This window comes from Dendrobates tinctorius, unplaced genomic scaffold (genome assembly GCF_039654945.1).
Source record: "Dendrobates tinctorius isolate UK_male_01 unplaced genomic scaffold, ASM3965494v1 ptg000049l, whole genome shotgun sequence".
Classification (NCBI taxonomy): Eukaryota; Metazoa; Chordata; class Amphibia; order Anura; family Dendrobatidae; genus Dendrobates; species Dendrobates tinctorius.
The window spans coordinates 23,210,413-23,494,105 of NW_027361717.1; the positions used below are offsets into that span (position 1 = coordinate 23,210,413).

The window sequence follows — 283,693 nt, forward strand, 5'->3', positions numbered from 1 at the left end:
TTTCCGCTTTGTGACTCTGGTTTACTTTAGTTTGTCGTTGGGTCTTCCTCTGTGCTTAGGGTTTGTTCACACAGGGCGGATTTTTAGTCCAGGTTTGTGAATTTTACCTTTTGTGAAATCTGCAGTAAATAAGCATCAAATTCTGTAACGTGCACATTTTGATTCTGGATTTGATGTGGAGTTTCCCATTGTGGACTCAGCTGGAAATTCACCGCCAATGTTCACAGCTACAATAGCTGCACGTAATCTTGGAGATTTTTTTTGATAGATTTCATTTTGGAGATACTGCTCCTAAGTGCAAATCTGCACTATGAAATGACTTGCTTCCAATGGAAACTTTACATCTTGCGTGGATGAGATGAACAGGCAACTGTATCATTTTTTAGAGAAAATGTAGAAAATGGTGCAAAAAGGACCTTGTAGCAGGATAGTAATGAAAAAAGTATAAATAAATATTAGGCAAATTTTAAATACAATTGGACCAAAAGTTAAAAGGCACCAGTCCCAGCAAATGGCATAATGGTAAACACAATATGAGATTGCTTTAGATGCATAAGCAGAGGAAGATCAGTACCAGTGTTGCTGAACAGTGGTATTGTAGAGGATCAGTCGACATCCCATGCTTAATCAAGCTTAGTTTACAAGTACAAAACCTATGCTAATAGAGTAAAAACAGAGGTAAGGTGAAGCAAAATTCATTAATCTAATAAACATAATTCCCAGAGCTGTGCCAGGTCCCCTATGCGGGCTTCAGTTCTTGCCTTGTTCGGGGAGAGTGGCTAGAAGTGACGGGATCAGCTCTTAATGCATACAGGTGTCCAATCAGAAAAAGTCTCTGAAAAACAGGCATAATTACGTCTGCATAGATTTGCGCATGCGCACACTGACCATGCCCCTGATCACAAAGTTGTTATTGTGTTTTGGACATTCAAGAGGAAGGTGTGTTAGAGAGTCTCCTGTCAGGCTGAAATCAGACAAGCTGATCAGTTCTTCCTGGGAAGCAATTGCTGTAATCATAGAAGCAGCCAGGAGCATCTTTATTACCTCAAGATAGAAGTGAGAGAGAGCTATGGTACTGGACTCATCCCCCTTCCCCCACCTCACTACATGAGCAAGTTACAGTTATGCTTAGGGTAAAAGGAGCATGTTGGCAGAATTGTTCTGAGTAACCTACAGATGCTATCAGGTTGGCACCGTTAAACTGTTTAAAATGATACCTTGGTTGATGAAATCCGTCTTATGGTTGTTTGATCTTTATTTTCAGTTTTGAGTTAATGATATGCTCGTGCTCCGGGGCTGCCTTCATGTGGTGCTCTGATTAGGTATTCACCAGTATGGTTTCTGACAGGTCACTGATATTATGATCAAATGTGTTATGTGTATTTAGTTATTATTTTTTATGGTGATCCAATAGCTGCTACCATGCAGGCGCCAGCAGTGCCATCTTGCTAGAGAAAAAAAAAAAGCCTCCTCCAAGATGGCGCTGGATCACCGATATATGCTACTGTGCAGGCGCAACATCTTAGTGGGGACATTTTTTTTTCTCTAGCATGCACAGTAGCAGCTATTGGTGATCCATCATATGTTACCGCGCAGGGGCTGGAGGCACCATCTTGGAGGATGCATTTTTTTTCTCTAGCAAGATGGCACCGCCAGCACCTGGACAGTAGCAGCTATCAGTGATCCAACATATGTTATTGCGCAGGTGCTGGAGGCGCCATCTTTGGGGAGCCATTTTTTTTCTTTAGCAAGATGGCATCACCTGCGCCTGAGCAGCAGTAGCTATCGGCGATCCAATAGATGTTACTGCGCAGGTACCGACGGCATTGTCTTGGAGGAGGCTTTTTTTTTCTCTGGCAAGATGGCACCTCCAGCGCCTGCACAGGAGGAGCTATCGGATTGCTGATAGCTGCTACTGCGCAGGCACGGATGGTGCCATTTTCAAACTGATTTTTTCAGGAATTTATGGATACCGTCAAAAAGAATAATTAAAAGCGCAATATGGATGCCTGTAGGTGGGGATTTTTTCAAAATATATATAATATTCATTATGTAAACTAGGGGGCAGGTCATTGAGGGAACAGTGACCTATGAGAAGCCATACTGATGAATACCTAATCAGAGCACCACATGAAGACCCCCCCCCCACAGGCTACCTCGGAGTATGAGCATATCATTAACTCAAAACTGGAAATAAAGATTAAACAACCGCAAGACGGATTTCACCAAACAAGGTATCATTATAATCAGTATAACTGCACCGACCTGACACTGTCTGTAGGTTACTGTGCACAATCCTGCTGGCAGGCCCCCTTTATGACACTGTTTGTGTCTTATCTGTAAAGAGGCTTTCATACACAGTGGAGAAAATAAGTATTTGATCCCTTGCTGATTTTGTAAGTTTGCCCACTGACAAAGACATGAACAGTCTATAATTTTTAAGGTAGGTTAATTTTAACATTGATAGAATATCAAAAATAAAATCCAGAAAATCACATTGTATTATATAAATTTTATTTGCATTTTGCAATGAGAAATAAGTATTTGATCCCTCTGGCAAACAAGATTTAATACTTGGTGGCAAAACCCTTGTTGGCAAGCACAGCAGTCAGACGGTTTTTGTAGTTAATAATGAGGTTTGTGCACATGTCAGGAGGAATTTCTGCCCACTCCTCTTTGCAGATCATCTCTAAATCATTAAGATTTTAAGGCTGTCGCTTGGCAACTCGGCGCTTCAACTCCCTCCATAAGTTTTCTATGGGATTAAGGTCTGGAGACTGGCTAGTCCACTCCATAACCTTAATGTGCTTCTGTTTGAGCCACTCCTTTGTTGCCTTGTCTGTATGTTTTGGGTCATTTTCTTGCTGGAAGACCCAGCCACAACCCATTTTTAATGTCCTGGCGGAGGGAAGGGGGTTGTCACTCAAGATTTTATGGTACATGGCTCCATCCATTCTCCCATTGATGTGGTGAAGTAGTCCTGTGCCCTTAGCAGAACACCCCAAAAACATAATGTTTCCACCTCCATGCTTGACAGTGGGGACGGTATTCTTTGGGTCGTAGGCAGCATTTCTCTTCCTCCAAACACAGCGAGTTGAGTTAATGCGAAAGACCTCAAGTTTTGTTTCATCTTACCACAGCACCTTCTCCCAATCACTCACAGAATCATCCAGGTGTTCATTGACAAACTTCAGATGGGCCTGCACATGTGCCTTCTTGAGCAGGGGGACCTTGCAGGCACTGCAGGATTTTAAACCTTTAGGGCGTAATGTGTTAGCAATAGTTTTCTTTGTGACTGTGGTCACAGCTGCCTTGAGATCATTAACAAGTTCCCCCCATGTAGTTATAGGCTTATCTCTAACCTTCCTCATGATCAAGGATACCCCACAAGGTGAGATTTTGCAAGGTGCCCCAGATCGGTGTCGAATGACAGTCATTTTATATTTCTTCCGTTTTCTTACTATTGCACCAACAGTTGTTTCCTTCTCACCCAGCGTCTAACTTATGGTTTTGTAGCCCATTCCAGCTTTGTGCAGGTCTATGATCTTGTCCCTGACATCCTTAAAAGAAGCTCGTTGGTCTTGCCCATGTAAAGGTTAGAGTCTGACTGATTAATTGAGTCTGTGGACAGGAGTCTTTTATAAAGGTGACTATGACTTTAATGCAGGTAACAAGTTGATTAGGAGTGTCTAACTAGTCTGTAGGAGCCAGAACTCTTAATGGTTAGTAGGGATCAAATACTTATTTCTCACTGCAAAATGCAAATAAATTTATATAATTTATGCAATGTGATTTTTCTGGATTTTATTTTTGATATTCTATTTTAATGTTAAAATTAACCTACCCTTAAAATTATAGACTTTTCATGTCTTTGTCAGTGGGCAAACTTACAAAAACAGCAAAGGATCAAATAATTATTTCCCCCACTGCATGTTGATGAAGCATTGCCTGAAGAGAAGTGATTCTGTGTGATAAAAAGAAGCTTCAATAAAACCCCTTTGATCAACTCCAGCTCAGAACTGTGCCTGTAAACCATTACCTTCGTCTTCTGAGTAAGATTTCCCCATGACTCCAACAAGAACTCATGTTTCCTTTGTATCGCCTTCATATATTGAGTGGTGTGCATGCAACATACAGCATGGCCATAGCTAAACTATATGTATAGTGTATATTCTGATTGCCTGTTAAAATGATAAAAGTAATTGGCAACTCCTGTTTTATTCAGAAATTATCTAAAATTAGCTGCAAAATTGAAAATAAATTAATTCTACCCTTAATGCATAGCTTGTCATTTCTTAAACCTTCTGACATGTCATAACTACCCCTTTGTTTCTGCTTTCACCGCTAGGTGCCATTACTCTTTTGTTGAGCATCACGCATGACCAATTACTTACATTAAGATTTTTTTTCATCCCTTACCTCCTAGTTCTTACCCAACTACCTGACTATTTTCTTGCCAGCTTGCAACACTGAACCGTAGCTGACTCAGTGGCCTCGGCTTAGGGTCCCTGTGTAAGACCAAATTCCTGTACAGGGATCAGGCCTTCCCTGGTATCTGGAAAACAGAATGTCATGATCCAGGTTGGATTATGACAGATTTTGCACAAGTAACCTTTTTTTTTACCTTTAAGCTGTTTGCTTAAAGTTAGTTTTGCCCCCGGTGGCCATTAGGGTCATTACACTGTGGTTGTTTTAGTTCTAGTTTTGCCCCCGGTGGCCGTTAGGGTCATTGGACTCTGGTTACTTTGGCTCAGTTGCCCCCGGTGGCCGCTAGTGTTATTGCACGTGATAATGAAGCAGGTGTGATACCCTGTCTCCTATCTATAAAGGAGTAGCAGGTAGTCTCACTCACTGTTGGTGATTGCTCATTTCCAACCAAGTCTGGTGAAGGAAGGAACTACAGGGAGGAGTTCCTGGCAGCTCAGGGGAGCTCTGGTATAATTGCTTCAGGCGGAAGCTAAATTCAGGTGTCGAGCTTCAGGGGTGAAGCTTAACTTTGGTGTCGTACTCTGTTGCTGGGAGCAATAGTAACAGAGCTAAGCTAAGTGGTGTTTTTCCCTGTTTGTTACTTTCCTTGTGTGTATTAGTGCAATGGTGGGATTAGTTTCTGCACCGTCCAATTCACTAGAAAGGGAAAGGTGCAGGGCGAGCTAGGGATTTGTGGTATCCAGTTCATCGCCAGGTGCTGAACCTGCCTAGGGATTGTCAGGAGTGTAGGGACACTGACTCAGGGGAGTGCAGGAGGTCTCCACGTCCCCGTTCCCTATTGCAGGGCCCTCCATTGTAACGGTTTCCCCAGTGTTTCCCTTAACTCTGTTTAAATGCGCCCTGCTGGAGGCGGTGTATCCAGGTGCATGGGTGTTGTAGAAATTCACCTTGCTGGAGGCGGTGTATCCAGTCACACGTGACATCACAATATCACCAACCATAACATTTTTCTCTGGTGAGCCATGGGCCAAGTTCAGACCGGTGAGCAGTTGCGGCTGGCCCTCACTGAGATGAGTGAGGAGCTGAATGATGTGTTTAAGCAGCACCTGCAGCGGAATTATGGGTCTGAGGCCTACCCTCTGGCTCCACTAGAGGGTCCATTTGCGGCTTTGGTGAAGATGCGCCTTGGAGTCCATGCTGGGGAGCAGGACTTGCTTATACATGCGGACGTACCCAGGCAGGTGGGAGGAGTTGGTGTCCCCATGGTGCTGCCTGGTGTTCCCCAAGGTGAAGGGGTACGTCCCTGTAATGAGCAGACTAATGATTTAGTCCTTGGCGCTCACGTTGAAACTTCTGTACTATCAGAGAAGCCGTGTCCCCCTGGTCGTGTGGAAGAAGACGACCTGGGAGTGTATATTTCCTCCTTGCCCTCAGAAGGTAATATGTCAGCAGAGATGATGGTTGGAGAGGTACCTGAGGGCATACCGGTGCTTGTTAACAGTGGAGCAGAAGTCAGTCTGCTGGATGCTCAGTTTGTCCAGACTCATGGTCGGAGGTGTGAGACCCCGGACTAACCCATAAGCGTCCAAGCCATTGACTCTGTCCCATTGAGCCAGGGGGGGTTAAACCAAGTCGTAGAAGACATTGTGCTGCATAGTGGACATCATGATGAGTCCCAGTCATGCTACGTCTTGGAGGGAAATCCAGCACCTATCGTTGTGGGCCCCTCTTGGTCTAAACAACACAACCCAGTCTTAGATTGGCGGACTAGGGAAGTAGTCAGCTGGGAGCAGTCGGGTGAGGGCTGCTGCCTAGGGGCTACTGTCTCTGCCGTCTCTCTACAAACGTCCCCTTCCTCTCCAGTGGTAGCAGCTGAGGTGCTGCAGGAGAGTAGGGGCAAGGCTCAACCCTCACCATTAGCCAACCCTGAGAGGCGCAGACCTCTTAGTGGTAGGGATTGGAGGGTGGTGTATCCCTTGGTGAATTGCGGGGGTGTGAGTGTGGTGATACAGGGGGACGCCTCTGTTGTCAGTTACAGAAAGAATTCACTGTATTGTGACAAATGAATGTGTGGCAATAAATGTTCAGGTCCAGACCTGTGTGTGAACGAGCATGTATGGGTGGCCACCAAAAAACATCCGGTGGAAGTGTGTTGCGGAGACTTACCAGTTGAAATTAACCCCAAACTTGCTCAGACACCACTCGTTCCCCAGATCGGCGCTTTGGAGATGGGTGGTGCCTCCGGAACATACGTTGCCAATACCAGCGGTGCTCGTTTGTCATAAACCTGAAGATCAGGTAGTTGTTGGGGTGAACTCTGGATTTGGCTGTCCCCACTGTAGGTGTTTTTTTTTTTTTTGGTGAAAAGCGGTCTTGAGGGTCTAGAGGCCCCTCATTGAGGGAGGGTACTGTCATGATCCAGGTTGGATTATGACAGATTTTTTTCTCCTTTAAGCTGTTTGCTTAAAGTTAGTTTTGCCCCCGGTGGCCATTAGGGTCATTACATTGTGGTTATTTTAGTTCTAGTTTTGCCCCCGGTGGCCGTTAGGGTCATTGCACTCTGGTTACTTTGGTTCAGTTGCCCCCGGTGGCCGCTAGTGTTATTGCACGTGATAATGAAGCAGGTGTGATACCCTGTCTCCTATCTATAAAGGAGTAGCAGGTGGTCTCACTCACTGTTGGTGATATTGCTCATTTCCAACCAAGTCTGGTGAAGGAAGGAACTAGAGAAGAGTTCCTGGCAGCTCAGGGGAGCTCTGGTGTAATTGCTTCAGGCAGAAGCTGAATTCAGGTGTCGAGCTTTAGGGGTGAAGCTGAACTTTGGTGTTGGTGTACTCTGTTGCTGGGAGCAATAGTAACAGAGCTAAGCTAAGTGGTGTTTTTCCCTGCTTGTTACTTTCCTTGTGTTTGTATTAGTGCAGTGGTGGGATTAGTTTCTGCACCGTCCAATTCACTAGAAAGGGATAGGTGCAGGGCGAGCTAGGGATTTGAGGTATCCAGCTCATGACCAGGTGCGGAACCTGCCTAGGGATCATCAGGAGTGTAGGGACACTGACTCCTCGTAGGAGGACCTCGTAGGAGGTCTCCACGTCCCTGTTCCCTATTGCAGGGCCCTCCATCGTAACGGTTTCCCCGGTGTTTCCCTTAACTCTGTTTAAATTCGCCCTGCTGGAGGCGGTGTATCCAGGTTCACAGGTGTTATAGAAATTCGCCCTGCTGGAGGCGGTGTATCCAGTCACACGTGACATTACACAGAATAGCTTGTGCCAAGCCTGTTTGTGATCGCCATTTTAGAGCTGTAAGGTGACCACAAACAGCGCCCTCTTGGGGAACATCCTTCATGCCTGTCTATCACATGCTCAAATTGGAAAATGAATACATGTCTCTAACAGCTACAGCTATAGATATAACTAAAAGGTATTGAGCTGTCATGCAGACAGTCTAATGTGATAAGGAAACCAATCAATACAGATATTAACATTTTGACGTCTTTGAGACTGAACTAATGATTATTTATATTTTGCTTATGTAATTCTTAACAATTATTCATGTCTAGCATTCTTTGATTTGGACATGTGCAAGGGTCCCATGGCTGTGAGACAGAATTTTTATTTTAAGGGAGTTTGCTAGCCCACAGGTCCACAATGGCATGCATGTCATAGAACAGGGAATAAGATGATACCTTGATTTCTGCAATCTTATGTGTTGTTCCAGGGAAATCCACATTTTTCTTAATATTTAAATAAGCTGTTAAGATCTATGGGTCGGACACAGATCTGCATGAGAATCTGCCTCCACTGCATTACCAGTGTGCAACATGTATACCAGGAGAACAGACTGTCAGTCATTACATGTCTCACATTGGTAACACGCCCTTTCATTTTCAATAAGCTCTGGACGCAGATTCTCAGGGAGATCTATGTCCCGGCCCATAGCTCATTACAGCTCATTTAAATAATAAGAAATATAGTATATATTTGCAGATATCAAGGTATAATTTTATTCAACCTTCTGTGACCTACATGCCCATATAGATGGTTTAGGAATCTGCTGACAGATTCCCTTTAATTACTGCTTCCTTTTGTAGCAGGTTGGATCTATCTCTCTCTCTCAATTCACAGGAATATCCGTGCTCGCATTATTTTAACTCTGATTTTTACCTATCTCTTTTAATTGTATCTCTTGTTCTAAATACATTTCTTTTTAATTCAAATCTGTGAAGACCAGATCTTTGAAATAACAGCATACTTCCATATCAACTTCAATACCACCACTGCCACCTTAACCTAATAAAAATAAATATGTCCTATCTAATACATAATGCTGAATAATAGGACAATACACTTTCGTCATATGTTTTCAATTATGTAAATGCTAGAAAATCAGAGGATGAGCCAGAGGACCCACACATAGGTGTGGTTTGTCTGCCAAAATGCTGCCCCCTTAAGTTCTAGAAGGGTGCTGGAAGCAGCAAAGTTCAGCCTTCCCTAACAGATGGCGAAACCCCAAATGGCATATCCACATCAGTGGCTCTTGGTTTGAACAGGAAAGTATGCTATAAATTGGTGGTGGAAGGAATGGCATATAACAACACAATTTATGCAATTCCCAACATTTTTACTAGTTTTTCCTTTGACCAAAAAACATTAGAGGGATTTAGTAATTGCAGAAGTATAGAGGAGCTCTGTGTGAGCAAATGTTATAATTCTATATTCATTTTTTGTCAGTTTGTATCGTGTTGTAATTTTTACCACGCTTTCACTTTAACGGTAACTCCCATAGCAAACTTTCAGGCTTCATAAGGACTAAAAAATAACATAGACACATGATCTAGTGACTACTAATACTATAGCAGGGTTTGTAACAAACTGTCATCCCCTATTGATAAGATAGAGAAAACCTTACTGATCACTTAGAGTTCAACTGCTAGGACCTCCATCAATACTGAGAACAGAGATAGATGTTAGTTGTGCTATGTCCGGAACTCCCATTATGAATGAATGGAGCAAAGGTGCACATGCTTGATCTTCGCTGTATCCAGACAGGGCCTTATAGACTCATATTGTTAATTGGTTTGGTCTCAGTGGTGTGAGACCGTAAGTGATCGGGAGGCCATTTGGTATGGGACTACCTTGGCTTTTGATTGGCTGCTACTAAAATCAGTGGATTTGTCACGAATACTCCACTCAGTGAGTGATTGCTATGCTGTTCTATGAAAACTCTCTTGCCGAGTTGTCTGTGTCTTGATTGACAGCTTGGTTGTCTAATACTGTTATAGGCTTGCTGGGCTGCCGGTGCCTTGATTGACAGATCTGCTATCCAATCTGTGACTGGGATGTGCGGAACTTTCTGCAGGTGTTCAATGTTCTGGTGATTGCCCTGCTACTTAACTGAGCTGTCCGCCCCTGATCCCTGCCAGACGTAGTTTGTGCTTCTTGGTGTTAGGGCTCATACCAACATGTGAGGAAAAAAAACGGACAAGAGACATGCGAGTGTCATGCGAGTATAATGTGATTTTTACACCTAGCATCCGATTTACATCCGAGTGCATTGCGATTGCTATCCGATTGCAATGCGATTTTAACATGAGCTTTTACATACAGCAGTTCTCTGTCATTTACACATCATTTTCAAAGGAAATACTCTTCAAAACACACACACACATATAATATATATATATATATATATCTATAATATAACACTGTAAGCGTCACTCTGTCCGAAGCCTTTATAGACTGCAAAAGCGTGACGTACCTGCGCAGTCTGGCTCCAGACAGTGAGGCAGCCAGCGGTGAGGAATGTGTATGGCGCTGGAGATGGCGGTACTGTACACACTGCATACCTCCATCTCCGACGCGATACTTACATACTTACCGGACCAGGAGGAGCGTTGCCGCAGCGCTTCTCTTCGGGGCAGGAGACCGGGGCTGGAGCGGGGCCGAAATCGCGCTGTGCATGCGCGATCCGGTGCCATTTACTGAAGACACACTTGTTGTGTGTCTTCAGCAATATGGCGCCGGACAGCGCTATGGGCATGCGTGATTCCGGCCGCACTCCTGCCCCGGCCTCCAGCAGAACAGCGCTGGAGCACAGGAAAGAAGGGTGAGTATAATTTTTTTGTGTACTTTTAATAGGAGTGAGGGGTACCATGCATATCAGGATAGGGGAGGTGAGAGGACCATGCATACCAGGATAGGGGGGTGAGGGGGCCATGCATACTAGGATTGGGGGATGAGGGAGCCATGCATGCCAGGATTGGGGGATGAGGGGTACCATGCATACCAGGATTGGGGGATGAGGGGTACCATGCATACCAGGATAGGGGGGTGAGAGAGCCATACATACCAGGATTGGGGGGTGAGGGGGCCATGCATACCAGGATTGGGGGGTGAGAGGACCATGCATACCAGGATTGGGGGGTGAGGGGGCCATGCATACCAGGATTGGGGGGGTGAGGGGGCCATGCATACCAGGATTGGGGGGTGAGAAGACCATGCATACCAGGATTGGGGGGTGAGGGGGCCATGCATGCTAGGATAGGGGGGGTGAGAGGACCATGCATACCAGGAATGGGGGGGTGAGAGGACCATGCATACCAGGACTGGGGGATGAGGGGGCCATACATGCCGAGATGAGGGGAACCATGCATACCAGGTTTGGGGGGTGAGTGTCCATGCATACCAGGATTGGGGGTGAGGGGTCCATGCATACCAGGATTGGGGGGTGAGAGGACCATGCATACCAGGATTGGGGGGTGAGGGGGCCATGCATACCAGGATAGGGGGGGTGAGAGGACCATGCATACCAGGATTGGGGGGTCAGAGTACCATGCATACCAGGATAGGGGGGTGAGGGGGCCATGCATACCAGGATTGGGGGATGAGGGGGCCATACATGCCGAGATGAGGGGAACCATGCATACCAGGATTGGGGGGTGAGGGGTCCATGCATACCAGGATTGGGGGGTGAGGGGTCCATGCATACCAGGAATGGGTTGTGAGAGGACCATGCATACCAGGATTGGGGGATGAGGGGGCCATACATGCCGGGATGAGGGGTACCATGCATACCAGGATAGGGGGTTGAGGGAGCCAAGCATACCAGGATTGGGAGGTGAGGGGGGCATGCATACCAGGATTGGGGGTGAGAGGACCATGCATACCAGGATTGGGGGGAGAGGACCATGCATACCAGGATTGGGGGGTGAGGGGGCCATGCATACCAGGATTGGGGGCGTGAGGGGGCCATGCATACCAGGATTGGGGGGTGAGGGGGCCATACATACCAGGATTGGGGGGTGAGGGGGCCATGCATACCAGGATAGGGGGGGTCAGAGGACCATGCATACCAGGATTGGGGGGTCAGAGGACCATGCATACCAGGATAGGGGGGTGAGGGGCCATGCATACCAGGATTGGGGGATGAGGGGGCCATACATGCCGAGATGAGGGGAACCATGCATTCCAGGATTGGGGGTCAGAGTACCATGCATACCAGGATTGGGAGGTGAGGGGGGCATGCATACCAGGATTGGGGGGTGAGAGGACCATGCATACCAGGATTGGGGGGAGAGGACCATGCATACCAGGATTGGGGGGTGAGGGGGCCATGCATACCAGGATTGGGGGCGTGAGGGGGCCATGCATACCAGGATTGGGGGTGTGAGGGGGCCATGCATACCAGGATTGGGGGGTGAGGGGGCCATACATACCAGGATTGGGGGGTGAGAGGACCATGCATACCAGGATAGGGGGGGCGAGAGGACCATGCATACCAGGATTGGGGGGTCAGAGGACCATGCATACCAGGATAGGGGGGTGAGGGGCCATGCATACCAGGATTGGGGGATGAGGGGGCCATACATGCCGAGATGAGGGGAACCATGCATACCAGGATTGGGGGGTCAGAAGACCATGCATACCAGGATTGGGGGGTGAGGGGGCCATGCATGCTAGGATTGGGCGATGAGGGGTACCATGCATACCAGGATAGGGGGGTGAGAGGACCATGCATACCAGGATAGGGGGGTGAGGAGACCATGCATACCAGGATTGGGGGTGAGGGGTAACATGCATACTAGGATAGGGGGGGTGAGGGGACCATGCATACTAGGATGGGGGGTGAGGAGACCATGCATACCAGGATTGGGGGGTGAGGGGTAACATGCATACCAGGATAGGGGGGGAGGGGACCATGCATACCAGGATTGGGGGATGAGGGGTACCATGCATACCAGGATTGGGGGATGAGGGTACCATGTATACCAGGATAGGGGGATGAGGGATACCATGCACACCAGGATAGGGGGGTGAGGGGACCATGCATACCAGGATTGGGGGGGTCAGAGGACCATGCATACCAGGATAGGGGGGTGAGGGGGCCATGCATACCAGGATTGGGGATGAGGGGGCCATACATGCCGAGATGAGGGGAACCATGCATACCAGGATTGGGGGGTGAGGGGTCCATGCATACCAGGATTGGGGGGTGAGGGGTCCATGCATACCAGGATTGGGGGGTCAGAGGACCATGCATACCAGGATTGGGGGGTGAGGGGGCCATGCATGCTAGGATTGGGCAATGAGGGGTACCATGCATACCAGGATAGGGGGGGTGAGAGGACCATGCATACCAGGATAGGGGGGTGAGGAGACCATGCATACCAGGATTAGGGGGTGAGGGGTAACATGCATACTAGGATGGGGGGGTGAGGGGACCATGCATACTAGGATAGGGGGGTGAGGAGACCATGCATACCAGGATTGGGGGATGAGGGGGCCATACATGCCGAGATGAGGGGAACCATGCATACCAGGATTGGGGGGTGAGGGGTCCATGCATACCAGGATTGGGGGGTCAGAGGACCTTGCATACCAGGATTGGGGGGTGAGGGGGCCATGCATGCTAGGATTGGGCGATGAGGGGTACCATGCATACCAGGATAGGGGGGGTGAGAGGACCATGCATACCAGGATAGGGGGGTGAGGAGACCATGCATACCAGGATTGGGGGGTGAGGGGTAACATGCATACTAGGATGGGTGGGTGAGGGGACCATGCATACTAGGATAGGGGGGGTGAGGAGACCATGCATAACAGGATTGGGGGGGTGAGGGGTAACATGCATACCAGGATAGGGGGGAGGGGACCATGCATACCAGGATTGGGGGGTGAGGGGTAACATGCATACCAGGATAGGGGGGTGAGGGGGACCATGCATACCAGGATAGGGGGGTGAGGAGACCATGCATACCACGATTGGGGGATGAGGGTACCATGTATACCAGGATAGGGGGATGAGGGATACCATGCACACCAGGATAGGGGGGTGAGGGGACCATGCATACCAGGATAGGGGGATGAGAGGTACCATGCATACCAGGATTGGGGGATGAGGGGTACCATGCCTACCAGGATTGGGGGATGAGGGGTACCATGCATACCAGAATAGGGGGTGAGGGACCATACATACCAGGATAGGGATGAGGGAGTACCATGCATACCAGGATTGGGGGATGAGGGGTACCATGCATACCAGGATAGGGGGGTGAGAGGACCATGCATACAAGGATAGGGGGGTGAGGAGACCATGCATACCAGGATTGGGGGGTGAGGGGTAACATGCATACCAGGATAGGGGGGTGAGGGGGACCATGCATACCAGGATAGGGGGGTGAGGGGACCATGCATACCACGATTGGGGGGTGAGGGGTAACATGCATACCATGATAGGGGGAGGTGACCATGCATACCAGGATTGGGGGATGTGGGGTACCATGCATACCAGGATTGGGGGATGAAGGGTACCATGCATACCAGGATAGGGGGTGAGGGGACCATACATACCAGGATTGGGGGGTGAGGGGACCATGCATACCAGGATTGGGGGATGAGGGGTACCATGCATACCAGGATAGGGGGATGAGGGGTACCATGCCTACTAGGATTGGGGGATGAGGGGTACCATGCATACCAGAATAGGGGGTGAGGGGACCATACATACCAGGATAGGGATGAGGGAGTACCATGCATACCAGGATTGGGGGATGAGGGGTACCATGCATACCAGGATAGGGGGGTGAGAGGACCATGCATACAAGGATAGGGGGGTGAGGAGACCATGCATACCAGGATTGGGGGGGTGAGGGGTAACATGCATACCAGGATAGGGGGGTGAGGGGACCATGCATACCAGGATAGGGGGGTGAGGAGACCATGCATACCAGGATTGGGGGGTGAGGGGTAACATGCATACCAGGATAGGGGGGGAGGTGACCATGCATACCAGGATTGGGGGATGTGGGGTACCATGCATACCAGGATTGGGGGATGAGGGGTACCATGCATACCAGGATTAGGGGGTGAGGGGACCATACATACCAGGATTGGGGGGTGAGGGGACCATGCATACCAGTATTGGGGGATGAAGGGTACCATGCATACCAGGATAGGGGGTGAGGACACCATGCATACCAGGATAGGCGGGTGAGAGGACCATGCATACCAGCATTGGGGGATGAGGGGTACCATGCATACCAGGATTGGGGGATGAGGGGTACCATGCATTCCAGGATAGGGATGAGGGAGTACCATGCATAACAGGGTTGGGGGGTGAGGGGACCATGCATACCAGGATTGGGGGATGAGGGGTACCATGCATACCAGAATAGGGGGTGAGGGGAGCATGTATACCAGGATTGGGGGGTGAGGGGACCATGCATACCAAGATGAAGAATGGGGTGCCATGAATACCAGGATTGGGGGGTGAGGGTACCATGCATACCAGGATAGGAATGAGGGGTGCCATGCGTACCAGGATAGGAGGGTGGTAGCACATAGCAGGATATGAGACCATATACCAATAAAAATGCTTGCCATCCCGGCATAGAACGGGTTCATAGCTAGTGTGTATATATACATATATGTATATATATATATATATATATATATATATATGTACTGTACAGGCACACACAGCTATGGCAAAAATTAAGAGACCACTGCACAGTTTTATAAAAATCAGCTTCTCTACATGTCTGACAGCCATTCCATTCCAGTGTCAGTTGAATTCCACCCAGAGTACACCTCATTCTACTTAATGTGTGTCTGATTAGGTGTTAACCTGAACCAAATCATGTTTAACGAAGGAAAGTATAAAAAACCCTGCTGTGGTGTTCAGAATCCTCTTGCAATAGGACAAGTTGGAAGGCTAAACAAGCGTTAGTAATATCCCAAAAGTAATAGGAATGAAAAAATAACTTTTAACCATACCAAAGGAGTTGAAAAGAAAAGTCTTGAGTGAGGAAAAGAAGGGCTCAATTCTGGCTTTACTAGCAGAGGGATAAGGTGAGTGTCATTTTGCCTCCATCCTTAAAATTTCTCAGATGTCATTCCATTACAACAAGGTCATAGAATCATAGAATCGTAGAGTTGGAAGGGACCTCCTGGGCCATCTGGTCCAACCCCATGCTCAAAGCAGGATTCGCTAAATCATCCCAGTCAAGCAGCAGACATTGGGGACAACAAAGCTACCGTAATCTTATTAGAATTTCAATCAGCAACTGCAGGATGACATCAAGTGACCTACAAAAGGAATGGCAAATGGCAGCTGGGGTGAAGTGCATGGCAAGAACAGTTCATAACAGGCTCCTAGAGGCAGGGCTCAAGTCATGTAAAGCAAAGGAGAGCCAGGCTGAAGTTTGCCAAAGACCATAAAGATTGGACCATAGATGACTGGAGTAAGGTAATCTTCTCTGATGAGTCTAATTTTCAGCTTTGCCCAATACCTGGTCGTCTAATGGTTAGACGGAGACTTGGAGAGGTGTACAAGTCACAGTGTCTTGCACCCACTGTGAAATTTGGTGGAGGATCGGTGATGATCTTGGGATGCTTCAGCAAGGCTGGAATTAGGCAGATTAATCTTTGCGAAGGACGTATGAATCAAGCCGCATACAAGGTTATCCTGGAAAAACAGTTGATTCCTTCTGTTCAGGCAATGCTTACCAACTCTGAGGACTGGTTATTCCAGCAGGACAATGCGCCAGCCCAATCTCCAGACCTGAACCCTATTGAAAAACTCTGGAATGTAATCAAGAGGAAGATGAATAGACACAAGCCATCAAATAAAGAAGAACTGCTTACTATAATGATCAACGTGTGACTGGACACAGCGCCTCGAGCAGGGCGAATTTATGACACACGTGACCCTGGATACAGCGCCTCCAGCGGGGCGAATTTGAATAATACCGGAACGTGCAGCCGGATACACCGCCTCCAGCTGGCGAATTTAAAAAGTACACGTAAAACTGGATACCCCGCCTCCAGCTGGCGAATTTAAATAATAAGGGAAAACACAGGAACAATTACAGTGGTGGGCCCTGTAATAGGGAAATAGGGAAGTGTAGACCTCCTAAGCTCCCCTGAGGAAGCATTCCTGCACTCCTTACGTTCCCTAAACAGGCTCCGCACCTGTCGCCGCACGCGAACCTTATGCCCTGACTCGCCCTGAACCTAGTCCCTCACTAGGGCATTGGCCGGTGCGGAAACTAATCCCACCACTGCACTAGATCACACATAAGGAAAGTCACAAACAGGGGAAATAGAAAACTTAGCTCTCTCTGTGCAAATGCTCCAGCACAGAGTCCAGCAACCGACTGCAGCCTTCCTCCTGAATAGCTGCCACCAAGTTCAGTAAGCGCTGCAAAGAACTCCCTTTGGTGACTCCTTCCACATCAGAACTCAGATTGAGCTGAGCAATCTCTCCAGCTCCTTCCACCACCAAGGTTGGTTGCAAATGAACAACTATCACCAACAATGATTGAATACCCTGAGACTCATTTATAGAGCCCCACACCTGATTTATAATTACAATTAAACCTACCACTAAGGTGCGATACCACTCCCCACCACCGGGCAACTATGAATGAAAAACACCACGTGTGATAATTCCAATGGCCACCGGGGGCAATCACGTCACACATTGCACTTGACAAAGTAAAAAAAATTCACTTTGTCATAGAATCATAGAATCGTAGAGTTGGAAGGGACCTCCTGGGCCATCTGGTCCAACCCCCTGCTCAAAGCAGGATTCGCTAAATCATCCCAGTTAGATGTCTGTCCAGCCTCTGTTTGAAGACTTCCATTGAAGGAGAACTCACCACTTCTCGTGGCAGCCTGTTCCACTCATTGATCACTCTAACTGTCAAAAAGTTTTTTCTAATATCTAATCTGTGTCTCCTCCCATTCAGCTTCATCCCATTGCTTCTAGTCTTTCCTTGTGCAAATGAGAATAAAGTTGATCCTTCTACAATGTGACAGCCCTTTAGATATTTGTAGACAGCTATTAAGTCTCCTCTCAGTCTTCTCTTTTGCAAACTAAACATTCCCAAATCCTGCAACCTTTCCTCATAAGACAGGGTTTGCAGACCGGTCACCATTCTGGTCGCTCTTTTCTGAACTTGCTCCAGTTTGTTGATGTCTTTTTTAAAATGTGGTGCCCAAAATTGGACACAATATTCCAGATGAGGTCTGACCAAAGAGGAGTAGAGGGAAATAATTACTTCACGTGATCTAGACTGTATGCTTCTGTTAATACATCCTAGAATTGCATTTGCCTTTTTTGCTGCTGCATCACACTGTTGACTCATATTCAGTCTGTGATCTATTAGTATACCCAAGTCTTTTTCACATGTGCTGTCACTTAGCCCTATTCCTCCCATTCTATATATGCTTTTTTCATTTTTATTGCCCAGATGTAGTACTTTGCATTTCTCCCTGTTAAAAACCATTCTATTAGTTGCTGCCCACTTCTCCAGTTTATTTAAATCTTTTTGAATCCTCTCTCTCTCTTCTCTAGTATTAGCTATCCCTCCTAGCTTTGTGTCATCAGCAAATTTAATCAGTTTACCCTCAATTCCTTCATCTAAATCGTTGATAAAGATGTTGAACAATACAGGGCCCAGGACAGAGCCCTGTGGTACTCCACTTGAGACATTCTTCCAACTGGATGTGCAGCCATTTACGACCACTCTTTGGGTCCGATCACTAAGCCAGTTATGAATCCACCTAACAGTTGCCTTGTCCATTCCATACTTAGTCATTTTTTCAATAAGGATTGTATGAGAGACTTTGTCAAATGCTTTGCTGAAGTCAAGATATACTATATCTACAGCATTTCCTTGATCCACCCAATCAGTAATACCATCATAGAAGGAAATTAAATTAGTCTGACATGACTTATTAGTTACAAACCCATGCTGACTCTGTTTAATCACTTCATTCTTATCCAGGTATTGACATACATGTTGTTTAATAAATTGTTCAAAGATCTTTCCTGGTATAGAAGTCAGACTCACCGGCCTATAGTTGCCTGGGTCCACCTTCTTCCCCTTTTTGAAGATAGGAACAACATTTGCTCTTCTCCAGTCTTCTGGCACTTCTCCTGTTCTCCAAGAATTTTCAAAGATTATGGAGAGGGGTTCAAAAATTTCTTCTGCTATCTCCTTCAGTACTCTGGGGTGTAATTCATCTGGACCTGGAGACTTGAATACATTTAGGTTAGCTAAGTGTTTCCTCACTATCTTTCTGTTTATAGATATCCTGGATTCTTCTATTCCCTTAATAGGACAGTGAATAACAGTTGATGTTACATTTCCTTTCTGAGAGAAAACAGATGCAAAATAGGAATTTAAAAGTTCAGCCTTCTCAACATCCTGTCTTACCATTTCATCATTTTCATCCTGTAAAAATCCTATAGCATCTTTGACTTTTCTTTTACTTTTGACATATCCCCAAAATCCTTTATTATTGCTTTTGACATCTCTTGCAAGCCTCAATTCATTTTCAGCTTTAATAATCTGATTTGTGCCTTGCAGGTTCTGCAGACAGCATTATATTCTTCTTTAGATATGCCTCCTTCTTTCCATTTTATAAACATTTTTTGCTTCCTTTTTAGCATGTGCTTAAGTTCTGTGTTCATCCATCCTGGTTTCCTTAAATGCTTCCTATTCTTCCCTCTTTTCGGAATTGTTAACAACTGTGCTTTGAGAATTTCATTTTTCAAGATTTCCCATCCTTCCTGGACATTTTTGTCTTTAAGGATATCCAGCCATTGGATCCCTCCAATTCTCTTTCTGAATCCCTTAAAATCTGCCTTTCTGAAATCTAACCTTGACGTCTGAGTCTTCACAGGTCTTCCGCCTCTAGTTATCCAAAATTCTAAAATAGCATGGTCGCTACCTCCTAGGGTCCCAGCCACTTTTACCTCCTCAACCATTTCCTCCCTGTTTATAAGGATTAGATCCAAGGTAGCAGTTCCCCTTGTTTTCTCCTTTACCTTTTGGAAGATAAAGTTGTCAGCAAGAGAGGATAAGAATTTCCTTGACCTGTTAGTTTTGCCTGAGAGAGATTCCCAACAAATGTCTGGATAGTTGAAATCTCCCATGACAACTATGTCATATTTTTTGGAGAACTTGGCCATTTGATGCATAAAGAGTTCATCCATATCTTCAGCTTGCACAGGCGGCCTGTAGTAAATGCCTACAATGGTGTCCTTTCTATTGTTCTGTCCTTTTATTCTTACCCAAACAGTTTCCACAGAACTCCCAGTCTCTGAAGCTTCAATCTCTGTGCAGATATACGCATTTCTAACATACAATGCGACACCCCCTCCTCGTTTATCAAGTCTGTTTCTTGCAAATAAGTTGTATCCTTCTAGTCTTGTATTCCAATCATGTGTATTGTCCCACCAAGTTTCAGTGATTCCAATGACATCATATTTCTTTTCCTGTGTTAGTAGTTCCAATTCTCCTTGTTTGTTGCCCATGCTTTGTGCATTAGTATAGAAACATTTTAGTTTGTGATTGGTTTCTCTTTCTCCAATATTTTTTTTAATTAGATTCTTTCGTCTTTGTTCTTCCTTTCCACTTCTAATAGCAGAGTTCTCAGTAGCATTTGTCAGGTGTATGGCTTTTTCTGGTCTTTTGCTTCCCTTCCCATGTTGTTCTAGTTTAAAGCTCTCCTTACAAGTGTAGCAAGGCGACTTCCAAATACCTGCTTTCCAGTCTTCGTAAGGTGCACCCCATCTCTAGCAAGTAGTCCATCGTATAAGTAGTTCACTCCGTGATCCAGAAATCCAAATCGTTGCTGACGGCACCATCGACGTAGCCAGTTGTTCACCTGCAGAATCTTATTCCACCTCCTTGTTCCATGGCCATCCACTGGGAGGATGGAAGAGAAGACCACCTGCGCTCCCAGTTCTTTCACTTTCTTGCCTAAGTCTTCAAAGTCTCTGCAGATGGTTTCCAGGTCGTTTCTTGCGGTGTCATTTGTCCCCACATGTAGTAGCAGGAATGGGTAGTCATCTGTAGGTCTGAAGAGTCCTGATATCCTGTCAGACACATCTTTAATTTTTGCACCTGGAAGACAGCACATTTCTCTTGAAGTTATATCCGGTCTGCAGATAGCGGCCTCTGTTCCTCTCAACAGGGAATCCCCCATGACCACCACTCTCCGTTTCTTCTTCACAACATTTTTCTTTCTCCATCCAGGAGGACTCTGAAGGCGTACAAGGTTGCTGTTTGTTGGCAAAGTCTTATCCTGATGTATTTCTTCATCGTTTTCCTGCGTGAGAGCCTGGTACTGGTTTCTGAGCAGTATGGGTGCTGACTGCCTCCTGATCCTCCTGCTTCTCTGGGTCACATGTCTCCAATCCTCTGTTTCTTCAGGTGCACTTCGAATTTCTTCTCTTTCTGTAACATGAAGAGATAATTCTGCTCTGTCCAAGAACTCTTCACCTTCCTTAATGATCTTCAACGTAGCTAACCTCTCTTCGAGATTTTGCAACTTTTCCTCCAACAGGGTCACAAGCTTGCATTTGTGGCATGTGAAGTTTGGCTTTTCCACTGGTAAATCTGTGAACATGTAGCAAGAAATGCAGCTCACCAAATGGCTCCTGGCCTCTTCCATCTTGAGATTTCTTAAAAAGATGAAAGATGAGCCAAAATTCGCGCGCCGACAGGCACGCGGTTTCTCCGATTTCCTCTTTTCAGCTGCAACGGCCAAAACCCAGTGATCGTTGAGCTCGCGGAGACTCTTCACTTATCCCAGAAGGCACTGGGAATATGCAAATGATCTCCTCAAGACTCTTCCCCTGGTTTGTCCAATTTAAAACTGTCAGACCATGACACTTACATTTTTGTACCAGGAGTGGCATAAGGTCACCCAAAAGCTGTGTGAAAGACTGGTGGTAAGCATGCCAAGACGCATGAAAGCTGTGATTAAAAATCATGGCTATTTCACAAAATATTGATTTCTGAACTCTTCCTGAGTTAAAACACTAGTATTGTTGTTTCTAAATGATTAGGAACTTGTTTTCTTTGCATTATTTGAGGTCTGCAAGCATTGCATTTTTTGTTATTTTGACCATTTCTCATTTTCTGAAAACAAATACAAAATTTAGTGCTTGGAAATTCAGAGACATGTCAGTAGTTTATAGAATAAAAGAGCAATTTCCATTTTACTCAAATATATATATATACTGTATATACACAATTGTATATATTCTTTATTTAGAAATTTTCAATAATGTAACAGGAAAGGAAAAAAAAAAATATTCTCCAGAAATAGTAAAAGAAAAAAATCGTAATAAACCACAATGATAACACTACAAGGGTGCGATTTTGCGAACCAAAAGATTGTAAGAAGAGTTTAAAAAACAAGGGGCATTGGTGGGGAGGGACATGGGAAGGAAAGGGGAGCAGGCCTGGATTGATAATCTGCCCAGGCGGGCAGATGCCCACTGGGTTGGTGGCTCTGAGCCTCAAAATGGGCCAATGGCCCTTTAAATCTTCTGCACAGACCCTGGTGCGTGCATACTCTCTCAGTGCACGTACTGACCAGGGCCACGGTGGCCCGCGTCAGCTCGTGAGTGCAGCCATCGTTCGTCACGCGGCTGTGGCCCTCGTCAGTGGGAGAAGCAGGAGAGCGCGCACCAGGCCCTGTGCAGGAGTTTAAAAAGCCTGCCGGCTGCTGCGGCATGCACAGGATGCCTAATGCTGGAGGCAGAGTGGCGCTGCTGGGGAGCGACTGTGAGGTAAGCATACAAAGCTTTTTTATTTTTTCTTAAAATGAATTAAATGGGTGAGGGGAGGAGGAGGAATTGCATATGATGACGGGGATAGGACTAAGGGGGACTGCATATGATGATGTGGAGAGGGGGGTTAAAGGGGGACTGCGCATAATGATGTGGAGAGGGGGTTAAAGGGGGACTGCACATGATGAAATGGGGGAGGGGACGGGAGACTTCAAATGATGAATTGAGAGTGAGGGAAGAGGGACAGCACTTGAAATGAAGGTGGGGATGTGGAGAGCAAATGATGATCTGGGGAGAGAGCAAATAATAATGAATTTTGAGGGTGGTGGACAGGCCCGGATTGGTAATATGCCCAACCGGGCATTTTCCCGCTGGGCCGCTGTCATGCGGGCGGCAGCGCCAGCTCATCTGGCCGCTTGCCAGCTGATGCGGCCACTTGTCTGGCTGTTGTTCCTGCCGCCGGCCCTCTGCGTGCACGGCGGTTATAGTTTGCAACCCTCCCGGGATTTTTCTATCCCGCACTGCAGGGAGATAAGCCGCCACGCACCCCATCCTCGCCCTAGCATGAGACCTCCTCCCCGCAGCCACTCACAGCATCGCTTGGTTGCTCTCTTCTCTGTACACAGGACCTGTGATAAGGTCACAGGAGGGGATGAGTCAGGGGGTCACATGATCAGGAGATTTTGTCCAGACCCCTGATCATGTGACCCCTGACTCCGCCCCTCCTGTGACCTCATCACAGGTTTTGTGCTCACAGCCCTGCCTCTTGGTGTCTGCAGGACTCTGCTGTGCTGGTTGTCATGGTGCTGGATGAGGGAAGTATGTGTGGGGTCAGGAGGGGTTAAGGCTATGTGCACACGTTGCGGATTGGGCTGCGGATTTTTCAGCGCGGGTTTGGCAAAATCCGCAGGTCAAAAGACCTGCGGTTTATCTGTGGATTAGCCTGCGGTTTAGCCCTGCGGTTTCACACCTCTACAATGTTAAAGGTGTGAAACCGTTGCGGATTCCGCACAAACAATTGACATGCTGCGGATTGTAATCCGTGGAAAAAACCGCAGCGTGGGCACAGCGGACTTTAAAATCCATAGGCTGACATGTTACTGTACCATGTCAGCAGAACTGCTGCGGATCTGCAGGGCCAAATCCGCTGCGGATCCGCAGCGGAATCCACACTGTGTGCACATAGCCTTACAGGGTAGATGTAGCAGAGCTGTGTGTGTATGAGGTGTACGGAGTGGAGCCGTGTGTGTACGAGGTGTACGGAGCAGAGCCGTGTGTGTACGGAGCGGAGCCGTGTGTGTAAGAGGTGTACCGAGAGGAGCCGTGTGTATGAGGTGTACGGAACGGAGCTGCGTGTACGAAGCGTACGGAGCGGAGCCGCGCGTGTATGGGGTATACGCAGCGGAGCTGTGTGTGTTCGGAGTGGAGCCATATGTGTACAGGATGTACAGAGCGGAGCCAAGTGTGTGCGAAGCATACAAAGCGGGCTTTTCCAACGCACACAGGAGTACACGGCGGAGCCCCGAGGAGCATTTTAAAACTCACACATGATGTTCCACCTGAAGTGATGTGCTGGAAGCTGACCGGAAATGAGATAATTTCATGAGGAGATTGTGACGGAACTAGGAATGCTTCAGATCCATCACCATGTCCTCCTCCAACAGCGCAGACAGCAGGATTGCGTTGGAATCGGGGATGCCGGCCTTGTGAGCGGATCATGATATGTCCTGCATCGGGACGCTCAGGTGGGCATTACAATGGGAGCCGGGCTGCTATAGCATCTTTATAGAATCTTTCTTTATTTCTTTCTCTCTTTTTCTTTCTCTGTTCTTTCTTTCTCATTCTCTGTTCTGCCTTTCCCTCATTTTCATTCTCTCTCTAATCTTTCTTTTTTCTCTCTCTCTCTCTGTTCTTTCTTTCCCCTCTTTTTCTTCTCTTTCTCTGTTCTTTCTTTCTTTTCTTTACTTCTTTCTTTCTCTCTCTGTTCTTTCTCTGTCTCACTCTGTTCTTTCTTTCCCCTCTTTCTTTCTCTCTCTGTTCTTCTTTCTCTCTGTTCTTTCTTTCTCTCTCGCTCTCCTTTCTCTCTCTGTTTTCTTTTTTCTCTCTGTTTTCTCTCTTCCTTAGTGCCAGTCAGTGTGCCCATAATGCCAGCCACTGTGCCCTCAGTACCAGTCAGTGTGATCAGCAGTGCTAAATGGGTGCGGTTGGGCATTGACATGGGTGTGACTAGTTGCAAAATGGATTTGGCCAGGGCGTGGCCTAAAATTTGTCCCTCTTTCCCTTCTTCAAAACTTGGGAGGTATGATAGGGGCGGCTATGACCAGGGGGTCTGGTTGCCCAATGGATAGCAGTTCTGCCAGGAATTCTGTCACCGTGCGTACAAAAGGGGACAGAGCTTTGGGAGGAGTACTGCAACTAAAAGCAATAAATAGGACTGAGCTGAAATACTAGGCACAGCTGTGACTACTTGTTATATAGTCGTGTTAATCTCTCACTTCTTGTAACCTACAAGTGTAGAAATATATTATATAGTCACCATGTGACTAGTGGGCCTGTGTAACTTCAAATGTCAGGGCTGAATTTTAGTCCCAGTCCGGCCCTGGTGGTGGAGTAAATGATGTATTGAATGTGGGGGTAGAGCTGTTGATAATGAATAGAGAGTGGGAGAGAGAAGACATGACAATGAATTGGGATGGAAGGGGCATCTATTTATATAATTGCCTTGTAATGTTTTCATTTCATGTTCTGTGCAGATGTCACCGTATCCCAGAATTCCAAGCGGAGGAAGTTCACCGACCGCCATATTTGGACACCCAAGTGATGGGTGTCTCAATATGGAAACAGCTGCTGGTACCAACCTATTGCACGGTACCACCAGCGGAACACCATCGCACCACACACACACACACACACACACACTCTATACGCCATATGCACCACACTCACACACTCAAACTCACGCAGCCTATTGCACGGTAACACCAGCGGAACACCGTTGCACTGCGCCTGCGCGAATTCCACGCAGGCCCAGTGAATCATTCGTCTGATCCCTGTGACATGTCTACAGGCAGACAAAGCCGGTAACATTAAAGGAGTTTTCCCACGAACGAAAGTTCATTTTAAAAATTGTCTGTGTCAGACCGTGTACGGAGCATACCACATCTCTTGGGCAGGGTAGGAAGCAAAAGACAATACTGACATTACAGCAAGGGATCACAGAGGATTCATTTTGTGAGGTAAAATATTTCAGTGACTGTTTCTTAACAATATTTTACCTCACAAAATGTATCATCTGCAATCTCCTGCTGTAATGTCAGTATTGTCTTTTGCTTCTCCCCTTCCAAGGAGCTGTGGTATGTTCTGTACACGGTCAGACACAGACAATTTTCCTTTGTGGGAAAACTTTAAATAGAAATTCCTCCTGACATGCTGTGCACTGACTGTTTAGTGATGGGGTACATAGGTCAAACAACAGATGACATGAGAGAAGACAGCAGATGGGGGAGAGTGAAAGCGCACAGGGGGAGACAGCTCAAATGGGACAGCACATGAGTGGAGAACACAGCACAGGAAGGAGAGAGACTGCAGACAAGGGGTATGGCACATGGGGTCGACAGGTCAAAGAAGAGAGCACAGACGGGAGAAGTCAGCACATGGGGAAAAAGAGAGTGGATAGGTGGGTGAGCACATGGGGGGAGAGATTCTCAAAGCTGCAAAGCCTGCACCCATCGTGACATTACCGCCCTCCCGATGCGATAGCATCGGGCCTCCATCTAGTGTAAATATAAGTCGGGGGAGCGGGAGTTACGTAGTGGGGGGCGTTGAGTATGCAGTGACTGGTAAAGAATTGGGGGAAAGAGTACAGGTGCTATTTAATTTATATATTTATTAGGTGGGGAGAGTGGCTATGTATAGCTAGAAGGGGCTCAGTGGAATATTATAATTTATATTTGGAATGGTGGGTTGCATAATAACTAGAGTTGAGCAATACCGTCCGATACTTCAAAGTATCGGATCGGAATGGATCGGCCGATCTTAAAAAGTATCAGTATCGCCGATTCCGATACCGGAAGTCCCATTCAAGTCTATGGGACTTCCGGTATCGGAATAAGAAAAACCCTGTTTTTGCCTTGTACAGCCTCTCTGGGGTCTGTACGGGCCTTTCGGGGGGCTGTGCCGGCCTGCCAGGGGGTCTGTGCAGGCTCCGGTGGCCTGTGCCGGCCTGCCGGGGGGCTGTGCCGGCCTGCCGGTGGTCTGTGCAGGCTCCGGTGGGCTGTGCCGGCCTGCCGGGGGGCTGTGCAGGCTCCGGGGGGCTGTGCCGGCCTGCCGGTGGTCTGTGCAGGCTTCGGGGGTCTGTGCAGGCATCGTCCGATGGGACTACAAGTCCCATCGGGCGATGCCTGCTACCATGACAGTGATTGACACATTAGCCAATGATGGGACAGTAGTAGTCCCATCATCCGGCTAATGTGTTGAATGTAAAAAAAAAAAAAAATTACATGCTACATACATACAACATGCATACTACATGTAACATACATACTACATATATACTACATGCAACATGCATACTACATACATGCTACATTCATACTACATACTACATACATGCTACATTCATACTACATACTACATACATGCTACATTCATACTACATATATACTACATGCAACATGCATACTACATATATACTACATGCATGCAACATGCATACTACATATATACTACATGCTACATACATACTACATATATACTACATGCATGCTACATACATACTACATATATACTACATGCATGCTACATACATACTGCATGCTACATACATACTACATGCAACATACATACCACATATATACTACATACATACTACATGCATGCTACATGCTACATACATACCACATACATACTACATACATACTACATGCATGCTACATGCATGCTACATGCTACATACATAACACATATATACTACATGCATGCTACATACATACTACATGCTACATACATACCACATACATACTACATACATACTACATGCATGCTACATACATACTACATGCTACATACATACCACATATATACTACATGCATGCTACATACATACTACATGCTACATACATACTACATATATACTACATGCATGCTACATACATACTACATGCTACATACATACTACATATATACTACATGCATGCTACATACATACTGCATGCTACATACATACTACATGCTACATACATACCACATATATACTACATACATACTACATGCATGCTACATGCTACATACATACCACATACATACTACATACATACTACATACATACTACATGCATGCTACATGCATGCTACATACATAACACATATATACTACATGCATGCTACATACATACTACATGCTACATACATACCACATACATACTACATACATACTACATACATACTACATATATACTACATGCATGCTACATACATACTGCATGCTACATACATACTACATGCTACATACATACTACATACATACTACATGCTACATACATACTACATGCTACATACATACTACATGCTACATACATACTACATACATACTACATACTACATGCTACATACATACATACTACATGCTACATACATACTACATATATACTACATGCATGCTACATACATACTGCATGCTACATGCATGCTACATACATACTACATACATACTACATGCTACATACATACCACATATATACTACATACATACTACATACATGCTACATACAATACATTCATACAATACATACATAGACATACAGTACATATAACATAGAGTAACATACTTACCAATACTTGTCACATTGTTCCCCGAAGCCATTGTCTTTTACGGAATAAATATTAACATAACAAACCACAAAAATACTCACCCACGATCCAAAGCAGTCCACGAGTGTGTCCCACGACGATCTTGGGTAGAGAACTGCAGCATCAGCTGATGCTGCCGTTCTCTACGGGCTGCAGGAATCCAACGACGGAAGGTAGGTATCCTTCCGCACTGTATTCCTCCGCCACTTAAAAAAAAAAAAGTCCCTAGTCTCACTTTATGCCATTGCTGTGTGGGAATTTCCCACGCAGCAATGGCATAAAGTGAGACTAGGGACTTTTTTTTTTAAGTGACGGAGGAATACAGTGCGGAAGGATACCTACCTTCCGTCATTGGATTCCTGCAGCCCGTAGAGAACGGCAGCATCAGCTGATGCTGCAGTTCTCTACCCAAGATCGTCGTGGGACACACTCGTGGACTGCTTCGGATCGTGGGTGAGTATTTTTGTGGTTTGTTATGTTAATATTTATTCCGTAAAAGACAATGGCTTCGGGGAACAATGTGACAAGTATTGGTAAGTATGTTACTCTATGTTATATGTACTGTATGTCTATGTATGTATTGTGTGAATGTATTGTATGTAGCATGTATGTAGTATGTATGTAGTATATATGTGGTATGTATGTAGCATGTAGTATGTATGTAGTATGTATGTAGCATGCATGTAGCATGCAGTATGTATGTAGCATGCATGTAGTATATATGTAGTATGTATGTAGCATGTAGTATGTAGTATGTATGTAGTATGTATGTAGCATGTAGTATGTATGTAGTATGTATGTAGTATGTATGTAGCATGCAGTATGTATGTAGCATGCATGTAGTATATATGTAGTATGTATGTAGCATGTAGTATGTATGTAGCATGCATGTAGTATGTATGTAGTATGTATGTAGTATGTATGTGGTATGTATGTAGCATGTAGTATGTATGTAGCATGTAGTATGTATGTAGCATGCATGTAGTATATGTGTTATGTATGTAGCATGTAGCATGCATGTAGCATGCATGTAGTATGTATGTAGTATGTATGTGGTATGTATGTAGCATGCATGTAGTATGTATGTAGTATATATGTGGTATGTATGTAGCATGTAGTATGTATGTAGCATGCAGTATGTATGTAGCATGCATGTAGTATATATGTAGTATGTATGTAGCATGTAGTATGTATGTAGCATGCATGTAGTATATATGTAGTATGTATGTAGCATGTAGTATGTATGTAGCATGCATGTAGTATGTATGTAGTATGTATGTAGTATTTTTTTTTTTTTTTTTTTTTTTAACATTTAACACATTAGCCGGATGATGGGACTACTACTGTCCCATCATTGGCTAATGTGTCAATCACTGTCATGGTAGCAGGCATCGCCAGATGGGACTTTTAGTCCCATCGGACGATGCTTGCACAGACCCCCGGACATCAGCACAGCCCCCCGGCAGGCCGGTACAGACCCCCACAGGGTGCACAGACCACCGGCAGGCCGGCACAGCCCCCCAGCAGGCCGGTACAGACCCCGGGCAGTCCACACAGCCCCCCGGCAGGCCGGCAGAGACCCCCGGAAGGCCCGAAATGACGGCGCATCATGATGCGCACACACCGCGCATCATGATGACGTCATTTCGGCTGTCAATCTTTGAACTTCCGATTCCGATGCCGACTTCCGATATTGAAAAAATATCGGAAGTCGGTATCGGAATTCCGATACAGCAAGTATCGGCCGATACCCGATACTTGCGGTATCGGAATGCTCAACACTAATAATAACCAATTATGTATTAATGGTGGGTGCATATGTGTATTCAGATTTGTAGTGTAGAGGAAAGGGAAAAAGAGGGGAATGTGCTCTGGAAGCGGTGCTCTAGGTAACTGTTATTTTATGCAGATATGAGTCCTGGCTGGAAGAAGTGATGGCGGTCTGCACTGCACGAAAAAGAAGAGCTAAGATGAAGGACTTCAGCTGGAGACGTCACTGGTGAGACAGGCTGCCAACCATGGATAGGGACTGCAGAAAAAACACGTTAGCTTGTGAAATTTGTGCTCGAGCCATAATGCCCCAAACCTGTCTCGTCTGTTATCTCCCGCCTTTACCTACTTGTGTCCTTGGGCCCACCTCTCTATAGACGTCATTACTGAACACCCACCCTCAGAAGAGAAATCTGTTATCTGTGTGGTGGTTGACAGGTTCAGCAAACAGTGTAATTTTGTCAATCTGTCTGTCTTGTCTAACTCACAAACTGTAAGTTATTCATTAAACACACTGTGCATTTACATGATATTTTGGAAAATATAGTTTACAACCAGGGGACTAAGTTAATTTCCAAATTTTGCATGGCATTCTATAAACATTAGTATTGAGTTGTTTTTCTTCTGCCTACCACCCATAAACCTATGGTCAGACAGAACAAAAGTAAGCAAGATAGTAAGACCTCAGCTGCTAATATGAGATGCTCTAGGGTCACAAGCTTTGAACTTGAGTACAAGATATGGTTGTGCATGAAAAACATTGACCTTAAGGTTCCTTCTGCCAAAATGGATCCCAGATTTATTGGTCCTTATCAACTAATTGAGGTCATTAACTCTGCTGATATCCACTTGAAATTTCTTTATACACAATGTGTTTCACAAGTCCCTCCTCAAGTCATATCGCTCACCAGTTCTCCCTGTCTTAGATCCTCATGAGGTGGAGCATGAGGTTCAAAGAAACCTGGATTCTTTTGTAGTGAGAAAGCCTTTGCATTGGAGGGGTTATGGCCCAGAGGAGATATCCTGAGTTCCGTCGAGTAATATCAACGCTAAAAACCTGATCAGGAAGGTTCAACTTTGTTCCAGAGTAAAAATAGCCCAAAGAATCCAGAGGCTCCTCATAAAAGGGGGGTGGAGTAGGGTTGCCTCTGTCACATCTCCTCTGGGGCCTGCTGTTACAATATCTATTCTGTCACCAGTCTTCGCTGTATTCATTCTGCAGTTGGTTTTGGCGATGGAGGAGATGTTAGGACCAGAAGTTCTGTCAAAATACTCAGACTAGATTGGTGGGGACCAGTTTAGCAGTATGAGTGTGAGTGCTGTCCATCTGGAGTGATCAGCTCCCTGCATTGCTCAATTGGACACCACCACTCCCTCTATAGCTCCTGGCATACTGCTGCCAGCTGTTTTGTCTATCAGTTTGTTGTTCTGAATTTGGTCTATTTACTGACCTCTGATTATGTACCTTGTCTGCCCTCCTGGTTCTGATCTAGCAATCTGACCACTCTTGCCAGCCTGCACCACTGGCCAGCAACCTATTCCATGGAGCCGACCCAAAAGCCCCTGTGTAAGTCTAGATTTCTGTACAGTGGCCTAATCCCTTAACAACCTGCGATTTTCCATTTATGCACTTTAGTTTTTGCTCCCTTTCTTGCCAAAGCCATAACTTTTTTATTTTTCCATCAATGTAGCTGTGTGAGTGATTGTTTTTGCAGGAAGAATTGGACTTTTGAATGACAACATTGATTTTACCATGTAGTGTACGGGAAAACAGGAAAGAAATTCCATGGGCAGTGAAACTGCAAAAAAAAGTGCAATTCTACCATTGTTTTTTATTTGTTTTTTTACCATGTTCACTGGATGCACCTGGTAATATAAATCCCCAGGTCAGTACGAGGAAGCAGATACCAAACATGTATTCATTTTTATTTAAATGGTAAAAAAAAATTCTGAAATTTGTAAGAAAAAAAATGTTGCTTTGTGTTTCCATTTTACGAGACGTAGTGTCTCCATTTTTAGACCCTTAACCCCTTTACTCCCAAGGGTGGTTTGCACGTTAAGGCCGGGCCAATTTTTACAATTCTGACCACGGTCCCTTTATGAGGTATTAACTCTGAAACGCTTCCATGGATCCTGGTGATTATGACATTATTTTCTCATGATATATTGTACTTCATGTTAGTGGTAAAATTTATTTGATATGACTTGCGTTTATTTGTGAAAAAACAGAAATTTAGCAAATTTTGAAAATTTTGCAATTTTTCAACTTTGAATTTTCATGCCCTTAAATAACAGAGATATGGCACACAAAATACTTAATAAATAACATTTCCCACATGTCTACTTTACATCAGCACAATTTTGGAACCAAAATTTTTTTTTGTTAGGAAGTTATAAGGGTTAAAAGTTAACCAGCAATTTCACCATTTTTTGGGGGGGGGACCACATGACATTTGAAGTCACTTTGAGGGGTCTATATGATGGAAAATACCCAAAAATGATACCATTCTAAAAACTGCACACCTCAAGGTGCTCAAAACCACATTCAAGAAGTTTATTAACCCTTCAGGTGCTTCACAGGAATTTTTTGAATGTTTTAAAAAAATGAACATTTAACTTTTTTCACCAAAAATTATTTCATGTCCATTTTTTTATTTTCCCAAGGGTAACAGGAGAAACTGGACAGCAAAAGTTATTGTGCAATTTGTCCTGAGTACGCTGATACTCCATAAGTGGGGGGGAACCATTGTTTTGGCTCATGGCAGAGCGCGGAAGGGAAGGAGCGCTGTTTGAATTTTTCAACACAATATTGGCTGGAATTGAGATCGAACGCCATGTCACGTTTGGAGAGCCCCTGATGTGCCTGAACAGTGGAAACCCCACACAAGTGACCCCATTTTGGAAACTAGACCCCCAAGGAACTTATGTGTGGTGAGAATTTTGAACCCCCAAGTGCTTCACAGAAGTTTATAGTAGACACCTCCGACCACCCAGACCTTCTGACTCTGACCCGGTATCACTCACCTGGGGATACATACCCGGAATCCCTTACCCGGGCATTTACAGGTATTTATCTTGTTACACACGTCCACGCATCACTAGCCTAAGCACAGGATTTTGCCTGATAGCATAAGGACAATAATATCTATGCAAATTATGCTATCATTTCCTTTTTTATAGTGGGATTAATTATCTTTCTTCTGAAGACTCACCATACCAGTAAAGTATAACTTCCTTTTATCTGTTGTGTTTTTTTGATCCAGTAACCTTATTGGTGTTACTAATAGTCCCTGTTACTGTGACTAATAATCTCTTTCTCTTTACATATATCTAGTGCATCACACATAGAGAGAATCTCTTTTCTCATATGTAGAACTATTTAATGATCTTATGCATATCCTAATAATAAGGTCACATATGGTCTTCTCATATCCTTTTCACTTATCATTATTTATCATTTATTTTACCTTCTGTGGTCAGGAATTTCGATCATGTTTGGGATTTATATTTATTTCGCTATTTGTTTTGTTGTATTTCTTACAGAATCAGGCATTTTTTTTAAAAAGGCTGCATATGTCTGTACTTCAATTTTCGAGTCTATTAACTTGTATATGAATGAATTTCATATGTTTACATCCCAATTTTTGAATTTATCGCTATAGAGTAACAATAAATTTTGCAAGCTATTATTTTTGTGTGCCGGAGTTTATCTAATCAATGTCAATATACCTTTCTCCTGAGCACCTAATTTTGCAGTGAGCACCCCATACCCGTATTACTATGTCGCGTTTGGAAATCCCCTGATGTGCCTAAACAGTGGAAATCCCCTCTCACAAGTGACCCCATTTTGGAAACTAGACCCCCCAAGGAACTTATCTAGATGTGTGGTGAGAACTTTGAACCCCCAAGTGCTTCACAGAAGTTTATAACATAGAGCCATGAAAATAAAAAATCTTATTTTTTTGCACAAAAATGAGATTTTTGCCAATTTTTTATTTTCCAAAGGGTAACAGAAGAAATTGGACCCCAAAAGTTATTGTGCAATTTGTCTTGAGTACGCTGATACCCCATATGTGGGGGTAAGCCACTGTTTTAGCGGAGCTCGGAAGAGAAGGAGCACCGTTTGACTTTTTCAAAGCAGAATTGGCTGGAATTGAGATCAGATGCCATGTCGTGTTTGGAGAGCCCCTGGTGTGCCTGAACAGTGGAAACTCCCCAATTCTAACTCCAACCCTAACCCCAACACACCCCTAACTCTAATCTCAACCCCAACCCTAGCGCTAGCAATAATCCCAACCCTAACCCGAACCCTAATGGGAAAATGGAAATAAATACATTCTTTTTAATTTTATTTTTCCCTAACTAAGGGGGTGATAAAGGGTGGGTTTGATTTACTATTTATAGCGGGTTTTTATGTTTGGCAGCTGTCTCACGCTAAAAGACGCTTTTTATTGCAAAAAATAGTTTTTGCATCACCACATTTTGAAAGCTATAATTTTTCCATATTTTGGCCCACAGAGTCATGTGAGGTTTTATTTTTTGCGGGATGAGATGACATTTTTATTGGTACAATTTTAGGGCACATGACATTTTTATTACTTTTTGGGAGGCAGAATGAACAAAAACCAGCATTTCATGAATTTCTTTTTTTTGGGGGGGCGTTTATACCATTCCGCGTGTGGTAAAACTGATAAATTGGTTTTATTCTTCGGGTCAGTACGATTACAGCAATAACAACAATAAAAACAATTTTATATAAAAAAATAATTATTTTTGCATCGCTTTATTCTGCGTGCTATAACTTTTTTTATTTTTCGCTGATGATGCTGTATGGCGGCTCGATTTTTGCAGGACAAGATGATGTTTTCAGCGGTACCATGTTTATTTATATCCGTCTTTTTGATCGCGTTATTGCACTTTTTGTTCAGCAGTTTGATGATAAAGCATTGCTTTTTTAAGAGGCTTACTAAAGGGGTTAACTAGTGGGACAGTTTTATAGGGCGGGTTGTTATGGATGTGGTGATACTAAATATGTGTACTTTTATTATTTTTTTATTTACATAAAGAAATTTATTGGGGAATTTTTTTTCTTTATTTAGGAATTTTTTGAAAATTATTTTTACAGGTTAATTTATTTTTTTTACATTGTTCCAGTGTGGGACATTACTATGCAAAGTCAGATTGCTGGTCACAGCGATCTGACAGGCAGTGTAGGAGGCTTCTCAGCACCTGCTCTCAGCAGGCACTGAGAAGCCACCTCCCTGCAGCACCTGGAAGGACCCCGTTGCCATCTTGGATCCGAGGGACTGCAGGGAGGAGGCCCTCGGAACAACACGATCACAGGGAAGCACGCAGGGAGCCCCCTAACTGCGCGATGCTTCCCTATGCCACCGGAACTATCTACTATGCTATCGGAACTACTATCATGGTTGATCGCAGTGTGCTGGGGGTTAATCGGGAGCGGTCCGTGACCGCTCCTGGCACATAGTGCCGGGTGTCAGCTGTGATAATCAGCTGACACCTGGCCGCGATCAGCCGTGCTCCCCCCCCATGAGCGCAGCTGATCGAAGATGATGTACTATTCCATCCATGGGCATTAAGTCCCAGGGCCCATGTACGGAATAGTACATCCAATGTCAAGAAGGGGTTAAAGTTAACTGGAGGATCTAATTAAAATATTAAGAAAGTGTAGTTGATGTACTCCTACACTCATAAAGGCTCTACATAAAGTGCAAAACCAGGAAAAATTATCAGAAGGGTCATCCAGTTATCCATTGACCCTTAAAGGCAACAACTGGAGGGCCTCATTCAAATAGTAACATGATTAAAAACACTTTATGCGCTGCTGTCATCTGTCAGCAGATGAGATGAGGCTGGGATGGGTAGTATTTCCCTGTCTCATGTCTTCCTTTATCTCCACCTGGTCCACATGCAAAGAATCATGTTTAATTGTGAGAAGCGACTATTTAAGTAGGCAAAGAAGTGGGATTGTTGTACTGATTATGGTGTCATTGCCACTCACCATCTTTGTGGATTCCTCAAAGTCTTGGAAAACCACACATTTCAGACATCAATGCCCACTCTTCAGTTGTTATGTTTGGAGGCTCACCCAAATACTGATGGGCTGGAGCTGGTATTCGACAACTGGCCTCTGCTGCTCAAAAAGCCTTGTCAGTATGTGCAGTGTGGAGTTCTAGCATGTGGTGACGTCACACACCAGTAAACCACTTTAATTTGACACAAAGCATGTTAAACTGTATGGATGGCAATACAGTCAATGCTTTCACACAAAAAAGTGGTCAACTGCAGCAGCAATATATTTAGCAAAGGACTGCAAAGCCATAAGCCCTGCCTAGAGGCTGTATTCAGCCACTCTCTTTGCTCCAGCAGTTGTCCCTAGGCTAAATGCAGAATGTATCACATTAAAACAGAACAACAACTTAGAAGGACTGTTTGTAGGATGGTTCAGCATCAGCACCAGATGACTCTAATTAATGAAACTGTGCATATAAAAGTCTGGACAACTGCTCTGTCCCTCCAATCACAACTGTCCCTGAGCTGTGCAATGTCGTCCTTTGATAACCTCTGATGAGGTAATGTGGCCAGTCAATTACAGTAATGCTACTACCAAGATGCCTACTCCATTACAGTGACTGGCAAGCAATCTCTGCATGTTCTTTGGCTGTGTAACAGGCACCAAAAATGCGAGGCGGGGTTTTGAGCATTACATCTGAGCACCAGACAATGCTCGTCGATCACCAAGCACATTTAAGCACCCAGATACTCGAATGATATCCAAGTATCGCTGATCGCGTTCGCTCATCACTAGTGGCTAACACTAAATTTGTCTGTGGTAGCCAGTTTTAGAACACTGAGAGAACACTATTACTTATTACACTCACAAAGTCTACATATCGAGTGCCAAACAGTGAACACATATTTGTGACAAAACAATATGAAAGTCTTACTGTAATGTGGACAAAAAATATCAGATAACATGTGATTCCCTCTGCTATGGAGGATGTCTAGTGAGTGGCATGTATAGTAAAGACAGTCCTAGAGTTTTGCTGCAAAAGTTAAATATTGTTACATGCAGGCATTAAAAAAATGGATTTTTATATGCCAATTTTGAATTGAATAGCGTTTGAAGATGATGTGTCATATTATGCGCTTGTTCTTCATATATTTGCCGCATTTTTGAATGTGAGCTAGAAACTGAAATCTGAGACCTCCTTCCTTTCCAATCACTTTTGAAACGTGGCAGGGAAAGAAGATAAACTTTCCCAATGTTGTGCAAAAATTTTTTGACTTTTCTAATGCCATAAAAATGGTGCAAAGGTCTTCATAAATTCTCCCTTGTTTTTCCTAGTTTTAAAATATTGAAATATTGTTTTGTATCAAATCCCTGTAATTAATTTGCTAATTCACTCTGTGAAGAAATAAAAATTCAAGCTATTTACTGGAAAAACTGAAATTAACCCCGACAAACCAGTATGTAAAATTGTTGTTGGGTTTGGAGGGTGAACAAGGTCTAGATACTAAGACGTTTGCTGTTTTAACATCTTTATCATTAAAGGGGTGGTCCTAACATCTATTTAAATCATGAATGTGTGTCTATCTAATTTGTTTTCTAATATATTTTAATAATAAAGTCCCTGTCGTTCCTTCTCAATGTTATGTTTTATTTTTGCCTGCTTCCTATTTGATGCTTTGTTTGAAAATCCATAGTGCATGCTGAAATACTCAAGAAAGTCATCATCAGGGGTCATTTCCACAGCCTCTGCCCCCACCCTTCCTGAAATAAAGCATCAGTGACGTCTGGTTCAGCTGTCCCTACTGTACTGAGCATGCGTCAGTTGTCAATTCTGACAGATTCTTAGAAGGATTTTGTTATTGTGCAATATTCTATTTTATGAACAGTGACAGTGCACTCCCTCGCCAGCTCTGATGAGAAGTGACAAGCCTGCAAGAGAGCGCACGGTTAGTGTGCTTTGTAAGGAGTAGATGATGAGCAGAGAACAGTCCAGCCCTCAAAAGTGCAATCACTGATGACACTTTATTTCAGGGTCTGGGAGGAGACGGCCGCAGTGACTGTAGCTTCTGCCCTCGGATGACGTATGTCTCGTTTGAGTATCCCAGCATACACTGGGGATTTTCAAAAGAAGCATTATCAAAGAAGAAGTAGGTGAAAAAAATAAAAACAAAGCAATTAGAGTAGTGAGGGAACGGTAGAGATTTTTAAATTAAAGTATATTAGAAAATATGATTAGATTATGCCATTAAATAGACAGACATTTAAAATTAAAACAAATATTAGTTTCGGATTTATGGAGATTGTTCTTTATTCTGCTTGGTACTTACATTACAGGGCTTCAAATAGCCAAAACATGCCCAGTATAAGAATGTATCTGATTTATTTCCACTGCACCTTACTTTGTAATTCTGTGGTCTCAGCAATCAACTCTTTGTGGTTGCCTGTTTTTTAATCTCTTTTAATGTAATATGTTCGGAATAAAGCAAACTATAAATCTTATATGATAATTATTGTATTATGATGGCAAAAACTGAAAATAGTAATATGGAGAACTAAAAAGAGCAAACATTACAAGAATGACGGCAGCTCAATGACCCAGTTTCCATTACTAAGTCTTCTCATCAGTGATGGAACGAGCAAGCAGAGGACAAAGCTGTAGGTACAAAAGAAAATAAAAATTACTATTTTATAAAAAGCAGTTACATGTACAGTAGTAGAAATATAAAAGATGATCTCCGGCTATGTATCTGCCCAGGATTGCTGATTTATGGGTTCGGACAGATCCTAACAGATCTTACTAATTGCCCTTCCAATATTCCATACATCTGCAGAATCTATTGGATATGCTATAGGTATGTGATTAGAGGGATATATATGGAGTAGGATATATGGAACCAGCAAGGGAGGTCCTCAGCAGTTACCATTTTTTACTCACTATGATAGAAAGTGGCGACTTCTTTATCGGGAACTGTAATTTCATCATGTCTCATACATGATTGTTCAGACCTTTTAATATTTACATATATGTGGAAGTAAAGTACCTGATTCAGAATATGTACCTGATTTTGGTAAGCAGTCGTTGTCTCTCATTAAATGTTTGTGAAAGGGTTTGCCGAAATAATCATCCATAATATCTCTATCCAGCATCCGGTCAAACTCAAACAAGCATTGTGTGCGATCACTGAAGAGGAGGTTCTGGCCGTAACTGGAAGAAAACATCTGAAATATGTCCTTCTGGGATCCGGTCCGTCCATAGAGAGACTAAAGGAAAGCACAAATATTGGGATTAGAAATCCAGCACATACAGGGGTTGGACAAAATAATGGAAACACCTAACGTTTTGGCATCATAATCTTGGAACATGTTATAAACATGCAAACTGTGACATATGGTAATATTCTGTAGTTGATTATTTGTGTTATGTGATATGTGTATGTAAATTAACTGTTTGTTTTGCAGAATTGTAAGAAGAACATTGATGAGAACCTGATACCAATGGCAGACCTCTCAGATTTTCAAAGAGGCCAAATTGTTGGTGCTCGTATGCAGGCGCTAGTGTAACAGAAAGTGCCCGAATGCTTGGCGTGTCAAGAGGTACTGTCTCCAAAGTAATCACTGCGTTTGAAAGAGAAGGAAAAACGTCTGCAGCAAAGCACAGGTCCGGCCGAAAGTCGCAGTTGACTGAGAGAGACCGTCGGACTCTAAAGCGAATTGTGAGAGAAGATCGCAAAACTACGGCTCCGAAAAAATAATTGCTGAGCTCAATGAACACCTACAGAACCCAGTTTCCATGAAAACTGTTCGTCAGGAGCTGCACAAATCTGGATTCCACGGAAGAGCTGCAATTCGAAAACCGCTGCTCTCAATGACAAATGTTTCCAAGCATTTAGAGTGGTGTAGAAACCTCCAGAGTTGGTCCCTCGAGCAGTGGAAACATGTGATATTCTCAGACGAATCATCGTTTACCCTATTTCCGACCTCCGGCCGAGTGTACGTTTGGAGACAGCCGAAAGAAGCATTCCATCCAGACTGCCTTCTCCCAACCGTAAAACATGGCGGAGGTTCTGTGATGATCAGGGGTGCTATTTCGTGGAGATCCGCTGGGCCAATGATATCCCTTCATGGAAGAATTAACAGCCGCGATTATTTAGGCATTTTGGGCGACCAAGTGCATCCTATGGTTCAAGCACTGTTCCCGGAGGGGAACACCATCTTTCAGGATGATAATGCACCAATTCATACAGCTAGAATCGTTAAAGCATGTCACGAGGAACATTGTAATAAAGTTGAGCATCTCATCTGGCCCCCACAATCCCCAGACCTTAACATTATTGAGCATTTATGGCCGATTTTAGAGATTCAAGTTAGACGTCGATTTCCGCGCCATCATCGCTCAAAGAACTAGAGGGTATTTTAACTGAAGAATGGGCTACAATTCCTTTGGAAACAATTCACACCTTGTTTGAATCCATACCTCGGAGAATTGAGGCTGTAATCTCCGCAAAAGGTGGACCTACACCATATTAAACTAACTTTTGTTGATGTTTCCATTATTTTGTCCAACCCCTGTATACAGTGGGGCAAAAAGTATTTAGTCAGTCAGCAATAGTGCAAGTTCCACCACTTAAAAAGATGAGAGGCGTCTGTAATTTACATCATAGGTAGACCTCAACTATGGGAGACAAACTGAGAAAAAAAAATCCAGAAAATCACATTGTCTGTTTTTTTTTCATTTTATTTGCATATTATGGTGGAAAATAAGTATTTGGTCAGAAACAAGCAATCAAGATTTCTGGCTCTCACAGACCTGTAACTTCTTCTTTAAGAGTCTCCTCTTTCCTCCACTCATTACCTGTAGTAATGGCACCTGTTTAAACTTGTTATCAGTATAAAAAGACACCTGTGCACACCCTCAAACAGTCTGACTCCAAACTCCACTATGGTGAAGACCAAAGAGCTGTCAAAGGACACCAGAAACAAAATTGTAGCCCTGCACCAGGCTGGGAAGACTGAATCTGCAATAGCCAACCAGCTTGGAGTGAAGAAATCAACTGTGGGAGCAATAATTAGAAAATGGAAGACATACAAGACCACTGATAATCTCCCTCGATCTGGTGCTCCACGAAAAATCCCACCCCGTGGTGTCAGAATGATCACAAGAACGGTGAGCAAAAATCCCAGAACCACGCGGGGGGGACCTAGTGAATGAACTGCAGAGAGCTGGGACCAATGTAACAAGGCCTACCATAAGTAACACACTACGCCACCATGGACTCAGATCCTGCAGTGCCAGACGTGTCCCACTGCTTAAGCCTGTACATGTCCGGGCCCGTCTGAAGTTTGCTAGAGAGCATTTGGATGATCCAGAGGAGTTTTAGGAGAATGTCCTATGGTCTGATGAAACCAAACTGGAACTGTTTGGTAGAAACACAACTTGTCGTGTTTGGAGGAAAAAGAATACTGAGTTGCATCCATCAAACACCATACCTACTGTAAAGCATGGTGGTGGAAACATCATGCTTTGGGGCTGTTTCTCTGCAAAGGGGCCAGGACGACTGATCCGGGTACATGAAAGAATGAATGGGGCCATGTATCGTGAGATTTTGAGTGCAAACCTCCTTCCATCAGCAAGGGCATTGAAGATGAAACGTGGCTGGGTCTTTCAACATGACAATGATCCAAAGCACACCGCCAGGGCAACGAAGGAGTGGCTTCGTAAGAAGCATTTCAAGGTCCTGGAGTGGCCTAGCCAGTCTCCAGATCTCAACCCTATAGAAAACCTTTGGAGGGAGTTGAAAGTCCGTGTTGCCAAGCGAAAAGCCAAAAACATCACTGCTCTAGAGGAGATCTGCATGGAGGAATGGGCCAACATACCAACAACAGTGTGTGGCAACCTTGTGAAGACTTACAGAAAACGTTTGACCTCTGTCATTGCCAACAAAGGATATATCACAAAGTATTGAGATGAAATTTTGTTTCTGACCAAATACTTATTTTCCACCATAATATGCAAATAAAATGAAAAAAAAACAGACAATGTGATTTTCTAGATTTTTTTTTCTCAGTTTGTCTCCCATAGTTGAGGTCTACCTATGATGTAAATTACAGACGCCTCTCATCTTTTTAAGTGGTGGAACTTGCACTATTGCTGACTGACTAAATACTTTTTTGCCCCACTGTATCTGTAGAAGGCCTCGCTCACACGAGCGTATAACACGGCCGAGTGCTATGCCATGTTTTATCGCATAGCACTTGGACCAGTGTTATTCTGTGGGGCAGCACGCTGCGGGTGCATACGATATTTGGATCGCCCTCTCCCATTCAAGTCTATGGGTGCGTGTAAAACATGTTATCTGAGTGCAGTCTAATTGCCACGGACCCAGGCAGTGGAGAAAATGGAGAAATTAATTTCTCCATCTTCATCACACCTTTGCTGCGATTCTCTAATGCGAGAGAATTGAATCACACCAAAGTGACACTTGGATCCAACTCTGACAGAGTTTGATCCGAGTGTCATTAACATAATCTGCCCAATTCTCTTGCACGAGAGAACATATGCTTGTTTGACACTGGCTTAAATCTGTATATTGCATCCCAACTAGTCATAGACAGGACATGTAGACATGGGCAACATGGTGGCTCAGTGGTTAGCACTGTTGCTTTGCAGCGCTGGGGTCCTGGGTTCAAATCCCGCCAAGTACAATATCTGCAAAGAGTTTGTATGTTCTCCCTGTGTTTGCGTCGGTTTACTCCGGGTTCTCCAGTTTCCTCCCACACTCCAAAGACATATACTATACATATACATCTAAATAAAATGGGAATGGTTGGTGACCCAGATCAGCATGCTGAACTTGCAGAATGGGCAAACAAAAATTGGAACAGGACCCTCAATTTACACAGAACATTATGTTCAGTGATGAAGCAAACTTTTTTGGGTGGGCCATTTATAGGGATACACCTAAATAAAATGGGAATGATGACAATTTTTCCTGCGTAGGGTGTCTTGCATTGAAATCTGCTGCAATGACCAGACATCAACACAATTTCTATCTGCTCCTTACGTGTTCACCTCTGCGACATGTCAATGACTGTAAACAAAGAGAAACTTGTAAATAACTCATGAAAGAATAAATTTACATTAAAACCAAGCACACCATTGTTTTTCTTGTGAAATTCTCAATAAGTTTGATGTGTCACATGACCCTCTCTTCCTATTGAAAAAAATAAAGTTGGATCCAAAATGGGCGACTTCAAAATGGCCGCCATGGTCATCACCCATCTTGAAAAGATTCCCCCTTCCATATACTAATGTGCCACAAACAGGAAGTTGATATCACCAACCATTTCCATGTTATGTATGTGTTTCCATATAAATGGCCCATCCTGTAGATTGTGAGCCCCATTGGGGACCGTGTTGATAATGTATGTAAAGCGCTCAGGAATATGATAACATTATATAAGCAAAGCATAATAAATATATAATGATAGGCCATGACATTAAAAACCACCTGCCTAACATTGTGTAGGTGTTACACCCGGTCCCCGTCCTGGCGCTGCGCCCAGGTCTGCCGCTGTTACACCTGGCTCCCGTCCTGGCGCTGCGTCCAGGCCTGCCGCTGCTCTCCGTTCTGGGCACTCATCTTGAGCCTCTCATGCTGCTGCTCAGCATTCTGTTCTCCCTCCTGCCTCCTCCTCCTGGCGTCCTGTGAGGAGATCTGTAACTAAGGCTATTAAGGCACGCCCGCCCGCTCTCTTGCCTTCTTAAAGGGGCGGCGTGCATTATTCATAAAATGCAGTCAACCAATGGCAGCGCACTGGCTGCTATTTCTGGCCTCTCCTCCATAGGAAGAGCGCTGGAGCAACGAGTATCTATCATTGCTACATCCGATTCTCATGCTAACCTGTCTGCACTGCATATGCAGTCTCTGTGCATTGTCTAATGCTCTCTGTTTCCACAGCATATCAGTATCCTGTGTTACCTGGTTATATCAGCAACGATCTGGACCTAAGCCATCCTGTTCCGCCTACAGCCATCTGAGTCCAAGGACTGTGTGAAGGTCACTAGAACCGACTCCTTACCAACTAACCGGATCCAGCGCATTACGGACTCTGCTGTAACTTTTTTTATATCCCTTTTGGTCCCGCTGGGACAGCTGCCACGTGTTCGGGGTCTAACTGGAGGGAGCACCTGTGTCCTCCGGGTATTCCATTCTGGCCCTGCCTGAGGGGCTTTACTACGGGTGCCCGGGGCTCACTAGTCACGCCCCCTTCGGAGCCCCCCGGACCGTGGTCCCGAGGTTCCACTTAAAAAATAAAAATGAATGTGAACTTCACCATCTCTGCCTCCGCTTCCATTCGTTACAGATTGCTCCGGCCATGGAATCCACTGGACCCCAGAGGCCTCCGACTTTGGAGTTGTGCCAAGAGGTTACCCGTTTAAGAGATCAACAGGATAAGATCACGACGTATCTACGTAACCTGTCCACCCGCATGGATTCTCTGCAGAACCCGGCTGCTCCTGATTCACCTAGCAACACCCAGGTACCTGCTGTCATGACAAGCAAGGGCCCCCGCCTTGGCGGCTCCTACCCGCTTCCATGGTGATCCCACTCAGTGTCGGGGTTTTCTCAATCAGTGTACCCTACACTTCGAAATATTGGGGCATATGTTTGCTTCTCACCGTGCCAAAGTGGGCTTCATGATGTCACATCTAGCAGGAGAGGCTCTCGCCTGGCTGAATCTGTTATGGGAGAGAGGAGACCCGCTGGTTAATGATCTTCAATCTTTCCTAGAAACTATTAAGCAGGACCTTTGTTGAACCTGGCCGGGTCACGTCGACCACTTCTGCCCTGCTTCCCTTACGCCAAGGAACCCTCACGGTGGCTCAGTATGCTGTTCAGTTCCGCACCCTCTCGTCTGAGTTATCTTGGAACAATGAGGCCTTGCTGGCTACCTTCTGGGAGGGCCTATCTGGAAAAATTAAGGATGAGCTGGCGGGACGGGACAGGCCTACCATCTTGGATGACCTGATTTCCTTGGCGACCCGGATTGACCTGCGCTTTCAGGAGCGTTCCATGGAGATTAAGCGTGACAGGAGGCCCTACCACCTGGACTCTAATTCTTCCAAGACGTCTACCTCATCCTCTTCTCCCGAAGCTATGGAGGTAGACCGAGTAAGTCTGGCCAGCCGCCGCCAGGAGGCGCATCGCAAAACGGAAGTTGTCTGTACTGTGGTAGTTCCAAACACCTGATCCGCTCCTGTTCAAAGAAGTCGTAAAACTCCTGTGCCTAGGCTGGGTAGGAGAGGCCACCCTAGGTAGAGAATGTTCCTCTCCTTTGTTGCAGATCTCAGTCTCCATGACCTGTGGAGCAATAAAATTTTCTGGACTCTGTCTGTTGGACTCCGGAGCTGCCGGAAGCTTTATCCAGCAGACGCTTGTGGAACGCTACCACTTACCAGTTCAGGCTCTTCCCGACCCGTTGCGGGTAACCGCTGTCGATGACCAGCCTCTGACCGAACCCATCCAGTTCCAGACTGAGTCAGTGGAACTTCGGGTAGGTCCTATGAATTCTGAAAGAATCAGTTTTTATGTGTACCCTGGTTTGTCTCACCCCTTGCTTCTAGGTTTGCCTTGGTCTCAGAAACATGAACCAGTCCTTAATTGGAGAACAGGCGAAATTCTACATTGGGGAGATTCCTGCTCGGACTGTTGTTTAACCCGGATTGAATCAGCTTCACCCCCGGTCCAACCTGCTACCCTGCCTGGATTACCATCCGCTTACTGGTCCTTCTCGGATATCTTCGGGAAAAAGGAGGCTGAAAAACTTCCTCCCCACAGGTCGTATGACTGTCCAATAGACCTTCTTCCTGGAACATCTCCTCCCCGTGGGAGAGTTTACCCTCTTTCCCAGGCAGAGACTCAGGCTATGTCGGACTACATCCAGGATAACTTGGCCAGAGGATTTATCCGAAAATCATCGTCACCGACAGGAGCAGGCTTCTTCTTCGTGAAGAAAAAGGACAGATCCCTGCGGCCCTATATCGACTACCGAGGACTGAACCAGATCACGGTAAAAAACAGGTACCCTTTGCCTCTAATTTCAGAACTCTTTGACCGTCTCCGAGGGGCCAGGATCTTCACCAAGCTGGATCTCAGAGGGGCTTATAATTTGATCTGAATCAGAGATGGAGACGAATGGAAAACAGCCTTCAACACTTGTGATGGCCACTACGAGTACCTGGTAATGCCGTTTGGTCTAAGCAATGCTCCCCCTGTTTTCCAAGAGTTCATCAATTACATTTTCAGGGATCTGCTTTACACCTGTGTTGTTGTCTACCTAGATGACATTCTGATTTTTTCTACTGACTTGGTCTCGCATCGCAGACAAGTGCGCCTGGTCTTACAGAGGCTCAGGGAGAACAGACTGTACGCCAAGTTTGAAAAGTGCCTCTTTGAACAATCCTCTTTGCCTTTCCTCGGTTACAGTATTTCCTCCACAGGATTAAAAAGGGATCCAGAGAAGTTATCGGCTGTACTCAAGTGGCCTCGTCCGTCTGGGTTGAAGGCTAAACAGCGATTCCTGGGCTTCGCCAACTACTACAGGCAATTCATTCCTAACTTCTCCACCCGAGTGGCGCCCATCTCAGCTCTAACCCGGAAAGGTACAAATCCGAAGGATTGGCCTCCTTAGGCTGAGGAGGCCTTTGTTTCTCTCAAAAAGGCCTTTGCTGTCGCACCTGTTCTTCATTGTCCTAACTCCAATGAACAATTTTTTCTTGAGGTCGATGCCTCTTGAGTAGGTGCGGGAGCTGTACTAATGTGAAGCAAAAAAAGAAGAAATATGCAGCACTCACCGATGTAGCTGAAAAACTGTGAGTCTTTATTTCACATAATTTCCATCAAATGTGTGGACATGCAGGACGTAGAGGAATGCTAGGGGAGGGAGGTGCCGGACAACGGCCGTTTCGCGATTACTCGCTTCTACGGGTCCAGGTGAGGGGATTAGCTAAAGGTCATTCCCTTTATAGGATCACAGACCTTACTAATTAACATACATAACAGGCTGTGAAACAAACATTTACAAAAAAATATATAGTTATACAATATACAGAGTGCAAGATACTAGTAAAGAATAAATCTTTCCATATCGATTTACAAGATAATCTATATTTTTACAATATCATAGGAAGATTATAATTTAAATAACTTTACATACAATTTTTTATATAACATTTTTATAAAAATACTGATAGATCGATCTGGTCATTTAGTCCCAAAGGACCTTGTGCGTTCGCTTTCAGGATCCATTTTGCTTCTTGTTGCAATAAAGCTTTGTCATGGCTACCTCCTTGAGGTGGAAAATTGACCTTTTCAATCCCTGCAAAACTCAAAATTTCTGGGTTAGCTTTATGCACATCTTGAATATGCTTAATTAATCGCAGTGAGCCCTTTCCTGATGTAATAGATCTATAGTGTTCACCAAAACGTATCGTAAGTGGTCTTATAGTTTTTCCAATATAAAAATAACCACATGGACAAAAAATAATATAAACCACGAATTTAGTTTGACAAGAAATGTAGTTTTGTACCTTATGTTCAATAGAGCCAAAATGTATAGAATTCCCTGTCAGATGAAGATGACAGTATTTGCAGTGACCACATTTATAATTTCCTTTTATTGATAAATCTCGTAGCCAATTTTTTTGAAGGGGACGAAGTCTATGATGTACTAATAAATCACCTATATTATGTGCCCTTTTGTATGCAAATTGAGGAACTAATTTACCATCTGTGTGTAAGGTTTTTTCTGCATCAATGAGATGCCAGTGTTTTCTCACTGCTGCTTGTATTGCTCTATCCATTGCACTATGTTTGAAACAAAAATTAAATTTTTTTGTAGGTTTGACTACACTATTTAATTTTTTAGTCCTTTCCTTTAATAAATCCATCTGAGAAAATTTTTTTACCCTTTCATATGCTTCATTTAATAAAGTCATAGTGTATCCCCTTTGCAAAAAACGTTGTTTCAGCTCAGAAATTTGTTCGGGAGCTGTACTAACCCAGAAATCGTCCTCTGGGCGAATGTATTCCTGTGGTTTTTTTCCAAGGTTTTTTCTTCCGCAGAGAGGAATTATTCTGTTGGAGATCGGGAATTGTTGGCTATCAAATTGGCTCTGCAGGAGTGGAGGCATCTTCTAGAAGGAGCTCTTCATCAGGTAGTCGTATACACCGATCACAAAAACCTTGCTTACCTCCAAACTGCACAGAGGCTGAATCCTCGTCAAGCCCGCTGGGCTTTGTTTTTTGCTCGTTTTAACTTTGTTCTTCATTTTCGCCCAGCTGACAAAAATGTCAAAGCAGACGCACTTTCCAGAGCCTTTCTACCTCCTAATCAAGAAGAACCGCAGCACATCATTGAACCCTCAAGGTTAGTCGCCGTCGCTTCTACTGATCTTGCCCGGCTGCCTCCCGGGAAGACTTTCGTGTCAGCTTCTGAGCGTACTAGTGTCCTTCAGTGGGGTCACTCGTCCAAGTTGGCTGGTCACGCCGGCCAGAGAAAGACTCTGAAACTCATCTCTTGGTACTACTGGTGGCCTGCCATGGCTAAGGACATTCTGGAGTACGTCACAGCCTGTCCTTCCTGTGCTCGTAACAAGACGGCCAAGCATCTACCCGCAGGTAGGCTTCAGCCTCTTCTAATTCCGTCTGCCCCCTGGCAGCATATCGCGATGGACTTCATCACAGATCTTCCGATCTCATCTGGCTGTTCTGTGGTGTGGGTAGTGGTGGATCGCTTCTCTAAAATGGCTCACTTCGTTCCGCTACCCGGTCTTCCAACTGCTCCTGAGTTGGCGGACCTGTTCATCCGGCACATCTTCCGTCTCCATGGTTTCCCTCTCCACATCGTGTCTGACAGAGGAGTCCAGTTCACGTCAAGATTCTGGAGAGCAGTTTGTAAACTGGTAAGAATTGAACTGGATTTTTCCTCAGCGTACCATCCCCAGTCCAATGGACAAGTGGAGAGGACAAATAAAATCCTGGCTGGATTTCTGCGTCACTCTCAACGCTCATCATGACGACTGGGTAGACTTACTGTCCTGGGCCGAATTTTCTTACAACAATCAAGTAAATGAATCTTCTGGAAAGTCTCCCTTTCAGATTGTCTTCGGATTGCAACCCGGAATACCTCTTCCCATCTCCAGATCATCTGGCGTTCCAGCTGCCGATACTTTCTCCGAAGATTTTTCTAAGGTCTGGAGGGATACCAAAACTGCTCTGGAGAAAGCCTCCCAGCGTATGAAAAGGCATGTGGACAAGAGACGTTTGGATGCGCCTATCTGTAGTCCCGGAAACAAGGTATGGCTCTCTTCTAAGTACATCCGGTTAAAGATGCCATCCTACAAATTGGGTCCCTGGTTCATCGGACCATTTGAGATCTTGAGACAGATCAATCTAGTCTCGTACAAGCTGAAGTTGCCCACTTCCCTACGTGTGCCTAACTCCTTTCATTTTTCTCTCCTCAAACCAGTAGTTTTGAGTCCCTTCTTGGAGGATGATGTTTTTGAGGTAAAACATATCCTGGCCGTAAAAAAAGTAAGGGGTAAGACCTGCTACCTGGTGGACTGGAAGGGTTTTGGTCCCGAGGAGAGATCTTGGGAGCCTAGGGAGAACATCCAGGCTCCTCTTCTCCTTAAACGGTTCTACGCAGGCTTGAAGAAGAGGGGGTGTAAAGAGGGGGATACTATTACACCCAGTCCCCGTCCTGGCGCTGCGCCCAAGTCTGCCGCTGTTACACCTGGCCCCCGTCCTGGCGCTGCGTCCAGGCCGGCCGCTGCTCTCCGTTCTGGGCACTCACCTCGAGCCTCTCATGCTGCTCAGCATTCTGTCCTCCCTCCTGCCTCCTCCTGGCGTCCTGTGAGGAGATCTGTAACTAAGGCTATTAGGGCACGCCCGCCCGCTCTCTTGCCTTCTTAAAGGGGCGGCGTGCATTATTCAAAAAATGCAATCAACCAACGGCAGCGCACTGGCTGCTATTTCTGGCCTCTCCATAGGGAGAGCGCCGGAGCAACGAGTATCTATCTTTGCTACATCCGGTTCTCATGCTAACCTGTCTGCACTGCATCTGCAGTCTCTGTGCATTGTCTAATGCTCTCTGTTTCCACAGCATATCAGTATCCTGTGTTACCTGGTTATATCAGCAACCATCTGGGCCTAAGCCATCCCATTCCGCCTACAGCCATCCGAGTCCAAGGACTGTGTGAAGGTCACTAGAACCGACTCCTTACCAACTAACTGGATCCAGGACCCAGCGCATTACGGACTCTGCTGTAACTTTTGTTATCCCTTTTGGTCCCGCTGGGACAGCTGCCACGTGTTCGGGGTCTAACTGGAGGTAGCACCTGTGTCCTCTGGGTATGCCATTCTAGTCCTGCCTGAGGGGCTTTACTACGGGTGCCCGGGGCTCACTAGTCACGCCCCCGTCGGAGCCCCCCGGACCGTGGTCCCGAAGTTCCACTTAAAAAATAAAAACGAATGTGAACTTCACCATCTCTGCCTCCGCTTCCATTCGTTACAGTAGGTCCCCATTGTTCCACATAAACAGTGGGCTCCATGAGACCAACGAAGGTATCCTGTGGTTTATGGCTCCAAGAACCCTCTTGCTGGTTTAACCTTCCTTGTACCACTACTTTCAATTATTCCAAGGTTTGTCCAAAAGTATAAATCTCCAACAAGCGTAAGAAGTGAGAGTGCAGCAGCCATTAGTGGTCGCTGATTGGCTGCAGGGCTTACGTGGCATAATAATGTCATTCTTGCTCCGGTGCCGACATCACTACCTAGACAGTTTGGGCCCCATCGATTGCTTATTCTATTTTCTGCCTGTGTTTTGTGCTTCATATTGTCTCACTGCCAATATATGTTTGGGGGCTATCTATGCCTTTGGGTTCTACTCCGGGGCAGTTTAGCTTTACCCTTTCTTCCCTTAGGCTTAGTTAATTCTTTGGCTGTGCCGAGGCGTCTAGGGCAACGTAGGTACATCCCACGGCTAATTCTAGTTGTGTTGTCAGTTTAGGGGTCTGCAATCCGCTTAGTTACCAACCTTTCTGGTTATCTGGTTGCCTAGCGTATTCCTCGGCTATCCTCCTCAGTTACCAAATCATAACAGGCCCCAATACATCAAGATTCGCAAAGTTCACATTGGTCTTGTTGAGGTGGCATGATGGAGTCAGATGATCCTGATTCATTAAGAGGAGCATGCTTGTTAATGAATCAAGAGAGTCTGACAAGTGCCATGTGCTTCTTCGTGCCTCACCACAAAACTTACTCTAGTTAGGGACTGGAGTAAGATTTCTGGTGTAACTAACACAACAGCTCGTCATTTTGGAGGAGTCAGCTGAAACTGGTGAAAAACTCCTGTAGTCGCTAAATTTTTGCCCAACTCAACACAAATTTTGTGAACTTTTAAAGTGATTTTGACATAATGGCTTTGCTGAATCGGGGCCAAAGTGTGTTATTATGTTTGTGAGCGTAAACATTGCCATGTAGTAACACAAATTACAAATTTTCACCACGGTGAAATCCATTTCTGCATTTATTTATTGGCTCGGCAGCCATGTAAGTCACTTACTTCCTGATTTTGCATAATTCTTACAACATCTTTGACACTCTCCGGTCTGGTGACGGTAACTTGATTTGCGATGCCTGAAAGTTTACATGTTTTGTAGTTGCTGACAGGAGCACGAGATCCATCAGGACATAACAACTCAAAATCTGCGGATTTTAAATCCTTCGCCCAAAGTGCCGGATTTTTACCTGAAGGACAAATAACATCATTTGTACACACTATACAGTAATAATCAGAGTCACCCGCATTAGTCAGACTCAGAATGGGGGATATATTTGTTGAAGATAACACAAACCCATTGAGCGCTCCATGGAGACACAGATATGGGGACATATGACAATAAAGAGATCAGGGAAATTTGGATATGTCTCCATTGTATCTGAAGTGATCCTTTACCTATGAAATAATGAATTCATAAATTAACCTGGTAATGACCGTTGTTTTCTGTTTCTCACTGTATACAGAATTTCTGCTGGCTGTCAGTGAATTGAATATTCATTTAGCTTCATTTATCAGCTTAGGATAGAGGTTTCATTCTAAATGTAAAGAATAATGTTTCATTCATTCACAGCTATCAGAAATCTTAAAATATGAGAAATAGAAATACCAAATACCAAATGCACAAGGGCGGGCTGGGCGGGATGGCAGGGAGGCAAATGCCTCCCGGGCCGCTTCCCCAGCAGCTGTGCAGGGCCGGCCGCCTGATGGTCCTGCACAGGGAACTGCGTGCGGCCGTGTCTGCTGTGCTGTGATGTGGCCGGCAGCAGACACGGCCGCGCACCTGTCTGTCTCAGCCGCGGTCTGCGGCTTTAAGTCGGCAGCGGCCTGCAGCAGCCTCCTCAGCGGCGCCACACTGTCTGCTCCGTGCTCTCTGATTGGTGAGGCATCACACAGCAGCATATAGTGACTGCTGCTCCACCAATCAGTGAGCAGGAAACACACTGCTGCGTCATTGCTGCTCCAGTCCACCAATCAGCGGTGACCTATATACTGTATATATGGGGGGGAAATTGTGGCCATCGTACTGTGTATATGGGGAGAAACTGCGGCCATCCTACTGTATATATGGGGGGGAAACTGCGGCCTTCATACTGTGTATATGGGGGGGAAATTGTGGCCATCATACTGTGTATATGGGGGGAAACTGTGGCCATCATACTGTGTATATGGGGGGAAACTGTGGCCATCATACTGTGTATATGGGGGGGAAACTGTGGCCATCATACTGTGTATATGGGGGGGAAATTGTGGCCATCATACTGTGTATATGGGGAGAAACTGCGGCCATCATACTGTGTATATGGGGGGGAAACTGCGGCCATCATACTGTGTATATGGGGGGGAAACTGTGGCCATCATACTGTATATATGGGGAGAAACTGTGGCCATCATACTTTATATATGGGGAGAAACTGCGGCCATCATACTGTGTATATGGGGGGGAAATTGCGGCCATCATACTGTGTATATGGGGGGGAAACTGTGGCCATCATACTGTGTATATGGGGAGAAACTGCGGCCATCATACTGTGTATATGGGGGGGAAACTGTGGCCAACATACTATGTATATGGGGAGAAACTGTGGCCATCATACTGTGTATATGGGGATAAACTGCGGCCATCCTACTGTATATATGGGGGGGAAACTGCGGCCATCATACTGTGTATATGGGGGGGAAACTGCGGCCATCATACTGTGTATATGGGGGGGAAACTGTGGCCATCATACTGTGTATATGGGGAGAAACTGTGGCCATCATACTGTGTATATGGGGAGAAACTGTGGCCATCATACTGTATATATGGGGGCTGGGGACATCCTACCATGTATATGGGGTGGAACTGGGACCACCATACTTTATATGGGGGTTGGGGCCATCATACTATATATATGAGTGAACTGGGGCCAGCATACTATATATATATATATGAGGAAGCTGGGGTCATCATACTATATATATATATATATATATATATATATATATATATATAGGTGAACTGGGGCCACTTTATTATATACATGTGAGAACTGGAGCCATATATATATATATATATATAATATATATGAACTGGGGGTCATCATATATATGGGGTGAGCTGGGGATATCTTACAATATATATGGGGAGAACTGGTGCCTCCATACTATATACTGTATATGGGGCTGTGGGACCATCATACTTTATATATTAGGGAGCTGGGTTCATCATACTATATACAGTATATGGGGGAACTGGAACCATCCTTCTATATACACGGGGGCAACTGGGGCCACCAAACTATTTATTTGGTGCAGTGGGGACCTTTATACTATATATACAGGGCAGTGGGGCCATCATACTATACAGTTGAAACCAGAAGTTTCCATACACTATCTAAAGACACATATGACCTAAAACGGGCAAGCTTTATTCTGATTTCATGTCAGATAGAGAAAAACATGCAGATTTGTATTTTTATACAGTATATAGTGGATGTAAACTTCTGGTTTCAACTGTAAATACATAGGGGGCAGTGGGGATTTCATACTATATACAGGGAGCAGTGGGGACCTTCATACTATATATAGGGGGCAGGGGGACCTTCATGCTGTATATAAGGTCATTAGGGACCATCATACTATATTTAGGGGCAATGGGAACATCTTATTTTATATAGGGGCTATGTAGCCATTTTACTATATATAGGGAGATCTGGGGTCCTCAATGTATAACAAAGGGCTTTGGGGATCATCGTATTTTGTTTTGTGGTATGTAGGGCCATCATTCTGTATATTCAGAGCTTTGTGGGCACTCAGAGGACATTATTTGTTATAAATGGGGATATTATTAGTTTTAATAGGGGCACTCAGGTTCCATTACTTTTTTCTTAGGGCTCGGTTCTCCTCCCATATCTCTGTAGTAAGCTCCGTTCTGCTCCTATACTTCTGTAGTAAGCTTGGTTCTGCTCCTATATCTCTGTAGTAAGCTAGGTTCTGCTCGTATATCTCTGTAGTAAGCTCAGTTCTCCTCCCATATCTCTGTAGTAAGCTCCGTTCTGCTCCTATATCTCTGTAGTAAGCTCGGTTCTCCTCCCATATCTCTCTAGTAAGCTCGGTTCTGCTCCTATATCTCTGTAGTAAGCTTGGTTCTGCTCCCAGATCTCTGTAGTAAGCTCCTTTCTGCTCCCATATCTCTGTAGTAAGTTCCGCTCTGCTCCTATACTTCTGTAGTAAACTTGGTTCTGCTCCCATATCTCTGTAGTATGCTCGGTTCTGCTCCCATATCTCTGGAGTAAGCTCAGTTCTGCTCCTATATCTCTGTAGTAAGCTCGGTTCTGCTCCCATATCTCTGTAGTATGCTCGGTTCTGCTCCTATATCTCTGTAGTAAGCTCAGTTCTCCTCCCATATCTCTCTAGTAAGCTCGGTTCTGCTCCTATATCTCTGTAGTAAGCTTGGTTCTGCTCCCAGATCTCTGTAGTAAGCTCCTTTCTGCTCCCATATCTCTGTAGTAAGTTCCGCTCTGCTCCTTTACTTCTGTAGTAAGCTTGGTTCTGCTCCCATATTTTTGTAGTAAGCTCAGTACTGCTCCCATAGCTCTATAGTAAGCTCCGTTTTGCTCCTATATCTCTGTAGTAAGCTTGGTTCTGCTCCCATATCTCTGTAGTAAGCTTGGTTCTGCTCCCATGTCTCTGTAGTAAGCTCGGTTCTGTCCCCATATCTCTGTAGTAAGCTCGGCTCTGCTCCCATATCTCTGTAGTAAGCTCCGCTCTTTTCTCATTTCTCTGTAGTAAGCTTGGTTCTGCTCCCATATCTCTGTAGTAAGCTTCAGTTAGTTTCCTTATCTACGTAGCAATCTTGGCTCCGGTCTTGTGTCTATGTAGTCAGCTTGCTTCTGTTACAGTATCTATGTAGGCAGCAAACTTGGTTCTGCTTCCATGTATATGCAACTAGCTCCGTTCTGTTCCCATATCTATGTACCACTCTGTTTTTTAAAGCCTGTTATCTCTGCTTTAATGCAGCGGCCAGAGATAAGCAGGGCAAAAGCACCACAACTGGAGGGCCACTGCCTTGTGTTTGCCCCCGAGGCTGAAAAGTGCCAGCCAGCCCCTGAAAATGCACATGAATGGAAAGCCCCCACATCAGCTAGAGCAGGGGCTTCATGGGCTCTTGGCACTTAGGGTTAAATGAATGATATATAGGGATATTGTTAGGAATTTGCTGACTCTAACCATTTTGTTTTACTGTAGGTTGCCTTAAGAATCTCATGAGGTATCCTCATGATTGATCTGGTTAACGGTTAATAGTCTCTGTTGTAATGTAACAGAAGTGGGTGATCGCCCTGATTGGATAGCCTGGCTGTCTTACAGCTGTCATTCAGATTGGTTGGAAAACTCGACTTTCCCCTCTCCAGTCCATACTTAATGCAGCAGCCAGGGTCATCCATCTGACTAATCGGTACTAGGACACGTCTGCTCTTCGCCAATCGTTACACTGGCTTCCCATTCTTTATAGGATCCAATTCAAAGTGCCGTATTTTTCGGACTATAAGACGCACCAGACCATAAGACGCACCCCAATTTTCAGAAGGAAAATAGGGAAAAAAATAATAATGTGTCAAAAGGGGGTCCGTCTTACAGTCTGAATTCAGCTTACCTGGGAAGGGATCCGGCACAGGTGGAGGAGTAGTCACAGGGGTCATTCAGTGGTCCAGGCTCGTGCGGTGGCGGCTGTGCTGGGGCAGGTTGGTTGTGCTGGGGCAGCTGCGCTGGGGCTGGGGCAGGTGGGCGGTGCTGGGGCTGGGGCAGCTGTGCTGGGGAAGCTGTGCTGGGGCAGCTTTGCTGGGGCAGCTGTGCTGGGGCTGGGGCAGCTTTGCTGGGGCAGCTGTGCTGGGGCTGGGGCAGCTTTGCTGGGGCAGCTGTGCTGGGGCTGGGGCAGCTGTGCTGGGGCAGGTGGGCTGTGCTGAGATGGGGAAGGTGGGCTCTGTGGCAGAGGCGTATCTAGGCTTTCTGGCACCCGGGGCAACAATTTGGTTCGGCATCATACTGTGCCTGCACCAATCCCCCATACTGTTTCCTCATACATACTCTTCATTTTTTGTCCTCAAATCTCCCCACACACATTAAATCCCCCCATCCCGACTCCAAATCCCCCCATCCCCAATCCCCCATACACATTAAACTCCCCCATCCCGACTCCAAATGCCCCCATCCCCAATCTCCCACACACATTAAGTACCCCCCATCTCCACTCCAAATCCCACCACACACATTAAATCTCCCATCCACACTGCAAATCCCTCACACACATTAAATAATCCCCATCCCCACTCCAAATCCCCCACACATTAAATAACCCCCCATCCCCACTCCAAATCCCCACACATTAAATAACACCCCATCCCCACTCAATAACTCCCCATCCCTACTCCCAAATCCCCCAACACATTATGTATCCCCACTCTAAATCCCCCCACACATTAACCCCCATCCCCACTCATTAACCCCCCACACATAATTAACCCCATCCCCACTCATTAACCCCACCTACACATTAACCCCCCACACATAATTAACCCCCATCCCCACTCATTAACCCCCCACACATAATTAACCCCATCCCCACTCATTAGCCCCCCACACATAATTAACCCCATCCCCACTCATTAGCTCCCACACATAATTAACCCCATCCCCACTCATTAACCCCCCACTTAATAACCCCATCCCCATCATTAACCCCCCACTTAATAACCCCCTTCCCCATATTAACCCCCATAATGTCCTCAGGTTTCCTCCTCCTCCCCCCATATGTTCCTCATCTTTCTCCACCACACTACATGAATATGTCTGCACCCTGGCCTTGCTCCGAGTCCTCACACACTGTCCTCAGTAAATTTATTCCCCCTGCTCCCTCCCTATCCATTCCATGGGACTCTGCAGCCATCCCCCAATCTTCCCTTGCACAGTCGGTGGTGTCTTCGGCTCCATTACCCGTCTGGAGCACTTACCACCAACCGCAACGCTGCCTCCCTGCCTTTAGTCTTCGACTCTGAAGAGTCGGCCACCGGCGTGTGACGTCAGCAGCGTGATCATGTGACCTGATCACGCTGCTGTGCTTCATAGATGCGGAAGTGCCGGCGGCGGCGAGGCGCCGCTGGCGCTTACAGAACAAGTGAGTCAGTGGCAGTCACATGTATGTACTGGCGTCTGAAGACGCTAGTACACTGACGCGCAGCACTTTCTCTGCGCCAGCTGTCAGTTTGACAGCCAGCTCAGTCAGTGAACGGGAGAATCATCTGAGTGTGGGGGCGGCAGAATGCTGCTGATGGGGAGTCTCGACTCTTCCTCCATAGACCGCCGCATCAGGCGGCCCGATGGCGCCCCCTGTCGGCTGCGCCCGGGGCAAATGCCCCGGCTGCCCCCCTGGATACGCCCCTGCTCTGCGGGGTGAGGGTGGAGGCGGGCTGTGCTCCGGTGCAGGGGCGGCGGCTCCGCCGGCATTTCCTCACGGCCCGGAGGACCCCGCACATGCCTTGCTGGCCGCCGCCATGTTGCGGTGGCCTCCAGGAACATGGACGCCGGGAAGATGGCCGCCGGTCCGGGGACGGCGCATGCGCAGGTTCAGATCTCGTCCCAAAATCTCGGGGGACGAGATCTCGTTGCCGAGATTTGAACCTCGTCCCCCGAGATCTTGGGACGAGATCTGAACCTGCGCATGCGCCGTCCCCGGACCGGCGGCCATCTTCCCGGCGTCCATGTTCCCGGAGGCCACTGCAACATGGCGGCGGCCAGCAAGGGATGTGCGGGGGCCTCCGGGCTGCGAGGAAATGCCGGCGGAGCCGCCGCCCCTGCACCGGAGCACAGCCCGCCGCCACCACCGCACCACAGAGCCCCGGAGGTTAGTATATTGCGACCATAAGACGCACCCCCCACTTTCCCCAAAATATTTTTGGGGAAAAAGTGCATCTTATGGTCGGAAAAATACGGTACTTGTTCTCACCCACAAAGCTCTCCATAGTGGGGAACCCCCTACATATCCTGCTTCATTTCTGTCTATCGGCCTAACCGACCACTGCGCTCTTTAAACGACTTTCGACTAACCTCTGCACTAATCCGCAACTCCCACTCCCGACTCCAAGATTTCTCCCGTGCTGCTCCTATCCTCTGGAATGCTCTACTCCAAGAAATTAGGACTATCCACAATTTGCACAGTTTTAGGCGCTCCCTCAAAGCACATTTGTTCAGAGTGGCCTATCACGGTCACTAATTAAAGTCTTTCTATGTGTAACTGTGCATGTGTAGCCCATTCACTATCTCCATCTATCCCTCTCTCCCTCAAGATGGCTGGACCATTATTGTAAATACACCATTGTAAATACACACCTGTACTTTGTATCTCCCCCACCTCATTGTAGATTGTAAGCTCTCACGAGCAGGGTCGTCTTATTTTGCTTTAATTATTGTATTGTTAACGTTGTTACTTATGACTTGTGTCTTGAAACTGTTAAACTGTAAAGCGCTGTGGAATATGTTGGCGCTATATAAATAAAGATTATTATTATTAATAAAAGTGGGGGAAGATGCTCTATTTATACCCCCTCCTTCAGGAATTCTCAGTTGTCTTTGAAGAGAAGAAGCAATTGCCACCCGCCCACTCGAACCCTTTTTATTTCTTTTTTTACACGAAGGAGCGTCGACGAGAGGCTTTTCTTGAGGGGAAAGTTACGGTAGTTGTTTTAAAGTTGATCCTTGAGGTTACTGGTTTTTTTAAAATGGACTTTGAAAATCTTTGATGTTATTTATTTAAATAATTTATTCTATAAATTGGATTAATTATATAGGTAACCCCAGGTACAAACTGGGACAGAAATTCAGCTCTGGCATTTCGATCATATTCGACTCGCTCATATTTTTATATACAGTTGTGGCCAAAAGTATTGACACCCCTGCAATTCTGACCGATAATACTCAGTTTCTTCATGAAAATTATTGCAAACACAAATTCTTTGGTATTATTATCATCATTTAATTTGTCTTAAATGAAAAAACACAAAAGAGAATGAAGCAAAAAGCAAAACATTGATCATTTCACACAAAACTCCAAAAATGGGCCAGACAAAAGTATTGGCACCCTCAGCCTAATACTTGGTTGCACAACCTTTAGCCAAAATAACTGCGACCAACTGCTTCCATCAATGAGTTTCTTACAATGTTCTGCTGGAATTTTAGACCATTCTTCGTTGGCAAACTGCTCCAGGTCCCTGATATTTGAAGGGTGCCTTCTCCAAACTGCCATTTTTAGATCTCTCCACAGGTGTTCTATGGGATTCAGGTCTGGACTCATTGCTGGCCACCTTAGAAGTCTCCAGTGCTTTCTCTCAAACCATTTTCTAGTGCTTTTTGAAGTGTGTTTTGGGTCATTGTCCTGCTGGAAGACCCATGACCTCTGAGGGAGACCCAGCTTTCTCACACTGGGCCCTACATTATGCTGCAAAATTTGTTGGTAGTCTTCAGACTTCATAATGCCGTGCACACGGTCAAGCAGTCCAGTGCCAGAGGCAGCAAAGCAACCTTAAAACATCAGGAAACCTCCGCCATGTTTGACTGTAGGGATAGTGTTCTTTTCTTTGAATGCCTCTTTTTTTTCTCCTGTAAACTCTATGTTGATGCCTTTGCCCAAAAAGCTCTACTTTTGTCTCATCTGACCAGAGAATATTCTTCCAAAACGTTTTAGGCTTTTTCAGGTAAGTTTTGGCAAACTCCAGCCTGGCTTTTTTATGTCTCGGGGTAAGAAGTGGGGTCTTCCTGGGACTCCTACCATAAAGTCCCTTTTCATTCAGATGCCAACGGATAGTACGGGTTGACACTGTTGTACCCTCGGACTGCAAGGCAGCTTGAACTTGTTTGGATGTTAGTCGAGGTTCTTTATCCAACATCCGCACAATCTTGCGTTAAAATCTCTTGTCAATTTTTCTTTTCCGTCCACATCTAGGGAGGTTAGCCACAGTGCCATGGGCTTTAAACCTCTTTATGACACTGCGCATGGTAGACACAGGAACATTCAGGTCTTTGGAGATGGACTTGTAGCCTTGAGATTGCTCATGCTTCCTCACAATTTGGTTGCTCAAGTCCTCAGACAGTTCTTTGGTCTTCTTTCTTTTCTCCATGCTCAATGTGGTACACACAAGGACACAGGTTGAGTCAACTTTAATCCATGTCAACTGGCTGCAAGTGTTATTTAGTTACAGGTGCTGTTAATTACACAAATTAGAGAAGCATCACATGATTTTTCGAACAGTGCCAATACTTTTGTCCACCCTCTTTTTTATGTTTGTTGTGGAATTATATACAATTTGGCTTTAGGAGAATTCTTTTTGTGTTTTTTCATTTAAGACAAATTAAATGAAGATAATAATACCAAAGAATTTGTGTTTGCAATCATTTTCAGGAAGAAACTGAGTATTATCTGACAGAATTGCAGGGGTGTCAATACTTTTGGCCACAACTGTAGCGCTAACATGTTCCGCAGCGCTTTACAATTTGCATACATTATCATGGCTGTCCCCGATGGGGCTCACAATCTAGATTCCCTATCAGGATGTCTTTGGAATGTGGGAGGAAACCGGAGTACCCAGAGGAAACCCACGTAAACACGGGGAGAACATACAAACTCTTTGCAGATGTTGTCCTTGGTGGGATTTGAACCCAGGACTCCAGCACTGCAAGGCTGCAGTGCTAACCACTGAGCCACTGTGCTGCCCTTGGCATTTGAAATCACACAGGCCCATGCTGTCCCCATCCCCAAGCACCAGATGGGATATATTAGTAATATTGGTCTTGTAGTAAATCTTCCTTTCCTCCATCCAGGGAAATATTTCTAATGATACCCGTGGCCTGCTGCTGCAAGTGACGGAGCCAGTGACTTTGTGCTCCGTCACAAGTATGGGTGTCTTTAGACATGGATTCTGTTAACAATGCAGCAGACAAAGCAGCCCACAACCAGACAGGCCCTTCTGGCATTTACCAGAATTGCCAGATGGCTAGTCAGGCCCTGAGTAACCCGATTAAAAGCCTCTCGGCCATTTCATGCCAGCCTTGATATCACGTATTTTTATCTCCGGTTTACTACGTAAGGGGCCCACGATTTCATGCTGCAAACCCTTTAATAATACAATCATTAAAATTAAATATCACTGGTAAAGATATTATATAGAGTCCCAAAATTATGGGAAATTTTGAGGTGTGAGGTGAGAAAGGGGTCTTCCAGCAATCTTATCTGGTATACAAGGGCAGCTCTACTGACCTCATTGCTTAACATGACCGTGAGGAGCGCTGTCAGACACTTGTTCTCTTACCGTCAGTGTTTTCAAATATAGCTGTGTGCGGCACAAACGCCACATCTCCCTTCTCCACCAGACACCTAAAATGAAAGAGAAAAGTTTAACTGACTGGAAGCAAAATAGATGTAAGTTACATGGTGGGCCGTGATCTATTAATAAATCCCTGCTTCTCTTGTGTGGTTTGTACACGGTAACTATACTGTCCTCATACACGTTAGCACGGTGTGTAATGAGACATGTAGCTAAACCCCCCATCTTCTTTAAGAAAAGAGGCTGTAAAGTAAGTTGTAACCTTCTTTTTCTTAAAGAAGATGGGGGGTTTAGCTACATGTCTCATTACACACCGTGCTAACGTGTATGAGGACAGTATATTGAAACAACTGCAGAGACGAAGCTCAGAAGATCTGACGATACGGAGCCCGCCATTATCCAACCATATGGTCATTGTATACGGATATTGCAGCAACCTCCTAATGGTCACACCGAATAATCGGACCATACAGAGCCCGCCATTATCCACGCAGAGCCCGACACAGGGATATCGCACCGGTCTCCTAACCGTTGAATCATGTCTCAAGGACGAGCATCCTCTGTCAAGACGAGATCACAAGTTGGTTCCTCCAAGACATCATCCATCAGCAATGCCGCCGCTATTGCCCGTTCAAAAGCTGAAGCGGCAAAAGCATGAAGTACCTTTGCTGAGCAAGAGATACAATTGAAACTACAACAAGCATCCCTGGATGCAGAAAACGCACTCCAACAAGCATCTTTGGATGCAGAAAAAGCGTCACTGGAGGCGGAGAAAGCACGCTAACAAGCATGCCTAGAGGAAGAGAAGGCGTGCCTTGAAGCTACATTACAGAAGCTTGCTATTGAAAAATAAACTGACTTTGTATCCGTGTTATAGGATCGTAATTATATCTGAGGACAGTGAATTAATTCTGGTGGATTTATACAGATTGTAAAATGTGTAAGGCATTGCACCTTGTTCCCGATTATTATCAAGTATTCACCCTTTAAGAGGCTTCATACTCAATATAGCAGGTTTAATCACCTGGGAGTATATAGTTTTAACATTGTTTCCTCACGTTTTTTATGTGGTTTAGGGTCACTTTTGCACTCGGGTTTCTTTGTGTATGTGTCAGTTATTTTTTTAAATATAATTTAGTAAAGGTTAAGTTTTATCCAGACTGTTCCTAGAGATGATGGCGCAAGGCATAATGCAAGACATGACTAAGAGCTGGATTGCACCTCTACCCTTTAAACCTCACAGACAACACTTGCCTAAAGCCCCCTTTACATTTAGAGATACACCAGCGATCCCGACAACGATACGACCCGGTCAGGATCGCTGGTGCATCGCTAAATGGTCACTAGTGAGCTGCCAAACAGGCAGATCTCACAGCGACGTGGCTTTCAGACGCGGCGATGAAGACGTCCTCCCGCCCGCGTCCACGCATCGCTCGTCGGCGCCAGCAGGAAGCGGCTATGTGTAAAGCCCCCTTAACAGAGAACAAGTTTACAAACGATTTGCCTCCTTCAAGCACAGCTTCCGTAGTAAACCAGAGATGAGAGATCATTTCTTTACCTTCATGAAGACGATATGTAAGAACGGTCATGCAAAGTTAGCACTTACACTTCAAGACTCTGAAGAGTGCTGGCACCATTGTAAACATGTCCACACAGCTCTCGATCTAGAGCAGTCAAATAATGTAATTATCCAATCTGTACAGCGGGAAAACTACACCAAAGAAATCGACTGTGTAACCAGCCAATTCCAAAAGATAGTGTTCTGAGGAAACTCAACCCAGTCATCGATGGAGATGTTTTTTAAAAATAGGAGGATGCCTTAAATAGGCAAAAATAGATTCCGCAGAGCAACATCCTGTGATAGTTCCTAGACAACACCACATAGCTACACTGCTTGTTCAACATTACCACGAGCGGAAAAAACACCAAGGTCGTATATTCTCAAAGTTAGCAATGAGAGCATCTGGACTGTGGATAGTTGGAGCTAAGAGTACAGTACAGACCAAAAGTTTGGACGCACCTACTCATTCAAAGTGTTTTCTTTATTTTTATGACTATGAAAATTGTAGATTCACTCTGAAGGCATCAAAACTATGACTTAACACATGTGGAATTACATACAGTAATTAACAAAAAAGTGTGAAACAATTGAAAATACTGTATGTCTTATATTCTAGGTTTTTCAAAGTAGCCACCTTTTGCTTTGATTACTGCTTTGTATACTCTTGATGAACTTCAAGGGGTAGACACCGGAAATGGTTTTCACTTCACAGGTGTGCCCTGTCAGGTTTAATAAGTGGGATTTCTTGCCTTATAAATGGGGTTGGGACCATCAGTTGTGTTGTGCAGAAGTCTGGTAGATACACAGCGGATAGTCATACTGAATAGACTGTTAGAATTTGTATTACGTCAAGAAAAAAAGCAGCTGAGTAAAGAAAAACGAGTGCCCATCATTACTTTAAGAAATGAAGGTCAGTCAGTCCGAAAAATTTTGAAAACTTTGAAAGTGCCCCAAGTGCAGTGGCAAAAACCATCAAGCGCTACAAAGAAACTGGCTCACATGAGGACCGCCCCAGGAAAGGAAGACCAAGAGTCACCTCAGCTGCAGAGGATAAGTTCATCCGAGTCACGAGCCTCAGAAATCGCAGGTTAACAGCAGCTCAGATTAGAGACCAGGTCAATGCCACACAGAGTTCTAGCAGCAGACACATCTCTACAACAACTGTTAAGAGGAGACTTTGTGCAGCAGGCCTTCATGGTAAAATAGCTGCTAGGAAACCACTGCTAAGGACAGGCAACAAGCAGAAGAGACTTGTTTGGGCTAAGGAACACAAGGAATGGACATTAGATCAGTGGAAATCTGTGCTTTGGTCTGATGAGTCCAAATTTGAGATCTTTGGTTCCAACCACTTTGTCTTTGTGCGACGCAGAAAAGGTGAACGGATGGACCCTACATGCCTGGTTCCCACCGTGATGCATGGAGGAGGAGGTGTGATGGTGCTTTGCTGGTGACACTGTTGGGGATTTATTCAAAATTGAAGGCATACTGAACCAGCATGGCTACCACAGCATCTTGCAGCGGCATGCTATTCCATCCGGTTTGTGTTTAGTTGGACCATCATTTAATTTTCAACAAGACAATGTCCCCAAACACACCTCCAGGCTGTGTAAGGGCTATTTGACCAAGAAGGAGAGTGATGGGTGCTACGCCAGATGACCTGGCCTCCACAGTCACCAGACCTGAACCCAATCGAGATGGTTTGGGGTGAGCTGGACTGCAGAGTGATGGCAAAAGGGCCAACAAGTGCTAAGCATCTCTGGGAACTCCTTCAAGACTGTTGAAGACCATTTCTGGTGACTACCTCTTGAAGCTCATCAAGAGAATGCCAATAGTGTACAAAGCAGTAATTAAAGTAAAAGGTGGCTACTTTGAAGAACCTAGAATATAAGACATATTTTCAGTTATGTCACACTTTTTTGTTAATTATATAATTCCACATGTGTTAATTCATAGTTTTGATGTCTTCAGAGTGAATCTACAATTTTCATAGTCATGAAAATAAAGAAAACTCTTTGAATGAGAAGGTGTGTCCAAACTTTTGGTCTGTACTGCATGTCGCAGATTCCGAAGATGGCTGATCCTTCCATATGACCGATTTAGCACAGATCCACCTTTCACCAATGTCGGTCTAGATGTGTTTGGTCCTTGGTCTGTGGTTGTCCGACAAACCAGAGGAGGCCACGCGAATGAGAAACAATAGGCGATTATGTTCACTTTTCTATCCATTAGAGCCGTCCATATAGAGGTAGTCGAATCTATGGACACTTCATGATTCATAAATGCTCTCCGGTGTTTCATTGCCATCAGAGGCCCTGTCAAACGTATTCATTCTGACTGAGACACAAACTTTGTCAGAGCAGCAAGAGAACTGCAACTCTCTTCCAACTTGGATATGAATGACATAGAAAAATACCTAAGTGTACAAGGGTGTACTTGGACTTTCAACCCACCACATTCTTCACACATGGAAAGTGTATGGGAGAGAATGATAGGTGTCACAAGGAGAATCCTCAATTCAATCTTTTTACAAGAGGGATCTGCAAGACTGATGCACGAAAGTTTGACAACTTTTATGGCTGAGGTATCAGCCATCATAAATGCCAGACCATTGACTCTGATTTCCAGTGATCCTGATGACCCAACTGTTTTCACCCCAGTGCTGCTGCTTACACAGAAGACCAAGCCTTAATTGTTCTCCACATGGAGAATTTAATGTTAAAGACTGTTATAGGAGTCGATGAAGACAAGTACAGAGTCTCTCCAATGCATTTTTGGACAAGTGGAAAAAACAGTACTTGCCTACTCTGCAAGAGGAGAAAGTGTCAAACCAGCAAGCCTAACCTCCAGCCTGGTGATGTAGTAGACCAGTAGGGGAACTTGTTCTGCTATTCTCATCCAATAAACACAATAGTGAAGTCGGTTGACGTCAAGCGGGGAGTGTTCTGTCCTTGGAGTATAATTGCTGTCTAAAGTTTAGTCTTTTTTGTGTCTCAGTTATTACAGACATGTATTTGCTGTGTATATTAATCCTTCCTATATTTTTATATTGTAAGGTAACAGCACCATCTGGTGGCGGTTTAATGTATACATTCTAGTTGCATTGTAGTCTTATTATGACACTGTGAAATGTTAGGGACGGCGGAACGCACTAAATAAATAATAGAAAGTGCGTTCGCCACCCGGGGTCCACCGTGCAGGAAATGTTATACTGCTGCTATGTAATGGCAGAGGCACTATATGGCGGTATTACACACGCGGGTTAAACGTCACCCAGAGTGCGCTAGGCAGTCTCTGTTTCGTCACAGAGATGCCGAGGCAATAAATACAAAGACTGAACCTATTGACGTCACAGGATTCAGTGGAGTGCACACACGGTATATGGTCACAGGACTTGGGGCCAAGACACACGGTCCGCGTCCCTCTAGACCTACCGTGCATGCGGCATCGCAACCGCGAATGCCAAGGGACACTGCTGTCAGCAGCGCGGTGACAGGCCCTGCCACTATACGACAGTGCCCGGTAGCAGGCGCACTGTCCGAAGCTAGCACTGTGGAGGATGCATTTAGTGGCCTGTAGCTTGCCACAGACTGGCGCAGACTCACTCTAGTTCCCTATCCTCACACGTAATATCAGAGGGAGGGGAATCTTAATGAGTCATTTGCAGTCCATATATCCGTCATCATTCACATAAAATAGCTACTAGAGACTATACTAGCGCATGGCCGAGCGGCCATGCGACCCTTTTATAGCCAGAACCTTTCGGAAGCTTCCATATCCCTGAGATGGACCAATCAGATCTGGTGAAGGACCTGTGCATGTGACTCCCGATCTCCAAAGGGAGATCGTCTCGTGAGCATGCTCAGTGGAGCGGCGGAAGGACTTAGCCTCTGAAGCGGTTTGCTGCTGAACAGCCTGCATTGCTACTGCTGGCCCAAAGGTGGCAGCAACAGCCAGACCCACAGAGCAGGTCTGGGCAGAGCGTCGGGAACGACGGGGCTGCTGAGCAAGCTCCTCTGCGGTCGAAGGGGAATGGGAGACTGCAGAATGTGAGGCTCTGGACTCCTGCTGTGCCGCTGCAGGAACCCGACGCCTAACAGTGAAAGGAACAGCATCCATTGTTCCTGTATGCTTCTGAGGAGAAACCATGCCACTCGGTTTTCTGTCATACTCCTTGAAAACAGGGCTGTGGAGTCGGTAAGCCACAGTTGCGACTCCGACTCCTGGATTTTATCAGGCTCCGACTCCGACTCCGGCTCCGACTCCTTCATAAATGGCCAATTCATAACAACAAATTTACTATTGTAAAATATTAAACATCGTGCTTATTCAGTTTCTCACCATCATATAAGTAATCAGACCACTTAGAGCAAAAACTACATTTATTAGAATACAATTAGAATATAGCAAATAACTTTTATAAACTTTTATAAACTGTAAGTAAATATGCAATAAACACTTCTATGCAGTTAATAAGAAGAAATCTATAAATTTGTCCTCAGAAAAAGTATTGCCTCTGTCAGATCCTCCTTCATGGATGCCCTCAAATCTGATCTAATTATTTTGAGAGCAGAGAACAACCTCTCTACACTAACTTGTGTTGGTGGCAAAGCAGTAACCACTCGGGCAACATCTCTGACAATGTCAGGATACAGAGGAATCGCTTGTTGCACTGTTATTTTTGATGAACGGTCAAATTTCTCAATTTCTTTTAGTGCACATGAAAAATTCTGCTGAAATGTACTGGCTGTGTTCCTTGATGGGGATGACTCTTCTTCTATGCGGGAACGCTTTGCACGGTCCTTGTGATCCAAATATTTTTCGAAATTAAATTCTTCATCAGTTGATGATGAGGGTGAAGATGTGGCAGGACGACCAAATTCTTCTTGTTCCTCCTGACTGTTCTGCAACCCTTTCATCCTTACTGCTATTTCAAACAGAGCTTCTTTTCCTTTACTTAGCTGTTGATCATCTAGAAGAATCCGATGCATTGGGTCTACATAAACAGCTGCCAAAAGAATGTTATTTTGTAATAGTAACTCCTCTCTCCGCTTCATTGATGTAGCAATGCCACTTGCAATTAACCCTCCTCTTTGGGACAGGCGAAACATCAGGTTCTTCCACTCCTTTAAGAAAATACCTGGAGTTAAGTCCTCTGCTTGTAATTTTTTAGTCACTGTAAATGGGTGCTCTAGCAATTTTTCCAGCTCAGTCACCTGATTCCACTGACTTTCATTTAGCGTCAGTTGAGGGTTAGCCATGTCTACAAGAAAGGTTTTCAGTTCAACCAAGTGCTGAATCATTAAGTAAGTACTGCCCCATCGTGTGGCTTGATCAATAATTGCCCATTTTCCAGCACGTCTCTTCAAAATTGAGTCAACTTTAGGGGTTCTGGCAACAGTAGCCAATTTTCTCACCTTGCCAATCAGTGCAGCAGCATGTCCTTCTTGCAGACTGTCTCTTATAGCCAGCTGTAGCGTATGCACAACACAGCGCATGTGATGAATGAAAGAACATATTGACACAGTTTCAACAAGATCATCTAAACTATCATGTTGCTGTTCATCTGAAGCAACTTCAGTTTGCTCCTCAGTTACAATACTGTGTTCCTCTATTTCAAACATTTCTGTGTCTGTGGACCCAGAATGTTCTTCTAGCTGCTGGTCACCATCATTACTCTCATTCATTAGCTTAATAGTACTTATCATATTTGAAGCATTGTCAGTTACGACAGAAAGAACTTGCTCTTTTTTAAGTTCATAGTCTTGCAGAACCTTTTCCACCAAGACCTGGAGAAACTCAATGGTGTGATGAGCTTTGGTGTCTTTTACTGCCAATGTCTTGGTAACTATTTCATTTTTGTCACAAACAAATCGGACATTGATGGCAAAATAGTTCACTCTGTGACGTGTGCAGGCATCCATTTTAAGAAACAGAAAGCGTCCCTTGAGAGTTTTTTTAAGTTCTTCCTTTTGTTTAAAAGCTTCTTCGATTACTAATTTTCTAATACTCTCTCTCTCCAGAGAAACACCAAGCTTGCAGGCCATTTCCCCATTCAGACACATAAAAGCTGGTCGTGAAAATAATTAAATAGGCACACTATCCTTTACAACAAGCTCTATGATCTGTTTTTTAAATGTATCTACTGTCATTGTCACAGTAACTTTGTCACTGACAAAATATCTTGCAACTGATGGCTGCAAAGTTCTCTGCTCCTTTGTTTGGCTGGAAGAGCTGGGCACTGGTTCATTGGTTTGGATGCAGTCTTTCTCATCCACTGCTTTCAGTACTTCTGGATGAAAGCGCTGTAAATGTCTCTTTAGATTAGAAGCTCTGGTAGGAGCATTTTTATCTTTGTCTGAATATGCACTCATCTTGGCTTCACAGCATTTGTTTTCGTCTGGATCATTTGTCATACACTGACAGACATAATGTTTTCTATCTTGAGTGATGGTGAAATGTTCAAATACAGCTGATTTAATGTGATGCTTCTTTGACATTCTCAGGTTTTTAATTCTGCATTCACAATCCAAATGACAATTGTTTTTCCTAAAAACAATTGTACAAAATTATTGCCAGGTCGTACAACTGATATAGTGGTCAGTAATACTGTTATTATTCCTCATGTACTCACAGTTAACTGATGCAAAGTTTGTTGAAAGGATAATACTTCTTACAGTCTTCCTCTTCTGAGTAGCAGCCAGCTGTGAGATGCTTGGAAGACGCACACCTAGTATGATCTAGTCTAGAGGAGGAGCTTTACTACTAAGAATTTGCAACACATTTTCACTTTCAGTTTCATACATTGTAAGTAGGGGGGTTGGGGCAGCATGAGGTTAACCAAGTATAAGATTAAATAAGGGCAGTGGAGAACAGTGACACACAAGAAGTAAGAAATGTCTCTATCTCCAGCAGAACTGCTTATCACTGTTGTTCATAGTTTGATAGAACATATATATTTGAGTAACATTTATAAAATTCATATGAAAGTTCAATTATGAAATATTAATACATTTTTTTTAAAGCTGGAGTCAGAGTCGGTACATTTCTACCGACTCCGACTCCAACCAAAACTAACTCCGACTACGACTCCGACTCCACGACTCCGACTCCACAGCCCTGCTTGAAAACATCCTGCTCTAAGCATAGTTGGTAAGCCAGTATCTGTGTGTTATAGTCCTGTGTTTATAAGTACGTTTCCTGTATTAGATAAGTAATCATCAGCTTGTATATTATCTCATATTACTGTGTATTGCAGACTATCTGTATTTTATGCACTGTACAGTTATATATTCTGAAATGCTCCTGTTATTGCATTTTATAGATTCACCCATCTCACTTCTGATTTATGCACAAAACCGACAGATAGAAACAGCCGGTTGTACTATTCCAGCTGTCACACTAGAGCAACTAAACAGTCCTTACAATTCAATATTCATTTAATTCCATTAAAAGGGAAAGGTGTTGTCTAGACAGGTCAAAAAGAATCCAACATTCTAACGCGCTTCTGGCTGTTGCACTTAGTCTTAGAATATTCTACGACTAATGGCTACGGCCAGAAATGCATTAGAATGTTGGATTCTTTTTAACCTGTCTAGACAACACCTTTCCCTTTTAATGGAATAAAACAAAAATCGAATTTTATTCATATTCAGCCTATGGATCATTTTCCCCTTTTTTTGTAATCTTGCCTGAAGGAGCCTCTGTGCTCTGAAAGCTTGCAAACATATTATTTTCTGGTTAGCCAATAAAGGTATCACTCCATGAATACTTTTGTCATCATTGGGCAGAAAAGTATTCGCATCACAATATAATTTGATATTGTACATCAAATCCACATCCTATAACACCGGTCTTTTATATTCTACCAAAAATCCACAAATTTCATTCATCATGCTGTGAGTTATCATCTCTATATCAATGATATTTTTTAATTTGGATCGGGACGCCCTATTCATTACTATCATTTCATTCAAATCTGAATTCTATTCTCCCTGAGCTCCAGTTCACAATACACCACAGTACTGACCAGATTTACTTTTTGGACACTATGGTACACAAGGATATTTGTGGTTGCCTTACTACGGACCTGTTTACCAAACTGATTGCAATAGCCTCCTACACTACTCAAGTAGCCACTCTAAAGCAACCAAGAATAGTCTTCCTCGCTCCTAGTTCCAAAGGGTGTCCAGGATAGTCACGGATCCTGATTTACTCCATACCCAACTTGATGACATGGCACAAATTCAGGGACAAACATTACCCTTAGAGACTACTGGAATAAAAAAATTCACACCTTGACCCCACAATCTCCTCCTCCGTGTCTACTGACTAAGGAAGGGGTGCCGTTTGTTCACACCCACCACCCCCTCATGCCTAAGGATTCATTCCATTATCAGAAAACACTGGCCACTAGAGTTGAGCGAAACGGGTCTGTCAATTTCAAAAGTCGCCGACTTTTGGCAAAGTCGGGTTTCATGAAACGAAACCCGACCCTAGGATGAGGTCGGCCACGAGGTCGGCGACTTACGCGCCAAAGTCGCGTTTCAAAAGTTTGTTTTGTACTCTTTTTCAGCCAATCAGGATCCACAGACACTGTGGGCAACGTGATGACATAGGCACGGGTCACCACCATCTTTCAGAAGGGCATGCAAGTGATTGGCTTGCTTTGGTGGGCGTCACAGGGGGTATAAAAGGGCGTGCACGCCGACCGCCATCTTACTTCTGCCGATCTTAGCATAGGGAGAGGTTGCTGCTGATTCTGTAGGGAGAGCGTTAGGCAGGGAAGAAGAAAAAAAAACTGCTTCTGCTGCTAGCGATTGTGCCTGTACAACACACCAGTCACTGTGTGTGCAGTGCAAGGGGAGGCTATATTGTGGTGTATCAGTGGTGTTGGTTGTTGGGCTGCCTTCTAAGGCTTCCTGACAGCTGCATTGCTGTTTACCCACTGCTCTGCAAACTGCTTTTTTAAAAGCAATCCCAATTTTTTTTTTGTCCTGCTGAGGTACTGAGCTGCAAACTGCTTTTTTAAAAGCAATCCCAATTTTTTTTTTTTGTCCTGCTGAGGTACTGAGCGTGCATTTTTTCACACCATACACCGGTGTACGCTCCTCACACAGTACCATGTAACGGCTGTTATCACAGCCACAGTGAAGCTATCTGTGTCACTCTGTGAGGATAAGTCAAGGACATGTTCCGTTCTTACAGACCTGCACTCTAGGGAGATTCCTACTCTGCCCAATTCTACATACACCTTGTAGTTTGTGATACACTAGCCAATTTCTGCCTGTGACATAGCGCTGTGATATTCAGTGGGCCTCACACAATCCAAAAGTGTCCAGTGTCCACAAGTGTCTGCAGACATTCAAAATCTCCCTTATCCTCTAGTCACTTTGGTCACAGCTGTGCCATCGAGCCTGTGACATAGCGCTCAGATATTCAGTGGGCCTCACACAATCCAAAAGTGTCCAGTGTCCACAAGTGTGTGCAGAAATTCAAAATCTCACTTATCCTCTAGTCACTTTGGTCACAGCTGTGCCATCGAGCCTGTGACATAGCGCTCAGATATTCAGTGGGTCTCACACAATCCAAAAGTGTCCAGTGTCCACAAGTGTCTGCAGAAATTCAAAATCTCACTTATCCTCTAGTCACTTTGGTCACAGCTGTGCCATCGAGCCTGTGACATAGCGCTCAGATATTCAGTGGGCCTCACAATCCAAAAGTGTCCAGTGTCTGCAGAAATTCAAAATCTCACTTATCCTCTAGTCACTTTGGTCACAGCTGTGCCATCGAGCCTGTGACATAGCGCTCAGATATTCAGTGGGCCTCACACAATCCAAAAGTGTCCAGTGTCCACAAGTGTCTGCAGAAATTCAAAATCTCACTTATCCTCTAGTCACTTTGGTCACAGCTGTGCCATCGAGCCTGTGACATAGCGCTCAGATATTCAGTGGGCCTCACACAATCCAAAAGTGTCCAGTGTCTGCAGAAATTCAAAATCTCACTTATCCTCTAGTCACTTTGGTCACAGCTGTGCCATCGAGCCTGTGACATAGCGCTCAGATATTCAGTGGGCCTCACACAATCCAAAAGTGTCCAGTGTCCACAAGTGTCTGCAGAAATTCAAAATCTCCCTTATCCTCTAGTCACTTTGGTCACAGCTGTGCCATCGAGCCTGTGACATAGCGCTCAGATATTCAGTGGGCCTCACACAATCCAAAAGTGTCCAGTGTCCACAAGTGTCTGCAGAAATTCAAAATCTCACTTATCCTCTAGTCACTTTGGTCACAGCTGTGCCATCGAGCCTGTGACATAGCGCTCAGATATTCAGTGGGCCTCACACAATCCAAAAGTGTCCAGTGTCTGCAGAAATTCAAAATCTCACTTATCCTCTAGTCACTTTGGTCACAGCTGTGCCATCGAGCCTGTGACATAGCGCTCAGATATTCAGTGGGCCTCACACAATCCAAAAGTGTCCAGTGTCCACAAGTGTCTGCAGAAATTCAAAATCTCACTTATCCTCTAGTCACTTTGGTCACAGCTGTGCCATCGAGCCTGTGACATAGCGCTCAGATCTTCAGTGGGCCTCACACAATCCAAAAGTGTCCAGTGTCTGCAGAAATTCAAAATCTCACTTATCCTCTAGTCACTTTGGTCACAGCTGTGCCATCGAGCCTGTGACATAGCGCTCAGATACTCAGTGGGCCTCACACAATCCAAAAATGTCCAGTGTCCAGTAGTGTGAGCAGAAATTCAAAATCTCCCCTGTCCTATAGACACCTTGTACCTTGTTTTACATTACTATATAGTTTGTTGGATTTTGTCTACATTTCTACCAAAAATGAGGAAGACTGGTGGAAGAGGCCATGGAATTGGGCGGGGGTTGGCAGCTGGTAATGATGGTGTTGGTGGTGGATCTGATGGTAGTGGCAAGAGCAAAATAGGACCGAATGCAGGAGGTGTTGAGCCTGCGTCATCGTCTGGCTCCATAAGGCTTCGAAGGCTTAGTTATCTAGGAGTTGGCAAACCGCTTTTAAAGCCAGAGCATCAGGAAAAAGTTTTGTCTTACATTGCTGACTCAGCCTCCAGCTCTATCGCCTCCTCTTCTTCAGTTGTAAAAAGTAAAAGCACTGAGTCGTCATTGGAGGCTCATGTTCATGAACCACACCTTTCCTTGTGTCCTTCACCCCAACCAAGATTAAAGGATGACGCAGGCCATACTACTGATTACTCCATGGAGCTGTTTTCACATACCATGCCTGGATTATCAAGTCAAATTATGAATTACCCAGGCCAAGATGAATCTGACATGGAGTGCAGTGATGCACAGCCGCTGATGGATGATTCTGCTGGTACATTCACTCAGAGCACTACATTGTCCTCGCAGTGTACAGAGCCAGATTCTGACCCTGATGAGACTCAGGTGCCCCTTCCCGCACACTATACCACCATACACGGTGACACAGAGGAAGGTGCACATGACATTGAAGAGGAGGTGATGGATGACCCAGTTGTTGACCCAGATTGGCATCCATTGGGGGAAGAGGGTGCTGCTTCCAATAGCTCAGATGAGGAGCATCCACAGCAGACAGCGACATCGCAACAGCTGTTATCTGGCAGGCCCGGAGCACTACAAAGACAGGTTCCAAAATTCAAAAGAGTTGCTGGACAGCTTGTCCAGAGGGTCAAAAGGTCACAGCGTGCTAGGCTGCAAAATGTCTGCCAAAGTAGGAAGAGTGCAGTGTGGCACTTTTTTGAACAAAATCCTCATGATCAGGCCAAGGTTATCTGTAAGAAGTGCGCAAAGACCTTAAGCCTAGGGAAAAATCTGAAAAATTTGAATACCAGTTGCATGCTTAGACATTTAACCACCATGCACTTGCAAGCGTGGACACAACACCAAACCTCAAGTGCCACATGTGCAACTGATCACAACGAAGGTAGTCAGCAACGCTACATTGTTTCCCCCACTGTAAGCCCACCGGTTAGCACAGCAGCAAATGTTGAGGTGTCGTTGCAAGGCCACAGCAGTCAGGGAATCCCACTGTTATATCAACGAAAGACTGATTCTAGGCCATCAGAAAGAACACCAACTCCATCACCATCATCAACCCTCTCTCAGTCCGCCCTGTCCACCGCTACTTCCACCATATGCAGCTCTCAAGTCCAGCTCACCCTCCCAGACACTATGAGTAGGTCAAGAAAGTACTCAGTCTCTCATCCGCGTACACTGGGTTTGAACGCCCACATTGCCAAACTAATCTCGTTTGAGATGATGCCCTTTCGGTTGGTGGAAAGCGCAGCTTTCCGGGAACTCATGGCCTATGCAGTACCACGCTATGACCTACCCAGTCGCCACTTCTTCTCTCGCAAAGCCATCCCAGCCCTCCACCATCATGTGAAAGACCGCATTGTCCATGCACTCAAGCAGTCAGTGAGCGGAAAGGTGCACCTCACAACTGATGCATGGTCCAGTCGGCATGGCCAGGGACGTTACGTGTCCATCACTGCGCACTGGGTTAATGTGGTGGATGCAGGGTCCACAGGGGACAGCGGTGGTGGGACAGTGCTGCCTAGCCCACGGTATAGGAAACAGTTGGCTGTAGGCGTTCGACCCTCCTCCTCCTCCTCCTCCTCCAGAAGCGAAAGCTCGTCCACAGAGCGCAGTCGTACGAGCACTCCATCTGCAGCTGCCACTGTTGCACACGAGGTGTCCCCCTATCGAGCAGCTAGTGGAAAGCGTCAGCAGGCTGTGTTGCAGATGATGTGTTTGGGCGACAGACACACCGCCGAGGTGCTGGCCGAGTACTTGAAGCGACAAACTGAGTCATGGCTGGGTAGTGTACATCTTGAGGCAGGCAAGGTAGTTAGTGATAACGGCCGTAATTTTGTGGCAGCCATAGCCCTTTCAAAACTCAGCCACATACCTTGCTTGGCTCACACCTTGAACCTGGTGGTGCAGTGCTTCCTCAAAAATTATCCGGAGTTAACAGCCTTGCTCCAGAAGGAGCGAAGACTGTGCGCGCACATCCGCCGGTCGCCTGTACACTCCGTTCGTATGCAGAAGCTGCAGCGATTGCTCCACCTTCCCAACCACCCTGCACATGGTGGAGCGGCTGTGCGAGCAGAGGCAGGCCATAATGCATTTGTGGGAGGATACACGGCCAGGCGCTTTGAGAGCAGACATGGAGTTGACAGGTGTGCAGTGGTCGAAGCTGAAAGACCTCTGTAAAGTCCTTCAGTGTTTTGAGGAATGCACACGGCTGGTAAGCGCAGACGACACCATCCTAAGCATGAGCATCCCACTTATGCGTCTGCTCATGCAAACTTTGACGCACCTTAAGGAGCAGGCTTCTGCAGCCAATGTTGATGAGGAGGAAGAGGAGGAGGGAATCCTTGATGACATTCAGCCATTGTCTGCTCAGGGACCTCTCCTGGACGAGGTGGAGGAAGAAGAGGAGGAGGAGGAGGAGGATGATGGGGATGATTATTTAGGGGAGGAGGATGCATCTCGTGGGGCAAGTGAAAATGTTGGCGTGGCAAGGTCTGGTACAGGGTTTGTGCGTGACTGGAGGGATGTGGATTTGCCAGAAAGTGCTCCTCCAACCAGCACTCGCAGTGCATCATTGACACCGGGAACATTGGCCCATATGTCAGATTATGCCTTGCAGATCCTAAAAAGGGACCCCCGCATTGCCAAAATGATGAACGATGATGACTACTGGTTGGCCAGAATCCTGGATCCACGCTATAAAGGCAAATTACAAAACATCATGCCACAGGAGAACCTTGACCTAATATTGGCTAATAAACAAGCAACTCTGGTAAATCGGTTGCTTGAGGCATTCCCAGCACACAGCAGCGGTGATGGTTCTCACACGAGCCGTACGGGTCGGGGCAGCTTGGCAGAGGTGTCCGTGGTGCACACAGCAGAAGTGGCGTTGGAGACAGGGGTTTCATGACAATGTTGTGGACTGATTTTTCAAGTACCGCTCACACAACTGGTAATACTGCATCGATGGAAAGTGACAGGAGACAGCAGTTGTCAACTATGGTTACAAACTACTTTTCCTCCCATATCGATGTTCTCCCACACAGGTCATTCCCCTTTGACTATTGGGCCGCTAAACTGGACACCTGGCCTGAATTGGCACAATATGCCTTACAGGAGCTCGCTTGCCCAGCTGCAAGTGTGCTATCGGAAAGAGTCTTCAGTGCAGCTGGATCAATCCTGACAGAAAAAAGGACCCGTCTGTCAACCCAAATTGTGGATGATCTAACCTTCATTAAAATGAACCATGCATGGGTTTCCAAGGATTTTGTCCCACCTTCCCCTGATGACACATAGGGTGACAGAAAAATGGCTTGCTTTGGTCCACCTCTTCCTGGGACTTGACCTATTTCGCCTTTTGCATCAGCTGAATGTCCAACATCAACATATGCCACTTTCAAAAACTCCCTAACTGTGCTGCCTCCCCCCCATGGCCGGGGTCACCACCTAGCGCACGACACCGTGCGAGTGCCGTTGCCCTGGACAGGTGGGTAGGCCGACTCTTGGGCGCGGGCACTGGCACAGGGTCCCTCATAGTGCAATCAAGTGTCTCTGACGGTGGTGGTGCACACCCGCCGTCAGACACACCGCCGTACTATGAGGGGCCCAGTGCCAGTACCGACGCCCACGAGTGGGCCCCCCTTGCTTGGGCAGGGCCCCAGCATTTGCAATTTTTACCTCTCCCTGCTCCTCCGCTGTGTAGTCTGGGTCGTCAAATCCATACTGTGCCTGACACCATTTGAGCCTGCCTCCTGATGTATAGACATATATTTTGAATGTGTACGCTATCCATACATGTTATCTGGGGATACGGTACCCTTTCTAACCTTTGTGCAATCACGTGCAATCCATACTGGGCCTAACACCGTCTGAGCCTGCCTCCTGATGTATAGACATATATTTTGAATGTGTATGCTATCCATACATGTTATCTGGGGATACGGTACCCTTTCTAACCTTTGTGCAATCACGTGCAATCCATACTGGGCCTAACACTGTCTGAGCCTGCCTCCTGATGTATAGACATATATTTTGAATGTGTACGCTATCCATACATGTTATCTGGGGATACGGTACCCTTTCTAACCTTTGTGCAATCACGTGCAATCCATACTGGGCCTAACACCGTCTGAGCCTGCCTCCTGATGTATAGACATATATTTTGAATGTGTACGCTATCCATACATGTTATCTGGGGATACGGTACCCTTTCTAACCTTTGTGCAATCACGTGCAATCCATACTGGGCCTAACACCATCTGAGCCTGCCTCCTGATGTATAGACATATATTTTGAATGTGTACGCTATCCATACATGTTATCTGGGGATACGGTACCCTTTCTAACCTTTGTGCAATCACGTGCAATCCATACTGGGCCTAACACCGTCTGAGCCTGCCTCCTGATGTATAGACATATATTTTGAATGTGTACGCTATCCATACATGTTATCTGGGGATACGGTACCATTTCTAACCTTTGTGCAATCACGTGCAATCCATACTGGGCCTAACACCGTCTGAGCCTGCCTCCTGATGTATAGACATATATTTTGAATGTGTACGCTATCCATACATGTTATCTGGGGATACGGTACCCTTTCTCACCTTTGTGCAATCACGTGTAATCCATACTGGGCGTGAGAACGGCTGGCGAGCTGTTAAGCAAGCTACAGCACCTGTGGTTTGCACACGTAAGTTTTTCATTTTTTCAGGAATGACGGTTAGGCCTAATTCCGGAACTGCGGTTGACCTGCACTTACTGGGAAATCATTGTTCGCGGGTAATAATTGTAATCAGTGATCCCCATCACTAACGTTGTTCAGCGGGTTATCTGCACCTGTAAGCGACAAACGCTGGCCTTTTCAGTGTAGCGCACATGCAGCCACGGACATGTAAGGGCATGACACACCAGTTATTGGCCAATCTCATGTGCCAGAGTCTCACGTGTCCCTCTAGTAAACCGGACTCGGACCGCGGGGCATGACGGAGTCTCGTTTGTTAACGGAATTAAGCTTGCAATGTGTGCATCTGTTCTGTAGCTGGCATGGTTGAGGTTTCCCAGGTGGAGTCGAATTTATCCGTAGGCTCCACTCCTGGTGGTGCCCTTCTGGACATTCCTTTAAGGTTCAGCTTTGCAACCATACTGCCCACGTAAAACAAACACTTTGCCTTCATGAACGCTGTTTGGAGGGTCATGACTCGTGGGAATAACGCCGCCCAATCAGTTAACCTGCTAGAGAGATCGTTCGTTGCTCCCAAGCATGACATCACACTCCCTAGGAAGAAGGTAATGCCACTGTGGCGACCGTACTCCTGGGGGCGACACAAGTGCACTGATGCCCAGCCACTGCTCGATGAATCTGCTGGTACATTGACTCAGACCACTACATTCCCCTCGCACGCTACACGGCCTGAATCTGACCCTGATGAAACTCAGGTTACCCTTCCCATATACAGTTCTTACACGGTGACAAAGAGGAAGCTGCAGATGAAAGTGCAGGTTCGGCCCACCCGCCATCAGACACACCACCGTACTATCAGGGGCCCTGTGCCAGTGCCGTCGCCAACGAGTGGGCCCCCCCTGCTTGCTCAGGATCACAGCAGTTGCAAAGTTGAAATACTGTGCAGTGAGATGGAAGATGGGGACGACGAGGAGTCCAGACAAGTACAGGGATTCCCTAGCGAGGAGACTTATTTGATTGTTTTCAATGTTGGGACAGCAATTTTTGGGGAGCACTATACTCTGGAGAATGATAGATGGGGCCCACCATACACTGGAACATTCCAAAGGTGGACATCAGACACTGGAGCAGCATTTACAGGGCCCATTATACACTAGAGCATTAGAAATGGGGCCCATTATGTTTGGAGCATTATTTGGGCCCATAAGACAGTGGAGCTTCATCCATGGGGACCAACATATACTGTAGCATTATGTGGAGCTCATCATATACTGTTTCAAACATTATATGGTACCAATGATTCTGTATGGAGAAATAGATGGGCCTCGTCATGAGATGTAAAAAGTGAAGTATTTTTCATTGTACTATACCGCTATTTCTCTGCCGTGTCGGAGCATGATGAGTTGTGGTATGTGTTAAAGGGGCGCTCTTTCGCCCAGGGCACATGAAAACCTGGAGCCAGCCCTCCCCCCCACAACTGTAGCCAAATAACCCCCATTTTTCAGTGCGTAACTTGTATTATGAAGTTAATTAAGGTTGACAAGCTTAAGTAAGAAGAATTGATGCTTTTGGCATTCAAATGGGCACTGTTGGTGTGTTTCCTGTCCTCCTCTCACTGCCGACTTTTATTCACCATTGACTTACATTGGGTTTCGTGTTTCGGGACGACCCCGACTTTTCCCTATAATCGGACGATCTTGCTCGACCCGACTTTTGGAAAAGTCGGGTTTCACGAAACGAAACGCGTCCCTAAAAATCCAAAAGTCGCTCAACTCTACTGGCCACTTCTTTCCCAGGCATACCCTAATATCGAATGTTTCAACATGCACACATTGATGTGTAACAGAAGGTCTCCCAACATTAGGGACAAACTTGTTTGGGCTGATATAGGGAGTGCACGTCCCACCACCACCCAACGGCTACTGACTACAAGCCGACAAGACACTTTTGCGTGCCTTAATTGTGCTGCTTTTTCCAATGTAATAAAATCTGACAGTATCACCCATCCTAGATCTGGAAAATCATATCCCATCCAAATCATATCCCATCCTGTGACTCAAATTTTGTGGTCTACATTATAAAATGTCCGTGTGGTGTTCTGTATGTCGGGGAAACTACCTAACACGTTAAAGACCAGATTGCTAGCCAGAAATCAAGCATACGCTGTGGAAAAACATGGCTGCCCTTAATGGATCTGGGTTGCCCTCCCAGGGCCGTGGGGTACTCGGTACCGGGTCGGGGTCGGCGGAATGTGTCACAGCAGCGGTGACCCGGTCCGTGGCCCTGGGCGCCCAATTAACAGAGGAGGTTTGAATGGTGGAATGTAATTAATGGAATAGTTCGTGACGCCACCTGTGGTGTTCGGCAAGTGAGATGTTGAGCTGACGCTGCGTGCAGATGCATGGGGCTGGTGGTGTGTTGCAGCCAAGATGGTGAAGCTCCCCACAGGTGGAGCTGTAGCCCCAGGGCAGTGTTGATGTAGGGGTAGAGGAGAGGCACAAGCGGTGTAGAAGCTGGTACCCAGATGTAGCGGTGCTGGGTGTGTTGGCGCAAGAATCAATGGAGGACACCAGGGCTTGCAGTTCCAAAGCTTTACTCACAGTCTGTAGTACACACAGGTGCCTGCCTCCGTGCTGTGTCCTCCGGGTCAGGGACTCAATCAACCTCCAGGTCAGATGGAATGCTCCCTTCCAACGCTCCGCCAACATGTGCCTTCCTGAATGTCTCCTCTTATAGCGACTTTAAGTGTGAAGTACTCCCAGTACTGAGTTACACTGGAGTGCCTCCTGACAGATGTTCACAAGAACTCTACTTGTACGGCAGACAGCTGTAGCCTGCTTCGGGGACTTACTCCTGAGTCCCGGCTCACTATCAAGGTTGCTGTTGTGCCCCCAAGTCTTAGATGGGAGTAGTGCATTTACAGCCCACTACTCCACCGGAGTCTGCTCCACCGATGTCTCCTGTAGAACCATTAGTATCCATACAACCTCGGGGACCGGGCCCCGACCTTGCGCTTAGAACTTCTAGGCAGGGTTCTTCCTCTAACCCACGTCCTCTGTTCCCGTTTACTCCTACGTTCCGTACTAGTCTTTCCTTCTTATGGAAGATCAGGTTTCAGTTCAATGTCTTTCTCCTTCTTTCCATTCCCGTGCCAGCAGACCCAGGTCACTGTGATCTGCTGCAGCACCTCCTTCCTCCATGCCTCTCTCAGGGATCTTCTTTCCTCACTCCTCTCTGAGTGACTCACCGACTGACCTCAAATCCTAACCCTTCCCGCTCTTTTATGTATTCTAACTCCACCCGCCTCCCAGCACGTTTCGTGTTCCAAGCAGGGAGCCACCAAAGGTGCTCTGCTACACTCCAAGCAGGGAGCCGCAATGTGGCTTTGCTGAGAACTACCGTGTTGTGTAGGATGCAGGTGTTGGAGCGTGGTCAGGAGCCTCCAACTTACCTGGATGGTGGGGCACCACACCTCAGGAGGAGGTGCAGTACCTCTGTGGCGACTGAGCCTCAGGGGCGCCACAGATCATTTTTCCAAACAAAGACACATGGTGGCACAATTAAAATTTCAAGTCATCGAACAAGTTCCACAACCCAGGAGGGAGGAAATCACATTAAACTACTTAAATCCAGAGAAACTTTCTGGATACACACACTTGAGACCCTGGCACCCAAAGGCCTTAAAAGAGAAATTGAATGGCTTTTATGAATGATATTTAACCATGCCTTTTGCTTGTCTTGCAGACATGTTGACCTTTTACTTCACTAGGTGAGTTTTCACTTCTTCCTGGCCCTCGAGGTATCCACCATTAGTGACATACCTTTAATTTTACAGTTATCTCTTCCATAGGACATGCCTCATAAAGTACGCTTTGCCCCCTCTCCTGGTTACCAATATGCATGCGCAGCTACAATTCTCCTGCCAGCACCGCTTGAATTTCCGGTCTGGCGATCATCACCACGCTATTTACATCCCCTTCCCTGCCTATGTGAGAATGCCAGCACAGAAGCCAGGCACGGGAGCGCCGCTATATGTACCCTCACAGCCAGGTAAATGCTCTTTGTTACTTTTATATGTCCCCCCCCTCCCCTCCTCGCTACAATAAAGTAATACACTGATAAGTTACATTGGTATATTACAGCTCTGATGGCTAACAGTTCTAGGTACCTTTCCATAGTCAACAGGTACACCATAGTTATTATCGGGACTACCAATAACATAACCACTATTCCTTACACTTTGGACCTTCCAGGGATTCCAAAATTATATGTCTCACATGCTTCATACAAATTGGACCAAGGTAATCTATGATAAAACATATGTCTATATTCTCTCTCCTCCGTCCTTTCTGTAATATAGGGATTGGCTATTGAGTCTCCCAACAAACTGACTAGTAATGATTTATGTCTTTTAAATCAATTTTTTTATTTTTATTTTTTATTGTTTATTTTGGACCTTGATGTGTTGCAAAGATCTGAGCCCTTTATAACCCATGCAACTTGTTGGCTGTTTTTGTTATTCTTTCATAATTATTCTCCATTGACCTGATGTACACTGGAATAATTAATTATATGTATTATATTTACCTGATATGCTGTTTTCTTGTCTTCCAGTGACTCTACGATTAAGACCCGCGAGGGTCAAAACGTCGGTGTTTCAGTTGCTTTGTACCATTTTCACATTTATTTTTTAGCTTTATTTTGCTCCATTTAATTTATTTTTGGTATATTTAGTTATATTTTCTGCAATAAACAATCACTATTTTTGCAAGACATGTCGTGGTTCCAGTGGAAAATGCTGCCCCTCTCTTTTTCTCTATGACCTGTTCAACCTTCTCTCCTGTATGTTGCGTTACTGCAGAATTATAGCTCACCTCCATGCCTCTATCTATCAGGTCAGGATGCTACCTGCGTGTTCTGGAGCTTGGTGTCCTGCCATACCTTTGTGCTGTGAACTACCTCTCAGCTTCAATTCTGCTACATCGTTGTTCCAGCACTGCTACATTGTAACACATCTCTGCTACAACTCAGTAATGACACTTTTACATTGTTGTATCCTCTCCGCTACATCATATTTCCAACCCTGCTATATCGTAATGACAACTGTGCTGTATTATTCTAACAACTGGTTAGAAACTTCTAATCCAGCTCTGCTAGAAGAGTTATTGTTTCAACTCTGCTACATCAGCTTGACATCTGGTCTACAGCCCACTACTTCATCTTGCTGCTCTGCGGCCTCCTGCCTGTGATGTTCTAGAACTGCTCTCCTGGACCTGGGGCTTCGAGGATCCACTTCACCAGTGAGACATAACAGCTGATGTTTCCTTTCTGGGATCATTTTTGCATTATTTTCTTCAGACTTCTCATTCTTTCTTATATTCCTTACACAACTTGTGCCCAAACACGTCTTTGTCTACATATTTTCTTTACATTGCACCAATCCCATGTTACACCATTTCCACACCAAACTAGGTATATTGCTTTTGTTGGAACAAGAGAATCAAGATGTTGACCAGCAGAACAGTTGTGATTCTGTGAATGATCCAGTGTGTACATCGGCCTCCACTATCACAATACGTCATGTTGAACGCATACACATCACAGTTATTTGCAGAGAAACAAACAACTGACTGGAAGGAAAGATTAAAATGGAAAGCAGCGCAAAACTATAAAATCGTTCTCATGACTAAGGCCCAATAACAACCACACTGTACAAACCACACCAGGGGAACGGATCTTAGTTAAAAATCACCCTAAAAAACATTACACAGACATTGAACTCAGTAGATTTTTTTCCATATACTTATGTACAGTTAGGTCCAGAAATATTTGGACAGCAACACAAGTTTTGTCATTTTAGATGTTTACCAAAACATATTCAAGATGCAGTTATATGATCAATATATGGGCTTAAGGGCATGTCACACTAAGAGATATCGCTAGCAATATCGCTATAACTAGTGACGTTATAGCGATATTGCTAGCGATATCGCTGTGTGTGATACTTACCTACGACCGGCTCCCCCGCTGGTTATCGCTGATCGCGCGAGAACGTTCAGGACTGTTTCTCGTCGTCAGCTTCCTGTGGCGCTTTCTGCTGTGAAGACGAGCGACTCATGGAGCCGGGCGGGAGGACGCAGGATCGCCTGGTGTGACAGGTAAGTAGCGATCCCCGTCCCCAGCGATGTCGCTAGTGAGATCTGCCTATGTGGCAGCTCACTAGCGACTACTTAGCGATGTACCAGCGATCCTGACCGCGTCATATCGCTGGTCGGGATCGCTGGTACATCGCTAAGTGTGACAGTACCTTTAAACTGCAGACTCTCAGCTTTAATTTGAGGGTATTCGCATCCTAACTGGAGTAAGGGTTTAGGAATTAAAGCTCTTTAATATGTAGCTGTCTCTTTTTAACGGGATTAAAAATTATTGGTCAATATATCTCAAAAGCTCCTTAAGGGGTTGCATGGGCTATTCCCTCATTAACCTATCATCAATTAAGCAGATAAGAGGTCTGGAGCTGATTCCAGGAGTGGCATTTACATATGAAAGCTGTTGCTGTGAACCCACAACATGCAGTCAAAGGAGCTCTCAATGGAAGGAAAACAAACCATCATTAGGTTGAAAAAAAATGAGGAAATACATCAAAGAGATAGCAGAAATGTTAGGAGTGGCCAAATCAACAGTTTGGTACATTCCGCAAAAAAAGAGTGCATTAGTTAGCTTGAGAAATCAAAAAGTAACACTTGGCTTGAGAAAGACACCGATCTGACACAGAAACGTGTTGGTATTAATAAAAACCGTTTTGGAATCCCAAGGGTCTTCATTCCCGCATCGCAACCCGTCTAAACATGCCAGCTTCCATTTTTGCTTTGACTGGAATATTGACATTATATGCTTTTGACATACAGTGGCAATTAAGAGGTTAAACTGAGGCAATTAAAGTTAGCTTTCATTGCATCAGTTACTGTCAGGTATGTAATACAGCCAGCACCCACGCTGTACAGAGTAAGAAACCCTCCTAAGACCATTATATTGATAGCTTATGATGACCCCATCCTTCACTAAAGGATTAAATCCAGTTCCTTCAGTACACTCATCACATCCATTTTGTCTGCTATTATTTTAGTTTATATTGTGGTTGAAATCATTTGTGGGATATGCAAACCAATCTCTTAACAGAATGTGGAATTTTCTGCATCCTATGAATTTTCTATCTCCATATAATACAGACCCAAGAACCGGCCTTCACTACATGTAAAATGACAAGAGCAGGATGGATAGGATGATCCTACTAGACTATTTTACCTGACGGCCCCTTCATTGCCGTAATACGCCTCTTTGTCGCTTAGAGAACATTTCGTATTTGCCTCGGTGTTTTGTGGATCACCAATACACAGTTTGCAGAGATTGGAACCAACGGGGGATCCTGGAGCGCAGCTCTGACTGAAGTAGGAACCTATTGAGGACATAAATATATCAACATGTTCATTTATTTTCTCAGCAGTATTATCAGATCCAACCAGCCATAAATTACAAACAGTCCATAAAAACACGGAACTTTTGGCTACAAATCAGAGTAAAATCTTGATGAGTCCATGATATCTATCACCATTGGAAAAACTTGTACTTCCAATAATATTTGTGTGGGAATATAATCAGCGTTATCGGGGCTAAGAGCAAGTTTTCCCACTTAGAATTCACAATACTAATCGTTGTGCATTACAGAATTTGAAATAGATTTTGTAATAAATTTTGTAGCTGATTTCACTCTGCATTACACCCAGTCCTAAGCATTAATTATCGAAAATTATTATGAATATCTTGGTGTCTAAATTATCCATAAATAAACAGGAGTTACCTGTTTTGCGATATCTCATAATGTCATATATACCAGACATTTCAGAAGTCTTGATCATTTGATATTTCTGCTTTTAGTTCTTCCATCTTGTTGGTCAGGCTTCTGGCGTTTGCGAGCATGCAGTTTAGAGGATTTTGTTTTGTTCCAATCTCCTCCCTGTGGATTGTTTTAGAAATTTTCTTACCTCTCTTCTGAGTATGTTGTCTTGGGTCTTCTTTGCCGCATCTCATTTCCTTCATCAGTATATTTTCTGGCTTAATGTTTGAGTCTAAAGTTTTTCTTCCTGTCCCCTCTTCTTCTAGTTTAATGCCCTCCTGATTAGGGTAAAGAGTCTTCTGGCAAATGTGTGTTTCCTAGGTTTGTTGAGGTGCACTCCGTCTCTGGCGAGGAGTCCGTTGTACAGGTAATTCACACCGTGGTCCGAATCTTTGTTGACTGCACCATCGTCTTAACCAGTTGTTCGCAACAATGATCCTGTTCCATCTCCTGGTGCCATGCTCATCTACCAGAAGGATAGAAGAAAAAACTACCTGTGCATCCAGTTCCTTTACTTTCTTCCCCAACGCATCAAAGTCCTTGCAGATTGTCGGTAGGTCCTTCATTGCCCTGTCATTGGTGCCAACATGTGTCAGAAGAAATGGGTGGACATCCTTGGAAATGATGAGCTTTGGTATCATATCAGTCATATCCTTGATTTACACACCTGGGAGGCAGCATACTTCTCTTGCGGTTATGTCCAGTCTGCAGATGGCTGCTTCTGTGCCTCTCAGTAGTGAGTCTCCCACCACTACCACTCATCTTTGCTTCTTGTCTGTACTTTTTGTTGTAACTTCTGGGTGTTGGTGTGTGCCCTATTCTTCTTTGCCAGCTGGTAGTGCCTCATTCTTAGGTGTGCCATCTTCGTCCTCCACAAGGCCTTGGTATCAGTTTCTCAGTTGTATGGTTGGAGATGTCTCCGTGGTCTTCTTGCTTCTTTTGGTCACATGCTTCCACTCGTTTGCTTTTGGAGGTTATCTCACACTTTCTTCACCTTCTGTGACCAGTAGAGATGCTTCTATTCTGTCTAAGAAGTCTTAATTTATTTTCCTTGATTAGTTTGAAAGTTGAAATTCTTTCTTCCAGACCCCGCACGTCTTCTTCTAAAAGGGCCAGTAGTCTACACTTCTGGCAGGTGAAGTTGGATTCTTCTTCTGGTCGATCTGTGAACATGTAGCACATGTTGCAGCCCACCATGTACGTTGTCACATCTGCCATGTTGCTCCTAGATCCTGCTGACTTGCTGTGTGTCTTCTTTCTTGTGTAATCTACTGTGTGTAACCTTCTAGTGTAATCTGCCAAGCTTTCTTGCAATAATGTCCTAGAGGCAAAAAATATGGCGCGTGGTTTGGCGATGCTTTCAAAGCAGCTGGTCCCGGCTGTACCCAATGATCTTCTTGCTGAGGGAGACTCTTTGCTTTTCCCAGAAGGCACCTGGAATATTCAAATTGTTCTCTTCAAGCTTCAATCCCTGGTTTGGTGATACTTTCCAAGCAGTTGGTCTCAGAAGTAACCACACTTCAAGGGTGTGGTTGGGGATGTTAAATGTTCAACTACTATGTTTTTTTGTCTGCTGTGTGTATGGAGACAGAAAAGTCTCCAGGTAGTAGCTTCAGTGGGAGCTGAAGTGTACTGGATCTTGAGCTAGTGAAGCCTGTAGATATTTGGACTGTGCTATAGTTTTTGCCAGAAAGGCCATGTTTATTTTTTTAAATCTTTACATGGTTTATGTCGTGCTTAATAAACCAGCAGGCTTTTGACGCAAGATGTGTTCCTTTGCCTACCTTTGAAAGCAGCTGAATGAGTCAACCTACTACAAGCTGATAGAGATATACAGTATATACAGCTGATACAGATGTACAATGTATACAGCTGATACAAATATACAGTATACACAGCTGATACAGATGTACAGTAAATACAGCTGATATAGGTATACACTACCGTTCAAAAGTTTAGGGTCTCTTAGAAATTTCCTTTTTGAAAGAATAGTACATTTTTTTCCAATGAAGCTAATATTAAATGATTAAGAAATACTCTCTATACATTGTTAATGTGGTAAATGACTATTCTAGCTGCAAACGTCTGGTTTGTAATGCAATATCTTCATAGGTGTATAGAGGCCCATTTCCAAGAACCATCACTGCAGTGTTCTTATGGTACTTTGTGTTTGCTAACTATGTAAGAAGGCTATTGGATTCTTAGAATACCCTTGAAAACCCTTGTGCAAGTATGTTAGCACAGCTGAAAACAGTTTGGCTGATTAGAGAAGCTTTAAACATGACATTCCTTTGAGCTAGTTGAGAATCTGGAGCATTACATTTGTTGGATCCATTAAACTCTCAAAATGGCCAAAAAAAAGGACTTTCATGTGAAACTTGACAGTCTATTCTTGATCTTACAAATGAAGGTTATTCCATGCGAGAAACTGCCAAGAAACTGAAAATTTCCTACAACGGTGTGTACTACTCCCTTCAGAGGAGAGCACAAACAGGCTCTAACCAGAGTAGAAAGAGAAGTGGGAGGCCCCGCTACACAACTGAGCAACAAGACAAGTACATTAGAGTCTATAGTTTGAGAAATAGACGCCTCACAGGTCCTCAACTGGCAGCTTCTTTAAATAGTACACGCAAAACGCCAGTGTCGAAGTCTACAGTGAAGAGGCGACTCCGGGATGCTGGCCTTCAGGGCAAAGTGGCAAAGAAAAAGCCATATCTGAGACTGGCTAATAAAAGGAAAAGATTAACATGGGCAAAAGAACACAGACATTGGACAGAAGAAGATTGGTAAAAAGTGTTATGGATAGACGAATCCAAGTTTGAGGTGTTGGGATCACACAGAAGAACATTTGCGAGACGCAGAACAACAGAAAAGATGCTGAAATAGTGCCTGACGCCATCTGTCAAGCATGGTGGAGGTAATGTGATGGTCTGGGGTTGCTTTGGTGCTGGTAAAGTGGGAGATTTGTACAAGGTAAAAGGGATTTTGAATAAGGAAGGTTATCACTCCATTTTGCACCACCATGCCATACCCTGTGGACAGCGCTTGATTGGAGCCAATTTCATCCTACAACAGGACAATGACCCAAAGCACACCTCCAAATTATGCAAGAACTATTTAGGGAAGAAGCAGGCAGCTGGTATTCTATCGGTAATGGAGTGGCCAGCGCAGTCACCAGATCTCAACCCCATTGTATATACAGCTGATACAGATCTACGTTATATACAGCTGTTACAGGTATACAGTATATACAGCTGATACAGATATACAGCTGATACAGATGTACAGTATATACAGATGATACAGATGTACAGTATATACAGCGGATACAGATGTACAGTATATACAGCGGATACAGATATACAGTATATACAGCTGATACAGATGTACGGTATATACAGCTGATACAGATATACAGTATATACAGCTGATACAGATGTACGTTATATACAGATGATACAGATATACGGTATATACAGCTGATACAGATATACAGTATATACAGCTGATACAGATATATATACAGTATATATAGCTGATACAGATGTATGGTATATACAGCCGATACAGATGTACAGTATATACAGCTGATACAGATATACAGTATATACAGCTGATACACATGTACACTATACGCAGCTGATACAGATGTATGGCATATACAGGTATACAGTATATACAGCTGATACTTACCAAGGTCACAATTTTTGGTCTTCTTAGAAATCAGATAGACAGGGATATTCCATCCCATCATGTCCCCAACACCGGTGTGACAGGACTTTTTGCCTTGAAGATTGTTCCATGTGATATCTTTATCCTTCTTCTTCACTATGGCTACAATTCTGTATGAGCCAAACTCTGCATAAAAAATAAAGATTCATAGTAAATACAGGTCACCTCTAAAATACCTCAGTAATGAGCTCGATATTTCATTTTGAGGGAAAACAGTGGCAAATCAGAGACATGATTCATATGTTTTACATGTAACATTTGGAGTGGATTTTCCTCTGTGTAATATGAAGGGTAAAATCTGTAATTAATTCAGCACAAAAAATTCACAGATTTAGTAATAGAGATCCCCATACACATATCTGCCTTACAGAGACCTGTAGGTAATGTTCAAGACACGCTGATAAATCTGGCAGTGATATTCTGGTGTAAAGTGTAAGGTTTTATGTCAGTGATATCAGCAGATCTATAACTACAGTATTCACTAGAGCCTGTGCTGTACCTATATTATGTACTAGCGGAATAGCCTGGTGTTGCCCGGGCATAGTAACTAACTGTGGTTGGTTATAACAAATTATAATGATTATCCTCCATCCCATAGTCCCATGCTCATATACCATCACACATCCTCCATCCCATAGTCCCATGCTCATATACCATCACACATCATCCCATAGTCCCATGCCCATACACCCATCATACATATCCTCCATCCCATAGTTCAGTGCCCATATACCCATCACACATCCTCCATCCCATAGTCCCGAGCTGGGTGGCGCTGAGCAGGGAATTGCTGGAGTTCTGTTATGTAACCTCGCAACGCGGCTCTGTGTGAGGCCTCTGATGATGCAATTTTCTACGCCGGTAACAGTCGAGCCTGGCAGTAATAGAGGAGGGAGTGATTCATTTCTGTCGTGTGCTCTCTGCTTCTTTCTGGGTGGCAGACAATGGCTGGGAGCTTATGTTCCCGGGGATGCTAGATTTCTCCCACCCGGTCCGTTTCTGCTGAGGTGTTGTGGAGTGGGAAAACTGTTGCTCAGAGCAACCAATCACAGCTCAGCTTTCAACTTTTAAACAGCTCTGGTGAAACGTAAGATGCTTAGTGATTGGTTGCTATGGGCAACACATGCAGTGTAACCTGTTGTGGTCAAGAAGATGTGCCTATGAAATATATATATTAGATATTTTATATATATATACAGTTGTGGCCAAAAGTATTGACACCCCTGCAATTTTGTCAGATAATACTCAGTTTCTTCCTGAAAATGATTGCAAACACAAATTCTTTGGTATTATTATCTTCATTTAATTTGTCTTAAATGAAAAAAAACAAAAAGAATTGTCCTAAAGCCAAATTGGATATAATTCCACACCAAACATAAAAAAGAGGGTGGACAAAAGTATTGGCACTGTTTGAAAAATCATGTGATGCTTCTGTAATTTGTGTAATTAACAGCGTGCTGATAAGGAAAAATTGAGGACTCTTTCGAACAGGCAATTGCGTCAGGTTAAAAGAGCAGCTGCAAAAATGCCTTGTCATAGCAGCAGACAAGTTTCTGAAGCTGCTGGTGCCTCCAACGTCCCCCGAACAACAAGATGCAGGGTCCTTCAGAGGTTTGCAGCTGTGCGTAAGCCATCCTGTCGACCACCTCTATCCACTGCACACAAGCAGAAACGGCTCCAGTGGGCCAAACGATACATGAAGACTGACTTCCAAACTGTTTTGTTCTCCGATGAGTGCAGTGCAACGCTCGATGGTCCAGATGGATGGAGTGGAGGATGGCTGGTTGATGGACACCCCATGAAAACACGGCTAAGGCGCCAACAAGGAGGAGGTGGAGTAATGTTTTGGGCTGGAATCGTGGGGTGAGAGATTGTCGGCCCCTTTAGGATCCCTGAAGGGGTAAAGATGAACTCCATAATCTATGTGGAGTTTCTAAAACAGCACTTCCTGCCATGGTTCAAGAGGAAGAACCGTGCTTTCCGCAGCAAGATCATTTTCATGCATGATAATGCACTGTCTCATGCTGCAAATAACATATCTGCATCTCTGGCTGCTATGGGCATAAAAGAGGACAAACTTATGGTGTGGCCACCATCTTCCCCTGACCTCAACCCCATTGAGAACCTCTGGAGCATCATCAAAAGGAGTGTCTATGATGGCGGGAGGCAGTTCACATCTAAGCAACAGCTCTGGGAGGGTTTTCTGTCCACATGCAAAACAATTGAAGCACAAACCATCCAAAAACTGACAAATTCAATGGACGAGAGAGTTCAGAAGCTTCTTTCCAACAAGGGGTCCTATGTGCAAATGTAACATCACCTAGAATAAAGTTTGGACTTGAAAACTGTTTGATTTCCTTTTTGTAATAAGCTGATAATGCTTATAATTTCACAATTGACCATTTTTTTGTTAAAAATAAAAAGGTTGAAAACTCTGCTGTGCATAATAATTTGGCACATGCATTTTGAGTGTTTATTATTTTTTAAAATATACTGTTTTCATAGGCAGTTTGTTCAAAAACATTGCAATTATACTAGAATATTAGATGACTGGAAAATAACAATGACTGCAATTCATATAGGTAATTTAGAGAAAATATGTGGAAATATTTTTTGCATAATAATTTGGAACACAGTGTATATATATATATATATATCTACTATATAATTGTCTAATTCTGTCTGTCTGTCTGTCTGTAATGGAAATCCCACCTCGCTGATTGGTCGCGGCAGTTAGGCTTAGTCGTGGCAACACGGCCGCATTGCTTATTGTACAGGCACATTACAGCCGTTAAAGGCATCACTGCTGTGTTGCTCATTACACAGGCACAGTCCTGTACATATTCTGGAGTACAATACATTAGGTAATTAGGTAACAGTAGAACAGTGACTGCAGCTCTGGGTGTAACTTACGTACAATACATTAGGTGACAGCAGAAAAGTGAATGCAGCTCTGGGTGTAACTGGAGTACAATACATTAGGTAAGATCTGAACAGTGACTGCAGCTCTGGCTGTAACATAAGTATAATACATTAGGTAAGAGCAGAACGGTGACTGCAGCTCTGGGTGTAACTGGACTACAATACATTAGATAAAAGCAGAACAGTGACTGCAGATCTGGGTGTAAATGGAGTACACTACATTAGATAACAGCAGAACAGTGACTGCAGCTCTGGATGTAACAGGAGTACATTAGGGAACAGCAGAACAGTGACTGCAGCTCTGGGAGTAACTGGAGTACAATACATTAGATAACAGCAGAACAGTGACTGCAGATCTGGGTGTAACTGGAGTATACACTACATTAGGTAACAGCAGAACAGTGACTGCAGCTCTGGGTGTAACAGGAGTACATTAGGTAACAGCAGAGCAGTGACTGCAGCTCTGGCTGTAACTGGAGTACAATACATTAGGTAACAGCAGAACAGTGACAGCAGCTCCGGGTGTAACAGGAGTATAATACACTAGATGGTGGCCCGATTCTATCGCATCGGGTATTCTAGAGTCTCTGTTAAAATAAAAAATAGTTATATACTCACCTTCCGACGACCCCCGGACTCTGTCCCTCCTCTCACCACGCTCCCGGCATCTTCCGGTCCCAGTAATGCTTAGCGAGAAGGGCCGGAGATGATGTCAATCTCGCGAGAGCGCGACGTCATCAACGGTGTGTCGCGCTAAGCATTACTGGGAACGGAAGATGCGGGCAGCGTGGTGAGAGGAGAGAAAGAGTCCGGGGCCGTCGGGAGGTGAGTATATCACTATTTTTTATTTACTCTAGAATACCCGATGCAATAGAATCGGGCCACCATCTAGTATATATATATGTATATTAGATATTTATTATACAGGGCTTTGCGTGTAGAATGGGTGGGGCTATGTGGAGTGGGCATATGGTCTGATATACACACACTCAGCTTTATATATATAGATACAGCATGTTACCTGTATATTCTGCCCCAGGTATCTGGCACACAATCAAGTCATCTACCGAAAAAAGAAGAAACAGAAACCATTTTTACAGATAACTTTTTAAAAACAAAAACAGTATGTACGGTATGTTTTAAAATGAATGTCTCAGGAGATTCATGCTGCCCAAACTGCAGACAACATGAAGCTGAGTCCAACGACATTATTGCAGACATGTTTTTTTTTACTCCAAAATGCTGCAGTAAAACATACTTTGAAAACTTGTGGAGACTATGCATATAGGCTGACTAGTCCAACATACAGGTTCCCTGTGGCGTCTTCCTGCCCCGGTCTCCTAAACTGAAAGGTTCATTCTCTACATACAAATAGATATGAATATGCCATTTTTCACTTTTTGACTTTCGCTATTTTATCGCTATTTTCTAAGAGCCCTAACATTTTTAATTTTTCCCTTGACATAGCCATATCGGGCTTGTTTTTTTTAGCGGGTTGAGTTGTAATTTTGAATTAGTTTTAACATAAAATGCACTGAAAAATTAGAAAAAAGTTCCAAGTATGATGAGATGGGGAAGAAAACACAAATCATGCTTTTTTGTTGTTTTTTATGGTGTACATTGTGTAAAAATGACCAAGAAATGTGATTCTCCAAGTCAGTACAATTACAGCGATATCATGGTAATAATTTTATTATTTTTTTACATTTTAGTGGTAAAAAATATTCTGTGTGCTAGGAAGATATCAAAATAAGAGAATGGCATCTCATGTAATTATGGTTAAGATACTGTACCTTGGTAGACAAGGTGCTATTCACCTTTTCACATATGGGGAGGAAGTGGTTCCATTTTTGCCGATTGTTGTCCAACACAAGATCGCCAGTCAAGTACTAATATGGCCGGTATCACTAGTCAAGGACTAATATGGCCGGTATTGCTAGTCAAGTACTAACATGGCCGGTATCGCTAGTCAAGGACTAATATGGCCAGTGATGCATCCAAAAAGCATAAACAAGTTTATGCTTTTGGAGAAAATATAGAGCTTGGGAATTGCTGGACAGCCCAATAGATTGTCAACGTTTTGTAAGACTCACTGTGGAGATGTCTTTCGTAACAAAAAAGTTCTTTATTTACATTTCCAAAGATGCATTTCAGTAGTTCCTTGTAGAGTTTTCACTGCTGCGACCTCGGATCACAGTAGTTAGGGTCCCGTTACACTAAACGACGCACCATCGATCCCGACAACGATATGACCTGGTCAGGATCGCTGGTGCTTCGCTACATGGTAGCTGGTGAGCTGTCAAACAGGCAGATCTCACCAGCGATCAGGATCAGCGAGGAAGCTGGTATCGAGGGTAAATAGCAGGTAACTAAGCGCACGCGTCTCTTAGTTACCCGCTGTTTACCCTGCATACCAGCGTGCTCGCGCTGGGAGCTGGTATCCAGGGTAAACAGCGGGTAACTAAGCGCACGGCACTTAATTACCTGCTGTTTACCTTGGATACCAGCTCCCAGCGCGAGCATGCTGGTATCCAGGGTACACAGCGGGTAACTAAGTGCCGCACGCGCTTAGTTACCCACTGTCTACCCTGGATACCAGCTCCCAGCATCTGCTTACAGCGCTGGGAGCTGGCCAGCGGGAGACCAACGATCAAAAAATGGCCCAGGACATTCCTGCACGATCAGCGATACCCGGCGGGGGGGTGGTCGCTGATGCGTGCTAAGGGGTACTTCACACAGCGAGATCGCTGGCCAGATCACTGTTGTGTCACAAAATCGGTGACGCATCAGTGATCTCGCTAGCGATCTCGCTTAGTGTGAAGTACCCCTTAGACTCAAGTACCGGGCCAGCAGCATCTAATGTGCTAAACCACTTCGCAGAGCTGGTTACGATCTCAGCAGTTACACTCAATTGCTGGCTGTACAAAACAGTTGGCATTCGTGTTATATGGAGCGGATTTCGCTCCTGAGCCCATTCTATACATGAGATGCCCACAGCATTGAGTAGGCCACCTGAAAGAATTGGGCCCTGGCACGTGCCTACGTTCACCAGATGCTGGTGCCGGCCCTATGTCCCTCATTACCCATTGTGAAGCATGAGATATGCAAATGTTCCCATGTTGGGCAAAACTAAGATGCTCATGATGAAAATGTTTTGGGTCTAATTGAAGTTACCCTTATTGCGGTACTCTTCAACCGATGGGAGCAGTCCACATTTCAGTGCCGTGTATGCGTGTTCTGGATCAAGATTTACTGCATCCGCTTCATCTTTCTGCAAATTATAGAAAAAAGTCATGTTACTGATGTCCTCAGTCCTCACCCCATCTACTCGCCATCTCTGAGAGACCACATATGGTGTTTCTTTCTGCTGGTAAATATCACCTACCAGAATCATTTCGATACACTCCAGTGCAGATGATGGCTCTGTGCATTTAATGGCGCCACCACTTACTGAGGACCAGTCATCACATTTTTTCTTCTCATTTTTGCTCTGTGGACACCAGCGGATTTGCTGTTTAACTCGAGGAGGACGAGCTCCTAATGGAAAAAAAATAAATTGCTGCTATAATTAAATTGAAACTGTTGAATTAGAGATTATTAAGGTCATGCAAAACCAGAATTACATCTCAAATGTTTCCTACCGTTAAGTGTTTTCATGCCGTTAAACAAGTCTGGTCCCAACAGGAGGAAAGTGTCCATTGCTGATGGAAGAGCTATCAGAGCACTGGTGGTGTCTTCAAACAGCAAATCCTTCCCATGAGTGGAGCTGAATAGTTTGCACTCTTTTTTCTGTGATTTTGAGAAAAATATAATCTATAAGATACTACAAAGCTTCATTAGAAAGGTGACTGACACAATCCCCCCTTGTGTTGTTCATGGACGAAGGTCTTTGCACTTCATTGTATTTACTGCAAGTGGCCTAGGTTTAGGGAATGTTTAAATGTGTTGTATTGAACAAGATGTAAAGATGTGGAAGAAGTGTCGGCACCGCTTCTGAAAATCTGCTGAAAAACATGTCCATGAATGTGATTCATTAATCTGTTTTATATGTGGTTGTATAAACAGTGTAATTAGCTTGGGTAGGATAAACAGTGCCAGCCCAAGTAGGCACATAGCAAGCTATTTCCTGTTTGTTAAGGAGTTGATGAATAGCTATTGAAGAAATAAGAAGCTTTATTGTTTAAGAGGGAAAAGGCCATAAGTTGGGAAGAGTGTCCAGCAGCAGACATTCTTGTTAAAGGGATAGAAAGTTCCCGACTAAAGTATTCTACAAATGATTTCCTATACGGCCGGAGTGCAGAGATTGGAGGAGTACCCAGAAGATTTCTTTCACTATCAGGGAGTACCAGCCATAGAAATAGACAGAGCTGAGGGAGGCGTAATTCCTCAAGGCGGCTAAGAAGAGTGGGCTAAAGAAAGGCAACGTGTAAACCAGTTCTGGAGATTTGGAGAAGTCCTATTCCAACCCAGAAGGAACACAAGGTGCCCATTACAGTTGAGGATAAAGAAAGTAAAAACAGAGCTAGAAAGCTTGTGGTGTAGTCTGTTACTATGGAACTGTACCTATACTATCAAAATGGCATATTTAATTCTCTCAAAGATGAAGCCTCTGTTTGATACAGAAGCATTGTACAGTATATACAGTATTGTGCCTGCTATCAATTGTTGAAATCTTGTTTGAAGAATTCCAGTAATGAAGTTTTAATTTTTTTAAAAACAGATTCTAGTCTCCCTGATACGTCACGTACAGGGCCAGACTGGGACCAAAAAACAGCCCTGCCGCACCAACAGCCCACAAACTATAACACTCCCCACCCCAGTGAATTTTACTTTGCTTTGTCATGCCCCTCACTCCCCTAGTAGAAGTTATTTGAAGACCCACATATAAATGGCACCACAGTGCGTATGATCGACCACAGCTGCATTTACATGGTGCTCTACAGATCCAATTTTCAGGATCATGGGAGTCCCAGCAGTCAGATCTCCAGCAATTGGAATGTTATCTCCTATCCATAGGAGAGGGGATTAATTGGGATAATCCATTTAACCCCTTCACTACCAAGGGTGGTTTGCACGTTAACTACCGGGCCAATTTTTACAATTCTGACCACTGTCCTTTTATGAGGTCATAACTCTGGAACGCTTCCATGGATCCCGGTGATTCTGACATTGTTTTCTCGTGACATATTGTACTTCATGTTAGTGGTAAAATTTCATTCATATAACTAGCGTTTATTTGTGAGAAAAACGGAAATTTGGCAAAAATTTTGAAAATTCCGCAATTTTCCAACTTTGAATTTTTATGCCCTTAAATCACAGAGATATGGCACACAAAAAAGTTAATGAGTAACATTTGCCACATGTTTACTTTACATCAGCACAATTTTGGAACCAAAATTTTTATTTGTTAGTAAGATATAAGGGTTAAAAGTTGACCAGCGAGCTCTCATTTTTGCAACACCATTTTATTTTTACGGACCACATCATATTTGAAGCCACTTTGAGGGGTCTATATGATAGAAAATACCCAAAAGTGACACCATTCTAAAAACTGCACCCCTTAAGGTGCTTAAAATCACATTCAAGGAGTTTATTAACCCTTCAGGTGCGTCACAGGAATTTTTTGAATATTTAAAAAAAATTAACATTTAACTTTTTTTCACAAAAAAAATTACTTCAGGTTCAATTTTTTTTATTTTACCAAGAGTAACAGGAGAAATTGGACAGCAAAAATTATTGTGCAATTTGTCCTGAGCACGCTGATACCTGATATGTTGGGGGAACCACTGTTTCGGCGCATGGCAGAGCTCAGAATGGAAGGAGCGCCGTTTTACTTTTTCAATGCAAAATTGGCTGGAATTCTGATCGGACGCCATGTCGCGTTTGGAGAGCCCCTGATGTACCTAAACAGTGGAAACCCCCCACAAGTGACCCCATTTTTGAAACTAGACCCCCTAAGGAACTTATCTAGATATGTGGTGAGAACTTTGAACCCACAAGGGCTTCACAGAAGTTTATAATGTACAGCGGTACAATTAAAAAAATCATATTATTTCCACAGAATGATCTTTTCACCCCCAATTTTTATTTTCCCAAGGGTTACAGGACCCTAAAAATTATTGTGCAATTTGTCCTGAGTACGCTGATACCCCATATGTGGGTGCAAATGACTATTTGGGCACATGGCAGAGCTCGGAAGGCAAGCAGCGCCATTTGACTTTTTTGGCTGGAATTGAGATCGGACACCATGTCACGTTTGGAAAGCCCCTGATGTACCAAAACAGTGGAAACCCCCCACAAATGACCCCATTTTGGAAACTAGACCCCCCAAGGAACTTATCTAGATGTGTGGTGAGAACTTTGAATCCCCAAGTGCTTCACAGAAGTTTATAACGCCCAGGCGTGAAAATAACAAACATTTTTTTCCACAAAAATGATATTTTTGCCCCAAAATTTTTATTTTCCTAAGGGCAACAGGAGAAATAGGACCCCAAAAGTTGTTTTGCAAATTGTCCTGAGTAGGCTGATACCCCATATGAGGGGGTAAAACACTGTTTGGGTGCATGGCAGAGCTTGGAAGGGAAGGAGCACCATTTGACTTTTTCAACGCAGAATTGGCTGGAATTGAGATCAGATGCCATGTTGCGTTTGGAGAGCCCCTGATGTGCGCAAATAGTGGAAACCCCCAATTCTAACCCTAACCCTAGCCCTAACCCTAACCCTAACCCTAGCCCTAACCCTAACCCTAGCCCTAACGGGAAAATGGAAATAAATACATTTTTTTAATTTTCCCTAACTATGGGGGTGATAACTGGGGGTTTGATTTACTATTTATGGCGGTTTTTATGTTTGGCAGCTGTCGCACGCTAAAAGACGCTTTTTATTGTAAAAATAGTTTTTGCATCACCACATATTGAGAGCTATAATTTTTCCATATTTTGACCCACCGAGTCATGTGAGGTCTTATTTTTTGCGGGACGAGTTGACGCTTTTATTGGTATCATGTTCGGGCATGTGACATTTTTTGATCGCTTTTTATTTCGTTTTTTGGGACGCAGAATTTACAAAAACCAGCGTTTCATGAATTTCTTTTGGGTGGTGCGTTTACGCCGTTCCGGGTGCGGTAAAATTTATAAGGCGGTTTTATTCTTCGGGTCAGTATGGTTACAGCGATACCTCATTTAAGCCGTTTTTTTGTGTTTTGGCGCTTTTATGCAATGAAAACAATTTTATATAAAAAATAATTATTTTTGCATCACTTTATTCTGCGAGCTATAACTTTTTTATTTTTTCGCTGATGATGCTGGATGGTGGCTCGTTTTTTGCGGGACAAGATGACGTTTTCAGCGGTACCATGGATATTTATATGCGTCTTTTTGATCGCGCGTTATTGCACTTTTTGTTCGGCGGTATGATAATAAATCATTATTTTTTGCTTCGTTTTTTATTTTTATTTTTTAAGGGGTTCACTTAAGGGGTTAACTATTGGGACAGTTTTATAGGGCGGGTCGTTACGGACGCGGCGATACCAAATATGTGTACTTTTATTGGTTTTTTTTTCTTATTTCCAAAAAATGAATTTATTGGGGAATATTTTTTTTTTTTTTGAATTTATTTGGCGATTTTTTTAAAATTATTTTTACCCTTTTTTTAAATTTTTTTTTACTTTATTACAATGTCCCAGGGGGGACATCACTGTCCTGTGACAGATCGCTGATCTGTCACATCACAGATCACTGTGACAGATCAGCGATCTGTCACAGGCACTGCACAGGCTTCCTCATGCCTGCGCTTTGCAGGCACTGAGGAAGCCAGCTTCCTGCAGGCCTCTGGAGGTCCCCGTCGCCATATTGGATCCGGGAACCTGCAGGAAAGGAGTCCCCCGCAGCAGCGCTGCACATTGCGCTGCCGTGGGGGGCTCAGCGAAGCAAGGAGGGAGCCCCCTCCCTGCCGATGCTTCCCTTTAACCCCCGGTACACCGCGATCGTGTTTGATCGCGGTGTGCAAGGAGTTAACGTGTGGGGGCGGTCCGTGACTGCCCCTGACACATTGTGCCGGGTGTCAGCTATGATAATTAGCTGACACTCGGCCGCGATCAGCGGCGCTCACCACGTTGGCGCCGCTGATTGCGATGACGTAATATTCCGTCCATGGTAATTAGGTCCATGGTCACAGGGACGGAATATTACGTCAATTGTAGGTAAGGGGGTTAAACAGGTTTTCCAATATTTTAATTTTATTTGGCCATAATAATATTGAAAATACTAAACCAATATTGACCCTCCCAAAGTCCATTGTCGCCTCTTCGATAACAGGACAGGAGGAGTGGTACTGTGCAGTGTATATATACAGGAGAGGAGGAGTGGCACTGTGCAGTGTATATATACAGGAGAGGAGTATATATACAGCACTGAAGTGTAAGTGACTCACCGGCACCTGCGCAGGAGAACATTGAAGCCAATGCCCATAGAATGGTGGAAAAGGTAAGTATAATCGCGCTATTGCAGTGTGCAGGTGTGGGATCCCGGGCCATCAGTACACGTCACAGGGCACTGTGACACTGATGTGATGGGGGAGTAGGGTGGTATGCAAATGAGCACTGGAGGCAGAGTTTTCTTCCAGGTACTGCACGCCCCAAAGCCTGGAAGAACACATTACCATAAAAAAATAAGACGATTTCTCCACAACAAGATCGCAGATATGGGCATACAGGTAGGACTATTCTAACCATTCTATTACCTGTATGCCCTTATTAATAGCTTAACCCCTTTACCCCCAAGGGTGGATTGCACGTTCATGACCGGGCCAATTTGTACAATTCTGACCACTGTCCCTTTATGAGGTAATAACTCTGGAACGCTTCCATGGATCCAGGTGATTCTGACATTGTTTTCTCGTGACACATTGTACTTCATGTTAGTGGTAAAATTTCATTGATATAACTTGCGTTTATTTGTGAAAAAAACGGAAATTTGGCGAAAATATTGCAATATTCCAACTTTAAATTTTTATGCCCTTAAATCACAGAGATACAGCACACAAAAAACTTAATAAATAACATTTTCCACATATTTACTTTATATCAGCACAATTTTGGAACCCAAATTTTTTTTTGTTAGGAAGTTATAAGGGTTAAAAGTTGACCAGCGATTTCTCATTTTTGCAACACCATTTTATGTGTATGGACCACATTACATTTGAAGTCACTTTGACTGGTCTATAAAGAAAATACCCAAAAGTGACACCATTCTAAAAACTGCACCCCTCAAGGTGCTAAAAAACCACATTCAAGAAGTTTATTAACCCTTCAGATGCTTCACAGGAATTTTTTGAATGTTTAAAAAAATGAACATTTAACATTTTTTCACAAAAAAATTATTTCAGGTCCAATTTTTTTTATTTTACCAACGGTAACAGGAGAAATTGGACTGCAAAAGTTATTGTGCAATTTGTCCTGAGTAAGCTGATACCTGATATTTGGAAGGGAACCACTGTTTCGGCGCATGGCAGAGCTCAGAAGGGAAGGAGCACCGTTTGACTTTTTCAACGCAAAATTGGCTGGAATTGAGATTGGACGCCATGCCACGTTTGTAGAGCCCCTGATGTGCCTAAACAGTGGAAATCCCCCACAAGTGACCCCATTTTGGAAACTAGACCCCCAAGGAACTTATCTAGATATGTGGTGAGAACTTTGAACCTCCAAGGGCTTCACAGAAGTTTATAACGTACAGCCGTACAATTAAAAAGTCATATTTTTTCCACAAAAATGATCTTTTCACCCTCAATTTTTATTAATCCAAGGGTAACATGACCCCAAAAGTTATTGTAAAATTTGTCCCGAGTACGCTGATACCCCATATGTTGGGGTAAACCACTATTAGGGCGCACGGCAGAGCTCAGAAGGGAAGCAGCACTATTTGACTTTTATGGCTGGAATTGAGATCGGACGCCATGTCGCGTTTGGAAAGCCCCTGATGTGCCAAAACAGTGGAAACACCCCACAAATGACACCATTTTGGAAACTAGACCCCCCCAAGGAACTTATCTAGATGTGTAGTGAGAACTTTGAACCTCCCAGGGCTTCACAGAAGTTTATAACGTACAGCCGTAAAATTAAAAAATCATATTTTTTCAACAAAAATGATCTTTTCACCCCCTATTTTTATTTTCCCAAGGGTAACAGGACCCCAAAAGTTATTGTGCAATTTGATCTGAGTACGCTGATACCCCATATGTGGGGGTAAACCACAATTTGGGTGCATGGCAGAGCTTGGAAGGGAAGCAGCGCCATTTGACTTTTATGGCTGGAAATGAGATCGGACCCCATGTTGCGTTTGGAAAGCCCCTGATGTTTCAAAACAGTGGAAATCCCCCACAAGTGACACCATTTTGGAAACTAGACCCCCCAAGGAAATTAGATGTGTGGTTTCACAGATGTTTATAACGGGCGTGAAAATAAAGAAATCATATTTATTCCACAAACATGATCTTTTAGTCCCCAATTTTTTTATTTTGCCAAGGGTAACAGGAGAAGCTGGACCCAAAAGTTGTTGTTCAATTTGTCCTGAGTACACTGATACCCCATATGTGGGAGAAAACTACTGTATGGGCACACGTCGGGGCTTGGAATGGAAGTTGTGACGTTTTGGAATGCAGATTTTGATGGAATGGTCTGTGGGTGTCATGTTGCGTTTGGAGAGCCTATGATGTGCCTAAACTGTTGAAACCCCCTACAAATGACCCCATTTTGGAAACTAGACCCCCCAAGAAACTTATCTAGATGTGTGGTGAGCACTTTGAACTCCCAGGTGCTTCACAGAAGTTTATAACACCCGGGCGTGAAAATAAAAAAACATTTTTTTCCACAAAAATGATATTTTTACCCCCAATTTTTTAGTTCCTTAAGGTAACAGGAGAAATTGGACCCCAAAAGTTGTTTTGCAATTTGTCCTGAGTATGCTGATACCCTATATATGGGGGTAAAACACTGTTTGTGCGCATGATAGAGCTTGAAAGGGAAGGAGCACTGTTTGACTTTTTCAATGCAGAATTGGCTGGAATTGAGATCAGACGTCATGTTGTGTTTGGAGAGCACCTGATGTGCCTAAACAGTGGAAACCCCCCAATTCTAACTCCGACCCTAACCCCAACACACCCCTAACCCTAATCTCAGCCCTAACGCTAGCCCTAACCCTAGCCCTAAAGGGAAAATAGAAATACATAAATTTTTTTTAATTTTATTATTTTTCTCTAACTAAGGGGGTGATAACGGGGGGTTTGATTTACTATTTATGGTGGGTTTTTATATTTGGCAGCTGTCACGCTAAAAGACGCTTTTTATTATAAAAATAGTTTTTGCATCACCACATTTTGAGAGCTATAATTTTTCCATATTTTGACCCACTGAGTCAGGTGAGGTCTTATTTTTTGCGGGACGAGTTGACATTTTTATTGGTACCATTTTCGGGCACATGACTTTTTTTATCGCTTTTTATTCCGATTTTTGGGACGCAGAATGAACAAAGACCAGCATTTCATGAATTTCTTTTGGGGGGTGCGTTTACACCATTCTGAGTGTGGTAAAATTGATAAAGCGGTTTTATTCTTCGGGTCAGTACGGTTACAGCGATACCTCATTTATGTCGTTTTTTTACGTTTTGGCGCTTTTATGCAATGAAAACTATTTTATATCAAAAATAATTATTTTTGCACCGCTTTATTCTGCGAGCTATAACTTTGTTATTTTTTCACTCATGATGCTGTGTGGTGGCTTGTTTTTTGCGGGACAAGATGTCGTTTTCAGCGGTACCATGGTTATTTATATCTGTCTTTTTGATCGCGCGTTATTACACTTTTTGTTTGGCGTTATGATAATAAAGCATTGTTTTTTGCTTTCTTTTTTATTTTTATTTGTTAAGGGGTTAACTAATGGGACAGTTTTATAGGGCGGGTCGTTACGGATGCGGTGATACTAAATATGTGTACTTTTATTGCTTTTTTTTATTTCCAAAAAATGAATTTATTAGGGAATTTTTTTTTTTTTAGAATTTAGCTATTTTTTATAAATTATTTTTACTTTTTTTCATTTTTTTTTTTTACTTTATTACATTGTCCCAAGGGGGGACATCACTGTCATGTGTCAGATCGCTGATCTGACACGTCACACAGCACTGTGTCAGATCACCGATGTGACAGGCGCTGCACAAGGCTTCCTCATGCCTGCACTCTGCAGGCACTGAGGAAGCCGCCTCCCTGCAGGCCCCCGAAGGTCCCCGCCGCCATATTGGATCTGGGGACCTGCAGGGAAGGAGTCCCTCAGAGCAGCGCAGCACATCGCACTGCGTTGGAGGTCTCAGGGAAGCATGGAGGGAGCCCCCTCCCTTCCGATGCTTCTTTAAACCCCCGGTACACTGCGATCATGTTTGATCACAGTGTGCCAGGGGTTCACGTGCCGGGGGCGGTCCTTGACCGCCCCTGACACATAGTGCCGGGTGTCAGCTGTGATAATCGGGAGCACCGCTGATCGCGATGACGTACTATCCCATCCCCGGTCATAGGGGCTCGGGTCCCGTGGATGGGATAGTACGTCAGATATCAGAAAGGGGTTAAAACCGTCCCAGGGGGTCACAGATTTGAGAAGTATACACAGCATACATAGCTCCACAATACATACTGTGTTAAGGAAAATATAGAGTGGAGCTCTGAATATAATGTAGAGATATAAACATCTGTACATTATATACTAGATATATATACAAAAGTCTACATTATACACTATATTAAGACAGCATATACTATACACTATATTATGTTGCATACATCACATAGGAGTCACAAATATATACATGTGGTCAAAATTGTTAGTACCCCTCGTTTAATGACAGAAAAACCCACAATGGTCACAGAAATAACTTAAAACTGATAAAAGTAATAATAATAATAAATCAAAAATCTATGAAAATGAACAAATGAAAGTCAGACATTGCTTTTCAACCATGCTTCCACAGAATTTTTAAAAATGTAAACTCGTGAAATAGGCCTGGACAGAAATGATGGTACCTTAACTTAATATTTTGTTGCACAACCTTTTGAGGCAATCATTGGAATCAACGATTCCTGTAACTGTCAATGAGACTTCTGCACCTCTCGACAGGTATTTTGGCCCACTCCTCAAGAGCTCCAGTTGTCTCGTGTTTGAAGGTTGCCTTTTCCAGATGGCATGTTTCAGCTCTTTCCAAAGATGCTCAATAGGATTTAGGTCAGGGCTCATAGAAGGCCACTTCAGAATAGTCCAATGTTTTCCTCTTAGCCATTCTTGGGTGTTTTAGATGTGTTTTGGGTCATTATCCTGTTGATAGTCTTGAGATTTCATTGTACCCTGCACAGATTCTAGACACCCTGTGCCAGATGCAGCAAAACAGCCCCAGAACATAACAAATCCTCCTCCATGTTTCACAGTAGGGACAGTGTTCTTTTCTTGCTATGCTTAATTTTTCCATCTTTGAACATAGAACTGATGTGCCTTGCCAAAAAGTTCCTTTTTTGTCTCATCTGTCCATAGAACATTCTCCCAGAAGCTTTGTGGCTTGTCAACATGTAGTTTGGCAAAATCCAGTCTCACTTTTTTATGATTTTTTTTCAATAATGGTGTCCTCAAACTTTTACTTATCAGACCTTTTTTTGATGCTTTTGTACAATTTTTGCATTTTATGTCTATTGCTCAATAAAAGACGGTTTAAAAAAAATAAAAATAATGGTGTCTTCCTTGGTCAACTCTCATGAAGTCCACTTTGGCTCATACAACAATGGATGGTGTGATCTGACACTGATGTTCCTTGAGCTTGAAGTTCACCTTTAATCTGTTTAGAAGTTTTTCTGGACTCTTTTGTTACCATTCGTATTATCCGTCTCTGATTTGTCACCAATTTTCCTCCTGCGGCCACATCCAGGGAGGTTGGCTGCAGTCCCATGGAGCTTAAATTTATGAATAACGTGCATCTGTAGTCACAGGGAAATCAAGCTGCTTGGAGATGGTCTTATAACTTTTACTGTTTAACATGTTTATCTATAATTTTCTATCTAATCTTCTGAGACAACTCTTTCCTTCGCTTCCTCTGATCCATGTTGATTGTGAAGCACACTATGTCACCAACAGCACAGTGAGTATCTGTAGCCCTGTATACAGGCCCAATCACTGATTCCAAGATTGTAGACACCTGTGATGCTAATTAGAGGACACACTTTGATTTAACATGTCCCTTTTGTCACATTATTTTCAGGGGTAACATCATTTCTGTCCATGCCTATTTCATGAGTTCTATTTTTTATTAAATTCTTTGGAAGCATGGTTGAAAAGCAATGTCTGACTTTCATTTGTTCATTTTCATAGATTTTTGATTTATTATTACTTTTGTCAGATTCAAGTTATTTATGTTATCATTATGGAGTTTTTTTGTCATTAAATGAGGGGTACCAACAATTTTGACCACGTGTATATTATATAGGAGACACCTCGACTGCTGAATATATATCACAGATTGCTGTATATATTATATCAGTAATACTGTGACTGCTGTATCTACATTATATAGGCGATACTGCAACTATACAGTTGCATCATATTCATAATGTATATAGAGCAGTCGCAGTATCACCTGTATAAAGGGAACCTGTCACCAGGTTAGGCTGATACGAGTTAAGGCCACTGCCTTTCAGGGCTGACATACAACATTCTATAATGCTGTAGATAAGCTCCCAACCCAACCTGTAAGAGAATAAAAATAACTTTTATTATACTCACCTGGGGGGCGGCCTGGTCCGTGGGGTGTCGCTCTTCTTGGTCCAGCTCCTCCCATCTTCTTGCGATGCTGTCCTTTTTGCTTCATGTGCATGGTGCGCCCCTGCATCCTCCACACACTCTGCTTGGCACCGCGCTCCTGCGCAGGTGTAGTTATCTGCCCTGTTGAGGGCAGAGCAAAGTACTAAATAGAAAAAAGAAAAAGATTTTGGGCTTCAGCCCTAGCCAGCTCACCAACCGCCACTGGTGTTCGGAACTCCGTCCAGACTTGACGTGCAGGCAACAAGGAAATAGGGAGTGAATGTTCCAGCTCCTTAAAACTTCTTTTATTGAAAAATTGAATAAAACATGACAGTATGGCAGAAAGATACTCCAACTCCTGTACACATATACAAAAAGCAGTAGCGGTTCAGCAACGCATTTTGATCATTGGTTTATGTTTGTCAAGCTAACCCTTGATTCACAGCAAAAAGATTAAGTTGGCTATGCTGACCAATGAAATTGATTGACATAAGTCATGTAATTTGAAACAAAGGTCCTTAAATTCCGCATTTAGCCAACATGGGGATATCCAGAGACATCTTTTAACAAGAGTGGCATTCTGGGTCTACAACTTGGGGATGAGATATCCTAATGGCATGAATAAGAAAAATGAATTGATGTTTCATTAATGATTATTGTGCTAATTTGTGTATTATTTTGTTCTGTGTATTGTTATAATATTTTTTATTTTTTTCTTAGCATCTTGATATATTCATCTACCATCTCTATGCTGACGACACCCAATTTTACACTTCTTCTCCTGACATCACGCCAGCCTTTCTAGAAAACACCGGCGATTGTCTAATCGCTGTGTCTAACATCATGTCCTCACTATATCTGAAACTGAACCTGTCAAAGACTGAACTACTTGTGTTTGCTCCCGCTACTAATGTACCTATACCCGACATTGCCATTTCCGCGTGTGGTTCCACTGCTACTCCCCAGCAACATGCCCGCTGTCTTGGGGTCATACTTGACTCCGAGCTTTCCTTTGTCCCCCACATACGATCACTGGCTTGCTCTTGTTATCTGCACCTCAAAAACGTTTCTAGAATTCGACCTTTTCTTACTTTTGACTCTGCAAAAACTCTTACCGTTTCTCTTATTCATTCTCGTCTCGACTATTGTAACTCTCTTCTAATCGGTCTCCCTCTTACCAAACTCTCCCCCCTTCAATCTGTCTTGAATGCTGCTGCCAGGATCATATTCCTCGCCAATCGTTACACCGATGCCTCTACCCTGTGCCAGTCATTACACTGGCTACCCATCCACTCCAGAATCCAGTACAAACTTATTACCCTCACCCACAAAGCACTCCACGGTTCAGCATAACCCTACATCTCCCTTGTTTCAGTATGCCATCCTACCCACGCCCTCCGTTCTGCTGATGACCTGAGGTTAGCATCCTCAATAATCAGAACCTCCCACTCCCGTCTCCAAGACTATACATGTGCTGCGCCAATTCTTTGGAATGCACTTCCCAGGTCAATATGATTAGACCCCAATCCCCACAATTTTAAGCGTGCCCTGAAAACTCATTTATTCAGACTGGCCTACCGCCTCAACACATTAACCTAATCTATCCCTCTGTGGCACAGCCAAAAGTTTTTACCTTAACCAGGTTCCCCGCATCATGTTTCCACATGCTTTATGCATCCATTAGCCCTCTGTATCTGTACTGTTACACACTTAACATTAAGGCTGGTCCATACAATCAGGGCAACTGTTACCACCCACCTTTCGTGTCTCCCTTTTTTCCTCATAGATTGTAATCTTGCGAGCAAGGCCCTCATTCCTCTTGGTATCTGTTATGATCTATGTGATTATTGTTATGCTGTAATGTCTATTGTCTGTACAAGTCCCCTCTAAAATGTAAAGTGCTGCGGAATATGTCGGCACTATAGAAAGAAAATGTATTATTATTATTATCATCTGTTGGCTAAATGCTGAATTTAAGGACCTTTATATTTCAAATCACATGACTTATGCCAATCAATTTCATTGGTCAGCATAGCCTACTTAATCTTTTTGCTGTGAATCAAGGGTTAGCTGTGACAAAGATCAACCTATGATCGAAACGCATTGCTGAACTGGTACTGCTTTTTGTATATGTGTACAGGAGTTGGAGTATCTTTCTGCCATACTGTCATGTTTTATTCAATTTTTCAATAAAGAAAGAAGTTTTAAGGAGCTGGAACATTCACTCCCTATTTCAGAGCAAAGTACTGCAGTGTGCAAGAGTTGGAAAAGGTTAGAGAGACCCAGCGCACTGCAAGACTTTGCTCTGACCTCAACACTGCAGATAAGTACGCCTGTGCAGGAGTGCGATGCCGAGCAGACTGTGTGGATGATGCAGAGGCGCGTAGTCCACACGAACCAAGTAAGAGGACGGCATCGCAATAAGATGGGAGGCGCCGGACCATGAAGGTTGGGTTGGGGGCTTATAGAATGCTGCAGATAAGCCCTGAAAGGCGGTGGCTGTAACTCGTATCGGCCAAACCTGGTATATAGACAGTTGTGTATACATTATATAGGTGATACTGTGACTGGTGTGTATAGTCGCAGTATCACCTATGTAACATATATACAGCAGTATCACATATATTGTATTTATAGCAGTTGCAGTATCCCGTATATAATGTATATAGACAGTTGTATATACATTATATAGGTGATACTGCGACTCTGCAGTATATACATATTATAGGTGATACGAGTCACAGTATGTATAGTCACAGTATCACCTATGTAAATGTAACACCTGCACAGGGAACTGTCAGAGCAGCAACTGGTATACTGGAGCTTACAGACACTAAGAAGAGTTTTGCAGCTGCTGTTAAACAGGGACCTGTAACAACCCTGCTGGCATCACTTCATGGCCTCCCATCCCCCGCACATCAACTTACTTTCTGCTTCAAGCCATGCTGTGAAATCTGTCTGTTGCCAGCCCTGAGCTCCATGTGCTATGCCTCTTGTTTTCCTGCTTGCTCTCCATGTTTCCTGACTGTGTGTGTATAGGGGGGCGGCGCCTGAACTCTCTGGTTCTTATGCAGTCTGGGTGCACCTGGGTAATCTGTCCCTGACCAGTCACCTGGAGCCCTTGACTATTTAGTTTCGCCACTCCCACTGAAACATTGCCTGTGCAATGTCTAAACTCAGTTAGCTCCTTGCTGCTGAGCCAGCCAGGCCCTGTTCTGTATCTTGCCTTCTCTGAAGGGTCTTACTGCGTACTCTTGTGTCTTGGTACCTTGCCTAGCATTTCTCTGTCCGCCTGCCAGGAGGCAGAATATCCTGGCCCTTGAGTCTTGGTCCTTGTGTCTTTGTCTGTGTCTCTGTCTGAACTCAGTCTTACCTTTGTCTATCAGTCTCCCTTTCTCCTTGTCCGTGGCTCCCTTCCTTGCTGTGTTTTTCCTTGTGTCCTCCCTGTCTGTGCATCTGCACTCTCGCAGCTTTATCTGTGCATCTGCACTCTAGCCGCTCTGTCTGCATGGCTCCTGCTGCAGAACCTCTTGCTGCAGCTTCTCTCCACAGACCTTGTGGTTCAGCTTTGCTCCATTCCTGCTGCTGCTGCAGAACCCCTTGCTGCAGCTTCTCTCCACAGACCTTGTGGTTCTGCTTTGCTCCAGTCCTGCTGCTGCAGAACCCCTTGCTGCAGCTTCTCTCCACAGACCTTGTGGTTCTGCTTTGCTCCATTCCTGCTGCCGCTGTGGAACCTCTTGATGCAGCTTCTCTCCACAGACCTTGTGGTTCAGCTTTGCTCTACTCCTGCTGCCGCTGCAGAACCTCTTTCTGCAGCTTCTCTCTCCACTCCTGCCTTCACCTGCACCTCCGGTGTGAACAGGTCCAAACCTGTTCCTTCATATTACACTCCTGCCTGCCTGCATCCATACCTGCACCTGCTGTGTGAACAGGTCCCTACCTGTTCTGTGTCAAGCCGTGCCCGCCTGTCCTGTGTCTCAAGCCGTGCCCGCCTGTCCTGTGTCTCAAGCCGTGCCCGCCTGTCCTGTGTCTCAAGCCGTGCCCGCCTGTCCTGTGTCTCAAGCCGTGCCCGCCTGTCCTGTGTCTCAAGCCGTGCCCGCCTGTCGTGTCTCCAAGCCACGCCTGCTTGCCCTGTATCTCAGTCTGCCTGTCAGTCACATCTGTCCAAGTGACTTGTCTCCTAGTGGGATCAGCAGCCACAGCCAGACACCACCCTGGAGTGGCACCCGACAGCTATCTGCCGCACAAGCCTGACCTCACCATCAGAGGCTCCAGTGAAAACCAGGGTAGCTGTCGCAGTCACGCCCCTTCCAGGGTAGTCTGGTCTGTGGCACAGTGGGGCAACAACCCCCGGCTCGTGCCATTCAGCCAAGGCGCGAGCGTGACAGGACCTACAGACATTAACCGTTTTTCCCCTGAGCGGCAGTGGACTACAATTCCCAGGGACCCTTGTTTGAGTCAGATGACACGGCTTGGAAGGATAGAAGGAGAGAGAGTGGATGGGAGGAGGAGGGACTTGGGGGAGGGAGCTGGGCAGGAAGTGAAAGTAAATGTTCAGAGGAGAAGGAGCGTGGCAGCTTGCTGTGAGAGACGGAGCGGTGTGGATCTGCATTCCTCTATGCTGCAGAGTGTGGCAGCCCCCGCTGAGATACCCGTGCTGCTGGAGAGAGCGCGGTTCTGTCACCCTTTGAGGCAATTAACATCAAAGACCCGGAGAGTTCTGCCGGCACTCCCACCGCCTAAAGGCCTAAATCCTGCCGCCCTCAGCTGGTGTCCAGAGAACCCTCCGACCGTTTGAGACACACAGTGAGTGCCCTTCTGAGACTTGTGGTTCTACCAGCGCTATTTACAGTGAGTACACTACAACCAAGACTATTGACAGTAACCAACGGTTCTAATTTGCGCGCCAACATCCGTGGCAACTGGGCCCCAACATTTGGACTGAGTTAATACAAAAGAGGGGGATCTTGCTACGTTATATTTGCAGGGTCGGAGTAGAAGTAGACTGTGATGTGCATATGACTTTTATAGAGCACCGTTACTTGTATTGGATGTTATTCCTTTAAACCTACCTCAATTCTGCTGCATAGCAATAAACCTGTTAAGCGGTTTAACTCATGTTCCCTGAGTGTGTGTACTGAGCTGTGGCAGGGGTTTCCCGAATCAGCCCCTGGCAGAAGATAACTGTCCTTCTGCAGTCCCAGAGAGAGAGCTCCAATCAAGATTCGAGTGGAGGCACAGCGCCCTAAAGGGGAGACCCCCCATAACACCCAGTGTACCGTGGTATCCCTAAAGGGGTGTTACAGTGGAGGCATTGCTGAGATTCATTTTGCCACTTGGCTTCCACATTTTCTCTCGTGTGACATCTCTACCCTCATCATGGGCGATTTCAACATCCCCATTGCTCTTCCCCTCTCCCCATCTGCTACTCACCTTTTATCTGTAACCTTCTCGTTTGGCCTTTTGCAGCTTACTAATTCCCCAATGCATGAAGACGGGAACTCCCTCGACTTGGTCTTCTCTCAGCTTTGTGGAGTGGATGATTTTGCAAACTCCCCTCTCCCGCTCTCTGACCACAACCTTCTTTCATTCTCTATCAAGAACTGCCAGGCTGCTCAGGTCACCCCCACTGTCCATATTTATAGAAACATACAGGCCATTAACACCGAGAAACTTATGAAGAACTTGCAATCTTCATTGGCCCCTATCTCCTCCCTTTCATATCCTGATTCTGCATTGAAGCATTACAATGTAACACTTCAAAGTGCCCTGGATGAATTTGCTCCTCCTATTCATAGAACACCACAACACAGACGGCGACAACCCTGGCATACCCTGCAAACACGTTTCCTGCAGCGGTGCTCCAGGTGCGCCAAACGTCTGTGGAGAAAATCCAACCTACCCGAAGATTTCATCCATTATAAGTTTATGCTTCGAACATACAACGATGCCCTTCACCTCTCAAAACAAACCTATTTCAACACCCTCATCACTTCACTGTCCAATAACCCTAAACGTCTCTTTGACACTTTTCATTCTCTACTCAACCCAAGAGTACAGGCCCCAACCATGGGCTTCGAGCTGACGATCTGGCCAATTACTTCAAAGAAAAAATTGACCAGATCCGACAGGAAATTATCTCCCAATCCCCTCATACCATGCACTGTCCTTCCTCCCCCACTGCATCTAGCTCACTCTCTGATTTTGTACCAGTCACAGAAGAAGTAAGCAGGCTCCTTGCATCTTCTCGCCCAACCACTTGCACCAGTGACCCATTTCCGGCACATCTACTCCAGCCCCTTTCCCCTGCTGTCACCCCTCACCTAACTAAAATATTTAACCTCTCTCTCTCTTCTGGTATCTTTCCCTCCTCATTTAAGCATGCCGTCATGCATCCACTACTTATTAAAAAACCATCCCCCGACCAAAACTGTGCCGCTAACTATAGACCTGTTTCTAATCTTCCCTTCATCTCTAAACTCCTGGAACGCCTGGTCCACTCCCGTCTTATCCGCTATCTCTCAGAAAACGCTCTTCTCGACCCTCTCCAATCCGGTTTCCGCTCTTTACATTCTACTGAAACTGCCCTCACTAAAGTCTCTAATGATCTACTAACAGCTAAATCAAATGTTCATTACTCCATGCTAATTCTCTTGGATCTCTCTGCAGCATTCGACACTGTGGATCATCAGCTCCTCCTCACTATGCTCCGTTCCATTGGCCTCAAGGACACCGTTCTCTCCTGGTTCTCCTCCTATCTCTCTGACCGCTCCTTTACTGTATCTTTTGCTGACTCCTCCTCCTCTCATCTTCCCCTTACTGTTGGGGTTCCTCAAGGATCAGTCCTAGGCCCCCTCCTCTTCTCTTTGTATACTGCCCCTATTGGTCAAACAATCAGTAGATTTGGTTTCCAGTACCATCTCTATGCTGACGACACCCAATTATAATAATAATAATCTTTATTTATATAGCGCCAACATATTCTGCAGCGCTTTACAGTTTAACAGTTTCAAAACACAAGTCATAAGTAACAACGAATCAGCCCCTGGCAGAAGATAACTGTCCTTCTGCAGTCCCAGAGAGAGCGCTCCAATCAAGATTCGAGTGGAGGCACAGCGCCCTAGAGGTGAGACCCCCCATAACACCCAGTGTACCGTGGTAGCCCTAAAGGGGTGTTACAGTGGAGGCACTGCAGAGATTCATTTTGCCACTTGGCTTCCACATTTTCTCTCGTGTGACATCTCTACCCTCATCATGGGCGATTTCAACATCCCCATTGCTCTTCCCCTCTCCCCATCTGCTACTCACCTTTTATCTCTAACCTTCTCATTTGGCCTTTTGCAGCTTACTAATTCTCCAATGCATATACGCTTCTTCTCCTGACATTACGCCAGCCTTTCTAGAAAACACTGGCAATTGTCTAAACGCTGTGTCTAACATCATGTCCTCACTATATCTGAAACTGAACCTGTCAAAGACTGAACTCCTTGTGTTTCCTCCCGCTACTAATGTACCTATACCCGACATTGCCATTTCCGTGTGTGGTTCTACTATTACTCCCCAGCAACATGCCCGCTGTCTTGGGGTCATACTTGACTCTGAGCTTTCCTTTGTCCCCCACATCCGATCACTGGCTCGCTCTTGTTATCTGCACCTCAAAAACATTTCTAGAATTCGACCTTTTCTTACTTTTGATTCTGCAAAAACTCTGACTGTTTCTTTTATTCATTCTCGTCTCGACTATTGTAACTCCCTTCTAATCGGTCTCCCTCTTACCAAACTCTCCCCCCTCCAATCTGTCTTGAATGCAGCTGCCAGGATCATATTCCTCGCCAATCGTTACACCGATGCCTCTACCTTGTGCCAGTCATTACACTGGCTACCCATCCACTCCAGAATCCAGTACAAACTTATTACCCTCACCCACAAAGCTCTTCATTGCTCACCACCACCCTACATCTCCTCCCTTGCTTCAGTATACCATCCTACTCGTGCCCTCCGTTCTGCTGATGACCTGAGGTTAGCATCCTCAATAATCAGAACCTCCCACTCCCGTCTTCAAGACTATACACGTGCTGCGCCAATTCTTTGGAATGCACTTCCCAGGTCAATATGATTAGTCCCCAATCCCCACAATTTTAAGCGTGCCCTGAAAATGCATTTATTCAGAATGGCCTACCGCCTCAACACATTAACCTAATCTATCCCTATGTGGAACAGCTAAAAGTTTTTTACCTTAACCAGGTTCCCCGCATCATGTTTCCACATGCTTTATGCATCTGTACTGTTACACACTTAACATTATGGCTGGTCCACACAATCAGGGCAACTGTTACCACCCACCTTTCGTGTCTCCCCTTTTTTCCTCATAGATTGTAAGCTTGCGAGCAGGGCCCTCATTCCTCTTGGTATCTGTTATGATCTATGTGATTATTGTTATGCTGTAATGTATATTGTCTGTACAAGTCCCCTCTGAAATGTAAAGTGCTGCGGAATATGTGAGCGCTATAGAAATAAAATTTATTATATTATTATTATTCCAGAACTAACACAGGAGTATTTACTATGGAGACTTTAACAGAGCAAGAAGTGTATTTGTGGTGCGAAGAGATGGATGTTACAGCTAAACAAAGCTTTGCAGTGAGTGGTGAGCTCTGTGATGCGTCTGATGAAAAGATACTGAAAATAGTTAACCGTCTCACTGAACTTGCCCACCCTAAAGTGGTCGACCGCAGAAAGGAAAAGGGGGGACAGTTACCCACAGCCCTGATCTCAACCGGGCAGATCTTGAGGAAAGAATATTTCCCATCCATGATAGCCGTGTCCCCAGAGTATGGTCGACAATGGAAGATCACCTGGCCTACTGAGGCCGAAGTGGAGACCCGGCAACAGGAATCAACCCCTCAGCCTAGAAAGACTAGTGTAGGTCCGCCCTCTACTCCAATTAGAGCCAGTCAGGAAGAGACAATGGCCCCTGCTGATGTGCTTATGACAGCTATGGAAAAAGTCAGTTTGCAAAGATGCAGCCAGAAGGGAACTACCGTCATCTAAGAACTTTCTCGGGTGCCCTCCCCACCCCTGCTGGAGAAGAAGGATATGATACTTGGAGGGATGTCACTTTACTGTGCTTATAAGAGTGGCAGTGCACTGATGCCGTAAAGAAGCAGAGAATAGTAGAAAGTTTGAGGGGTACTGCTATGGAAGTGGTGCAGGCTGCTTGGCGGAGCAAGCCACAAGCAACTTATCAAGATTATGTGAGTGCTTTAGAAAATGCTTTTGGATCCCCTGAAGATGCTACTGATCTTCTCTATAAACTCCGTACCACCTACCAACTGCCAGATGAAAAGATTTCCGACTATCTATACCGACTAGACAAGCAGGTTCATAGAATAGTATCTAAACGTGGAATTAGCCCTAAAGAAGTTGATCAGTGTCGTCTGGAACAAGTACTCAGAGGAGCTCTCAAGCAATAGTGCCTCATCGAAAACACTGCCTGAAGGTTTAGTGGGACCAGCCCCACATGTCCCCGCATATATCAATGGTCAATCTTTCAATCTTGTACAGTATTGCTGGATAGCGGGTCTCAAGTGTCCATCATCTTCGAAGGATGGTATAAGAGATATTTATCCAACGTGCCACTGAAACCGTTGTCTGGACTCGTGGTGTGGGGACTGAGTGAGCACAGCTACCCCTACAGAGGGTTGGTGTCCGTGACACTACAATTCCCAAACACTGTTGTTGGAGTGGATAAAGAGATACCCATCATAGCGCTAATCTGCCCGGAAGCAGAGGCAGATGAGAGACCAACACCTGTCATAGTGGGAACAAATGCTAACATCTTCCGTACGTTTGCTCAGTGGTGTCGGGAAGTTGGGGGAGAAAATTACTCGCAGACCCTATCAATCTACCCAGTCTGTTTGGAAGCCTATGTGAGAGCGGAGGAGAAGAGGGAACTACAGCCTGAAAGCTTTGACCCTTGTTTTGAAGGAAGTGAGCTGAAAGGAGAAGAAAGGAGGCTGGTCATCGACGGCATGATGATGCGGGGGGCAGTTTTCTCTTTGGGCGAATGGGACATGGGCCTCGCCCAAGGAGTAGAGCATCGCATTCGGTTGAAGGATCAAAAGCCTTTCCAAGAGAGATCCCGAAGATTGGCCCAGGCGGATATCGAAGATGTCAGGCGGCATCTATGCGGTATGTTAGACACAGGAGTCATCATAGAGTCTAGTAGCCCCTATGCTTCCCCTATCGTGATAGCTCGAAAAAAAATGGAGGTATTCGGATGTGTGTGGATTATCGTACCTTGAACAAACGTACGGTCCCTGACCAGTACACTGTGCCCCGAATCGATGAAACTTTGGATTGTCTGCAAGGGAGGTAATGGTTTTCTGTGTTATATCTCCGGAGTGGCTACTATCAGATACCCATGTCAAAAGAAGATCAAGAGAAGACCGCTTTTATCTGCCCCATTGGATTCTTCGAGTTTCAGAGACTGTCTCAAGGACTGACAGGTGCTCCGGCCACTTTTCAGAGATGTATGGACAAAGTAATGGGGGACATGCACTTACGTGAGGTCGTGGTTTATCTAGATGATCTTATTGTTTTTGGGAAGACTCTGGAAGAACACAACCAGCGGTTGTTCAAGGTGCTGGATCGGTTGAAGGAGGCTGGGTTGAAGTTGTGCCTTGACAAGTGCCGGATTTGTCAGACGACTGTGAAATATGTGGGGCACATAGTCAGCAGAGAAGGAATTTCCACCGACCCCGCCAAAGTGGAGGCTGTTTTAAACTGGCCTAAGCCCCCCAAACTGAAGGAGCTTAGGTCCTTTTTAGGATTTTGTGGATATTACCGAAGATTTGTACCCTCGGATTGTGAAGCCGTTAACTGCCCTTACCCAAGGGTATCCCCCTTCCGGGAGGACAGCCCACTCCTTAAAGTCAAGAAAGAGGGTCTACTTCCGAGTTAATGAACTTTTTGGGGAAAGATGGACACCTGTATGCGATGAGGCATTCGAGAAACTGAAGTCATGTTTGACCAAATTGGCCTATGCAGACCCCAGTAAACCATATGTGTTACATGTAGATGCTTCTCTCGATGGACTAGGAGGGGTTCTCTACCAGGATCATGATGGCTGTCTGCGTCCCATTTACTACATTAGTCGAGGATTGACTCCCAGTGAACGCAACTACCCAGCTCACAAACTGGAGTGTCTGGCTCTGAAATGGGCTGTAGTGGACACGCTGCATGACTACCTCTATGGGGTACACTTCGTGGTTCATACCGACAACAATCCATTAACCTACGTGAGAACCACAGCAAACCTGGATGCCACGGGGTACCGGTGGCTTGCCGCACTCTCTTTGTACGATTTCAGCTTAAAATATCGACCAGGGATCAGTAACATTGATGCAGACACCCTCTCTCACCTGCCTAGGTAACCCTCACTTGAGGAAGAAGATGGCAGATGGATAGAGGTCCCCCGCCTATGAGGTGAAGACTCTGTGCCATAGACATCAAACTAATGCCCTCCCTATGCAGTGCTGTGCTAAATTCTTGGGAGCATCCAGTGAAGCGCTCCCGTTGTTGTACTGCCGAGTGACAAATGTAACCCCAGACTCTCTTCCTCAACTGACTCATAATCAAGTTAGAAAGGCGCAGCAGGAGGATCAGTCGGTGGGGGTAGTCCGATGGTGAGTTAAGAGGGGCTGGAGGCCCGAAAAGAATGCATTAAGAACAGAGGAGTCTGTTCTGCTGACTCGGCAGCTAGAGTCGCTAGTAGTAAGAAATGGACTACTATACCGGCAGGCAAAGCGCCAGAAGGGAGGAGTCTGTAGACAGCTGGTGTTACCCACCCGATTTCAGCAGATGGTCATGAAGTCCCTGCATGATGATCATGGACATCTTGGCATTGAGAAAACCACGGGTCTTGTGGCTGACCGATTTTACTGGCCTCGGATGGAAGCGGATATTGAAGAATACTGCAAATCATGCTACCGGTGTGTGTTGAGAAAAACCTTGCCTTTGAGAACAGCCCTCCTTATGAACATTACCAGTGATGGCCCACTTGAGCTAGTGTGCATTGATTTCCTCTCCATCGAGCCTGATGAAAGCAATGTCAGTAATGTGTTAGTGGTCACTGGCCATTTCACCCGATATGCCCAAGCCTACCCCACTAAAGATCAAAGGGCAATTACTGTGGCAAAAACACTATGGGAGAAGTTCTTCGTACATTACGGGCTGCCAGCCCGCATCCATATGGATCAAGGAAGAGATTTTGAAAATAGACTAATCAAGGAGCTATGCGCAATCTGTGGGATCAAGAAATACAGAACCACCCCATATCACCCCTAAGGGGACACTCAACCTGAGAGGTTCAACCGTACCCTTCTGAACATGTTAGGCATTTTGGATCCCAGGAAGAAGGGACACTGGAGCAGGCATGTGAGTCAGTTGGTTCATGCCTACAATTGCACCACAAATGAGTCAACTGGATACTTGCCTTATTTCCTCATGTTTGGAAGGAAAGCCCGGCTACCAGTGGATATTAGTTTTGGGACATCCTTTGACAGTTCTAATGGGAAGACCTACTTAAAATATGTGTCCCAACTACAAGAAGATTTGAAAAAAGTTTACAGATTGGCAGAGCAGGCCTCTGTTTGGTCAGGGAGGCACAATAAGACTCGCTATGACTGTAGAGTGCGAGAACAAGTTTTACTGCCTGGAGATAGAGTCCTTATCCAACTTCTGGGCCTTCCTGGGAAGCACAAGCTTGCTGATTGGTGGTGTCCTGACCCTTATGTGGTGATGGAGAAGTTGCCCGGTGTCCCGGCCTACAGAGTAAAGCCCGAGAAAGGGGGCGGAGCTGTCAAAACCTATCATCGACACCATCTGTTGCCTGTGGGAAAAAACATCCCTTTACCACCATTACCAACCCAAGGAGGTCATACCACCCTTCCATGCAATAGGAGAAGTCGTAGGTGTGAACAGCTTGGGGTTGCCTCAGGAGGAAGTGACAGCGAGTCTGGGGATGAATGGGAAACCGACGGTCAATGGAGCTACAGATAGACCGAGGACCCATGCCCCATAGGCGCGGGCCCTGTAAACCAGACTCCTGAAGTGGAAACACGAAAAAAGGACATTTGTCAGGAGGCTAGTGCGCTCTGCCCACAGGGGGAGAGTTCAGAAGAGGGACATTTATTGGATGAAGAGATCCATCCGGAGCAGCCCGTTTTGGAGAGACCAGAGTCGGGGGCCCCCTCGGTACACACTCGTCCTAAACAGGACACTAGGCCACCCATGATTCTGACCTATGATAGAATGGGACATACAATGGGATGCAAAAGTTTAGGCACCCCTGGTCAAAATTACTGTTATTGTGAACAGTTAAGCAAGTTGACGATAAAATGATCTCTAAAAGGTCTAAAGTTAAAGATTACACATTTGTTTTGTATTTTAGGCTAAAAAGTAATACACATTGTAATTTTTTCACATTTTAAAAATTACAAAAAGAAAAATGGTCCGATGCTAAAGTTTGGGCACCTTTGGAGATTTGTGTGCTCAGATAACTTTGACCAAGGTTTCAGACCTTAATTAGCCTTTAAGGGATATGGCTTGTTCACCCTCAATGTTAGGAAAGGCCAGCTGATGCAGATTCCACAGGTTTAGAAACACATAGCCTCCTCTAACCTTGTGTGAAGAAACAGCCACCATGGGTTCTTTTAAGCAGCTGCCTAGCACTCTGAAAATGAAAATGGTGGAGGCCCACAAAGCAGGAGAAGGCTATAAGAAAATAGCAAAGCGTTTTCAAGTTGTCCTTTCCTCAGTTCAATATGTAATTCAGAAATAGCAGTTTACAGGAAGAGTGGAGGTCAAGATAAGGTCTGGAAGGCCAAGCAAAATTTCAGAGAGAGCTGCTTATAGGATTGCTAGAAGGGCATATCAGAACCCCCACTTGACTGCAAAAGACCTTCAGAAAGATTTAGCAGATTCTGGAGTTGTGGTAATTGTTCTACTGTTCAGAGACATCTTATCAAATATGGCCTTCATGGAAGAATCATCAGAAGAAAACCTCTCCTGCACCCTCACCATAAAATTTAGCATCAGAGGTATGCAAAAGAACATCTAAACAAGCCCAATGCATTTTAGAAACAAGTCCTGTGAATCTTTGAAGTTAAAATAAAACTCTTTGGTCGCAATGATCAAAGGTATGTGCAGAGAAAAAATTGCATAGAATTTCAGGAAAAGAACATCTCTCCAACCATTAAGCATGGGGATGGATCAATCATGCTTTGGAGTTGTGTTGCAGACAATGGCACAGGGAACATTTCACAGGTAGAGGGAAGAATGGAGTCAATGAAATTTCAACAAATTCTTGATGCAAACATAACACCATGTGTAAAAAAGCTGAATTTGAAAACAGGATGGCTTCTACAAATGGATAATGATCACACACATCAAAATCCACAATAGACTACCTCAAAAGGCGATAGCTAGTGGTTTTTCAATGGCCCTCACAGTCCCCCCGATTCGATCATCATTGAAAATCTGTGGCTAGTCCTCAAAATAGCAGTGCATGCAAGACGACCAAGGAATCTCACAGAAATGGAAGAATTTTCCAAGGAAGAAAGGATGAAAATCCATCAAACAAGAATTGAAAGACTCTTGGCTGGCTACTAAAAGCGTTTACAAGCTGTGATATTTTAAAAGGGAGTGCTAGTAGGTACTAACTATGCAGGGTGCCCAAACTTTTGCATTGGCCTATTTTCCTTATTGTAATTTTTAAAATGTAAAAAATGACAATATATAATTTTTTTGGCCTAAAATACAGAGAAAATGTGTCATCTTTAACTTTAGCCCTTTTAGAGATCATTCCATCTTCAACTTGCTTAACTGGTCACAATAATAGTAATTTTGACCAGGGGTGCCCACATTTTTACATGCCACTGTACCACTGAGGTCCCCAGGCTGATGCACCCTAATTCAAATTCTGTTTGGCCTTATTTGCCAGTATCTCCCATGTGTCCAGGTGGTGGTTTGTGTGCATGTAAATTTGGTGTTAGTCAGGATGCCTTAACCCCCCTCCATGTTTCAGGTGGTGAGTCCTCATATCGTGATGGGACACTTTCAGTGACTCACCAGGGGAAGAATGTAACACCTGCACAGGGAACTGTCAGAGCAGCTACCGGTATACTGGAGCTTACAGACACTAAGAAGAGTTTTGCAGCTGCTGTTAAACACGGACCTACAGACATTAACCGTTTTTCCCCTGAGCGGCAGTGGATTACAATTCCCAGGGACCCTTGTTTCAGTCAGATGACACGGACAGGAAGGATAGAAGGAGAGAGAGTGGATTGGAGGAGGAGGGACTTGGGGGAGGGAGCTGGGCAGGAAGTGAAAGTAAATGTTCAGAGGAGAAGGAGCATGGCAGCTTGCTGTGAGAGACGGAGCGGTGTGAATCTGCATTCCTCTACGCTGCAGAGTGTGGCGGCCCCCGCTGAGATACCCGCGCTGGAGAGAGCGCGGTTCTGTCACCCTTTGAGGCAATTAACATCAAAGACCCGGAGAGTTCTGCCAGCACTCCCACCGCATAAAGGCCTAAATCCTGCCGCCCCCAGCTGGTGTCCAGAGAACCCTCCGACCATTTGAGACACACAGTGAGTGCCCTTCTGAGACTTGTGGTTCTACCAGCGCTATTTACAGTGAGTATACTACAACCCACACTATTGACAGTATTATTCATCTAAGTGTACCAACGGTTCTAATTTGCGCGCCAACATCCGCGACAACTGGGCCCCAATGTTTGGACTGAGTTAATACAAAAGAGGGGGAACCTGCTACTTTATATTTGCAGGGTGGGAGTAGATGTAGACTGTGATGTGTATATGACTTTTATAGAGCACCGTTACTTGTATTGTATGTTATTACTTTAAACCCACCTCAATTCTGCTGCATAGCAATAAACCTGTTAAACGGTTTTAAGGGCCCGTCACACTAAGCAAGATCGCTAGCGATATCGCTAAAGCGTCACCAATTTTGTGACGCAGCAGCGATATCGCTAGCGATATCGCTTTGTGTGATACTTACCTCCGACCGGCTCCCCCGCTGGTTATCGCTGATCGCGCGAGAACATCCTGGGCCATTTCCTGCTGGGCTTCTTGCTGGCGCCAACGAGCGACGCGTGAACGCGGGAGGGAGGACGTCTTCATCGCCGTGTCTGACAGGTAAGTAACAACCGCTGCTATGTCGCTGGTGAGATCTGCCTGTTTGGCAGCTCACTAGCAACCATTTAGCGATGCACCAGCGATCCTGACCGGGTCGTATCGTTGTCGGGATCGTTGGTGCATCGCTAAATGTGACGGTACCTTTACTCCTGTTCCCTGAGTGTGTGTACTGAGCTGTGGCAGGGGTTTCCCGAATCAGCCCCTGGCAGAAGATAACTGTCCTTCTGCAGTCCCAGAGAGAGAGCTCCAATCAAGATTCGAGTGGAGGCACAGCGCCCTAGAGAGGTGAGACCCCCCATAACACCCAGTGTACTGTGGTAGCCCTAAAGGGGTGTAACATAACATTTTTACAGCAGTATCTCCTATATATTGTAGTTCTAGCAGTCGCAATATCACCTATGTCATGTATATAGACTGCTGTATCTACTGTATATACAGGATATAGGTGATATTGTGACTGCTATAACCTCAATATATAGGAGATACTGCTGTAAAAATGTTACATAGGTGATACCGTGACTATACACACCAGTCACAGTATCACCCATAATATGTATATACAGCAGAGTCGCAGTATCACATATATTGTATATACAGCAGCCTATATAAAGTATACAGATGGTACTGCAAGTGCTGTATATACAGAAAACAAAGTTTTTTGGAACTCACCCAGGTCCCTGAGATCGGGGGAGGATGAAGAGCTGAGGTGGGTCCATCGTCGGGTGTGCAGAGGAGCGGATCCGTGGCTGGGACTGGTGGTGAGTAACACAAGAAACGAAACAGATGCTCTGACGGCGGTACTGGCCAGCGTCAGACAGTAGAGCCCTGCGCATGCTGCAGCAGCCCTTTTAAACTTCTTACTGAAGGCCCTGTGTGCGCACACTCTCAGGCTTGCACACACTGATAGGGGCCGCAGCTGCACGCACGCGCTGATGAGAGCCACCGCAGTGAGCATGTACTGTCAAGTGCGCCGCGGCCCTTATCAGCATGTGCAAGCGACAAAGCACATGCACACAGGGACTATAGTAAAGACATTTTAATAGACTGGCGGTCCACTTTGTAGTACAGAGCCGCCAGCCCACCGGGCATCTGCCCGGCCCGGCCGATTAGCAATCCAGGCCTGGTCACGTATTTACAAGCTCCCTGTACCATCAAACCACTTGTGGCCTGAAAAGGAATAAGCAGCAAATCCCCAAATCCCACACACACACTCTGGGGTACTGTAACAGGGTATTTTGGGGAAGCAAAGCAAACATCGCCAGGTCCCTTACACCTAAATTGCCATATTCGGCAGGATCGGTTTGCCCTGCAGGAACATTTTTTTGGGAAGACTGCTGGTGCAGTGAAGATGGTGATGCATTATTGAAAGAAGAGCAGCCGATTGGAAGGCACAATAGTGCACAAAGAAATGCCCAGCTGACTAAAAGTCCGGCCCAGAAAAGGGAATGCCATGTGAAGACAACCCAGCCTACTGTTGGAAGTGTGTATCAGCGGATGGCGCTATAGAAAGAAAAGTTCTGGTTATGGGGAGGTGATAGAAGATCACAGGAGGAGAGGCCTAAGGTGGAAACATAGAGTGTAATGTGGAAACCGTTAACACCAGTGAAACATGTGACGTGGTGACAATATCTTGCTTCACACAAATGGCAGTTCACGCTTTAGAGTCGGTGGCAATGGTTTGTGATGTAGTGTAGTGGAAGCGATTGACAAAAAAGCAGGAGAGGAGAGGTCATTATAGTTAACAACGTCTTATACTGAGGTAGATGAACTTGGAAGAATATAACAGATAACTGACATCAGATTGATTTTCACACTTGGATTTGATAGTTTCCATACAGATGTTTGTACATGGCAATAGTTTACAATTCTTCTCCAATACAATCTCCATTTTAGAAAAATCAATTTTTACTGCTTTCTGCACAACGGCTGCAGCAGGTACTTTTCCAAATTCTTCCATGAGGCAAGAATTAGAATTTCTTCGCTAAATCTTCCACATTAAGTTAGCATTTGTAGTTCACCACTGCATGAATACAGACTAACTTGTTTATCCTACAGCCATCTTAGGACTTCTAAGGACGGGTGCCCATGATCCGGGACTAGCAGCGCGTCCAAAGCGCTGCTGTCTATTGAACGCAGGTAAATCCGTATGTGTACACTGAACTAGAACATTTCTATTAACGTAATTTCTGTTGCGGAGATGCTAGAAATTGACATGCTTCTGTCTTGAAAGACTTGCCACATGTCAGTCTGAGGGTGATCCACAGGTAACTATGCACGCATAGTGGACATGGGATTTCTAGAAATCTCATCCACTATGCTGTAACATCTGGCTGCTGCGGGCTTGACGCTGCATAAATACTCAGCGTCAAACCCACAGATGTTCCTGATCGTTTGAACATACCCTTTTAGCTCTGCACCAACATGGTTCCCAACTACAGGTGCTTCTAGCAAAATTAGAATATCATCAAAAAGTTAATTTATTTCAGTGATCTATTTCGAGTGTTTATTTCTGTTTATGTTGATGATTATGGCTTACAGCCAATGAAAACCCAAAAGTCATTATCTCAGTAAATTAGAATACTTTATAACACCAGCTTCAAAAATTATTTTAAAATCCGAAATGTTTTCCTACTGAAATGTATGTTCAGTAAATGCACTCAATACTTGGTCGGGGCTCCTTTTGCATCAGTTACTGCATCAATGCGGCGTGGCATGGAGGCAATCAGCCTGTGGCACTGCTGAGGTGTTATGTAAGCCCAGGTTGCTATGACAGCAGCCTTCAGCTCGTCTGCATTGTTCAGTCTCTTGCCTTATTACATATATTTTTGTGTGTGATAACTACTAATCCTTTTGTACTGTTGGCCACGAATTTGGTGTTCTTATTTTTGCACTTTATATGTATGTCTGTTTTACTGTTTTTATTTGTTTCAATAAAGATTTTGTGTCCTAATTTTAAAACACTCCTATTGTTCTCCTTTCTGAAATAGGCATATTTTGGAGTTATCTAGCAGTGGCCAAGTGTAGGTCTCTTGGCCAATGCATCAATATGAGCCTGGGTTTTTGTAAATTAACTGTAAAATTTTCTTGTAGTGTCTTAGATAAGACACCAGTTTGCTAAAAAAAAAAAAAAGATACCTACAGGCCAGCTATTTTAAACAGGGTTTTTGGCGTCACACGGATCACATCTCAGTGCGCTGAAAATTCAGGCATTTCTGGCCTACTGTTAAATTTTGTTGTAGTGTCTTAGATAAGACACCAGTTTGCTGAAAAAAAAAATCGTTACCTACTGGCCAGCTATTTTAAACAAGGGGTTTGGCAGTAACATGGATCACATCTCAGTGGCCTGAAAATTCAGCCATTTCTGGCCTACTGTTAAATTTTGTTGTAGTGTCTTACATAAGACACTAGTTTGCTGAAAAAAAAAAATTAGTTAACTAGAGGGCAGCTATTTTAAACAGGGTGTTGTCTGTCACGCAGATCACATACAGTATAAGTTCGCTCCAAGTTCAGCCATTTGTAGTGACCATGTTAAATATTGTTCTCCATTTAAAATGGGCAAGGCGCGTGGAAAGGGATGGGGAACTGGATGTGATGGTGATGGTGCATGCAGAGGCTGAGGTCATGGGCAGGCTGAAATTGTGCCACAACAAACACCCACATCTTCTCGCCCGACCTTCCTGTCCCAATTACTAGGGGACCGCAGCAGCACACCACTATTGAACCCAGAGCAGTGTCAAAAGGTTGTTGGTTGGATAGCGGTTAATGCTTCCAGTCACTTTGCCACCACCACCACCCTGTCTTCCACACGGTCAAATCTCAGTAGCCGTGATTCTGAACCGCATATTCCTCACCCTGATCCTCCTTCCTCCCACCATGTCGAGTCCCCGATACAACTGATCCCACAATTGGACACTCCGAAGAGCTGTTCACTTTTCCATTTACAGATTCGAGCCTCTCGCCCGGTCAACTTGAAGCGGGGCAAGAGGAGATAGCATATAGCAATGCCCAAATATTTGAGCAGCTACGGTCACACGAAGGCGACGGTGGGAAAGTGTCACAAGAGGTGGATGATGAGGAGACACAATTGCCAGAAAGTCAGGAGGAGGACCAGGGTGAGGAAGTGGAAGACGAGGTGGTGGATGATATAGTAACTGACCCAACCTGGCAGGAGGACATGCAGAGCAAGAACAGCAGCACACAGGGGGAGGGAGGCATAGCAGCCCAACATGCAAGAAGAAGTGTGGTGGCCGCAGACAGAAGGCGGGCAACCGTTCCCCGTAATACCAACACGACGGAAGTTGCCAGTACAACTGTTAGGTCTTCTTGAGTCTGGTTGTTTTTTAAAGACTCTGCTGATAACCCCAAAAAGGCCATTTGACCCACCTGTCAGGCTAGCATCAGCTGCGGTAGCAAAACTACCAGCCTGACCACCACAAGCATGATCAGGCACATGGCAGCAAAGCACCTGACTTTGTGGGCCGAATCCCAGGGTCCAGGAACGCTGTCTGCGGGTGATACCACTGCTTTTTCTGCTGTTGTGCATGCAAGCCAATCCCCCTGTCCATGGTGCATGCGAAGATGCCTCCTGCCTTGCACCTGTTCTTGCACACACACTCAACTAGCACCATAATCAAGCACATCCACGTCGTTGTCCATACCCCAGTCCTTTGAATGCAAGCGCAAATATGCAGCCAACGCCCCACAGGCCACACTACTCAATTCCCACATTTCGCGACTGCTTGCACTCAAAATGTTGCCTTTTAGACTCGTAGAGACGGAAGCTTTTTGAAACCTAATGGTGGAGGCCGTCCCTCGGTCCCCAGCCACCACTATTTCTCAAGGTGTGCCATCCCCGCATCACAAAAGCATGTGTCCCACAACATTAGCCGTGCCCTCAACAATGCAATTACTGGGAAAGTCCACCTAACCACGGACACGTGGACAAGTGCTTGTGGGCTGGAACTGTACATCTTGCTGACGGCACACTGGGTTAACATAGTGGAAGCCGGGACCCAGTTGGACCTTGGGATGGAACACGTCCTCCCGACGCCGAGGATTGCTGGCCCTAGGTCAATCAGGGTGGCTGCCACAGTCTACAGCTTCTGCACCTTATCCTCCTCCTCCCCTTCACCCTCCGTCTCCGAAATGACAACATCAGTCACAAGCTGGAAGAACTGGAGCACTGCCTCAGTCAAGTGGCAACAGGCTGTGCTGGTGCTAATATGCTCAGGTGATAAACCGCACAATGCTGAAGAGTTGTGGACAGCTCTGAAAGAGCAGGCAGGTCTGTGGCTGACACTGCTGAACCTACAGCCAGGTATGGTCATGTGTAACAATGGCCGGAACCTGGTGGCGGCTCTGAGGCAAGGCGAGCTCACACACGTACCATGCCTGGCCCGTGTGCTGAACCTCATGGTTCAGCGGTTTCTCAAAACCTACCCAGAGCTGCCGGATCTGCTTGTGAAAGATCGCTGCCTGTATGCCCATTTTAGAAAGTCAGATACGGCTTCCGCCGCTCTTGCTGTGCTTCAGCAGTGTTTGCAGCTTCCGGCTCTCACCGACTGGTGTGTGATGTCCCCACATGTTGGAACTCTACACTGCAGATGTTGGGAAGAATTTGTGAGCAGACTAGGGTAGTTGTTGACTACCAGCAACAAGGACATCGGATTTCAGTTCAGACTCCACACGTAAGACCTCAGGTGTGGACATGGATGTCAGACATATGTACCATCCTCCAAAACTTTGGAGGACTCAACCCAGATGGTGAGCGGCGATGATGCTATAATTAGCATCACCATCCTGCTTCTCTGTGTTCTGAAATGCTCTCTGCTCACAATCAAAGAGGATGCATTGCAGGCGGAGCACGATGTGATGGAGCAAGGAACGATGCAGGGTGATTACACACAGCCCAGCCTCATCTTATCCGAATATGGATTGGGTGACAATAAGGAGGAAGAACAGGAGCTAGTTTCATGCACTATAGACGGTACTACCTGTACGACTGTCATACCGTCTGTTCAGCATGGATGGCCTGAGGACAGGGACGAGGAGGAGGAGAGCATGGTCAGTCGTCCTCTTGGTAAGGACACAGAAGTCTTGCCTGTTAGCAGTCTGGCATGCATGGCTGAGTTTATGTTATGCTGCCTTGACTGTGACCCTCGCGTTCTCCAAATTTTGGGTGACAGTCATTACTAGTTGGTGACACTTCTAGACCCAAGCTGAAAGGAGAACCTTCTGTCTCTTATTCCCGAGGCGACAGGTCTACTAAAATGAGGCAGTACCAGAAGACCCTTGTTGCAGAATTATTAAAAATTCCCATCTGAAAATGCTGGCGGCAGGGGTCACAGTACCTTAGACAACTAAGGAGTACAGGCGAGAGAGACACAACTCCAATCCAGCAGAGGCATGGGAACACTGTCAAAGCTCAGGGAGAGTTTTCTCTGTCCCTCCCATCGCATAGGCCCTGAGGCATGGGCTACTCTAACAAGGAGTGCAAAGTTTGGGAAGATGCTGAGGGAGTACCTTGCTGATAGTACCAACGTCCTCCGTGATTCATCTGTGCATTATAATTATTGGGTATCCAAGCTGGACACGTGGCATGGTCCTGGCCTGCCCTCCACTAGCGTTTTGTCAGAGTGGGTTTTTAGTGCCACTGATGGAATTATAACTGATAAGCACACTCGTCTGTCAACTGAAAATGCTGACAGGCTGTCTCTTATAAAAATGAACAAGGGCTGGATTGGGCCAGACTTCTCAACACGACCTAATGATAGCAGCATAACCAAAACTCAAATCCAGTGTCTTTTTTTGGGAGGTCTATTCCCATGCACCTCTTCACACCCACACATTGGTATACGCTTACTGACTTGGCCTATTTGCTGTTGTCCTCCTCCTTCTCCTCATCCTCATCATCCACCACTACCATTTCACCAGGGTAACCGTGGTCCGTGATGCAACACCCACATAATTTTTTTAAAGGGTGTTTTTAATGCCCATAACAAAAAAATTTTATACAGTATGTTGATGTATACCCCTCAGGGGTAAATGTTTGTCAGCCCATACACTTAGTGCATGGGCATTACAAGTATAGGAGACCTGCTCCTTTGTAATGGGAACATATTTTTGTGAGGCCCTCCTCCACGTCTCTTCCAAGGGCATTGGAGTGCCTCCAAAATTTTTGGCAACCCTTGCATTCACTGCGTAGTCAAACACAATGGGAGACCTGCTCCTTTGTAATGGGAACATATTTTTATGATGTCCTTCTCCACGTCTCTTCCAAAGGGCATTGGAGTGCCTCCAAATTTTTGGCAGCCCTTGCATTCACTGTATAGGCAAACAGTATTGTAGAACCACTTCAAAATAATGGGAACATTGTTTTGAGGAGGCCCTCCTGTACGTCTGCTCAAATGGGTAGTATGGTGTGTCCAAATTTTTGGCAGCTTTTGCAATCACTGCATAGGCAAACAGTATGGGAGAACCATTTCCTAATAATGGGAACATTGTTTTATGAGGCCCTCTTCCAGGTCTCTTCCAAGGGTTATTGGGGTGCGTCCATATTTTATGCAGGCCTTGCATTCCCCGCATAGGCAAACAGTATGGGAGACCCCCTTCCTAATAATGGGAACTGAAGGGGTTGTACTCGCTCAGATGCAACGGGAGGAAAACAGGAGGCATGTTCCTTTAAAATTTCATGTGGGTTTATTTCTTCTTAAACCCCAGAAGCACAAACAGAAAATAAATACCCTTTAGCTCAGGCAAAACAAAGTATAAATGTCCATAGCAGGGCTCTGGCCTGTGGGCACACAGGCTGGGATAATGTCCAATACTTCAGGCTCGGTCTGGAGCCTCACACACAGGAGGCCTTCTCCCTCCCAACACACAGACCATGTGCCAAACAACAGCCTCCATTATATAGGCTGTAACCACACCCAGAAGTGAGATATGTGGGTAGCCAGACCCGCCCATCTCATAGCTATCCGCAACCCAGACCCAGGTGCAACAAACGAACCTCTTCGTGCACTAGAGAAACACTCCTGGCTACATCACAGAGACAAGCCATCTCTGTGAAACATACCTCCCATCGACTATGCGACCCTTAGCCACACAACATACCCCGGCTCTGCCTAAAGCCATGAGACTTGGCACTTTCTCCCACCAGACAAGGGATTCTTGAGAGGACTTCGGCATTACAATATAGCTTCCCTGCTCTATGTTCAACATGGAAGTTGAAGTCTTACAGGGCTAAAAACCAACGGGTGACCCTAGCATTTTTCCACTTTGTTTCCTTCAACCATCTGAGTGGGGCATGGTTGGATACCAGCCTAAACTTACGTCCTACCAGATGCTACCATAATGTGTCCACTGACCAGGTGCAACAGGTCAAACATTTGGGTGTGTCCCAGTTATACGCCCAACGGTGAACCCGCTGTGCCCTGAGAGTCATTATTACCTCCAAGCGTGCAAGAATCTCCATTTTTAGCTTGCCATTCACTTTAGCGTCCTGCAAAACTAAATCATAGTATGGTTTCTGGGGCTCCCCGGTCAAGTATGGTGCCAGTACCTTTGCCCAGTGCCACTGCTCTGGCGGGAGTTTCTCCATCTCGGCGACCCTTTCAAACACCGTCAGGAAAGCCTCAACATTGCAATTCTCCATTGTAGAATTTTCATCCTCAACAATGCAGCTCTCCAGTGCATGATCTTCAGCTTCAACAATGCAATTCTCCACTGCAGGTTCTTCAGCCTCAACACTGCAATTCTCCACTGCAAGTTCTTCAGCCTCAACACTGCAATTCACTGCCGGTTCTTCAGCTTCAATATTGCAATTCTCCACTGCAGGCTCTTCAGCCTCAACACTGAAATTCTCCACTGCAGGTTCTTCAGCCTCAACACTGCAATTCACTGCCAGTTCTTCAGCTTCAATATTGCAATTCTCCACTGCAGGTTCTTCAGCTTCAACACTGAAATTCGCCTCTGCTGATTCTTCAGCTTCAACAATGAAATTCTTCACTGCAAGTTCTTCAGCCTCAACATCATCCCCGGGAGTCATTTTCTACAAAACACGTCTTACCGCCTTGCGGACGAGGGCGTCATCAGCCAGACCAGGGGTTAGGGCGCTCATCCTGCCCTGGATGGCAGTCGCCAGAAGCTGCATCTGCCGGCTCTGTTGTAACAACAGCCTGTTGGTTTCTTGATGCTGGTGTGATTGGACCAGGTATTTCAGCAGGTCCTCCATTTTGTCTGGCGATTGCTGGCTTGTGACAGACTTGACCCAGGACATGCAGTCCTTCCTGTAGCAGTCTCACTTCCCTTCTGGGAACGCTGCAAGCATTCTCCACAAATTGTTGTTGTTGGACTCCCTCAGGTGTGATGGGAGGAAAACAGGAGGCATGTTCCTTTAAAAGTTCATGTGGGTTTATTTCTTCATAAACCCCAGAAGCACAAACAGAAAATAAATAGCCTTTAGCTCAGGCAAAACAAAGTATAAATGCCCATAGCAGGGCTGTGCTCCTCCAGGCATGTAAGCACACAGGCTGGGATAATGTCCATTACTTCAGGCTCAGTCTGGAGCCTCACACACACAGGAGGCCTTCTCCTTCCCAACACACAGACCATGTACCAAATAACAGCCTCCATTATATAGGCTGTAACCACACCCAGATGTGAGGTATGTGGGTAGCCAGACCCGCCCATCTCTCATAGCTACCTGCAGCTCAGACCCAGGTGCAACAAACAAACCTCTTATTGCTTTCATGCACCAGAGAAACACTCCTGGCTACATCACAGAGACAAGCCATCTCTGTGAAACATACCTCCCATCGACTATGCAACCCTTAGCCACACTACAAAACATTGTTTTATGAGGACCTCCTCCAAGTCTCTTCCAAGGGTTATTGGGTGCATCCAAATTTGGGGCAGGCCTTGCATTCACTGCATAGGCAAACTGTTTGGGAGTACCAACTTCCTAATAATGTCTAATGTCTCTTCAATTCGTTATTGGGATGCGTCTGTAAGCAGGTGCAGCAATGCATTAACGCAGGGATTGCAGAACAAAGCTGTATAACAATGCTACTTAATTTTTAACAAGAATGATGGCAATGGTCTCCTCGCAGGGAGCTAATAAACAATAAACAAGGGAAGTAAAAGGGTTAACGCAGCAGTCTGGTATTGAAACGGCACTTATCGTAGTCTTCTCTGGTCCTCATCCACATATAGTCTGATGGTAGCTGGAGCATCGGCAACAGCTGGCGTGGTGTCCTCAGATGAACTGCAACAAATCACAGTCCAGCTTCAGACGGCAATGGGCGGTTTGCCTGCTGAGCCCTTAGTCCATAAATCTGTGCAGCCAAAGTGGGTAGCGCTGCAGGAGTCTCTGTCTCACACATGTGCTGCTGTGCGTCTATCAGCAATGGGGAACGCACCTCAGGGTCCTGCCACTGGCACCCGCTCCTCCGCACGAGCACTGCACTCTGCTTGGCCAGGCGTGCAGCGCTGTGAACATTCACTGGCTCACTGGAGCGTTCACCTAAGCTCTGACGGGGCATGTCTCCGCGCTGCCTCTGCTGCTGCGGAGCACGCCGCACACCTCTCTCTACTTTCACTGCCGGCGGGAAACTGAGACTTCTTTCCGCGCTTCCTGCACACTGCCCGGCTTACCAACGCCCCCTCTCCCTGGGTCTTGGGACCCGTCTGGTTCCCCATTCTTTCACTGGACACAGCCTCGACAGTTCCGGACCCGGCATGACACAGGTACCCGCAGCCCGGTCTTCCTCCTTACATGTCCAAATTTGGGGCAGGCCTTGCATTCACTGCATAGGCAAACAGTATGGGAGTAATAACTTCCTAATAATGGGAACATTGCTTTCAGGAGGCCCTCCTTTATGTCTTTTCAAAGGGGTATTGGGGTGAATCTACATTTGGTGCAGGCCAAGCCTTGAATTCAATGCATAGTCAAACAGTATGGGAGTACCAAATTCCTAATAATGGGAACATTACTTCCAGGATGCCCTCTTGCACGTCTCTTCAAAGGGGTATTGGGGTGCATCTATGTAGTAATCGCAGGTACGCGGGATGCAGTGACGAGGCGGGAGACGGGATAAACTTTAAGATGTAACTGTATATATAAATTACTAGATTAAGGCCCGATGCTATCGCATCGGGAGGATAGTGATGTAGCGTTGACCATGTGTTGTGCGGCACTGTGTGTAGCACACCTTGGCAGTGAAGAAGGCGTCCTGGAGTATTTTAGTGTAAACAGATACTAATTGGCCGTGTAATTGCCCAGCAGTAGTTATGAAGTGGTAGCAGCAAATTGGAACTGTACTTGCCCAGCAGTAGTTATGAAGTGGTAGCGGCAAATTGGCCCTGTAATTGCCCAGCAATAGTTATGAAGTGCTAGCGGCAAACTGGCCCTGTAATTGCCCAGCAGTAGTTATGAAGTGTTAGCGGCAAACTGGCCCTGTAATTGCCCAGCAGTAGTTATGAAGTGGTAACGGCAAATTGGCCCTGTAATTGCCCAGCAGTAGTTATGAAGTGGTAACGGCAAATTGGCCCTGTAATTGCCCAGCAGTAGTTATGAAGTGGTAGCGGCAAATTGGCCCTGTAATTGCCCAGCAGTAGTTATGAAGTGGTAATGGCAAATTGGCTATGTAATTGCCCAGCAGTAGTTATGAAGTGGTAGTGGCAAATTGGCCCTGTAATTGCCCAGCAGTAGTTATGAAGTGATAGCGGCAAATTGGCCCTGTAATTGCCCAGCAGTAGTTATGAAGTGGTAGAGGCAAATTGTTTCTGTAATTGCCCAGCAGTAGTTATGAAGTGGCAACGGCAAATTGGCCCTGTAATTGCCCAGCAGTAGTTATGAAGTGGTAGCGGCAAATTGGCCCTGTAATTGCCCAGCAGTAGTTATGAAATGGTAGCGGCAAATTGGCCCTGTAATTGCCCAGCAGTAGTTATGAAGTGGTAGAGGCAAATTGGCCCTGTAATTGCCCAGCAGTAGTTATGAAGTGGTAGAGGCATATTGGCCCTGTAATTGCCCAGCAGTAGTTATTAAGTGGTAGAGGCAAATTGGCCCTGTAATTAGATACCGACAGTGAACAGGCAGAGGAGCAAGGCAGCAGTAGTTATGAAGTGGTAGAGGCAAATTGGCCCTGTGATTAGACACCGGCAGTGAACAGGCAGAGGAGCAAGTCGGCATGAGGTAAATGACGAAATTCCGCGGGATCCAAGATGGCGTCGGCGAAATCTCGCGAGATTTCGCCGACGCCATTCTGGATCCCGACGTCGTCCACGCCGGTGACATGTTCTTGCGGCTACGCCATCTTGAGTATCGCGGGATTTCGCTGATCCAAGATGGCGTCGCCGCAAGAACATGTCGCCGGCGTGGACAACGTCTGAAACCAGAATGGCGTCGGCGAAATCTCTCGAGATTTCACCGAAGCCATCTTGGATCCCGATGTCATCCATGCCGGCAACATGTTCTTGCGGCGACGCCATCTTGAGTATCGCTGGATTTCGCCGATCCAAGATGGCGTCGCCGCAAGAACATGTCGCCGGCATGGAAAACGTCTGGATCCAAGATGGCGCCGGCGGAAGATGATGTCGGAGATCGTGGAGCAGCGGCGATGACGGCGTGAGTATGAGAGACGGAGTGAGAGAAAGGGTCGAATGTGGAGTGAAAGAGGGGGGGACGTGAGTGGAGATGGTGAAAGGTGAGAGGAGTGTGTGTTGAGGAGGTGTGTGTGTTGAGGAGGAGTGTGTGTTGAGGGTTAACATGGCAAGAGGTGTGTGGTGGATGTGACGTCACCAAGTTACAACCGGACGGAAGCTGCATTACAACCGGACGGAAGCTGCTTAGCGCATTTATTATTATAGATATGTATACCTATAGGGGTTATCTTGACCAACCAACAAGCTAACAGTTATCCTCGCAGGGCTCAAAACAAGAATGCACTAGTAATACGAACACGACTATCCGGTCAATACCGGTCACGATAGGGCTGCGGTATGGCCGACTACGGGTCCAGGGTATTAACTACAATGTGTCACTTATCCTCTCTGACGTCCGGCAGAGTGGTGGTCGGTGCTGCTTCAGCGTTTCAGCTGCTGGGCCCAATCGACCAGGATCTGGCGAAAACTTTGGGCGTTCCTACGCCCAGACGAGGCGGGGGCACAGCAGGCCCCTGAAGAGTTCCTCTGCGTTGCGCCTCCCAGCGGAGGCGAGACGGCGCTGCCCTGGGACCGGGGAGTGTAAGCCGCAGCCACAAGCTTGGAACGGGCAGCGGCAGCCACGAGCGGTGGCGGCCACGAGCGGCGGCAGACAAGTCGCAGCTGCGGGCTGGAGTCAAGCCGCGGGGTCCGCGAGCAGCAATGAGCAGGCAGCAGCCGCAGGCCAAGGTCGGGCTGTGGCGACCGCGAGCGGCAGCGGGCAAGCCGCAGTCGCAGGCTGGAGTGGAGCTGTGGCGGCCGCAGGCAGGCCGCAGGCTGGAGTGAGGCTGTGGCGGGCGGCAGCGGGCAGGCCGCAGGCTGGAGTGAGGCTGCGGTGGCCGCGGGTGGCAGCGGGCAGGCCGCAGCCACGGGCTGGAGTGAGGCTGTGGCGGCCGTGGGCGGCAACGGACAGGTCGCAGCCACGGGCTGGTGTGAGGCTGCAGCGACAGCGGGAAGGCCACATCCGCGGGCTGGAGTCAGGCGGTGGCGGCCGCGAGGAGCGCGGTCGGGCGGACGGTGTCTCTCTGTGGGACAGCTTGATGTCGTCTCTCTCCTGCCTGCGGTAAGTCTCTCCTCAGTCCCTCCAGTCGCTGCTGCCTTCCTCTGGCTCTCGCTTCAGCTCTCCGGCGCCCTTTAGCCTTCCTGCTCCTTCTCTCCAGCTTGGTTGACTGCCCCCTGCTGGCGTCCTCAGCCCCTTTTATACTTGCTCCACCCCCATCCCTTCTAGAACTCTCTGGTGCGTCCTCTAATTATGTCCCCCGGAAACAGTCCCCCTAGGAACCTTGGTGACAGTCCCCTTGGTTCCTGGCCGGCTACACAGCGGGGACTTGTCCTCCTACATCTACATTTGGTGCAGGGCAGGCCTTGCATTCAATGCATAGGCAAACAGTATGGCAGTACCAAATTCCTAATAATGGGAACATTGCTTTCAGGAGGCCCTCCTAAGCGTCTGTTCAAAGGGTTATTGGGATGCTGTTTAATAACTGGAACAACAAAACATAGCCAGCTGATGGCTCTCTAAGAAAAGTGAGGTCCGACTGCTGGCCGTTTAAGAATAGTAAAGGCCGCCTAATAGCCCTATAAAAATAGGCTTTGTGACTTTTAGAGTCCCTCCTTCATAAATGAAACTGGATGTGTCTGAAGATGTGTCACGTGTCACACACCACATGGCCACATACGGTTGTAAAATGTTAAAATGACATTTCCCAGTGAATGCATTTGTCTTGGTTGAAAGCAATGCTAAAGTTTAAAAACGCATCAAAAACGCTACGTGTGAACATAGCCCAAGGTGTGGAGGAGCATTTTTGTTTTTGGTTATTTATTTTGCCTTATATACAAATCAATACCCTGGAAAGGAAGTTCCTTAACATATTTCCTAGGAAAATCCATTTTGGTTTCATTTTTGTATGTTTTATTGTGAGTCTGTAAAAGTGGTGTAAGACTCTGATAATATTGTTCACAGCAGTGACCTAGGAGTCAGAAATGCTGCGCTGTAAAAATGCTCGAGTTTCCCATAGACTTACGTTGGGCTCGTTGCTCGGGTCGAGCACCTGAGTATTCCAATTTGCTCGACCCAAACAACGAGCACCCGAGTATTTTAGTGCTCGGCCATCACTAGCTGTAAGCCATAATCACAAACATTAACAGAAATAAACAGGTGAAATAGAACACTCTGTGTGTAATGACTCTATATAATATATGAGTTTCACTTTTTAGATTGAAGAACTGAAATAAATTAACTTTTTGATGATATTCTAATTTTGTGAGAAGCACCTATATATTCGGGCTTCTCTCAGCTTCCCACTAAGCTGTTCTCACTTCTAGGATAATGCTTCTGCCACTTTCTTGTAGCATTCTGGGTTGATAGAACTTGCTTTCTGTCTGGCTGATGTTGACTTCTGCAGTAACTATAGACACTCTATTTGCCTACTGTATGTAAGAACTTCTGCCACTCTTTGGTTGGTTGTTTTCAGGACTCTTGCTACCAGTACTCCAGAATGCTCTCTCTCTTCTACACATAACCCAGAGCTGTGCTGGTCTACAATTTTAAGGTTATTTGCCTTAATTGGCTTAATAACTTTGGAAACAAGAACTCAGTTCCTAAAAAATGCCCAATTAACGCCTCCCCATCTGGGCTGTCACTAACAGTTAACCCTGTCATTCTGAAATGTCCACGAAAACTGCAGCTCACATAAAATCAGACACATTAAAGCAGCAGGTCAGACAACAAACATGAGAAATAATCTGAAAGGATGTCTAAAAGACTTCTCTACCTTTACATGATGACACTCTACATCCTACACATGTAAACTGAGTTTCTAAAACCTTTTCACTTGCATTCGAAATTTTGCAGAAATTTTTTATACCATCACTGGAAATAAATTAGCTTCAGTTTATTTCCGATTAATTCCTCCTTGAAAAGCTGAAGATTTTCTAAATGAACTCTAGAAGAGAAGTGTATATGCGAATGCACCACCTGCCTACCCGTTAGTCACACTCGCCTTATATGACTATACCAATAATTTCAGATGATGCTTATAATGTTACCTGAGCCTGAAGAAGATACTCGGTGATATCCTGCATCTTGTCTCCGGTGCTCCTGGTCACCACAGAATGTCTGGGGATTCTTCCAAAGTTACAGATTTTGTATTGGCTTAGTGGTCTTCTAGTATTGTCTGGACACAGCAGCTCAAAATTGTCCGAGTATTGTCCTGAAGAACAACACATGGAATTTATATGGGAAGAAGATATACAGTATATTAAATCTGTCACTGAAATCTGATGTATGGTGAAATAAATGTAAAAGTGTATCAGGTTTATAGATTTTGGAGACGCCATGTATGCTAAATGATATGAGAGATTTTTAGCATTAAATGTTCATTAACTAGAAATAACCTTAGTACTAACTGTGAGGTTCTGATTATATTTTGCTAAAACAATGTGAGATAATTTTCAAAATAATGGTACTTTATATGAAGAAAGAAAAAACCTAAACACATATTAAGTTACTTTTGAATCAATTTTTAATCTGAGATCTGGAGAAGAGACATTAATGTGAATCTGTCACCAGGTTTTTGCTACCCCATCTCAGAGCACCATAATGTAGGGGCGGAGGCCCTGATTCCAGAGATGTGTCACTTACTGAGCTGCTTGCTGTACTTTTGATAAAATCACTGTTTCACCTGCTGCAGACCTAGCAGTTCTCTGAATGCCGAGTTCTGGATAACCCTGCCCACACCTCTGATTGACAGATATCTGCCTATGCACATTGTACACAGAAAGCTACCAATCAGTGCTGGGGGCGGGGTTATACAGAGCTCATCAATATGCTTGACTAGCTGGCAGCAGGTTTTTTAGTCCTCTAGTGAAAATCTCCTCCTGATAAATCAGTGATTTTATTAATACCACAGCAAGCAGTCCGGTAAGTGACATATCACTTGAATTCGGGCTTCTGCCACTGTTATGCTGTTCTAAAATTAGGTAACAAATACCTGGTGACAGTTTCCCTTTAAGCGTACCTGTCACCTGACATATATGTTTTAGCAAATGTATATAAATGTATATATCCCTCACAATGTAAGAATTCTGTAACAACTTTCACTTGTTAATGAACTTATTCTTTATTATTTCTTCCCACCTCCTTAGCCTTGAGGAGTATAATAGCAAAAATAGGGAGTAAAAGGGTGAGGAGACGAGCAATCGATACGTAAAAGGTTATCATTTTCAGCCTCTTCAAGCAGGAGCAAATTTCTGTTTTTTCCTCCCCTTCTTCCAAGAGCCGTAACTTTATTTATCTGTCCACATATCGATACGATGGCTTCTTTTGTGGAACACATTGTACTTTCAATTACACCATTCATTTCATCACGTGACACAGTGGAAACTTGAAAATCCACTATTGTTTTTTGGATTTTTATTTACCACATTCACTATATAGTAAAACTAACCTGGCAATATGGGTCAGTACAATTATGCAGATACTAAACATGTCTAGTTTTTTTTTTTTATTTGTGTGGTGACAAAAAAATTCAGAAATTTGTTAACAAAAAAAAAAAATTGCCTGTGTCGCTATTTTCTGAGACCCATAACATTTTCAATTTTTGGGATATAGATCTGAGTGACGGCTTATTTTTTGCGACTTGAGCTGATGTTTTTACTGATGCCATATTTGGGTTAGATACAATGTTTTGATTGCCTCTTATTTCATTTTATTGCAGTGTTGTAACAGCCGAAAAACAGCAATTCCGGTGTTTCGATTTTTCTTTTACTTATGCCACTTACCTATCAAATTAATTTATTTTACACTTCGATAGATCGGACTTTTACGAGCGCAGCGATACAAAATCAGTGTATTATTTTTTTTTAAATTGCTTTATTTTTAATGGGGCTAAAAGGGGTGAGTTAAAGTTTTAGATTATTTTTATTTGTTTCATATTTTTTAAATTTTTTTAATTTAAACATTTATTGTATTTGTTAGTCCCCTTAGGGAATGTAAACCTGCAATCATCTGTTTGCTTGTACTATACACAGCAGTGCTAAAGTACTGCTTTGTATAGCGAAAATCATGGTCTCCTATGATTGTCAGCTACAGGCTGGCTTTCACAGGATTACCATAATGACGGCCACGTGGGTCTACAGCAGACCAACTGTCTTGGCAAACCATCGGTGCCCAATGATCAAGTCACAGGTGTGCCTGTGAGTGCTTAAAATTAACTCCACCCCACCCACGGCTGTCAGAGACAGATGATGGCTGAATAATTCAGTCATCATCTGCCGGGAAAGATGCGGCTTGTGAAACCGCATCAAAGTCAGGTACCCGACATATGCATTTTAAGTCAGGAAGAGTTTAAAATATTAAGTGCCCTATCCACCTTAACCAGAGTCGAAGTAAGCATGAGTAACAATGACATTGCCAGTGGTGATCCACATGATCTTATCTGCCTTGATAAGATCCTTTTGTCATTGATTATTTATTTGGCGCTATTGTAAATAATAATATACATTGAGCGTACGTTTGCTGCCTTTGTTTGGAGCATACGTATTATTCTTGTTTCCTGTGACTAAACATGCTAGTATGGCAATGAATGGTTTTACATGCGATTCCTTAATTAAAATTGTGATTTGTAAAGAAGGAAGTTCTTTGACCATTCAGTCTTGGTCTACCTGCACACAGACTGTGTATTTATACGCTAAGAATAGGCGACAACCCGCTGTTGGTTTATACCTGCACACTGTTCAATAGCAGTCAGACATTATAAAAGTGAAATGCAGTGGAGATGTTGTGCTAGAATACTGTAGGGTTGCTCTTGTCACTCTGCCGGGCCCTAGTGATATGGCGGCATAGGTCCTAGTACAACAATAAAAATGACACCTTAATAACAACATTACCTGTTAATGCCGTGTCTTCTACAAAAGCCACATCTCCTTTATCATCTCTCAAACACCTGACCAAAGGGAAAAAAAGCATGTATTCATAAGTCTTTATTGTATACTCTCCTGCTACAAAAAAAAATTTAGCCATAATAAATATATGACTTATTGCCTGCCAGAGCTAGATTCACCATAAAGGCCCCCATACACATTAGCCTAATGTCTGCCAAAACCACCGATATCAACAGGTTCAGCTGACTAATGTGAGTAGGGGCGCCGAAGTGTCAGACAGTAGATTTTTTATAGAGAATACAGCAACGATCATTCAGCCGAGGAACTATCGGAATATGCAACTATCGGCTGAGAAACACTGTTCGTCAGATCTAATGTGTATGGCCAGCTTTAGGCGACAGAAGGTTGATGCCTATAGATCAGTGGTCCCCAACCTTTCCGACCTTGAGAGCCACATTCTTAGCTTAGAGAGAGGGTCACGAGGCACATTCAGCACTGATGGAGGGGCGCAAGCCACATTCAGCTCCCACCCCCTTCAAAGAAATTTCAACCAAAGCCCCCATTACAGGTATAATGATAACCAAAGCTTTTCCACAGAAATCACTCCAAAGCAGTACACGGAGATCCAGGGGTTCCCACAGTACCCACATTCAGTATTTTCCCATCAAGGATTCCCAACACACTGTCACATCCAGCTTTGAGCACTTCCTCTAACAGGTAGTACTATCCTCCACAGTACAACACATTAAACATCTCTAAACCCCTTAGATCAGTAAATGTGCATCCGGATCTGCACTTCTGTGCATGGCTACTCACAAAATTCACAATTTTGAGATGTACTTTTCATACCTGTTTGCTAGACCTGGACCTAATGCACCAAGCAGGCAGTCGCGAACCACAATTCATGGAACCGCGAGTCACATGAGGCTCCCGAGCTACAGGTTGGGGACCCCTGCTATAGATTGTCCCAGTGGGGAGGTATTTGCTAATAAGATAATTTACTTTTAGATACACTAAGTTTGTAGTAATTATGTTATGTACTAGAAGTGTGCCCGATGCTATCGCATCAGGAGGGAAGTGTGTGTGTGGGATGTGTGACCCGCTGCTGCCTGCCCACCCACCTACGTGCAGTCACAGCCTGCAGGAAAGACGGTGGTTTGCGGCCTGTGCTGGAGATGGGGTGCGGCGCCACCAGAGGGCGCGCACCCCATTTCCAGCACAGGCCGCAAGCTGCGGTCTTTCCTGCCAGCTGTGACTGCACGGAGGTGGGTGGGCAGGCAGTGGCGGGATCCGGCAACTGTACTCAGGCGGATGTGGGTCCAGGCAGCGGGTCCTGGCTGCGGAAGTGCTTGGTACCACCACTAGGTGCCATATTGGAATACCCATCACTTGGGTATTCCAATATGGTGGTCAGCGTACTTCTGGTCGGCGCTGTGAATTATGGGATTCGAGGACATCCGGACGGAAGTGGAAGGCGGACAATTTAAGGCAAATATATTAGATAATATATTAATTGAGTGACCACAGTGCTATGGAAGTGAGAAGAGGAGACACAGGCAAGAGGTGTTGGGTTCTTTGATTTCAATAATTATTTATTTAAAGGGAATCTGTCACCCCATTTTTGCCTCATAAGCAGGGGCCACCGCCATCAGAGGCTTATCTACAGCATTCTGTAATGCTGTAGATAAGCCCCGATGAAACCTGAAAGATAAAAAAAAAAATGGGTTAGATTATACTCACTCCGGCGTTCGGTCCGGTCTGATGCGTGTCGCAGTCCAGGTTCAGCGCCTCCCATCTTCATACGATGATGTCCTCCTTCTTGCTTGTCCCTCAGCTCCTGCGCATGCGTACTGTCACGGTCACATGTGTCTGGATGCAGCGAGTACCGCAAGGTGAACCCATGACACGCGTGACCCTGGATACACCGCCTCCAGTAGGGCGAATTTAAATAATAAAACGTGCAGCTGGATACACCGCCTCCAACTGGCGAATTTATGTAATACATGTTATTTATACAGTAGTCTGGAAACCCCGCCTCCTGTAAGGCTAATTTAAATAATAAGGTGAAACCTGGGTAACAACAACAATGATGGGCCCTGCGATAGGGAATAGGGACGTGGAGACCTCCTGTACTCCCCTGAGCCAGTGCCCCTGCACTCCTAACGTTCCCTATGCCGGTTCCGCACTGGGCAACGCTCGCGTACCTCAAACCCTGACTCGCCCTGCATCTAAACCCTCACTAGGGAATTGGTCAGTGCGGAAACTAATCCTACCACTGCTCTAAACACACATAAGGGAAAATGACAATACAGGGGGAACACCACTTAGCTTTGCTCTGTTGCGTACGCTCCTAGCAACAGAGCCCACCACCTGCATGCATCTTCTCCTCCAACCGGATCCATCACCATAACCGGATCCATCACCATAGTGCAGCCTTGGAGAAGAGTCCACCACCAGTTGCAGCTGCCCAGTAAACAGAGTCCCAAAGATGAGTCCAGCTTCTGCCAAAAAATCCAGCATGCTTGAGTCCAACTTTTCTGCCAATAAGTCCAGCATGCTTGAGTCCAGTTTTCAGCAACCAAGTCCAGCATGCTGAGTGCAACTCTCACTATAGTCGCCACTCCACCAAGCCATGCAAGCACTTCCTGCTGACACCATAAACTGTGACTCCACCACGCCATGCCAGCTCTTCTTGCAGACCACATTGTTGGACTCCACCAATCCATGCCAGCACTCCTTGCAGACTCCTTAGCTGACTCAACCCCTCTGGCTGGGCTGCCCAGGACTCTCATTCAGCTCCTTCATCACCCAGGCCTGCTTCCAAAATGACAAACTATCAATATCAACAACGATCATCAAACACACCTGAAACTCTTTTATAGAGCCTCACACCTGATTTGAAATACGTGCACATTAAAACTAAAGTGTAATACCACTCACCACCACCGGGGCAACTCAGAACAAACGACACCACGTGTAATAATTCTAATGGCCACCAGGGGCAATCAACCCACTTTGGCACCAAGCCAAAGGAAAAAAAGTTCACTTTGTCCATTTACTTGTCAGATCCACCTTGGATCATGACACGTACTCTATCTGCCCTGTTGAGGGCAGAGCAGAGTATTGCAGTGCCCAGGTGCCGGACCTCTGACCTTTTCCGGCGCCTGCGCACTGCAGTACTTTACTCTGCCCTCTACAGGGCAGATAAAGTACGCATGCTCAGGAGCCGAGGGAGAAGCAAGGAGGAGGACATCATCATATGAAGATGGGAGGCACTGGATCCAGACCACGACACCCATCGGACCGGACCGAATGCCGTGGTGAGTATAATCTAACTCTTTTTTCTTATAATTCAGGTTTCATCGGGGGCTTATCTACAGCATTACAGAATGCTGTAGATAAGCCCCTGATGGCGGTGGCCCCAGCTTATAAGGCAAAAATGGGGTGACAGATTCCCTTTAATGGCCTATGGCTCAATCTTGAGCCATGGTCACTTGATGAATGAACAATCTGTAGGAAGATCAATCTTGTGTAAGCCTAGATAAGTTCACCAGTGTCTTCTACGCTGTTATTTTGATTGTATTAAGCCATCAGATTGCTGGTCTTCCTCTTCGCCTTGTTCCTGTTAGGCGTCAGATTCCTGGCACTGCACAGCGGGAATCCAGAGCCAGACATCCTGCGGTCTCTCATTCTCCTCCAACCGCTCAGACTCCTGCTCAGCAATCACGGCGAGCCAGGCATTTCCCTCAGACTCGTTCTGTGAGCCTGGATGTTGCTGCCACCTCTGGTGCAGCAATGGTAGCGCAACCTGCTTTGCAGGGAACTGCTCCAGCGGCTAAGTCCTCGTGCCGTGCTACTGGGCATGCCCGCAACTTCTCCTCTCAGTGGAGAGCAGGGGTCACATGTGCAGGTCCTATGTCGGATCTGATTGGTCCTTCCCAAAGTACTGGAAGGTCCCGGAAGCGCATGGCTATAAAAAGCCCGCATGGCGGCTCGGCCATGCGCTAGTGTAGCATATTATTCTGTGTGTGTATGGTGATGGATGTATGGACTGGTGTCTGACTCATTATGAAACCCCTACCCTCTGATATTACGAGTGGTGACCGAGTGTGAATAGTCAGCTCCAGGGTTGTGGCAAGCTACACGCCACTTGCTCCACACCTACACTAGCGTCCGTCGGTGCCCGGTCCTCGGCGCCGACACTTGCGGCTTTTCTCTGCCGCTGCGCTGTAGCAACAGCAACTATTGGTGTTCGCGGCTGCGACACCCCACGCAGGCCTCTGTGACGCTAACAGGGCCTGTGCCTTTGCCTTAGCGTTCGGGTGACGTTAACCCGAGCGCAGTCCCGCACCTATTAGGTGCATCTGCCATTGTTCAGCAGCGGTCTTGTCACCTACCGCACGGTGGACCCCGGGCGGCGAACGCACCTAGTATTATTTATATTTGGTGCGTTCCGCCGACCCTAACATTACACTAGCGCCAGGGTCTGGCTGGCAATGGCAGACGTGCAGCAGCTGCAGCGCTACATTCGGCAGCTGGAGAGCAGGTTGGCGGCTATTGAGAGCACCAACTCAGCTGCGAATGCTGCGCTAGCTGCTGCTCAGACAGTCGCTGAGGCTGTCTCACGTGCGCCCACACTTTTGCCCTTGCCGACAATGTCTCGCCTCCCGCTCCCCGATAAGTTTTCGGGTGATAGTGCCTCCTGTAGGAGATTCGTTAGTCAGTGCTCCATTCAGCTGGAGTTGCTGGCTGCACGGTTTCCTACAGAGCGGGCTAAGGTGGGATTTATTGTCTCCCTGTTGTCTGGCCGGGCATTACAGTGGGCCACGCCATTGTGGGAACGTGATGATGCCGTGGTACAGGGAGCTGCTCAGTTCCTCGCGGCTCTGAAGCAAGTCTTCTTGGGACCACGGGTCGCACACGATACGGCTCTCCAACTGTTATCCTTAACACAAGGGTCACTTTCGGTTAGCCATCATGCTGTCCAGTTTCGGACACTGGCTTCCGAGTTAGAGTGGCCGGACAAAGTGTTGGTCCCGGTGTTTTGGAGAGGCCTGGCTGAGCACGTAAAAGATGCTCTAGCTACTAGGGAAATTCCCACAAGTCTGGAGGAGTTGATCGCCGTTTCCACATGCATTGATCTCCGCTTCACGGAGCGCGGGTTGGAACGAGCGCAATCCAGACGTAGGGTTAATTTGGCTCCCACCTTTACCGAGCCGCTGATATATCCCGCACAGGAGCTCCCTTCCTCTGAGCCTATGGAGGTGTCTCGCACCGGCACTAAGTCACGTCCGATGCGAAGCTCTGTGCGCTGTTATCAGTGCCGACAGTTTGGCCACTCGGCTGGCACATGCCCTCAGCGGCCGAAAAGACGACCACGTTCAGTGGCCGTAGGTGGTGGTCAATCCAAGGTGGGACCCTTTTCACCCAAACCGGTGTTCCGGGGTACGTTAGATAGTGGGTCCTCCACCTGGGAGGCAGAGGTCACCCTGGATTCCGGGGCCGAGGGGAACTTTATGTCCTCGACTTTTGCCCAGAGACACGCTATCCCTCTGGTGTTACTCTCCCAACCTCTGACCATTAGGGTGGTAAATGGGGCACCGTTACCGTCTCAGGTGACCCATCAGACAGCCCCACTCGGACTCTCTATTTCACTCTCACATCAGGAGACTCTGTCCCTGCTTATTATGCCCAATGGTATCGATCAGGTGCTCCTCGGAGTTCCCTGGCTTCGTTACCACTCCCCTCATATTGACTGGGCTTCGGGGAAGATACTGGGCTGGGGCAAGGACTGTGAGGGAAGGTGCCTGAGGGGCAGCATTCAGGTGGCTTCCACTGAAGTGCCTGCTGATCTCTCCACGCTCCCCAAACCCTACCACCAGTACGCGGACGTCTTCTCTAAGAAGTCTGTGGAGACGCTCCCGCCGCACCGTTCCTATGATTGCCCGATTGATCTCCTGCCAGGCACAGAGCCTCCCCGGGACTGTGTTTACCCCTTATCACTCCCTGAGACGGAGGCTATGTCCCAATATATCCGGGAGAACCTGGCTAGGGGTTTCATCAGAAAATCTGTGTCACCGGCTGGTGCAGGGTTCTTCTTCGTACAGAAGAAGAACGGAGAGTTACGCCCCTGCATTGACTACCGAGGTCTCAATGCTATCACGGTTAAAAACAAATACCCCCTACCGTTGATCTCGGAGTTATTTGACAGGTTGCGGGGGGCCCGGATCTTTACTAAATTAGATCTGCGGGGTGCATACAACCTGATCCGCATTCGCGAAGGAGACGAATGGAAGACAGCTTTTAATACCAGGGATGGCCATTACGAATACCTGGTTATGCCCTTTGGCCTTTGTAATGCGCCAGCTGTCTTCCAAGACTTTGTCAACGACGTCTTCCGCGACATGCTCTCTACCTCGGTGGTGGTCTATCTGGATGACATACTCATCTTTTCGCCAGATTTGACCACCCACCGGAGAGACGTCTGCAGGGTCTTCGACCGTCTGAGGGCGAACTCGCTATTTGCCAAGCTGGAGAAGTGCCAGTTTGAGCAGGAGTCCTTGCCGTTCCTGGGCTATATCATCTCGGCCCAGGGGCTGGCCATGGATCCTGCCAAACTACAAGCGGTAATGGACTGGCAGGAACCCCATTCCCTCAAAGCGGTGCAGCGCTTTTTGGGGTTCGTGAATTACTACCGCCAGTTCATACCACACTTTTCCACACTGGTGGCTCCTTTGGTTGCTCTCACCAAGAAAGGAGCTAACCCCAATGCTTGGTCAGAACATGTCTCCTAGGCCTTCTCGGCTATAAAATCACATTTTGCTGGCGCTCCCATATTACATCGTCCCGATGTGGATAAGCCGTTTATCCTTGAGGTAGACGCTTCTTCCGTCGGTGCAGGAGCAGTCCTTTATCAAAAGGATGCTCAAGGTCGGAAGCATCCCTGCTTCTTCTATTCCAAGACCTTCTCACCGGCGGAGAAAAATTACTCCATCGGCGACAGGGAGCTGCTAGCCATGAAGTTGGCTTTTTCTGAGTGGAGACATCTCCTGGAGGGAGCCCGGTTTCCCTTTCAGGTATATACGGACCATAAAAACCTGGTCTATCTACAGACGGCCCAACGTCTGAATTCCCGTCAGGCCAGGTGGTCTCTCTTCTTTTCCCGATTCCGCTTCACCCTCCACTACCTCTCTGGAGAGAAGAACGTCCGTGCGGATGCTCTCTCACGTTCAGTGGTCTCAGCGGAAGAAAGAGAAGCTGAGCCTCGGTTAATTCTCCCGCCGGAGAGTTTTACAACCGTGGCCCCAGTTGCTCTCGAGTCGGTACCACCAGGCAAGACCTTGGTGCCTCCTCAGCTACGGCCGGAGGTCCTCGCCTGGGCACATGCCTCCAGGGTGGGTGGCCATTTTGGTAATAAACGGACCGCCGAACTCCTGGCAAGGTCATATTGGTGGCCAAATATGGCTCGAGATGTCAAGGAATACGTGCAAGCATGTGTGTCGTGTGCTCGGAACAGACCCTCTAGATAGAGGCCGGCGGGGCTGTTGTTTCCCCTGCCAGTGGCGGATAGACCTTGGGAGATGGTTGGCATGGATTTCATAGTTGGCCTGCCCAAGTCTGGTGGCAGTACGGTCATCTGGGTGGTCACCGACCATTTTTCTAAAATGATGCATCTGGTGCCACTCGCACGCCTGCCTTCCGCTCGAGGTCTGGCCACCTTGTTCATTAAGCACATATTCCGTTTACATGGCATGCCGGACAAAATTGTGAGTGACCGCGGTCCCCAGTTTGCGTCTCGGTTTTGGAGGGAGCTCTGCAGTTTACTCAGCATCGAGCTAAATCTATCCTCCGCTTACCATCCCGAGACGAATGGCTTGGTCGAGAGAGCCAATCAGATCTTGGTCACCTATTTACGGCATTTTGTCTCTGCCAGGCAGGATGACTGGGCATCCTTGCTACCTTGGGCTGAATTTGCCCTAAACAATGCGGTGGCTGATTCCACTGGTCAGACGCCCTTTCTCCAAAACTATGGTCAACATCCACGCATCCCTGTCCCGATGCCAGTGTCCTCCACCGACTCCAGGGTGGCAGACTGGGCAGTGGAGGCCCGGGACATTTGGGATCGCACTCAGGATGCTATCCGGGCATCTAAAGAAAGGATGAGGGCGTCCGCCGACACGCATCGGCGGCCCGCGCCAAGCTTCTCCCCTGGCGACATGGTATGGCTCTCCACCCGAAACATTAAACTGCGGGTCGAGTCTCCCAAGTTCGCACTGCGATACATTGGACCATTCAAGGTCCTCGAGCGACTTAGCTCGGTGGTCTACCGCCTGGCTCTTCCTCCACATTTGGCCATTTCGGACGTGTTCCATGTGTCCCTCCTCAAACCAGTTCACATGGTCCGGTTTCCTGAGTCATCTGCCGGGTCATCAGACTTATCGTCTGATGAGTTTGAGGTTAACGCCATCGTGGGGCGCAGGTTTGTCCGTGGCAAAAAATTTTATTTGGTGGACTGGAAGGGTCATGGTCCCGAGGCTCGGACCTGGGAGCCGGTGGAAAACATTCATGCACCGCTCCTGATCGCGGCCTTTGAGCGCAGTGAGGCTCAGAGGGCGGGGGGTAATGTTAGGCGTCGGATTCCTGGCACTTCACAGCGGGAATCCAGAGCCAGACATCCTGCGGTCTCTCATTCTCCTCCAACCGCTCAGACTCCTGCTCAGCAATCACGGCGAGCCAGGCATTTCCCTCAGACTCGTTCTGTGAGCCTGGATGTTGCTGCCACCTCTGGTGCAGCAATGATAGCGCAACCTGCTTTGCAGGGAACTGCTCCAGAGGCTAGGTCCTCGTGCCGTGCTACTGGGCATGCCCGCAACTTCTCCTCTCAGTGGAGAGCAGGGGTCACATGTACAGGTCCTATGTCGGATCTGATTGGTCCTTCCCAAAGTACTGGAAGGTCCCGGAAGCGCATGGCTATAAAAAGCCCGCATGGCGGCTCGGCCATGCGCTAGTGTAGCATATTATTCTGTGTGTGTATGGTGATGGATGTATGGACTGGTGTCTGACTCATTATGAAACCCCTCCCCACTGATATTACGAGTGGTGACCGAGTGTGAATAGTCAGCTCCAGGGTTGTGGCAAGCTACACGCCACTTGCTCCACACCTACACTAGCGTCCGTCGGTGCCCGGTCCTCGGCGCCGATGCTTGCGGCTTTTCTCTGCCGCTGCGCTGTAGCAACAGCAACTATTGGTGTTCGCGGCTGCGACGCCCCACGCAGGCCTCTGTGACGCCAACAGGGCCTGTGCCTTTGCCTTAGCGTTCGGGTGACGTTAACCCGAGCGCAGTCCCACACCTATTAGGTGCATCTGCCATTGTTCAGCAGCGGTCTTGTCACCTATCGCACGGTGGACCCCGGGTGGCGAACGCACCTACTATTATTTATATTTGGTGCGTTCCGCCGACCTTAACAGTTCCCTCTATACCTTAATGCCCTTCTCTAGTGATTTGTTCTCTGCGTATGATTTATCCAAGGTAGGAAAGTCGTAGCTTGGTGATCCTGGCTTTGAGTGTCATGTCTGGCTTATTAGCTCCAAAATGTATTTGTTTGTTCTTGCCATCTGTGGTATTGATTACATAAATTTCCAGCACCACATTTCGATTTTTCTGTCTTGTTTCTTTATTGAAAAACCAAGAAGAAGGGAAACGATCCTCCAAAACTAAAATATACAGTATACAAACATTCATAAATCTTTGACTACCAATGTAAATTAAAACAAACACATTAAATAACATAAAAACAAAGGAGATGACAACACATGCTATGCAGAATACAAAAGATACTGTGCAAAGAAAGAAGATCCTTTGTAAAACATATGGTGTTAGAGAAATGGATAAAACACCTCATGCAAAAATACCTAGTATAGCAGCAGTAACTATTGACAGATGAGAAATATCCTGTTAAACACCTCAGAAAGCAGCATAATATATAACATACAGAGCAGTATTGTAAAAGTGTCAAGTGCTTGAGATGCGAAAATAATGCAGAGAGATGCTGGAGGGTGTCCTGAACCTGTATTTCGGATCAAAAGGGACGGTTGTCAGGAATAAAGCTGTAATAGCATTAATCCAAACCTTATGTCCGCATGCAGGCCAGGGAGTACCTATACAAATAACATATATTAGGGAGGGTTACCCAAAAGTATATTTACCCAGAGTTGGCTTTGCAGCAGTGGACCCCTTTACGCGCGTTTCGGCTGTTCTTCCTCAGATGGGGTGCTCCAGATTTGGGACACCCTCCAGCATCTCTCTGCATTATTTCCGCATCTCAAGCACTAGACACTTTTACAATACTGCTCTGTACGTTATATATTATGCTGCTTTCTGATGTGTTTAACACGATATTTGTCATCTGTCAATAGTTACTGCTGCTATACTAGGTATTTTTGCATGAGGCGTTTTATCCTTTTCTCTAACACCATGTGTTTTACAAATGATCGTCTTTCTTTGCACAGTGTATTTTGTATTCTGCATAGCATGTATTGTCATCTCCTTTGTTTTTATGTTATTTAATGTGTTTTTTTTTATTTATATTGGTAATCAAATAAAGATTTATGAATTGTTGTATATATTTTGGTTTTGAAGGATCTTTTTTATTATTATTATTTATTATTATAGCGCCATTTATTCCATGGCGCTTTACATGTGAAGAGGGGTATACATAATACATACAAGTACAGTAATCTTAAACAATACAAGTCACGACTGGTACAGGATGAGAGGACCCTGCCCGCGAGGGCTCACAATCTACAACGGGATGGGTGAGGATACAGATTCCCTTCTTCGGCCGGGGTCACACTAGCGAGGAATACGGACGAGTGAGAGGCGCTAAAAGCACGCATTACACAAGGACAAATGATTCTCTATGGGTTTGCTCCCAACAGCTGTATATTTCTTGTCCGTATTCTACGGTCCGTGCCAATCGCAGCATGCTGCGATTGTCAGCATACTACGCCCGTAATACGCCAATGCAAGTCTATGGGTGCGCAAAAAATGCGGATTACACACTGACCACACGTGTGACTTGCGAGAAATACGCAGGTCTTTTGGCTGCTGACAGGAAATGGGCCAATCTATCATCAGGAAGCCTAGACATGCAAATGAGCTCAAAAAGCGCTCCAGACATCCAGGAAGTCAGCCTCCACGGAGTAAAGCAGCGTCATGGCGCCATATTTCCTTAATGTGGAGATGCTTATAGTATTAGTGCAGGGGCGGCCAGAACTTTGGGACCAAAGGGATGCCAATTATGCCAACCGCGCAAGAAAGGAGGCATCATGGAGGCGCATATGTCGCCAGATGTTCCATGACTTTGGTGATCGGCCACGTGAGGAGCAGCAGAAACTGAGTAAGTACAAGGCCCAAAAATTTTTTAAAATACCTCACAAAAAAAATGATTACAGATTCTGCCCCCCTTCCCTTCCTGTCCTTCTCCTTTTTGCCTCATGAGGCGGGTAGATTTGGATGTGACACATAGTTTCACACTGCCATAACTTTGCCCAGGCCACAAGCTCCTCTTCCTCTTAGCCAACCAAGTTATTAAGTGTAGTTACTTGATACATAAACTATTCTGACCCTGTGTATCTGGCCTGGATGGGCCAATTAGATATGCCAGCCTGGCTACAAAGCACACCACAGAAGACCACAGAAGACCACATGCTTAGACTACTGGTTACAAATGTGACCGATCAAATATGTGAAATTGATAATATTTTCTGTCACATTGCAGTGGAAGATGTGATGAAACGCTGGCGAAGCATCCGGGACCAATACCGCCAGGAACGTCAGCAGCGGTCCAGGAGTGGGGATGCGGGCTACGTGAAACGCAAATATGTGTATTATGACGCCTCCCCTTCCTCGCCCCAATTCTGAATCTGAGACCGTAAGTACATACCTCACACCACATTACACCGATACTTTACAGGGCCAAAAATATTGATGTATTTTTGCCTCTGTTCTATTTCATAACAGAACTCAATCCAACCTTACAGACCGAGGAACGGGTTCAGAGACAGAGCCCATAATTGATCCTGTAGGGAATGAGGTGGCTGGCCCATCTTCTCCCCCTACAAGAAGCATGGGTGAAGATGAGTCATCACAGGAGAACCCATTGGCTGTCCAACAAACCACACCACCAGGACCATCTGCGGCTGCCCCATCAGCCATCCTGGAAGAGCAGGGCAACTTGAGCATCAGCCCAACTGCCCAGATCCGGGGATCCCCACAGGCTGCTGTTACATCCCGGCGAGGCCGAAGAAGGTGCCAGGTCGCTGTTCAAGAGAGCAGGACCAATGTGGACACAGGGGTCCTAAATTATTTATCTCGAGTCACTACAGATGATGGGGAGGAGGCCTACTCACGTAGCCTGACCTTTCCCTATTATAATTGCCAGACCTGAATTAACAAGCATTTCTCACCTACTGTGTCCCCCCATTTCCTTGTAGATTGTAAGCTTGCGAGCAGGGACCTCACTCCTAATGTCACTGTTTGAATTGTCTTAACTTGAATTTATTGTCTGTACATGTCCCCGCTTAATTGTAAAGTGCTGCGGAATATGTTGGCGCTATATAAATAAAAATTATTATTATTATTATTATTATTATTATTATTATTATTATTTTATCTCCATGCCCTTTCCCGTGAGGTCAGGCTCCGTATTAGGGGATGTTTTCAGATCCTGCTTGGTGTAAGCACCCCCCCAATACCCCATATGAGCTTTTCGAATATCTGGAGAGGTGGCAGCTTTCCCCCAGAAATCTAATGCGCATGAGACCACCCACACAGATGCTTGCTCAAGCAGGGTCTGAACATCCTCTAATACGTGGGCCTACACCTCACCCCCTTCCTCCCCCTACCCAACCTTCCCAACAGCAGCAACAGATTTCTGGCTCTAGCCAACCCCACCAATATGGCCACTTTTTCCCACCCAGTGTTGGAGGCTGGCCCCAACCTGGTTGGGGACGACATGGCTATATTGGTGGGTATGAGACATGGGCCTACCCGCCCCAACAAGATGCCCCTCAGCAGTATTACTATGGCCACTACCCCCAACAAGCACAGGAGGAAGGTCAGTACCAACAGCATGGGCAACAGTATGCACCCACACAGGGCGATGTTGCTCAAAGTAGTCAGCAGCAACCACAGGCTGCTCCTCCGCCTTCTCCTTCCCCAACATTCCACAATTTATAAGTGGCTAAAAACATGGAATTAGTAAACCCATACTGTACATGAGTGTTCTTAAGCGGTCTGATGGGAGGAGATGTCCAGTGTGTTTGAACTGGTGGTCAAAATCCCAAGCCAAAGTAAAAAAGAGGTTTTCTCCATCATCAAAATGAGCTAAAACAGATAATACTAACATTTCTTATGACGGTTTTCAAATCATATGATTAAGACACCATGACAGGCAAGGCTACCTTATGCGTTTCTGAGACATATTACATGTCTGTTAAAAATACAATATTTCACGGGGCTATACTGGCAAAGTCAAAGGATCAAAATAGAGTACTCACTTGATAATGCATAGAAAAGGCATGCTGTCCATATTCACTTAGTCAAATTTAGGTCAGCTAACTATATTCCAAAATCAAAGCAAACAGCCTGAAGACCATCATGCTCTCTCTATGTATTATCAAGTCAGTCTTCTAATTTCATCCTTTGACTTTCCCAGTATAGTGCGGTGAAATATTGTGTTTATTACAGACATGTAATATGTGTCAGAAACGTGTAAGGTAGCCTTGCCTGTCATGGTGGCTTATTAATAGGATTTGAAAACCTTCAGAATAAATGTTAGTATTATCTTGTGTAGCTCATTTTGATGATGGATAACTCCTCTTTTTTACTTTGGATTACAAATGTGTAAAGTTGCAATGTTGTTATTGCACTATGTATGTTGTAGGATATGTTTGTAATTTTGTTTTAACAACAATGTTGAAATATGCCAAAAGGCCAATTTGGGCCATTGCCCAAGTTTTTAATAGGGCAAGAATATGTTTGCCTTACAAACTAAAAAAAAAACAAACAAAAAAAAGGCAAAAGTAAAAATTTGGCAACTACACTTTACGTCTCTGTCTTAATTGTCCAAACCCCTATCAAAATACGCTTGCCAAATCAATTCAACAGTCATAGATTCAGAAGGGGTAGAAATATATATATTTTGACACACATCAAACCAACATTGCCAACATAGATCCAGCATGCTCTTGCCAAGAAGGTTCCCCCTGAGGTGCCATAAAGTAATTAGTGAAAAGATCACGCACTTTGAGGCCAGAGATCGGTCTACGTTGATGGTTGATAGGTGGTTTCACCCTACGCACATTGTCCGGCCTACGCACAACACCAGCAGAGGAGGAACAATCATGTATCCTGGTGAAGTTATGAAGAACCACACAGGCTTTCACTACTTCATTAACATTTTGTTCACTCAGCTGAATGGCAGACTGAAGTACATGCCATTTGGCACAAAGAATGCCAAAGGAACACTCCACCAGTCGCCAAGCACGTGATAGGCACAAGTTAAATATCCTGCGCCTGTGGTGAAGGTTGCGCCGGGGATATGGCCTCATGACATTGCGTGTTAACTGAAAGGCCTCATCTGCCACAAGGACATAAGGGACAGATTCTTGAGTGGAGCCTGGTAGCTGGCGTGGTGGTGGTAGATCCAACTGGTTGGTGCGTAGCCGCCGAGCCATAATGGAAGTATTGAAGACTCTAGAGTCTCCCGTCCTTCCATAGGCCCCAATGTCAACAATTATAAACTTGTATTGAGGGTCGGCCACAGCCAACAATACAACAGAAAAGTATTGTTTATAATTGAAGAATTGGGAGCCAGAGTTCGGCGGCTTACACACCAGGATATGTTTGCCATCAAGGGCCCCAATACAATTTGGAAACTGGCATTCTTCCTCAAAGTCCCTTGATATCCTCAACCAGTCTTCCATCCTGGCCTCGGGCATGACGACTTGATATAGTCTTGTCCATATTTCAATACATGTTGACCTTACTATGCCAGATATGGTTGATCTTCCAATCAGAAACTCATGGTGGAGGGCAGCATAAGACAGGCCAGTGGCCAGGAAGCTGAAGAACAACAGAAAAGGATGATTGTTGAATGCACACATTTACAAAACAAACAGGTCCATACATACCAAACTTGGTAAGATTTGAGAGCAAATAGCACACACATCTTGCTTTGCACAATGAGTAAGTGATATTCAGTACATATTCCACATAACATTCGGGTCTGTAAGTTGAAACATATGTGGACTAAAATGAGGGCCTAAAACTTTCTCCAAGAAGGCAAAAATTCAAACTTTGCCCAACACATCATGAACATAGAGAATATGGTTGTGTAGTACATACCGTATTGTGAGTAGAAGCCGCTCCTCTGCAGATATAGCTTTGCGCATCCTTGTATCCTGAAAGGTTAGCCCAGGGCGCACTGTCTCCAAGAGTCGATCAAATGTTGCAAGGCTCATGCGACAGTATTGGTAGAATTTGACAGGACGCTCCCGCAGAGAAGTATAGAGGCGGTGAAAATGACCTCTTGTGAGTCGTTGCCTCAAAAGTGGATGTACCCACATGCGTCTCCTCCTCCGCAGATCCACTATCACTGGGTATGGTTGGCCAAAGCGGCGTGACAAAAGCCAGTTGAAGAGAACCTGCTCAGTTGTGTTGAAAGTCAGAGTGTTTGCCATGTTGCACATACAACACCAACACACCTAGTGAAGGCAAGGTGACAAATGGACAGAATGGAGGCAGCCACCTGTTCCTGAGCAAATAAATAGAGTGCAGGCTAATGATTTAAATAGTTAGCAGGCCTCAAAACCGTTAAATGTCCATTTTGCAAGGCTGCAAGAAAATCTCACCATACGGATTGCATACGGATGCCATACGGATTACATACGGATGCTCACATGCGCAAAATACGCGACCGCACCTTGCTTACGGATGACCTACGGAGCACTATTTAGGGGTCATTCATCCGTATTATGCCTGTAAACTACGGACCGTATTTTGCGCCGGTTAGTGTGACCCCGGCCTTCTTGGTTTTTCAGCTCTTACAATCCTCTGTATTATTATTCTATAGGGCACCATAGGCTCTTTGTTTCTATACTATACAGGTTTCACACCGATATGTTACTACAGAATTGATCAAGAGCTGTGTCTTCATTCCAAAGTAAAAATGTTCCTTGATTTGAAGACCTTGTGCAGTGACTTCATTGTTGATTTTCCCATAGCTATTCTCCTATTAACATCCAATGTCATTGCTGCATCTTGGGTGATTATTGATCTGAGTAGGATGAAGTCTTTTACAACTTGTCGTCGTCCATCTCACATGAGTCCCGTTCATACCCACCAGTAGTCAATTTCTTTGAATTCTTTGTATTGAAAAAATAAAAACAAAAAAAGTGCCAAGACTAAAATAATAACATTAATTGATTAAAAGTTATGAAGTTTACTGAATACAGAATATAAAAAATATTTAGTTTCCAAGTGCAGACACAAAGACAAACTGGTGGATGAGACTATAGGAAACCCAGTAATACGAAAATTCTCAATCGCAACGTGATATATATATATACAGTCATGGCCAAAAGTATTGACACCCCTGCAATTCTGTCAGATAATACTCAGTTTCTTATTGAAAATGATTGCAAACACAAATTCTTTGGTATTATTATCTTCATTTAATTTGTCTTAAATGAAAAAACACAAAAAGAATTGTCCTAAAGCCAAATTGGATATAATTCCACACCAAACATAAAAAAGAGGGTGGACAAAAGTATTGGCACTGTGCGAAAAATCATGTGATTCTTCTCTAATTTGTGTAATTAACAGCACCTGTAACTTACCTGTGGCACCTAACAGGTGTTGGCAATAACTAAATCACACTTGCAGCCAGTTGACATGGATTAAAGTTGACTCAACCTCTGTCCTGTGTCCTTGTGTGTACCACATTGAGCATGGAGAAAAGAAAGAAGACCAAAGAACTGTCTGAGGACTTGAGAAACCAAATTGTGAGGAAGCATGAGCAATCTCAAGGCTACAAGTCCATCTCCAAAGACCTGAATGTTCCTGTGTCTACCGTGCGCAGTGTCATCAAGAAGTTTAAAGCCCATGGCACTGTGGCTAACCTCCCTAGATGTGGCCGGAAAACAAAAATTGACAAGAGATTTCAACGCAAGATTGTGCGGATGTTGGATAAAGAACCTCCACTAACATCCAAACAAGTTCAAGCTGCCCTGCAGTCCGAGGGTACAACGGTGTCAACCCGTACTATCCGTCGGCATCTGAATGAAAAGGGACTGTATGGTAGGAGACCCAGGAAGACTCCACTTCTTACCCCGAGACATAAAAAAGCCAGGCTGGAGTTTGCCAAAACTTACCTGAAAAAGCCTAAAACATTTTGGAAGAATGTTCTTTGGTCAGATGAGACAAAAGTAGAGCTTTTAGGGCAAAAGCATCAACATAGAGTTTACAGGAGAAAAAAGAGGCATTCAAAGAAAAGTACACGGTCCCTACAGTCAAACATGGCGGAGGTTCCCTGATGTTTTGGGGTTGCTTTGCTGCCTCTGGCACTGGACTGCTTGACCGTGTGCATGGCATTATGAAGTCAGAAGACTACCAACAAATTTTGCAGCATAATTTAGGGCCCAGTGTGAGAAAGCTGGGTCTACCTCAGAGGTCATGGGTCTTCCAGCAGGACAATAACCCAAAACACACTTCAAAAAGCACTAGAAAATGGTTTGAGAGAAAGCACTGGAGACTTCTAAGGTGGCCAGCAATGAGTCCAGACCTGAATCCCATAGAACACCTGTGGAGAGATCTAAAAATGGCAGTTTGGAGAAGGCACCCTTCAAATAATAGGGACCTGGAGTAGTTTGCCAAAGAAGAATGGTCTAAAATTCCAGGAGAGCATTGTAAGAAACTCATTGATGGTTACCGGAAACGGTTGGTCGCAGTTATTTTGGCTAAAGGTTGTGCAACCAAGTATTAGGCTGAGGGTGCCAATACTTTTGTCCGGCCCATTTTTGGAGTTTTGTGTGAAATGATCAATGTTTTGCTTTTTGCTTCATTCTCTTTTGTGTTTTTTTCATTTAAGACAAATTAAATGAAGATAATAATACCAAAGAATTTGTGTTTGCAATCATTTTCAGGAAGAAACTGAATATTATCTGACAGAATTGCAGGGGTGTCAATACTTTTGGCCATGACTGTATATATATATATATATATATATATATACACCCACAGTATAATATTAAATAAAGTGCATAGTATATATTAATAATTTTAACAGATAGTCACCCAATGATTATGACTGTCATGAAATATGACATAACTCTTATGGCTCCAATTACACCTCCAGAACTTCCCACTGCGTCTACTGGGTTTGACATGCTGCCCCATCCCCCCATTAGGTTGTGCAGTGCACACACAATGCCTCTCAAGCTGCAGCCCCCCTTTTCCCCCCTTCCCTCTTTCTTCCTGTTGGAATGGCACACGACTGCAGTCTCTCTGCCTGTAGGTAATTTGATCCCACTGCTGCCACCAATATGTCACGAACTGGGGGGTGTAGAGTTGCCCCCAGTTCATCAGGGATTTATTATATCCCACTTTTCAGTTCCGGTTTGGAACTTGCAGCTCTCTGGCGCCCCCTTACCCTCAGGTGAGTCAGGGAAGTACATCTAGGATAAGTAGTCGCCATAAATGCTGCCTTGCTGTGTTCTGGCTATTAGGCTCTCTGCAGTGAGGGCAGTATGTATATCCCCAGTCTCAGGCAGGAAATACACACATAAAACCTCTGCCCCGTCACTGCCAGAATCTCCCAAATACCCCAGAACACACTTTGCTGCTACCAGCTCCTAATTCTACAGTAAAATCAATATTGGGTCAGGAGCAAAACCACACAGTAGCATAGTTTTAACTCAGAGGTCGTGGCAATACATTTATAGAACAAGGAAAACAAAAGTAGTAAATATTTATAGATTTACCCAAGAAAATTTAGGCAGTGTTTTCAAAAACTTATACTTTCTCTTCAGAGACCTCACTGGATGGGCGGAGCTAGGGAATGTACTCCCCTTTAGAAAATTACTAGAAAATTCATCAGTACCATAACTCTGGCTGCAAGGCTCGTAGGGTGACGGCAGGACTATCATTTTTCTTATTACAAAATGAGCTTTCTATTGATACCAGACAAGAACTATCTGCCAGCTATAGGAAGACAGGAACCCATTTCTCAGTTCTTGATGCGCGCATAAGCCGGAAAACGCCACTGTGGATAGCTTTCATGATGTAGATCTCAAATACTTCTACTGCCTATTGAGACATCTTACCCCTACCTGGATTTACAACTCTTTGATGTTTCTTTTCTTCTTTGTATTGAGTATCACTCCCATGTTCAAACTTTCTATCTTAACACTCCTTAATATAGTAAGTCCTTCATTCCATCTTCATTTGTTGTTACCAGTGTTGTACTTTCTGCGTATTTAAGATTGCTGATGATTTGTCCAGCAATTGTGATTCCTTATTTTTCTCTATGTTCAGACTTCCTTCTGCATATAAATTGAAGAGAAATGGTGCAGAATGCAGCCTTGTCTGATGCCTTGCTCCACTTTGAACCGTGCCATATACCGTGTTCCATACATACTTTTGCTTCTTTATCAATTTAGAGATTTCTGAAGCTAATCAGATGTCTTGGCACACACATATCCTTCATGCTGTTATATAGTTTCTGGTTATCAACACAGTCTAAGGCTTTTCTGTAGTCGATGAAGCAAAAATAGATCTCCTTGTTGTGATCTTTGGCTTTTCCATTATCCATCTAATATTAGCAATTACATCTCTTGTTCCTCTGCCTTTCATGAATCTTGCTTGTTCTTCTGCCAGCTCTTTGTCAAAGTAAGGCTGCAACATCTTTGTAGGTTATTCAGTAGTATTTTGCTGGCATGAGCGCAATAGTCCGATAGTTTCCACAGTCAGTAGCATCTCCCTTCCTCGGAATAGGAATAAACAACAATCTTGTCCAGTCCTTGTCCATCTGTTGACACAGGCATGTGATGACTTCAACAACTGCTGTATCAGAAGACTTTATTAGTTCTATTGGAATATTGTCACATCCTGGCGCTTTTTTGCTTGACAGAAGTTTTATCAAAGCAACAACTTCATCTTTCAGGATGTTCAACTCTATAATTTCTGGTCTCATTTTCTTTTTGTATCACTGAGTAGTTCTTGTAGAGGTGTACTCTTTCCATTTTTCTTTGTTGCTGTTGACGTCTTTCAACATGCCCACTCTTGGTTGAAACTTTCCTTGTATCTCTTTGATTTTTAGGTATGCCTTCCTGGTGTTACCCCTCATATGTTCGCTTTTTATCTCTGCAAATATGTTTTGGTTATAAAGTTCTTTGTCTGCTTGAATGGCTGTCTTTATTCTTTTACTAATGTTGTCTGTATCATGCTTGTTACCTTTTGCAGTCTGTCTTTGATGATCTTTAGGGTCTCTTCTGCCTCTTGTTTATTTTCTTACTGGATTCTTCATTAATAATAGCCTTTATATGTGTCCATAATCACTCAGGCTTTCTATCATCCATGCCCAGTGAGGTAAATCGATTGTGCATACTGTGAGGTAGCGGTGTCATTCGGGTAGGGGATTCTCGCTTGGCAGCCCAATAATCACATCCGACACAGGTTTTCCATGAAACAATATCAGTCCCTGCAGTTTTTTATGCAGCATAAACCGTGACCAATAACATACAGTTCATATCACCAGCATAGCGTCCATTACAGAGCTGTCCTCTGTTAAGCCTGTGGTCACACAGGGTCTCAATGTCCAGTACTCAGGCTCTTCAGCCTCACCGATTTCTCACCCCATCAGGGTTTACCTCATGGCTGCTACAGCTCACTGCAGACGTTCCTTTCCTTCCTCTGCCAGTCGAACTACCACTTGCTGACATTCTTCGGCCATCTGCCATGTCACTTCTTGGAGGAGCCGTTTGGGTCCTTACATCTTGGGTTGAAGGCGGCCGCCACCTGGTATTCCGTACCTCTTATTGATTCGCCGACGGTCCCGCCTCAACTGCTCAATCTCTTAAAGGTACCCCACTCGATACTCCACGAACATTTGATAGTCTCTCAGGCTCTCCACGGAGCCAACCACCATGATGGGAATCCTACCTACTTCACTGGATACCTGGTCTTCATCATCAGGAGGGATCTTCACCCTCACCACACCAGAGATATTGACAAGGCCTTGCATTACCTTCCCGAGTCTTCCAACGATTCTCCCAATCAGAGCTTTGGGTACCGGAACGACATCTTTCCGCAAACCCAGCTGATCCATAGCCTCCCTGGCTAACTCCAGGCGTCGAACAGCCTTCACATTACTCCGCCTGACCAACTGTTTGGCGTGGAGACATTGTAGATGCATCTCCTTCAGGACAGCTACTAGGTTTGATGTATCTTCTCTGGCTGATACTATCACCAACTGCCGAGTCTCAGGTGACCAGTGCATCTTACACGCTTTGACCGCCTCTTTGAAAGCCTCATGCACACCTTCCTCAGCACAGGCGTCTTGCATATCTTCTGGTACATCAATCACGGACTGGAAGGTCGTGGTCTTGCTCTCTTCCTGGCCCGAAGGCTCTGGCGTTACCCCGGACACTTCCCTCACTATAGTTGACCCGACCGGGTGACTGTCTTCTTCAGTTCTTAACTCACAAACTTCACATGATTTGATCACTTCATGACCCTTTGCCACGATGGATACTGGCAGTTCTGTCTTATTATCACTCGCGCTCACCCGCGGTAAGTCTTCGTCCAACTTCTCCCGCAGAAGACTTTTTACTAGAGTTGAGCGAAACGGGTCGAAAAATTTCAAAAGTCGCTGACTTTTGGCAAAGTCGGGTTTCATGAAACGAAACCCGACCCTAGGATGAGGTCGGCCACGAGGTCGGCAACTTACGCGCCAAAGTCGCGTTTCAAAAGTTTGTTTTGCGCTCTTTTTCAGCCAATCAGGATCCACGGACACTGTGGGCAACGTGATGACATAGGCAGGGGTCACCACCATCTTTCAGAAGGGCATGCAAGTGATTGGCTTGCTTTGGTGGGCGTCACAGGTAGAGTTGAGCGAAACGGGTCGAACAAATTCAAAAGTCGCCGACTTTTGGCAAAGTCGGGTTTCATAAAACGAAACCCGACCCTAGGATGAGGTCGGCCACGAGGTCGGCGACTTACGCGCCAAAGTCGCGTTTCAAAAGTTTGTTTTGCGCTCTTTTTCAGCCAATCAGGATCCACGGACACTGTGGGCAACGTGATGACATAGGCACGGGTCACCACCATCTTTCAGAAGGGCATGCAAGTGATTGGCTTGCTTTGGTGGGCGTCACAGGGGGTATAAAAGGGCGTGCACGCCGACCGCCATCTTACTTCTGCCGATCTTAGTATAGGGAGAGGTTGCTGCTGATTCTGTAGGGAGAGCGTTAGGCAGGGAAGAAGACAAAAAAACTGCTTCTGCTGCTAGCGATTTGGCCTGCACAACACACCAGTCACTGTGTGTGCAGTGCAAGGGGAGGCTATATAGTGGTGTATCAGTGGTGTTGGTTGTTGGGCTGCCTTCTAAGGCTTCCTGACATTCCTGCATTGCTGTTTACCCACTGCTCCGCAAACTGCTTTTTGAAAAGCAATCCCAATTTTTTTTTTTTGTCCTGCTGAGAAGAAAAAAAAACTGCTTCTGCTGCTAGCAATTTGGCCTGCACAACACACCAGTCACTGTGTGTGCAGTGCAAGGGGAGGCTATATAGTGGTGTATCAGTGGTGTTGGTTGTTGGGCTGCCTTCTAAGGCTTCCTGACATTCCTGCATTGCTGATTACCCACTGCTCCGCAAACTGCTTTTTTAAAAGCAATCCAATCTCCCTTATCCTCTAGTCACTTTTGTCACAGCTGTGCCATCGAGCCTGTCACATAGCGCTCAGATATTCATTGGGCCTCACACAATCCAAAAGTGTCCAGTGTCCAAAAGTGTGTGCAGAGATTCAAAATCTCACTTATCCTCTAGTCACTTTGGTCACAGCTGTGCCATCGAGCCTGTCACATAGCGCTCAGATATCAGTGGGCCTCACACAATCCAAAAGTGTCCATCCAGTGTCCAAAAGTGTGTGCAGAGATTCAAAATCTCCCTTATCCTCTAGTCACTTTGGTCACAGCTGTGCCATCGAGCCTGTCACATAGCGCTCAGATATCAGTGGGCCTCACACAATCCAAAAGTGTCCATCCATTGTCCAAAAGTGTGTGCAGAGATTCAAAATCTCCCTTATCCTCTAGTCACTTTGGTCACAGCTGTGCCATCGAGCCTGTCACATAGCGCTCAGATATCAGTGGGCCTCACACAATCCAAAAGTGTCCATCCAGAGTCCAAAAGTGTGTGCAGAGATTCAAAATCTCCCTTATCCTCTAGTCACTTTGGTCACAGCTGTGCCATCGAGCCTGTCACATAGCGCTCAGATATCAGTGGGCCTCACACAATCCAAAAGTGTCCAGTGTCCAAAAGTGTGTGCAGAGATTCAAAATCTCCCTTATCCTCTAGTCACTTTGGTCACAGCTGTGCCATCGAGCCTGTCACATAGCGCTCAGATATCAGTGGGCCTCACACAATCCAAAAGTGTCCAGTGTCCAAAAGTGTGTGCAGAGATTCAAAATCTCCCTTATCCTCAAGTCACTTTGGTCACAGCTGTGCCATCGAGCCTGTCACATAGCGCTCAGATATCAGTGGGCCTCACACAATCCAAAAGTGTCCAGTGTCCAAAAGTGTGTGCAGAGTTTCAAAATCTCCCTTATCATCTAGTCACTTTGGTCACAGCTGTGCCATCGAGCCTGTCACATAGCGCTCAGATATCAGTGGGCCTCACACAATCCAAAAGTGTCCATCCAGTGTCCAAAAGTGTGTGCAGAGATTCAAAATCTCCCTTATCCTCTAGTCACTTTGGTCACAGCTGTGCCATCGAGCCTGTCACATAGCGCTCAGATATCAGTGGGCCTCACACAATCCAAAAGTGTCCATCCAGTGTCCAAAAGTGTGTGCAGAGATTCAAAATCTCCCTTATCCTCTAGTCACTTTGGTCACAGCTGTGCCATCGAGCCTGTCACATAGCGCTCAGATATCAGTGGGCCTCACACAATCCAAAAGTGTCCATCCAGTGTCCAAAAGTGTGTGCAGAGATTCAAAATCTCCCTTATCCTCTAGTCACTTTGGTCACAGCTGTGCCATCGAGCCTGTCACATAGCGCTCAGATATCAGTGGGCCTCACACAATCCAAAAGTGTCCAGTGTCCAAAAGTGTGTGCAGAGATTCAAAATCTCCCTTATCCTCTAGTCACTTTGGTCACAGCTGTGCCATCGAGCCTGTCACATAGCGCTCAGATATCAGTGGGCCTCACACAATCCAAAAGTGTCCAGTGTCCAAAAGTGTGTGCAGAGATTCAAAATCTCCCTTATCCTCTAGTCACTTTGGTCACAGCTGTGCCATCGAGCCTGTCACATAGCGCTCAGATATCAGTGGGCCTCACACAATCCAAAAGTGTCCAGTGTCCAAAAGTGTGTGCAGAGATTCAAAATCTCCCTTATCCTCTAGTCACTTTGGTCACAGCTGTGCCATCGAGCCTGTCACATAGCGCTCAGATATCAGTGGGCCTCACACAATCCAAAAGTGTCCAGTGTCCACAAGTGTCTGCAGAAATTCAAAATCTCCCTTATCCTCTAGTCACTTTGGTCACAGCTGTGCCATCGAGCCTGTCAAATAGCGCTCAGATATCAGTGGGCCTCACACAATCCAAAAGTGTCCAGTGTCCACAAGTATCTGCAGAAATTCAAAATCTCCCCTGTCCTATAGACACCTTGTACCTTGTTTTACATTACTATATAGTTTGTTGGATTTTGTCTACATTTCTACCAAAAATGAGGAAGGCTGGTGGAAGAGGCCGTGGAATTGGGCGGGGGTTGGCAGCTGGTAATGATGGTGTTGGTGGTGGATCTGATGGTAGTGGCAAGAGCAAAATAGGACCGAATGCAGGAGGTGCTGACCCTGCGTCATCGTCTGGCTACATAAGGCCTCGAACGCTTAGTTTTCTAGGAGTTGGCAAACCGCTTTTAAAGCCAGAGCATCAGGAAAAAGTTTTGTCTTACATTGCTGACTCAGCCTCCAGCTCTATCGCCTCCTCTTCTTCAGTTGTAAAAAGTAAAAGCACTGAGTCGTCATTGGAGGCTCATGTTCATGAACCACACCTTTCCTTGTGTCCTTCACCCCAACCAAGATTGAAGGATGACGCAGGCCATACTACTGATTACTCCATGGAGCTGTTTTCACATACCATGCCTGGATTATCAAGTGAAATGGTGAATTACCCAGGCCAAGATGAATCTGACATGGAGTGCACTGATGCACAGCCGCTGATGGATGATTCTGCTGGTACATTCACTCAGAGCACTACATTGTCCTCGCAGTGTACAGAGCCAGATTCTGACCCTGATGAGACTCAGGTGCCCCTTCCCGCACACTATACCACCATACACGGTGACACAGAGGAAGGTGCACATGACATAGAAGAGGAGGTGATGGATGACCCAGTTGTTGACCCAGATTGGCATCCATTGGGGGAAGAGGGTGCTGCTTCCAATAGCTCAGATGAGGAGCATCCACAGCAGACATCGACATCGCAACAGCTGTTATCTGGCAGGCCCGGAGCACTCCAAAGACAGGTTCCAAACATCAAAAGAGTTGCTGGACAGCTTGTCCAGAGGGTCAAAAGATCACAGCGTGCTAGGCCGCAAAATGTCTGCCAAAGTAGGAAGAGTGCAGTGTGGCACTTTTTTGACCAAAATCCTCATGATCAGGCCAAGGTTATCTGTAAGAAGTGCGCAAAGACCTTTAGCTGAGGGAAAAATCTGAAAAATTTGAATACCAGTTGCATGCTTAGACATTTAACCAGCATGCACTTGCAAGCGTGGACACAACACCAAACCTCAAGTGCCACATGTGCAACTGATCACAAAGAAGGTAGTCAGCAACGCTACATTGTTTCCCCCACTGTAAGCCCACCGGTTAGCACAGCAGCAAATGTTGAGGTGTCGTTGCAAGACCACAGCAGTCAGGGAATCCCACTGTTATATCAACGAAAGACTGATTCTAGGCCATCAGAAAGAACACCAACTCCATCACCATCATCAACCCTCTCTCAGTCCGCCCTGTCCACCGCTACTTCCACCATATGCAGCTCTCAAGTCCAGCTCATCCTCCCAGACACTATGAGTAGGTCAAGAAAGTACTCAGTCTCTCATCCGCGTACACTGGGTTTGAACGCCCACATTGCCAAACTAATCTCGTTTGAGATGATGCCCTTTCGGTTGGTGGAAAGCACAGCTTTCCGCGAACTCATGGCCTATGCAGTACCACGCTATGACCTACCCAGTCGCCACTTCTTCTCTCGCAAAGCCATCCCAGCCCTCCACCATCATGTGAAAGACCGCATTGTCCATGCACTCAAGCAGTCAGTGAGCGGAAAGGTGCACCTCACAACTGATGCATGGTCCAGTCGGCATGGCCAGGGCCGTTACGTGTCCATCACTGCGCACTGGGTTAATGTGGTGGATGCAGGGTCCACAGGGGACAGCGGTGGTGGGACAGTGCTGCCTAGCCCACGGTATAGGAAACAGTTGGCTGTAGGCGTTCGACCCTCCTCCTCCTCCTCCAGAAGCGAAAGCTCGTCCACAGAGCGCAGTCGTACGAGCACTCCATCTGCTGCTGCCACTGTTGCACACGATGTGTCCCCCTATCGAGCAACTAGTGGAAAGCGTCAGCAGGCTGTGTTGCAGATGATGTGTTTGGGCGACAGACACACCGCCGAGGTGCTGGCCGAGTACTTGAAGCGACAAACTGAGTCATGGCTGGGCAGTGTACATCTTGAGGCAGGCAAGGTAGTTAGTGATAACGGCCGTAATTTTGTGGCAGCCATAGCCCTTTCAAAACTCAGCCACATACCTTGCTTGGCTCACACCTTGAACCTGGTGGTGCAGTGCTTCCTCAAAAATTATCCGGAGTTAACAGCCCTGCTCCAGAAGGTGCGAAGACTGTGCGCGCACATCCGCCGGTCGCCTGTACACTCCGTTCGTATGCAGAAGCTGCAGCGATTGCTCCACCTTCCCAACCACCGCCTCATTATCGACATTGCAACAAGGTGGAACTCCACCCTGCACATGGTGGAGCGGCTGTGCGAGCAGAGGCAGGCCATAATGCATTTGTGGGAGGATACACGACCAGGCACTTTGAGAGCAGACATGGAGTTGACAGGTGTGCAGTGGTCGAAGCTGAAAGACCTTTGTAAAGTCCTTCAGTGTTTTGAGGAATGCACACGGCTGGTAAGCGCAGACGACGCCATCCTAAGCATGAGCATCCCACTTTTGCGTCTGCTCATGCAAACTTTGACGCACCTTAAGGAGCAGGCGTCTGCAGCCAATGTTGATGAGGAGGAAGAGGAGGAGGGAATCCTTGATAACATTCAGCCATTGTCTGCTCAGGGACCTCTCCTGGACGAGGTGGAGGAAGAAGAGGAGGAGGAGGATGATGATGGGGATGATTACTTAGGGGAGGAGGATGCATCTCGTGGGGCAAGTGAAAATGTTGGCGTGGCAAGGTCTGGTACAGGGTTTGTGCGTGACTGGAGGGATGTGGATTTGCCAGAAAGTGCTCCTCCACCCAGCACTCGCAGTGCATCATTGACACCGGGAACATTGGCCCACATGTCAGATTATGCCTTGCGGATCCTAAAAAGGGACCCCCGCATTGCCAAAATGATGAACGATGACGACTACTGGTTGGCCAGCATCCTGGATCCACGCTATAAAGGCAAATTACAAAACATCATGCCACAGGAGAACCTTGACCTAATATTGGCTAATAAACAAGCAACTCTGGTAAATCGGTGTTTCCCAGCACACAGCAGCGGTGATGGTTCTCACACGAGCCGTACGGGCCGGAGGCAGCTTGGCAGAGGTGTTCGTGGTGCACACAGCAGAAGTGGCGTTGGAGACAGGGGTTTCATGACAATGTTGTGGACTGATTTTTCAAATACCGCTCACACAACAGGTAATACTGCATCGATGGAAAGTGACAGGAGACAGCAGTTGTCAACTATGGTTACAAACTACTTTTCCTCCCATATCGATGTTCTCCCACACAGGTCATTCCCCTTTGACTATTGGGCCGCTAAACTGGACACCTGGCCTGAATTGGCCCAATATGCCTTACAGGAGCTCGCTTGCCCAGCTGCAAGTGTGCTATCGGAAAGAGTCTTCAGTGCAGCTGGATCAATCCTGACAGAAAAAAGGACCCGTCTGTCAACCCAAAATGTGGATGATCTAACCTTCATTAAAATGAACCACGCATGGGTTTCCAAGGATTTTGTCCCACCTTCCCCTGATGACACATAGGGTGACAGAAAAATGGCTTGCTTTGGTCCACCTCTTCCTGGTACTTCACCTATTTCGCCTTTTGCATCAGCTGAATGTCCAACATCAACATATGCCACTTTCTAAAACTCCCTAACTGTGCTGCCTCCCCCCCATGGCCGGGGTCACCACCTAGCGCACGACACCGTGCGAGTGCCGTTGCCCTGGACAGGTGGGTAGGCCGACTCTTGGGCGCGGGCACTGGCACAGGGTCCCTCATAGTGCAATCAAGTGTCTCTGACGGTGGTGGTGCACACCCGCCGTCAGACACACCGCTGTACTATGAGGGGCCCAGTGCCAGTACCGACGCCCACGAGTGGGCCCCCCTTGCTTGGGCAGGGCCCCAGCATTTGCAATCTTTACCTCTCCCTGCTCCTCCGCTGTGTAATCTGGGCCGTCAAATCCATACTGTGCCTGACACCGTCTGAGCCTGCCTCCTGATGTATAGACATATATTTTGAATGTGTACGCTATCCATACATGTTATCCGGGGAAAAGGGACCCTTTCTAACCTTTGTGCAATCACGTGCAATCCATACTGGGCCTAACACCGTCTGAGCCTGCCTCCTGAGACATATATTTTGAATGTGTACGCTATCCATACATGTTATCTGGGGATACGGTACCCTTTCTAACCTTTGTGCAATCACGTGCAATCCATACTGGGCCTAACACCGTCTGAGCCTGCCTCCTGAGACATATATTTTGAATGTGTACGCTATCCATACATGTTATCTAGGGATACGGTACCCTTTCTAACCTTTGTGCAATCACGTGCAATCCATACTGGGCCTAACACCGTCTGAGCCTGCCTCCTGAGACATATATTTTGAATGTGTACGCTATCCATACATGTTATCCGGGGATAAGGTACCCTTTCTAACCTTTGTGCAATCACGTGCAATCCATACTGGGCCTAACACCGTCTGAGCCTACCTCCTGAGACATATATTTTGAATGTGTACGCTATCCATACATGTTATCTGGGGATACGGTACCCTTTCTAACCTTTGTGCAATCGCGTGCAATCCATACTGGGCCTAACACCGTCTGAGCCTGCCTCCTGAGACATATATTTTGAATGTGTACGCTATCCATACATGTTATCTGGGGATACGGTACCCTTTCTAACCTTTGTGCAATCACGTGCAATCCATACTGGGCCTAACACCGTCTGAGCCTGCCTCCTGAGACATATATTTTGAATGTGTACGCTATCCATACATGTTATCTGGGGATACGGTACCCTTTCTAACCTTTGTGCAATCACGTGCAATCCATACTGGGCCTAACACCGTCTGAGCCTGCCTCCTGAGACATATATTTTGAATGTGTACGCTATCCATACATGTTATCTGGGGATACGGTGCCCTTTCTAACCTTTGTGCAATCACGTGCAATCCATACTGGGCCTAACACTGTCTGAGCCTGCCTCCTGAGACATATATTTTGAATGTGTATGCTATCCATACATGTTATCTGGGGATACGGTACCCTTTCTAACCTTTGTGCAATCACGTGCAATCCATACTGGGCCTAACACCGTCTGAGCCTGCCTCCTGATGTATAGACATATATTTGGAATGTGTACACTATCCATACATGTTATCTGGGGATACGGTACCCTTTCTCACCTTTGTGCAATCACGTGCAATCCATACTGGGCCTAACACCGTCTGAGAATGATAGATGGGGCCCACCATACACTGGAACATTCCAAAGGTGGACATCAGACACTGGAGCAGCATTTACAGGGCCCATTATACACTAGAGCATTAGAAATGGGGCCCATTATGTTTGGAGCATTATTTGGGCCCGTAAGACAGTAGAGCTTCATCCATGGGGACCAACATATACTGTAGCATTATGTGGAGCTCATCATATACTGTTTCAAACATTATATGGGACCAATGATTCTGTATGGAGAAATAGATGGGCCTCGTCATGAGATGTAAAAAGTGAGGTATTTTTCATTGTACTATACCGCTATTTCTCTGCCGTATCGGAGCATGATGAGTTGTGGTATGTGTTAAAGGGGCGCTCTTTCACCCAGGGCACATGAAAACCTGGAGCCAGCCCTCCCCCCCCACAGTCTGTAGCCAAATAACCCCCATTTTTCAGTGCGTAACTTGTATTATGAAGTTAATTAAGGTTGACAAGCTTAAGTAAGAAGAATTGATGCTTTTGGTATTCAAATGGGCACTGTTGGTGTGTTTCCTGTCCTCCTCTCACTGCCGACTTTTATTCCCCATTGACTTACATTGGGTTTCGTGTTTCGGGACGACCCCGACTTTTCCCTATAATCGGACGATCTTGCTCGACCCGACTTTTGGAAAAGTCGGGTTTCACGAAACGAAACGCGACCCTAAAAAACCAAAAGTCGCTCAACTCTAGTCACAGGGGGTATAAAAGGGCGTGCACGCCGACCGCCATCTTACTTCTGCCGATCTCAGTATAGGGAGAGGTTGCTGCTGATTCTGTAGGGAGAGCGTTAGGCAGGGAAGAAGACAAAAAAACTGCTTCTGCTGCTAGCGATTTGGCCTGCACAACACACCAGTCACTGTGTGTGCAGTGCAAGGGGAGGCTATATAGTGGTGTATCAGTGGTGTTGGTTGTTGGGCTGCCTTCTAAGGCTTCCTGACATTCCTGCATTGCTGTTTACCCACTGCTCCGCAAACTGCTTTTTTAAAAGCAATCCCAATTTTTTTTTTTTGTCCTGAGAAGAAAAAAAAACTGCTTCTGCTGCTAGCAATTTGGCCTGCACAACACACCAGTCACTGTGTGTTCAGTGCAAGGGGAGGCTATATTGTGGTGTATCAGTGGTGTTGGTTGTTGGGCTGCCTTTTAAGGCTTCCTGACAGGCTGGCATTGCTGTTTACCCACTGCTCTGCAAACTGCTTTTTTAAAAGCAATCCAATCTCCCTTATCCTCTAGTCCCTTTTGTCACAGCTGTGCCATCGAGCCTGTGACATAGCGCTCAGATATCAGTGGGCCTCACACAATCCAAAAGTGTCCAGTGTCCAAAAGTGTGTGCAGAGATTCAAAATCTCCCTTATCCTCTAGTCACTTTGGTCACAGCTGTGCCATCGAGCCTGTCACATAGCGCTCAGATATTCATTGGGCCTCACACAATCCAAAAGTGTCCAGTGTCCAAAAGTGTGTGCAGAGATTCAAAATCTCCCTTATCCTCTAGTCACTTTGGTCACAGCTGTGCCATCGAGCCTGTCACATAGCGCTCAGATATCAGTGGGCCTCACACAATCCAAAAGTGTCGAGTGTCCAAAAGTGTGTGCAGAGATTCAAAATCTCCCTTATCCTCTAGTCACTTTGGTCACAGCTGTGCCATCGAGCCTGTCACATAGCGCTCAGATATCAGTGGGCCTCACACAATCCAAAAGTGTCCAGTGTCCAAAAGTGTGTGCAGAGATTCAAAATCTCCCTTATCCTCTAGTCACTTTGGTCACAGCTGTGCCATCGAGCCTGTCACATAGCGCTCAGATATCAGTGGGCCTCACACAATCCAAAAGTGTCGAGTGTCCAAAAGTGTGTGCAGAGATTCAAAATCTCCCTTATCCTCTAGTCACTTTGGTCACAGCTGTGCCATCGAGCCTGTCACATAGCGCTCAGATATCAGTGGGCCTCACACAATCCAAAAGTGTCCAGTGTCCACAAGTGTCTGCAGAAATTCAAAATCTCCCCTGTCCTATAGACACCTTGTACCTTGTTTTACATTACTATATAGTTTGTTGGATTTTGTCTACATTTCTACCAAAAATGAGGAAGGCTGGTGGAAGAGGCCGTGGAATTGGGCGGGGGTTGGCAGCTGGTAATGATGGTGTTGGTGGTGGATCTGATGGTAGTGGCAAGAGCAAAATAGGACCGAATGCAGGAGGTGCTGACCCTGCGTCATCGTCTGGCTACATAAGGCCTCGAACGCTTCGTTTTCTAGGAGTCGGCAAACCGCTTTTAAAGCCAGAGCATCAGGAAAAAGTTTTGTCTTACATTGCTGACTCAGCCTCCAGCTCTATCGCCTCCTCTTCTTCAGTTGTAAAAAGTAAAAGCACTGAGTCGTCATTGGAGGCTCATGTTCATGAACCACACCTTTCCTTGTGTCCTTCACCCCAACCAAGATTGAAGGATGACGCAGGCCATACTACTGATTACTCTATGGAGCTGTTTTCACATACTATGCCTGGATTATCAAGTGAAATGGTGAATTACCCAGGCCAAGATGAATCTGACATGGAGTGCACTGATGCACAGCCGCTGATGGATGATTCTGCTGGTACATTCACTCAGAGCACTACATTGTCCTCGCAGTGTGCAGAGCCAGATTCTGACCCTGATGAGACTCAGGTGCCCCTTCCCGCACACTATACCACCATACACGGTGACACAGAGGAAGGTGCACATGACATAGAAGAGGAGGTGATGGATGACCCTCGCCTACTGTATTACCCTCGCCTACTGTATTACCCTCGCCTACTGTATTATCACCCATCCCTTGAAGATTGTGAGCCCTCGCGGGCAGGGTCCTCTCTCCTCCTGTACCAGTTATGACTTGTATTGTTTAAGATTATTGTACTTGTTTTTATGTATACCCCCCTCACATGTAAAGCGCCATGGAATAAATGGCGCTATAACAATAAATAATAATAATAATAATAATGACCCAGTTGTTGACCCAGATTGGCATCCATTGGGGGAAGAGGGTGCTGCTTCCAATAACTCAGATGAGGAGCATCCACAGCAGACATCGACATCGCAACAGCTGTTATCTGGCAGGCCCGGAGCACTCCAAAGACAGGTTCCAAACATCAAAAGAGTTGCTGGACAGCTTGTCCAGAGGGTCAAAAGATCACAGCGTGCTAGGCAGCGAAATGTCTGCCAAAGTAGGAAGAGTGCAGTGTGGCACTTTTTTGACCAAAATCCTCATGATCAGGCCAAGGTTATCTGTAAGAAGTGCGCAAAGATCTTTAGCCGAGGGAAAAATCTGAAAAATTTGAATACCAGTTGCATGCTTAGACATTTAACCAGCATGCACTTGCAAACGTGGACACAACACCAAACCTCAAGTGCCACATGTGCAACTGATCACAACGAAGGTAGTCAGCAACGCTACATTGTTTCCCCCACTGTAAGCCCACCGGTTAGCACAGCAGCAAATGTTGAGGTGTCGTTGCAAGGCCACAGCAGTCAGGGAATCCCACTGTTATATCAACGAAAGACTGATTCTAGGCCATCAGAAAGAACACCAACTCCATCACCATCATCAACCCTCTCTCAGTCTGCCCTGTCCACCGCTACTTCCACCATATGCAGCTCTCAAGTCCAGCTCACCCTCCCAGACACTATGAGTAGGTCAAGAAAGTACTCAGTCTCTCATCCGCGTACACTGGGTTTGAACGCCCACATTGCCAAACTAATCTCGTTTGAGATGATGCCCTTTCGGTTGGTGGAAAGCACAGCTTTCCGCGAACTCATGGCCTACGCAGTACCACGCTATGACCTACCCAGTCACCACTTCTTCTCTCGCAAAGCCATCCCAGCCCTCCACCATCATGTGAAAGACCGCATTGTCCATGCACTCAAGCAGTCAGTGAGCGGAAAGGTGCACCTCACAACTGATGCATGGTCCAGTCGGCATGGCCAGGGCCGTTACATGTCCATCACTGCGCACTGGGTTAATGTGGTGGATGCAGGGTCCACAGGGGACAGCGGTGGTGGGACAGTGCTGCCTAGCCCATGGTATAGGAAACAGTTGGCTGTAGGCGTTCGACCCTCCTCCTCCTCCTCCTCCAGAAGCGAAAGCTCGTCCACAGAGCGCAGTCGTACGAGCACTCCATCTGCAGCTGCCACTGTTGCACACGATGTGTCCCCCTATCGAGCAGCTAGTGGAAAGCGTCAGCAGGCTGTGTTGCAGATGATGTGTTTGGGCGACAGACACACCGCCGAGGTGCTGGCCGAGTACTTGAAGCGACAAACTGAGTCATGGCTGGGCAGTGTACATCTTGAGGCAGGCAAGGTAGTTAGTGATAACGGCCGTGATTTTTTGGCAGCCATAGCCCTTTCAAAACTCAGCCACATACCTTGCTTGGCTCACACCTTGAACCTGGTGGTGCAGTGCTTCCTCAAAAATTATCCGGAGTTAACAGCCCTGCTCCAGAAGGTGCGAAGACTGTGCGCGCACATCCGCCGGTCGCCTGTACACTCCGTTCGTATGCAGAAGCTGCAGCGATTGCTCCACCTTCCCAACCACCGCCTCATTATCGACATTGCAACAAGGTGGAACTCCACCCTGCACATGGTGGATCGGCTGTGCGAGCAGAGGCAGGCCATAATGCATTTGTGGGAGGATACACGGCCAGGCACTTTGAGAGCAGACATGGAGTTGACAGGTGGTCGAAGCTGAAAGACCTCTGTAAAGTCCTTCAGTGTTTTGAGGAATGCACACGGCTGGTAAGCGCAGACGACGCCATCCTAAGCATGAGCATCCCACTTATGCGTTTGCTCATGCAAACTTTGACGCACCTTAAGGAGCAGGCGTCTGCAGCCAATGTTGAGGAGGAGGGAATCCTTGATGACATTCAGCCATTGTCTGCTCAGGGACCTCTCCTGGACGAGGTGGAGGAAGAAGAGGAGGAGGAGGATGATGATGGGGATGATTACTTAGGGGAGGAGGATGCATCTCGTGGGGCAAGTGAAAATGTTGGCGTGGCAAGGTCTGGTACAGGGTTTGTGCGTGACTGGAGGGATGTGGATTTGCCAGAAAGTGCTCCTCCACCCAGCACTCGCAGTGCATCATTGACACCGGGAACATTGGCCCACATGTCAGATTATGCCTTGCGGATCCTAAAAAGGGACCCCCGCATTGCCAAAATGATGAATGATGACGACTACTGGTTGGCCAGCATCCTGGATCCACGCTATAAAGGCAAATTACAAAACATCATGCTACAGGAGAACCTTGACCTAATATTGGCTAATAAACAAGCAACTCTGGTAAATCGGTTGCTTGAGGCATTCCCAGCACACAGCAGCGGTGATGGTTCTCACACGAGCCGTACGGGCCGGGGGCAGCTTGGCAGAGGTGTTCGTGGTGCACACAGCAGAAGTGGCGTTGGAGACAGGGGTTTCATGACAATGTTGTGGACTGATTTTTCAAATACCGCTCACACAACTAGTAATACTGCATCGATGGAAAGTGACAGGAGACAGCAGTTGTCAACTATGGTTACAAACTACTTTTCCTCCCATATCGATGTTCTCCCACACAGGTCATTCCCCTTTGACTATTGGGCCGCTAAACTGGACACCTGGCCTGAATTGGCCCAATATGCCTTACAGGAGCTCGCTTGCCCAGCTGCAAGTGTGCTATCGGAAAGAGTCTTCAGTGCAGCTGGATCAATCCTGACAGAAAAAAGGACCCGTCTGTCAACCCAAAATGTGGATGATCTAACCTTCATTAAAATGAACCATGCATGGGTTTCCAAGGATTTTGTCCCACCTTCCCCTGATGACACATAGGGTGACAGAAAAATGGCTTGCTTTGGTCCACCTCTTCCTGGGACTTCACCTATTTCGCCTTTTGCATCAGCTGAATGTCCAACATCAACATATGCCACTTTCTAAAACTCCCTAACTGTGCTGCCTCCCCCCCCATGGCCGGGGTCACCACCTAGCGCACGACACCGTGCGAGTGCCGTTGCCCTGGACAGGTGGGTAGGCCGACTCTTGGGCGCGGGCACTGGCACAGGGTCCCTCATAGTGCAATCAAGTGTCTCTGACGGTGGTGGTGCACACCCGCCGTCAGACACACCGCTGTACTATGAGGGGCCCAGTGCCAGTACCGACGCCCACGAGTGGGCCCCCCTTGCTTGGGCAGGGCCCCAGCATTTGCAATCTTTACCTCTCCCTGCTCCTCCGCTGTGTAATCTGGGCCGTAAAATCCATACTGTGCCTGACACCGTCTGAGCCTGCCTCCTGAGACATATATTTTGAATGTGTCTGCTATCCATACATGTTATCTGGGGATACGGTACCCTTTCTAACCTTTGTGCAATCACGTGCAATCCATACTGGGCCTAACACCGTCTGAGCCTGCCTCCTGAGACATATATTTTGAATGTGTACGCTATCCATACATGTTATCTGGGGATACGGTACCCTTTCTAACCTTTGTGCAATCACGTGCAATCCATACTGGGCCTAACAGCGTCTGAGCCTGCCTCCTGAGACATATATTTTGAATGTGTACGCTATCCATACATGTTATCTGGGGAAACGGTACCCTTTCTAACCTTTGTGCAATCACGTGCAATCCATACTGGGCCTGACACCGTCTGAGCCTGCCTCCTGAGACATATATTTTGAATGTGTACGCTATCCATACATGTTATCTGGGGATACGGTACCCTTTCTAACCTTTGTGCAATCACGTGCAATCCATACTGGGCCTAACACCGTCTGAGCCTGCCTCCTGAGACATATATTTTGAATGTGTACGCTATCCATACATGTTATCTGGCGAAACGGTACCCTTTCTAACCTTTGTGCAATCACGTGCAATCCATACTGGGCCTGACACCGTCTGAGCCTGCCTCCTGAGACATATATTTTGAATGTGTACGCTATCCATACATGTTATCTGGGGATACGATACCCTTTCTCACCTTTGTGCAATCACGTGTAATCCATACTGGGCGTGAGAACGGCTGGCGAGCTGTTAAGCAAGCTACAGCACCTGTGGTTTGCACACGTAAGTTTTTCATTTTTTCAGGAATGACGGTTAGGCCTAATTCCGGAACTGCGGTTGACCTGCACTTACTGGGAAATCATTGTTCGCGGGTAATAATTGTAATCAGTGATCCCCATCACTAACGTTGTTCAGCGGGTTATCTGCACCTGTAAGCGACAAACGCTGGCCTTTTCAGTGTAGCGCACATGCAGCCACGGACATGTAAGGGCATGACACACCAGTTATTGGCCAATCTCATGTGCCAGAGCCTCACGTGTCCCTCTAGTAAGCCGGACTCGGACCGCGGGGCATGACGGAGTCTCGTTCGTTAACGGAATTAAGCTTGCAATGTGTGCATCTGTTCTGTAGCTGGCATGGTTGAGGTTTCCCAGGTGGAGTCGAATTTAACCGTAGGCTCCACTCCTGGTGGTGCCCTTCTGGACATTCCTTTAAGGTTCAGCTTTGCAACCATACTGCCCACGTAAAACAAACACTTTGCCTTCATGAACGCTGTTTGGAGGGTCATGACTCGTGGGAATAACGCCGCCCAATCAGTTAACCTGCTAGAGAGATCCTTCGTTGCTCCCAAGCATGACATCACACTCCCTAGGAAGAAGGTAATGCCACTGTGGCGACCGTACTCCTGGGGGCGACACAAGTGCACTGATGCCCAGCCACTGCTCGATGAATCTGCTGGTACATTGACCCAGGCCACTACATTCCCCTCGCACGCTACACGACCTGAATCTGACCCTGATGAAACTCAGGTTACCCTTCCCATATACAGTTCCATCTTAAACGGTGACAAAGAGGAAGCTGCAGATGAAAGTGCAGGTTCGGCCCACCCGCCATCAGACACACCACCGTACTATCAGGGGCCCTGTGCCAGTGCCGTCGCCAACGAGTGGGCCCCCCCCTGCTTGCTCAGGATCACAGCACTTGCAATGTTGAAATACTGTGCAGTGAGATGGAAGATGGGGATGACGAGGAGTCCAGACAAGTACAGGGATTCCCTAGCGAGGAGACTTATTTGATTGTTTTCAATGTTGGGACAGCAATTTTTGGGGAGCACTATACTCTGGAGAATGATAGATGGGGCCCACCATACACTGGAACATTCCAAAGGTGGACATCAGACACTGGAGCAGCATTTACAGGGCCCATTATACACTAGAGCATTAGAAATGGGGCCCATTATGTTTGGAGCATTATTTGGGCCCATAAGACAGTGGAGCTTCATCCATGGGGACCAACATATACTGTAGCATTATGTGGAGCTCATCATATACTGTTTCAAACATTATATGGGACCAATGATTCTGTATGGAGAAATAGATGGGCCTCTTCATGAGATGTAAAAAGTGAGGTATTTTTCATTGTACTATACCGCTATTTCTCTGCCGTATCGGAGCATGATGAGTTGTGGTATGTGTTAAAGGGGCGCTCTTTCGCCCAGGGCACATGAAAACCTGCAGCCAGCCCTCCCCCCCACAACTTTAGCCAAATAACCCCCATTTTTCAGTGCGTAACTTGTATTATGAAGTTAATTAAGGTTGACAAGCTTAAGTAAGAAGAATTGATGCTTTTGGCATTCAAATGGGCACTGTAGGTGTGTTTCCTGTCCTCCTCTCACTGCCGACTTTTATTCCCCATTGACTTACATTGGGTTTCGTGTTTCGGGACGACCCCGACTTTTCCCTATAATCGGCCGATCTTGCTCGACCCGACTTTTGGAAAAGTCGGGTTTCACGAAACGAAACGCGACCCTAAAAAACCAAAAGTCGCTCAACTCTACTTTTTACTACTCCTCTGAGTTCCTCCATCTCTTCCTTGAGGTTCTTGTTCACACTTTGCCAGGTGGACAGGTGACCTCTAAGCTCTATGACTTCTTTCCCGAGCTCCTCGACCCTGTTCTCGGCCGTTTGTCTCAGGACTCTTTCTCGTTTTAAAATGTTCATCCATCTCTTCTCTGAGGGCCTTATTCAGTCCTTGCCACGTTACCATGTGACCTTTCAGCTCAGAGACTTCTTTCTCTAGCCCTTCTATTCTGTGCTCCCTTTCATCTTAGAGCCACAGTCACTCGCAGTGATTAAGTCACCCCGACCTGCCGAGTCATCCCTCCAGTTACTCACTAATCGTGTGACTACTTCAGCCGTCTTATCCACCATGTCAGCGTCAGTTTTGTCACGAGATGTCCGGTCCGTCCGTTGGGCTGACGCACCCCTTTTCCCGGTCACTTCCACCTCTGACCTCTCCACGTCAGGAGCCGTCACCGACTTCGTATTGGTTAGCCCAACAGGAGGAACGTCTCCACCCTCCTGGCATATATCATCAAACCTGACAAAGTCCCGGCCCCACTCCAAGGCATACACTAAGTCTGATGGTATACTGCCACCTTGGCATTCACTGCCTCCGAGCCCCTCAAACATTATTCTGTCTACCGCATAGTTCACTGTGACCCCATGTATACAGCAAACCTGGACCATTTTCTTGGTCAGACAGAAAGTGAGAGGAGTTCCTACCAGAGTCACCTGACTCTTTGAGTCCAACCGTCCCGAGATCCCTTCCCGGTTTAGCATCACGGTACACACTTGTGGACAGTCATCACCTGGAAAGAATATCCCACATTCTGGAAATGACATACATGAACACTGCAGTTTCCCAGACATACCACTGAGCCAACAAGTGCTGCCATTTCTTCAAACTCGGCCCCTTTCTGGACCACCACCCCAATTTGAGTCACCGCCCCCCTCTGGGACTCCACCTCTTTTTGGGTTACCACCCCAATTTGGGACTCCACCCCCTTTTGGGCTACCACCCCGATTTGGGTCACCGCCCCCTTCTGGGACTCCACTCCGTTTCGGGATCTCCCCATGTCCGTTATACCGGTCTTCTCAGACCACAGTTCACACCACACAGTTTGTGTCTCTTACGATACCACACAAGTCCTTGCTGGCACCACCACAGCTCCTGCTGTCACCGATCACCGACACCACGGCTGCCATTCACACACCACTGCTGGTGTCCTCTTCGTAACCCCGCCGAGTTACTGGAAGCCGCTTGTCCCCTTCGTAACCCCGCCGAGTTACAGGAAGCCGCTTGTCACCTTTTTGACTCCCACTGAGCCACCGCAGGCTGAGTTGAGAAAAGAAGAAAAAAAAACACACCACACAAAAACTCACGTGTCCTGACTGTGTGCTATTCAGGATGCTTCATCTCCGCCTGAGACCGTCCAACACACAGGGCGCACCGGGTGCGATTCAGGGAGCGACCCTCCTCCCAGGGTCTACCCACACACCGGCCTCACCAGGTCCAGGGGCTCGGCAGGTGCTCATCAGGACATCTGTTTCCACCTGAGACTGCCCAACACTCGCGCCTCACCATGTCCAAGGTCACCACATGCTCCTGGGATCCAACTCTTCTCCCAGGGCTGACCCTCTAGGACCTTTCCTCGCTGAACCCTCCAGGTACACCATCTTCCTCACTGACCCAGGTCAGTACCACACGAACACCTGTCCGATACCTGTGTCGGCCACACGGGTCACCGTTTTACTCACTGACCCAGGTCAGTACCACACGAACACCAGTCCGTTACCTGTTTCGCCCACACAGGTCCTCGGGTACCTCTTCTCTGCAGAGGCACCCTAGAAATCACCAGTCTCTTTCTCCTGGGGAAGCGGCCGCACAACGATCCGCACAGTGACTTACTCACTAGGCCGCCCCACGGTTTCCAGAACCACAGCCGGACAGTGGTTTCAGCAATTGCAGGCCGTCACAGGCTCTGCTCACACACGTGGCCGGTCAGCAGCACATTACATGGCTTCCACAACTGTCAGCCCTCCTGGCTCAGCGTTGCCGGCACTGCCCATAGCCTTCTCCACCAATTGTGATGTAGCGCTGTCATTCGGGTAGGGGATTCTCGCTTGGCAGCCCAATAATCACATCCGGCACAGGTTTTCCATAAAACCATTTTAGTCCCTGCGGTTTATTATGCAGCATAAACCGTGACCAATAACATACAGTTCATATCACCAGCATAGCGTCCATTACAGAGCTGTCCTTTGTTAAGCCTGTGGTCACACAGAGTCTCAATGTCCAGTACTCAGGCTCTTCAGCCTCACCGATTTCTCACCCCGTCAGGGTTTACCTCACGGCTGCTACAGCTCACTGCAGACGTTCCATTCCTTCCTCTGGGAACTCTCAGACGCTGGCAGCCATTCCACACAGCCACTTCTCATGCTGTGTGCCAGGAGACACATCTCCTAGCGGGACCTTCCACACTGGACCAACCAGGTTCCTATATTCACCTCATGTGACCTACCCTGGCCACCATATATGGTCCATAGCCATGCCCACCGGGTCACATGGCTATGACCTCATCACAGGTCTTTCACACACTCACAGTCTTTTACTATAGTGTACTAAACACATACATATTCTGCCACTCATCCTCTCTCTTGGGACATCCACACAGCGCCCCCTAGCGGACACAGTGGTCTTTACACCACAATACCATTCCAAATAATTTCAGCTCTGTTGATCAAATCAAAGTTGCAAACAACCTAATGTCGAGTCCGTTTGTGGAGCTTAACTCTAATTTCAGATGTCAATTATCATTTCCACAGTCAGCTCCTGGCCTTATTTTAATAGTAATGATACATATATAGTCAATCTGTTTCTTATCGGGCCCATTCGTTAATGTCAATGTGTAGATTCTCCGTTTGTGATTTTGGAAGAAGGTGTTCATGATGGACAGTTAATTTGTCATACAAAAGTCAATGACTCTTCTTTTAGTCTTGTTTCGTTCAACAAATTCAAAGTTTTCAAAAATGGTTCCATGTTTCTCAATTTAGCATTCAAGTCTCCCATGATAATGAGTAAGTCTTGTTTTGGCATCAATTTCTTCTTGAACTTTATTACAGAATAGGTCAACTATTCTCCTCCACCTCGACATCTGATGTTGGGGAATAGACATGTATAACTGTGAAATGGTTTGGCATTCCTTGTAGTCATATTGCCATGACTCTATCAATGACTGTATTGTACTTCGGGAAAGTGGCAGCCAATCTTTTGTTGAGAATAAAAGCAACACCGTTTCTTCTTTGGTTATCATTGCAAGAATAGTAGACCCAATATTCGTTTGACTAGAAATGTTTAGATTGAGTCCATCTTAGTTTGCATATTCCATTTAAGTCGAGTCCTGTATTGGCCTTTTCGGCTATGACTATGTCGAATTTTTCTTGGTTCATGTTGTGTACGTTCCAAGTTCCGAATGTTATCATATCTCTGCAGATTTTGATCTTCTTTTTCAACAAAGCGATATCAGCACCAAGATGTCCTTGCAGCTTAGATCCTGACTCGTCATGGGCATACTCAAATTGACCATTGGCTCTTCTCCAGTAGCCTGTTGAGTGCTTTCGGACCTAGAGGTGCATCTTCCTGAAATGTATATCGAATTTCTTTAGCTATACCCTCTATCAAGTTTTCTTAGCAAAATACTGAAATAGATTGCCAGGCCTTTCTTCAGCAGAATAATGTGGCACCCGTGAAGGAGGCACACTGAATCAGTATTGTATGTTGTCAATACAAACCAATTCATCTTGCAATGTCCCTTTGCCGACGCTAGTGTTGGATAGTATGTCTAGATTGGCACCTCAGTTGAAACCTGTCCGCCTGGGGATGGTAAAACATTTTTTGATCATTGGTCTCCCGCTGGTCAGCTCGCAACGCTGCATGTGACAGCGGGAGAGCAATGATCAGCGACGCTGCACGCTGGTTTCCAATGTAAACAGCGGGTATCTTGGAGCCGCGCGGCTCTTAGTTACCCGCTGTTTACCTTAGAAACCAGCGTGCATGCTGGTTTCCAGGGTAAACAGCGGGTATCTAAGAACTGCACAGCTCTTAGATACCCGCTGTTTACCTTGGAAACCAGCGTGCACGCTGGTTTCCAAAGTAAACAGCGGGTAACCAAGAGCCGCGTGGCTCTTGGATACTCGCTGTTTACATTGGGAACCAGCTTGTTCGCTGGTCCTGACCGCTGGAGGGGCTGTCTATATGACAGCTCACCAGCAATCAGCTAACTATGTCCAAGCGATCCCATCCATGTCGGATCGTTGGTGGGATCGTTGGGACATTGCTACGTGTAACGGGGCCCTTACTCTGTAAAGTCTTATCTTGTTTGTACAAGTACCCTTTGAATTGCAAAGTCGTGTGAGATATGTTGGAGCTGTAGAAATAAAAATGATAAATAAAATAAACAAAAAAAGTTGCACTCTGTAGTGCTAAAACATGTTGATATGAAATATATGAAATGTGAATAGTAATACTGCTTCTGGATAATAGGAAAAAACTGAGACGCTCAGCACATAATTTGTCCAGTTCATGCATGCCCAGTAGCCAAGGACAAGTTGGTCTCAGAACTGCTGTGAAACGACATGTGTGAATACCTCTCTTAAACTGAAGTCTGAATTTCTGGGTAGAGGTGAGTGAATACCTCTCTTCAAAGCCTGAATTTATGGGTAGGTAGGATTTTTACCTTTTTTTCCTATTATCCAGAAGCAATATGGCTATTCATATTTCACATAATAATGTCTGTAAAGCACTGTGGAATTAATGGCGCTATATAAATGGGTAAAATAAATAAATATATTTCATATCGACATGCTCTAGCACTACAGAGTGCAACTTTTTTTGTTTATTGTATTTGGAGGTGGCTGTTCCTAGTATGCACCTGTTCACACTAGCTTGGAAGTGACAGTCAGTGTTTTGTCATAAAAATAAAAATGATTATTATATTAGATTATTATTATAGAGAGTTTTGATTCTTACTTCAAAACGTAACATAAATTTTTACATGTGTTCTTTAGGCTCCCCATAGAAACCTATAGAGAAAGAAAAACACCAAAAATGCACAAGTCAACAGCGTCTTTAAACACTCAGTGGGAGTGACTTTTCAAGAAATGACATCCTCCCTTGGACAGTTAAACAGTATACAATGAAAATCTAAACAAAAAAACACATCACAAAATAAGCAGAATTTTTTCTACATGGTAACACAGCCAAAAGGTGCCCATGCACTTTAAATAACTGCTGGATGAATGCTATCCCTCCTGACACCCCCATGTACATGAACGCTCGGTAGAATACTCATGTGCTCTGGTGCCAACAGATCAAAAAGATTGGATTTTTAATTCAAAATGGCTGATTCTTATCTTCTCCAACATCATCTATCAGGGTGGAGTCGGGAGGGCTTCATACACATTAGATCAGTGCTTCCCAACTTCCATCCTCAAGGCCCACCACCAGGTCATGTTTCCAAGATTTCCTTAATATTGCACAGGTGATGGAATTATTACCTGTGCAGATGATGCAATTATCACCTGTGCAATGCTAAGGAAATTCTGAAAACATGACCAGATGGTGGATCTTGGGGACCTGAGTTGGGAAACAAAGCATTACATCATGGATCGATCCCATCAAAATTGGAACATTTGGACTACCTTAATCTAATGTACATGGGTTCATTGAAGGGGCTGAATACTGCTGGATAATTGCTCCTTAATTGTTCCAGTGACCCTCATAATGTAAAAACGCTTGATACTGATCTCACAGAGCAGTGCCATGGCAATGATGTTGGTGCTGCAATTCCCAGAAGTGACTTGACATTGGTGTCACGCGACCTCTTCAGCCCACGAGTGGTTGCTGATCTGCTGCAATCTTCACTACAGAACAGATTTCCACTCAATAGATTGGCTGCATTTTAATATTCTCTACTAATCTCGACCACAGATTTGGAATCTAAAGGTGTGACTGATTTTTCTTAGAGAAAAATGCCTTACTTGTGTCACAATATGTCACGACCGAACAAGGGGTCGGTCAACGGACGGCACAACACACAACGGGATGGAAATGGGGTGAGGAAGGCACAGCCAATAGGGAAAGAAGGATTAGACATCGCTTAAGCTCCAATCTGAACCTGTCCCTGCACTCTCCTAATGCCCTAAACGGGTCCTTTCCCCCCTAACCACCGTCACGAACCTCGTCCCTCGCTGTCACCTTGCACTGCCCTGGCTAGTGCACTGGCTGGCAAAGGCGGTAGACTCACCTCTGCATGTGGTACAACATGTGGGGGGGTGATAAACATGAGAAAGACAAGAGGAAAACACTACACTTAGCTTCCTGACTCCACTGCCAAGCTCCACACCACAGAGGACACGGAACCAGGACCTCAAACAGCTGATACACGCGGAGAAAGTGCCTCACTCATCGGCTGGTCTCCCGAGAAACTTTATCACCGACAGTCAGCTGATGCATCAGGTGAATACTTAAAGGATGGTGGGAGTGGTCACCACCCACATCAGCTGACCTAGCTACTCTGCAGTTGCAGCAAGGAAAACTGACATTAACCTCTGCTGGCCTGAAGGGAAAAAAAAGCTACATTTAAATCATAGTGGAACCAGAGCTGCAATGCATCTCAAAATGGATTCTGACAAATTGGTTCTGATGTTTCTTTAGAAAGGAATTATGCTCTGTCAAGCTCCCTTTAACCTGGTTTTATTTATATTGTCAAACAAAGTGCAAGAAAAAAGGCTCAGAGAAGAATCAGGCCGTGTACACACGAACCAGAAGTAGCAGAGCTTTGGAGGCAGCGCATGTTTGCTGCGTCCAAAGCTCTGCCGTCTATTGAACGGAGGTGAATCCACATGTGTTCACTGAACCGTGCGAATTAACCACATTGAATACATTCTGTTGGTGAAATGCTGCGGTCTGGAGAGACGCGCTGAATGTCCATCTTCACTGGTTTCTGTGGACGCATAGTGAGCATGGGATTTCTTGAAATCCCATCCACTATGCTGTAACATCTGTCTGCAGTGGGATTGATGCTGCAAAAGTATGCAGCGTCAAACCCGCAGCATTTACTGATCAGACGATCAGTCTGCATAAACCCTAAAAGTCAAATGGCAAATTTCAAAAGTGAGACAAACACAGCAAAAATAAGCAGCATCTAAAAACTCTTTGTAGAAACACAAACTTAAAAGTTGCATGGTACTTCACCTAAAGGCTCCTTCATCCCCATAGTACGGCTCTCCAGGACCAAGTGTGCACTTATCTTCCTGACCGGCACACTGCTCACACAGGTTCGCCTCTTGGGCTCCTGGGGCACAGCTCGCTGAGAAGATCTCTGAGGCAACTATGGTGGAAACGGAGTGTAGTCAACTTACAGAGATGATGTCACTAATACAGATCGTTGAACTGGAGAGGAGAAACACCAACCAAAAAACGGTGTGCACATCCCCATAATGACTAAAAATAGAAATCTTTATTTGGACACCTGAGACACAGCAAACATTAAAACCACTTAAAAAACATGTATAAGAACATGGTAAATAAACCACACCCCTGAAGGTGGAATAATGAGGGACATAATAAACAATGAACCAGATGGACCAAGCAATGAGAAGCACATAAGCTATGAATAAGCCGCAAAATATCCGCAATATAGCATGCAAAGCGAGACATACACATTCACAAATGGGGCATGATGAAGGTTAGAGAACATGTAAACAACAAGTATAATGAATAGACTGAAACATCCTGCTCCCATTAATATTAAACCCAAAATTGCAGCACATGCAACGGGCATATGTGAGATGTAATGTGAACAGTGGATTTAAATCCAGAGCACAAGGCGTGTGTATCTCTCCAGGTCTAAAAGGCCTGGCAAGATGTAGATGGTACATAATAAATTATTAGTAGAGATGAATAAATATGTTCGAGTGGAGTGGAATTCTAAACAAATTTTTGTAAATTGCTTCTGCGATAAACTAATAATATGGTGATCTCTGGCCTCCATTTTTCTGCACCGTAAAAGGTCATAAAAATATTAGGAAAATACGCTCCCTTTATTGCTTACCTCTCTGGCCCCTCTATTCTCAACATCACCAGTCCACCTCTCGTTACAGCTTCTTACCACCGCCACGAGCCCTGAAATCCCAGGGCCTCCTCACGCTAGGGTTCCAATGAAGCTGATTGCGCACATTTGTCCTGAGCTGAATCAGAGCTGGAAGTCCCAGCTTAGTGAGAGGCCCAGGAGAGTTCTGCACCTGTGCGTGGAAGGTCGCGGTGCATGTCGTTATATGAGATCACGCAAAACCCTATTGTAAGTTAGCTAGGGGATTCAGCGGTAATAAGAAGATGTGGTCAGGACCGAACAGGTGATGAAAAGAAGCGGAGGAGCTGGAGAGGTGAAAGGTAAAGTATCAGTATTTTTACATCTTATGTTTAGTATGCACTGGGGTCTCTCTAGATCCCAGATTATAATAAAGAAGAATAAATTAGTGGAGAAAATCTTAACTACGAATTGAATTTCCTGGGAAAAATTAATTAGAATTTTGCCTGATCCGCTCATCTCTAAATTAGTCAATAGCCTGGAAATCTGCAGGAGAGAACTTTCCGTTTGAAGCGATTCTCTATATTTATTGTTTCAGTAAAAATATTTCCAAATGGCGTTTCAGTGATTTTTACTAATCAAATTGGCCCATTCACACAACAATATGATCTGGTGTACAAGAATCCATACCTTAGACATGCAGAGGGCCTAGGGGACTGTCTGGTGCCCTGTGGAGGAGTGAATATTCTCCATGCACATGGGTGCAGTCTGGCCCAATGCATTTCTATGGATTGCAAATTTTGGATCTGTGAAAGGTATCATTAAACGGATTGCCTTATTTTCTGAAATGGATAAATTATCAATTCCTTGTGAAAACAAGCTCCTTTGCGATTTACTTCTTATTACAAAATGTTTTTATTCTCAAGAATGAAGAGATATTTAATTCTATAGTTTACTGCACATCGCCTAGGTTACCGGCCACCTCAGAGGAAAGGATATACGGAAGGACTTGTAAGCTGACTGGCATTCATCTTGTAAGCGCTGATATGAAGTTGGCCGAATCTCTAGCTCCCGATGCTGTCTGGAGCACTTTGTCGATGCTGCGGAGTCATCGTTGCTTCCGCTAGCGGCATTGAGCCATCCGCTCGGCCATGGTCATACCGCACTAAATTCTGCATTTCATTGTATTAGCTTATACAATGGTATTACACTTTGATGTTGGTGCTTCCCTCATACTCTGTTGTACCCGCACCCGCTTGTACCTTTTTCCATAGATTTTTGTTCCGGTTCTTCCCACAAGAGTAATTTCTTCTTTAGGAGAACATTCAAAGGAGCGACCCAGCCTGCCGCCTCTCCCACCGCAGAATGACAGGATCTCTTGCCTTTCAATTGATCAAGTTGGAAGCTGCTCGATTTTTTCACCACAGCGACGGCATAGTGCAGCGTCACAGGAGCTGGAACACACAATTAATGATGTAATAATGACCAAGAATGTTATAAACATTTTATAATTATTTTTCAGGAAAAAAATGGAAAAAAAAACTTGATTACATGGTTACACCTTCAATAGTATAGAAAGGAAACACCTGTTAGGCTTTGAAACAACAACATATAGTTACATATACTGAAAAAAGACACAGGTCCGTCAGGTTCACCTCTATCTCTAGATTATCTATACCCACAATGCTATTTGTTGAGAGAAAAGCATCCAGCCTTTTTTCAAATACTGATATATCTGCCATTACTACGTCTTGCGGTCGGGAATTCCACAGTCTGACTGCTCTAACTGGAAAGAACCCTTTCCTATTTGGCAGCCAGATTCGCCTTTCTTCACCCAAAATGAATTAATGAATGTCACCTGGTCCTTTGTAAGGTCTTTAAAAGGAATAAGTCATATGTCAGTCTTTTAAATTGACCACACATGTTATACATATAAATGAGATCTCCTCTGAGACGTCTTTTTTACCGAGTTAAACAATCCCAATTTTTCTAATCTCACATCAGAGGAAAGACCTTCTATACCATGTAATAATCTAGATGATGCCTGTAGGCTAGGGACACTCGATCGTAGATTCTTTTTTCCTAGAGAATCGTATCGATTATGTAAATGATACTCTGATCAGAGTTTGATCCTGGCGTCAGCTTAATGTGATCCGAATCTCTCGGGTAGGGGAATTGTAGCACAGTTGATGAGATGATGGATAACAAGATTTCATTGTGTGAGTCTATGGAAATCAGGCTGCACTCAGATGTTATCAGAGTGCATTCTGATGTTTTCCACGCACCCAGAGACTTGAATGGGTGAGCGCAATTTGATTTGCATTGCAAATTGCAGCACACTGAGATTTTTTATACCATGCTGAGGGCTCACTCATACTAACGTATAACACGGCCGAGTGCCAACTGATGTTTTATCGAATAGCACTCGGACTAATATTATGGGGCAGTGCAGACTAGTCATTTTTATCTCATGCTGATCGGCATGAGAAGACAATCATATGCTGATTGCATGTAAAATATCATTGCAATCCGATGTATGCGCACAGAGACAATGAAGAAGATGGAGAAATTAGGTTCTCCATCTTCTCCATACCTGTGCTGTGATTCTCTCATGCGAGAGAACCGGATCACAGTAAGATGACACTTGTCTCAAACTGTCACTCATTAGGATAATCGATCCAATTCTCTTGCATGAGGGAATATACTCTAGTGTGTGCGTACCATTAGATTTTATCAGATAGCACTCGGCCCAATGTTATCTTATGGAGTGGTGCTGAACAGCGCTTTTTTTTTCATGCTGATGCATGCTGTGAGTGCACCCAATAATTGAATCATGTGAACAGGGTCGTACATAGAAATCATGGGGTCCCATAGCAGAAGTTCTAATTGGGCACCCCCCATAATGCCAACAAAAGCATCTCCCCGAAACACAGTATGATACCCACACAGTGAATTCTTCCATAGTACCTTCAATTCTTCCACATGGCATGATGACTCTACTGTAACAAACTCGCCCAGTAAAGTATGTTGACCCCAACACCGTATAATGCCCCTACTGTGATCGCCACACAGAATAATGTGCCTTTATATAGTATAATGTCCCCCACACCCCTCCACTCACTATGTTGGCCCAAACATAACCATCCACACTGTAAAATGGCCCCCACCCAGCCCTCCAAATAGCATGCTAGACCCCACAAAGCCCTGCAAACAGTATAATAGCACCCCCATATGGCCCCCACATAGTCCTGCAAACAGCATAATGGCCCCCACATATACCTGCAGTCAGTAAACTGTCCATCCCCTCATAGACCAGCAAACAGTATAATGGCCCCTTCACGTATATCTGCAAACAGTATAATGGCCCCTTCACACAGCTCTACAAACAGAATAGTGATCCAATGTAGTTATGCAAACAGTATAATGGGCCCAACATAGTCTTACATACAGTACAATGGGTCTCAAATAGTCCTCCATACAGTATTATGAGCCTCACATAGTCCTCCATACAGTATTATGGACCCCATATAGTCATCCATATTGTATTAAGGGCCCAATATAGTCCTCCATATAGTATTATGGGCCCATCAAGTCCTCCATACAGTATTATGGGTATCATGGGTCACATATAAACTTCCTTACATTATTATGGGTCCCATATAGTCCTCCATACAGTATTATGGGTATTATGGGTCCCATATAATCCTGCTTACATTATTATGGGTCCCATATAGTCCTCCATACATTATTATGTGCCCCTTATAGTCCTTCATACAGTATTAAGGGCGCCATATAATCCTACATACAGTGCGTCCCAAATAGTGTGTCATCAGTTTCTGGTCAGTGTGTAAGCAGTGTTTTCGATTCATGTGTTGTTAGTGTTTGGTCAGTCTGTCATCAGTGTTTGGTCTTTTGTGTCAGTGTTTGGCCAGTGTATCATCAGTGTTTGGTTAGTGCTTCATCAGTGCTTGGTCTTGTGTGTCATTATTGTTTGGTCAGTGTGTCAACAGTGTTTGGTTAGTGTTTCATCAGTTTTTGGTTTTGTGTGTCCTCAGTGTTTGGTTCTTTGTGTCCTCAGTGTTTGGTTCTGTGTGTACTCAGTGTTTGGTTCTGTGTGTACTCAGTGTTTGGTTCTGTGTGTACTCAGTGTTTGGTTCTGTGTGTACTCAGTGTTTGGTTCTGTGTGTACTCAGTGTTTGATTTTGTGTGTACTCAGTGTTTGGTTTTATGTGTCCTCAGTGTTTGGTCTTGTGTGTCCTCAGTGTTTGGTCTTGTGTGTCATCAGTGTTTGGTCTAGTGTGTCCTCAGTGTTTGGTTCTGTGTGTCCTCAGTTTTTGGTTCTGTGTGTCCTCAGTGATTTGTCCTCTGTGTCCTCAGTGTTTGGTTCTCTGTGTCCTCAGTGTTTGGTTTTGTGTGTTGTCAGTGTTTGGTCTTGTGCGTCCTCAGAATTTGGTCTTGTGCGTCCTCAGTGTTTGGTCTTGTGTGTCCTCAGTGTTTAGTCTTGTGTATCCTCAGTGTTTGGTCTTGTGTGTCCTCAGTGTTTGGTCTTGTGTGTCCTTAGTGTTTGGTCTTGTGTATCCTCAGTTTTTGGTCTTGTGTGTCCTCAGTGTTGGTCTTGTGTGTCCTCAGTATTTGGTCTTGTGTGACCTCAGTATTTGGTCTTGTGTGTCTTCAGTGTTTGGTCTTGTGTGTCCTCAGTGTTTGGTCTTGTGTGTCCTCAGTGTTTGGTCTTGTGTGTCCTCAGTATTTGGTCTTGTGTGTCATCAGTGTTTTGGTCTTGTGTATCCTCAGTGTTTGGTCTTGTGTGTCCTCAGTGTTTGGTCTTGTGTGTCCTCAGTGTTTGGTCTTGTGTGTCCTCAGTGTTTGGTCTTGTGTATCCTCAGTGTTTGGTCTTGTGTGTCCTCAGTGTTTGGTCTTGTGTGTTTTCAGTGTTTGGTCTTGTGTGTCTTCAGTGTTTGATCTTGTGCGTCCTCAGAATTTAGTCTTGTGCGTCCTCAGTGTTTGGTCTTGTGTATCCTCAGTGTTTGGTCTTGTGTATCCTCAGTGTTTGGTCTTGTGTGTCTTCAGTGTTTGGTCTTGTGTGTCCTCAGTGTTTGGTCTTGTGTGTCCTCAGTATTTGGTCTTGTGTGTCATCAGTGTTTGGTCTTGTGTGTCCTCAGTGTTTGGTCTTGTGTGTCCTTAGTGTTTGGTCTTGTGTATCCTCAGTGTTTGGTCTAGTGTCCCCTCAGTGTTTGGTCTTGTGTGTCCTCAGTGTTTGGTCTTGTGTGTCTTCAGTGTTTGGTCTTGTGTGTCTTCAGTGTTTGGTCTTGTATATCCTCAGTGTTTGGTCTTGTGTGTCCTCACTGTTTGGTCTTGTGTGCCATCAGTGATTTCAGTCCATGTGTCATCAGTATTTGGTTAGTGTGTCTTCAGGGTGAAATAAGTATTTTTCATGTATCATTGAAAAAATAGATTACAAAGCTTCTAGTGTACTTTACAATGTTAATAGACTTGTATTGGCCCTTTTCATACTTGTTGCTGTAAAAAACAAACATGTGAACAGCCCCATAGACTATAATGGGTAGGTGCTGTATCTGTGAAAAACACTGGAAGAACACGGACGTGCAACGCAGTCGTCTGAACAAAGCCTCTCTCTAATCATTGTTTCAATTAGAATAGACAGGAAAAACTAAGACTTATGTTCATCTTACATTTATAAAAACAAAAACTAAAAGATAAGCAAATATAGAGAATATGACTAGTACTTATCATTCTTGATCCACTTAGGCAGGTAAAGTAGATAACATGGCGTAGACAAAGGTGGCATACACAATGTTGAAGTAGATAACCACAGTATAAAATACTAGAGCTCAATAATAATATTACGAATTTTATTTTTGTGGCGCCGACATATTCCGCAGTACTTTACAATTAAGCGGGGACGACTTACAGCACTTTCCACTGCCAAGTATGATGCTTCACTGTAACACCAAATGGCTGAGCGTGGGGTGGGATTGGGGGGGGGTTTGTTTTTCTGTTTGTGTAACAAAAGATTTTAATAAAAACGGTTTTCTGATTTAAAGAATGGATGAACGTGGCAGGCAAAGGTCCAAAAAGAGGGTGTAAAAATCAGGGCAAGGATTTTTTGTGCTCTTTCATGTTGAATTGAACTTTAAGTAGAGAATTTATTAAATCTTTATGACAGATTTATAGTGTTAAGAGGTTGCAAAATATGGTACACTAGCTAATGAGCCCGGCGCTGCCCGGGCATAATAACTAACTGTGGTTAGTTATAACAAATTATAATTATCCTCCATCCCATAGTCCCGTGCCCATATACCCATCACACATCCTTCATCTCATAGTCCCATGCCCATATACCCATCATACATATCCACCATCCCATAGGCCCGTGCCCATATACCCATCATACATATCCTCCATCCCATAGTCGAGTGCCCATATACCCATCACACATCCTCCATCCCATAGTCCCATGCCCATATACCCGTCATACATATTCTCCATCCCATAGTCCCATGCCCATATACCCATCATACATATCCTTTATCCCATAGTCCCATGCCCATATACCCATCACACATCCTTCATCTCATAGTCCCATGCCCATATACCCATCATACATATCCTCCATCCCATAGTCCCGTGCCCATATACCCACCATACATATTCGCCATCCCATAGTCCCATGCCCATATACCCATCATACATATTCGCCATTCCATAGTCGAGTGCCCATAAACCCATCACACATCCTTCATCTCATAGTCCCATGCCCATATACCCATCATACATATCCTCCATCCCATAGTCCCGTGCCCATATATCCATCATACATATCTGCCATCCCATAGTCCCATGCCCATATACCCATCATACATATCCTCAATCCCATAGTCCCGTGCCCATATACCCATTGTGACATCATCACCACCATGGCAACCGTTATGACATAACCATCACCACTGCAACCTATTAAGACATCATCGTCACCATGACAACCATTGTGACAGCATCTTCGCCATTTCAACCTATTATGACATTAGCGTCGCCATGGCAACCATTATAACATCATAATGAGGGGTGGGGCTTGATATACACACTTTCCCCATTATGTAGATAGGGGCAAAATTGTTTGGTGAATTGGAACGCGCGGGGTTACAATTTCACCTCACAACATAGCCTATGACGCTCTCGGGGTCCAGACGTGTGACTGTGCCAAATTTTGTGGCTGTAGCTGCGACGATGCGGATGCCTATCCCGGACACACAGACATACATACATACATATACATCATTGTAAATACACACCTGTACTTTGTATCGCCCCCACCTCATTGTAGATTGTAAGCTCTCACGAGCAGGGTCGTCTTATTTCGCTTTAATTATTGTATTGTTAACGTTGTTACTTATGACTGTTGTGTTTGAAACTGTTCAACTGTAAAGCACTGCGGAATATGTTGGCGCTATATAAATACAGATTATTATTATTATTATTATACACACGCACATTGAGCTTTAAATATTAGATTAGAGCAAAAAGTAGCATTTTTTTGTGGATTTTGTGTCGGACCACCATTTTATCTATTGTACATTCAGTAGATGTGTTGGGGCTTAGAAAAGAGGCCTTGGTCAGCCGGTGTCCCACAAATGTAATGCCTGACATACTTTGTAGTTCCTCACCTGGGACCTCACATGTAGGGGGTGTCTGTCCCGGTCCAGTTCTTGTTCCCTTTATCTCTTCACCATTCTTGGTAACACACCAACTGTGTCCGGTGCTGCCGTGGAACTGCAATGGACTAAAGTAGCCGTTTTCATCACAGTCAGGTAGAAAGGCTCCGAGTAAAGGTTCTGCGACACTCAGCACTTTATTACGTTCTTTTATGCAGGCTGTTTCACCTGATAAGAAATATAGAAGAATTGGTGTTATTATCTGTATATGCATGACTATATTGTACTGTACAGTCACAGTGTATCAGTGATAAATCATTATAGTGACTCCGTGTAGTGTTATATCTGTAATCACTGCCTGGAATAACATCGATGCACAGGGAGAGGATGGAAGAGTAAAGTAGATTCTTACCAGAAGCTTCACATGGTTTTGGAGGTTTTCCAGGGAAATTTCTGGAACCAAAAACCTCTTCCCCATATTCATCCACGCACCAGGTGTAGACATGGGACTGCTGAGGTCGATAGTTGCCCTTTTCATCACATTCTGGCACAAAAACTGCTGGTGAAGGTTTAGCACTGAGCAGTTTCTGACGTTCCTTCAAGCAGGGAGGTTTGTTTGCTGAAAATGGATATATAACCAAGAGTTTATGAAGCCGCTTATTGCTGTGTATGTGGTATCATATCATGTCCTGAAGCATTGCATGTCTTTTCTTTTCTAAAATAGCGATTAAAGTTGTAGTTTCTGATTGGATGGCTACTTTTAATATAATGTAAAGGTTTAGTCCAAAGGTGTACAGTCAGTATACACGGCGGCTCCATTGTACTCCTTGTATATCAATGTGTTTTCTTCTAAAAACAATGCTTAATATGGAACCATACATGAACATTTGGTGTGAAATCGGAGGCATAGGAGGGCACAGCAGAGGAGTCCGAATGAGAAATTCCAGCTGTTACTTAGAACCATTGTGGTACAGAGAAGAGATGAGGCCCCAAAGGAAAATGAAAATACTGTAAGCTTTTTAGCTTTGGACATAGGATGACTAGAAAAGGCTGGACTGTATGCCTCCCACACACATGTGCCCGTCATCCTGCCACATCTGATGTAGTTCCCCTTATACTCCCTATGAGGGTGGCTAATCATTACCCTAGTGGTGGATGCAATCTTCACTCCCACTCCCTTCAGTGTTGGCAGTCCTCACCCTCTCTCCTTCACCTGGGATAACTACACTGACCAAATCAGAGTAAATGTTTACCCTACAAAAAAGGAGTACTAAGCCAATGTAAAACATTTCATCTTTATTAATTGCATGTTAAAGGGAAATATACAAAGCTATTCATTTAAAAAACAGAAAACATCAGCCAGAAGTAGGGAGCACACAGAGTACCCTATAGTACCAACATTCATCTCTAAAAGTGAGTGTGATATAAATATATTCTTTACTAAGTCCAGTTCCCATATAGGTGTAACCAAAAAATGGAGTGACACCTAGTAAACAGTATAGGCCTATTTACATATAATTCAAATATGTCCTTTACCCAGAACAGAATACAGCTCTTAGGGTACAATATTTTGGATAACTACGTTAGTACCTAGTGTATACAACTGCATGACAGTGGACTTAGTCCTACTAAGGCTACTTTCAGACTAGCGTTATGAGGCGCAGCACAGGGCCGCCTCTAAGCTCCGCCTCTGGCTGTGCCTCCTCCGGTTAGCTCCTCCTATGGGCGCATGACGCTGCATGCGACCAGCGTACCCTATAGTTAGCGTTTGGCGCATGTCGGCGCAGCGCCATAAGGACGCACGCGCCAGCAAAATCATGACAGCGCACAGGCAGTGTACCCAACACTAAATATTGGGTACGCTGGTCGCATGCAGTGTCATGCGCCCATAGGAGGAGCTGACCAGAGGAGGCACGGCCGGGGGCAGAGCTTAGCGGCGGCCCTGCGCCTTATAACGCTAGTCTGAAAGTAGCCTAAGAGGCATTTCTCATTAAAGTGTGTACTTGATTATACCTCATGGCTCAAGAGTACTGTACTCAGAAAGATCTGAAATAATACAAAGTAAATATTCTTTGTATATGTTCCATTATGCGTGTTATATATTCTTGTGTTAGCCTATCTCCAGCCGATTTATCCGGTAGCAATGTTACACATTATTTTTCTTTTTTTCAGATGCTAATATTTCTATCCAGACCCTGACACTATTGGGTTATACTTATATACTAATGGTTATATCTCTAAGTAGGACTATGCCCACTGCTATATAGTTACATCTATCTGTTTTGTATTATTTCTGATCTTTCTGAGTACTCTACTCTTGATCCATGTGGTATAATCTAGTACACACACTAATGAGAAATGCCTCTTAGTAGGATTACATCCACTGTCATGTAGTCGTATACATTTGGTACTAACTTTTTACAAAATATTGGATCCTAAGAGCTGCATTCTGTTCTGGGTAAAGGACATATTTGGATTATATGTACATAGGCCTATACTGTTTATTAGATGTCACTCCATTTTTTGGTTACACCTATGTGGGAACTGGATTTAGTAAGGCATGTATTCATATCAGACTCACTTTTAGAGATGAATATTGGTAATGTACTATAAGGTACTCTGTGTGGTTCTTATTTCTGTGACATTTTCTGTTTTCTTTTTTAATGATTTTATTTGTATATTTCTATTTAACAATATAATTAATAAAGTTTAAATAGTTTACATTGGCTTAATAATCCTCTTTTTTGTATGTTATATATTTTGGTTAGGAGAGCTTTTTACCGTACTTATTAGGTCACTTATAAGTAATCAGACTAAGGGTTTTCAGATGTTCCCCTGTGTCCCTCCCTATAGCCCTGTGGTGGAAAACATTTTAGAGAAGGCTACTCACCCCCACTTGCTCTTTATTATGTGGAATATGTCATCCCTCACCTTAGGAATTTTATTTCTGTGGCTACTGCAGATGATTTAACTGATTCCTAATTAGTGATGAGCGAGTGTTCTCGTTACTCGAGTTTTCCAAGCATGCTCAGGTGTTCTCTTGGGCGTGCTCGTAAATTATGTCCCCGGAGCTGCATGATTTGCGGCTGCTAGACAGCCTGAATACATGTGGGGATTCCCTAACAAACAAGCAATCGCCACATGTATTCAGGCTGTCTAGCAGCTGCAAATCATGCAGCTATGGGGACTCAGACATAATTTACGAGCACTCCCAAGATACTCGGAGAACACCCGAGCATGCTTTGGAAAACTCGAGTAATGAGCTCACTCGCTCATCACTACTCCTAATTGTAAAGACAGACTAAGTAAGTAAGAGCATAACAAACCCAATGTAGAGACTGAGGTGAGAACACTGATAGCATGGATTATTACCTTTATTTTCACATGTTAGTCCCGAATTTCCTGGTGGAGTTCTTGTTCCCTCGATCTCTTCACCATTTTCGTTAAGACACCAACAATAACCGGTGCTGCCATGACACTGCTTCGGAACGTAGTTTCCCTTTTCATCACATTTTGGTACAAATGCCCCTATTTTCATGTTTTTTCCTCCGAGCACACTCTGCCGATGCCTCATACAAGGGGTATGTTCTATCCAAATAAAACAAATTGATCAAAGAAAAAGAATATTTATAATAGAGATGATGTTTCAAGGCGAATTGAAGATTCCCTGAGTTTTAGGATCTAGATAATAAGTTCTCATGATACTGATATAAAAAGTAAATATCTCCAAAATATTACAGAGACAGATGGGAGCGGTCACCTGACTATGTCTGCCTCACAGCGACTGGCTCCATCAGAGGTTCTGTACAAATCCTGTTTCCCAGAGCTTCAGACAGAAGCCCCGACAGAGTCACTGACATGTGGACTGCACACAACATGATCATAGCCTTAAGAGACAAGTAAATAACTATTCTGGCATTTTTAATCTACATTTTTATTAGGATGATTACCATGCATGAAATACAGCACATGAATCATAATATTTTTATAGCTTTAACACGATAGGGACAATAGTTGTAAAAAAAAATATATAGCAAATCCAGCAATGAAAGTATTTCCTATCAAACATCACTTTTATTCCCTGTTGCAGTAAAAACATGAAAACAGAATCAGGGGTTAGGCTAGTTTCACACTAGCGTTTTTGAGCGCAGCGACGGCCTGCGCACGGCCGCCGCTAAGCGCGCCCCCGGCCGCGCCTCCGCCGGTAGCTCCGCCTACCGGCGCATGACGCTGCATGCGCCCTGCGTCCCCTATCTTTATCACTGGGGGCGCAGGCCGTGCGCAGTATGCGTTTGGCGGCACATGCGCCTTTTTGACGGTGCGCCGACCTGCGCCAAACGCAACCTGCTGCAGTTTGGTTGCGCCGGCAACTGGCGGAGGTGCGGAAGGGGGCGGGGCTTAGCGGCGGCCGTACGCAGGCCGTCGCTGCGCTCATAAACGCTAGTGTGAAACTAGCCTAATGGAGTTTTAAATATAGAAAAAAATAAAATTCTGGAGTCCTGAAGGATAGGTGAGCAAAAAAAAAAGAAAAATGTAAAATAATTGGAAAGTTTTATATATCCATTGAAGCCATAGAAATTCTGCTGACTTTTGAAGCGTCTTCTTTTTCGTACTTGTACCTTCTTTGTTATTTCTTAGTGCTGGTGAGCTGACTTTACGGTGTTTAATAAATCCAATAACTTGGTTAGGATTGGACCATGGAAATAATTTTTATTTCTGATTGTTGAGAGTTGATTCTAGATACGTACGGTAAAATAGTTTAGTTCTTTCACAGAAGAGATAAGAGGTTTCTACTAATGTTAGCGCTCACCTCTCTCAGAATAAGCTTCAGTCATGATGGGCTTCAAATTAAAAGGATCCAATGAAGCTTTGTAAATATCTTTACTATCCAGAGAGATGGCATCTGCTTCTCCATTCTGAAAAGCAAAAGGGTCATCACTGATAATGACTTCTTCTATTCGCTTTTCTTAAGCGGGTCCCCGACTATAAGGTGACCACAACAATCCGCAGCGATCAGGTTTATATATATCAATAAATGCCAGATTTTCTGCAGTGCCCCAAGAGGATAGATTGAATATTACACAGTCATTAGAGCGAGCGGTACCTTTGTAGCCATAATGTGCTTTGGCTAATAAATTCCAGCTCCTTTGTAATGTTCAGAAAGGTTATTTGAAAACAGCTTTCATACACCAGAAACAAAATATTTATTTTTTGGTCATCATTAAAGAAGCACTCCTCCTCTCATCAACGTTGTTATCCTCTTAATACATTGCAATTATCATATTAAATAGCACAGTGTACTCATAAATGCTCATTTTGCCTTTCTATCCAATAAATTCATCTTTTTTCTCTGCTCTATATAGAAACAGCAACTTTCTTTTCCCTGCAAAAAATCCTCTTCAACTCCTGACCCAGCTGCTCCGTCCTTTTCCACCTGCCAGGGACTTTTGCGGTGACTCATGACTCATACAGGGAAAAGAGACCTCCTGTTTCTATATAGAGATTAGAAGGATTCAGCTTGTCTTTTTTCATCAAGGGATATCATAGACCTAATGAAAAAGAGAAGAATTAGCTGGGTAGAAAGGCCAAATGAGCAATGGTCATTGCAGCAACAGGAGTTGCCAGGTGGCAGGCTGCAAGAGGGTGAAGCACAAGAAGAACAAGAAAGGGGTTACCTCCTTTGCTCCATGTCCGGAACCATATAGCTGCGCAGTAGGGTTGCCAGGGGGAAGACTTTTGGACCTGGACTGACTACATCATGAGCCTGTGAGTAACAGTGGGGAAGAGGAAGTTGTGCTGGACAGGAAGTGTGAAGACAGAGTGTGCTCAGGGCAGAGCAGCTTGTGCAGGAGACAGAACAGGACGCAGCTGCACGCAGGGGAGGAGAGAGCTCTCCCAGCCAGAAAGATAAGGCAGGAGGATGTGACATACAGACTGTGAGTATGGTGAAGTGAAGTCCCCACTGATTAGGGGAAGATGTCCTCCAACCCTGGTGCCTGCGGTGACAGGACAGAGCCCCTGATTCCAGCAGAGAGACTTAACAAGAGACTGAGTATTGTCCCAGCAGAGAGACTTAACAAGAGTCTGCTAGTTTGAAAGCAGAGACTCAGAGCAGGGGAGACCCAGTCAGTCCCAGTGTCCCCCTGCCTTCCATCTTAACCCTGGAGATCCCTGTTACCATCTAACAGAGACTATAGCGAATACAGTGACTACAGAGACTACAAGTGTCGCTGCTGACAGCGCCGACGTTGGAGAAGATGACCCTTCAAGCAAGATTTCTTCAGACTGTTGTTTCAAGAATACCCGTTAATTACCATTATCTGCCTTGACTGTTTGATAACTTTGCCTAATTTTCATGAACCGTAATTTCATCATTCATCATTCTTTTGCCAGTTTACCCCCCCCCCCCCCGTTTCCTCCCTGTGAGGAGGTTTAGATCCTTGTAAATAAGACCCTTTAACTTTTGGTCTGTCTCTGTTCCGTGGTGACATACCCAGCACCTGCACGTTATTACAATGCCGCCATAGCCTCACCATATCCTATGCTATATACTGTATATGAATCTCTCTGAATCTGTTTGATCCATTTGGTGTAAAATTGATGAAGGTCTGATGACTGAAATGTTTTGTACACCTTCTACACATTGTAAATAGAGTCACCCGGTTGGGTGCTGGATTCTTGGACTGTTTATACGTAACGGGTCAGGACCCTATCCGTGCACCTAGAGACGTCACAAGATTGCCGTTCTTCTCACTTTGCAATATATTAAGAAGATGAAAACTTTGATGGGAATACTTGTTTGACTAGACAGTGAATCCACCAGATTTTCACTCTTTGAGTGTTAAATAATTTACTACATATCATTTTCTAATTTATTTTAATCCATATTAAAAGCTTATATCATAGTTATACTTATTTTAAAAACACAATCATTTTTTCTTCTAGCAAACAAAGTAACTGAATATTAAATGTATTGCTGTACAAAAATGGAATAAAAGGTCAGTATCATGTGGTTTTCTTCTCTCTAAATGATAAATCACTACTTGTCATGTGTGTAAAAGCTAAAATCCTGATTGCGAGGCAGGGCTCCACTCAATTAAACCTTACACTGGAAAGTTTCGAGAGATTTGCCAATTCTAGAAGCAAATCCATGAGGTCTGTTTTTCAGATATTCTAGGAGAGTTGGAAAGAATCAGTTAGACAATCCATTTTCAGATACCCAATCTCATCCAGTGGCCAGAATGGTGTGTACCACTATCTACAAAGATGGTCTCACACCTGGGAGGACCTGTCCTGTACTGCAGCACACAAACCACTGATTTTAGTGGGCTTTATGTAATGCTTCATTTTCCCAAGGATTACACCCGAAAGTCATTGCCCCCTGCAGGTGAGACACTTTGTGATTAGCCTAATGTCAATGGACCCTTCAACAAGTGGACTTCCATGATGATGTACTCACGCTGATCGCTCTCACACAGTCCTCGGTGCTGGATTTTTTCACACACGTGAGTAGAATCTCATCTACATGACAAGAGGTCACCAGATCATTGCACTTTTGTTCTTCAGTATCTGACGTCACACACCAACGTACATTTCTTATATTGGGAGCTGCAGAGCTCAGAGCTGGAAAATTGCAGATTAACGATTAATCAAGGAAATAACATTTTCATAAAAAAATGTATATTTCTAATAAATACAAGCCTATATTATTGTCTCAAAAGTTCTGATTTTCCTAAAACTGCAATGATCTATACGGCTATTCCCAGTTTTCTATATATACAGAGTTAGCCATGTTACGTGTATCAATAAAACCTAATTTTCATTCTGCACTGATTTGCAGCTTTTACCCTCTTTATGATGATACCCAGAGCTCCAAATACCCTGTTGTTACTGAATCCATCAATAGATTGCTGTCATTCAAGCATGCTCAGATGACCCTAATGACCCTATGCATACATTTTACATCATCACACTGCGATTAATGAATACATGAACTCAGCTACTAAAAACATAAAGTACATAGTTAATATTTTTTTAACACTTGCACTAGTGGGGGTCAGCCCACTCAGGGTTAACAATGTCCTTACACAAGCACTATGTGCATAAACACTCCCCTGGAGTCTTCCTCCCCAGGCCCTCAACAGCCCAGACTAACCCTGGAGTTCAGCTATTTAAGGCCAGACCATGTGACTCCTCAGCCACGTGGCTGATCACATGTCTGTGACATCACTGAGGTCCTATCAGGACAATGCAGGTGGAGATACCTGGACATTCTCCCTCCTGCTCTATGAATGTGCACTAAAACCAACCCGTAATAAAACCTTCAATAAACCGTCCCAACACGTAGTGTGCTGGAGGAAACTGTTCTGGTTTCACATCACTGACATTATCATGTGCAGTGGCACATATCTCCCCTCCATCACTTCACCAGTGACTCTGTCACAATGTATACAGAATAAAACAGATATGGAGAATGACACCCAGTATATAGGACAGGAGAAGTGGTAATGTGCAGTGTATATACAGAATACTACAGACACTGAGGATTACACCCAGAATACAGGAGAAGTGGTACTGTGTAGTGTATATACAGAATAATACAGATACTGAGGATTACACCCAGTATACAGGACAGGAGCTGTACTGTGCAGTGTATATATACAGGACAGGAGGAGTGGTACCATGCAATGTATATTTACAGGACAGGAGAAGTGGTACTGTGCCAAGTATATATGAAATAATATAGATACTGAGAGTTATACCCAGTATACAGGACAGGAGATGTACTGTGCAGTGTATATATACAGGACAGGAGGAGTGGTACCATGAAATGTATATATACAGGACAGGAGAAGTGGTACTGTGCCAAGTATATATGAAATAATATAGATACTGAGAGTTATACCCAGTATACAGGACAGGAGATGTACTGTGCAGTGTATATATACAGGACAGGAGGAGTGGTACCATGAAATGTATATATACAGGACAGGAGAAGTGGTACTGTGCCAAGTATATATGAAATAATATAGATACTGAGAGTTACACCCAGTATACAGGACAGGAGGAGTGGTACTGTGCAGTGTATATACAGGACAGGAGGAGTGGTTCTGTGCAGTGTATATACAGTACAGGAGAAGTGGTTCTGTGCAGTGTATATATACAGGACAGGAGGAGTGGTACTGTGCAGTGTATATATACAGGACATGAGATGTACTGTGCAGTGTATATATACAGGACAGGAAGAGTGGTTCTGTGCAGTGTATATACAGTACAGGAGAAGTGGTTCTGTGCAGTGTATATACATTACAGGAGAGGTGGTTCTGTGCAGTGTATATATACAGGACAGGAGGAGTGGTACTGTGCAGTGTATATATACAGGACAGGAGGAGTGGTACTGTGCAGTGTATATATACAGGACAGGAGGAGATGTACTGTGCAGTGTATATATACAGGACAGGAGGAGTGGTACCATGCAATGTATATATACAGGACAGGAGAAGTGGTACTGTGCCAAGTATATATGAAATAATATAGATACTGAGAGTTATACCCAGTATACAGGACAGGAGATGTACTGTGCAGTGTATATATACAGGACAGGAGGAGTGGTACTGTGCAGTGTATATACAGGACAGGAGGAGTGGTACTGTGCAGTGTATATATACAGGACAGGAGGAGATGTACTGTGCAATGTATATATACAGGACAGGAGAAGTGGTACTGTGCCAAGTATATATGAAATAATATAGATACTGAGAGTTATACCCAGTATACAGGACAGGAGATGTACTGTGCAGTGTATATATACAGGACAGGAGATGTACTGTGCAGTGTATATATACAGGACAGGAGGAGTGGTACTGTGCAGTGTATATATACAGGACAGGAGGAGTGGTACTGTGCAGTGTATATATACAGGACAGGAGGAGTGGTACTGTGCAGTGTATATATACAGGACAGGAGGAGTGGTACTGCGCAGTGTATATATACAGGACAGGAGGAGTGGTACTGCAGTGTATATATACAGGACAGGAGAAGTGGTACTGTGCCAAGTATATATGAAATAATATAGATACTGAGAGTTACACCTAGTGTACAGGACAGGAGATGTACTGTGCAGTGTATATATACAGGACAGGAGGAGTGGTACTGTGCAGTGTATATACAGGACAGGAGGAGTGGTACTGTGCAGTGTATATATACAGGACAGGAGGAGAGGTACTGCGCAGTGTATATATACAGGACAGGAGGAGTGGTACCGTGCAATGTATACATACAGGACAGGAGAAGTGGTACTGTGCCAAGTATATATGAAATAATACAGATACTGAGAGTTGCACCCAGTATACAGGACAGGAGATGTACTGTGCAGTGTATATATACAGGACAGGAGGAGTGGTACTGTGCAGTGTATATATACAGGACAGGAGGAGTGGTACTGTGCAGTGTATATATACAGGACAGGAGAAGTGGTACTGTGCAGTGTATATATACAGGACAGGAGGAGTGGTACCGTGCAATGTATATATACAGGACAGGAGAAGTGGTACTGTGCCAAGTATATATGAAATAATATAGATACTGAGAGTTACACCCAGTATACAGGACAGGAGGAGTGGTACTGTGCAGTGTATATATACAGGACAGGAGGAGTGGTACTGTGCAGTGTATATACAGGACAGGAGGAGTGGTTCTGTGCAGTGTATATACAGTACAGGAGAAGTGGTTCTGTGCAGTGTATATACATTACAGGAGAGGTGGTTTTGTGCAGTGTATATATACAGGACAGGAGAAGTGGTACTGTGCAGTGTATATATACAGGACAGGAGGAGTGGTACTGTGCAGTGTATATACAGGACAGGAGGAGTGGTACTGTGCAGTGTATATATACAGGACAGGAGGAGTGGTACCGTGCAATGTATACATACAGGACAGGAGAAGTGGTACTGTGCCAAGTATATATGAAATAATACAGATACTGAGAGTTACACCCAGTATACAGGACAGGAGGAGTGGTACTGTGCAGTGTATATACAGGACAGGAGGAGTGGTTCTGTGCAGTGTATATACAGTACAGGAGAAGTGGTTCTGTGCAGTGTATATACATTACAGGAGAGGTGGTTCTATGCAGTGTATATATACAGGACAGGAGAAGTGGTACTGTGCAGTGTATATATACAGGACAGGAGAAGTGGTACTGTGCAGTGTATATATACAGGACAGGAGAAGTGGTACTGTGCAGTGTATATATACAGGACAGGAGGAGTGGTACTGTGCAGTGTATACATACAGGACAGGAGGAGTGGTACTGCAGTGTATATATACAGGACAGGAGAAGTGGTACTGTGCCAAGTATATATGAAATAATATAGATACTGAGAGTTACACCCAGTATACAGGACAGGAGATGTACTGTGCAGTGTATATATATACAGGACAGGAGGAGTGGTACTGTGCAGTGTATATACAGGACAGGAGGAGTGGTACTGTGCAGTGTATATATACAGGACAGGAGGAGTGGTACTGCGCAGTGTATATATACCGGACAGGAGGAGTGGTACCATGCAATGTATACATACAGGACAGGATAAGTGGTACTGTGCAGTGTATATATACAGGACAGGAGGAGTGGTACTGTGCAGTGTATATATACAGGACAGGAGGAGTGGTACTGTGCAGTGTATATATACAGGACAGGAGAAGTGGTACTGTGCACTGTATATATACAGGACAGGAGGAGTGGTACCGTGCAATGTATATACTGTATACAGGACAGGAGAAGTGGTACTGTGCCAAGTATATATTAAATAATATAGATACTGAGAGTTACACCCAGTATACAGGACAGGAGGAGTGGTACTGTGCAGTGTATATACAGGACAGGAGGAGTGGTTCTGTGCAGTGTATATATACAGGACAGGAGGAGTGGTACTGTGCAGTGTATATATACAGTACAGAAGAAGCGGTACTGTGCAGTGTATATACAGTACAGGAGAAGTGGTTCTGTGCAGTGTATATACATTACAGGAGAGGTGGTTCTGTGCAGTGTATATATACAGGACAGGAGAAGTGGTACTGTGAAGTGTATATATACAGGACAGGAGGAGTGGTACTGTGCAGTGTATTTACAGTACAGGAGAAGTGGTTCTGTGCAGTGTATATACATTACAGGAGAGGTGGTTCTGTGCAGTGTATATACAGTCAAGGAGAAGTGGTACTGTGCAGTGTATATATACAGAATTAGTGCTCATACTCATATGCGTTTAAATTGGATGAGTGCAATTTGATTAAACAATTGGATTGCACTCTGACTAATGTTATTGAATGATTATGTGTTCATCTGTAACTTTTTTCTCGGCTCGGATTGGACTGAGAAAAAAATTGCAGCATGCTGCGAGTGGCCGCGTATATCAGACAAAACTCGCCAATGCAAGACAGTGGGTGTGCGAAAAAAATCGCACGGCACACGGACCATACATGTGTCGTCCGATTTTTATGCACCCATCTGATAGGAAACCAACATTTCATCAGCCAAGTATAGTAAAAATTCACAGCATGAACCATCAGAATAGAATAGATATATACAAAGAATAGATAGATAGAAAGATGTCAATTGCATATATAATTAGTGCACTGTGTGTGTATTTTACTGTATTTAGCTAATAAATAAATTTAAGAAAAAAATGGCATGGGATTCCCATTATTTTTAATAACCAGATGAGGGAAAGCAGAGAGCTGGGGGCTGATGTTATTCTGGGATGGAGCCAATATCCATGAATCTTCCCAGTTTATAAATAACAGCTCACAGCTGACTGCATACCTTTACTGGTTATTAAAAAGGGGGACCCCAGAAAATGATGTGGGGTCCCCCCTATTTTTAATAACCAGCAAGAGCTAAACAGACAGCTACGGCCTAATATTAATAGGTTGGGAAGGGGCCATGGATATTTGCCCTTTCCTAGACTAATAACATTAGCCCTCAGTTGCCCCAGGGACTGCTGTATGTATATCATATAGAAGAAAATGCTAGTGCTGTATTTACATCCCATAGGAACCACTGCAACTGCTGAATATACATCACATAGGAGACTGCAACTGCTATATATACATTACATAGTAGACTGTTGTATATTCATCACATAGAAGACACTGAGATTGGTGTATATACATCATAAAGGATGCAGTGCGATTGCTGTATATTCATTATATAGGAGACACTGGGGTTTTTGCATAAACATCATAAATGAGACATTAGGACAGGAGTATACATAAAAAGGCTCCATCTCAGGATTTTCCCAGATCGTGGAGTTGGAGGCAGATGAAAGGCTTCAATGCGTCCAGCACCAGGTGTACATCGATCGAAAGACTTAGAAACAGCCCAATGCACCACAGTAGCGTTGCGTGTGCACACACAAACACCTTGACACTATGAAAAATATTTAAAGGACCAGCGGCCCACTGGGAATCTGCTAGGTCAGGAAGATGGCCAATCTGGGCCTGTGCATATTGTAGGTGTGTTGTTAGAAATAATATATTATTTCTAAAACATGTCACATGCAAAGACAAATATATATATTTTTATTCTGTAAAGATAATATTATTCATAAAAAATTAAAACAATTATAGAAATGAGAAGATCTTATTGAGGCAATGTCAATTCGTCTTGAGTTTATAAAAAAAAATATCAGATTTGACAGAATCAGAATTTTTTTTTGGGCAATTTCATTTACGTGAATCCAACAAAATTACAAGGACTGTGTAGGGATTTAAAAAACATTTAAGAAAATTAATACTCATCCGGCCCTCAGATATCTTTGGTCCAATCAGTAGTGTGGCCAGAAGATGCCAAAGATATCAGGTGCTAGAAGATGTCAAAGATAGCCAAGTGAAGACCACACCAGAGACCGGACCGGAGAGAAGGGTTGGGTCAGAGCGGGGCTGCACAGCGGGACAGGCGAGTATCATTTAGAATTTTTTACATGTTTATTATATTCTGGAGAAACCTCAGGGCACAATAATATACATTTCATTAGCTTCAAATATAACTAATATGAATGTTATTTTCGTGCCAAATTGAAGCAAACTGTCGAATTCAATTATAGTCATATTTACTCATCACTTATACTTAGGTATATTTTTGCAGGCTTTAGCTCCCTACATGGATCATTGTACAGTGTCAGCCCCAGCAATAACAGTGGATTGTTGAGGTTATCACTGCTGGGACCCGGTGGCTAAAACATCTTAAATATACAAATTGGCATACTCCATCATGAGCTTGGATGGACATGTACTTACCCAACAGGCAGAGCCATAGCAGCACTTGGAGAGTCATCCTCATTACTTACTAGGCACCATACGAAGAGCGTCTCATCCAGCTGCTGTTCGCCTGTTATAACCTCGCTTTCTATTGATAAGGGAGCAGCTGAGGGAACAGATCAGAGGTCCTTGTGTTATTTACACAAATGTTTCTCAATAAGACCCATTCACCTCTGTCTCCTTTTTGTTAATCATATATTCATTAGGAATTTGTGGTATAACTCTGCGCTGCCGCAAGGATAAATTCCAAGATAATGTTACGGATTCACAGTGGTTTATTCAGCGAGTTTCGGGGATCCTATGCCCCCTTTGTCAGGAAATACCACACATCATATACAGACATCATAAATATACATGGTTTAAATAGATGCTGAATTTCAAAAAATGAGCGCCAATAGATCAGATGACAAAATGTCAAAGCTCAGGGTTAACAATTCCGATTAGTTATGTTATAGAAATATGCAAAATATGAATATTTAACACATTTCATTTCTAGGGTAACAAATTAAGATTGAAAAGATACAACAGCAAAGAAAAAAGAAAAAATGGAGAAAAAGAGGTGGAGATCCCAACTTCCACCACAAATGGACAAGAACTTATAAAAAGGGGCATCAAGGTCGAAAGCAGATGCCTTACATCTGAACCATCAAGGGGATCAAGGAAACTTATTTTTCCAAAACTAGTTCAATTGAATCCTCATATTAAATGTAAAATAAAATCATTTTTATTGATTACTATTAAAATTAAATCTAAATAATTTGATAATCTAAATATACAATAGAAACAAGCATTGAAAGCACTGTCCTTGAAAAATATGATTGTGTTTAGACTGGCTCATAAAGGTGGAGGAATCATAATTCAAAATCAATACGATTATATTAATGAAGCCCATAGAATTCTTTCAGATGATATCTACTATGTTAAAGCTCATTTAGTGATTATTTTAATTCTGTACAAGCATATAATGTTCTTTGTTATGAATGGGTCACCGAGGAGGAAAAAAAAACCAACAAGCTAAGTCTCAGAAAACCAGAGAGGTTGGTAACTATGCAGATTGCAGATCCCTGATCTTAACCACACAACTAGCAGCAGTCGCGGAGCGTTCCTACGATGGTCCTAGACGCCTCGTCACAACCGGAGAGCTACATAAGCCTAAAGCAGGAAAAGAGGAAAACTAACTGACCCAGAGCAGACCCCAAAGGAAAGACAGCCCCCCACATGTATTGACGGTGAAACAAGATGAAAACACAAACAAAGGCAGGAAAATAGGCTGAGCAAACGATGGGGCCCAACTAACTAGAAAGGACAGGAAAGGAAAGCCACTGTCTGCAATCTGCCAAAAAACCCTACCAAAATAATGTCCAACACGTCTGATAGCAAAATTAACCCTGAAGTCACTAGACTTCTCCCACTATATCAGCACTCTGAAATATTCTGAAACAGAGCAAAAAGAGGCCAATCTAATAAGGGACAAAAAGGCAAATTGGCAAATACAGATAAATAGGAGTGGAAGTTCAGCATAGCCCCAGCAGGGGCAGGCTGAGCACACAAGAAACTGAATTGACCAACAAGCGCAAGTGTGAACATTAGCAAAAAAACAAACTTAACTTGAGAAGACTGGAAGAGAGCTGAAATCCAAGACCTGAGAAGCAGACTGAATCATCAGCACCAGTATAGGGCGTCGGCTGTCCTATATCCAGTCTGATACTCCAGAGATCCAATCGTTATCCTCCTCATCAGGTGGCAGATCACTACCACTTAAACCAACCTCACTACCTCCTGTCACCACCAGAGGGAGAACGGAAGGAGAACTCTCAACTGTTGGAGCAGAAAATGAGCTCATAACATTACCCCCCCTTGAGGAGGGGTCACCGAACCCTCATCCATGCCACCAGGCCGATCAGGATGGGCCTGGTGAAAAGCACAAACCAATTTATTGGCATGAATATCAGAGGCAGAGACCCAAGAATTATCCTCCTGGCCATAACCCTTCCATTTGACCAAATACTGGAGTCTCCGTCTAACCAAACGAGAATCCAATATTTTCTCTACCTCATATTCCACATTGCCTTTAACCAATACAGGGTCAGGAGGTGCCGCCACAGGAACTACTGGCTCAACAAACCTCTTCAACAGTGACTTGTGAAATACGTTATGGATTTTGAACGTAACAGGAAGAGCCAATCGAAAAGAAACAGGATTAAGAATCTCCAAAATCTTATAAGGTCCAATAAATCTGGGCTTACATTTTGGAGATGCAACCTTCATAGGAATATTCTTAGACGACAACGAAACCATATCACCCACTTTAAACCGGGGACCAATGGTCCTATGCCGGTTGGAAAAATGCTGGGCCTTTTCCTGAGAGAGTGACAACTTATCCACCACTTGGTCCCATATCTGCTGCATTCTCACAACCACAGTGTCCACACCTGGGCAGGACGAAGATTCCACTTGCCCTGAAGAGAATCGAGGATGAAACCCAAAATTACAGAAAAAGGGTGACATCAAAGTGGCAGAACTAGCTATATTGTTCAGCGCAAATTCGGCCAAGGGCAAAAATGAGACCCAATCATCTTGATCAGCAGAAATAAAACATCTTAAATAAGAGTCCAGGGTCTGGTTTGTTCTCTCAGTCTGCCCATTGATCTGGGGATGAAACGCGGAGGAGAAGGATAACTGAATTCCCAGATTGGAACAAAAGGCTTTCCAGAATCTGGAAACAAACTGGACCCCTCTATCGGACACAATGTTCTCAGGAATCCCATGTAACCGAACCACCTGTTGTAATAACAAGGGGGACCAACTTAGCGGAAGATGGCAACTTTGGGAGTGGTACAAGATAGACCATCTTCGAAAATCTATCACAAATCACCCAGATAACAGTCATTCTCTGAGAGACAGGAAGATCAGAAATAAAATCCATTGAGATATGGGTCCATGGCCTCTTGGGCACCGGCAGGAGCATCAGCAACCCACTAGAACGAGAACAGGGTTTAGACCGAGAACAAGTCTGACAGGACTGTACAAAATTCCTGACATCACGAGATAAGGCAGGCCACCAAAACGACCGACTCACCAAATCGCTGGTACCAAAAATACCCAGATGACCAGCCAATGCGGAGCAATGGACTTCAGACATCACTCTCTTTCTCCACTGGTCAGGAACATACAATCTTCCCATAGGGCAACGCTCAGGTTTATCCTCCTGAAATTCCTCCAGGGCGCGTCTCAAATCGGGTGAAATGGCAGAAAGAACTACCCCCTCACCTAGGATAGTAGTAGGCCCGGTCACATTAAGAGAATCAGCAAAGAAACTCCTAGAAAAGGCGTCTGCCTTAACATTCTCATTGCCCGGAAAAAACGAGACCACAAAATTAAAACGCATGAAAAACAATGCCCATCTAGCCTGTCTAGGATTCAAGCGTTTGGCCGACTCCAGATAAATCAGATTCTTGTGATCGGTGAGGACCACAAATTGATGTCTAGCTCCCTCCAACCAATGTCTCCACTCCTCAAATGCCCATTTCATGGCCAACAATTCCCGATTCCCCACGTCATAGTTGCGTTCTGATGGGGAAAACTTTCGAGAAAAGAAGGCACAGTGATTCATCTTAGAAGTCACAGGGTCTTTTTGGGACAAAACAGCTCCTGCACCAATCTCAGAAGCGTCTACCTCCACTTGAAATGGAAGTGAGACATCAGGTTGCCGTAAAACTGGAGCTGAAGTAAATCTCCGCTTAAGCTCCTGAAATGCTGAGACAGCCTCAGGAGACCAATTCAGCACATCAGCTCCCTTCTTGGTCAGATCAGTCAGTGGTTTGACAATACTAGAAAAATTACCTATAAATTTACGATAGAAATTAGAAAAACCCAAAAACTTCTGGAGAGCCTTCAAAGAAGTAGGCTGAACCCAATCATAAATAGCCTGTACCTTGGCCGGGTCCATTTCAATAGTCGATGGAGACAAGATAAATCCCAAAAATGAAATCCTCTGTACACCAAAGAGGCACTTCGATCCCTTAACAAACAGGGAATTCTCCCTCAAAATCCGGAACACAGTCCGGACATGTTCCACATGGGAATCCCAATCACTAGAAAAGATCAAAATATCATCCAGATAGATGATCAAAAACTTATCCACAAAGTCTCGGAAAATATCATTCATAAAGGACTGGAAGACAGAAGGGGCATTAGAGAGCCCAAAAGGCATCACCAAGTACTCAAAATGTCCCTCCGGAGTATTAAACGCCGTCTTCCATTCATCCCCGTGCTTGAAGCGAATAAGATTATACGCCCCCCTGAGGTTAAGCTTAGTAAACCCGCAGGCACTCTTAACTAGAGTTGAGCGACTTTTGGTTTTTTAGGGTCGCGTTTCGTTTGGTGAAACCCGAAAAGACGGGTCGAGCAAGATCGTCCGATTATAGGGAAAAGTCGGGGTCGTCCCGAAACACGAAACCCAATGTAAGTCAATGGGGAATAAAAGTCGGCAGTGAGAGGAGGACAGGAAACACACCAACAGTGCCCATTTGAATGCCAAAAGCATCAATTCTTCTTACTTAAGCTTGTCAACCTTAATTAACTTCATAATACAAGTTACGCACTGAAAAATGGGGGTTATTTGGCTACAGTTGTGGGGGGGGAGGGCTGGCTCCAGGTTTTCATGTGCCCTGGGCGAAAGAGCGCCCCTTTAACACATACCACAACTCATCATGCTCCGATACGGCAGAGAAATAGCGGTATAGTACAATGAAAAATACTTCACTTTTTACATCTCATGACGAGGCCCATCTATTTCTCCATACAGAATCATTCGTCCCATATAATGTTTGAAACAGTATATGATGAGCTCCACATAATGCTACAGTATATGTTGGTCCCCATGGATGAAGCTCCACTGTCTTATGGGCCCAAATAATGCTCCAAACATAATGGGCCCCATTTCTAATGCTCTAGTGTATAATGGGCCCTGTAAATGCTGCTCCAGTGTCTGATGTCCACCTTTGGAATGTTCCAGTGTATGGTGGGCCCCATCTATCATTCTCCAGAGTATAGTGCTCCCCAAAAATTGCTGTCCCAACATTTAAAACAATCAAATAAGTCTCCTCGCTAGGGAATCCCTGTACTTGTCTGGACTCCTTGTCGTCCCCATCTTCCATCTCACTGCACAGTATTTCAACTTTGCAAGTGCTGTGATCCTGAGCAAGCAGGGGGGGCCCACTCGTTGGCGACGGCACTGGCACAGGGCCCCTGATAGTACGGTGGTGTGTCTGATGGTGGGTGGGCCGAACCTGCACTTTCATCTGCAGCTTCCTCTTTGTCACCGTGTAAGATGCAACTGTATATGGGAAGGGTAACCTGAGTTTCATCAGGGTCAGATTCAGGCCGTGTAGCGTGCGAGGGGAATGTAGTGGTCTGGGTCAATGTACCAGCAGATTCATCGAGCAGTGGCTGGGCATCAGTGCACTTGTGTCGCCCCCAGGAGTACGGTCGCCACAGTGGCATTACCTTCTTCCTAGGGAGTGCGATGTCATGCTTGGGAGCAACGAACGATCTCTCTAGCAGGTTAACTGATTGGGCGGCGTTATTCCCACGAGTCATGACCCTCCAAACAGCGTTCATGAAGGCAAAGTGTTTATTTTACATGGGCAGTATGGTTGCAAAGCTGAACCTTAAAGGAATGTCCAGAAGGGCACCACCAGGAGTGGAGCCTACGGTTAAATTCGACTCCACCTGGGAAACCTCAACCATGCCAGCTACAGAACAGATGCACACATTGCAAGCTTAATTCCGTTAATGAACGAGACTCCGTCATGTCCCGCGGTCCGAGTCCGGCTTACTAGAGGGACACGTGAGGCTCTGGCACATGAGATTGGCCAATAACTGGTGTGTCATGCCCTTACATGTCCGTGGCTGCATGTGCGCTACACTGAAAAGGCCAGCGTTTGTCGCTTACAGGTGCAGATAACCCGCTGAACAACGTTAGTGATGGGGATCACTGATTACAATTATTACCCGCGAACAATGATTTCCCAGTAAGTGCAGGTCAACCGCAGTTCCGGAATTAGGCCTAACCATCATTCCTGAAAAAATGAAAAACTTACGTGTGCAAACCACAGGTGCTTTAGCTTGCTTAACAGCTCCCCAGCCGTTCTCACGCCCAGTATGGATTACATGTGATTGCACAAAGGTGAGAAAGGGTACCGTATCCCCAGATAACATGTATGGATAGCGTACACATTCAAAATATATGTCTATACATCAGGAGGCAGGCTCAGACGGTGTTAGGCCCAGTATGGATTGCACGTGATTGCACAAAGGTTAGAAAGGGTACCGTATCCCCAGATAACATGTATGGATAGCGTACACATTCAAAATATATGTCTATACATCAGGAGGCAGGCTCAGACGGTGATAGGCCCAGTATGGATTGCACGTGATTGCACAAAGGTTAGAAAGGGTACCGTATCCCCAGATAACATGTATGGATAGCGTACACATTCAAAATATATGTCTATACATCAGGAGGCAGGCTCAGATGGTGTTAGGCCCAGTATGGATTGCACGTAATTGCACAAAGGTTAGAAAGGGTACCGTATCCCCAGACAACATGTATGGATAGCGTACACATTCAAAATATATGTCTATACATCAGGAGGCAGGCTCAGACGGTGTTAGGCCCAGTATGGATTGCACGTGATTGCACAAAGGTTAGAAAGGGTACCGTATCCCCAGATAACATGTATGGATAGCGTACACATTCAAAATATATGTCTATACATCAGGAGGCAGGCTCAGACGGTGTTAGGCCGAGTATGGATTGCACGTGATTGCACAAAGGTTAGAAAGGGTACCGTATCCCCAGATAACATGTATGGATAGCGTACACATTCAAAATATATGTCTATACATCAGGAGGCAGGCTCAGACGGTGTTAGGCCCAGTATGGATTGCACGTGATTGCACAAAGGTTAGATAGGGTACCGTATCCCCAGATAACATGTATGGATAGCGTACACATTCAAAATATATGTCTATACATCAGGAGGCAGGCTCAGACGGTGTTAGGCCCAGTATGGATTGCACGTGATTGCACAAAGGTTAGAAAGGGTACCGTATCCCCAGATAACATGTATGGATAGCGTACACATTCAAAATATATGTCTATACATCAGGAGGCAGGCTCAGATGGTGTTAGGCCCAGTATGGATTGCACGTGATTGCACAAAGGTGAGAAAGGGTACCGTATCCCCAGATAACATGTATGGATAGTGTACACATTGAAAATATATGTCTATACATCAGGAGGCAGGCTCAGACGGTGTTAGGCCCAGTATGGATTGCACGTGATGGCACAAAGGTGAGAAAGGGTACCGTATCCCCAGGTAACATGTATGGATAGCGTACACATTCAAAATATATGTCTATACATCAGGAGGCAGGCTCAAACGGTGTCAGGCACAGTATGGATTTGACGGCCCAGACTACACAGCGGAGGAGCAGGGAGAGGAAAAGATTGCAAATGCTGGGGCCCTGCCCAAGCAAGGGGGGCCCACTCGTGGGCGTCGGTACTGGCACTGGGCCCCTCATAGTACGGCGGTGTGTCTGACAGCGGGTGTGCACCACCACCGTCAGAGACACTTGATTGCACTATGAGGGACCCTGTGCCAGTGCCCGCGCCCAAGAGTCGGCCTACCCACCTGTCCAGGGCAACGGCACTCGCACGGTGTCGTGCGCTAGGTGGTGACCCCGGCCATGGGGGGGGGAGGCAGCACAGTTAGGGAGTTTTAGAAAGTGGCATATGTTGATGTTGGACATTCAGCTGATGCAAAAGGTGAAATAGGTCAAGTCCCAGGAAGAGGTGGACCAAAGCAAGCCATTTTTCTGTCACCCTATGTGTCATCAGGGGAAGGTGGGACAAAATCCTTGGAAACCCATGCGTGGTTCATTTTAATGAAGGTTAGATCATCCACATTTTGGGTTGACAGACGGGTCCTTTTTTCTGTCAGGATTGATCCAGCTGCACTGAAGACTCTTTCCGATAGCACACTTGCAGCTGGGCAAGCGAGCTCCTGTAAGGCATATTGTGCCAATTCAGGCCAGGTGTCCAGTTTAGCGGCCCAATAGTCAAAGGGGAATGACCTGTGTGGGAGAACATCGATATGGGAGGAAAAGTAGTTTGTAACCATAGTTGACAACTGCTGTCTCCTGTCACTTTCCATCGATGCAGTATTACCAGTTGTGTGAGCGGTACTTGAAAAATCAGTCCACAACATTGTCATGAAACCCCTGTCTCCAACGCCACTTCTGCTGTGTGCACCACGAACACCTCTGCCAAGCTGACCCCGGCCCGTACGGCTCGTGTGAGAACCATCACCGCTGCTGTGTGCTGGGAATGCCTCAAGCAACCGATTTACCAGAGTTGCTTGTTTATTAGCCAATATTAGGTCAAGGTTCTCCTGTGGCATGATGTTTTGTAATTTGCCTTTATAGCGTGGATCCAGGATGCTGGCCAACCAGTAGTCGTCATCGTTCATCATTTTGGCAATGCAGGGGTCCCTTTTTAGGATCCGCAAGGCATAATCTGACATGTGGGCCAATGTTCCCGGTGTCAATGATGCACTGCGAGTGCTGGGTGAAGGAGCACTTTCTGGCAAATCCACATCCCTCCAGTCACGCACAAACCCTGTACCAGACCTTGCCACGCCAACATTTTCACTTGCCCCACGAGATGCATCCTCCTCCCCTAAGTAATCATCCCCATCATCATCCTCCTCCTCCTCTTCTTCCTCCACCTCGTCCAGGAGAGGTCCCTGAGCAGACAATGGCTGAATGTCATCAAGGATTCCCTCCTCCTCTTCCTCCTCATCAACATTGGCTGCAGACGCCTGCTCCTTAAGGTGCGTCAAAGTTTGCATGAGCAGACACATAAGTGGGATGCTCATGCTTAGGATGGCGTCGTCTGCGCTTACCAGCCGTGTGCATTCCTCAAAACACTGAAGGACTTTACAGAGGTCTTTCAGCTTCGACCACTGCACACCTGTCAACTCCATGTCTGCTCTCAAAGTGCCTGGCCATGTATCCTCCCACAAATGCATTATGGCCTGCCTCTGCTCGCACAGCCGCTCCACCATGTGCAGGGTGGAGTTCCACCTTGTTGCAATGTCGATAATGAGGCGGTGGTTGGGAAGGTGGAGCAATCGCCGCAGCTTCTGCATACGAACGGAGTGTACAGGCTCTTCGCACCTTCTGGAGCAGGGCTGTTAACTCCGGATAATTTTTGAGGAAGCACTGCACCACCAGGTTCAAGGTGTGAGCCAAGCAAGGTATGTGGCTGAGTTTTGAAAGGGCTATGGCTGCCACAAAATTACAGCCGTTATCACTAACTACCTTGCCTGCCTCAAGATGTACACTGCCCAGCCATGACTCAGTTTGTCGCTTCAAGTACTCGGCCAGCACCTCGGCGGTGTGTCTGTCGCCCAAACACATCATCTGCAACACAGCCTGCTGACGCTTTCCACTAGCTGCTCGATAGGGGGACACCTCGTGTGCAACAGTGGCTGCTGCAGATGGAGTGCTCGTACGACTGCACTCTGTGGACGAGCTTTCGCTTCTGGAGGAGGAGGAGGGTCGAACGCCTACAGCCAACTGTTTCCTATACCGTGGGTTAGGCAGCACTGTCCCACCACCGCTGTCCCCTGTGGACCCTGCATCCACCACATTAACCCAGTGCACAGTGATGGACACGTAACGGCCCTGGCCATGCCGACTGGACCATGCATCAGTTGTGAGGTGCACCTTTCCGCTCACTGACTGCTTGAGTGCATGGACAATGCGGTCTTTCACATGATGGTGGAGGGCTGGGATGGCTTTGGGAGAGAAGAAGTGGCGACTGGGTAGGTCATAGCGTGGTACTGCATAGGCCATGAGTTCGCGGAAAGCTGCGCTTTCCACCAACCGAAAGGGCATCATCTCAAACGAGATTAGTTTGGCAATGTGGGCGTTCAAACCCAGTGTACGCGGATGAGAGACTGAGTACTTTCTTGACCTACTCATAGTGTCTGGGAGGGTGAGCTGGACTTGAGAGCTGCATATGGTGGAAGTAGCGGTGTACAGGGCGGACTGAGAGAGGGTTGATGATGGTGATGGAGTTGGTGTTCTTTCTGATGGCCTAGAATCAGTCTTTCGTTGATATAACAGTGGGATTACCTGACTGCTGTGGCCTTGCAACGACACCTCAACATTTGCTGCTGTGCTAACCGGTGGGCTTACAGTGGGGGAAACAATGTAGCATTGCTGACTACCTTCGTTGTGATCAGTTGCACATGTGGCACTTGAGGTTTGGTGTTGTGTCCACGCTTGCAAGTGCATGGTGTTTAAATGTCTAAGCATGCAACTGGTATTCAAATTTTTCAGATTTTTCCCTCGGCTAAAGGTCTTTGCGCACTTCTTACAGATAACCTTGGCCTGATCATGAGGATTTTGTTCAAAAAAGTGCCACACTGCACTCTTCCTACTTTGGCAGACATTTTGCGGCCTAGCACGCTGTGATCTTTTGACCCTCTGGACAAGCTGTCCAGCAACTCTTTTGATTTTTGGAACCTGTCTTTGGAGTGCTCCGGGCCTGCCAGATAACAGCTGTTGCGATGTCGATGTCTGCTGTGGATGCTCCTCATCTGAGCTATTGGAAGCAGCACCCTCTTCCCCCAATGCATGCCAATCTGGGTCAACAACTGGGTCATCCATCACCTCCTCTTCAATGTCATGTGCACCTTCCTCTGTGTCACCGTGTATGGTGGTAAAGTGTGCGGGAAGGGGCACCTGAGTCTCATCAGGGTCAGAATCTGGCTCTGTACACTGCGAAGACAATGTAGTGCTCTGAGTGAATGTACCAGCAGAATCATCCATCAGCGGCTGTGCATCAGTGCACTCCATGTCAGATTCATCTTGGCCTGGGTAATTCACCATTTGACTTGATAATCCAGGCATGGTATGTGAAAACAGCTCCATGGAGTAATCAGTAGTATGGCCTGCGTCATCCTTCAATCTTGGTTGGGGTGAAGGACACAAGGAAAGGTGTGGTTCATGAACATGAGCCTCCAATGACGACTCAGTGCTTTTACTTTTTACAACTGAAGAAGAGGAGGCGATAGAGCTGGAGGCTGAGTCAGCAATGTAAGACAAAACTTTTTCCTGATGCTCTGGCTTTAAAAGCGGTTTGCCAACTCCTAGAAAACTAAGCCTTCGAAGCCTTATGGAGCCAGACGATGACGCAGGCTCAACACCTCCTGCATTCGGTCCTATTTTGCTCTTGCCACTACCATCAGATCCACCACCAACACCATCATTACCAGCTGCCAACCCCCGCCCAATTCCACGGCCTCTTCCACCAGCCTTCCTCATTTTTGGTAGAAATGTAGACAAAATCCAACAAACTCTATAGTAATGTAAAACAAGGTACAAGGTGTCTATAGGACAGGGGAGATTTTGAATTTCTGCTCACACTAGTGGACACTGGACACTTTTGGATTGTGTGAGGCCCACTGAATATCTGAGCGCTATGTCACAGGCTCGATGGCACAGCTGTGACCAAAGTGACTAGAGGATAAGTGAGATTTTGAATTTCTGCACACACTAGTGGACACTGGACACTTTTGGATTGTGTGAGGCCCACTGAATATCTGAGCGCTATGTCACAGGCTCGATGGCACAGCTGTGACCAAAGTGACTAGAGGATAAGTGAGATTTTGAATTTCTGCAGACACTTGTGGACACTGGACACTTTTGGATTGTGTGAGGCCCACTGAATATCTGAGCGCTATGTCACAGGCTCGATGGCACAGCTGTGACCAAAGTGACTAGAGGATAAGGGAGATTTTGAATTTCTGCAGACACTTGTGGACACTGGACACTTTTGGATTGTGTGAGGCCCACTGAATATCACAGCACTATGTCACAGGCAGAAATTGGCTAGTGTATCACAAACTACAAGGTGTATGTAGAATTGGGCAGAGTAGGAATCTCCCTAGAGTGCAGGTCTGTAAGAACGGAACATGTCCTCGACTTATTCTCACAGAATGACACAGATAGCTTCACTGTGGCTGTGATAACAGCCGTTACACGGTACTGTGTGAGGAGCGTACACCGCTGTATGGTGTGAAAAAATGCACAGTCAGTACCTCAGCAGGACAAAAAAAAAATTGGGATTGCTTTTAAAAAAGCAGTTTGCAGCTCAGTACCTCAGCAGGACAAAAAAAAAATTGGGATTGAGTTAAGAGTAGAGTTGAGCGAAACGGGTCGAAAAATTTCAAAAGTCGCCGACTTTTGGCAAAGTCGGGTTTCATGAAACGAAACCCGACCCTAGGATGAGGTCGGCCACGAGGTCGGCGACTTACGCGCCAAAGTCGCGTTTCAAAAGTTTGTTTTGCGCTCTTTTTCAGCCAATCAGGATCCACGGACACTGTGGGCAACGTGATGACCTAGGCACGGGTCACCACCATCTTTCAGAAGGGCATGCAAGTGATTGGCTTGCTTTGGTGGGCGTCACAGGGGGTATAAAAGGGCGTGCACGCCGACCGCCATCTTACTTCTGCCGATCTTAGTATAGGGAGAGGTTGCTGCTGATTCTGTAGGGAGAGCGTTAGGCAGGGAAGAAGACAAAAAAACTGCTTCTGCTGCTAGCGATTTGGCCTGCACAACACACAAGTCACTGTGTGTGCAGTGCAAGGGGAGGCTATATAATGGTGTATCAGTGGTGTTGGTTGTTGGGCTGCCTTCTAAGGCTTCCTGACACGCTGGCATTGCTGTTTACCCACTGCTCCGCAAACTGCTTTTTTAAAAGCAATCCAATCTCCCTTATCCTCTAGTCACTTTTGTCACAGCTGTGCCATCGAGCCTGTCACATAGCGCTCAGATATCAGTGGGCCTCACACAATCCACAAGTGTCCAGTGTCCAAAAGTGTGCGCAGAGATTCAAAATCTCCATTATCCTCTCGTCACTTTTGTCACAGGCAGCTGTGCCATCGAGCCTGTCACATAGCGCTCAGATATCAGTGGGCCTCACACAATCCACAAGTGTCCAGTGTCCAAAAGTGTGCGCAGAGATTCAAAATCTCCATTATCCTCTCGTCACTTTTGTCACAGGCAGTTGTGCCATCGAGCCTGTCACATAGCGCTCAGATATCAGTGGGCCTCACACAATCCACAAGTGTCCAGTGTCCAAAAGTGTGCGCAGAGATTCAAAATCTCCATTATCCTCTCATCACTTTTGTCACAGGCAGCTGTGCCATCGAGCCTGTCACATAGCGCTCAGATATCAGTGGGCCTCACACAATCCACAAGTGTCCAGTGTCCAAAAGTGTGCACAGAGATACAAAATCTCCATTATCCTCTCGTCACTTTTGTCACAGGCAGCTGTGCCATCGAGCCTGTCACATAGCGCTCAGATATCAGTGTGCCTCACACAATCCACAAGTGTCCAGTGTCCAAAAGTGTGCGCAGAGATTCAAAATCTCCATTATCCTCTCGTCACTTTTGTCACAGGCAGCTGTGCCATCGAGCCTGTCACATAGCGCTCAGATATCAGTGGGCCTCACACAATCCACAAGTGTCCAGTGTCCAAAAGTGTGCGCAGAGATTCAAAATCTCCATTATCCTCTCGTCACTTTTGTCACAGGCAGCTGTGCCATCGAGCCTGTCACATAGCGCTCAGATATCAGTGGGCCTCACACAATCCACAAGTGTCCAGTGTCCAAAAGTGTGCGCAGAGATTCAAAATCTCTATTATCCTCTCGTCACTTTTGTCACAGGCAGCTGTGCCATCGAGCCTGTCACATAGCGCTCAGATATCAGTGGGCCTCACACAATCCACAAGTGTCCAGTGTCCAAAAGTGTGCACAGAGATTCAAAATCTCCATTATCCTCTCGTCACTTTTGTCACAGGCAGCTGTGCCATCGAGCCTGTCACATAGCGCTCAGATATCAGTGGGCCTCACACAATCCACAAGTGTCCAGTGTCCAAAAGTGTGCGCAGAGATTCAAAATCTCCATTATCCTCTCGTCACTTTTGTCACAGGCAGCTGTGCCATCGAGCCTGTCACATAGCGCTCAGATATCAGTGGGCCTCACACAATCCACAAGTGTCCAGTGTCCAAAAGTGTGCGCAGAGATTCAAAATCTCCATTATCCTCTCGTTACTTTTGTCACAGGCAGTTGTGCCATCGAGCCTGTCACATAGCGCTCAGATATCAGTGGGCCTCACACAATCCACAAGTGTCCAGTGTCCAAAAGTGTGCGCAGAGATTCAAAATCTCCATTATCCTCTCGTCACTTTTGTCACAGGCAGCTGTGCCATCGAGCCTGTCACATAGCGCTCAGATATCAGTGGGCCTCACACAATCCACAAGTGTCCAGTGTCCAAAAGTGTGCGCAGAGATTCAAAATCTCCATTATCCTCTCGTCACTTTTGTCACAGGCAGTTGTGCCATCGAGCCTGTCACATAGCGCTCAGATATCAGTGGGCCTCACACAATCCACAAGTGTCCAGTGTCCAAAAGTGTGCGCAGAGATTCAAAATCTCCATTATCCTCTCGTCACTTTTGTCACAGGCAGCTGTGCCATTGAGCCTGTCACATAGCGCTCAGATATCAGTGGGCCTCACACAATCCACAAGTGTCCAGTGTCCAAAAGTGCGCGCAGAGATTCAAAATCTCCATTATCCTCTCGTCACTTTTGTCACAGGCAGCTGTGCCATAGAGCCTGTCACATAGCGCTCAGATATCAGTGGGCCTCACACAATCCACAAGTGTCCAGTGTCCAAAAGTGTGCGCAGAGATTCAAAATCTCCATTATCCTCTCATCACTTTTGTCACAGGCAGCTGTGCCATCGAGCCTGTCACATAGCGCTCAGATATCAGTGGGCCTCACACAATCCACAAGTGTCCAGTGTTCAAAAGTGTGCACAGAGATACAAAATCTCCATTATCCTCTCGTCACTTTTGTCACAGGCAGCTGTGCCATCGAGCCTGTCACATAGCGCTCAGATATCAGTGTGCCTCACACAATCCACAAGTGTCCAGTGTCCAAAAGTGTGCGCAGAGATTCAAAATCTCCATTATCCTCTCGTCACTTTTGTCACAGGCAGCTGTGCCATCGAGCCTGTCACATAGCGCTCAGATATCAGTGGGCCTCACACAATCCACAAGTGTCCAGTGTCCAAAAGTGTGCGCAGAGATTCAAAATCTCCATTATCCTCTCGTCACTTTTGTCACAGGCAGCTGTGCCATCGAGCCTGTCACATAGCGCTCAGATATCAGTGGGCCTCACACAATCCACAAGTGTCCAGTGTCCAAAAGTGTGCGCAGAGATTCAAAATCTCCATTATCCTCTCGTCACTTTTGTCACAGGCAGCTGTGCCATCGAGCCTGTCACATAGCGCTCAGATATCAGTGGGCCTCACACAATCCACAAGTGTCCAGTGTCCAAAAGTGTGCACAGAGATTCAAAATCTCCATTATCCTCTCGTCACTTTTGTCACAGGCAGCTGTGCCATCGAGCCTGTCACATAGCGTTCAGATATCAGTGGGCCTCACACAATCCACAAGTGTCCAGTGTCCAAAAGTGTGCGCAGAGATTCAAAATCTCCATTATCCTCTCGTCACTTTTGTCACAGGCAGCTGTGCCATCGAGCCTGTCACATAGCGCTCAGATATCAGTGGGCCTCACACAATCCACAAGTGTCCAGTGTCCAAAAGTGTGCACAGAGATTCAAAATCTCCATTATCCTCTCGTCACTTTTGTCACAGGCAGTTGTGCCATCGAGCCTGTCACATAGCGCTCAGATATCAGTGGGCCTCACACAATCCACAAGTGTCCAGTGTCCAAAAGTGTGCGCAGAGATTCAAAATCTCCATTATCCTCTCGTCACTTTTGTCACAGGCAGCTGTGCCATTGAGCCTGTCACATAGCGCTCAGATATCAGCGGGCCTCACACAATCCACAAGTGTCCAGTGTCCAAAAGTGTGCGCAGAGATTCAAAATCTCCATTATCCTCTCATCACTTTTGTCACAGGCAGCTGTGCCATCGAGCCTGTCACATAGCGCTCAGATATCAGTGGGCCTCACACAATCCACAAGTGTCCAGTGTCCAAAAGTGTGCACAGAGATACAAAATCTCCATTATCCTCTCGTCACTTTTGTCACAGGCAGCTGTGCCATCGAACCTGTCACATAGCGCTCAGATATCAGTGTGCCTCACACAATCCACAAGTGTCCAGTGTCAAAAAGTGTGCGCAGAGATTCAAAATCTCCATTATCCTCTCGTCACTTTTGTCACAGGCAGCTGTGCCATCGAGCCTGTCACATAGCGCTCAGATATCAGTGGGCCTCACACAATCCACAAGTGTCCAGTGTCCAAAAGTGTGCGCAGAGATTCAAAATCTCCATTATCCTCTCGTCACTTTTGTCACAGGCAGCTGTGCCATCGAGCCTGTCACATAGCGCTCAGATATCAGTGGGCCTCACACAATCCACAAGTGTCCAGTGTCCAAAAGTGTGCGCAGAGATTCAAAATCTCCATTATCCTCTCGTCACTTTTGTCACAGGCAGCTGTGCCATCGAGCCTGTCACATAGCGCTCAGATATCAGTGGGCCTCACACAATCCACAAGTGTCCAGTGTCCAAAAGTGTGCACAGAGATTCAAAATCTCCATTATCCTCTCGTCACTTTTGTCACAGGCAGCTGTGCCATCGAGCCTGTCACATAGCGCTCAGATATCAGTGGGCCTCACACAATCCACAAGTGTCCAGTGTCCAAAAGTGTGCGCAGAGATTCAAAATCTCCATTATCCTCTCGTCAATTTTGTCACAGGCAGCTGTGCCATCGAGCCTGTCACATAGCGCTCTGATATCAGTGGGCCTCACACAATCCACAAGTGTCCAGTGTCCAAAAGTGTGCGCAGAGATTCAAAATCTCCATTATCCTCTCGTCACTTTTGTCACAGGCAGCTGTGCCATCGAGCCTGTCACATAGCGCTCAGATATCAGTGGGCCTCACACAATCCACAAGTGTCCAGTGTCCAAAAGTGTGCGCAGAGATTCAAAATCTCCATTATCCTCTCGTCACTTTTGTCACAGGCAGCTGTGCCATCGAGCCTGTCACATAGCGCTCAGATATCAGTGGGCCTCACACAATCCACAAGTGTCCAGTGTCCAAAAGTGTGCGCAGAGATTCAAAATCTCCATTATCCTCTCGTCACTTTTGTCACAGGCAGCTGTGCCATCGAGCCAGTCACATAGCGCTCAGATATCAGTGGGCCTCACACAATCCACAAGTGTCCAGTGTCCAAAAGTGTGCGCAGAGATTCAAAATCTCCCTTATCCTCTCGTCACTTTGGTCACAGCTGTGCCATCGAGCCTGTCACATAGCGCTCAGATATCAGTGGGCCTCACACAATCCAAAAGTGCCCACTGTCCACAAGTGTGTGCAGAAATTCTAAATCTCCCCTGTCCTATAGACACCTTGTACCTTGTTTTACATTACTATAGAGTTTGTTGGATTTTGTCTACATTTCTACCAAAAATGAGGAAGGCTGGTGGAAGAGGCCGTGGAATTGGGCGGGGGTTGGCAGCTGGTAATGATGGTGTTGGTGGTGGATCTGATGGTAGTGGCAAGAGCAAAATAGGACCGAATGCAGGAGGTGCTGACCCTGCGTCATTGTCTGGCTACATAAGGCCTCGAACGCTTAGTTTTCTAGGAGTTGGCAAACCGCTTTTAAAGCCAGAGCATCAGGAAAAAGTTTTGTCTTACATTGCTGACTCAGCCTCCAGCTCTATCGCCTCCTCTTCTTCAGTTGTAAAAAGTAAAAGCACTGAGTCGTCATTGGAGGCTCATGTTCATGAACCACACCTTTCCTTGTGTCCTTCACCCCAACCAAGATTGAAGGATGATGCAGGCCATACTACTGATTACTCCATGGAGCTGTTTTCACATACCATGCCTGGATTATCAAGTGAAATGGTGAATTACCCAGGCCAAGATGAATCTGACATGGAGTGCACTGATGCACAGCCGCTGATGGATGATTCTGCTGGTACATTCACTCAGAGCACTACATTGTCCTCGCAGTGTACAGAGCCAGATTCTGACCCTGATGAGACTCAGGTGCCCCTTCCCGCACACTATACCACCATACACGGTGACACAGAGGAAGGTGCACATGACATAGAAGAGGAGGTGATGGATGACCCAGTTGTTGACCCAGATTGGCATCCATTGGGGGAAGAGGGTGCTGCTTCCAATAGCTCAGATGAGGAGCATCCACAGCAGACATTGACATCGCAACAGCTGTTATCTGGCAGGCCCGGAGCACTCCAAAGACAGGTTCCAAACATCAAAAGAGTTGCTGGACAGCTTGTCCAGAGGGTCAAAAGATCACAGCGTGCTAGGCCGCAAAATGTCTGCCAAAGTAGGAAGAGTGCAGTGTGGCACTTTCTTGAACAAAATCCTCATGATCAGGCCAAGGTTATCTGTAAGAAGTGCGCAAAGACCTTTAGCCGAGGGAAAAATCTGAAAAATTTGAATACCAGTTGCATGCTTAGACATTTAACCAGCATGCACTTGCAAGCGTGGACACAACACCAAACCTCAAGTGCCACATGTGCAACTGATCACAACGAAGGTAGTCAGCAACGCTACATTGTTTCCCCCACTGTAAGCCCACCGGTTAGCACAGCAGCAAATGTTGAGGTGTCGTTGCAAGACCACAGCAGTCAGGGAATCCCACTGTTATATCAACGAAAGACTGATTCTAGGCCATCAGAAAGAACACCAACTCCATCACCATCATCAACCCTCTCTCAGTCTGCCCTGTCCACCGCTACTTCCACCATATGCAGCTCTCAAGTCCAGCTCACCCTCCCAGACACTATGAGTAGGTCAAGAAAGTACTCAGTCTCTCATCCGCGTACACTGCGTTTGAACGCCCACATTGCCAGACTAATCTCGTTTGAGATGATGCCCTTTCGGTTGGTGGAAAGCACAGCTTTCCGAGAACTCATGGCCTATGCAGTACCACGCTATGACCTACCCAGTCGCCACTTCTTCTCTCGCAAAGCCATCCCAGCCCTCCACCATCATGTGAAAGACCGCATTGTCCATGCACTCAAGCAGTCAGTGAGCGGAAAGGTGCACCTCACAACTGATGCATGGTCCAGTCGGCATGGCCAGGGCCGTTACGTGTCCATCACTGCGCACTGGGTTAATGTGGTGGATGCAGGGTCCACAGGGGACAACGGTGGTGGGACAGTGCTGCCTAGCCCACGGTATAGGAAACAGTTGGCTGTAGGCGTTCGACCCTCCTCATCCTCCTCCAGAAGCGAAAGCTCGTCCACAGAGCGCAGTCGTACGAGCACTCCATCTGCAGCTGCCACTGTTGCACACGATGTGTCCCCCTATCGAGCAGCTAGTGGAAAGCGTCAGCAGGCTGTGTTGCAGATGATGTGTTTGGGCGACAGACACACCGCCGAGGTGCTGGCCGAGTACTTGAAGCGACAAACTGAGTCATGGCTGGGCAGTGTACATCTTGAGGCAGGCAAGGTAGTTAGTGATAACGGCCGTAATTTTGTGGCAGCCATAGCCCTTTCAACACTCAGCCACATACCTTGCTTGGCTCACACCTTGAACCTGGTGGTGCAGTGCTTCCTCAAAAATTATCCGGAGTTAACAGCCCTGCTCCAGAAGGTGCGAAGACTGTGCGCGCACATCCGCCGGTCGCCTGTACACTCTGTTCGTATGCAGAAGCTGCAGCGATTGCTCCACCTTCCCAACCACCGCCTCATTATCGACATTGCAACAAGGTGGAACTCCACCCTGCACATGGTGGAGCGGCTGTGCGAGCAGAGGCAGGCCATAATGCATTTGTGGGAGGATACACGGCCAGGCACTTTGAGAGCAGACATGGAGTTGACAGGTGTGCAGTGGTCGAAGCTGAAAGACCTTTGTAAAGTCCTTCAGTGTTTTGAGGAATGCACACGGCTGGTAAGCGCAGACGACGCCATCCTAAGCATGAGCATCCCACTTATGCGTTTGCTCATGCAAACTTTGACGCACCTTAAGGAGCAGGCGTCTGCAGCCAATGTTGATGAGGAGGAAGAGGAGGAGGGAATCCTTGATAACATTCAGCCATTGTCTGCTCAGGGACCTCTCCTGGACGAGGTGGAGGAAGAAGAGGAGGAGGAGGATGATGATGGGGATGATTACTTAGGGGAGGAGGATGCATCTCGTGGGGCAAGTGAAAATGTTGGCGTGGCAAGGTCTGATACAGGGTTTGTGCGTGACTGGAGGGATGTGGATTTGCCAGAAAGTGCTCCTCCACCCAGCACTCGCAGTGCATCATTGACACCGGGAACATTGGCCCACATGTCAGATTATGCCTTGCGGATCCTAAAAAGGGACCCCCGCATTGCCAAAATGATGAACGATGACGACTACTGGTTGGCCAGCATCCTGGATCCACGCTATAAAGGCAAATTACAAAACATCATGCCACAGGAGAACCTTGACCTAATATTGGCTAATAAACAAGCAACTCTGGTGAATCGATTGCTTGAGGCATTCCCAGCACACAGCAGTGGTGATGGTTCTCACACGAGCCGTACGGGCCGGGGGCAGCTTGGCAGTGGTGTTCGTGGTGCACACAGCAGAAGTGGCGTTGGAGACAGGGGTTTCATGACAATGTTGTGGACTGATTTTTCAAATACCACTCACACAACTGGTAATACTGCATCGATGGAAAGTGACAGGAGACAGCAGTTGTCAACTATGGTTACAAACTAATTTTCCTCCCATATCGATGTTCTCCCACACAGGTCATTCCCCTTTGACTATTGGGCCGCTAAGCTGGACACCTGGCCTGAATTGGCCCAATATGCTCCTTACAGGAGCTCGCTTGCCCAGCTGCAAGTGTGCTATCGGAAAGAGTCTTCAGTGCAGCTGGATCAATCCTGACAGAAAAAAGGACCCGTCTGTCAACCCAAAATGTGGATGATCTAACCTTCATTAAAATGAACCACGCATGGGTTTCCAAGGATTTTGTCCCACCTTCCCCTGATGACACATAGGGTGACAGAAAAATGGCTTGCTTTGGTCCACCTCTTCCTGGTACTTCACTTATTTCGCCTTTTGCATCAGCTGAATGTCCAACATCAACATATGCCACTTTCTAAAACTCCCTAACTGTGCTGCCTCCCCCCCATGGCCGGGGTCAACACCTAGCGCACGACACCGTGCGAGTGCCGTTGCCCTGGACAGGTGGGTAGGCCGACTCTTGGGCGCGGGCACTGGCACAGGGTCCCTCATAGTGCAATCAAGTGTCTCTGACAGTGGTGGTGCACACCCGCCGTCAGACACACCGCTGTACTATGAGGGGCCCAGTGCCAGTACCGACGCCCACGAGTGGGCCCCCTTTGCTTGGGCAGGGCCCCAGCATTTGCAATCTTTACCTCTCCCTGCTCCTCCGCTGTGTAATCTGGGCCGTCAAATCCATACTGGGCCTAACACCGTCTGAGCCTGCCTCCTGAGACATATATTTTGAATGTGTACGCTATCCATACATGTTATCCAGGGATACGGTACCCTTTCTAACCTTTGTGCAATCACGTGCAATCCATACTGGGCCTAACACCGTCTGAGCCTGCCTCATGCTGTATAGACATATATTTTGAATGTGTACGCTATCCATACATGTTATCCAGGGATACGGTACCCTTTCTAACCTTTGTGCAATCACGTGCAATCCATACTGGGCCTAACACCGTCTGAGCCTGCCTCATGCTGTATAGACATATATTTTGAATGTGTACGCTATCCATACATGTTATCCAGGGATACGGTACCCTTTCTAACCTTTGTGCAATCACGTGCAATCCATACTGGGCCTAACACCGTCTGAGCCTGCCTCATGTTTATAGACATATATTTTGAATGTGTACGCTATCCATACATGTTATCCAGGGATACGGTACCCTTTCTAACCTTTGTGCAATCACGTGCAATCCATACTGGGCCTAACACCGTCTGAGCCTGCCTCATGCTGTATAGACATATATTTTGAATGTGTACACTATCCATACATGTTATCCAGGGATACGGTACCCTTTCTAACCTTTGTGCAATCACGTGCAATCCATACTGGGCCTAACACCGTCTGAGCCTGCCTCATGCTGTATAGACATATATTTTGAATGTGTACGCTATCCATACATGTTATCCAGGGATACGGTACCCTTTCTAACCTTTGTGCAATCACGTGCAATCCATACTGGGCCTAACACCGTCTGAGCCTGCCTCATGCTGTATAGACATATATTTTGAATGTGTACGCTATCCATACATGTTATCCAGGGATACGGTACCCTTTCTAACCTTTGTGCAATCACATGCAATCCATACTGGGCGTGAGAACGGCTGGCGAGCTGTTAAGCAAGCTACAGCACCTGTCCAGACAAGTACAGGGATTCCCTAGCGAGGAGACTTATTTGATTGTTTTCAATGTTGGGACAGCAATTTTTGGGGAGCACTCTACTCTGGAGAATGATAGATGGGGCCCACCATACACTGGAACATTCCAAAGGTGGACATCAGACACTGGAGCAGCATTTACAGGGCCCATTATACACTAGAGCATTAGAAATGGGGCCCATTATGTTTGGAGCATTATTTGGGCCCATAAGACAGTGGAGCTTCATCCATGGGGACCAACATATACTGTAGCATTATGTGGAGCTCATCATATACTGTTTCAAACATTATATGGGACCAATGATTCTGTATGGAGAAATAGATGGGCCTCGTCATGAGATGTAAAAAGTGAGGTATTTTTCATTGTACTATACCGCTATTTATCTGCCGTATCGGAGCATGATGAGTTGTGGTATGTGTTAAAGGGGCGCTCTTTCGCCCAGGGCACATGAAAACCTGCAGCCAGCCCTCCCCCCCCCCACAACTTTAGCCAAATAACCCCCATTTTTCAGTGCGTAACTTGTATTATGAAGTTAATTAAGGTTGACAAGCTTAAGTAAGAAGAATTGATGCTTTTGGCATTCAAATGGGCACTGTAGGTGTGTTTCCTGTCCTCCTCTCACTGCCGACTTTTATTCCCCATTGACTTACATTGGGTTTCGTGTTTCGGGACGACCCCGACTTTTCCCTATAATCGGACGATCTTGCTCGACCCGACTTTTGGAAAAGTCGGGTTTCACGAAGCGAAACGCGACCCTAAAAAACCAAAAGTCGCTCAACTCTACTTGTGACTATCTATCATCCTCTTGATTATATTCCAGAGGTTTTCAATGGGGTTCAGGTCTGGAGATTGGGCTGGCCATAAGATGGCTTTGATGTGGTGGTCTCTTAATTTTTGCCAGAGCTGTATATATGTATTCTATGTGTATATATCTATTCTATCTATTATATTCTAACCTGTCAGTGTGATTTTACTGTACACCCCATATGAATTGCGGGCTTTTCAACAGAGACCAGTGCGTAAAAATCGGACAGCAATCGCATGGTGCGAGTGCTGTGTGTTTTTTGCTCGCATCCATTGACTTGCATTGGCAAGTCTCGTCCGCGATACGCAGCAATATGCAGCATGCTGCGATTTTTTTTCTCAGTCCAATTTCACCTGAGAAAAAAATCACACATGAGATGTAACTCATTCAATATCATTGGTCAGAGTGCAATCTGATTTCTTCTCGGATTGCACTCGTCCGTTTTTCTCACAAATGAGTGTGAGCCCTTAGTCATAATTTGATTCTTCTTGCCCCATGTGTAACTGTGCTCTCCAATCAAAAATTGCTATTTATTAAAATGTCAAAAGGAAAATTGTGTAATAAATTATTACACAATTTCCCTTTTTATGTTTTAATGCTGCCAATTTGCTCCATTTGCACCCGCCATAGTACATCACTACCACAGATGTTTATAACACTAGAGGAATTAAAGAACTGCAATAACACAAGGTGCTGATTTTTGTACTTGAATGGCCACTTGAACGAACAGTGTGGACAAGTAAATACTGATACACGAGCCAATAACCCAGCGGCTATCTGTGCCAGCACAAATAAAAAATGCACTGGGATGTGAATTGTGTAGCAATATCAGCTGTGGTGTTAAGCAAAACTGTGTCTGAAAACAGCAATAGGTAAAGCTTTTATTACATAAAACTTAATATTAAAGACAGGATGAGCAGCAATTTGGGACAAAACCACCTTCACTACCTAGAGCAGGGGACTCAAACTCGGCAGAGTAAATGGGCCGCACATAAAAAAAAACTTAAGCTGGCGGGCCGCATTCCTTTCAAACTTAATACTGTACAAAATTATTGTTAAACAATTGAGAAAACAAGAGAGAAAGAAAGAGGCGAAAGAAAGAACAGAGAGAGAAAGGAAGATTCTATAAAGATACTATAGCAGCCCGGCTCCCATTGTAGTGCCCAACTGAGCCTCCTGATGCAGGACATATCATGATCTGCTCACATGGCCGGCATCCCTGATTCCAAGGCGATCCCGCTGTCGGAGGAGGACACAGTGATGGATCTGAAGCACTCCCTGAGTGCCTCCATGGTTCCGTCACAATCTTGCCTAATTTCCAGTTAGCTTCCAGCACGTCACTTGTGATGGAGCGTCATGTACGAGTTTTAAAGTGCTTCTCGGGGCTCCACCGTGTACTCCTGTGTCCGCTGGAAAAGTAAACTCCTGGCCGGGTCAGTGGGGCAGACTCAAAATCGGGACTGTCCCACTGGATCCGAGATGGTTGGGAGGTATGAATGCTCCCCACCATACACCTCGTACACGCACAGCTCCGTACACCTCATAACCACACGGTTCCGCTTTGTATGCCTCGTACACACATGGCTCAGCTCCGTACATATCTCTGTTCTGTACACACGCAGCTCCGCTCTGCACACCTTGTACACACATGGCTCTGCTCCGTACACCTCGTACACACGGCTCCGCTCAGTACACCTCGTACACGTGGCTCCTCTCCGTACACCACGTACACACGCGGCTCCGCTCTGCACACCTCGTGCACATACGGCTCCACTCCGTGCACCTCGTACACTCAGGGCTCTGCTCACCTTGCACACACACATCTCCGCTCCATACACACACGTCTGCGCTCCATACACTTCGTACACACACATTTCCGCTCCGTACACCTCTTACACACACGGCTCTGTTACATCCACCCTGTAAAACCCCTCCTGACCCTACACATAAACTTCCCTCATCCAGCACCATGACAACCAGCACAGCAGAGTCTTGCACACACCTGATCATGTGACCCCTGACTCATCCCCCTCCTGTGACCTCATCACTGGTCCTGTGCATATGGAAGAGAACAGTCTAGTGCCATCATTGCTGGCTGTGAGAGGCTGCAGTGGGTCTGGGAGGGTGAGGATGGGGTTCATGGGGGGGCATGGCGGCTTATCTCCCTGCAGTGAGGAAAAGTAAATTCCAGCGCGGGACAGCGGATGGGGGGTTCCAAATCGGGACTGTCCAACGAAATCCGGGACAGTTGAGAGCTTTGCATGTGGTGCACCACGGGCCTCAGATGCTTGCCTCTGGGGCCGCATCCGTGGGCCGCGTGTTTCAGACCCGTGACCTAGAGGGTGCATTTCAATTATATCCCCCAACTTGAGTTAAGCTGGCCATATACTAGAGATCTTACATGGTTAAAGCAAACCTGTCAGCAGGATTTTTCTACGTAAACTGCAGACACTGTCAGGTTTGCAGTGTTAAACTGATTAAAATGACATCTGAGGTGAAGCAATCCATCTTGTGGTTCTTGTGTTATCAGTGTTAGAACGTTTCAGTTAATGAGATTCTTGTGCTTCAGGACGGGACTGTAGTCAGTCTTATCTTACTGCTCTACACCAGAGAAACCAAGGAAAGACCTGGCCACAGGTCGCCCCAAAGCACAGTCTGTCTCTATGACGAGCAACATGTTTGTGCTTCAGGGGCGGCCTGTGGGCAGGTCTCTCCTGGGTTTCTCTGGTGTAGATGTAGGAGGAGGAGTCCCCGCTGTGTATCCGGGCAGGAACCAAGGGGGCTGTCACCAAGGTTCCTAGGGAGACTGTTTCCCGGGGACACAATTGGGGGATGGACCGCAGAGACTTCTAAAAAGTTTGGGGGAGGAGCTACTATAAAAGGGGCTGAGAACGCCAGCAGGAGTCAGTCCACGCAGCAGGAGAGGAGAAGCAAGGAAGCTAGAGGGCACCAGAGAGCCAGAGCAAGGAGAGCAGAGCAGCGATGGGAGAGACTGAAGGGAGACTCACCACTAACAGAAGGGAGACGGCACCGAGACGTCCAATGGAGAGACACTGCCCGACTCCACTCCACGGGTGCGGCCCGCCCGCTCCCGCCCGCGGCAGCGCCGCCCGACTCCACCCCGCGGGTGCGGCCCGACCGCTACAGCCCGTGGCAGCCATCGCCCGACTCCACCCCACGAGTGCAACCTGTCTGCTCCCGCCCGCGACAGCCGATGCCCAGCTCCACCTTGCGGGTGCGGCCCATCCACTCCCACCCATGCCGCCGCTGCCTGACTCCAGCCCGCGGGTGCAGCCTGTCTGCTGCCGCCTGCGGCCCCCGCAGCTCGGCTCCGGCCCGCAGCTGCGGCCTACGCTGCCCGGACCCCAGGCAATGCCATCCCACCTCTGCCGGGAGTTGCGACGCAGAGGAACTCTTCAGGGGCCTGCTGTGCCCCCACTTCCCCGAAGTCTCCGCCAAGTCCTCGTCGGCTGGGCCCAGCGGCTGATACGCCAAAGTATCATCGACTATCGCTCCACCGGACATCAGAGAGGATAAGTGACACGTTGTAGCTAACATTCTGGACCCGTAGTCGGCCATACTGTGGCTCTATAGTGTCTGGCCTTTGCCGGAGTTGTCGTGTTCTCATTATCAGTGTTTTCTTGTAGTTGATCCTTGCGAGGACAATTGCTGTTAACTTGTTTGGTTGCTCAGGATAGCCCTATCGGCATATATATATACACTGTGTTCCAAATTATTATGCAAAAAATATTTCCTCATATTTTCTCTAAATTACCTATATGAATTGCAGTCATTTTTATTTTCCAGTCATCTAATATTCTAGTATAATTGCAATGTTTTTGAACAAACTGCCTAAGAAAACAGTATATTATTAAAAATAAGAAACACTCAAAATGCATGTTCCAAATTATTATGCACAGCAGAGCTTTCAACCTTTTTATTTTGAACAAAAAAATGGTCAATTGTGAAATTATAAGCATTATCAGCTTATTACAAAATGAAAGCAAACAGTTTTCAAGTCAAAACTTTATTCTAGGTGATGTTAAATTTGCACATAGGACCCCTTGTTCGGAAGAAGCTTCTGAACCCTCTCGTCCATTGAATTTGTCAGTTTTTGGATAGTTTGTGCTTCAATTGTTTTGCATGTGGACAGAATACCCTCCCAGAGCTGTTGCTTAGATGTGAACTGCTTCCCGCCATCATAGACACTCCTTTTGATGATGCTCCAGAGGTTCTCAATGGGGTTGAGGTCAGGGGAAGATGGTGGCCACGCCATAAGTTTGTCCTCTTTTATGCCCATAGCAGCCAGAGATGCAGATGTGTTATTTGCAGCATGAGACGGTGCATTATCATGCATGAAAATGATCTTGCTGCGGAAAGCACGGTTCTTCCTCTTGAACCATGGCAGGAAGTGCTGTTTTAGAAACTCCACATAGATTATGGAGTTCATCTTTACCCCTTCAGGGATCCTAAAGGGGCCGATAATCTCTCTCCCCATGATTCCAGCCCAAAACATTACTCCACCTCCTCCTTGTTGGCATCTTAGCCGTGTTTTCATGGGGTGTCCATCAACCAGTCATCCTCCACTCCATCCATCTGGACCATCGAGCGTTGCACGGCACTCATCGGTGAACAAAACAGTTTGGAAGTCAGTCTTCATGTATCGTTTGGCCCACTGAAGCCGTATCTGCTTGTGTGCAGTGGATAGAGGTGGTCGACAGGATGGCTTACGCACAGCTGCAAACCTCCGAAGGACCCTGCATCTTGTTGTTCGGGGGACGTTGTAGGCACCAGCAGCTTCAAAAACTTGTCTGCTGCTATGACAAGGCATTTTTGCAGCTGCTCTTTTAACCTGACGCAATTGCCTGTTGGAAAGAGTCCTCAATTTTTCCTTATCAGCTACATACTTCTTGATTGTGCGATGATCACGATGAAGTGTCTTGGCAATGTTGATTGTAGTCATGCCTTGACCTAAATACGCCACAATTTGTTGCTTCTCAGCAGCCGACACATCCTTTTTCTTTCCCATTTTGGCAAAAAATGTAGGCTGCTTAATAATGTGGAACAGCCTTCTTAAGTAGTCTTGCCTTTATTTGGACACACCTGCAAAACTAATGTGCACAGGTATCTGCAATTGCTTTCAGTGATATAAAGAGCCCTGACACACATCACCATCAATGAGTTTAAATGACAAACAAAAAAATTCTAACCTTATCACTCCTAAACTCTTTTGCATAATAATCTGGAACACAGTATATATATATATATATATATATATATATATATATATACAGTATATATATATATATATATATAAAAGTTACTACATAAAGTCCAATCCGTCTCGCACCTCGTCACTGCATCCCGCATACCTGCCGCCTTTAATACATTTGGTGCAGTCGGCAGGATGCAGTCTCTGAGCGGAGATGGTGTTGGCCAGGGGGGCAACGGTGGGCCCCGGCCCAGCCTATCCTTTAGGGCTATGCTTAGCAATCTACCCAGATTCTCCGGCAGCAATACTATGCTGTGGAACTGGACAGTGCGAATGCGAGGGCTATTTAGGATGCATCCACTGACCCCCGACCTAGAGGCAGAAGTGGCCCTAATGGCATTGGACGGGGAGGCCCGGGATTCCATAATGGAAACAGTGACGCAATATATGAATGTTTTGCAGGAATTGTTTGTAGCCATTGAAAGGAAGGATGGGGCCGTCGTGGGGACCGTGGACGTAACATTACGTGACCTTTTAGTGACCGGGCTACGAGACACCCTGACGAAACAGGCTCTGCGAGAGCGGGTGCAAGTGGACCCGCATCTGACCTTTTCAAAGATAGGAAAGGAGGCATGTGTTCGGGAACAAAAGCAAGGGGTGACGGTCCTTGTGGGGATGGCTCGGAGTATCGAAGCATCTGTAAGCGCCCTGCGTGAACCCCACTGGGTACAAGAGATGAAGCAAGAGATACAAATTATTAAAAACGAATTAGACGAAGCGAATTAAGAGGCCGCAAGAAGTCGGCTAGGGCCGGGCAAAGAAGGCATAAACCATCGCGGCCCCCACTAGAGTTGGTTCCCACGACCACTCGCCTGTTACGATTGTGGAGGATTGGGACATTCTGCCCGTGAGTGCCCACATTGCAGGAGGAACCTGCCTCGCTGGCCAATAAAATCAGAGGACCCTGAGCTGGGGGGACGCCGCTCGGGGCCAGAACCCACCACACGGGGTGGTGGAAGTCACGAAGACCTGGTCGCGCAGTGTCCAGTGGTATGGGCAGAGGTCAAAGGCCGTACGATGTCTAGTAGATACGGGGTAGCAAGTAACGACCATGCCAGAGACTTATTTTCGGCAGCACTTTCCCGAAGCAGTGAGACCTCAGTGGGGGTCCGTGATAAAGCTGGTAGCCACCAACCAGCTACCAGTTCCTGTCGTCGGAGTAGTCTGGATGCAGATTTCGCTAAGCGGCAAATCACTCGGCCGCCGGGGAGTGGTCCTGACCCAGGGAAATGCAAACAACAAACATCCGGTTACCCTGGGTATGAACATAATGCGAGAGTTCGGCAACCTCCTCAATGAGCCCACGCAAGAGACTCTGAGCCAATGGGGCTCCCGCACGCCCCAAGGGTGGGTCTTCCAGCAGTTGGTGCGGGGAGCGCGAGTCCTTCAGGACTGCCAGGAGGGCGAGGTACTGGGGAAGGTGATCAAGTCGGCGGCTCCTCCACTCATGCTGCCTCCTGGGCAGACAGTAGTGGCCTTGCCTATCTGGGCCCCTGTGCAGGTGGAGCCATGCCTCTGGAGTCCTGGTGGCCCGCACCCTGGCCACTGTGCGGAAAGGGACCGTCCTGGTGCCCTGCGTTAACCTAGAAGACCAAGACATCATCCTGAAGCCACGAGCCGAAATGGCGAAGCTGGTGAGACCTTTGGAAGAGGTGCTTCCAACCCCTGCGTTCCAACTAAAAGTGCAGGCAGGGGATCCTTGGGTGGTGTCTATCCGGTCTCTTCAGACCACCGGGACCTCGACCGAAGAAAAGGGCAGAGCCATCCTGGAGAGAATGCAAGCAGAACTCTCTGGCCTTACCCCGGCCCAAATCCTCCAGGTAGAAACGCTTTTGGGCCAGTACCAGGAGGTATGTGCCAACCATGAGGATGATTTTGGATGTACCACAGCCATCACACACGGCATCCCCACTGCAGGAACGGCTCCCATCAGGGAACGATATTGACAGATTTCCCCGCAACTATATCAGGAGGTAAAAACATTACTGGGCTAAATGCTGCGGAAAGGAGTTATCCGAAAAAGCCAGAGTCCCTGGGCAGCTCTCATCATGTTGGTTCACAAAAAGGATTGCACTCTGCAGTTCTGTGTGGACTATCGAAAATTGAACGCTTGTACCATCAAAGACTCGTACCCGCTGCCTCGGATAGAGGAGTCCCTATCCGCCCTTGGGAAGGCGACATACTTCTTCACTTCAGATCTGGCCAGCGGATACTGGCAGGTGCCAATGTCAGAGGAAGACCGTGCCAAGACCGCGTTCATTCTCCCCATGGGACTGTTCGAATTTAATCGTATGCCGTTCGGGCTGGCCAATGCCCCCGGGACCTTCCAACGGCATGATGGAGCGGTGTCTGGCAGATCTCAACTTCGAGGCCACGTTGATATACCTGGACGACATCATCATCTATGCCGCCACATTTGAGGACCACCTGCGGCGGTTGGAGCAGGTGCTCGGGCGGCTGCAGAAGTACGGGTTGAAGGTAAAGCCCCAGAAATGCCACTTGTTTCATACACAGATTGAATATCTGGGGTATACTGTCTCCACCGAAGGCGTTAGACCATCCATGGAAAAAGTCGCCGCGATCCAAGGGTGGCCTACTCCCGAGACGGTAAAAGATGTGCGAGCCTTCCTGGGGTTGGCCGGATATTACCGTCACTTCGTAAAGAACTTTGCACGTTGAGCCCGAGCCCTGCAAGATCTGCTGAAGGGGGCCCCTGCCGGAGCGAATGGATGGAAGATTCAGTGGCGAGAACCACAGGAAGAGGCCTTCTGAGATCTCAAAGCCGCACTCTCAGAAGCCCCGGTGTTAGCTTATGCGGATTTCTCGCAGCCGTTCATACTGCACACTGACGGGAGCCTACACGGGCTAGGAGCATATTGTCGCAAGTCCAAGATAGCCGGGAAAGAGTGATCGCTTATGGCAGTCGATCACTCCACGACTCCGAACGTAATCCCGACAATTACAGCTCCATTAAGCTCGAGCTCCTTGCAGTAGTGTGGGCCATGACGGAGTAGTTCGCAGAGTACCTGGTGGGCTCCGAGGTGGTGGTAGGAACCGACAACAATCCGCTGGCCCACCTCGAAAATGCCAAATTAGGGGCCCTGAAGCAACGGTGGGTGACCCGGATGGCCAAGTTCAAGTACAAGATCATCTATAAAAGGGGAGCGGAGAATGTACATGCTGACGCCCTCTCCAGGATTCAACGTACAACCCCAGGGCACAGTCGAGACAACGACCTGGAAGGAGAAGAGACACCGTTCGCTCTAACCCGAAAACAATCCCACATAGAACTCACTAGAGGCATGATAGAACAATCCCGGGACAAGTGGATCCAGCAGCAACAAGTAGATGGAGAGATTGGGGCCCTGCGCCAATGGGTGGTCACCGGCAAAATACCTAACGACACTCAGAGACAAACTTTCACTCAGGACACTTTGTTAATGCTACGCCAATGGGAGAAATTGGCAATCAAAGGAGGACTATTGTACCGCAAGGCGGTATTGCGGACAACATCAGCAATAGCTTGGCAAGTAGTCATACCAGGAGCCCAACTTAATGAACTAGCTCGAGAGGCCCAAGAAAAAGGGGCTCATTTCGGGGCTCAAAAGACTTTTCAGTGGTTACAACAAATAGCTTACCATCCTCGCTTGCAGACCGCAGTGGAAAAAGCTTGCAGTGTGTGCCGCCTATGTGAGCTAACTAAACCACCCGCACAACGGGCCCCAGTGCAGACCATAGTAACATCAGCACCCCTCTAACTCTTGATGATTGACTATTTGACCATTGGCCCTGCACACCAGGGGTATGAACATTGTCTCCTCATGGTGGACCATTTCACCAAATTTGCCGTGGTAACCCCTACTCGAGATCAAACTGCAGAGTCGGCCACCTACGCGATTTGTAAACTTTATCCAAGGGTACGGCTGCCCCCAATGGATACATTCAGATCAGGGAGCGTGCTTCCTGGGAAAAGTCATGGAAGAACTACACCGTCTGTATGGTATTGATAAATCCTGGACTACTCCGTACCACCCATAAGGGAATGGGGCCTGTGAACGATTTAATCGGACGCTAATCCAAATGTTACGCACCCTGGAGAGTGACCGGAAGGCCCGCTGGCCTGAGTACATCCCTGAACTGGTGTGGATATATAACAACCGGGTACACCGAGTCACCGGTTACACCCCTTACTCGCTGCTATTTGGCCGGGAAGGCAAGGGGATCACGGAGGTGGAATTAAATCCGGAAGAGCAACAACCATGGACAGGGGTCTCGTCGTGGGTCCGGAACCACCGGCATCGGCTACAAACCCTGCACCGAATCGTCCACACAAAACTCCAGGACCAGGAACATCCAGGGGGGCACTCTGCCTCAACCCATCGACCTCCGGGCCGGGGATCGGGTACTCGTACGAGATCAGCGCCCTCAGAAGAAGCTGGAACCCCGCTGAGAAGAGAGTCCATATCGAGTGTTGCACAGAGTAAGCCCCGACGGGCCAGTGTATGAAATGCAACCTGAGAAAGATGGGGATCACCCTACCCGTACCGTTCAATGCAATATGTTACGGCCCTGTGCTTCCACCGACCCCACACGACCCGAGACCACGCCTCAAGTCTCAGAACCTCTGCCAGCAGTATGGGATGAGGACGACGAGGAAGACCTCCCAGCAGTACAAACGGACACTTCAAGGAATAATATCCCAGCGGACCCAGTCGACCCACAAAGCCCAACCGACCCGCCACCTTCCACCACCCCAGAAGACTCCACCACAGTCGAACCAAGACGCTCCGAGTGGTCAACAGTTGGCTAACCCCCCGAACGCTACAAACAGGATGAGTTCGTATGGCAAAGGAAACTTTTGTCTCGAGACACCAACCCAGGCCTCCCCAAGCCCTCGACTGCTCCCGCCCGCGGCAGCCGACGCCCGACTACACCCCGCAGGTGCGGCCCATCCACAGCCGCCCGCGGTCGCCGCCGCTCCACTCCAGCCCGCAGTTGCGGCCTGTCTGTTGCCACCTGCGGCCCCCGCAGCTCGGCTCCGGCCCGCGGCCTATGCCGTCCGGACCCCAGGCAACACCGTCCCACCTCCGCCGGGAGGTGCGACGCAGAGGAACTCTTCAGGGCCATGCTGTACCCCCACTTCGCCGGGGCGTAGGAACGCCCGAAGTCTCCGCCAAGTCCTCGCCAGCTGGGCTCAGCGGCTGATAAGCCGAAACATCGACCATCGCTCCACCGGATGTCAGAGACACGTTGTAGTTAACATTCTGGACCCGTAGTCGGCCATACCGCGGCCCTATAGTGTCCGGCTTTTGCCGGAGTTGTCGTGTTCTCATTATCAGTGTTTTCTTGTATTTGGTCCCTGCGAGGACAATTGCTGTTATCTTGTTTGGTTGCTCAGGATAGCCCTATCGGCATTTATATATATATATATATATATATATATATATATATACAGTATATATATAAAAGTTACTACCTAAAGTCCAATCCGTCTCGCGCCTCGTCACTGCATCCCGCATACCTGCCTTTACTACATAGAGCAGGAAAATTAGACTCTGCCTACAGTCCGGCCCTGGAGCATGGGCATCTCATTAAATGAAAATGTCTAACACTGATTACAACAGAACCACAAGACAGATTTCTTCACCTCAGGTATCATTTTAATCAGCTTAACACTGCCAACCTGGCAATGCCTGTAGTTTACTTAGCAGAATCCTGCTGACAGGTTTGCTTTAAATAGGTGTATTTTAACCACCTTCTGATCGTTTGGCTTTTTTTGACATGAATGACCATGACATATTCCAACTAGAGATGAGAGAAAGTGCTCACTATTCGAGTTTGCATCGGGTGCCAGGGTACGCATAAAGTATCGCAGGTGCTCAAGTGATATGCTTGAGTATCCGCCCCACATGTTTTGCAGCTTTTAGACAGACAAAAAAACCACACAGGAATTGCCTGCCATACACGGGCAATCTCTGCATGTTTTTTGGCTGGCTGAAAGCCACGAAACATGCAGTGCGGGGACTCAAGCATGTCACTCGAGCGCCTACGATACTCATATGTGAGCACCTGATGCAAACTCGAGTAGAGGCACTTTGGCTCATCATTGATTCCAAATAAAGGGGCAACACAGTGGCTCAGTGGATAGCACTTCAGCCTTGCAGCGCTGGAGTCCTAGGGTCAAATACCACCAAGGACAACATCTGCAAGGAGTTTGTATGTTCTCCCCGTGTTTGCGTGGATTTCCTCCCACCCTCCAAAGACATACTAATAGGGAAAGTAGATTGCAGTTAGGTCCATATATATTTAGACAGAGACAACATTTTTCTAACTTTGGTTCTAGACATTACCACACTGAATTTTAAACAAAACAATTCAGATGCAGTTGAAGTTCAGACTTTCAGCTTTCATTTGAGGGTATCCACATTAAAATTGGATGAAGGGTTTAGGAGTTTCAGCTCCTTAACATGTGCCACCCTGTTTTTAAAGGGACCAAAAGTAATTGGACAATTGACTCCAAGGCTATTTCATGGACAGGTATGGGCAATCCCTTTGTTATGTCATTCTCAATTAAGCAGATAAAAGGCCTGGAGTTGATTTAAGGTGTGGTGCTTGCATTTGGAAGGTTTTGCTGTGAAGGAAACATACGGTCAAAGGAGCTCTCCATGCAGGTGAAACAAGCCATCCTTAAACTGCAAAAACAGAAAAAACCCATCCGAGAAATTGCTACAACATTAGGAGCGGCAAAATCTACAGTTTGGTACATCCTGAGAAAGAAAGCACTGGTGAACTCATCAATGCAAAAAGACCTGGGCGCCCACGGAAGACAACATTGGTGGATGATCGCAGAATAATCTACATGGTGAAGAGAAACACCTTCACAACAGCCAACCAAGTGAACAACACTCTCCAGGAGGTAGGCGTATCAATATCCAAATCTACCATAAAGAGAAGACTGCATAGTAAATACTTGAGGGTTCACTGCACGGTGCAAGCCACTCATAAGCATCAAGAATAAAAAGGCTAGACTGGACTTTGCTAAAAAACATCTAAAAAAGCCAGCACAGTTCTGGAAGAACATTCTTTGGACAGATGAAACCAAGATCAACCTCTACCAGAATGATGGAAAGAGAAAAGTATGGTGAAGGCATGGTACAGCTCATGATCCAAAGCATACCACATCATCTGTAAAACACGGTGGAGGCAGTGTGATGGCTTGGGCATGCATGGCTGCCAGTGGCACTGGGTCACTAGTGTTTATTGATGATGTGACACAGGACAGAAGCAGCCAAATGAATTCTGAGGTATTCAGAGACATACTGTATGCTCAGATCCAGCCAAATGTAGCCAAACTGATCGGTTGTCGGTTCTTACTACAGATGGACAATGACCCAAAACATAAAGCCAAAGCAACCCAGGAGTTTATTAAAGCAAAGAAGTGGAATATTCTTGAATGGCCAAGTCAGTCACCTGATCTCAACCCAATTGAGCATGCATTTCACTTGTCAAAGACTAAACTTCAGACAGAAAGGCCCACAAACAAACAGCAACTGAAAACTACCGCAGTGAAGGCCTGGCAGAGCATCAAAAAGGAGGAAACACAGCGTCTGGTGATGTCCATGAGTTCAAGACTTCAGGCAGTCATTGCCAACAAAGGGTTTTCAACCAAGTACCAGAAATGAACATTTTATTTACAATTATTTAATCTGTCCAATTACTTTTGGTCCCTTTAAAAACAGGGTGGCACATGTTAAGGAGCTGAAACTCCTAAACCCTTCATCCAATTTTAATGTGGATACCCTCAAAGGAAAGCTGAAAGTCTGAACTTCAACTGCCTCTGAATTGTTTTGTTTAAAATTCATTGTGGTAATGTCTAGAACCAAAATTAGAAAATGTGGTCTCTGTCCAAATATATATGGACCTAACTGTATGAGGCCTATCAGGGTCAGTGATAATATTGTGTGCAAACTGTAAAGCACTGTGGAATATGTTACCGCTATATAAAAAAAAAGATTATTATTAAATGGAAAAATATGTCTAAAAATTGTTCTACTGTGTGGAATTTTTTTGCTCATCGTTGGGTGCTATAATTTAAAAGTCAGTCATTCTAAGGGTATGTGCACACTAGGGTGACCGCAAAAAATCGATGTCGGAATTTTGTCCGTCTCGGACCCCACAAAGCGATTCCCCTTTCCAGATACTGAGATAGCCAAAATTTGAGCTCGATCAAACGACGTTAACCCATGCCGCTCGTCGCTCAAAGTTTGAAAAAATCCAAATTGAGGTATTTTAAGATTTAGGTATTTTGCATAGTCTGTTAGACTATAAAGAATGTGACAACAACATTGCAGGAATAGCCCTGACCACATTTTCGAACCATTTGTGGTATTTGAATGCAGAGTTGGTGGGATTATCGTTTTTTGATCCCACCATTACAGACAATGAAAAGTTGTTAATGGCTAATAAATTGCTCAGTAGCACAGATGAACCATCAGAGCACGCTACGGTTGTAAATCCAAAAGTTAGGAAAGAAAAATTAAAAGAGGTAGGAAGTAACCGACTTTAACGACCTTCTGACAAAAGATGAAGAACAAAAGAAATATGTCCTGCAAGTTGTAAGCAAATGCCGAGCATTATATTCTGACGTTTCAAAAACTACTTTAACAAAAGCTCTAGAATAGATTAGATAACTATGTAAAATTATCAACTCATGTAGGTTAGCGTGCTCTGATGGTTCATCTGTGCTACTGAGCAATTTATTAGCCATTAACAACTTTTCATTGTCTGTAATGGTGGGATCAAAAAACGATAATCCCACCAACTCTGCATTCAAATACCACAAATGGTTCGAAAATTTGGTCAGGGCTATTTCTGCAATGTTGTTGTCCCATTCTTTATAGTCTAACAGACTATGCAAAATACCTAAATCTTAAAATACCTCAATTTGGATTTTTTTAAACTTTGAGCGACGAGCGGCACGGGTTAACGTCGTTTGATCGAGCTCAAATTTTGGCTCTCTCAATATCTGGAAAGGGGAATCGTTTTGTGGGGTCCAGACGAACAAGATTCTGACATTTTTTCCCCCCCATATGAGATCCGGTCACCCTAGTGCACACGCTGCGGATTCTGCATCCGCAGCGGATTTGGCCTCTGCGGATCCGCAGCAATTCTGCAGACAGTGTACAGTACCATGTAAGTCTATGGGACTTACAATCCGCAGTGCACATGCTGCGGTGTTTTCACTGCAGAAAAGCTGCGGTTTTAAATCGGCAGAAAGAACGATAATCGCCTGCGGTTTTACCTGCGGATCCGCACGGAAAAATCCGCTGGTGAATCTGCAGCGTGTGCACATAGCCTAAATGATAGATCTGCAACCTATTATTAGAAGACCGCAAGAAGCCACAAATCACAGCCGACATTGATTGACTATTGGCAATTGAACATTATGGCTACCAACCATGAACGACAAGTATGACAGCTCTCTGGAATCTAGAATGTGCACTCAGTATAAGTCACTCTGTCCTATCATCTCTTAGAAAACCTGCTTACGACAATCAATTACTCACTGGGAGCACTTCCATCTACATCTCCTTCTCATGCTCCTCAGTTGATCCAGAAGCTCACCCAGCTGTCTTCAGACTTCTTTCCCCAGCACTGAATTTTTTTCATAATGTGATAACATATTCCATCAAAATGCGAGGTGAATATGGGGGGAAAAGAATGTCATTATCATTGGGTACTCAATTTTTAATCAGTTGTTTTTCTGCAGTAGCAGAAGAGGGAACAAAATCTGAAATAAAAAACAAAATAAATGTTCATGAGATCGGAGGCATCTTCTAACGACATTGCTGTGAGACAGGCAATAATAGGTAGTATGGGGAAGCTGGTAGTGGGTTCAGAAAGGCTGTGACATATTGGAAGATGCAAGCATAGGTAATACTGGTAATCAGAATTAGAGATAAGCGAATTAGTTTGTTTTTTGTCTCCGAATCTGATTTTGACATATTCAGGCCATATTCAAACACTATTCGTGCCAAATGTATGTTTAATGATTGGTTCTGAACATATTCCGTAATTTCTACTCCCATTGACTGTAAGGACGTTCGACTGTGTTCGACAAATATTGCAAAAACAATATTTGATGTCGATCGTATTCAGAACCGAATCCGAACAAATTCGCTCATCTCTAATCAGAATTTGAAATGCTTCCTTCTATCATACTTCCCTGTAGAAGTAAATACAAACCTCCCAAACATTTGCCTCCCCTTTTTTGGGGATTAAGCCTCTCCCCAAATTCACCAAGGAACACCCAAAAAATGTTCCAGGAACTCCCACCATCAATGAGAATTTGCATGAGCACTACCCACTATGAGTCCCACGAAAATTTGGGCATCTGAGAGGATATGAGTACATAGTCCCCAAAGTAATCTCTGGGGTTTTTATTTAGTTCAGTTATATTTAGTAAAGACAGTGGGCTTAACACCTAGTACCATATGCTGCACTGGGATCTAGCTATACTATTCGGTTTGAGAAGCCAGAACATTATCTACGGGAAGTTATGGGAAGATCTGCAGATCATCACTGACGTATATAATAACTAAAGGCCTGTTAATTTCATGCTGTGACGGTTTTTGGTAAGTGGGAGGGGCCTCAAACTGTCCCTGGAGCTGGGATACTAACTATCCATGTCTTGGGGGTAGTTTTGTAGGTAGAGAGGACCGAGTCTCTGACCTTGCTATGCTCCTGTTAAACCCTAATATGTTCCCTCCCCCACCTCATTAGACATAGACTGAAATGTAAGGTAAACTAGACACAAAGAAAAAATAGGGATACCAGAAAACCTCTATCATACAAAAGCACTAACCAACAATAGGAAGAAGGATGGGGACAGGGAGGAATAAACTAAATGGGAAAAGGGACCAGGAGATAAACACACACGTACTACAGCAAGCAAATTACAGATTACAACTACAACAACTTCACTCCAACCACTTAGGTTTAGTACTCAGCAGAGAAAGACAAATATTTCACAGGCAGGGACTAAATGTCCAGAGCCAGTATACAGTTTTGCTCAAAAGTTTACATACCGCGGCAGAATTTTTGCTTTCTTGGCCTTTTTTCAGAGAATATGAATGATAACACCAAAACGTTTTCTCCACTCATGGTTAGTGGTTGAATGAAGCCATGTATTGTCAAGCTACTGTGGTTTCTCTTTTTAAATCATAATGAAAGCCCAAAACATCAAAATGGCCCTGATCAAAAGTTTACATACCCTGGTGATTTTGGCCTGATGACAAGCACAGAAGTTGACACAAATGGGTTTGACTGGATACTAAAGGTAACATCCTTACCTGTGACCTGTTTGTGTGTGCATAAAAGATGAGTGAGTTTCTGGGATCCAGACAGTCTCTTACATCTTTCATCCAGCCAGTGACGTTTCTGGATTGTGAGTCATGGGGAAAGCAAAAGAATTGTCAATGGATCTATGGGAAAAGGTAGTTGAATTGTATATAACAGTAAAGGGATACAAAAAGATATCCAAGGAATTGATAATGCCAGTCAGCAGCGTTCAAACTGTGATTAACAAATGGAAAATCAGGGACTCTGTAAAAACAAAACCACGGTCAGGTAGACCAATAGCAATTTTGTCCACAACTGCCATGAAAATTGTTCAGGATGCAAAGAAAAACCCACAAATAACATATGCTGAAATACTGGACTCTCTAAAAACTAGTGGTATGGCTGTTTCAAGGTGCTCAATAAGGAGGCACTTGAAGAAAAATGGGCTGCATGGTCAAGTGCCAGAAGAAAGCCATTACTGGACAAATGCCACAAAGTATCTTGCCTACAATATGCAAAACAGCACTGAGACAAGCCTCAAAACTTCTGAAACAATGTAATTTGGAGTGATGAGACCAAAGTTGAACTTTTTGGCAAGAACCATAAACGTTACATTTGGAGAGAGGTCAACAAGGCATATGATGAAAGGAACACCATTCCTACTACTGTAAAGCACGGAGGTAGATCGCTGATATTTTGGGGATGTGTGAGCTACAGGCACAGGAAACTTGGTCAAAGTTGAAGGAAAAATGAATGCAGCACATTATCATCAAATACTCCTGTGCATGGGACGTACTTGGACATTACAACATGACAACGATCCAAAACACAAGGCCAAGTCGACCTGTCATTGGCTACAGCAGAACAAAGTGAAGGTTCTGGAGTGGCCATCTCAGTCTCCTGACCTCAATATCATTGATCCACTATGGGGAGATCTCAAGCGTGCAGTTCATTCTAGACAGCCCAGGAATTTACAGGAACTGGAGGCTTTTTGCCAAGAAAAGTGGGCAGCTTTACCATCTGAGAAAATAAAGAACCTCATTCACAACTACCACAAAAGACTTCAAGCTGTCATTGATGTTATAGGGGGCAATACACAGTATTAAAAACTGGGTATGTAAACTTTTGATCAGGGTCATTTGGATGTTTTGGGTTGTCACTATGAGTTGAAAAGTGAAAACACAGTAGTTTGACAATAAATGGCATCACCCAACCACTAACCATGAGTGGAGAAAAACTTTTGGTGTTATCATTCATATTCTCTGAAAAAAGGCCAAGAAAGCAAAAATTCTGCCAGGGTATGTAAACTTTGAGCACAACTGTATATATAGGTAGCAAATGACAAGAATTTGCAGCTGAGAACAACCAGTTTGCATGGTCTCAGCAAGCATGGAAAGAGTCCTTAACCCTCTAAGCACCAAAGAAAAGGCAATCCATTTAAAATAAGACATGAATCACTCCATCTCTAAAGAGTGCAATTCATTACCCAACCTGACCGTCTAACTACAGTTCTTCCAGGGGGAAGTGACACTCTTTTGACAGTTACACAGGGCGATTACAGTCGCTCCTACACTTATATTTACCTTAATGGACGCTTCCTATTGCCTGTTCTTCTGTTTCTGCTGCAGAGATATAAAACCAAATTGATGATAAGGTTACTGTCACTTCAAGAATAAAGTTACATATCAGAGATAGAGAAGAATGGGGAAGACCTCTTACCTGAAAATTTCCAATGTTTTAATAACATTATCAATTTTTGTTTTATTAAATTACTATTTTTTTAATCCTTTTTAAATTTTGCCTTATATAGAAGTCATTGTACAGGAAACAATGCTTCTTAACATTATTTTCCTGTAAAGTCTAATTTCTCAGCAATTTTGAATGTTTTATTATTAATCCTCAAATTGGAGTAAAAGTGTACCACCATTGTTCTCAGTAGCCATCTGGGAGTCAGGGATGCTTCCAGGGGTCTTCCCCATGATGTTCTCCTTCCATTTACCACTTTTTCTTTTCCTTTTAGTATTTTCATTGCCCCCCAGACTTCTTTCCATGCTCGGTTCGAGTAACGAGCATCCAAGTATTTTAGTGTTTGCTCATCTCTAATTATTATGTCTTCAAAATCACATACAGCAGAAACATTGATGTCATAATATTATCCAGAACACCTAGAATGGTGCAGATAATAAAGAATGGAGCTGCTGTCAGACGTCAACCTCTCTCTGGTGTCTTTAAGTAACTGAGGTATCCAGGTGTCAGCCTTTCTGTTCTGTCCTTCAGTCACTGAAGCTGGACACCTGGAATGAGTGTCCTTCACATGAAGGAGGCAAGAACTGTAAAAATATGAAGGAATAGGGACTTAGATACACCCTGTATTAGGCCTCTTTCACACTTCAGTTTTTTGCATCAGTTCAAATCCGCCAAAAAGGCAGACAAGCGGATCCGTTCTGAACTGATGTGAACGGATGGCACAGGATCCGTTTTCAGACGGATCCCGAAAATGAGGAAATTTAAAGGAAACGCTGGAGAGAGAGAGATTTTTTTTTTTTTGTCCGGCAACCAGAAAGAATTTCGGGTTAAATGAGTGTCTGGAGGATCCGCCACAAAAAAAAACGTTGCAAGCTCCGTTTTGAAATCTTTGAGGATGGTGACGGACAGCAACTTTTGGCAGATCCTCAAAAGAAACGGATGCAACGGACGGCAATCCGTCACAATCCGTCATTAATGGAAGTCAATAGGGAAAAAAACGGATCCTCAAAAAAAAATGAGGATCCGTTTTTTTTCAAAACCTGGCGGATTGTGACTGATTGTAAAAAACTGAAGTGTGAAAGAGGCCTTAGAGATAAAGGAGGGTCTCATACATTCTGTTTCAACTGTCGTGTAGTGGTACCCCTAGATTCATAAAGACTATGCACTAGGTGCAAAAATTGCAAGCAGGGTCATCTATACACTCTTGAAGGCACCAACTGGAGTGCCTCATAAAAAACCTAAGAAAGAGTAATTGTGGAACTGCCACACTCATAAAGGCTTTGCACGCAAAGCCAGAAAAAAATTATAAGGAGGTGTGGAAAAATGGTAAGGAAAAGTTCGGGCTAATCCAAGCTTTGTTAATTTTTATAAGAAAGAGCCGTTTAGCACTTTCTGTTAACAGGCGAAAACGCCTGTCTATTTAGACCGCCCCTGGCGGCACTAAAAACTCGCTCAGACAAGACACTAGACACTCATTCCAGGAGTCCAGCTTTGAGACCCAATAGCTGAAAGTCGCAGCGGAATTAGGGAGCACACTGGTTTTGTCTGCCATGTATTGCTTGTTTATCTTTAAAAACTTTTCCCTCCTTGTCAAAAATACCCAGTCATCAGGGCCTGGATGCTGAGAGGGAGTCTTGAAATTGGCCCAGACCTTTGACAGCATATCCTGACTCTGCTGTACCTGGTCTGTGTCCATTCGCCTCTCCTCCTAGGTTGGGCAAGGAAACTTGCCCACTGCCACTAGCTTTGTCAGATGAGATTTTTTTTCAACATATTTTCCACAATGGCTTTCTGCTACAGCACTATTTTAGTAGACCTCTTCACTTCAGGAAGGAGAGATGCAAGGTTCTCCCTGTAGCGTGGGTCTAGCAGGGTGAACAACCAGTACACTTTTTTGGCCAAGATGAATGTAATACGAGGGTCACGGGAAAAGCAGCGGTACATAAAGTCTGCTTTGTGTGCCAAGGTCTCTACAACCAACACTTCCCTGTCTCTACCATGGTGACTACTCTCTATCTCCTACTCCATCTAGTCCTCCTCATTCCCCTCCTCAGCCCTTCTACGTAGAAGAGATGGTGGGATGAAACTTGTGTGGGTACTAGCCTCTGTTGCGTTTTCACCCAGCTACTGTTCCACTTCCTCCACCTCAGCCTCTACCTCCTCATTGTTACACAATCTGCAGTGAGCAGACGAGATGAGGCTGGGTAGTATCTCCCTGTCTTATGTCTTCCTCCATCTCCATCTAGTTCTCATGCAAAGCTTCATGTTTAATTCTCAGCAGCTTCTCTTTAAGTAAGCTTAGAAGTGGGATCGATGGGCTGACTATGGCGTCATCGCCGCTCACCATCTTTGTGCAGTCCTCAAAGTCATCGAGTACAAATGTTAGACATCTATGACCTCTCTTTAGTTATGTGCATAGGCTGACCAGAATACCAACGCAAATGAAAATTATAACACGGAGGACCGTGAAATTAAGTAATGAAGAACAAAGAGAAAAGATCCTCCAATAAAAATAATTTTTTTTTTAATTTTTATTTGGACATATAAGATAAACAGAATTGGCAAACCATACTAGAAATGAAATAGCATGAAAAAACATACAGCCTCTGGGTGAAAAACACTTTTTCATAAATGAGGTAAAATATAATTTTACACATAAATATGCAAACTGGCAACAAATAATCATATGGATCTCACAGAGCACATATTTTTGCATAAATGAGGTAGAATGTAATTTTACACAAAAATATGCAAGTTAGCAAAAGATAATCACATAGATCTCACAGAGCACATGTTTTCAATAAATAAACAACCTGCATTAAAGTGCATAAATGCGTTTTCCAAACATTGCTGGTTTCTCACATTCAATCATTCCCCATGCGGGAAATAGCCGCAATATAAAGTTATAAGATTATTTTGAAAATTTATCATGGGTAAATAAATGTGAAAAATGCACCTTGTGCATTAGACAATATACACAAATATTTCAAACATTATAAATTTCTCACATCTCATCCCTCTCCAAGGGAAATGTCCCACAATACAAAGGTCATACAAAAATATATACAGATTTATGAGGGGAGAAAGGATAGATGTGAAAAAAATATATCTCATGGCTCCATTATTAATATACTGATGAGAATCGTTACCAGAAAGGATCACCCAGGGACCCCCTGACGTGCGTTTCGATATGAATATCTTCCTCAGAAGGGGTGCTGAACCTCCCATTTCATATAAAATGATAATGTCATTCACCTGTGGAAAATCTACCTCCAAACGTCATCACGGGTTCCCAGTACACCGGAAGTGTGTTCCCCTGAAAAATCGCCGTCGTGCCGTCAGCACAACTGACAGAAGTGCACCTTCAAACATAATCCCGGCGACAGCTCTCCCATATCAAAGATGTGAGAAACTTATAATGTTTGAAATATTTGTGTATATTGTCTAATGCACAAGGTGTATTTTTCACATTTATCTACCCCTGATAAATTTTCAAAATAATCTTATAACTTTATATTGCAGGCTATTTCCCGCATGAGGAATGATTGAATGTGAGAAACCAGCAATGTTTGGAAAACGCATTTATGCACTTTAATGCAGGTTGTTTATTTATTGAAAACATGTGCTCTGTGAGATCTATGTGATTATCTTTTGCTAACTTGCATATTTTTGTGTAAAATTACATTCTACCTCATTTATGCAAAAATATGTGCTCTGTGAGATCCATATGATTATTTGTTGCCAGTTTGCATATTTATGTGTAAAATTATATTTTACCTCATTTATGAAAAAGTGTTTTTCACCCAGAGGCTGTGTGTTTTTTCATGCTATTTCATTTCTAGTATGGCTTGCCGATTCTGTTTATCTTATATGTCCAAATAAAAATGTAAAAATTTTTTATTTTTATTGGAGAACCTTTTCTCTTTGTTCTTCATAACCAGAATACCAGTGGGTATGTTGGAGCCCTGCCAGTATATGCAGTGTGGAGTCCCAACACGTTGTGATGTTGCACACCAGTCGGCAAGCTGGCACTTGTATTAGATGCTGCAGCACTGCTAGAGCAGTGGAATCAGCTATCCAACCGACCACCTGTTCTAACTGCTCTGGCTTAAGAAGTGGTGTATCGTTCCTCCCTGCAAAGTAGGACAGGAACCTATGTGTCGAGGATGGGCGTATTTCTTGTTCTCCAGCAACAGGCATAGTCGAACTATCCTCGGCGTCTGCGTTCACCATCATCAGCACTTCCACTTTCCTTACTGCATGCCTTACACATTTCATAATTGCTATGTCTCCTGAAACCATGTTTATTTTCGGTGAAGCAGAAGTCCAGCGAGGGTGATATCCTTAAAAAAAACAAATGATATTTGAGAGGGGAGCAAGATCACACTAAATATCAAAAAAGAAGCAACAAAGATCAGCTCACCTCCTCTCCAGTCCCACCACGCAGATCATGCAGTGCTGCAAGTAGTATGAAGGTGAAGCAGAAGTCCATCAAGGGTGATATCCATAAAAAAACAAATGATATTTGAGAGGGGAGCAAGATCGCACTAAATATCAAAAAAGCAACAAAGGTCAGCTCAAAGTAGTATGAAGTTGAAGCAGAAGTCCAGCGAGGGTGATATCCATAAAAAAATGACATTTGAGAGGGGAGCAAGATCATACTAAATATAAAAAAAAAGCAACAAAGATCAGCTCACCTCCTCTCCAGTCCCACCGTGCAGATCATGCAGTGCTGCAAGTAGTATGTAGTTGAAGCAGAAGTCCAGCGAGGGTGATATCCATAAAAAACAAATGATATTTGAGAGGGGTGCAAGATCACACTAAATATCAAAAAAGAAGCAATAAAGATCAGCTCACCTCCTCTCCAGTCCCACCACGCGGATCATGCAGTTCTGCAAGTGGTATGAAGGTGACGCAGAAGTCCAGCGTGGGTGATATCCATAAAAAAAAATATTTGAGAGGGGTACAAGATTGCACTAAATATGAAAAAGAAGCAACAAAGATCAGCTCACCTGCTCTCCAGTCCCACCGTGTGGATCATGCACTGCTGCAAGTAGTATGAAGGTGAAGAAGAAGTCCAGCGAGGGTGATATCCATAAAAAAAACAAATGGTTGAGAGGGGAGCAAGATCGCACTAAATATCAAAAAAGAAGCAACAAAGATCAGCTCACCTCCTCTCCAGTCCCACCGCTTGGATCATGCAGTGCTGCAAGTCCCTGTACCTTGTCTGTTTCTCTGTCTGAACTCCGTCTTACCTCTGTCTGTCAGTCTCCTTGTCTGTGGTTCCTTTCCCTGCTGTGTCCTTCCGTGTCTTCCCTGTCTACTTTGCACTCTTGCCGGCTCCGCCTACTCCGCACTCTTGCAGGCTCCGCCTACTCCGCACTCTTGCCGGCTCCGCCTACTCTTCACTCCTGCGGCTCTGCCTACTCCGCACTCCTGAGGCTCTGCCTACTCCGCACTCCTGCCGCTCCGCCTACTCCGCACTCCTGCACTCCTGTTCCAACACTCTCCACTCTTTCCTGCCTATATCGTTACCTGCATCTGTTGTGTGAACAGGCACCTGTCTGTTCCTTCTCATACCACGCCTGCCTGTGCCTCCATGCCGTGCCCGCCTGTCCTGTGTCTCCAGGCCGTGCCCGCCTGTCCTGTGGCTCCAGGCCCTTCCCGCCTGCCCTGTGTCTCCAGGCCATGCCGGCCTGCCTTGTGTCTCAAGCCGTGCCGGCCTGCCCTGTGTCTCAAGCCATGCCTGCTTGCCCTGTGTCTCAAGTCGTGCCTGCTTGCCCTGTGTCTCAGCCTGCTTGTCACTCGCACCTGTCCAGGTGTCCTGTTCCCGAGTGAGATTAGCAGCCACAGCCAGACACCACCCTGGAGTGGCACCCGGCAGCTACCTGCCGCACAAGCCTGACCTCACCATCAGAGGCTCCAGTGAAGACCAAGGTAGCTGTCGTAGTCACGCCCCTTCCAGGGTAGTCTGGTTTGTGGCACAGTGGGGCCACAACCCCCTGGCTCATGCCAATCAGCCAAGGCGCGAGCGTGACAGTTTGCACAGGCCATGGTCCCCTCTGAGCCCCATGCGCTCTCAGAGCATGATGAACTTTCTCTCTGCCTGGATGAGCATCTGGAAGAATTTGTTCTGCCTTGCCTGGTTCCGATTGTTGAGACTTCTGAACCCATCATTGTCTCCAATGCCCTATACAATCAGCTCCTGGCTTATGAGAAGCTCGACCCTGCAGATCCTCCAAGGTTCTATGGAAATCCTAAGGAATGCCAAGGGTTCCTGGAGCAGTGCCTGCGGTACATTGAGTGGAATCCAGCCTGTTTCCCCTCTGATTGGGTCAAAGTGGGATATATAATGTCCTACTTAGCAGGAGAAGCTTTGATGTGGATCTGTCCCCTCTGGGAAGCAGGGGATCCTATTATCACGGACCTAGAGGCCTTCCTAGTGGCCTTCCGTAAAGTCTTTGGTGTGCCTTGCCCAGCTGCTCCTGCAAAGTCTTCCCTTTCTAGGTCTGAGAGGCGGTCCAGACGGGCGAAACCCATGAGAAAAATGTCACGTCGAACCACGACCGCACAAGACCCTCCTGTTCCTCCATCCATCAAGGCAGCTACCCGAGTAAAACCCAAGACGACTGATAAGGGTGGGCTGGTAAAACAACAGCCTGAATCCAGTCGTAAGATGGGCATTCAGTATTGCTGCGGTTGTGTGGAACACCCGGACGGCTACTGTCCGAAGGAGCTCAAGCTCCAAAACCTTGGGTCAGTGGGAGAGGCTGCCCTTGGTATGAGACCCTCCTCCTCACTAAGATCGGTGACTGTTCCTGTGCCTTGTGGGAGCTTCGGCCCTGCAGATGTGTTAAAGCTGCAAGCCAGACGGAGTCTGTGTAGGGTTCCTGTTCCACAGGTCCAGAATCCTGTGAAGGCGTTTGGTGATGGTCGTGCCGTACTTATGAACAGTCCAGTGTCGAAGCAACAACAACAGCTCCAAATCAGAGCGTTATATTTGGAGAAGTTTATTTTTCACTCGTTGACCAGTTTGCCCATCGGTCCTTCTGAGCCAGGTACTCTACTGCCCGTTCCGGTCTGAAGACCCAGCGTGGTGCCGCACTTGGAGCTACCTAGTCACCAAAGGTATTTAGTTCCACTGTTGCAAGGTCAGGTTACAGTGTTGTTACCTTCCCCATCTGTTCTACTGGCTATTGGGTCATGGGGTGCTGATGTCACTGAAGAAAAGGAAGCAGTGGCACCCTCTCCACACACCTCCTGTGACCAGTTCCCAGAAGCATCCCTGTCGCTTGAAAATTTTTCTCTAGGCCATGGGCAGAAGATGGATCCTGTAAGGATGCCTTCAGATTCCATGTGGCAGGTGGATGAAGACGTTGGAGCAGAAGCTCTTGTACATCTGCTTTTTACCAACCCAGAGGAACAGGTCCAGTTTTCTTCTGATAACGGGCGAAGGATGGATCCAGTGTGGGTACCCTCAACTTCTAGTTGGCCGGCTAAGGAAGATACTAAGGAGGAGGTCCAATTTACTTGGCATAATGGGCTGAAGTTGGACTCAGTGAAAGTGTCTTCAGTTCCCAGGGGGACGGCTGATGTAGAGGTCGAGACAGAAGCTGCCAAACCCCAGCTTTCTGCTAACCAGGAGGAGGAGGTCCTGGTCCTCGTATCTTCAGTGTTGGGAGCTGACCTCGCTGGGCACAAAGAAACTTGGCAACCTGAAATCCCTGATGTCACACTTGCTTCATCCTACCCGAGGAATGCTAAGATGCCTCTGACTGTGTGTGCCCCTATCCTTCTTCTACAAGTTATTCTGGTGGGCTTGAAGAACAGGGGCCGTAAAGGGGGGGTACTGTAACAACCCTGCTGGCATCACTGCATGGCCTCCCATCCCCACACATCAACTTAGTCATTGCTCCAGGTCATGCGGTGATTTCTGTCTGCTGCCAGCCCCATGCGCTATGCCTCTTGTTAACCTGCTTTCTCTCTTCATGTTTCCTGATTGTGTGTATAGGGGGGCGGCACCTGAACTCTCTGCTTCTTATGCAGTCAGGGTGCACCGGTCTAAGCTGTCCCCGACCAATCACCTGGAGTTCTTTACTATATAGGGTCACCACACCCACTAACTCTTGCCTGTGCAATATCTCAACTCAGTTAGCTCCTTGCTGCTGAGGAAGCCAGGCCCTGTCCTATGTCTCGCCTTCTCAGAGAGGCTTTTCTCCTAGCTTTGTCTAGTATTCTCTGTCTGCCTGCCATGAGGCGTATATCCTGGTTACAGTCTTGTCCTAGCCTTGTCTGAGTACTTGCCTGGTACTTCTCTGCTCGCCCTCCAGGAGGCAGAATACCCTGGTCCCTGTATCCTTTGGTCCCTGTATCTTGTCTTGTACTGTTTCTCTGTCTGAACTCAGTCTTACCTCGGTCTGTCAGTCTCTTTGTCTGTGGTTCCTTTCCCTGCTGTGTCTTTCCCTGTGTCTTCTGTCATGAACTCATTTTCTGCTCCACCAGTTGAGAGTTCCTCTTCCGTTCTCCCTCTGGTGGTGACAGGAGGTAGTGCGGTTGGTTTAAGTGGTAGTGATCTGCCACCTGATGAGGAAGATAACGATTGGATCTCTGGAGTATCAGACTGGATATAAGACAGCTGACGCCCTATCCGGGTGCTGGTGATTCAGTCTGCTTCTCAGGTCCTAGACTTCAGCTCTCTTCCAGTCTTCTCAAGTTAAGTTTGTTTTTTGCTATTGTTCACACTTGCGCTTGTTGGTCAATTCAATTTTTTGTGTAATCAGCCTGCCCCTGCTGGGGCTATGTTGAAATTCCACTCCTATTAATCAGTATTTGCAAATCTGCTTTTTTGTCCCTTATTAGATTGGCCTCTTTTTTGCTCTGTCTCAGAATATTTCAGAGTGCTGATATAGGTTTAGAAGTCTAGTGACTTCAGGGTTAATTTTGCTATTTGAAGTGTTGGACAATATTTTTGTAGGTTTTTTTTGGCAGATTGCAGACAGTGTCTTTCCTTTTCTGTCCTTTTTAGTTAGCCGGGCCCCATCATTTCCTCAGCCTATTTTTCCTGCCTTTGTTTGTATTTTCATCTTGTTTCACCGTCAATACATGTGGGGGGCTGTCTTTCCTATGGGGTCTGCTCTGGGGCAGTTAGTTTTCCTCTTTTACTGCTTTAGGCTTATGTAGTTCTCCGGTTGTGTAGAGGCGTCTAGGACCAACGTAGGAACGCTCCACGACTGCTGCTAGTTGTGCGGTTAAGATCAGGGATCTGCAATCTGCATAGTTACCAACTTCTATGGTTTTCTGAGACTTAGCTTGTTGTCTTTTTTCCTCCTCTGTTTCCCATTCATAACAGAATCACCAGCCACACCACAGATTCTAGGGTACTCAAAAGCAGGAAAGAATTGTTGGGGGGAAAAAAAAAAGTGTCAAAATTTTTTTTTTTTAATTATGGATTTTTTCCTCTTTTTCTCTGGGGCCGTAGGAGGATTTTTTTCCTAATGGAGATTAAGCAACTGTCTGATCGTGTGGAGCAGCTTGCTGCTGAAGTACAGGGAATTTCCACCTACCTTATTCAGTCACATGCTGCTGAACCCAAGATTCCTACTCCTGATGTGTTTTCTGGGGATCGGTCTAAATTTCTGAATTTTAAGAATAATTGTAAATTATTTCTTGCTTTGAAGCCTAACTCATCGGGGAGCTCTGTGCAGCAGGTTAAAATTGTCATCTCCTTGCTGTGCGGCGATCCCCTGGATTGGGCTTTTTCTCTGACACCTGAAAATCCTATTCTGACTAATGTGGATGCATTTCTTCAGGCCTTGGGGTTGTTGTATGATGAACCTAATGCCGTTGATCAAGCTGAGAGAACCCTGTTGGCATTAAACCAGGGTCAGGATCCTGCAGAGTTGTACTGTCAAAAATTCCAAAAGTGGGCGGTCCTTAATACATGGAATGATAGTGCATTGGCAGCTCTCTTTTGGAAGTGTTTGTCAGAGACCGTAAAAGATGTTATGGTGGGATTTCCTGTTCCCTCTGGTCTGGATGGCTATATGTCATTAGCCATTCAAGTTGATCGGCGTTTACGTGAACGTAAAACTACACGGGAGGCGCTGCCACCTTTTGAACAAATGTATGAACCTATGGAATGTGATGGGGTTTTGTCTAGGGCGCAACGTCGGGAATTTAGAAAGCGTAATAAGCTGTGTTTTTTCTGTGGAGACGCCTCTCATACTATTTCTTTCTGCCCTAAATGAGAGAAACGTTTTGCACACACATTTGCTGTGGGCAGTATACAACCTAAGTTCCTTTTGGCAATTACTCTGATCTGCTCCTTGTCCACATTTTCCACTAAGGCTTTTGTGGATTCAGGAGCAGCTCTGAATCTGATGGATTTGGACTTTGATAAACGTTGAGGTTTGTCCATGACGCCGCTGCAGACGCCAATTCCTTTGAGGGGTATTGATGCCACTCCTTTGGCGGAGAATAAACCTCAGGTTTGGACCCAGGTGATAATGCGAGTTTCCCCAGACCACTAAGAAAATTGTACATTTTTGGTGCTGCATAATTTGCATGATACTATTGTCCTGGGGTTCCCCTGGTTGCAAACTCATAACCCAGTTTTGGATTGGAAATCTGTGTCTGTGGTGAGTTGGGGTTGTCAGTGTGTTCTTAGGGACGCTCCTGTTTTCTCCCCCTCTCCTCAGTCTCACGATATTCCTGATTATCTGGCTGATTTCTCTGATGTTTTTAGTGAGAGTAAGTCTGCGTCTTTGCCTCCTCACAGGAGTTATGACTGTGCAATTGAGTTGATGCCTGGGTGTAAATTTCCCAAGGGTCGGCTTTTCAACTTATCTGTACCCGAACATGAGAACATGATTCTATGCAATGCTATATTAAGGAGTCGTTGGAGAAGGGTCATACTAGACCATCCTCATCACCGTTAGGCGCTGGGTTTTTTTGTGGCCAAGAAAGATGGTTCATTAAGACCGTGTATTGATTATCGTTCCCTTAACAAGATGACGGTTAAATATCAGTACCCGTTACCGCTGATGTCTGATTTATTCTCCAGAGTTAAGAGTGCCTGCTGTTTTACTAAGCTTGACCTCAGGAGGGCGTATAATCTTATTCGCATTAAGCACGGGGATGAATGGAAGACGGCGTTTAATACTCCGGAGGGACATTTTGAGTACCTGGTGATGCCTTTTGGGTTCTCTAATGCCCTTTCTGTCTTCCAATCCTTTATGAATGATATTTTCCGAGACTTTGTGGATAAGTTTTTGATCATCTATCTGGATGATATTTTGATCTTTTCTAGTGATTGGGATTCCCATGTGGAACATGTCCGGACTGTGTTCCGGATTTTGAGGGAGAATTCCCTGTTTGTTAAGGGATCGAAGTGCCTCTTTGGTGTACAGAGGATTTCATTTTTGGGATTTATCTTGTCTCCATCGACTATTGAAATGGACCCGGCCAAGGTACAGGCCATTTATGATTGGGTTCAGCCTACTTATTTGAAGGCTCTCCAGAAGTTTTTGGGTTTTTCTAATTTCTATTGTAAATTTTAGAGTTGAGCGAAACGGGTCGAAAACTTTCAAAAGTCACCGACTTTTGGCAAAGTCGGGTTTCATGAAACGAAACCCGACCCTAGGATGAGATCGGCCACGAGGTAGGCGACTTACGCGCCAAAGTCGCGTTTCAAAAGTTTGTTTTGCGCTCTTTTTCAGCCAATCAGGATCCACGGACACTGTGGGCAACGTGATGACATAGGCACGGGTCACCACCATCTTTCAGAAGGGCATGCAAGTGATTGGCTTGCTTTGGTGGGCGTCACAGGGGGTATAAAAGGGCGTGCACGCCGACCGCCATCTTACTTCTGCCGATCTTAGCATAGGGAGAGGTTGCTGCTGATTCTGTAGGGAGAGCGTTAGGCAGGGAAGAAGAAAAAAAAACTGCTTCTGCTGCTAGCGATTGTGCCTGTACAACACACCAGTCACTGTGTGTGCAGTGCAAGGGGAGGCTATATTGTGGTGTATCAGTGGTGTTGGTTGTTGGGCTGCCTTCTAAGGCTTCCTGACAGCTGCATTGCTGTTTACCCACTGCTCTGCAAACTGCTTTTTTAAAAGCAATCCCAATTTTTTTTTTTGTCCTGCTGAGGTACTGAGCTGCAAATTGCTTTTTTAAAAGCAATCCCAATTTTTTTTTTTGTCCTGCTGAGGTACTGAGTGTGCATTTTTTCACACCATACAGCGGTGTACGCTCCTCACACAGTACCGTGTAACGGCTGTTATCACAGCCACAGTGAAGCTATCTGTGTCACTCTGTGAGAATAAGTCGAGGACATGATCCGTTCTTACAGACCTGCACTCTAGGGAGATTCCTATTCTGCCCAATTCTACATACACCTTGTAGTTTGTGATACACTAGCCAATTTCTGCCTGTGACATGGCGCTCAGATATTCAGTGGGCTTCACACAATCCCAAAGTGTCCAGTATCCACTACTGTGTGTGCAGAAATTCAAAATCTCACTTATCCTCTAGTCACTTTTGTCACAGCTGTGCCATCGAGCCTGTGACATAGCGCTCAGATATTCAGTAGGCCTCACACAATCCAAGAGTGTCCAGTATCCACAAGTGTCTGCAGAAATTCAAAATCTCCCTTATCCTCTAGTCACTTTTGTCACAGCTGTGCCATCGAGCCTGTGACATAACACTCAGATATTCAGTGGGCCTCACACAATCCAAAAGTGTCCAGTGTCCACTAGTGTGTGCAGAAATTCAAAATCTCACTTATCCTCTAGTCACTTTTGTCACAGCTGTGCCATCGAGCCTGTGACATAGCGCTCAGATATTCAGTGGGCCTCACACAATCCAAGAGTGTCCAGTGTCCACAAGTGTCTGCAGAAATTCAAAATCTCCCTTATCCTCTAGTCACTTTTGTCACAGCTGTGCCATCGAGCCTGTGACATAGAGCTCAGATATTCAGTGGGCCTCACACAATCCAAAAGTGTCCAGTGTCCACTAGTGTGTGCAGAAATTCAAAATCTCACTTATCCTCTAGTCATTTTTGTCACAGCTGTGCCATCGAGCCTGTGACATAGCGCTCAGATATTCAGTGGGCCTCACACAATCCAAAAGTGTCCAGTGTCCACTAGTGTGTGCAGAAATTCAAAATCTCACTTATCCTCTAGTCACTTTTGTCACAGCTGTGCCATCGAGCCTGTGACATAGCGCTCAGATATTCAGTGGGCCTCACACAATCCAAAAGTGTCCACTGTCCACTAGTGTGTGCAGAAATTCAAAATCTCACTTATTCTCTAGTCACTTTTGTCACAGCTGTGTCATCGAGCCTGTGACATAGCGCTCAGATATTCAGTGGGCCTCACACAATCCAAAAGTGTCCAGTGTCCACTAGTGTGTGCAGAAATTCAAAATCTCACTTATCCTCTAGTCACTTTTGTCACAGCTGTGCCATCGAGCCTGTGACATAGCGCTCAGATATTCAGTGGGCCTCACACAATCCAAAAGTGTCCAGTGTCCACTAGTGTGTGCAGAAATTCAAAATCTCACTTATCCTCTAGTCACTTTTGTCACAGCTGTGCCATCGAGCCTGTGACATAGCGCTCAGATATTCAGTGGGCCTCACACAATCCAAGAGTGTCCAGTGTCCACTAGTGTGTGCAGAAATTCAAAATCTCCCTTATCCTCTAGTCACTTTTGTCACAGCTGTGCCATCGAGCCTGTGACATAGCGCTCAGATATTCAGTGGGCCTCACACAATCCAAAAGTGTCCAGTGTCCACTAGTGTGTGCAGAAATTCAAAATCTCACTTATCCTCTAGTCACTTTTGTCACAGCTGTGCCATCGAGCCTGTGACATAGCGCTCAGATATTCAGTGGGCCTCACACAATCCAAAAGTGTCCTGTGTCCACTAGTGTGTGCAGAAATTTAAAAATCTCACTTATCCTCTAGTCACTTTTGTCACAGCTGTGCCATCGAGCCTGTGACATAGTGCTCAGATATTCAGTGGGCCTCACACAATCCAAGAGTGTCCAGTATCCACAAGTGTCTGCAGAAATTCAAAATCTCCCTTATCCTCTAGTCACTTTTGTCACAGCTGTGCCATCGAGCCTGTGACATAGCGCTCAGATATTCAGTGGGCCTCACACAATCCAAAAGTGTCCAGTGTCCACTAGTGTGTGCAGAAATTCAAAATCTCACTTATCCTCTAGTCATTTTTGTCACAGCTGTGCCATCGAGCCTGTGACATAGCGCTCAGATATTCAGTGGGCCTCACACAATCCAAAAGTGTCCAGTGTCCACTAGTGTGTGCAGAAATTCAAAATCTCACTTATCCTCTAGTTACTTTTGTCACAGCTGTGCCATCGAGCCTGTGACATAGCGCTCAGATATTCAGTGGGCCTCACACAATCCAAAAGTGTCCAGTGTCCACTAGTGTGTGCAGAAATTCAAAATCTCACTTATCCTCTAGTCACTTTTGTCACAGCTGTGTCATCGAGCCTGTGACATAGCGCTCAGATATTCAGTGGGCCTCACACAATCCAAGAGTGTCCAGTGTCCACAAGTGTCTGCAGAAATTCAAAATCTCTCTTATCCTCTAGTCACTTTTGTCACAGCTGTGCCATCGAGCTTGTGACATAGCGCTCAGATATTCAGTGGGCCTCACACAATCCAAAAGTGTCCAGTGTCCACTAGTGTGTGCAGAAATTCAAAATCTCACTTATCCTCTAGTCACTTTTGTCACAGCTGTGCCATCGAGCCTGTGACATAGCGCTCAGATATTCAGTGGGCCTCACACAATCCAAAAGTGTCCAGTGTCCACTAGTGTGTGCAGAAATTCAAAATCTCACTTATCCTCTAGTCACTTTTGTCACAGCTGTGCCATCGAGCCTGTGACATAGCGCTCAGATATTCAGTGGGCCTCACACAATCCAAAAGTGTCCAGTGTCCACTAGTGTGTGCAGAAATTCAAAATCTCACTTATCCTCTAGTCACTTTTGTCACAGCTGTGCCATCGAGCCTGTGACATAGCGCTCAGATATTCAGTGGGCCTCACACAATCCAAAAGTGTCCAGTGTCCACTAGTGTGTGCAGAAATTCAAAATCTCACTTATCCTCTAGTCACTTTTGTCACAGCTGTGCCATCGAGCCTGTGACATAGCGCTCAGATATTCAGTGGGCCTCACACAATCCAAAAGTGTCCAGTATCCACTACTGTGTGCAGAAATTCAAAATCTCACTTATCCTCTAGTCACTTTTGTCACAGCTGTGCCATCGAGCCTGTGACATAGCGCTCAGATATTCAGTGGGCCTCACACAATCCAAAAGTGTCCAGTGTCCACTAGTGTGTGCAGAAATTCAAAATCTCCCCTGTCCTATAGTCACCTTGTACCTTGTTTTACATTACTATATAGTTTGTTGGATTTTGTCTACATTTCTACAAAAAATGAGGAAGTCTGGTGGAAGAGGCCGTGGAATTGGGCGGGGGTTGGCAGCTGGTAATGATGGTGTTGGTGGTGGATCTGATGGTAGCGGCAAGAGCAAAATAGGACCGAATGCAGGAGGTGTTGAGCCTGCGTCATCGTCTGGCTCCATAAGGCTTCGAAGGCTTAGTTTTCTAGGAGTTGGCAAACCGCTTTTAAAGCCAGAGCATCAGGAAAAAGTTTTGTCTTACATTGCTGACTCAGCCTCCAGCTCTATCGCCTCCTCTTCTTCAGTTGTAAAAAGTAAAAGCACTGAGTCGTCATTGGAGGCTCATGTTCATGAACCACACCTTTCCTTGTGTCCTTCACCCCAACCAAGATTGAAGGATGACGCAGGCCATACTACTGATTACTCCATGGAGTTGTTTTCACATACCATGCCTGGATTATCAAGTGAAATGGTGAATTACCCAGGCCAAGATGAATCTGACATGGAGTGCACTGATGCACAGCCGCTGATGGATGATTCTGCTGGTACACTCACTCAGAGCACTACATTGTCCTCGCAGTGTACAGAGCCAGATTCTGACCCTGATGAGACTCAGGTGCCCCTTCCCGCACACTATACCACCATACACGGTGACACAGAGGAAGGTGCACATGACATTGAAGAGGAGGTGATGGATGACCCAGTTGTTGACCCAGATTGGCATCCATTGGGGGAAGAGGGTGCTGCTTCCAATAGCTCAGATGAGGAGCATCCACAGCAGACATCGACATCGCAACAGCTGTTATCTGGCAGGCCCGGAGCACTCCAAAGATAGGTTCCAAAAATCAAAAGAGTTGCTGGACAGCTTGTCCAGAGGGTCAAAAGATCAAAGCGTGCTAGGCCGCAAAATGTCTGCCAAAGTAGGAAGAGTGCAGTGTGGCACTTTTTTGAACAAAATCCTCATGATCAGGCCAAGGTTATCTGTAAGAAGTGCGCAAAGACCTTTAGCCGAGGGAAAAATCTGAAAAATTTGAATACCAGTTGCATGCTTAGACATTTAATCAGCATGCACTTGCAAGCGTGGACACAACACCAAACCTCAAGTGCCACATGTGCAACTGATCACAATGAAGGTAGTCAGCAACGCTATATTGTTTCCCCCACTGTAAGCCCACCGGTTAGCACATCAGCAAATGTTGAGGTGTCGTTGCAAGGCCACAGCAGTCAGGGAATCCCACTGTTATATCAACGAAAGACTGATTCTAGGCCATCAGAAAGAACACCAACTCCATCACCATCATCAACCCTCTCTCAGTCCGCCCTGTCCACCGCTACTTCCACCATATGCAGCTCTCAAGTCCATGGAATACAAGGACAGAACAATGGAAAGGACACCATTGTAGGCATTTACTACAGGCCGCCTGTGCAAGCCGAAGATATAGATGAACTCTTTATGCATCAGATGGCCAAGTTCTCCAAAAAATATGACATAGTTGTCATGGGAGATTTCAACTATCCAGACATTTGCTGGGAAGCTCTCTCAGGCAAAACTAACAGGTCAAGGAAATTCTTATCCTCTCTTGCTGACAACTTTATCTTCCAAAAGGTAAGGGAGAAAACAAGGGGAACTGCTACCTTGTATCTAATCCTTATAAACAGGGAGGAAATGGTTGAGGAGGTAAAAGTGGCTGGGACCCTAGGAGGTAGCGACCATGCTATTTTAGAATTTTGGATTACTAGAGGTGGAAGACCTGTGAAGACTCAGACGTCAAGGTTAGATTTCAGAAAGGCAGATTTTAAGGGATTCAGAAAGAGAATTGGAGGGATCCAATGGCTGGATATCCTTAAAGACAAAAATGTCCAGGAAGGATGGGAAATCTTGAAAAATGAAATTCTCAAAGCACAGTTGTTAACAATTCCAAAAAGAGGGAAGAATAGGAAGCATTTAAGGAAACCAGGATGGATGAACACAGAACTTAAGCACATGCTAAAAAGGAAGAAAAAAATGTTTATAAAATGGAAAGAGGGAGGCATATCTAAAGAAGAATATAATGCTGTCTGCAGTACCTGCAGGGAACAAATCAGATTATCTAAAGCTGAAAATGAACTGAGGCTTGCAAGAGATGTCAAAAGCAATAATAAAGGATTTTGGGGATATGTCAAAAGTAAAAGAAAAGTCAAAGATGCTATAGGATTTTTACAGGATGAAAATGATGAAATGGTAAGACAGGATGTTGAGAAGGCTGAACTTTTAAATTCCTATTTTGCATCTGTTTTCTCTCAGAAAGGAAATGCAACATCAACTGTTATTCACTGTCCTATTAAGGGAATAGAAGAATCCAGGATATCTATAAACAGAAAGATAGTGAGGAAACACTTAGCTTACCTAAATGAATTCAAGTCTCCAGGTCCAGATGAATTACACCCCAGAGTACTGAAGGAGATAGCAGAAGAAATTTTTGAACCCCTCTCCATAATCTTTGAAAATTCTTGGAGAACAGGAGAAGTGCCAGAAGACTGGAGAAGAGCAAATGTTGTTCCTATCTTCAAAAAGGGGAAGAAGGTGGACCCAGGCAACTATAGGCCGGTGAGTCTGACTTCTATACCAGGAAAGATCTTTGAACAAATTATTAAACAACATGTATGTCAATACCTGGATAAGAATGAAGTGATTAAACAGAGTCAGCATGGGTTTGTAACTAATAAGTCATGTCAGACTAACTTAATTTCCTTCTATGACGGTATCACTGATTGGGTGGATCAAGGAAATGCTGTAGATATAGTATATCTTGACTTCAGCAAAGCATTTGACAAAGTCTCTCATACAATCCTTATTGAAAAAATGACTAAGTATGGAATGGACAAGGCAACTGTTAGGTGGATTCATAACTGGCTTAGTGATTGGACCCAAAGAGTGGTCGTAAATGGCTGCACATCCAGTTGGAAGAATGTCTCAAGTGGGGTACCACAGGGCTCTGTCCTGGGCCCTGTATTGTTCAACATCTTTATCAACGATTTAGATGAAGGAATTGAGGGTAAACTGATTAAATTTGCTGATGACACAAAGCTAGGAGGGATAGCTAATACTAGAGAAGAGAGAGAGAGGATTCAAAAAGATTTAAATAAACTGGAGAAGTGGGCAGCAACTAACAGAATGGTTTTTAACAGGGAGACATGCAAAGTACTACATCTGGGCAATAAAAATGAAAAAAGCATATATAGAATGGGAGGAATAGGGCTAAGTGACAGCACATGTGAAAAAGACTTGGGTATACTAATAGATCACAGACTGAATATGAGTCAACAGTGTGATGCAGCAGCAAAAAAGGCAAATGCAATTCTAGGATGTATTAACAGAAGCATACAGTCTAGATCACGTGAAGTCATTATTTCCCTCTACTCCTCTTTGGTCAGACCTCATCTGGAATATTGTGTCCAGTTTTGGGCACCACATTTTAAAAAAGACATCAACAAACTGGAGCAAGTTCAGAAAAGAGCGACCAGAATGGTGACCGGTCTGCAAACCCTGTCTTATGAGGAAAGGTTGCAGGATTTGGGAATGTTTAGTTTGCAAAAGAGAAGACTGAGAGGAGACTTAATAGCTGTCTACAAATATCTAAAGGGCTGTCACATTGTAGAAGGATCAACTTTATTCTCATTTGCACAAGGAAAGACTAGAAGCAATGGGAAGAGACACAGATTAGATATTAGAAAAAACTTTTTGACAGTTAGAGTGATCAATGAGTGGAACAGGCTGCCACGAGAAGTGGTGAGTTCTCCTTCAATGGAAGTCTTCAAACAGAGGCTGGACAGACATCTGACTGGGATGATTTAGCGAATCCTGCTTTGAGCAGGGGGTTGGACCAGATGGCCCAGGAGGTCCCTTCCAACTCTACGATTCTATGATTCTATGATTCTATGATTCTATGATTCCAGCTCACCCTCCCAGACACTATGAGTAGGTCAAGAAAGTACTCAGTCTCTCATCCGCGTACACTGGGTTTGAACGCCCACATTGCCAAACTAATCTCGTTTGAGATGATGCTCTTTCGGTTGGTGGAAAGCGCAGCTTTCCGCGAACTCATGGCCTATGCAGTACCACGCTATGACCTACCCAGTCGCCACTTCTTCTCTCGCAAAGCCATCCCAGCCCTCCACCATCATGTGAAAGACCGCATTGTCCATGCACTCAAGCAGTCAGTGAGCGGAAAGGTGCACCTCACAACTGATGCATGGTCCAGTCGGCATGGCCAGGGCCGTTACGTGTCCATCACTGCGCACTGGGTTAATGTGGTGGATGCAGGGTCCACAGGGGACAGCGGTGGTGGGACAGTGCTGCCTAGCCCACGGTATAGGAAACAGTTGGCTGTAGGCGTTCGACCCTCCTGCTCCTGCTCCTCCTCCTCCAGAAGTGAAAGCTCGTCCACAGAGCGCAGTCGTACGAGCACTCCATCTGCAGCTGCCAGTGTTGCACACGAGGTGTCCCCCTATCGAGCAGCTAGTGGAAAGCGTCAGCAGGCTGTGTTGCAGATGATGTGTTTGGGCGACAGACACACCGCCGAGGTGCTGGCCGAGTACTTGAAGCGAAAAACTGAGTCATGGCTGGGCAGTGTACATCTTGAGGCAGGCAAGGTAGTTAGTGATAACGGCCGTAATTTTGTGGCAGCCATAGCCCTTTCAAAACTCAGCCATATACCTTGCTTGGCTCACACCTTGAACCTGGTGGTGCAGTGCTTCCTCAAAAATTATCCGGAGTTAACAGCCCTGCTCCAGAAGGTGCGAAGACTGTGCGTGCACATCGGCCGGTCGTCTGTACACTCCGTTCGTATGCAGAAGCTGCAGCGATTGCTCCACCTTCCCAACCACCGCCTCATTATCGACATTGCAACAAGGTGGAACTCCACCCTGCACATGGTGGAGCGGCTGTGCGAGCAGAGGCAGGCCATAATGCACTTTTCTTTTTTTGTACATTGGTATGTGGCTGACCACCACTGTTGCCGTGCGCGCTGGGTTGTGTTCGCCATTTTTTCTGTGTTCACTGTGATGGAGCTAGGCTGCTGTGCACACATACACAGCAGCCCCACCCTGCTCCAAGCTTTATATAATTGTGCACCTGTATCTGAACCTGCATTGCCCTTCATCTATGCTTGCTGGTCAGGCAATGTGTGGAGGCTAAAACCTGACACGTCTGTATTCAGACCTGGTTGGCCTTCATCCGCACTTGCCTTTTCTGGCATCATGGGAGCGATCCAGAAATGCTCAGGTACGGATTGCATTTAAAGTGGTCTTGCTTTTAATGTATCTAGGAGGCCGTAATGGCACAGTGTTTATTAAAAACGTAGAGTAGGACCCCCCACATGAGATTGCCTTGGCGCGGCGGGGTGGCTCAATTGAATTGATCAATTTTTTTGCTAAATATCTCATTTTGAATACAGTTAGATGTTATGTGCAAATGCACTTTATGTTATGCGTTCTGACCTTGGCAACGCTGGCTTCTCTTTTCTTTTTTTGTACATTGGTATGTGGCTGACCACCACTGTTGCCATGCGCGCTGGGTTGTGTTCGCCATTTTTTCTGTGTTCACTGTGATGGATCTAGGCTGCTGTGCACACATACACAGCAGCCCCACCCTGCCCCAAGCTTTATATAATTGTGCACCTGTATCTGAACCTGCATTGCCCTTCATCTATGCTTGCTGGTCAGGCAATGTGTGGAGGCTAAAACCTGACACGTCTGTATTCAGACCTGGTTGGCCTTCATCCGCACTTGCCTTTTCTGGCATCATGGGAGCGATCCAGAAATGCTCAGGTACGGATTGCATTTAAAGTGGTCTTGCTTTTAATGTATCTAGGAGGCCGTAATGGCACAGTGTTTATTAAAAACGTAGAGTAGGACCCCCCACATGAGATTGCCTTGGCGCGGCGGGGTGGCTCAATTGAATTGATCATTTTTTTGCTAAATATCTCATTTTGAATACAGTTAGATGTTATGTGCAAATGCACTTTATGTTATGCGTTCTGACCTTGGCAACGCTGGCTTCTCTTTTCTTTTCTTATAATGCATTTGTGGGAGGATACACGGCCAGGCACTTTGAGAGCAGACATGGAGTTGACAGGTGTGCAGTGGTCGAAGCTGAAAGACCTCTGTAAAGTCCTTCAGTGTTTTGAGGAATGCACACGGCTGGTAAGCGCAGACGACGCCATCCTAAGCATGAGCATCCCAGTTATGCGTCTGCTCATGCAAACTTTGACGCACCATAAGGAGCAGGCTTCTGCAGCAAATGTTGATGAGGAGGAAGAGGAGGAGGGAATCCTTGATGACATTCAGCCATTGTCTGCTCAGGGACCTCTCCTGGACGAGGTGGAGGAAGAAGAGGAGGAGGAGGAGGAGGATGATGGGGATGATTACTTAGGGGAGGAGGATGCATCTCGTGGGGCAAGTGAAAATGTTGGCGTGGCAAGGTCTGGTACAGGGTTTGTGAGTGACTGGAGGGATGTGGATTTGCCAGAAAGTGCTCCTCCAACCAGCACTCGCAGTGCATCATTGACACCGGGAACATTGGCCCACATGTCAGATTATGCCTTGCAGATCCTAAAAAGGGACCCCCGCATTGCCAAAATGATGAACGATGACGACTACTGGTTGGCCAGCATCCTGGATCCACGCTATAAAGGCAAATTACAAAACATCATGCCACAGGACAACCTTGACCTAATATTGGCTAATAAACAAGCAACTCTGGTAAATCGGTTGCTTGAGGCATTACCAGCACACAGCAGCGGTGATGGATCTCACACGAGCCGTACGGGCCGGGGGCAGCTTGGCAGAGGTGTTCGTGGTGCACACAGCAGAAGTGGCGTTGGAGACAGGGGTTTCATGACAATGTTGTGGACTGATTTTTCAAGTACCGCTCACACAACTGGTAATACTGCATCGATGGAAAGTGACAGGAGACAGCAGTTGTCAACTATGGTTACAAACTACTTTTCCTCCCATATCGATGTTCTCCCACACAGGTCATTCCCCTTTGACTATTGGGCTGCTAAACTGGACACCTGGCCTGAATTGGCCCAATATGCCTTACAGGAGCTCGCTTGCCCAGCTGCAAGTGTGCTATCGGAAAGAGTCTTCAGTGCAGCTGGATCAATCCTGACAGAAAAAAGGACCCGTCTGTCAACCCAAAATGTGGATGATCTAACCTTCATTAACCCCTTCCTGACATCCGACGTACTATCCCGTCCACGGTACCCGGGCCCGTATGACCGTGGACGGGATAGTACGTCTACCGCGATCAGCGGCGCCCACGTGGTGAGCGCCGCTGATCGCGGCCAGGTGTCAGCTGATTATCACAGCTGACACCCGGCACTATGTGTCAGGGGCGGTCATGGACCGCCCCCGACACGTTAACCCCTTGCACACCGCGATCAAACATGATCGCGGTGTACCGGGAGTTAAAGGGAAGCATCGGCAGGGAGGGGGCTCCCTCCGTGCTTCCCTGAGCCCCCCACGGCAGCGCAATGTGCAGCGCTGCTGCAAGGGGCTCCTATCCTCCAGGCCCCCGAATCCAAGATGGCGACGGGGGCCTTCGGGGACCTGAGGAAGCTGGCTTCCTCAGTGCCTGCAAAACGCAGGCAAGAGGAAGTCTTCTTCAATGCCTGTGACAGATTGCTGATCTGTCACAGTGATCTGTGATGTGAAAGATCAGCGATCTGTCACAGGACAGTGATGTCCCACCTGGGACTATGTAATAAAGTAAAAAAAAAAATAAAAAAAAATGTAAAAATAAATTTAAAATAATCGCCAAATAAATTAGAAAAAAAAAAAAAATATTCCCTTAATAAATCCATTTTTTGGAAATAATAAAAAAAAAACAATAAAAGTACACATATTAGGTATTGCCGCGTCCGTAATGACCCGCCCTATAAAACTGTTCCATTAGTTAACCCTTTTAGCGAACCCCTTAAAAAATAAAAATAAAAAACGAAGCAAAAATTAATGATTTATTATCATACCGCCAAACAAAAAGTGTAATAACGCGCGATTAAAAAGACGCATATAAATATCCATGGTACCGCTGAAAACGTCATCTTGTTCCACAAAAAACGAGCCGCCACACAGCATCATCAGCGAAAAAATATAAAAGTTATAGCTCGCAGAATAAAGCGATGCAAAAATAATTATTTTTTATATAAAATAGTTTTCATTGCATAAAACCGACAAAAACATAAAAAAACGACCTAAATGAGGTATCGCTGTAACCGTACTGACCCGAAGAATAAAACCGCTTTATCAATTTTACCGCACGCGGAACGGTGTAAACACACCCCCCCCAAAAGAAATTCATGAAACGCTGGTTTTTGTTCATTCTGCGTCCCAAAAATAGGAATAAAAAGCGATCAAAAACTGTCACGTGCCCGAAAATGGTACCAATAAAAACGTCAACTCGTCCCGCAAAAAATAAGACCTCACATGACTTAGTGGGTCAAAATACGGAAAAATTATAGCTCTCAAAATGTGGTGATGCAAAAACTATTTTACAATAAAAAGCGTCTTTTAGCGTGTGACAGCTGCCAAACATAAAAACCGCCATAAATAGTAAGTCAAACCCCCCGTTATCACCCCCTTAGTTAGGGAAAAATAATAAAACTAAAAAAAAGTATTTATCTCCATTTTCCCGTTAGGGTAAGGCTGTGTGCACACGCTGTGGATTAGGTGCGGATTCATCCGCGCGGATTTTGTAAAATCCGCAGGTGAAACCGCAGGTCAAAAGACCTGCGGTTTTACCTGTGGATTGCTCTGCGGTTTTGTCCTGCGGTTTTTCATCTCCTCAATAGAGGAGATGGCAAACCGCAGGAGAATCCGCAGAAAGAATTGACATGTCAATTCTTTCTGCAGATTGAAAACCGCAGATAATCCGCGCGGAAAATTCCGCACCGTCTGCACTGCGGTTTTTGATTCCCATAGGGAATCCCATAGGGAATCATTTGGCAGCAGCCAAAACCGCTGCGGAACCGCAGCAAAATCCGCAGTGTGTGCACACAGCCTTAGGGTTAGGGCTAGGGTTAGGGCTAGGGTTAGGGTTAGGGCTAGGGTTAGGGCTAGGATTAGGGCTAGGGTTAGGGCTAGGGTTAGGACTCAGATTAGGGTTAGTGGTGTGTTGGGGTTAGGGTTGGAGTTATAATTGGGGGTTTCCACTGTTTGGGCACATCAGGGGCTCTCCAAATGCAACATGGCATCTGATCTCAATTCCAGCCAATTCTGAGTTGAAAAAGTCAAATGGTGCTCCTTCCCTTCCAAGCTCTGCCATGCGCCCAAACAGTGTTTTACCCCCACATGTAGGGTATCAGCCTACTCAGGACAAATTGCAAAACAATTTTTGGGGTCCAATTTCTCCTGTTACCCTTAGGAAAATAAAAAATTGGGGGCAAAAATATCATTTTTGTGGAAAAAAATTATTTTTTTATTTTCACGTCCGAGTGTTATAAACTTCTGTGAAGCACTTGGGGGTTCAAAGTGCTCACCACACATCTAGATAAGTTCCGTGGGGGGTCTAGTGTCCAAAATGGGGTCACTTGTGGGGAGTTTCAATAGTTTAGGTACATCAGGGGCTCTCCAAACGCACATGACACCCGCAGACCATTCCATCAAAGTCTGCATTCCAAAACGTCACTGCTTCCCTTCCGAGCCCCGACGTGTGTCCATACAGTAGTTTTCTCCTACATATGGGGTGTCAGCGTACTCAGGCCAAATTGGACAACAACTTTTGGGGGTCCAATTTCTCCTGTTACCCTTGGGAAAATGAAAAAATTGGGGACTACTTGATCATGTTTCTGGAAAAAATACGATTTTTTTATTTTCATGCCCTGGCATTATAAACTTCAGTGAAGCCCTTGGGGGTTCAAAGTGCTCACCTCACATCTAGATAAGTTCCTTAGTGGGTCTAGTTTTCAAAATGGGGTCATTTGTGGGGGGTTTCCACTGTTTAGGTACATTAGGGGCTCTCCAAAGGCAACATGACACCCACAGACCATTCCATCAAAGTCTGCATTCCAAAACGTCACTACTTCCCTTCCGAGCCCCGACGTGTGCCCATACAGTAGTTTTCTCCCACATATGGGGTATCAGCATACTCAGGACAAATTGGACAACAACTTTTGGGGTCCAATTTCTCCTGGTACCCTTGGGAAAATAAAAAAATGGTGACTAAAAGATCATGTTTGTGGAAAAAATACGAATTTTTTATTTTCACGCCCGGGCGTTATAAACTTCTGTGAAGCACTGGGGGGTTCAAAGTGCTCACCACACATCTAGATAAGTTCCTTGGGGGGGCTAGTTTATAAAATGGTGTCATTTGTGGGGGGTTTCCACTGTTTAGGTACATTAGGGGCTCTCCAAAGGCAACATGACACCCGCAGACCATTCCATCAAAGTCTGCATTCCAAAACGTCACTACTTCCCTTCCGAGCCCCGACGTGTCCCCATACAGTAGTTTTCTCCCACATATGGGGTACCAGCATACTCAGGACAAATTGGACAACAACTTTTGGGGTCCAATTTCTCCTGGTACCCTTGGGAAAATAAAAAAATGGTGACTAAAAGATCATGTTTGTGGAAAAAATACGAATTATTTATTTTCACGCCCGGGCATTATAAACTTCTGTGAAGCCCATGGGGGTTCAAAGTTCTCACCACACATCTAGATAAGTTCCTTAGGGGGTCTAGTTTCCAAAATGGTGTCATTTGTGGGGGATTTCCACTGTTTTGGTACATCAGGGGTTTTCCAAACGCGACATGGTGTCCGATCTCAATTCCAGCCAAAAACGTCAAATGGCGCTGCTTCCCTTCCGAGCTCTGCCATGCGCCCAAATAGTGGTTTACCCCCACATGTGGGGTATCAGCGTACTCAGGACAAATTGCACAATAACTTTTAGGGTCCTGTTACCCTTGGAAAAATAAGAATTGAGGGTGAAAATATCATTTTTGTGGAAAAAATATGATTTTTTAATTGTATGGCTTTATGTTATAAACTTCTGTGAAGCCCATGGGGGTTCAAAGTTCTCACCACACATCTAGATAAGTTCCTTAGGGGGTCTAGTTTCCAAAATGGTGTCATTTGTGGGGGTTTCCACTGTTTTGGTACATCAGGGGTTTTCCAAACGCGACATGGTGTCCGATCTCAATTCCAGCCAAAAACGTCAAATGGCACTGCTTCCCTTCCGAGCTCTGCCATGCGCCCAAATAGTGGTTTACCCCCACATGTGGGGTATCAGCGTACTCAGGACAAATTGCACAATAACTTTTAGGGTCCTGTTACCCTTGGGAAAATAAAAATTGGGGTGAAAAGATCATTTTTGTGGAAAAAATATGATTTTCTAATTGTACCGCTGTACGTTATAAACTTCTGTAAAGCCCTTGTGGGTTCAAAGTTCTCACCACATATCTAGATAAGTTCCTTGGGGGGTCTAGTTTCCAAAATGGGGTCACTTGTAGGGGGTTTCCACTGTTTAGGTACATCAGGGACTCTCCAAACGTGACATGGCGTCCGATCTGAATTCCAGCCAATTTTGCATTGAAAAAGTCAAACGGCGCTCCTTCCATTCTGGGCTCTGCCATGCGCCGAAACAGTCGTTCCCCCCCACAAATCAGGTATCAGCGTACTCAGGACAAATTGCACAATAACTTTTGCAGTCCAATTTCTCCTGTTACCCTTGGTAAAATAAAAAAAATTGAACCTGAAGTATTTTTTGTGAAAAAAAGTTAGATGTTCATTTCTTTTTAAATATTCAAAAAAATTCCTGTGACGCACCTAATGGGTTAATAAACTTCTTGAATGTGGTTTTGAGCACCTTAAGGGGTTCAGTTTTTAGAATGGTGTCACCTTTGGGTATTTTCTATCATATAGACCCCTCAAAGTGGCTTCAAATGTGATGTGGTCCTAAAAATAAAATGGTGTTGTAAAAATGAGAAATCGCTGGTCAACTTTTAACCCTTATAACTTCCTAACAAAAAAAAATGTTGGTTCCAAAATTGTGCTGATGTAAAGTAAACATGTGGGAAATGTTACTTATCAAGTTTTTTGTGTGCCGTATCTCTGTGATTTAAGGGCATAAAAATTCAAAGTTGGAAAATTGCGAAATTTTCAAAATTTTTGCCAAATTTCCATTTTTTTCACAAATAAACGCAAGTTATTTGATTGAAATTTTACCACTAACATGAAGTACAATATGTCACAAGAAAACAATGTCAGAATCACCGGGATCAATGGAAGTGTTCCAGAGTTATGACCTCATAAAGGTACAGTGGTCAGAATTGTAAAAATTGGCCCGGTCATGAACGTGCAAACCACCCTTGGGGGTGAAGGGGTTAAAATGAACCACGCATGGGTTTCCAAGGATTTTGTCCCACCTTCCCCTGATGACACATAGGGTGACAGAAAAATGGCTTGCTTTGGTCCACCTCTTCCTGGGACTTGACCTATTTCACCTTTTGCATCAGCTGAATGTCCAACATCAACATATGCCACTTTCTAAAACTCCCTAACTGTGCTGCCTCCCCCCCCATGGCCGGGGTCACCACCTAGCGCACGACACTGTGCGAGTGCCGTTGCCCTGGACAGGTGGGTAGGCCGACTCTTGGGCGCGGGCACTGGCACAGGGTCCCTCATAGTGCAATCAAGTGTCTCTGACGGTGGTGGTGCACACCCGCCGTCAGACACACCGCCGTACTATGAGGGGCCCAGTGCCAGTACCGACGCCCACAAGTGGGCCCCCCTTGCTTGGGCAGGGCCCCAGCATTTGCAATCTTTACCTCTCCCTGCTCCTCCGCTGTGTAGTCTGGGCCGTCAAATCCATACTGTGCCTGACACCGTTTGAGCCTGCCTCCTGATGTATAGACATATATTTTGAATGTGTACACTATGCTATCCATACATGTTATCTGGGGATACGGTACCCTTTCTAACCTTTGTGCAATCATGTGCAATCCATACTGGGCCTAACACCGTCTGAGCCTGCCTCCTGATGTATAGACATATATTTTGAATGTGTACACTACGCTATCCATACATGTTATCTGGGGATACGGTACCCTTTCTAACCTTTGTGCAATCACGTGCAATCCATACTGGGCCTAACACCGTCTGAGCCTGCCTCCTGATGTATAGACATATATTTTGAATGTGTACGCTATCCATACATGTTATCCAGGGATACGGTACCCTTTCTAACCTTTGTGCAATCACGTGCAATCCATACTGGGCCTAACACCGTCTGAGCCTGCCTCCCGATGTATAGACATATATTTTGAATGTGTACGCTATCCATACATGTTATCTGGGGATACGGTACCCTTTCTCACCTTTGTGCAATCACGTGTAATCCATACTGGGCGTGAGAACGGCTGGCGAGCTGTTAAGCAAGCTACAGCACCTGTGGTTTGCACACGTAAGTTTTTCATTTTTTCAGGAATGACGGTTAGGCCTAATTCCGGAACTGCGGTTGACCTGCACTTACTGGGAAATCATTGTTCGCGGGTAATAATTGTAATCAGTGATCCCCATCACTAACGTTGTTCAGCGGGTTATCTGCACCTGTAAGCGACAAACGCTGGCCTTTGCAGTGTAGCGCACATGCAGCCACGGACATGTAAGGGCATGACACACCAGTTATTGGCCAATCTCATGTGGCAGAGCCTCACGTGTCCCTCTAGTAAGCCGGACTCGGACCGCGGGGCATGACGGAGTCTCATTCGTTAACGGAATTAAGCTTGCAATGTGTGCATCTGTTCTGTAGCTGGCATGGTTGAGGTTTCCCAGGTGGAGTCGAATTTAACCG

The 283,693-nt window shown here is 45.6% G+C and overlaps 1 protein-coding gene across 1 annotated transcript; it reads right to left on the reverse strand.

The window, feature by feature from the left end:
* Positions 1–38,458: 38,458 nt before the first annotated feature.
* Positions 38,459–212,869, reverse strand: LOC141091143 (saxiphilin-like). The gene is made up of 20 exons (XM_073576540.1): positions 212,738–212,869; positions 205,899–206,062; positions 203,250–203,355; positions 201,812–202,027; positions 198,852–199,058; positions 198,452–198,667; positions 192,032–192,223; positions 189,935–190,070; positions 143,605–143,660; positions 140,764–140,927; positions 97,623–97,770; positions 97,367–97,518; positions 97,156–97,252; positions 95,003–95,044; positions 91,021–91,185; positions 86,739–86,889; positions 62,127–62,191; positions 51,796–51,980; positions 39,228–39,429; positions 38,459–38,821 (listed from the first exon to the last, which is right to left on the reverse strand). The coding sequence occupies exons 1-20, from the start codon at positions 212,778–212,780 to the stop codon at positions 38,790–38,792; spliced, it is 2,739 nt and encodes a 912-aa protein (XP_073432641.1). The 5' UTR covers positions 212,781–212,869; the 3' UTR covers positions 38,459–38,789.
* Between the last annotated feature and the right edge of the window lie 70,824 nt (positions 212,870–283,693).

Coding starts and splice junctions, on each gene's coding strand:
- LOC141091143 (XM_073576540.1), bottom strand. CDS start 212,780: ATGAGGATGACTCTCCAAGTGCTGCTATGGCTCTGCCTGTTGG. Junction 203,356..205,898: donor ACTGTGTGAGAGCGATCAGC/GTGAGTACATCA, acceptor TTTGCTTTTCAG/AATGGAGAAGCAGATGCCAT. Junction 95,045..97,155: donor TGAAGAGTACCGCAATAAGG/GTAACTTCAATT, acceptor TTTTTTCGGTAG/ATGACTTGATTGTGTGCCAG.